We start from the raw sequence: 288,358 nt of genomic DNA on the forward strand, positions 1-288,358 counted from the left end.
GAGACTGGATTCCTTGCTCAATAAAACACCAATAATTACATCATTCAAAGGTGGGGGGGGTTCTATGTTGAGTCTGTTTACAAATACGTGTAGCTGGAGAAAACAGTTGTTCCAAAGTTTAGAAAAACTATGTTTTCTGACAAAGTCTTTCAGCCTTTGCTTGTTGTGTCTGCTGTTTCTGCCTTTCTACATCTAATGGCTTCTATTTTCATGTAGGCAGTACCACAACAGGAGTGACTCTGAATATATTGGTGAAATGTATTACTACCGTGGCCATCATCCTATGTCTTCAGTCTTGTGTCTTTTGTAAAATCACCTCTTTGCCTTTGTCCCAAGCGTTTATCCCTGTGCTTCCCCGTGTGACAATTTCCACGCGAGCCTTTGGGGCTCATCTACCACCCTGCCGCTTGCACGCGTGGGTGCTTGCAGCTGCCCAGAAGAAAGCCACTTGTTTGTGCTTGCTCTATGGAGTTTATTTAAACCAAAACCACATGAAATTATGTTAATTTAGGTGATTGCCTAAGTGAAGAATGCATTCCATTCACAAAGGCACAAATATTTATTTTCATTTTATTTTAAAAAAAGACATTTTTTTTACTTAAAAGCATTATTTTCACATGGACAAGCCAATTATCCCCACCCTAAATTTCTTCTTTTAATTGACTGTGACACCAAAATTATCTCAACATGTATTAGCTCAGCTAAAATAATGTGGAAAAAACCTACGAATGTAACCGTAAGATATTGATTATGAGGCATAGATACTGAAGTGAAGACTACAATACATGTATTCATGTTTGAGGAGAACCTATTAGCATCTTGGAAATTTTAAGAGGTACTCAGAACTGCAGCCGAAAACTGAGTGAAACTGTTGATATAAAGGACACCAATTTTTACAGGAGAATTTTTGACAAATAGAGCATCTTCTAAGGCTTTTTATAAAGTCCTTTATCTTCAAAGAGCCCTCTTCCTCCTTTGTACTTTTGAAGGGAAAGTGATATAAAGCTCAGACAGTGATAGCATCCATTTCCCATAAAATTCTCACTGCATTTACTGTCAGCTGAGGTGTTTCATTACCTCTGAACTAAATCATCTTCAGCTGATGCCACAGTCACTTTTCGAGACCAGATGATAAATACTTGAATTTCTGTAGGTCACTGGTAGCCTCTTCTGATGCAGCTCAGGGGGGTGCAGATGCATTCATGTGCGTGTAAGAACATTTGGAGAGTGAAGCCCCTGTGGTCTTCCCCTCCTCTTCATCACCAACCTCTCCCCGTATTGCAGGGGGCTTTTGCTTAGCACAGCAGGTGAAAGTGGCTAGAAAACCCATGCGGAAACGCTTGTTCATAAAGCAGTATATGATAGGGTTCACGCAGGCAGAAGTGTAGGACAACAAGTGGATAAAAGAGATAGGAGCTCCTGAGAGACGCTGGTCTGCCGAAGTGGTGTCAAACGCGCGCCAGGCGTTGACACTGAAGATGGGAGTCCAGCAAAGGAAAAACAAAATCACTATCACCATCAACATGCGGATGACGAGTTTCTTGGCCATTAAGTTGGCAGAAGAGCTGCTGCTTCTCACCCTGTCTATTTTGCTATGGCTAGTAGCAGAGAGCTGTTGCAATGGCATTTTCTTTTTTCTTTTGGTTTTGTTGAGGTAGCATCCATCTCCATCCTCATATTTGGCACTGCAGGTACTTATTTTTCTTTCTGTACATATAAAATAGTACTTAAATAGTTGGCAAAATATCTCTGCACAGTGATTCAAAATACAAAATGAAGAATGGAGTCTAAGTCTAAATAAATAACATAATTCATGGCTGAACAACTGCTGTAAAGAAAGCACTGGCCTACTTCTGAGTCAGTTGTATATCAGCTGCTTTGCGTCCGCTATCTCCCAATATTCTCATGTCTTAACTCTATACAAATTGATGCAAAAGATGTAAGAACACTGTTTGCTCAAGTACTCACTGTAGATAGTTTTCAAAATTATATGCTTCTATCTTAATTTGACAATTTTTATTGTGGTGTTTATTGACAGAAATGGTCCTCATCCATGGCCAGGAAAAAAATCTTGGTATTTCTATAATAAACAAATTAGAAATTTAATGTATCCTGCCCAGAGTCTTTGCAAACAAGCCATACATGAGGAATTATTTGCTAGTGAATAATGGAATAACTTCAATCACCAAATGCATCTGGAAAGTTCATGACCATAAGTGACCATAATGATTATTTTTGCAAATAGAAAATTTTGCTTTTAGTATCCTCAAGATGACTGCTCATATCTTCAAGTCTAACTTAAAAAAAAAACCCAAACCTAAATGTATTGTTACCTCGTGAAGATTTTCTCTGGCTGGCATCAAATTTTATTCCTCTGTAGAGTTCCAAAGAAATTAGGCCATACGCAACCATCATGATAATCCCAGGTATAAGAAAGAGTATGAGTAGCAGGAAAGTGTACCTAAAGAATCAAAAGACAAACTGTGACCAGGGAACAGCACAAACCCAGAAAAACTCCTTTTTCTCCAGATGAGAATTTGGGGGGTGGGGGGAGGATTTCAACATTTTGCTGAAATTTTTGTCATGCTAATATGAAGAATCATTTTGACAGCTCTGGAAATTAGAAACTTCCCACATCTTCTCTTCCTTCTTCCCCCAGAAAAGTACAGCAGGAACAAGGCTAATGTGGCTGCAAAACTTCCGTCACCCAACCTCCACAGGCCCAGAGATGATGGGCACTCCCGTAGTGGTTAGAGGGGGTCAGAAGGTCTCTGCCCATGAAGTGGGGTTCTCGGCTGTAACTAGATGAGCATCGGATGCCCTGTAGCTGTGAATGATGTAAAAATTGCCTTGCAGAAGCCAAATGAGCAGCTGCGGATTCTCAAAGGGGCCCCTGGTACTGGCAGTCACTACTTCAGTGAGATCCTACTCGCCAAGGGTCGTGGCACACGTGGGCAGGGATGGAGCATCCACGACCTGGGCTTTCATCCCTGGGGCCATGCAGAGCCCCCGGGGAGGGAACCCAGGGCCAGCAACCCCTTTGCTAAAGGAAGCAGCTTTTATTTGGTTGCACATCTGTTACTCTCCTAGGCAGCTTCTCTAATGTGATTAAAAGTTGGGAACATCATTCTGTTTAAATACATTCATGGGCCTACGTCTCTTCTGCTCCCTGGGACTTTGGTGCAAACTCACTAACGCACCTGGGACTCTGCAATGACATCACGGAGAAGAGAATTTTGCCTGCAACCTCCCTCCTCATCTGTGCTCACGCTGGCAAATACCTGAGACTACCGAAAGCATTAATACAAATGTACTATGTTTGCAGATACACCATACTGAAGTGGTGCATACTTTAATCTTGTTCCCAGTTCTGATTGACCTTCAGTAGCCAAAAAAGTCTTACATCTTCTCAGTGCCCGTTAAAGTGTTTAGTCATCGTGCAAGGACACAATGTCTAAGTAATACTGCTGCTTGATAGTGCTACTATTTACCTACTTCTCCTGGACATGTAGGACTTGGAGCACTGTCTCTCCCCTCATCTCTCTGCCTCTGTTCTCTATAAGTGACCAAAAGGGTTCAGTTCTCAAGAAGGGCATTTGCAACATCTCTAAGTTCTTATATTCTACTTCTCTGCTTCAGAGGACCTTCAGACAAACAAATTAACAGGCCAGGCAGCACAAAGAGGGGTGCTTGTATGTGTCTGCGTTTCTCAAAGATTAATCAAGGATTTCTCTGAAAATATTTACGTTTATGTATAAATTAGTGAAAGCAGTATTCCTACTTGAAGACTGACAGATGCTTTCTTTACAGTGACAGTAGGGGCTTAGCAGACCATAGTGTGAGACTCATTGCCATGTTGGGTATCATTCCTATGACAAGGGAAAAGCCATACAAGTGTCAAAATGTAAGCAGCTTAAAAATATGAATTTTTCTTTTTTTTTACTTCTTAAATAAGCATGATAGAAGTGTAAATGTTTGCTGAAGGTTAATACTTGATTTTCAATAGGGTTAATGCTACCATGAAATCCTGTTTTCCACCAGATAATTATGCATTTGCTAACAGTCAGTTATGTCTTACCAAGACTGCTGAATGACATCACTTGGCCAAAGGAGCCGACACATATTTGCTGTGGTGTTGTTATACTTGGTAAAAGGTACCAGTTTGCTGTAAATTGGGTATGGTGACATGATAGTAAAGGAAACACACCAGGTAGCAGCAATCACTTTCAAGGCATGAGATTTTGTCCGCCAGACCCTGGACTGCAGAGGTTTGCAAATGGCACTGTATCTCTCCAAAGATATGGCAACCAGGTTGAAGGTAGATACACTTACAGAGACACCTATATATATAAAATAAAGAAAAAGGTTATTCTCTTGTTTTAAAGGTTTGTGCTATTTTCAAATAGTTATGCTAACTTTCTGTATGCATATAGAAAATAAAAAATATAGCAAACTATTTATAAGCTAAAATGTTCATAAATATCATACTGATTAAGTCAGAGTGTGTGGGCAATGGGTCTGAGTCTCCAGACTGATGTTCCTGCTCTGCGCTTCTCTGACTCTGGAACTCCAAGAGAAAAGATTCATTCTGTCAAACCATGAAATTCTGATAACAGGGAAAGAAGACAAATTTTCTTCCTGTTCTTCTCTTTGCTGCTGTGGTTTACACACTTGAGTAATTGCACTGAAATTCAAAAAAGCATTTGAAATCAGTGGGATTATGCTGTTAATTACTTTTTTAACACAGAATTTCATAGTCCCTCTTCTATTGTTTTAATTTTTGTAAGTGTCCTGCTTTACTGGTGATCTGATTTTCTCATTCCAGATAATTAAATGTGTTACCACTTTTTTAGTTAGATGCTAATGGAGTTACAAAGCAGTAGAAATGAAGTCATGAAGTAGAATCTTTGTCCTTCAAGTGCCCTTAATTTCTCCTGTTCATATATTATAAAATATAACACAGTGGTTTGTACTTCTGTCAGTGAGGTGCCCCAGTTTATCACTGCAAGATTATAAATATTTCTTCTTAACTTTATCACAAATTTTCTTTCATTTAATGAGCTTTCATTAAGTGATCTTTGTGAATGTTCTAACGTGGGTCAAAATATAAAATGCCAATATCTTTACAGTTTGCTTTACACAAATTACCTGTAATTTAAAATGAGGCTTCCTACATTTTAAGATGAAAGATTAAAAGCATAGGTGACACAATGGATGTCAGGGTCTGTTTGTCAATTGAAGTCTCTGTTAACCTGAACTGCTAATGGGAAATATCCACATTCTGACTCTTAAAATAAAATACCTTCATATGAAAAACTTCATGTTCGAAAATATTTCACTGGATTTTTTATAAAGTAATTTACAGTGTGAAATAAGAGAAAGATGACAACACTTCAGTAATTTTTTATGGTATTTATGGCAGCAATTCATTATAATTGTTTAAACATGGCCTTTAGTTTTATTGGTTTTATCTACAAAAAGATGTTGATTTCCCATTCGCACACTTTAGGTGTGTACTTTCACATTACATCAAAGTTCTCAAGGGCACAGGTTGAAAGGGGACCTAAGCTTTCTGTAGTTAACTGAGGGTCTCCCAAGGTAGCCAAAACTTTACATAATGTTCTCCTTTCTTTTTTTTAAAAAAACAAGCGAACGCACAAGAAGTATTGGAAGTGAGACAAAATCGCTTACACAGACATACATAATCCAGGCATTTTGAAACTCCTGGCTCCAGGCCACACAACCAAAGAGGGTATGGCACGGCATAGAAAAGTGGTGCTTCTTAAAGTCAGCCTGTAAAACCTGTACCTGTGTTTTGTGGTCTCCTGGTGAGCTCTGATCACACCTGGTCTGTTCTCAAAAAGTGTTTGCTCTAACTTCCAGCTCCACAGATGACACCTACTTTGGCCTATTTTTTTTTAATGTATCATCACTGCTACCAAAAATGTGGGGGCAAAATCTGCCCTTCGTGAGGCTTGTACAGCCCTGTAATTTCTAATGGGGGATCTGAACACTGCCGATAACTCTGTCAGCGATGTGTAAGCAAGCACATATGCCAGGTTCCTCATTAAAGCTTGATCATGCAACATACTTCTCACTTAACCGGATCCAGGGAAACACTTCTGTGTGTAGTTAACAATAAATGGTGCCTCTGTGTTTTGCTGGATCATACTGAGGAAACTAGAACCGCAAAGATTTGCACTACAAAGTTGATTCTTTGTGATTTTGGTAACTGTTTGATGGCAGATGGAAACCATCAGCTTTTTACTGGTCTTTAATGACCTTCTCACCTATCTCATTAGTCAATCTTCAAAATTAGTATAAACTTCCAAGACTTACCCATGAAATAAGTGGCAGTTTTGCAAACAGCACTACCAAAAATAAAATCTTTCAGCAGGTTGGGAATGAGGGTGAATGGCATGCAGAAAAGGCAGAGCATCAGGTCGCTGACTGCTAGTGACAGCAGAAATGTATTGGTGACTGTTCTCATCCGCTTGTTTCTTATCAGCACTGTAATTACCAGAATGTTCCCCAAAACACTGAGCAGAAATATCAAACAATACAGCAGAATCCGAATTATCTGATGCAAGTCTGAAAATTGTCACAAGGAAAAATCAGTTAAGCAATATACAGATCATAGACCAGTATGTTTCATCCTTTAATCAAAAGGTAAAGCCTTTCAAAAACCTTTCTGTATTCAGTTGTCCTAAGGTTTATGTCTTTACATCAATATAAAATCAGTGGAAGTTCTGAAATTCTGAAACTTATTCTGATCTACCTGAACTGCGTAACATTAAAATACAATACATGCAGTACAATGTCCATTTGGAGAGCCAAATATGACTTCTTAAAAGCACGTTCTGCTCACACTACTTAGTGTGCACCACTTACTCACCATGGGAGTTCCTCCTTCATGCAGAAGTAAGAAATGACACAGCAATCAAAAATATTTTAATACATGGATGATTTGTTTCAGCCTCAGAGTGCTATAATTTCATATTTAATCACTTTCATACACGGTATCAGACCAGATAACTCCATTGTTATTGAATTGCTCAAAGAGTAAAAATTATGTTTCTCCAAGTCCTTAGCAGAGCTGTTTACATTTTGTGCCAATAGTGCTACTGTTTTAGTTTTCCATCATATCCAAATTTTGTTCTACTTGAAATTTTAACTTGGAAAACCAGCACATACTAAATTCTTCCCTGCCTGTTTCTCATCCTAACTTATCAGCAAGCAGTTGATTTTGCACTCCCTCAGAGTAAAAGCCTTGTGTAGCTGTTTCTTTCCATAGTATCTCTACTTCCAGCTAGAACTAAAACTGCCTGAAAAAAATCTATTTTTCTATACATACCTTTAGAAGGATAGGGTGGGTCATCCACACAGAAAAAAGTGTCATTTTCCAAGATGATATCGCACAGGAAAGCAGTAATATTGGTACCGTTCCCGAGGAAACTGACATCAACTATTTCCATTCTTCAGTACCCACAGGTTAGCTTTGATGAAGAAGAGGGTGGGTTTGTAACTATCTGCCCATTCCTTCAGTAAACAAATACATTTCTGAATGAAATCTTCAGGAGAAATACAAGAGAGGCAGTTGTGCAAGGAAGCTCTTCTAACTCTCTGTCAGGAACAGCCGGCACACAGGGTCCTGGTCAGGCTGAACAAGATTTATTCCAGTGGCACACAAGGCAGTTCAGAAAAGCAAAGCATGCGTGCACATACACACTCACACGTATGCACACACATCCACACACACACACATCCCCTCCAGTACTTTTTTAGATCCACCCTCTTCTGTTACCGGCCTACTGTTGGGATAATAAACAGGCTAGAAAAAGATTACAGCATTAACCCCTTGCAAGATTGCTTCTGCTCACATCTCTGCAATATTTCTCAGAGGGAGTCTGTATTGCCATGGCCAATAACTCACAACCAGTGAGTGATGAGAGTGATAAATCCGTCTCTCAACCAACAACACATGAAATGGTAAGAGTAGCTGAATAAAAGCGCAGAGAAGAGAAAAACATAGTGAAGATTTTGCATGCCTTACATGAAAATGATTCTTATCTCCACATTTTTCGGAGCAGACTGAAGACTGGGTGTGCTCAGAAAAACAAGAGCTGTTACATTTATCTCATTTGGTGAAGGGCTAACTTCATAGGAGAGCGCTGTACGTGCCTGATCCAACTTGTATATGACTTGTGTATGACTTGAATACAAACTTGATGAACTGATAAACTGCAGCACATTAGTTACGCATTAGTGTAAAACACAGCAATCCTATTGTTTAAAAGAAACTCTTTCTTCTGAGTTCTGGTTTTTGAATACATAAACATCGTCCTCTCTGGTGTTTTTGCAAAGTCATGGGCTTTTAACTTCCAGTATACAGCTTGGTTATGGCCAAAAATGTAAATTAATATTATAAATGAATCCCTGCTATAGCTCAATGGAAAACAAATTTCGTATTTAAAATCTCTTCTAGTTAAATAGGCAGAGCAATAACAGGTTCCTAATAGCAGGTTTGGACCACTTAAAGTTCATATACACAGACTGGAAGGCCTGGATTTCTTTTCCAGTCTCACCAGCCTTGCTCTATAGTGCCATTAACTGGACTGGGTATATAGGAGAGTAGATTGGAAAGTTACATCTAAAGTTCTAATTTACAAATTATCTTTTCTTTAGCAGACTAATGACATTTTTTCCTTTTCTTTTACAGATTTTTGCAGTTTTTAAAAATCTGATATAAAACGACTCAAGCTGGCAATCAGTGTATACAATGTGTAACTGTCTCAGCTGAAAAAAGCATTCAGTCCAGCAGGACTCAATTCCAGTTTCAAAGGTATAACATACTGGTAGGAAATTAATCCAGAATGACACATTCTGGTTTATTTTTCCACTTGTGAATCTCAAAATGGGAGAAAATCCTGTTGAAGAAATAAAACTTAAAATATGTTTCCATTTTTTCACTGATTAAGCATTAAGTTTGAACATTAGGTACCAATGTCTCTGAAACCCCGATTTTCTCTTAACTGCCTAATTCACCTTTATTTTTTTATATGTTTTCTATTGTTAAATTGATGGGTGTTACTAATCAACCCCTCTATTAAATGACAAATGTTGCCCATTTAATTAAACATAGAAAATTTGGTTTGTTTTAGTTTGAACTTATTTTTAATTATCCCAGTATTTCCAGAACATTTTTTCTGACAATTTCAAAGTATTATAATATCCCAAACAGCTGAAAGGGCATCCAAGATAGGTGCTGATTTAGTAGTGGTAATGCACAAGAAAAGTAATGGATGCTTTTTAGAAAGGACTGCTGAACTTAGGTTGCTTTTTTGCTCTTCTTCATAGACAACAAAAAGATGCAGACTAGTCTAAGCTGCCAAAACTTCTGGTTAACAACTTCTCTTTTCCTTGAAAATTACTTTCTACAGAAGAAAAATCAGCAACAAACCAACTCAGACCAAATTTTGTAGCCTACATCTGCCTTTTTAAGGTGTCCTTTACACTTGAGATACTGATCCTGCTTTCTGTATCTGTATGTGATTCACTTCAATGAAGTCTTTAAATTTTAGAACATTTTCTTCTGTCATAAAGTAGCATTCAATCTGAACGATTTTGAGCTTTAAGAGACCTTTCTGTATCAAAAGAAGCTATTATAATTATTTATAATTATTATAATGGTCTGACCTGCTGCAAAACACAGGCTGGGTAATCGTGTTTAGCAATTCCTTTACTAAATTAAATAGTCTGTAATGGAGTTTGAGTCTTTCTGTAAGCAAGATGTCAAATTGTTGTTCTGGGCTTATTCTTAATGTGGAAGAGATCTTTCTGGATTCCTGGCACCTTCTATTAGATCTGCACTAGAGAAATCGTTTTCAGTTGTGTTGAATGGCTCATATTAGCAGTACTTCCTCTATTCCTTTTTACCATAGATGCGTTGCTATTTGGGGTTGGATTCATTTTCCATCTACAGTTTTTATACTCTTTATACCACTATACTTTTGGGGTGAGAAGTTAATTGCTGGTGTTCTGATGAGTTACAGCTTGGTTATTCCTGTACCATGAAGAAGCAACTATACTACAGTACATTTATACTAAACTATATACGTAGTTTATGTATAGATATGTATATATATAACTATACTTTAGTTATACTGAAGGGAGAGATTAATTTTTATTTATGTTGTCAGATACAGACTGAGACTGTGCACTTGTCATCATCCGCTGGGCTTCCAGACCGGCTAAACTGGATTGCATAGAGTCTTCCATAAGTCTCCAGGACCTGGTTAAAAAGAAGAGAGGAAAGAGAGTGAATGGAAGTCTGGGGGAGACGCAGTTAGTGATCAGGAGGGAAGACAAGATTAGGGTGATCATTGCGATCAAAGAGATTGCACTGAGGCTATTGTGCTGTATCCTGTACCGAGACAGAGAGTGAGTTATCATTCTGATGTCAACTTCTCTGTACCTGCCATGATTTTGTCATACCCGAAGAACATCAGGTTGATTATTCATTCCTTGTAAACAAGTGGTTTCACACCTTCCATGAGCATCGTGGCCCAGGTCTAAAATCTTTTCTAGTTATTCTACAGTCTTTCACAGATGCTAACACATAAAGATGAATCAAGCATTTAAATAATGGCATATGGAGGTTTTGTGTTGGTTTTTTTCTCTGTTCCTTTCCTAATAATTCCTGTAATCCTATTTGCCTTTTTTATGACTACTGAGAATTGAACGGATGTTTTCATGGACGAACCTACCGTAAGTTCAGCAGTCTGTTTCCTGCATAGTAATATCTAGTTTAGAGCCCTACACTGTTCATGAAAAATTATAATTGTTTTCTACTTTGCAGTGATTTTTATTCTCCCATTTTAACAGAAAGAGCTTTCTGCATTTCTTCAAAGTCAGTTTTTGCTTCTCCTCTCCTTGAATGACTTAGCATCAGCAGAAAACTCTTTTACCTCACCCTTCTTCCCATTTTCTGAAGCATTTATGAAAGTGATGAACAGCTGTAGCAAAGCTGCCTGTGGGGCTCCATTCATAATTGCCTTTCAGTCCTACTCTTCTTTCCTATTTTTTATTTCCAATCTTTTAACCACTGTTCCCTGTTTCACTCCAGACCAATGGTCTCCTACTTGTCCATGATGTTAAATTGCTCCTGAACTCCTGCTTCCAGGATTCTCCTAGTTCTTTCTGGCATGCAGATCCATGCCAGCTTCACTCCCCGAGCCCAGGTAAGTCTTCCAGAACTGTTTGTGAACATTGATTGCCGTGTGTCAAATCATCCCAGGCCTTGGGAAGCTCCTCCTAGAGAAGCAATGAAGAGACAAACCAAGAAGTGACGCAGTAGCTCAATGATGTAGGTTGTGCCCACAGCATGAGTGAATAATGTTTTAAGTTAAAGAAACAAAACATGAAGCCTGAATGATGCATGCAAGTCACTGAAAAACTCAACATGTATTCTACTGAGTTATTAAGATCTTTAGCAGCATGGCCACCACTGAATCATCAGCTACTCATGGCTCACTGGCTCTGTGTCTGCATGATGCTCATGGGTGCCAGAAACTTGGCTTCCAAGTAATTGCCCCTGATTGCCAGCCTAAGGAAAAAGTGCCTTTTTGACTTTTTTTTTTTTTCTGGGGCGAGCAGGACATCAGACCTTTCCATTCTACTTTCACAAAGGTAGCCCAGCGCCATGTTTGCATTGCAGCTCACTTTTTCTGGATCTGCAAATTCAGATGACATTTGTCAGGCTTATTGTCCTGAATTACACGTGAGCAGATTCATCCCTTGCCATTCATGTCTTCCCAATGCAAGCCCACTGGTGGTGGCAGTGGCAGAGCCAGGCTGTGCATAAAAAAGCCTGCCATGACCATGCCACGCGGAAAAGGTGGAACTGTCAGACAGCAGTGGGCTCTCGTAGGGGACTTGGCATAATGTTCTTCACCTCTGGAAGTCCTGGATGCAGCTGGTCATCAGTGGTACATACTGCTGCATGGTCCCACTAACCCCCTTGCTCTCAAGGGGGTGAGAGGCTGGCCAGGGCGGCAGGTCAGTACACAAACACTATAAAGCCAGTGCATGCCTCTCACATCATTCTCAACTGTATGCGGGAAGGTGTGAAGGACCAGCTTCCCCAGGAAGGTAGGAGCCCAAGGGATGGGCCTGCTACAGTCTCAAGGCATGCTTCCTAAGCACATGCTAGAGGGCTGAAGCCAATGAGGCCAGCAGCCATGGCCGGAGGCTTCATGTAGTCAGCAGAAATGCAAAACGGACCAAACTGCCTTGGATGCAGCCCGCTTTGTGGAGCCTCTCAGCTTAGTCACGTACTGTGCAGACAGCAAATGAGTAGAGAGCACAGTGGAGGGAGGCAGAGGGTAGGGCATAGGCACGAAGGGCTGAGGGCTAAGTACTGAGCCATGATTCACTCCAGAGGGTACTAATTTCAGCCAAAAGCAGAATGAGTGAGGGAATGCTATCTCATGCAAATCCCAACAACTGTGTAGTCACAGTTTAAAACGAAGTGGATCATCTTGTTCACAAGCTCAGATCTCTAAATCTGCAAGGTGTGGCTTTCCTCTACAAAATTTGTGCAGACCATGTGTCCAGAGATTTTTATCTGTTATTACCATAGCCACCAGTTTTCCTTCTGTGGGTGCCAGGCTTACAGACTGGCTTGTAATTCCAAGGGTTTAGTTCCCCTGGAGGCCTTTTTAAACATTGGCATCACATATGTGCCATTTTTTTCCTCTGACAACAACGTAGTTCTAAGCAAGAGATTACCCATCGTGTTTAATAATTTTACTATTCCCTTTAGAAGTTCTGGATGAATACCATCTGGTCCTGGGCTGAGCTGCTGGTGTCTGCTGGTTAAATTGCCAGACTAAATGAGTAAGAATTTGCTATGAACTCTTGACTCCCCTTTTGGAGTGGATTTCTGCATGAAACATATTAAGATCAAAGAGTTTTGTTTTTCTAGGCCTTTTTTTGCATAGATTTACTCAAAGGTACAGCCAATAATCTTAATGTTTGGACAGTTCTGAGCTGCCTTTTTAACATAATTTCTGTCTTCACTACATTTAGCCAATTGCATGACAGATCACTCTCTCATGCAGATCAGTATCATCTCATTGTCTCCCTGCAAGCTTTACGAGAGAGCAAAAAAGGAAGCTGTTTTAATGAAATGCTTGCTCATCACAGATGTAATTTTATTATTTAGGAGAAGCAAAAACCTGAATGTCTGTCACACTTGAACTTAATCCCATTTTTGGGGATGTTGGAAGTTTTAGGCAAGAACTTCCTTTGAGTTGGCTGTTTTATTAGCAACACTAATTTATTAATAAAATTGGCTTTGTTAATTAAGAAATAATTTAGGTACCATAGTGTACCTGTGTAGGTAGTTTAGAGAATAGTATACAAAAATATTTTTTCCCTGTATTTGAAGAAGAGAAGGCCTGCTAATCTGTGATAACAAAAGAATCTGACATTTTAAATTCTTTTTTTTAATTTTAGTCTTAATCCTTTTTTTCCCCTGTAATGTCAAATACTGAACACACTGGCTTTGCAGCCAGAACAGTTGCTGTGCTCTGTCATTTCATGCTATGTGTATAACGCTTTTCTCGTCCAAAACCAAATCACATCAATTTACAGTTGCCTCATTCTTTTTCCTGAAGAATAAGCATCTGTTCTGTTTTTTCATTAATTTGACAAAGACCTTTACTTAAATGTAAATAGAAACTCTACTTGTAAAATGATTAATTTGGAAAAGCATATCTTTATCTTGTGTCAAACCTACAAATAATTTTGGGTTTGTTGCCAGGTCTTTTTTGTCCTGGCAAATGAAGTAAAATAAATGAATTACAAGAAATATATATGGAAAGTCATGGTCTACTTCTGCTCTCATTTGCGAGGGTTATGCTGGCATTGGGCCACTGATTCAGTGCAGTGACTCACACAGATACAGACTACAGGGAGATCTGAATTAGGCCACACTTTCAGAGAACACACAAAATTCTCAGGAACACATTTATTTTAAGCTTTTTCAAGGTGATCTGAGATTGAGTCCTCTCAGTATCTCACAGTAACTGCAATTAAGACCAGTTTATATCATACTCATCTGAACTCAAGAACATAAGGATGAAATTCACTTCAGAGCACCTTGTTGTACCGTCAATGATTTCTGAAATAGCATTTGCCAACTGCAGAGGGGATCAAAGGCAAACAAGGTGCTCTTGCTGCCCCTGCAGTGCATCTCCAGCGGTGATGTATGACAGTGCTGTGGCAAATAGCTTAATAAATGCCTGGGAGACTCCACAGGTCTTGGTAGATGATACTCCATCTGGACACATCTCAAGGTATCTTTTAAATGATTTGGGGGGTGACCACTTTTCTTTCTTTTGACGTGCCAATTCATAGTATTTGAATTTCTTGGATGTTTGCAGTATCATCCACATGACCTACCCACTGGACACATTACAGCTGGCCTTGATGCCTTCATGGGCATCCAGTCAGCCTGTCATACCATCTTCCTCAGAAGAGAGGAAAGGAGGCCTCCCAGGTGATGGCTGTAACTTTCGTACAATGTTCAAGGCTCACTGATGAACAGGACAAATAAAGCACATTGTCTCTGTAAATCTTCAGGTCCAATTTCATAATCATGTTAAAGTTTCTGTGGGTTTTCTGGGTGAAAGAACCCCCAGAAATTCAGTTTTGCTCCAGAGATTGCTATGCAAGAGTTGTATAAAGTTTAGGGAAAACTTCTTCAAAGAAGTATGTGTAAATGATCTGTCCAGAGTAACATAAGATCGCATAAAAATCCTACACCCTGTGAGAGCCAATAAGATACCATTAGTGAGGTCTGGGACAAATCATTATCCACTCCTTCCTCCCACACAGTTTATTGTGCATGTTGTGACTCATGTTGGCACTTCTCAGCCAATGTTGGCCTATCACTAGGGTCAGCTGCATCTCCTCCCTCCATAGACCTAGCCCTCTAACTAATTGTTAAAATTGAGGGCAGAAGTTATAATAATGCTTGCTGGACAACTGAAGCCGACCCTTTTCCTTTTTGTGGCTTATCATAACTGATGCATAAGTGCTTATGAGAAATGAATAGAAACCCATGAAAGAAGAACATCATAGACACTTTTAAAAGGTGCTTGTTTCTTTTGTAGGCTATGCACTGGGTTGTACAGTCCTATTTTTTTCTTCACCCTGTGAATATATTAGTTTGCCAGAAAAAACAGTTCAGGATTCAAGCTAGAGATGCAAGGAAACAGCCCTGCACACCCTTATGTTGTGGGTGCTAGAAACCACAGGCCAACTTACCAGCATGAACACACGGCCCAAGATGTCACTTTTTTTTTTATTATCTTAACACCATCAGGTATTGGTACCATTAATGGGCTCCTTTGAGCTTATTTTTGCATAGTAGACCAGCATGAGTCAAAGTCAAAATCCATCACATCTTCTAAGGTACCTGGCACCTGAGACTGTTTTCTGAGGTTACGGTCATGACACGGTTTGTAACAAACAGATAAAAGATATGGGGCTGCCACCAGAAACAGCCCCCATAGGTTATAATGTCAGCAACAAAATGGTATAACTGTTCTTGACACTACTCAACTGCTTAATAAAGCTCAAAACTGGAACAGACTGCTAAATAAACCCCTACCTGTAACAGTCGAGAACTGCAGCCTCTTCTTTTTAAGATTCCAGTTAAGCACATAACAAAGAGTCCCTACTATTTTACCGCTAGAGATTTTCATTAGTAGATCTCACAGAACTATATGAAAGGAGCTAGTTATGTTAACTGCAGCCGCTATGAGTTTCAATTTAAAGACAAAAAAAATGAACCACAGGAAAGTGAAATATTTGGCACAGGCCACTCAATGAGCTGGTGGAAGAGTCAGGAAAAGGAGGGCAGTCTCTTTGGAGCTGGTCCAGTGCTATATTTGTCAGACAGCTCTGCTCTCAAAAGAACCCATGCTATACTCATGACCTTAAGATCAAATATATTTCCACATTTCTGCAGAATTAGATAAAGAGATGTTAGTTTCACAACACCAACCAAGTCATTAAGGGACTGGCTGTGCAGTTAGTAGGGAGGAAATAGAGAAAATCAGCTGATGTATTATTGAGTGAATTGGTACCAGCATGTCTGAAGCCAGGGCTTTAATGTAAGATTCCAAAGTTTATGTGTCTTACTATGTATGGAGAGAAGTTACTTTGTGTTTCATAACATCTGATCTGACATCTACATTTTTGGAGGCGTATCAGTTTCTGTAACAGATGATAAATACCTTTAAGGTAATACTATTGAAATTTGTTCATTGACATCTGAGTTCCCAAGAATCACATAATCCTTGGCTTAAAGGAACCTAAGCTATGGGTAGCAAGATAAGTATTGTCTCTATTAGAAAAATACTGAAAATTACACTTACATAAGAAGAATTAATTTAATCAACAACAGTAGTTCTTGAAAGCTTCAGTTTTTATAGGAATCATAAACTTTCTATGAACAGCAGTCCTCTGATTTGACATAAATTTGCACAAGTGTGCACAAGAAATTGAACATACAATTTGCTTGTATTTTGATGAATTCTCTATTGCTCAGTAGCTAAAGAGGGGCACATAGCTTCACTTTTTTCAAAGTAACTAACTGGCTAGAAGTCTCTTATCAACAACAGAATTTTGAGTATGAATTTTAGTTATTTGAGACAATTCAGACCCTGAAGTGAGGGTAAAGAATAAGAAAAAAAGTAGAACAGAAAATAAAGTATTTTTAGTAGGGTATCTGATTATGAAACAGCTAGCCAGAGAATTCAGAAGAATCTAAAAATGTTAGGAGATATTGCAAAACTTCTCTCCTTTAGAAGCCCTTTCTTCCATTACTACTGTTTACAACATAGACAGCTACTATCGTCTATAAACCCCTACCAGAAATCCCCACATAGAAACTTTCTCTCCTTGAAAGTAATTCACCCAAGTAGGACTTTGATCTAATAAAAAGAAAAGCAAAAGATTACTTGACGTCTAAAATTTTGCTGTTTTTCCATCGTCACGATTTTGCGTGGAAGGGTACTCAGATAGTGAGATGATAGGTTGTCCCCTTCAAGTTCTGGGGCTCCTAGAATGAAAGTAAGATTTTAAGTTAGGCATGGCTATGCTTTTCATTGTACACAATTAAGTATTTTATTGTTTGACTCTTGTTCTTTTACTGTGACAATCTCCAGGCCAGGTTTTTTTTGGTTAACTGGAACTCTGCTGGCTGACAGCTTGAACTAATTATTGAACCAAGTAAGATGAGGTACAGGGAGACCTTCAGGAGCGAAGACAATTTACCCCAGCTGAAGTTCTGTTCTAGGTCTTCATTTCTGGAATGTTTATCTTTATTTGTAAATTAGCCAAATGATCCTTGCATTTTGGACTTCTTTGACAGGTATAATGCTGTCCAATAACTGGAATTAGAAAACTGTCAGTTATAAGTTTTTGAGAAACTGAGAGAGGCACATCAAGCCCACGGTGATAACAAATACTCTGATTTATTGTGCTAAGCTGTCCTGGGAGTATTTGATAGTATTTCCACACAGAGTAATTTCAAAATATTATTCAAACACTGAAACACTGAAAATAATAATTATTTCCAGAGTTTCACCACAGATGGGCTGTTAAAAGATAGTATTATTGGCCTTACTTGCCATGCTTTTGTCTATATAATTCTTAAGAAAACACACTCTGAGGAGCAATTGCTGTAGTTAGTTTGGACTAGTTGCCCATGTTTATACAATATTACATTGTGCAGGGAGTTAATGTGACTGAAAGCATGTAAGTTTTAAATTCATTTTCATTGTTTAGTCTTTGCTTACATTACAAAACTGTTTTAAAGCTGCCAAGGAGAAGACTCAACTCTCAAAAGAAAGGAGAAACAAAAGTCCAAGGACAAATTCTACTCTGAATTCTCTACTCTAACTTTTTGATAGAGCCAGACTCAGGATGCTGTGGTATCCTCAAATATCCAGACAAACATACCAGAAGTTGGATCTTTGGGATGTAATCCTTGTAGACAGAAAAGTTATATGATGCACCATCAATTTTGCTTTAACAAACATTTGAAAATTTGCAACTAATGTGCATGATTTCTTTTAATAATTTTCTGTGTGTCTGAAGTCATTATCTTACATTTGCAATTTCATGCATACTGGTTTGGCCCTTTCTGTAATCAACTGCACTGGTGTTAAGTGTGCTTTGTACAGACAAAGCAGTGCAAAACAGTCACAGATCATACAAATTGTGGCTACTCTGTCACTTCTCGGATACCTTATTTCTTCCCAGTGTTCTCCTTTTATTCTAATGCATTTATTTTGCAATCCTGCAATGTGGGGAAAATGAACAAATTGAAGCAGGAAAGGTATTTCCGATGAGACCATGATAAAAGATCAGTGACAATTAGTATTTTAGTTTTACAAGTTTTGCTTATTTAAGTTGCTGGAGCAAGTAAAGGGTTTTTAAATATTTTAAGTGATATGCTAGTGAAATGATCCTAGATTCTACTCTCACTCACTCTGGTTTTAAACCCAGCATTACCAGAAGTATAATCTTGCTCAAACCATAATCTTACAGTCATCTTCTCTCTTTAAATTTCATTTACATTTCAGTTAGAAAGCCAGAAATGTCAGCTGCAATTTTATGCTTCGTAAAGACAGACCTCCATAAAGTCTTCACTTAATTCTTAATGATTGCTCATAAAAGTTGTTATTAGAAGTCAAATGGGAATGCTCTGGCAAAATGAAAAGTAAAGCACTATTTATTTCATTAGCTGTTAAACTGAGTCATTTCATACTGGAATATCTTGTTCACAAGACCTTCTATAGAGAAGGCTGGAAATTTAAAATTTGGTTCTGTGGGAAATATTCAAATAAATTCTAAAAAATCAGATCATGATATAAATTGCTAAATAAATTTTGATCTTCTGTTTTAAGGAGTAGGTGGTAGGTCATATACAATATTATCCAACCTAAAATGATAGAAAACTTGTGTTCTTCTGGTCTGACATGTTACTAAATACCCAATGTCTTCCAGATTTAATGCTGTTTGAGAAGAAACTGGCAGTACAAATTGGTATTTCTTTGATGAAATCTACCTTACTTATCAAGAAAGCAGTAAATTTCATTTGCCTGAATAGTACAGGGGAATAAGAAACAAAACAGGAGTTTTCCTCGCTTACACTTTTCCCGTCATCCTGTTCATTCCACGGTGGCTTGTTTAGTTAGTGAAATGATAACAACTTCTTTTCCTCTGTTCCTTCTTCAGTGCATCCTCATGAGCACTTCTTTAGCTATTGCCCTTCCTATCTGTGTGCATTTTCTCCTCTTTTAAGCCAACTTAACCAAACCTGTGAATTTGCAAATAGCACCTTAAGTGTCCAGTGTTCATCCCTTAGGCCACACAACTGAGCTGTATTCAGTACCTTCAACAGGGGTATTATTTCCAGTTCTAAGGAGTAAATAAATGGTTAGGTCTCCAAGACTTGTGCATCGGATAAAGTTATGAAAGCTAGTAGTACCTTACTGCATAAGGATATTTTTTAAAAAATATTTTAAATTTTAAAAAAGCATATTAACTCATGTCACAGTTAAAGCTCACTTAAAGGTAAAACTATTGCATGGCTATGGATATTTGAGGGTTTTGGTGTCCTAAACCACTGCATAATCATTCCAAAGCAAAGCGTTTTTCTAAGTGAATATTTGCTTATAAAATCAATATGCATACATACATTTTCTTCTCCAAATCCCTTACCAAACCTGCACTATAGGCTAATTTAAGTCTTTGCCCCATTCATATTCTTGTTGCAAACCTTCACAGTTACATTTAGGGAAAAAAATTAACTACTTTTTGAAAGCAGCTTCCCTCAAAGAATCAGTGTCATTTCCTGCTACTATTTCCCTGTATGTCAGTACATATGTGGGGGGACAGGCTTATGTGTCACCTCTTTGATCTAAATCTTTATTATGCTGCTTTTATATTAATCTAATTTTACCCAAATGAAAAGCCTCATAAGTGAGAGTGGGTCCTTCCCGCTGTTGAACAACTCCAATGAGGTATTTTAGTGCTGTATTTTAGGTTGATGCTATACACTCTATCCAGCAGAAATTTACCTTGCTCTACTCTCTCTGAGTGCAAGCCTGAATGCAGTCCCAGACCACGACCAGGAAATCTTTATCCACACTGGCTACTAGTGTGTATCCACATATTTATTTAAGCTGGGAGCACCTTTTATCCCATCTGCTCCAGCAAATATGCCCTTTTAGTAAACAGTGGGTAGGAATGTTGGCCGCAGGGGTCCTTCCTATGAAGATCAAAAGTGACCAATGACAAAAGCCACTAGGGAGGGGAAGGAGGCATCCCACTGAGGAGGATGGACTATGGCAAGCTATTGATGATCTTCAGCTCAGGCACGTGGACTTCTGGAGCTCGATCAGGGAAAATCTGGCTTTAAAATACTCCACACCTTAGCCGTCTAATGTACCACAGCTATTCTTCTGACACCACATATTCCTCCAATTACATTGCTATATGATTGCTTACTCACATTAATGACTGCTCACCTCAGCTAGGGCAAATCTCTACAGTTCTGCTAAATGGTTTTACCAGCTTCATATCTTGTCTCTTCACTTTCTTTTTTGCAATGAATACAAATAATTACAAATTTTCTTCAGCCCTTTAGCACTATGACCTTTGTGAATGTTTTCTAATTTTGCTTCCTGGTATTTCTGGGAATGTGTTGCAATATAGATTATAAGATTTAGTCCTGTATCCTGTTAATTAATAAAATAATACATTTTTTTTTACATAGTACCTCTGTCCCTTTTTTGATTTAGCAAATTTGTTGTGCATTGGAAAGATTTCTTTACTGAGCTCTAAACAGCGATGCAAAACACAAAACCTCACTGCATTTGTATATTTAAATTTTTTTGCTTAAACTGCGCAGAGCTTCATCTGAAACCAAGTCATCTGGGTTTGTTTGTGTTCCCTAAAGCTGGGTACAAGATTTCAGTGTCATTTTTCCTTTAAGGAGGTTTATATACAAATTTGTATTTGGGGGGTTAATTAGAGCAGGGTAGCCTGCTATTCAACAGCTCTGTATGCAGCCTTCAGAACTGGATATGCTTTTACATATGCTTGCTCTTCCACCTCATTGTTTTACTCTTTTCAGGTGGTTACTTTGAATTCTTGTGCAAATTCTTATTATACGTTTGTTTCCACAGTAAAAACTGTTCATTTAGTTGCATTTCATATATGCACAATTCTTGTAACAGGCAGCATTAGTACTCAATCTTTTCAGATCATTTGCTGCAATAATCTATTCCTGTATATAAACAGAGAAACTGTGTTTAGAAATTAGGGCTCAGTTTTACATTCTGACCTAATCTCTTTTGAACTACTACAGGATGATTGCAAGTATTTCAGTATAGAATTCTTTAGACCCCTGCTACTGCCTGAGATCTATCAGAGGAGACTGTTCCATAGCTGGTGAAGATATTTATTCAGTGCCTGGTGCTCCCTTTCGATGGTATAAAGAATTTGTCCGTACAAGGAAAGAAAAGCACCATCAGTGGAGACAAAACTATGAGAAACTTATGAAGGTTCTGCTTGCTATGCTCAGTTCATTCAGCAGTTCCATTTTGTAGTTTATCTTACTAGCACTTCTAGCTGTCTTTTTATCAGAGCAGACATCAAGTTAAGGAAGCAGAAGTCAAGGTAAAGGATATCTGAGAAATCCTAATAATGGAAGTGAGGATCCCTGCAACCCAAACTAGAGTGCTCCTTTTAACAGTTAGGTTATCTGGTTATCTTCCACCTACATAACCGCCCGGAAAGAATTACAAAAACCCTACAAGAGTTTCTCGATCCTCTTGGTTTATTCTTCACTTTTGAATCTTCTATTTGAAAATGTAACAAACAAGGAAACCAATCAGCCTACTAATCCTTCATAATTAAAAAAAAAATTAGAAAAAGGATAAATCCACTTTGTCATCAAATCTTCATCTGAGGAATAAAAAGTGCCTAGAATTGATACCCAGGGAGAGATCCTTGTTCTGCACTGAAGTTTATAGTTCTACCTCTTAATTATTAAGAAGAGGAAGGCTATGATTTAGACACTGAGTAATGTATTCAAGGTGATCTACTGGTTGTTGAAGACTTGCAACACACACTGACATGACTCTGTAATAAGTTGTATATATTCCAGGCAGCGAACAAAAGTATAACAGACTACCTAAAACATTTATTACATTTTCCACAGAAGACAAATTCCCCTACTGCAATAAGTAGGGACATGGTTTAGTGGTGGACTTGGCAGTGTTAGGTTTATGGTTGGACTCGATGATCTTAAAGGTCTTTTCCAACCTACATGATTCCATGATCCTATTCTAAGTAGGATATGGTACCAAGAAGCTATTTCAGTGGAGTAATACTCAATACTGTATAATAAATAAATAGAAAATCAGAGTTTTAGATATTTTTAATAGTAGGTATAGAAATCCACCACACACATTTTTTAGATATTCTTAAAAAGGGAATACCTCCTGTCACAGACAAAATCCAAGTTCTGCTTGTATTTACATCACATAGCCTCACTGAAATCAATAGGTTTGAAAAGACAACACAGAATCTCACATCTCACCCTAGCATACCTATATACTAATAAACTCTGACCTGGAGATGTTAACTAAAAGAGAGGTCTTTTTAGTGCATTTCTTGCTTAGAGACCAATTGGTTAAAATTTATAGGAACCTTAAAAGAAGTGGCTAAAGTAAGCTGTTACATGTGTACTGGAAAATGTTTGCTCGTGAATGTTGAATTATGTCTTTTAAAAGGTTTGGATACGTATGATAGTTGTGTAAGTTTCTCAACAGGCTTGCTGACAGGTAAATATACAATTTAAAATTAAGATATAAAATATATGTCATGGGTGAAGTGCACATACTACTCAGTATATAAACTGTATTTGTGATTCAGCATGTGTTTTTCTTCAAAATGGATCTAGATCAATAGACTCCATTTCTGTTTTAAGACCAAGAAATCCTACATTTGCGTAATTATATCTTAATAATGGTAAATGTACACATGGGATTTTACGAACCAGAAGATACAGAATGTTGCTGCTAAAGCCCCTGTCACTTGATTAATAATAAAACACATGGACAATGGACTAAAACTAATAATACTAGAAAAATTAGGGACTTTGTGCATGTCATTTGTTTTACATGCCTGATAACTCACAGTTGCTGCTATGACTCAGCAATGCTATTAAAAAGTACCAGTAATAGATATTATGACCTGAGATACATGATCCTCTCGAGGGAGGCTTATAGCTATCTAAAGCCAAGGTCTGGTAGGAAATTACCTAAACTCAAGAACTGAAACAATGTGAAACTCCTAAAACTAGACTGATAATCCTTGACGTCACTGGTAGTCAAGTCTAGCTCTCAAGTTCAGCCACATATTAGATAAAATATATTACTTCTCATGAACAATAGTCCACAATAAGAGATGTTTTCTGCCCTGATAAGTGAAGATACATCATCTAAGCTTCCTACATTCTTCAGATTGCATCAGTGGTATTTGAGCAAAAAATCTCGTTACTCCATGGGAGCTGATTATTTTAAATAAAGTATTGAAACTTGTCAAAACATACACTGTCACTTTTGGGGCAGTAATTTCAATAATGCTTAAAATTTATGCGGGTGAGTCACTGAATATATTGTGGTTCTGATTACACAAGGAAACCAGTGGATGTTATAAAGGTAAGCTTGCAGGATTGGCCCATAACTGAGATTAAATTTTAATATACATTAATCTAATACAAAGAGTCAGTACACTGAGCAAAGGACTGAATATGTTCTTCTCTGAAAGAACCTGCTTGGATTGGAGATCCAGACAGTAGCTGTTTGAACCTGACGTTTTAGTTTACAGGTCAAGTTCTGCTAACGGCTTGAGATGGAGGATCTGAGTTATGGATTTGAAACCCTCATAACTTAAACTGGTTCTGAGTGGAGAAAGAGGAAATTAAGGTCTGGACAAGAGTAGCTTTTTAGATGAAAAAATAACCCCCCCAAAAAAATCCAGTTTACCTGAGAGGAGGTAAAAATGCATGCTTTCCTGTCTGAAGGAAGGCAAATTTGGAGGGTTTGTGGGGGGATAAGGGTATGTGCAGTTTTGGGGTTTTTTTTTTGTTTTTTTTTCCTTTAATTTCTTATCCTTTTTTTTGGCAGAAAAAAAAAATTGTTACTTTTCTTTTTTTTTTTTTTTTTTTAAACCTGGGTTTCTGTGGCACTTGTTGGCTGGGACACAGCCATCCTTACACATGACGCAGTCTGCCATTAGGGATTGCACACACTGTCATTCTCTTGGCAGTGTCTCATGTAGCACAAAAAAAAAGGAACCTGGAGATATACACAACATTTGTGATACATTATCAGGGTGAATGCAATGCGTATCTCTCCCCCGGACAGCATTGACCCCCTATTACTCAGGGTGTCAAGGAAAGATAAGTCGCTTATCGACAGTAATAAGTGACAATGATTGCACGCTTAGTCATATTCTGCACCATAACAACTCGTTTGTTCCCTTACCCTGCCAGCACTGACTGCATGAAGGCACCCACCCCCAGCACAGGTGAAGGCACAGTGTCCCCCCTCCAGTCCCTCCCCATCCCTGTTCTCGCAGCAGAGAAAGCAGCCCTAAGAGGAAACTTCAAGACTTGGCATTTCTAGCAGCAAGAGAATGAAAGATGAAGGCGGGATCAGGGCAGCACAAGTGTTGTGAATTGCTTTAGAGGAAGAGTGTCTTGGGAACAGTTTGAAAGTGCTGGGATTTTGTTGATTGGGATTTTGGGATTGCGACTGCTGGGATTTTGTTGACGCTGCTGGGGTTTTGTTGACCTCCCTCACCCATCACTCTGTTATACAAGGCAACTGCGTCCTTTGGTGATACCTGCAGGCAGTCCTGGTTATTAGGTCAACTAATATAGTTGTGAGGAAAAAAGACAAGCTTCCAGGCACTCAATGCTTCCTTTGAATGGTTTTCCTTTTTACTGACTGCTTTTACACCCCAGGAAATAAACTGGTCTTCACAATCATTTGGAAGCATTAAAATGTATTTTGTCTCATGTGGCCTTAAAAATGACAGTATGGTGTATCTGTTTCTTCACATCCTCTCCTCTTCTCCATCTAAAACCCACCAAGGGAAAGAGGGAGAGAATATGGGTGAAATATTTCAGATATTGGCTATGTAATTTTTACTTTCCCTTGCCAAATTCTCAATGCTTTCCGGACCTGCAGTGGCAGACAAATATAAGTGGCAGACACTTGGGATACCAGTATCAGGTATAGCTAACTGCAGTAACTTGACACAAAAAACAGTAAAGAAAGGTATAACATTGTAGAGTACTGCAGCTGTAAAAGGAGGTGTGACACAATGGGGAAGAGAGCTGGTGTTCAGGGGTGTAGGACAAAGATGAAGAGAGGAAAAGACCACCAGAAAAAACCCCAACAGAAAAACAATGTCACCTACACCAGATCTTCTGATAAAACCAGCAAGCTACCTTTGGTATGTGGTACTGGACATCATAAAACCACTCTACACTGACTGTACTGCAGTTGCTTACTTGCAATTTAAAAGTAAATCACGATGGAAAAGCAGTAATTGTCAAACACTTATCACATGAACCAAGTTAAACCGGTCATGTGATAGCAGGGGGACAGGCTAAAGAGTTGGTTGGGATTTTTGCCAGTGCCTGTTATTTAAGTGATATTTTTTAACAATGACCCTGTATTTCTCAAGCTGCTGTGCAGTAAGCTCCTTGTAAGGAAACAAAAATGAAGCACGCACTTAAGCATGAGATTTCTTAACTGGATATGGTAAGGATACACAAGAAGCAGTTAACAGCACTCGGTCAGATGCTGTAAAGATTATCTCTTTATATCACCTTGCTTTTTAGCTTTGATTGGCATTTACAAGAAGTAAGTTTTCCTGCCCATATTGGAGACATAACTGACAGGAGAGAAACCCAGTGCATAGGAGGAAGGAAACCAGACTCGAAATAGCCTGGAAAAACAGGGCATGAAGAGTGACAGATGTGTATGTGTAACAAACAAAGGCAGATTTGGAGCGGAGGTAGTCAACTGCAGGAAATTACTCATCTGCAGCTGACATGAGCTTTTTCTCCTGTTTGGTTGACCCACAGAAGGTAAGGATGGCTTTTGCAGACCTGCAAAGTCTTATGCATTGTAAATGAAACTCATCTGATGTATTGTTTCCCCACATTCCCCAAGAATAGGAGAACTCACACTTCTAACAAGCAAGGTGTCGTGGCTTCTGTCCCTCTCCACGACCTGCCATCTGGCTGAACGTGGTGCCTGCAGATCACAGCATGGCAAACAGCCAGACACCATGCTGCGCTGCCAGTAGGAACATAACCAACCTCTGAGTCCCCACATATCAAGCAGTCCTGATAAGTGACACGCTCACCAAACGCAATGTAAGATTGCCATCCCGGTGGCAGTCCACAGGTTCTCCCAAAAACTGGAAAAGAAAATGCTGGTGAGGACTGTGCCAGGCAAGGGGGTAGGGCTTCCTCTCACACTTGCAGCTGCGATGTAAAACCCAGGACTTACAGACATCGGCCTGCGGCACTCAGTAGCATGCCCTGGTTTTCTGCATGTGCTTGTCTTAGCAGGTAACGTTCCTACACAAACAAATGATCTTCCTCATAAAAAAAATCCAAAACAACAGGAGATGTACTGCCTCCACGTGAATTCTTTGTAGAATTTTATTATGAACTAGGACACAAAGCTGTTACACTTTGTATGCTTGTTCAGTTGGGAATGTAGGCAAATATTTCATTAACTCCCAATACACAGAGAAAAAAATTGTGCTCACTGTTGCCCCTAACCTCATATATGCATGTACGTGCAGAACTGACAGAAAACTTAATGTAAATCAGAATAGATATTCAAGGCATTGGTAGACAATTGGTCATTTGATTTCCCTGTGCTCTCCATGAATTGAGAAGCGAGCTCTCCTCAGTGTTTTGATTTAGCATAAGCCACTTTTTCAGGTTTCTCTACAGTTGGTTAAAGAACTTTTATCTCTGATCCTCTATCACTATTCTTCTTTAAACTTCATTTTATCCAGAAATGCTCACAGGTAAGTCAAAAGAGGTTGCAGAGAAATGACTTCAGGTGCATTTTTATACCTATTATATGTAGTTGCTTTTTCTAGCAAGGTAACTGATGACATCTGTCTTCATTTCCTCACATCTGCGTCACTCACCTGCAGAACTTACAGCAGTGAAAAAGTTACAACCTGATGTTTCAGAATCTTGAAACATTCTTTGTTTTACAGAGGTATGACCATCCTCAGAGCTGAAAATGGGTATTAATGCTCGGCTTCGCAGGTCAGTGATCAGCTCTCCATGTTACCTCCTTGAACTCTCTTACCTTATTTATTAATTATTCTGGGATTTTCAAAATTAGTATTTCGGCTTAGTAAATTAGTTTATTATGTGACAATTTGATTACATGGTCCTGTTACTGATGCACATAGGAATAGATTTTCCCGGAACGACTAAGTGGATTAAAGCTCCTTGCATTCACATCACCCCATGAGATGTACATAGTGCCACACAGCTACTCTGCTTAAATGAGGGCTCTGTCGGCTCCTGGTGCTGAGCCTGAATTAGTGCCTCACCATGCTGAGCAGGCGGGGTGTGCTGGTTTTGGCTGGGGCAGAGTTAATTTTCTTCCTAGTAGCTAGTAGGGGGCTATGCTTTGGATTTGTGCTGGAAACAGTGTTGACAACACACTGATGTTTGAGTTGCTGCTGAGCAGTGCTTACGCAGAGTCAAGGCCTTTTCTGCTTCTCACCCCACCCCACCAGCGAGGAGGCTGGGGCTGCACAAGAAGCTGGGAGGGGACACGGCTGGGACAGCTGACCCCAGCTGACCAAAGGGCTATTCCATACCCTATGATGTCATGCTCAGCATATAAAGCTGGGGGCAGAAGAAGGAAGGGGGGGATGTTTGGAGTGATGGCATTTGTCTTCCCAAGTAACCGTTACGTGTGATGGAGCCCTGCTTTCCTGGAGATGGCTGAACACCTGCCTGCCCACGGGAAGGACTGAATGAATTCCTTGTTTTGCTTTGCTTGCGTGCGTGGCTGTTGCTTTCCCTATTAAACTGTCTTTATGTCAGCCCACGAGTTTTCTCACTTTTACTCTTCCAATTCTCTCCCCCATCCCACCGCGGAGGAGCGAGCAAGCAGCTGTGTGGGACTTAGTTGCTGGCTGAGGTTAAACCACAACACAGGGGTAAAATATTCAAGAGCACAATAAAACTTTACCTGAGTACAGGTCAACTAGTATTCCTCAGGAAGCAGACAGGAAGGAGCCTTGGGGCTGAATTTTCTGTTCACGTCATCTGAATGTGATATCTCAGGCCCTAAAAAGCAGCTTTTTAAACTGTCTCTGAAGTTTTAATGATCTGAATCCTGCTACATTATACCAGTGCAAAGCCACTTAAACCACACCTAAAGATGTTTTTGAGCTAATCTTTCTGACTGCACTGAAATGGGTTTGTAGCCCTATCACTGTCAGCTCTAGCGGAGAAGCAATTCAAGAAGATGCTGCCTTGTAGCTACTGATTGCAGCAGCTCAGCTGAGGTGCAACAGCTGACTTGTAAGAGAAAGCTTCGTCCTTTCCAAGGCAAAGCCAGACAGGTTAATTAAGCTGTAAGTAATGATGATATAAGATATTATTTAACTCGTTATTGAGGCGGACCTGGAATGCTCATAGCCGGTTACAGTCCACCTGGCCTGGCAGGTGGCAACTAGCCAGCCACAGCAGCTACGAACGCCTTCGTCGGCTGCTGTCACGAACCCACCCCGGCTAGGCGAGCGGCTGGACACGCACGCAGGGCTGAAGCAGTCACCAGGCTGCGGGGACGAGGACACTTGTCTCGGCAAGCTCCGCGGAAGCGAAGGGCAGAGCGGGCAGGCCGGGCACACTCGGATGGCTCCAACAGCAGCGTGGCCAGGTGCCGGCACCCAGGCTGCGCGGCCAAAGCCCAAGACCTTCGCGTAGGCTTTCCTTGCACTTATTTCCGAGCTCCTTTCTCGCAATGATACGTTATGAACGTTTATTTAGGAAACAGAAGCAGCGCGTGAGATTTTCACCAGAGCTTTTGGCAACCGTTATCCAGCCTAAGGTGCGCGTGGCCCGCGGGCTGGAGGAAGCCTGCCAGGTGCCCGGGGAGAGGTGGCAGCTGACGGCACCACCGGGGCGGTCTCCCCGGCTCTGGGGACAGCGTGGGGCCTCCTGGGCTGAGCGCCGAGGGGGCCGCGGGGGCCTCCGCCACACCGGGCAGCGGAGGGCACGCTGTCCCGCTCAAGTCACGATCGGCCGTGAGGAACTTTTCTGTGAGGCGTCGCTTTTTCCACCCGGACGCCGCCGCGGAAGAGCACTGCCGCTCCCGCAGTTGCCTGGTAACTCCGGTTAACGAGGCGTGGTGCCGCGGCGAAAGCGGTCCGGTGCAGCAGCCCCCCCGCGGCCAGGGGCGCCGCGCCGCGATGCTGGACCCGGACAGCGGGCTCTCCCTCACCATAGCGCGGATTGTGCAGCGGCTGAAGGGCTCTAGCCTCCACTCCCAGCTGGAGCGACAGGCCCGGGTGAGCCCCGACCTGGCGCTGTGCCCACAGGCCCGCCTCCCTTTCCCGCTTCCCCTCCCCGGCGCTTTGTTCCCGGCCGTCGCCCCCGCCCCGGCCCGGCCCGGCCCAGCCCAGGCCGTGCGGCCTCCGCCGGGGCAGGGGGCCCGGGGCCGGCCTGCCTGCCTGCCTGCCTGCCCGCCTTCCCTCCCTCCCTCCCTTCTCGACGGGGCCGGAGAGCCGGCTGGTTGGTTTCTAGAGCAGTATTTATAGTTTCACCCCCTGGGACGGAAGGATTTCGCAGTGAATATGAAGACTATCCTCTTGAAATCTCACTGCTTCAAAGAGTTCCTAAAATGAATCGCTTTGTCTTTTAATCTCTAATTTGGAAAGCTTTAAATACCACCCCCTCCCTCCCCACCCGCGCCCTTCTCCAGAGTGCCCTGAGAAAAGGAGGATTTGGTGAATGGAAGTGAAAATACATGAAAACCGCACATGAAAGTTCGTTTTTGTAGCTGGGAAAACAGTTGATTTTTTATATTTAGTAATTTATCTGCAGTCGAAACCAGATTTTAATATTTCAGCTGAACTTCATTTAGGATGTTTCAGATTAAAACAGTGTCAATGTTCATGACCATAATAACATGATAGTGGTGCTATGACGATTATTGTGTGTTACTTAAATATTTTGGGTTGGGTTTTATAAAATCTTGGGGGTTTTGTGTTTTGGTTTTTTTTTTTTGCAAACAGTGCTTCAAATTGTACAGATTTTGTACAATTGTACAGATGTCCATTTTCTGCCTTAGTTTTGTTAGGTTTTTTAATGAAACGTTATTTTCTTCTCTGAATATCTCTGAAGCTTTCCATAGCAATTGACATCCCTGTGTGCCTTTTCTGTTGTTTTGTTTTTAAATTTGTGGATTTGGTCTCCAAATGCTTTTTTAAATGTATGTCTGCTTTACTCCTGTTGACTGTCTGCTCTCTAAATATGTGAGTAAGCAAGTGTGCATGACCTGAAGGGGGCTGGAATTATAAAAGAGTATAGGCGTTGGGTTCTGCTAAGTGTTGGGGAATTCAGCCTCCCAAATAGCCTGACATGAGGTGTGGAGAGTCAAATTCAAGACCTTGTCCTCAGTAAAGGCAGTGATGGGATTTCAGAACAGGACTTTCTTTTAACAGCTCCGTTACTGATTGTAATAAAACCTGTATGTATGCACCTCTGCATTCATTCTTTTGTCTCTGTCTCCTGTGAGGCCTGATTGCACAGTCATTTGATACTTTGCGTGTTTGTTTTGGAACACGAGGAAGCTTGGTGTCCTCAGGACTTGGCGGGGTGTTTAAATGCTGCTGGTGGATGGCTATTTTGTACAGCCATTTTGTACAGGTGGACACTCTGAGGACCTTAGCAGTGCCCTTCCATGGTGGTGTTTGATGTCTGAAAGGGCAGTTAAATGCCTAAATCCCTCCCTGACTCTGTAGCATATCAATTTACTCAATACAAGCAGAAACTCTGCATAATTAAAGCATAAAGGTAACCTATAAAATAAATAAAACACAGTGTAATGACCACAGCCAAATCTGTCATGATAGCTTTGCAGAACACTGTTTTACAAATTTCTTGGAGAAGAAAAAAAAAGGTGTATATATAGGTCAGAAGATTATTCTAGACATATGAAGTGCTAAGGGAAAAGAAAATAAAAAGGGCAACATTCAGGTTGATTCTTAGAGCAGGTGTTTGAAGAGTTTGTAATAGATGATTAATTGAGAGCTATAGTTTAGTGATCTGAAAGACTGGAAAGGTTTTAGACACATCAGCTAGAGGATTTCTCAATGTAAAGAAGTCATCTTTTGGAGCTTGTAGTTTAAATTTATAGGGCCAGATATACACCCTGTTTGTCAGGGATCTGTATGTTCTCCTTGATCTTGAATTGTTTTAATTGACCTTGCATGCATTTATGTTCTTTCAAGTACAGTATAGACTTGTTTTATTTATAATGCTTGTATGGTCACATTATTGCTGTACTATGCAGTTGCAAAAGCCCTATCAGTGAGTTCCTTATCTTTGCTCCATCCCTTAGCAGCTGTACAGAATTCTGAAGGTTTCTGAATTTTGCTACTCTCTGTATTAAGTTAATGCTTGACTTCCCTCCCATTACATGGGATATTTCTGTAGTTGCATTATAAAATTGAAACCTTTGCTATTGCTATGCATCACACCTCAACTCCAGTTTATTGATAGGACGTGGTGGGTTTTTTGTCTGCTGGTTAACAGTCAGTTTCTGAACAATGCTTATTGTGCGTTGGTTGCAATATTGATCTATAGGTGGTCCCTTTTTATACGATTTTTAAGCTATTTTTTGGGAAGCATTTTTTGGGAGGCAATGCATCAGAATAAAACTTACTTATTGTTTTTGGATATTTATACTACAGTTATATTTTACCTTTACAAAGATTGCTGTTTATCTGTAAGTGTAGAAACTGACATTGCTGCTTCCTCAAAAATATTTACCGTCTCTGAAAACATGAGAGTTAGAATGGATCAAGGCCCCTTATAATATTGCCTGAAATTTTTGAGAGGTCATGTGGTCTCACAAACAGTATTTCAGCTATTAACAAAAACTCTGTTTTGTAAATTCATCTCTTCTCTTAATGTCTAGGAAGGAGAGCTCAAAATGAACAGTTTCTTTCACGAGTTAATAGAATTTTGGGGAAAACACAATATCCTGACATTATTTGTGGGAGTTGGCAGAGTAGCCCTGTGGTTATGAACTGATCACACCAGTGCTATGTTTGGCTGTCACTGAGAGCCTGAGCTAGTGTCAAGGACTGTGATACACAATCTCTTTGAAATAAGTTTGGCATGGGCACCAAGTGATTTGCTGTCACAGCTTTAGCTCTGTGGATACCAAGATAATAACATTTTTGTCCCGAGGACTGAAGTGGAAGTAGGGTCATATGCTTGTTAGTAACGATTTGGAACCTAAATGTTACGTTGATTTTGTAGGTTGAGTTTTGGTATATTGATAATGTGCCTGCAGTTAATACAAAGAGGTTAATGCAGGAAAGAGTGTAAATGTGCCTGTCACTTGCTTTGGAATTTCTTCTGACCATATTTTGTAGTGTGTTTGAAAGGAAAGAGTAACAGTTACAAAGAGCCAAAATATTAGACAGTAGCTTTTCAACAGGTAGAATTGCTGCTGGGGTTACTGGGATATCGGGGGAGAAATCTGATCTCAGTTTCTCAGGCAGAACTTTCACTGTGTGAGTTTGTAACCAGATTTGATTGCTTTTGTCTTAATTTTTGTCTTCCCTTTCTGAAATGTAAATGTTTTTAAGGTAAAAATTAGAAGTAGTTAGAAAAACTGAGACACGGACATCTTCAATCACAAAATGCCGTTTGAAAACAATCTTTTTTGTGAAATCTTGCTCAAGTTTTGTTTTAGGGAAAATCTTTGTCCGTGAACTGATAATAAAAATGGAACAGTTCAGAAACATGAAAAACGTGCTACCTTTTTAACACATTTTCATTTGCAGATAATTCAGAAACTTTGTTTTTCATCATGTTTGAGGGAAACCAGGCTTTATTAATTAAGATTAATCGATCTTAATGTTTGTCCTCTGCAAACCTCTAATAGAAATCAGTCTGACTCTGAGTTGCCTGGAACCTCTAGTGGCCAGGGGTAAATAACAAGTAAAGTTTAAAACAAAAACAAAACAAAAAAAACAAACAAAAGCTTCAGTAGTTTATTACTAAAGAACTTTTCTGAAACAGGAGGTGAAAATAAAATGAAAGATAAAGGTTCTACGTTATTTTTTAAATTGACCAAGAAAGACTCACAATACAAGGAATCTCTCTGGGCGTTTTCTGTGTAGATGCTCTCAGATTTGTTTCTTGTAGGTATGTCTGTAGTGGGACAACTTGAAGGAGAACTTGTAGAAAAACAGGATAATGGCTGTCAAAGTAGGCTAAAAGTGGTAACCTGAGTGTAAGAATCAATGCTGACACCCCACCCCACTCTGACAATTGAGTATGAAGTTTGTGAGTGAGGAAAGATTTTTAGGAGGTACCTGAAGGTATGAACAAGGTGTGGAGAGGAGATACGCTAGGATATGTCATGATCAGAATGATTGTCTAGAGGAGAGGACTCTGCCATCACTCTTTGAACAGACCTGTGACTAGTACCAGCAGGGTTTAAAGAAAATAGTAATAAAAGTGAGAGGTAAAGGTCTTCACAAGACTTCAAATAGGGCAAAGAAGGAGAGGAGCTTGCTTTGGGAGCACTAGGAATGCTGCAGCTGGGATATTGCCCGACTGTGGTGTTCTAAAGGGAGTACGGATAAACAGCTTGGAATAACTTATGTGGAGGGAATGGTCTGCAAGAAATCTGAGAATATTTTCATTACATTTTTCTCCAACAGTTAAAAAAAGAAATTGATACTGATCTCTACTTAAGTAAAAAATCAAATTAAGGAGGAGAATGTTTCTGTGAAATGTAGCATTTATTTAATAAAAGTTAGCAAATAAATGTAGGCTCATGAGTCATCACAGATAATTAATGATTCCTTTTTGTGCATTGTATTTAACAAAGGTCTTACCATCCCCTCCTGACAGATTTTTGTACTTTGGTTTAAATGGTTCAGTAGTCACATTTGCAGTGCAGTGAATTTTAAATTGAATGCAGTTGTGAATATGTTGAACAGAGTATGGAGTTCAGAAGCAATGCGAGCTTGATTCGCAGATTTTTATTTTTTTTTTTAGTAACGTAGATTATATGTTTTACCTTGTGTGTGTGTGTTTTATTTGCAGCACTAATTTTATATTCAAGTAAAACCTAGAAAATCTATCAAAACATCAAAATTATATTATTAAAAATGTATCCTGCATATCTTGTGGGAGAACGTAACATTTGAAGCTGTTTATTCCTGTATAAGGCTAATTGAAGCTCTCTGTTTCAACTGCTAGGTTATTTTTACTTGTATAAGAAAGTTCACAATACTTTTTCCCTTAGTGTAATTACTGTAGAAATGTACAAGGGTTGGAGAATTGTCAATGTAATCAGGGTTTTATACTTACCAAATTTGTTTAGTTATGCTCAGAATGATTCCTCTTTCTGTTACACAAATGTATAAACCAAAATCACTCCCTTAAATTTGTAGGATTTTAAGTGTTTAGAGAGTGTTTATGTTGAAATTGTTGTGGTCATACTTGAAGTGGTTTTTAACAAGTTGGCTGGATCCTTATAAAATCTAGTTATGGCAGAACGGAGTATATGAGAAAAGGTGAATATTTATTAGCTTTCATTGAATTTACTTCTGCTAAAGTTGGGCTACATTTGGGGTAGTGTGCTGTATTGTAATTTGGGAAATAACAGCAATAAAAGCTGAAAACATTGTGCAAAATCATAATGAACAGTAATAAGTGCTCTAAGAGTGTACATACTTGTCTAAAACAAAAAGGCTTTGAAGAGAAATTATGGTGGATAGCCTGTAAAAATATTTAGATTGTGTAAAGTTATTTGCAGAACTGTTTGCAGCAGGATAAAAACATGTGTTCACCTGATGCAGTTCTACATTTCAGTATAGCTGGATCACTTCCGTGCAATGTTTATTCTTGTTGAGAAAAGAAATAGTTTGACACTAGACTTATGCTGGAACACTTTGTTCTGTCAAGCCTCCTCTTTGTAGTATGTTGCTGGTCCTCTAGGTATTTTCCTATACTTCGAGTGCTGTGCCTTGACGGCTGATCTGTCATCTTGCATGATCAGTGCCACTCCAGTCATGATGAGGGAATGCCATTTCCAAATTTAGATGCTAATTTGCAAGTAGATTTGTCTCTTTGTGTTCACTTGCTCTATGAATCAATTTACTACACTCACCAACTTTTTCCAACTAGCTCTGTGCTATCCTTTTGCTTGCTTTCAGCCAGATCAATGTTGAGTGTCTGGATTTTCTTCCATCTTGGCATCCAAGCACAGAAAGCGTAACCCATTTAGAGTATCACTTATGATGATGACTGCCCAGATCTCAGCAGAATACCTTACCAAAACCAAAGGCGAAGAAGATGTGCACAGAACATAAATACAAAGGATTGCTAAGGTACCTTAGCTGCCTTCCAGAAGGTTTGGAAAAATTTTGAAAGTCCCAAAACTATCCCTTCTCTTCTGTACAGCTGAAGGATAAGAGGATGTCAACAAATGCTGTAATGATAGCTTGTTTTATGAAGGAATGTCTAACAGCCAGTTACTTCTTGATTTGCAAGAAGCTGACCAAGACTGTAAATAAATGTGGGCACCCAATGCCTGAACCCCTGTGCCCTATCCATAAGCATATGCACGATGCCAGTTATACTGGAAGATAAACTGGTCAGCATTAACTTTTATTAAAAATCATTTGTTATTGCTTGCTGAATTACACTGCATTCATCCCTGTCTCCTTTAAGGACTGTGTCTTGGCCTGACTGAGCCTCTGAATATCGTGATTTCTTCCCTGGTCTGGCTGTCACTCTGCCTTCATGGGTTGTTCCCTTATATTGCTCACTCTCCTTTACCCTGCTTGTGATATCCTCCTGATAGTACCAGATTTTTTTTAAAAAAAGGAAGATACCTGTTCATCAAGATGTGTGTATTGCAATTGGAGAGTCTGTAGTTCTTCCTGGGTATATGCTGCATTTTGATTATGCAGGAAATTAATTCAGTTCATCAGTACAAATTTCATCAAGGTGTTTTCTTCCCAGTAAACGTTAGCCAGGCATTTTTATCAGCATAAATCATAGTAGTGCTTTTTATATAAATAAAATTTTGTCAACATGTTTTTCATTCTACCAAAAAACCATAGTGGATGAAAAGGCAAATAATACTTAGGCAGTACTTTGTATCAAGCGGTTTACAACAAACAAACCCTACCAAAATACGTAAATGTTTTTTTCAACATAGTGCAACACAGAAATAAGTTAGACCAGTTAGTCCAAAGGGAAAATAAAAGTATGTGGGAGACCCGGTCTAGTAATTTTGGAACGTCAGCTCTGCTAAGTCTCCTTGACTCCTTAATTCAGTGCCCACAAAAACCCCTGTAGATTCCAAAGAGGTATCATGCTGTTAAGCTACAACAAAGCAATTCTGAAGGGATTTCCTTTCACCTACCGAAATAAGTGTTTTCTTCTTTGGTTATATTACACAGAGCTAGGGTATGTTGTTCTGTGTTAGAACTGTCTGCAGGCACTACCTGGACCGTCTGCCAGATTCTCACCTTTCAGTTATCTAATTTCTGATTTGAAAACTGATGGGCAATCCAGTATGCAGTGAGTCCATAACAGTAACAGTTTCTCTGGCTCTGTAGCTCTGCGTAGCACTGTTGGAATCTATCGATCATAATTCAGAAGTGAACAAAAGGAGAAGTGGAAATGGGGGCAGCCTTTGGTAATTGCATCCTGAAATTACAAGAGTGGGGATAGAAGTGCCCCCATAATTTGGGAGAGAATTTTCATGTTTCTTATATGAAAATTTGTCTCAGTAAGGCATTTTGCAGTCAAGAGAAGGAAAAGGACACAGGAAGCAGGCTAAAAATAAAAGTTTTGATAAATTAAAGATTAGCATAGGAATATTTGTTACAGCTGCAGCAGGGCTAGGAATAGTGCAATAGAACTTGACTGAGTAAATGGGCGTGAAGAGGTGAAGGTAACTGGTGGAGGTGAAGCACTAATGCAATCCTTGGAGAAAGTTTTTCCCAGAGTGCTGTCCTGCTTGCTTTTGGACTGCCACCCTGCTGCATACAAAAGAGTCACTGTTTTTTTTGTTCTGCAGCTGGGGAACAGGTTCTATTGGGGACAGCAGTTTACAAGAAAGTCTTCTGTTGTATCTTTTGGGCTGACAGGGAAAATGGGAAGTCGTCTGTCTGAACTGAACTCCTTTATCCCCTCTAAAGCAATATGCTGTATCAATTTCCAGAATTGCCAGGAAACCACAAAAAAAAAAGGATCGTCAGTGTGAATGTCAGACCTTCCTTAATGAGCCAAAAGCTCACCAATTTTACATATGTATGAACAGCAGAGAACTAAAATACTATTCTCCTCGTTGCACTTTTGTCACTTCTTACACTGTTTACATTGTCAAGACAATTAACCCACTTTTTAGTAGATTGTAAAGCTTTTATTTTTGTTGTGATTCATCATCTGTCAAGGAATTGTATTTGTGAGGGGTTTTTGCATATCTAAAAAGGATTTTGAAGCATATGTACCAGGCCCCACAGGTAAATACCCCACGGACCTTGGGATTAAAATTGGCTGTATTTAACCCAGAAGACAAAGTTGAACATTTACAAAAGTGTGCACGACAACTTCAGAGGAACAGTAAGGCACAATCTGCCCAGTTTGATGCACGTTACTTTATTTAAAATTCATACAGGAGAGGTACAAAACCACTGCCTTGCAGCAGAAAAAAATTAAACTCAGCCTGACATGTGTCAGTCCAAAACGGACATAGGACTTTCCATCAAAGTAGTTTCAGAAAGAATCCTTCATAAGGTATTCCTTGAGGCTGTTGCTTAAAAGGGTATTTTGTGAGCTGCACAAGAACTCCCATGAAAATCTTTGTTTCCCTGCCTTTAGTGATGATCCTTTGCCTGCCTTTACCATTGTGCTGGAAGGAATATGCGTTTGTTGTTTGACATGAGAGTTATGCAACTCGCCACACCTGATGGTTTGTGCTTATGATCACCTTTCTTTCTCAGAAAGCATGCTTACAGTCTGTTTGCTATTGCAGTCGATAAACCAAATATAAAAGCCTTCCTTACCTGTAACGGCAAGGTGACTTAAAATAAGAGCAGAAATGCTGATGCTATTAGTCTCTGCATTATTAGCCATTCCGCCTTTCAACGAGGGAAAATGGAAAGATTTCCTTAAAATTCTGCTTGTGAATTCATGTAGACCAACTTTTCCAGCAAGCTGTGCAGCACAGCAAATATCCTTTTCTGTATATAAACTGTAAGGCAAATGATAGGATTGTGGAGTTTGTTAGTTGTGTGTGATGGACCTAAAGCATGCCATGCTGTCAACAGTGCTGTTAGGGCTGGCAAACTGCACAAGCTGGTGCAAATTTATTTTTAATAGCAGCATAACTTACTGCAATAGAATCAGCAGCTGATACGCCTACAGCATATTGCTGAGTAGCTTTTGGTAAGAGAGGTCTCACATTTCTAGGTGGATGATGTGGCCATATGCTTCTAACATACGCCTTGAGCTGTCATGGCAGTGGAGTAAGTTGCACACAGGTCTCCCAGTGTTATTTTCGAGCCAGCAGCCAGGGTTGCTCTTCTTTTCTAAACCTCTAGCTTTATCCTCTGGTGTTAATCAGCTATTGCCACACTCCATGTTTAGGAAAATATGTATGAGAAGTCACTTCACAGAAACTCCTGAGTTTCTGATTGTTGTCCTTTTGGACCTTTGTGGTCTATTTGTTTTCTCCTCTTGGTCTAGCTATAGAAGAAGAAGGAGATGCTATAGCAGCTGCTCCTGCTGTTGCTGAAAAATCTGCAGCAACATCTGCATGGTAGCGTCATGGTAGGGTTGTAAAACTGGTTGGTGCCTAATTGTCTGTGTGGAGTGCATTTCATTACAAGAGGCTGTATAACCTGGTAGTCACAGCTGCAGTGAGGAATGTTTGGTCCATAGTTTTTATCTGAAGTTTGAATGTGGCATTTCTTACCTGAAAGAGCTGAACTCTGGGGAGGGTAAGTGAGAAGTTACGGAACATTTTCAGTTTGATTCTTTCATGTAGAATACGGTGAGTGGCTTCTAGTTATTCACTTGTCTAGCTTATGACCAATCCTTTAATGCGTAGAGTCTAGCATTTGTGCTAAGTATGTGGGGTACTCAGAATATTAAGCATATATGTCACTAGATACTCCCTCTCCCTTCTCTCTCCTTCCCCACATACAGCTTCTAGCACTCATGTAAAAGCAAAGACATCGAGTGAGGAAAAAGTTGGCTGGTTTTTTTTGGCTGCACTTACCATTATCAAGTTAGTAGGAAGCAGTTTGCTTTGTGTGTAGCCTTAAGCATGTATGTTTCTTGTTTCATAACTTAAAATACACAACTTACTTTCTATTTTGGAAAATAAAGTGCTTGATGCTTATTTATTCATTCATTTATTTTTCATATTAGGTGAGCCTACACAAACCAGAAATTAAACTGGAATCACTAAAAGAAGATATTAAGGATTTTCTGAAGACATCCGGTTTGTAATACTTCATTGATACATTTGTGAATAGTATAAATCTGTGTAAGAATATATGTGATATACATGATGAAAATAGTAGTTTGTGCAGCTTGGTATCTTGTCGCTGACAATAGCCAGAAGCAGACATTCAGTGATTTCTGATTATTCAACAAGATAGAGAAAATTAAAAGGGGAAAAGTTCTTGGATTCCAGCAGCATTTTGAAAAACATGCTATGCAAAGAAGTGATTTTATCATTTTATAAGATACTGGTAATTTTTTTGAAAGTTCTGAATCGTACAAGAGTTCAGTCACTTCTGAAAATGGAAATTAGCCTTCATGGAGGTACTTCTGAAAATTTTACCCGTAGTTAAATTTCCGATTTCCATTGGAAGTTGTAGGCTATGTAACTATAATGTGAAGATTTTATGATAAGGGATATAAGATTTATAATAATCAGGAATGCTGTGTCTATTAATATTTATAGTTGTTTGAATAATATGATGGCTTCGAAAAAATAGCATATAATTATTTAAACAAAACTGTGCTGTAATTATTTGAGCAGTAGATGGGAAATAAGGGATATTCAAACTTTATACAGGTCTCAACTTGCAGTTTTTCCTACCTCAATTAGCTTAAGGTTTCTTCATCTCTTCCTGTCGGTCTGGTAGGTAGACATGAATTGAGACAGGACAGAAAACTAGTGACTGTAAAGCAACCTCTGATTCATATTCCATTAGTATTATTTCCTAAAGTTGTCTTCTGGATATTTTTTTATTTTAACAGGTTGGGAAAAGAAGCTTCAGAATGCTGTTTATAGCGAACTCAATGTGTGAGTTTATTTAGTATTTTTATTTAATAAGTTCTACTCACATGATTTACTTTTGATTCATTTGTCTATATAGGTGTAGGATGTGTTACTATTATTTGCAAGATCTGTCATACCAAGGGTGCCTGCTTCATTTCTGTTTTTAAAGTGCTGTTATTTCTTTTTCATCCTAGTGAAAATATTGGACTTGAGTACATTTTAAAGAATGAGTGAAACAAATATCACTATGGTTTTTAGTTACTTTAGTAATTTCTTTGTTGTTTTACTTCCAAAGGTACCAACAGTCATAATATAATTCTTGTGTAGCTGAGGTAGTTGCTGCAAATGAATTTTAATTATTTTCAGATGTTTATGACAGCATTGCACATATTTTTTGTATTCATTATTAAAAAAAACCCTTTAAGATATTGGATCTCTAGACTTACTAGATCAGTGGTCATCATGCTTGGAATATGGTTATAAACACACTGAAATTTGTGAAATTCCCTTTTTATTATTGTTCAGCAAACTTTGGATTAGGCTTCTGGGAAGCAAAAGTTGCCTTTACATTCTGGCAAGGTGGAAAGGTGAATTTCGTAACAGGTATAGCCGTAAATGCGACTGTATAATAAGAAATGTGTATGCAAAGCTATTTGTGCTAATTTAAATAAGCTTGTTAGAGTTACCAGTTTTGAACAATGTGTCTTAATAGTACAAAGGACTCGATTCAGCAAAATACTTGTCTCTTAGTAAGGATCCATCTTCATCATATCTTTCAAGGGAATAATATTTACCTGTCTTTTGGACTATTGCTTATGCTTTCTTTGAGTTCACAGCAATAAGCTGCAAACAATAATGAAATTAGCTCTGGAAAATTGAAATTAGCTAAGAATACCATGATTTCATGAGCATTGTGGAAAAGACGAGAAACAGCCTTGCTAAAATCTGTTAGTATTTATTCCATTTTACGCATAGGCACAGAGTTGTCCAGAACAAATTAGTGGCAACTACAAGAATGACCTTACCAGTCAAAAATGGGAAGACATTTGAGGAGGGTTTCCCAAAATCATATGATAGGAACTGTCTGAATACATATAAGCAAATGAAAATTCAGGCTAACTGTAAGAGAAGCCTTGTGTAAGTTTTGTTTCCTGAAAGACATTTGAGACAGTTCAAATTAAGCTGGATGAAATGTTTGGCAATAACTCATTGGAAATAATCTGCACTACTGGAAGACAAATTATTGTTTTGGTTTAGTTTTTTTAGTTTTGTTCCAGCTTTTATATTTTGGCATAATGCAGTTTATGAATGGATATTCAACTTTGCTTAGGTCAGCACCACAAAGTTCTAAGTGCTTTGGACATGTACATGTTCACTATTTATTTTTAAAAGGAAATCCTCCAAAAATATATTGTCTCTTGAAAAAATATAATATCCTGGATAGTAAGAGTTCCAGGGGTCATAAAGATGACGTGATGTGAAGAGGATACACTTCTAAAATACCTGATTTGTTCATAGAATTATTTGATTTTATTTTACAAATATGTGAAATTATAAGGAAGTATTCTTTTTAGTGTAAGAACAACTCATATCAAAATGTTATGAATACTTACATACCTTTATATTGTTTGTGTCCATAGGAAAGGATAAGGAAGAAATACTTCTGAAAATAATGCTCATTTTTAGTTCTTGATCAACATACAGAGTGGTTTTACTAGTGCTGTCATGAAAGAAATTATGTTTAGGTTTACAAAGATAGGATTAATTAAGCAAAATAAAAATCTGAACATTTAAAATATACTATACTTTCTTTAAGGTTTCCTTCGCCTTGTCATCCTGCAGCACCACCTGAGCATATGAAAGAACCGTTAGCTTATATGAGGAAAGCACAGGTTGGTTGTTATCAGTTTTACTGTTCATATCAGATCTTTGATTAGGCTATTTGAGATTTACTCCCTATAATGTTATTATACAATTTCTAGGTTTTATACCTTAGGAAAAACACAACTTTGTAATTGCATCAAAGTTAATAATAATGTTGTATGTGTGACATTTTACATACATACAAAAAATACTCAAGTAATTCTCCAACCATGAAAGAAGTAGGATATAGTGGCAGGTAGGTGAATATTGTAGAATAGAGACGATGTGAAATATGTCAAGGGGGGGGATTTGATTTTGTTGGGAAGAAGAAAAAGTGTAGCTATAGGTCATTTTACTTAGGGTTACAAAAATATTGTTACGGAGAGACACTGGCAGGCAATTTGGCAATGAAAGACAACAGGCTGCAGTGGTAGCGAGATCTTCAGGAAGAAGAGTTATATTTAGTACTTAGAAATATGAAAGGAAGATGAAAAGTACAGAGCTAAGGAGCTTAAGGCATATTGAAGGAGAATAAGAGAAACTGGACTATAAAAGATTAAATGAGGATTTTTGGTGTCAGGAGAAAAAATATTTTTTCTTTGTTGGTTTTATTTTTTCACGAATATATGCCATTTGAAGTAATAATTAAAAAAATCCACATAAAAATGTTAAAAAACATGCTTCCAGAACATGATCTAACCAAAATATCTGAGGTAAGGATAAAATTATATTTAACTCAGCTGTGCCTAGAAATATAGTGCAGTATTCTTTTACAAGGTATTCAACAAATTGTGTTACTTTTTCAATCATATTGTTGCATATTCCAGTAAGTCTTATCTTGCTGTCCTGGGTTTCAGTCTTTAGCACTTGGGGACAAAGATTGTATTAAACAATTTTTCTTCTGTGATGTGAAATGCAATGCCACAATTTACTGCCTGAAAATAATCACTCTTATCAGTTTACTAATGCAGAAACCACAGAGCTGTATCTATGTGTATGTTTGACTAAACCAGTTTCATTGGTTATTATTTTATAAAAGTGTATACAATACTTATGGTAACCAATATTTTTAGCTCTATGTGGAAAGGACTGTTTTTCTAATAGTTTAGGAATTAGTTGGAGAAATCCTATCTTTACTCATTTCAAAATTTCATAGCCCTATTTCACAGAGGGCTATGCATCCATATCCTCTGGGGTGGATTAACCCTGGTAGGCAGCTCAGCCGCTTGCTCACTTCCCCCTGGTGGGATGGAGGAGAGAATCGGAAGGGTAAAAGTGAGAAAACTCATGGGTTGAGATAAAGACAGTTTAATAGGGAAAGCAAAAGCCATGCACGCAAGCAAAGCAAAACAAGGAATTCATTCAGTCCTTCCCATGGGCAGGCAGGTGTTCAGCCATCTCCAGGAAAGCAGGGCTCCGTCATGCGTAATGGTTACTTGGGAAGACAAACGCCATCACTCCAAACATCCCCCCCTTCCTTCTTCTTCCCCCAGCTTTATATGCTGAGCATGACATCATAGGGTATGGAATAGCCCTTTGGTCAGCTGGGGTCAGCTGTCCCAGCCGTGTCCCCTCCCAGCTTCTTGTGCACCCCCAGCCTCCTCGCTGGTGGGGTGGGGTGAGAAGCAGAAAAGGCCTTGGCTCTGCGTAAGCACTGCTCAGCAGTAACAAAAACATCTCTGTATTATCAACACTGTTTTCAGCACAAATCCAAAGCATAGCCCCCTACTAGCTACTAGGAAGAAAATTAATTCTACCCCAGCCAAAACCAGCACACCCTGCCTGCTCAGCATGGTGAGGTACTAATTCAGGCTCAGCACCAGGAGCCGACAGAGCCCTCATTTAAGCAGAGTAGCTGTGTGGCACTATGTACATCTCATGGGGTGATGTGAATGCAAGGAGCTTTAATCCACTTAGTCCTTCCGGGAAAATCTAGAATGGGGAGAGAGAATTGTAATGGGGAGAGAATTGGAAGGGCAAAAGTGAGAAAACTTGTGATAAAGACAAGTAAAGACAGTTCAACAGATAAAGCAAAAGCCGTGCACGCAACCAAAGCAAAACAAGGAATTCATTCACTACTTCCCATGGGCAGGCAGGTGTTCAGCCATCTTCAGGAAAGCAGGGCTCCATCACGCGTAATGGTTACTTGGGAAGACAAACACTGTAACTCCAAGTGCCCCCCCTTCCTCTTCCTTCTCCCAGCTTTTTTATTCAGAGCATGACATCATATGGTATGGAATATCCCTTTGGTCAGTTGGGGTCAGCTGTCCCAGCTCTTTCCCCTCCCAACTTCTTGTGCACCCCCAGCCTACTCACTGCTGGGGCAGCATGAGAAACAGAAAAGGCCTTGACGCTGTGTATGCACTGTTCAGCAATAGCTAAAACATCGGTGTGTTATCAACACCATTTTGGTCACAAATCCAAAACACAGCACCATACCAGCTACTATTAAGAAAATTAACTCTATCCCAGTCAAAACCAGTAGATCCTCTTTCACATCCTTTCTTGAAATATAGCTCTTCAATAAGGACATATGAATCCTTTTTGTAGAGAAATATTGCTAATTGGTGATAGTTGTGAAATAGTAATAAATACACAGTTAGGGATTTAACGTTATATTTTCTAAAACCACTGAGGTATGTGTGAGCATTTGGTTTTCAAGATGCACGCGCATTTATCACTGTAGGTAATAGGTCCGTAAGAAAACAATCTTGATCAGATCAGTTGAATCACAACTAGGTTTTATTTTGTTACTCTTTTTGATTAAAGAGCAATATACAATGTAAAAAGCTTACAAAGTTAGTGTTTCCATGATTTTGTTTGTTTAAAATATTTGGAAAAATATAAAATATATTGTTTAAAATATTTTGATTATGCACAGCCACCATTTAAGATGCTGTTTCCATTGTTATGAACTCGTTGACATTTTCTTTATCCTTTTCTATCTAAATTAATTTTGCTCTACTTCAGAATCCTGGAAAGAAGGGTAATACTCTCTGAAAACCATCTTCTTTGATATCAGTTATTGGAATGACTTTGAATCAGTAATTAAAACTATATTAGTATTTTTCTAGAGTAGATATTAAAATGTTCATAATGAACCCTTTTTCTCCTCAAATTGTTTCTGTTTTCTCATTCTTAGGTGGCAGACTGAAGTTTTTATACTGTATTCTCTTCACTACCTCAAAAGAAAAACAGCTTTCTAGGAAAGGATAGTGTATTAATAGCAATAAATAGTAATGCTGTAAATCATTCATTCATGTAGTTGTGGTATTGTCCAGTGTAGAAAAAGTGCTGCCATTAATATTTACATATCTTTGAATATTAATGTAACATAATGTGTATTTTCTAATCATGTGCTGGAGAGCTGGACCTGTGTTTGGGTCAAGATAGACCACTGGGTACAGCTGCTTTAGTCTGTCATTGTTTAGGTCTTTCCTAGACAGATAAATACTAGGTCTTTTGTTGTTGTTGTTTCCTGAAGAATATCAGCTATAATATTTAGGACCTTTCCGTAAAACATCAGATTATTTCACATCTCTGGTGTTTTCTGAGCTATTTGGTCTGGTTACAATTTTGGGGAGATATCTTACCTCTTCCCACCTTGTTACATAGCAGAATTATTGCTTAAAACTTATGCATCTTACTGCAGACAAAGTCTTAGCACTAGATTCTAGGATTAAAAATTTGAACTTTGCTAATTTGCTTTACCTGCCCAGTAGAGACTGATGTGAGTTGAAACATTCCTGAATCTGTCGAACATCTGTATTGGCTATTGTAATTTCTACATTTTGATGAGGTAAAATGATTGCAGACCTCTTCAACTGCTTGTTTTGCTCCCAGAGTTCACTGGGAAAGCCTTTGCTAGATTTAGGACAAGTCTGCTGCAAACAGCAATGAAGAAATGAAATGTACAACATAAAAATAAGAAAAAAAGAGCTAAAGAGAAGCATTAAGAAGCTGAGTCCAAAGAAATGTTAGGAAATGTTTCCACAGTCTGATACCTCCTGTGAAACTGTCTTTTAATTGTGTTGTATGTAGATTTCACAAAGTTCACAACAAACCAAATGCTGTAAATCTCAACAGGAACTCTTATCATGACAGTCCCATAATATATAATTCATAAATTTGCACTGCTATGTTTTAATCCATACAGGTCCATTTTCCTGGTTTTAGATGTAAGCTAGGAGCTTGTTTCAGGGTTTTGAGAGAAATGTTAAACAACTAAACTTAAGAAGGAGATAGGTGGATAAGAAATGATGCCCCATCATCCAGTTACAAAGCGTAAGGAGTAAGAAAACGGGAAGGCAGCAGCCAGTTCTGTGTTGGAGTAGGTCTGCTTGGCTCCAGCAGCTGCTTACCACAATAGGAGTGGGAAAGGTGGTGTTTTCCAGAGGGAGGCAACATTAAGTTAACTACCTATCTTCAGAGGAAGCTGAGATACTCTACAGACTCTGGAGAGCTCGCGTTGTTTGAGTTAATAATACTTGTTTTTTGCTTGATCTTCTTTAAAGTTTTGTTCCATTATTTCTAAATTTGTCTCCAGTGAAAGAAGTTATAGATTTATCTGGAATTTGTGCAGTCAGAAACATAACTCTGGGTGATCTTTTGTGATACAGTATACCTTCCTGAAGGTAGGGCAGTTCTTAAAACTAGGGTACTGGAGTGCATTCGCAAAAATGAGAATTCTAATGTACTACTTCAGGAAATCTTAAGGGTAATTCAGTGTGTTCTACTTGAGTAGCATCAGGTGGTTATCTAAAAATACAGGGACCTGAAAAGATAAATTGTTCTCTGGTGGGCTGCACTTCAGAATTCCGGGAAGATAGAATACCATAATTGTGTTTTAACCTGTTTGTCCCTTGCTTCATTAGATTCTTTACCTCCATGCTTCTAGCCAAATCTGTGAAGATCTTACTGAAGTGGAGCTTTGCTAAAGCAAATCCTTTCCTCCCAGTACTTGAGTTTTCCTATGTTCCTCTGTTCATTTTCAGATCTTGCATTTTGAAGAAAGTCCATACATAAACTTGATTAGTCCATAAATAGGCTTGAATAGAAAACTACCTTGAAGTACATTGCTGTATTTGCTATTGATATTCTGGTAGATTTTTTGCCCAGCTAAGACCAGATTCCCCATGTTGTACATGCTATACAGACACACAATCAGAAAAGCATTCTGACCTGTAGGTTTATAGTTACGAGCTAGAGCACTCCCCAGTCCTATTTGAAATAAGAGTAACATTACAGTTGATTTCAGTAGGAGCATGGGTACTAGGAACTTTCTAAAGTATAATAGAGATGTTCCTATCTGTATCTGAATTTCTCCCAGAAGAGTTAAATAATCCCTAAAGGACAAAAACCAACTAAATTATTAATTTTCTTTCTTGAAACAGACTGGTGGACTCTGTAAAAATTAAAATGACAATACTACATATTCTAATGCTGTGACTGCTGAAGATCTGCTTAAAACATCTTCCTTCAATAGTCAATTCACCTTTCCTAGTTTCTAAATCTCTTTGAGCAAATAGACTTGAGTGCTTGAACAGTTGATAAAGAAAAATGGTGTTTTCTTTGAAAACTATTAAAGTCAAAAGAAATTTGATAACATTTTTGTTATTCCTAAAACAATTTCTGGTTTTTGTTACAGAAGTTGGAGTAGAGGATATTCAGATCTCTTTTAGATCATATACTGATTTGGTTTCTTGTGTCCTAAATTAAGTTACGCCTCTTATCAGAGGCCAAAAGGAAAGTTCATGACCATCAGAATGACAGCAGTACCAACATAGTTTCTGTATTTCTCTTCTTTTTGAAATTTGCAGGTTTTGATTAGAGAAAATGTACCAAATGAAATCTGTGTCCAGACACCTTGAATTCTACCCGCAGAGTAGGTCTGACTAGGGACACTCTAAAAGAATCACATTTCTGTCTAGTCTTCTAGAAGAAAGAATTTTAGGATTCATTATTGTGGAAAAAACTGTAACTAATCCTGGATAGTTTATGCAGTTGTGACATATTTCTTTGTTTAGTTTATTTGTTGTCCACCCAGTTTCATTTAACTGCAGTGAAAGTTTATCAATGACTTTGCTACAGGATTAGATAAATCTGATTTGTAATAGACATGTTTGAAATTGTTACCAAATTGCAGTACTGTCTTCCTCAAGTTTCAACTATTTTACTGAAGGTTATCATTGTAACCATAGCAATCCCAGCAACGTGTTTTCTTGGTGTTAAATTTCTTCATAAAATTAGAGGAATCAACTTGGAAAATGTATTGTTCCCATCAATGAAATGACTTTATGAACTCTGCCTCTGGCTTTTATTTCAGTCAAGGATACTGAGTTCTGTTTCTGCTGACTGCAGGTAACTGCTGTCTTGAGGAGAGGGAAGGGCGTCTTGCTTAGAGAGGCTGTGTAACCCTCACTTTTGTTTTGACTTGGTAGCTTTTATTTGAACATCTTTTACTGGGCAGAGTCTTGAAGGTTGAATTATGGCACAGTTTATGAGTATCCAGAAGTGATTTATTACTAACATGTTGCATCCCCAACGCAATAAGCGGGTTAATGTCTGGTCTGGCAGTTGTCAGTCACACCGAGAGTATTGACCTCCATCACTCCTTGGAACAAGCTGGTTCTCGATCTTGCAAAGCTGCCATCTGCCTCCTCTGTGCTTCTTTTGTAGCTTTTATATCTTGGAGCATATCAGTGCTTCCCCCCCCCTTTAATCTTGATTTCACTTTCTTTTTCAGACTGCTACTAACACCTCTGTATTCTCTCTCTGCTTCCACTTTCTTATCTTACATGGCTTAGTAGTCTTTGTGCTCCCTCACTTCTCATTTTTTCCAGCAACAAAGCCCCACTTCTCAGCAAAATAGGGTATTGTAAATGCTCTACGCCAGCCCTCCATGAGAGAATAACCAGTTTGTGACATGGTGTTGTGTAACTGCAGCATTTGGAAGGCATTTGAATATGATAATACAGTTAAATAAAAATATTATACAGAATATTATAAAAAATATTGCAATTTGGAAAACATTCCTTACAGTTAATACTCAGATCTCTTTTGTTTATGCAAGAGAAGGTGAAGAGATGGCTTGATTGTGAGAAGAAATTTCTGGTGAAAGATAGATATTTTGTTTGATGGAAAAAGTCATGAGAGGATCTTGTAAATGGAAGCTCAAATGAAACAAATCTAGAAAAGATATAATTTTTATTTTTTAACAGAACATTTGAACATCTGCCCTTCCCTTCATTTGCTTCCTGTCTAATAAACTGCAGCCTTTTTTGGACAGAACTTTAAGTTTGAGGAACATGTGGTTAGACAGTAGCTAACTGTTGTAGAATTTGTCTCTAGAGCAAATTACAAATAATAAATAGAGCTAAATGACATTAAGAGGAGTCTTTGCATTCATTTGATCGGGGCCTGACTCATCATCCACAGAAAACTAAATTAAATATAAAACCCACCAGTGCTGCTGTAATCACGGAAGCAAAATCCTAAGTTAGTTGACTAGGAAGTCAATACTAGTTGGCATTAACTTCAGGGGCATTATGCATGGATTTGGCACCATATGGTAAGTTTGAAGTCTAATGCAATAGTCAGAAGAATCTGATTGCTCTTTAAGCTGTCCACTTGCTACTGAGGTATTGTCTAGTTCTGGTTTTCTCTTTGATTAGAGAACTATTTCCTGAGCGTTATTTTAGAAGAACTATTTTTTTGAGCATTACAGAATACCAGTTTTCTAACTTTTTTAACTTCTGAGAACATCTAAGATACCTTTTGTGGGGAAAGACTTGCACTTTCTTCAGGTCACAAAGTAGAGAAGGCATTCCCCATACGTAGTTGATTGCCCTGCTTATAATCACTTGAAAAATTTGTTAAATGTTGATATATAAGGAAGCTTGATCATTAGGCATATGCCAAAAATCAGTAATTGTGAAATACATGCTTTTTGGAGATTTGAAATGTGAACAACTGATTTTTCTGATTCTTTATTCTGATGTAAATGATGAAATCTGTTTGCTCTATTGTTTCCATTTAAACACGCATGTAAATATTCCCTTAATATTTTTGCAGATGTCAGTCAGTCACTCCTGCTATCCTTTCTTACATATGACTTTAAAAAGCTGCCTGTTATTACATGATAAATGCAATTGGAGGAAAAAGAAATTCCATGTAATTTTTTGGTGTGTTTTAGGGAAGCTGGGAGAAGCGAATTCTAAAAAGTCTAAACAGCATGTGCACAGAACTCAGTATCCCACTAGCACAGAAGGTAATGTATTATTAACTTTCTGTTGCCAAGCTGATATTGTTTGGAAATTTAGCCTCGTCTTACACACTTGTAATGTAGTGTTCATTTTACACATGGTTATCAAGAGCTGCAAGGCCAGTATCCAAATAATTTTAATACAGAATAATTTTCAGGGATAGTGGCCGTGTATGCACCATCTGAACTTGGGAGAAGATGAATTCTATAGGTAGATCTTCCTCTTTGCTGTTGCAGTACTTAGCCTCTTGAGGGAGCAGCATGTTGGAAAGCTAATTGCTACGTTCATTGCTCTTAATAGAGCGTTTTTGTGTGCAGATTCAGCTGTATAACTTCTAGCTGCATAGTCTGTACACAGTATAGATATATTTTGTATGCTGGAGAAAGGTACAGTTGAACTGGTACTTTAGGAGAGAGAGATACTGGTACCTTGCTAATTTTGTTTGTCATTCTGCTCTGGTTTGTTTGTTCTGGTTTTTATTAATTTAGAGGCTTTAATTTGAAAGATCATGGAATTGGGGAATGACGTTAGAATGTTTTGTTCTTTATTTTTCTCTTGTTGCATATCTATGATAGGTAGCAAAACCTCTATGGTTCATCATATGAGATAAAGGGTGCAGCTGTGTTTGCTTTTCATGACTGCCAGGGACAGGAAGTTGATGACAAAGTCCAACAGCTCTATGGAATGAGCAGTAAATCTTCAGTAATATGAAACTGACTACTAAATAGCCTAAAATTCATTAGTAAACACATGAAACTATTTAATGGGCTCCTTGTTTCCTTGAACTGGAACCTGGACTTTCTACAGTAGAATATACCTTCAGGCTAGGGATGAGTTGTAAGCAAGATAAGTTGGTATTGCTAGTGCAATCTATTTTTTAAAGTGTTTAATTTATGTATTTGAAATAGGCATGTTTTTACTCATTCTGTTAAAAAAAAGAAGAGTTATTTTCTTGTGCCTTTCAGAGGCCTGTAAATGAACAGAAAGAACTGCTTAATAAATGGAATGAAATGGGAACTGATGAGCCAGGTAAGGTCAACTAAATTTATGTGCATTAATTTTTTGTACATAGAAAAATGGCATATACATCTTATTTGTCAGTCAAAGATTAATGTAATCACTTCAAGATAAACTGATTTAAATCTTTTTTTCTCACTGGTGATGTGTCATTATGCATAAATAAATATTAATTTCATTGTTATTTTGTTTCAAATTATTGTACTAACTTTGAGTCATCACTGAGAGGTTCTGGTATAATACTCGTTACAGTGCTTTAGAGATTTATACTGCTAGGGCACAGCTCCTCTTAGTGTAAGCGCAGGCTAATAGAAAGAAAATGTTCAGAACTATGGATAATTAAGCTCAGACATTTTATTAACAAAAGATAAAAATAACACTTGCACAGAATAGTCAGTCATATTATCCTTTGGGAGAGCAAGGCTAACTGCCTTAGTTCATATCCAAGTTCCTTAAAAGAAACAATTTTGCAAAGGTACTAGTTTGTATTGCAGTACCGCCTCTGCGACGGCAAATACTTTTCATGGATTGTTTATGACTAGTCCCTATTTTTTATCTGACAGTAGTATGTTTAATTCGACAATCTATGCTGTTAAAAAACCCAAACCCTCTTTTGAATATCGTATCTCTCCCATGTCTAAGAATGGTTCAATCTAAAGACTCGTGGAATAAGTAAAAAGCTTCCTGTGACTACTGTGCCCTTACCTGGGGTTTACAAAACTAAGGCACTAACAATAGCATAATCTTGGAGAGTATGTGGTGGTTGTAGCCATGATATCTGTGATAACAGTATTTTAATCTTTACTCTAATATGTTATTGAAATTGCTAGATTGTGTTACAGGTATGGGAAAATTGCATGGTTTTTTCATCTCTTGGTTTTAACATAGCATCATTGAAATCTTGTTTCAGATCTAAGTCTCTTCCGGCCTGTTTATGCACCTAAAGATTTTCTTGAGGTAAGCATTTATGAAACAATGACTAAGCCATTGAATTGCATCTGTTACAGTCTTTTATGTGAAATGGGAAAAATAATTGTTACATGTATTTCAGACAATTTGTCCTTTATAGCAAGTGAAATTTGGCATGTTTTTTATGACTCCATGTTTTGTTTGCAAAACAAAATGCTATTGTCTCTTTTTTCTAACTGCATTTTTAAATTGCACTTGTGGTAAACTTCTCTTTCTCTTTCAAACAATCAGTTTGGAGCTAACTTTGTTCCTCTGAGAGCACTTCTCCAACTGATTTCATAAATCATTTTACATTTTAAACTGCAATACGTTAAGCTGATAAATAGCAATATGTGAAGCTGATAGACTGGTTGGTCGTAGATGATAGACCTGTATGCAGTTGAAATTGTAGGTCATCTATGAAGATTGTGAAAAATCAAATGTGAAACAGAACTGTGTGGAATTTGGAGGCTTTTGTCTGTAATCAAACCAAACCATTAAAAAAATGGTGACTGCTGAATCTTTGAAGTCAGAAATGACAGTATTACTCATCATTTTGTATGGTTCAAGCACAGAACATCTTAGTAGAACAGAAGTTGCTTTACCAGCTATGCCTAGATTAGGCATGGATGATGGACAGTAAACATTGTTGATGACAATAAACTTAATGGTGACACAGTAGGAGATTTTGGATTAAAATGGGATTGAAAATAAAACTTGAAAAATCAGTATCTGTATATCCTGAGAGTTATACAGGAAACAAGTTGTCTAGAGCATGACGACAGTGTAGAATTATAGGGTTAAGATGGCCTCCTAATTTACAGACTAAAACTTAGAAGTCTAATACTGAATTATCAGTCAGAGTTAATGTATTAATATTTCAGTGTGATTAAGTGCAAGTTTAGTGAAATGTTGTTTGTAGTGGTAGAGGAGATTTATGGTATTTCTGACTTAAGTGTAAATTGTTTCATGGTTATGAATTGTGAATGCATTTCTGAATCCACAAATAAACTTTCTATCCATTTTATTACATTTCTAAAGAGCTTCTCTTGTTCAGTTAGTGATAATAATACTGGAAATTTTTAATTTATTCTGTTTTCCATCACTGTACTAACAGCCAAGTTATATTTAATCTTGAATCTGAACAAATCCAGCTTCATTTTAGCCTTATCCAGTGACCCTCAAGGTCACTCTTTTATACTGTTTTCTTTCTAGAGTTTGCAGTTTCTTACATTAATCTTCTAATTTACAAGTCTGACAGTGAGTTTATATAGTATTAGAATACTTACAAGACTGAGAATTGTAGAGGTAGGATGTTGTGGAAGAATTTCATAAGAGCTGGAAACTCATCTTAGAAAGAATTCTTGTCAGCTCAACGTTATAATATAAAAATCTATACCCATGGAATAACAGTATGTAAGAGACTGTAAATTCCTTTATAGATCAAAGTTACTTATCTTGACATTATGATTCCTTGTCTCTTAAATTTTATCCTTACTTTAGATTTTCAATTCTGTAATTTATTTTTTAATCTTAAACGAAAGAAGATATTTTGGTGTATCGTTATTTATTAAGAAATTATTTTAGTAGCAAATTATGTAGCACTTTGATTGAAAGCTGTATAGGATTGCCAGTGTAAGAATATGGATAAAAATTCTTTCAGAAAAAAGTAATACTGAAGAATATCCTGGATATTGTAGCCATCAGAAATATATTCTTGGCTATCGAATGGCTTTGATGAGGAAGTGAATTTTAGTCAAGACGTTACTATGTAGCCAGCACTTAATCCCATATGTAAAAAATTATTTTTGCTTTTTTATTTCATAATTTGAGCTTACTTTTCAAAGTAGAATATGTTTGCTTCCTTAAAAATTTGGCTCCTTTTTGATTTTGAAAATGTTGAGATATAATTTGATAATTTCGGCTTATATATACGATAGTTGCAGGAAATGGTTTTATGCTGAATGTACTGTTTGTAATACTGATGATGTTACGAAGAGTTCTGAATGTAAATTTCTGAATATATGCAAGGAATGACACAGCTACCGTTTTTAAGGTACTGATGAATCTTCGAAACCCGAATTATGAAAATGGAGAACAGCCGAGTTTCAGAAGTCATCTGGGGCTAATTCAGGTTCCTCTAAAAGTTAAAGATATTCCAGAATTGGTAAGTATATTTTTTCTTACAAGAGGTTTCTGTAAGAATTATTTTTCCTTGCTAATGAATAAGATTCTAAACAATAAGGAAGAATATTAATATAATGATAAGTTTCTCCTTTTGAAAGTGAAAATCAGTCTAAAGACGTACTTAAAAAACAGAGCATAAAAAAGTTTTATGAAAATACATTTTTAATGAAAAGTAAAACATAAACAGTAAATTATCTGCCAGTAGGGAATTTTTCATTTTATGCCTCACAGCTTTGATTTGTACCAAAAATATACTTCTGTACATGTTATTCACTTATTTTTTTCTGTACAAGAAAACTTTAAATATGTAGTTTATCTTAATTCTACAGTTTTATTTCACGCTGTACAAGATTCCTAACCTGACAATTAGTTAGCTTCAAATTTTCTTCTCAAAGTAATTTTAAATCCCTTTATTGTCAGACTGTAAATGAAAGGTAATGCTTGGGTACTAGTATTATAATTGGAAAATAGGAGAGCTGCTCTTAATGCTTCACTGATAAGTCTCTTGAGGATTTTATGCTAGTAGAAAAATTTGCATCTGAGTTGGGGAAGAGCTGGGAATTAGATATCCTTAACCTAATCTTTCATTCACCACTTTATTACATCCAGGTGTAGCTCATAGTTGACATGAAAACTGGGGCCTATAACTAAAACTAGAGTAAGAATTGATGTGAGATTCTTCTCTTTAAAAACCTGAGCTTGTATTTCATATATATACGTTTAAAAGAACTATGTTTGGTTTAGAACATATCCGCATTAAGCCTTTCAGAAGAAATCTCTAGTGATTTAGAGAATTAAACATTGTTAATTACTATTTTATGGTTTTGTTTCTTTTCAGAAAGAAGACTTCAGTGAACTAGGCTTAAATATAGGACAGCTGGGTATTGATGATTCAGCACAAGTGCCTCCTGGTTAGCTAATGCTCTTCTTCAGTCATTTAAATAGAACACTAATGAGTAGAATACTTTGCAATTATCAAGTAATTTCTGTATTTTTTCCATAATAAACCATAAATATTTGTTCTGTAACTATGATTGTAGTGATTTACTTAGTAAAATATAGCTAATAATAGAAAACATTGCAAATATGAAGGGTCAGATTTGGAGAAGGTTTTAAATCATCACCTTAAGTTGAAAATATGTTAATTTCAGTGTGTTTGAACACTTCAGGACCTAGAGAACAAAATTGCCTGTCTCCAAAAATACAGAAAATATCAATAAATGTTAATCCAACTAACAGATAGGCATATATACGAACATCTCTTAAATAACTATCTTTAAGAAAATATTACAGAAAATATCCATATGTTAATATTCAGTAGCTTAAATAGTGCATAATTTCTGTTGGTTTTCCATGTATGCATTTATTCCTGTAGAAACAAGTTGTAAAATGGTCTTTCCATATAAAAATGGAAAACATTATAGTATCAAGTGATTTTTCTTTTTAAATGGAAACTTACCTAATTGAAAGTCTAGGTTCATACAGTATAGTGCTACTTTGGTATTTGTGTCCTTCAGAACAGAAATTCTGTAGTATTATTTTTTCTTAGTTTTTGAAAAAGAACATTGATGCTCATGCAGGTTAATTTTTAGTGACATTAGCAGTAAAAATTAGCTGAATGTAGTGGTGTGTAGTAAAAATATAAAATACATTACTAGCTGGATTATCTTTATTTAATTTTTGTCATTCTTTTCTATTTATTTTCTAGAGTTCTTTGAAAATGAACATGTACGTGTTGGACAGAAAGGTATGGATCTGTTTTCATCTGTAATAAACTGTGAGTAGTTAGGAATATGGTTAGTAAATTTCTAGCTCAATTACATATACCTTTTAGAATTTTAACAATTTAGACAGACTAACACAAAGCATAGTCAGTAATACCATTGTAATTTAGAGAGAGACAGTCAGTAATACCATTGTAATTTAGACAGAGACAGAAAAGCAAGCATTTGCAGTCTACCAGTGGCTACCAGATAAATAGCTCCACAGATATTTCATTAAAAATTAAATAGGAAGCAGAGAGACATAACTTTTTGGTGATAACTTAACTTATGCCACTACTGAATTTCATTTTAAAATCAAAAAACTCTGCACTTCCTTCTCTGCACACACAGTTCTCATTAGTGTAATGGGGTTTACGCCTGTGTGTCAGAACAGAGTATTTTTAATTGTTATTTGCAATTGCAGAAGTTGCTAAATATTGCAATACTTAGCCACCATGGAAAATTCACTCATTTGTCCCTGTATACTGCTTTTTCTGAAGAAGTTCCAGGTTTTTCTGTAGGTTAAGAAATAACCTACAAAAAAAAGGGAAAGATAAAAGAAATAATCATTTATTAGCTCAAGTTTGCTTATAGAAGAAACATACAAGGAATGTTTGAAATCCATCAATATCTTCTTACTGTCTCTTGTGATTCCTGCTAAACATTATCACCATCAAAGAAAAAAATAGAGTGGATGCCATCCCAAAAGTCCTTCATCCCTTTTTTTTTGTTGCAGTAACAAAACAGTGACCTTTCTTACCTCCCCTTTTGCAGTCCTCCTCCTATCCCTCATCATCTGTTTTCTGATCCAAGAGCAACTCATTAGGGTACTGTCTATTTCTCTGTTCTTTTCCTGTTCTTCCAAATAAATTCCCCATACAGACTTCCCGAGCCAGTCATTCAACTCCACAGTGTAATTCTTACTTCTTGTCTCTTGTCTGTGTAGAGCAGCCTCTATTACAGAGATTGTCTTAGCTTTTCCTATATGCAAAGGCACAAAATTTTGTAAAAATGGAAATTAAGAGTCTTGACCATAAACTGGAATCACACTTCATTCAGTGGGAATCTCACTGCATGCTCTGTTCGGTGTTGGTTATGACTTTCGTTGCCACTGATGTATTGATTTTGCTTTTATGTTAGATGTATTGCCAAGTCTGACGAATCTTCTTTATTGTATTTAGTAAAACCTATCTTGTATATAGCAAAACTACTTTTTAATATTTTGTGTCTCAGTAACAAACAATAAGGTAAACACTCATGGACACTGAGATAAATCACAGTCTTTTCTAAAGTTTTGTGGGGAATGTAGGAATGTTTTTTCTTTTTGCTCTCTTCATTTAGGAAGAAAAAGATCACACACCGCCTGTGTTAGAGCTCTGCAGGTTAAACAGAAAATTGGCAGACTGGTCTATTCAGTATTTAAGAAGAAAGGGAAGGAGAGACAAACCAGTTAGATTTATAATTTCAAACTTCATCATTCTAAGTCATGTCAGGGCAGATATTGCAAATATCGAATTTAGTGGAATCTAGAAAAGCAAGTTGTTTCTGAGAGACTTCAGAAAAATCAGAGGATATGGATTTGGAAACTTCTGAGTACCATCACAACACCAATCTAATGTCTAGATAATCTCACAGAAATATTCTCCCAACTACTCTCTCTGTTGTGAAAGACATTTCAAGTATGAAGGTACAGTTAATCACATAACCTCAATGGGAAACAACACTTCTACCAGATTAGGATATCTAAAGATGCGAGTTTATAGATTTAAGTAAGGAATGAGATAATCTGCTCTAAGGTATGTACAGTACTGTATTCAGGATGAGGCCCTTGTGACAGAATAGTCTAAAGCTTCACAACAATGACCCATCTAAGCAAACCTGTCAACAGTAGAGTATTTGTTTTACATCAATCTGAAGGAAAACAAAAATCTTTTGAGAAAGTCTTTATCCTCCAGAGTACGTAAACCGATAACAAGAGAACACGACAGTACATTCTGAAATGGAAAATTCTCGCCCCAGAGTTACCTGTGAAGATATTCGTATAGTTAACATAAAAATAGGAGAGACACAAAAAACCAGAATAAACGGCAATCTCCGATTTGAAGTGAGATACTGCTCATAGTTAAACAGGAGTATTTTGTGGCTATATACAGCTGCTTGTTCTGCTTGATGCCAGCCTACCAGCTGCAACTGGCCTTTATATAGTCATAGATACATACTAAGAGGATACATACTAAGTGCTAGTTTATGACAGAAGGTAGTACAGCTTTGCTTATTAATATCAATTGTCCTGTTTCCCAGGGAACTGCTTCAAAATTGCATTGTGGAAACGAGACATTTTAGATGTTTTCCCATTAGCTAATGCTTAGAGCATGGTAAACCAGTTTGTAAAGTTAAAAATTAAAGTATTTGATAATGTGATAAACTTTGGAAGTCTTAAACTACATCAATTCATTACCTGCTTTTTTTCTTACAGTTTTAGCAGAGCAAGATAGTGCTGCAGCTCAACAATATGTTCGTCAGGGATGTCCAACAGCACTCCGAGCTGATCTGTGGGCCCTCATTCTCAATATTTCTAATCAGCCAGAGGTAAGGAGCAAAGTGAGAGTAAAACATGAAGACTAGGTGAAAACACAAAAGTGCAAGCATGTATATTCTAGTGATCTTTTTCCCAAATAGAAATGCTCTACTGAGTTGTCACAGAAACTGATAAACATTTTATAAGAAATATACACATGCCTGTAAAAAAACTCCATGCTGTGGTGAAGTTTTTTAGGCTCTTCCCTAATCTTTTAACAGATATATGAGCAAAATACTGTAGAACAAACTATTTAATCGATCTGGCCAGCTCCTGAGGTTTTCCTATGTGGTGCTGACTTCTTCAGAAGGGGACAAGAAAAAAGTCCTGGAAAGAAGACTGAACCTCTCTTATCTTTGCTGAGTTTTATAAAAAGATGATGTGCTATACCTTTTTGCCCGCTATTTGAACCTGTCATCACATGCATGTACATGTCTTGTAAATTGCTTTTTATATTGTTGCATATACTCTACATATGTACGATCAAAAAGACATAAAGAGGAACTAGTAAGATGTGGATTGTTTTCATACTCCCTTGTACAGCAGCAGTTTTTCATAGTACATTATATTTGACTCAAGTGCTCAACAATGAAATCTTTTGCAGTATCCGAAGCCATGCTATAGTCGATATATCCAACGTACCATAGAAAGTTAAATCCCTATTTAAATCTTTGCAGAATTGTGAATGCTTTTGATGCAAGGCTTTTATTGCAATAAGAAATAACATGCATATATGTAAATTTGCTCATAAATGTGAGAATTTCACAGCATCTCATGTCCTTTGAGGATGTAGCCATTTTCTTCTAATACTGAGGCACTTATTGCTAACTACCTAGTACGATGATAAGATCTTGCCCTTGAAAACAAATTTAAATGTTGTTCATTGACAGCTTACCTACGGAGGTGAAGTTATTTGGTCTAGTATTAGAATTACTTAGTTTATTCCTTTTTGAAAAAATAAAATAGGCTTTTGTTTCTAGTAAATAGAAGATTGAATTTTCTGTAGAAGAAAGAGCTGTTGAAATAATAATGAAGTGTTACACATCTTTCTTAAGATGCTCAGCACTAGTTTTATGTTATTTTAAATTATCGGGACACCTTGAATTTTAGAAGTCTCTCTTTATAAGACTGAGAATATTAGAGGTGTGAAATTAATGTTGTTGGTTACATTGCATCTGTTTATATTCTGTTAAATGCTGGATGCTTTAAGAGCATTTTTATCTTAATGTGGAAAATGACATAATTGAATAAAAAAGCCAGGTATTCTGTTTTGATGACTGACAGTCAAGATAATAATCAGAAAAATGATAAAATATTTCATTTTATGTTCGTGTAAAGCATGAGTTGTTATGGAAATAGATTTATTAAAGTCCCTTTCCTGAAGTTCACATGGACAACTTTCAACAGTTACCTTTTTTAAAGAGGAAGAAGCTATGTCTGTCTATTAATATATTTGTCAGCCACACTGTTAGGTCCTTTAAAACTTAACTCTAGTTTATAGTTGTTTTTAATATGTGTTTATACGATGCATTAAGTGTGAATATTTTAGATGTTCTCAAAAGGTTAGTCTCTGCTGTTGAGGGTATTGGCTCAATTTACTGTTAGGTAAGCTAGAGGACAGTACACTAGCTGTTTGATCACAATGCTCATGTATGTGCCTTTACTGTGTAATAAATGGTAATTCAGCTCCAACTTATCGCAAGGATGCATGTGGACCCTTATGTCAGGGCAGCTAATATGTTCTCATTGACATAATATTTTACCTTGAGATGACTTTCTATACACTTAGCAAATGATGCTTGTCAACTATAGATGAAGAAGAAAAATAAACTATATATGCATACAGTATTCTGAGATTCAGTGCAGTAGACAGTCTCCTTTAGGAGACATTCTACATGGTCCAGAGCCTTGAGACTGAACTGAGTAGACTGTGTCCAAGGAATTATTGGTGAGACAATATTTTATGATGATGCTGAAAGAAGTTGAGAAAGATGATGATAAGTGGTTGGAAAATGGTAACGATAACATCAAGAAAAAGTGATAAGTAAGGATGGATGCAGACTGCAAATTTGTCACTACTTTGAGATTGTTGAAATAAAGGATTGTAAAACAGCAAAATACGAAATCCACCCTCCCTCCCCACAAAGAACAGAAATTATTACGTCTGTGGACACGATATACTAAGTTGGAGAAAATCATCTAAGCTGGTGAACTAAGTGCGTATGAATGTTTTTCTATCATGCTAAACTGAAATGTATTTTCTAAAGAAGCCCATTGGAGCCTTTTATCTTATTTTCCAAGATCATTTTTGCATAGCATAGTACAGTATTCGTTATCCTGGGCTCTAAGTTACGGTTGTTTTATGGACTTTGAGTACTAAAAATGTAAATGCACTAAAGGGATAGGCTTTCTGACTGAGACCTAGCAGACTGCCCATAGATCAGGTAGGATAGCACATCGGTTACTATAGCTATAAGCTGAATGTACATAGTTTATTTTAAGCATTGCATTTACTAGCGTTTCACAGAAGTAAGGCTGTAACTACTGCCAGAATGCTAACACCCTGAGATGTTCTTCTTGCATATACTGAATATACTGCTTTATTTTTTGTAAAGTATAGCAAAGCAGTTTTCAGATACATGTAGCTATTTTATGATCTGCTGTATTTCATATAGACTTTATTGGTTTATCTAACAGTTCTTTTCTCTACCTCCTGTGTACTGTTTCTCTGCTGAAGTTGAATTGTGTGGTTGCAGAGATTTCTTGCTGTAATATTTCTGGTTTGCAGTTTAGACTCTATTACATTTGTAGCTGTATGAATCTATAACTCCTAAGCACTGTGAATTTCCTTTCTTTAATGTAAAACATTATGAGAGTTTAGTATGGGCAGCACTCTGTGTGTTAGCATCCAATATTGTTGTTTGGAAAATTTTATTCAGTAAACTTCAGCCTCTGCATAAAGCTAATATACAGCCAAGCAAGGGATGATACTAGCAATCTAGCATCGTAATCGTAAAAATGATAAACTCTAAGCTCTATATGCAGGATTATTTAGAAATGCGTAAACGCATTTCCTGGCAATGAATTGTTTATTAGTTGTCATTTGTAATGCTACATTTTAGAGAAACTGTGTTAAAAGAGCATTTTTAAGGTTGCAAAGTCAAACATTTAAAAGCTGAACAGTGTCACAGTTAATATTGTCTGTGCAAACAGTCCAATTTGCTGTGTATATATATATTTTATCGTATGCTCTTGAATCACAAAAGCACAGTTTTTCCTGTGGGATGTCCGCCTCATTGATTGCACAAAATGGATGGCACACATTTACTGAGAATGTTTAACTTTTTTTTTTTTTCCTTCTATTCGGTGTGTTACCCTATTGTTTATTCACTGCATGCTATTCAAGCAGTGCTTAGAAAACAGAATTGTTCATTATCTTACAGGCTTTTTTCCTCTAATTTTTTTTTAAGTTGAAAATCAATCTTAATTCTGAAAATTCTGGCATGCAGAAATTAGTAATGCTTTGCGTTACTACAGCTTTTACTGAATGTAATTTCCTAGGTTTAAAAACTTAATAAATAGGTGAGGTGGTAAGTTCATAATGGAGCATGATGTAACTCTGTGCCTTATCGGTAGGGTTATTTAGATTAGAATCAGTGGCCGAAGGTACCCACTGCACCATTCAAACAGCTGAGAAGCCAGTTAGCAGTAATGGACTGTCATCATCTTTGACTGGAGAAGGGTGTACTTTACAAGTAGATTTCACAGATGTCTGGTAAAAGGAGAATAAGCTTTGGGTCCTCTTCCAGGATTTGCCAGGAGGGACTTTCTTTAGCTCTTTTGTCCATTATCTCTTTATTGAATCTGTTTAGTTTTTTGTTTTGTACTTGTTTCTGGTACTTCTGTTCCAAAATCTACATCTCACCTAATTAATGCTGGTTACCATTTTTTAGGTTTCATCCAATTCCCACAAATCTTAGTGTCTCCTTTCTAGACTCCCCAATGTCAGTCTTTCTTCATATTCCTAGTTTGATGCTTCACCCACCCATTTCTTGTACTAGATTTGAGAGGCAAGTATAGATAGTGCAATCAAATGATGAGGTAACCTAAAAATGAATCATGAGCTGCCTACAGTTCAGCAATGAGAGTACAGCTCCTGTGCCAGGAATTTCATGACAGGCCACAGGTGGACTGTGCCTGCACAGAGGCTGCTGAGTAATCCAAACCTTAATTTCAAAGAAGGTGAATCACCAGATTCTGCTTAAACTAGCTTTGCTGGGTACTGCTGAAAGATACTGTTTGCTCCTGCCTGTGAACTACTTTCAGAGCTCCTTTTTCCTTATGCTCTCGGGTGGATTCAGTATGAGGTTTTTTGGGTAGAAGTTTTGGTATGTGGCTTTGTAAGGTCAAGAGGGCTGGGCACTGCAATCCTGAAATGTACTTTGTTTCGACTTGGAAAGATGAGTGTGTTTGAAGGTGCAGTACAAAAAAATACATATTATTTTGAGAAAAGCTATGGTCTATATAAAAATGCAACACATTTTTAAAAAGTAAAAAGTTTACAAATCAAGGTTACATTAAGATTTGGCAGACAGAGAAGAAAGGTTGAATCAGATGAAAATGGTAAGATTTTGGTTTTGTAAATGAAAACATTTTAGGCCAAGAAACCTGCCACATTTTTGGACATTCCTGAAACTTGGTAGTAGTCAGTTGTCTCATCTAGAGGAAGAAATGCAACCAATAAAATAGTAAAACAAGACTTGAATCTTTTTTGAAGCCTGAGTGAGGTTCTTAAAAACATTTCTCACTGTGTGAGAAAAACTGATCACTGAGCAAAAGGGTCATGTGGCTTGAAAGCAAATCTGTGACCAGTCTTGTTTGACTCAGACATAAGGAATAAATTTATTAATACAGCATGAATCACAAGCCTCTTGTCTTACTAAGAGGCATCGGCAAGATCTACTTGTGGTCAAGTTGTGTCTAAAAAACCAGTGTGATTTCCAAGCCCTGTTTTGATTTTGCATCACAACAATCACAGTTTAACAGAAAATGAATGACAAGTGATGAATTAAAACCATTATTCCTGGAATGGTTAGGAATGTTTTTGCATTACAAGTACCTTTTTAATAATTTCTGATTTGTTTCCCAAACTTTTTCTCATGAATTCTAGTTCAGATGGACAGCTTGGCCTTCTGGTCTTTTTACTAAATTATTTAACTGTTAAAATATTTAAGTACTGTTTTACTCTGCTAATATTTGCAATGTAAATTTGCTATTCATTTTTTCAGGGTAGAGTTTTGAGTTGTGTTTGAAATTTTACTCCATGCTGAAATTATAACAGTGACAGCAAATGGTGTTTTATTTTCTGAGAAATGACCAAGTCGGCCTACTGGGTTTTTGTAAGAGCAAAGGAAGAACTATTATTTATGAAAAAAGAAAAGGTGATAAACTCTTTACCCTTTTTATTTAAAATCATACTGAAGAAAGTCTTCAACTGAATTATAAAGAACTTCCATTCAGTTTCTGCGAGTTGCTGCAGAATCTGAGCTCAGTTGCTCTCTAAGACAGTGCCCTAAACATCAGATTGCTTATTCTTACCACTTTAACTGCTTGAATTATTTACACCAATTAAAACAAATTAAGGAGGAAAATTGGGAAGGAAATATGTTTCAGAAACTGTACATCCTCTTGGTTAAGGCTAAGTGATTCAAATCTCTGTTCTCACTCAGGCAATATTTGCCTTATATTCTAAGTAGTAGATTTTTTTTTTTTTTTAATGGGTACACAAGTCTGAAGGGTGAGAAATGGAAAGTTTCTACACTTCAGCTTTATTGATTCCTTTGCTAAAACAAAAAGAAATTTTACAAAATCTTTTAAATACATGTGTCATTCTGGATTAACAAATACCATATACTCTGTTCTGATTAAAACTATTTCATTTAAATTTATTTCAGCGGTTTTCTGGTTTTCTTCTGTGGAAGATACTGTTCACTGGCTATATTAAACTGTAATTTATACATAGCTGCAATTAACATGATTCTTTACACTTCAATTAATAGTGCAGTTGAATTAAGGCATAGGAAGCTAGTAAATATTTTAGAGATTAATAACGTAACAATCATAGTTCAGTATGATACCATAAACAAAACTGCACTGAAACTAGCACTCTAAACTCATGATGTCAGTACAGTAGAGCATCATTTATGAATTTTTTTCTTGTACAGAAATCTGTTCTTCATACATACAGTGAAGTCATTCTTTGCATGCCAAATCAGTAAGTCTATTCTAAGTGTGAATAAAACAGCAGCAATTCAACTTAATACCAAGTTATTCTGACTGTTAAGATTAATGGACCATGTACTTAAGTGATTACTTTTTAGTTGTGGTTTTAGAATAATTTTAATAATAACAGGAAAATGGACTCTTGTAAGCAAATGTAAAACATAACTGAATGGCTTCCTAATTCAGGAAGGAAAAGGGTAGTACAAAATACTGGACTAGTGATAATGTTAACTTGTGGCTTGGAGCCACCGTGTGACCTCAGGTGAAAGTATTTTAAGAAGAAAACTTGTTTCTGCATATAAATTTAAAGTGTGCTCTATATGTGTGTAGCAAAAGGTTACTCTCTTCCTTCATACCACTTTCTCCTCCCACTTCCAAACAGCCTTTAGCAATTGTTCAAGGCAGTTCTAGAGAATTAAAAACTATGAAATGATAACAGGAAACGATGAAGTTATTAGAATCTCTTTCCCAAGTTACGATAAATTAGTAGTTGCATTATCTAGTACCCTTGTAGTCATGAGTTTCATTGTACCTTTCTTATACAGGAGTACTTCCATATACAACAGAAACAGTTAATCATGCAATCTACTTAGCATGAAAAAGAAGAGGGTTTTTTTTTTGTTAGCTCCTTCTGTTCTAATACATACAGTCATTTGATATGGCAAAAAAACCTTTAGACATTATTCATTTGGCAGTGTTACAGTTAATTATACTACAGTATTGATACTTTAAAATTGTGACTTGAATATTAGAGTAGTTCTCTGTAGCTCTTAAGAACAGTGATACATTCATGCTGCAATCACTTTACATTTAGTAAATATTTGTGTCTGATCCTTCGTAAAGAAAGAGTGTACTATTTATACCTCCCCTTTTTATTTCTCAGAAAGAAAAATGTAAATATTTTCCCTGTGGTAGTTATCAGTACTTAATAAATACAGCTTTTGTCCTAATTTCAACTTAACAGTCTCATAATGTATTAATTCTAATAATTTCTAAGTGTATAATATTCACCACTTCTCAGTTTTGGATTAATGCAAAGAACAGTTACAATGTTCCCTAGCCTTCTCTTCACTTTTTTCCCGTTCTCTCCTTCTCAAAATTTGATCTTACTTCCCATTTGTTCTTTAAATCCTTACTCCAGACTTACCTTTTTTTGCAAAGAAATTGGCAATAAATATTATGTAAAACTTGGCATCACACAAATGCTTGTATATTCCTGTAGAGACATATTGAATTCAAAATAGTTCTGTGAAGTGCGAAGGAGCTTTGGGACTGCTGATTTAGTTTATAAATTTATTCCAAATCCATTTGAAACTGAGGTATTCAATTGTAGGCATAATGACAGAGAGGTATTTAGGGATTTAGAAGTTACATGATGATAGCGCAATATTTAATTTTTTGTTTCCTTTGCAAGCTCTTTCTAAGAAGAAAGGGATAGAATAAGCAAAAGCAGAGAAGTGTTTGTTCTGATAGTTCCCTATCATTTCACCCTTGTGTATGTTCTGTAGACATTGAGGAAATAATTGGAGTTTTAAAAAAGGTCCAACTTCTTTGTATTCTTCACAAGATTTTTTATATATTTATCATTTCATCTTTTCACAAATTTATACTATTTAGAAATTTATATTAGATTACTATCAAATATTTGCCGCAACTCCCTAATGCTGGAAGATATGACAGAACCTATTAATGGAGAGGTGCATGAAGATAGAGGGTAACAAAGAAAAAAAACGTGATGATTTTGAGCATTGAAAATGTTTTAGCTGTAGAGACCCGAAGGTTGGAAGATACGGATCTCTGATTTGAATTAGTTCCTTCATTCTTGTTTTATTAATTATCTAAAGGGGAGGTAATTTTATAAAGTCTCAAATATCTGCCTTATTTCTTAGGGCTTAAGCTAGAATAAATAGTGGTAGAACACTTCATAAATTATGCAGTAGGTTTTTCAGCTGAATACATGCTTATGATTTTTCTTGCTTTTTTTTTTAAATTGTTAAAAATTGGCTTCATTAGTTTAAAAATAAATTAAAGTTGTGTCTCAGACTGATGATAATATTTTAATTTTAGGATATCTTGTATTATGAACAGCTTAAGTCGAATGTGATTCAGCACGACCTTTTAGTGGACAGCCTGATTTACAAAGTAAGTGATTCACTAAACAGTGATTAAGTGATTTATGTACTCATCACACCAGTATCTTTGGTTTTTAACAAAGAAAATGTTAGATGGCTTGGTTTTAAGGAGTGTAAGAATAATTAGTGTGAATTTATTATTGTAAACTCTCTCCTTGTGCCTGTGTTGGCTCTTGTGTAAGACATTTGTTTGAGCTGAGCTGTTAAGTCATAAAGAAATGGTAACTTTATTTGAAGGAATAACTGGTTTTGTGAGGAAGAAAGCACTGGGGTCCGAGCCCTTCCATTTCAAGTTTCAATTCTGAATATTTTAATAATCAAGTTAATATAGCATTTTTTTAATTTTAAAAGGTGGAGTATATGCTTAACTACAGCTCTTTCACGATTCAATGGTGAAACAGTGTCTTCTACCACTGTTAAGTTTAGCTTCTATGGGAGTCTGAAAAGATGTCTTTTGGCTTCAAACTGCTGTATTTTTTGATTACAGGATGTAAAGCTGACAGCAAGCAACGATGACTACTATTTTGTATTTGAGGATTATTTATATCAGGTATGTAACTATTTTTTTCTTAGAAAAACTAGGAAGTATACTCCTGTGGGATTATATCATCTTTGGAGTAAGGACTGCCTTTGTGTTTCATGTGTAGGCAGAGTACAGTGGGACCCTAGACAGCATCTGTTTGTTGCATTACATATACTTTCCCCTCTGAATAACAATACTATAAGTTAATCTTGTACACTTAAACAGATTAAGCAGGACAGGCTTCTAAAACTCCTACTCTGAAGGACGCTACACAATGTCTTTCCAGTGCAGTAAGCCAGAAGATACGCAGTCAGCCATATTCTTCCCCTTTCCAGCTTTGCAATAATAAAATGATTAACAGCTGTGGCATACAGAGAAATTAAGATTTGAGAAGTATATTCAGGGTTCCAGTTTAAAAAAAAAAAAAAAAAAAATTGCTTTACAGTGACCTACTGCAATAAGCATAAAAGATACTGTGTTGACATATTTTTGAATTTAAGACATTGATTCTGAATAAGGTAGTGATACATATGGTTACTTTTAGGATTGCTCCCATTCCAAAGCTGCTTCTAGCAATGGGGAACCCAGCTAATTTATAAAGAATTATCTTCGTTGCTGCCTGCCAAATGCCCTTAAATAGAAGGACATTACATTTATGAATTTCCTAATGTGTAGTTGATTGCAGTGTCAACATAAATGTCATGCAGCAAACTTACCATTTCCACAGTGCTTTCAATTTCATTAGTCACATCTGTTGGGTTAGACTTGCTTAATTTTTTATTTTAGAGCTATATGAAACTAAATGGTTTCTTCTTTGATGGTAATATGTAAAACTGCTAGTAATTTAACTAACCAAGAAACTGTCCGTAATGCTGCTTAGTCCATATAGCTATAAAAATATGCGTAACTATTTAAGCATACTATTCAATCATGCCTACATATAATATTTTAGCATAATAAGCATTTAAACATTAATACTTAAAATTATAACCTCATGAAATTATAGCCTTTTTTACTTAAAATAGTTCAAATATTAAGATCTGTATCTGAATTTGTTTCTGAATTAAAATTTGAAAAATGACTACATAATGACAACTCAAACATTGATATTTATTCACTAAAATATTTACATGTAGAAGTTTTTCTTTATTTAAGGGTCAAAGATGATCTTCATTACTGTAACATTATCTCTTCATCATGGGATGTGAAAATCTCATTCTTATTTCTGCTTCATTCATTATATAGACTACTGAGGCATATTTAGTCATTAACTGACAGTTCCAGTGGACACAGGATTACAGTCTATGAAGGAGTATGAACTAGTATACAGTATAATCTTACGTTTTAAGACAATCAGAAATTGATTTTGTTCATCATTCTCACTATATAGCACAGTTGAATATTTTGATTTTTTATATAACTCTATTAACTAAAAGAACAATCACAGAATTAAAATCATAAAAAGGACTAAACTATCCTTAGTAATTTGAAGGAGAGTCGCCAAAAATCTTTGAAAAGTGAAGTTCCTAGTTTTACTGCAAGGCTTTGAGGCAAAGAGTATCTCAAGCTTCTAATTATTAGTTGCTCTGGTTTTGTTTGATACTTTGTGGTATTCTTCAGACTTTTTCTAGAAGAAAGTTATCCATTTTCCTTGATAATTTTCTCTTCCAACCTAATTTGCAAATGCATTGCTGCCAAACGATTTTGTTCTGTGGCCCCTGGAAAAATTTTGTGGTATGAGTCACTCTGGTATGGAATATTATTTATTGATTTCATATGATAACTGGAATTAAATATTGGATAAATAAAATAGGCAATGAAAATGTTAGTTTAAACCAGATAAATTATTTCTGTTTGTAGTGGGTTTGTGTTTTTTTTCATGACTAGTTACTGCCTCTAAGTCTTCCAAGTCATTGATCAGAGTGTGGCATTTGTCTGTGTATTACTTAACAGATAAAGCATCCATCAAAACCAGAAAATTTGGGCCTAAAATAACAATGAGGATGTTTGGTTGGATTATTGGTACCTCTTTAATAGTATGCAATCCTTTTCAGGAAGAACACTATGAAGTTATGTAATTTATTTCCTTTAATATCTTTGCTTTCTTCATCCCAAAGTTTACATTTTTTTATTACTTCTTTATAACTATTGAAATAGAATACAGTTACTTTTAATATAGTAATTTCTTTTTGATAAAAGCTTTGGCTTTGTTTTTTTTTTCTCAGTCCTTTGAATTCAGTAGTTTTCTTTTCAGTTTTGATTATAAATATCCAATAGTTTGCCAAACTTTTCTGTACTTAAAAAGGGGTTTGTGCCATTGTTTTCTTTAGCATTATCATTTTGTGAATGAGAAAAATAAAACATATATTTGTAAATTTGTAAATTCATTATTTCAGGCCAGAGGTTCAATTCTAATACTTTAGTCTTACAACCTGCATAATGAATATATGCAAAGAACCTCACCCAGCAGTTTTAAGGTATAGTCATAACTTATGTTTGAGCTAAAGTCTATCTCTTATAAAGATGCATAGTCTTAAAGACTTCCAGATACTGGTACTGGATGCTGTATTCCTAAAAAAGGGGGCCTCAAATTAAGGTTACATTCTTTCCCCTGTGAGAGAACATAATTTATGTCCTTTTTAGATTAGTTTCTTTTTCTTTCACCTCAGTTAACATATACAGAGAATTACATTTGCCTGTGTATTGTTATTGTCAGCTATATTTTGGCAGCTATGAAAATTATTGTGTATTGTGCAAAAATAATATTTAGCTTAAACTGTTTGAGATAAAGGAACTATTTATTTTTTAAAAGGTTTGTATCTGAGAAATAGTTTTGAGGTTCAAAAGAGCAAAAAGTCTCAAAATACGACCTGCTTTCCATAGAAAATTAAAAAAAGCAATTATGTTCAGATGCCAGAGTGTTTCGGTTTTGCATGTTTTCCTTTGACAAATGCTGGTATCTGGAAAATGTTTGCGATAATTAGTTGAAGGAAAAATCCATTCATCTCTATTCACAATAAATTATATAGTGAAATACCATCTAAAACGTTTCCACCTTTTACACCTTGGCTACAGTTAAAACAAACAAACAAATTCTTAAAACCTACAAGAACAGAGAGGGTTTAATGTATGCAAAAAAAGTCAGCAGCAAGTTGAAGTCTGTCTTACTTCTGCCCTCTTGTGTACGTTCTTGATAGTGCAGTCTTTCATTGCATGAAAACAAAAATTTTCAAGTACAATACTAATTATTACATTTTTTTACAACTTCATATAGGATGAGATTCTTTATTGTTAATTTTTTTCTAGGAATGCTTTTAGTATTTAATTTTATACTCAATTGCTGTGAATACTAGATATTTTATTTATGTAAACAGTAAAAAATACAAATATATTTTACAAAATACAAGGTGCATTTCAGAACTTATGGATACGAGGTGAACATTATAATCTGTGCTTTTTGAAAGAACTGAATGTCATGCAAGCATTCTGTAAAGCTCCTGGGAACGAAAGTGAATGTAAAGATCAGTCTTCTGGAACTGCACACGAGTGAAAATGCAAATGTTTCATTTGCTTATTCACTTACTAGGACTTCCCCAGGTCATAGCAACTGAATAGAAAAATAACCTAATAGGTATCAAAGCAGCCAGTTGCATGTACAGTCACTAATGATGTGACAGAAGGGGATAAACCCATGCTGAGAGGCAAAGAGGAGGGTTGGAGAACGGGGTTATTTTACTGACAAGAAATGAATGTGAAGGTAAAATCATAGCAAGTTCAAAGCGAGCCTGGAAATTTGAACAGGAAAGTAAATTAAGTTGGTCAAGAGCTGTCAACCATATTAGCTCTCTTCAATAGCATCTAATAGGTGCTAATTAAGGCAGGTCCTTAAATCTGTTTGACATTGCTTTGTTGATCCAGTAAGCCAGCTGATTTTTATATGCTACCTTTTCTGCAGGTATTACTCTGTTTTTCCCGAGATACATCTGTATTGGAGCACTTTACTTACAGTAGTGCCACCCCACCCAAATCATATATACGAGGTAAAAGGAATTGTTTTATAAAAGATTGCATAGCTTTTTGTTGACTGCTGCAGTAATACAGTATGTGAATTTCCTTTATGTTCATTATGCCTAGTAGGCTACATTTAAAAGAACGTTAATAAAAACTTCATGTATCCAGTTGACAGCTGCACAGATTCTATTATGACAGTTTAGAAGCTGATCACATGAAGGGCAGATTGCAGTGGTGTTCTTTTACTGTAGTTTTCTGTGCATAATTCTCCAGTGTTTTACCAAAATAAATTAAACACACAACTATGACAATATGATAAAATCTTGACAACATCTGTCTTCATCAGAGCTAGGAATTGAAATACACAACGTTGTCCTCTGCAATTTCAATAAATTTAGCAACTGGAACTGGCGGTAGAATGTTATCTTCCCAAAGCAGTGAGTTTTGCAGGTATTTGTAGACAGGAGCAGAACATGTTGCTGAAGAACTGTGGGCTCTGTTCGAAGGTCTGGGAGAGTAGAGCTCTACCAAGGAGATTTGCATGGACTTTTTTCAAAGCATGGCATCTTCCAGAGTGTCAGCTTACTTTTGGATGTTCTTTGACTTAAGTTCTCATGTGAGTCTTATTTTTCTTAACAAATTTATTGGTTCAGTCTACTTGCCTTCTCTGCCAACTTCTAATGTCATACCTCTGGGCTCTGTTTCCTTGCTTCTTAGATCCTCACCTGTCTTGGCTTTACCCAGAGGTTCCTAATTTTGTCTTCCTTCTTGAATCGTTCAGCCATCCAATAAATTTTTTTCCATGTACCTTTACCTTCTGCATTCCCATTTTCTTCCTTGGCCCCTTGTGCCAGTGTATTTAGCCAAATGTGATCCCTGTACCAAGTACTTTTTTTGAACAGGACCTCTGCTAACAGTTTTTTCCACTTGCTGCTTCTTATGTCACTAGAGGCAATGTTTGTTTTCTAATTTTTTTTTCCTCCTTTATTGCTTTGTAGGTCTTTTCTCTCTCTCTAACTGAATTAGGAAGTTTTCTTTACCTGCTTCTTGAAACAAGCAAAGAGCTCACATTTGAGAGCAGAACAGCAGTGGGATCCCAGGTCTCACTTCAGGCACAGAGCCATGGCAGCCCAGAAATACAGCTATGGGGAACATCCTACTTATTCCTAGACAAATCTGGGCAATGAAGTTGCTGGAATCTAAATCTCTGCTGAACCTGTGCAGTGTTAAATCCGAAAGGCTTGTAGGTCCTATTTTTGGCTAATTTTCCAAGAGACGTGCTTTATGCTAAAAATACTCTCCTTCCAGATTACAACTCCCTGCTGCACAGCAAGCAAACTATTGAAAGGAAAAGTAAAAAGTATTTTTTTGTTTAATGAAACAACTGATTTCTGTAATTGGAAAATGCTGGATTTTATTTTCATGGGGTAGTAGGCAAGAGCTTTGCAGGTTAATTTTTAATTTAATTCAGTGAATTTGTGCCACAGGAAAATATCTAAGTCCAGATTCCATTGAACCTGACAAAAGTTCCCTGTGCTAAATTCTTCTGTGTAGAGTGAACAAAATACACAGAGATCTAAAAGATCTCTGAATATTCTATAAATTTTCATATAAGTAGTTACATTTCTAGTTGAATTTTCTCATTTTAAAACTAAAATAATTATAGCTTTTAATTAGTTGTAATTATGCTTAAAAACACTTTTATGTTTCTAAATTATTAATTTTTTAATAGTGGATTTTAAATTATTAGGTTCTATAGTTAAAATATGGTTAACTAATATAACATGTTCATTTTGCAAGGAAGAGAAAAAGTTATATGGTCAGTCTATACTATCAGTGATTGCCTTGACTTAATTAATCTTTTGTATCCAACAGATTACTTGAATAGTTTTTTGTTATATCAAAACTATACCATCCATTTTCCTTTCTGTTGCAGGCTGAATGAAGCCTTGAGTGTTTTTTATCTGTTCTTATATCTTTTTAAATGCTTTTCCTGTCCCTAGGTCAGTCTGCCACAGCATGGCAGACATCCCCTTAACCTTATCCCCTCATAGAGCATCACTGTCTTCAAGGTCTGCAGCAAACACCTTTACAGCTTCTAATACTCACCCAAATAAAATCTCCATGGGATAGCATTGCTGAAATCTTCCTCCTCTTTTTTGCTGTTTGTCATCCTCCCTTATTGGTGCTGTATTTTATTTTTATATCTGACACCGTACCTGTCCTATTGCATTTCTTGCTTGTTTTAGACAATATCTAATGGTCAATAACGTAATTAGTTATGATTTTTATAATTGTAACTTAGGATCAACCTTTTTAATTTACATCTTTACACATTTTAACAGTTTAATCACATTTTAATTGTGGTTTGGTGATTCACAGGAAAACTCGGTATGGAAGAGTATGCTGTTTTCTATCCTCCAAATGGTAAGAATTATACTATTGCCTCCTCTAGTGGCAGATTGGAAAGATACAGGATTTTTTTCTCAAATAGATGATAACTTCTTTTTCTATTACAAATTATGTTTCTCTGTTATTCTGTGAAATTAATTAATTTAAAGGAGTAAGCTGGATTAAGCTACTCCAAAACCACATTCAGCCTGCTGTTAGTAGTCACATACGGTGTTTGTCTATATGTGTGGGAAGGAGAAGGAAAACAACTTCTGGTGCAGCAGCTTGTATTCCAGTCTTGTATCACCACTTAGAGGATCTGAATAATACATGCTGAAACTGTCTGACCCCCAGCTTTTCAGTACTCAACAAACCACACCTTAAAGTGTTTTCCTTTCAAAATTTGTGTTCATTTTAAAAATTCAGATATAACTAATCTATATAATTTTAAGTTAATATCATTGCTGCTGTTGTTACTTCAGTTATTAAAATTCTTTTTTCAGCTCTTATTTTGACCATTTCAATCCCTGTCTATTGAATCCTTTCCCCGTTTTTGCGCTGCATTTGTGTTTTAAGTTCAAGCTCTTTGCTCTTGCTTCCAAGGCCCTACATCACCAGTCTTAAATCTGTGTCTCTGGCCTTGTCTTTATGTCTTCTGTGTTCCAGTGGTGTCAGCTGTAGCACCTACTTTTGTTTCCCCTTCTTCCATTTTTGCCTCTGCAATTCTTCACAGCTTTGTAGCTGTGAAGCATTGTCCTTATGAACTTATGCCGAAGCAGCTCCCTCTTACCAGTCCTATATGAAAATTAATGAATGGGAGCTAAGATCAGCTGGAAAGGAGGAGAGAACTGTCATGATACAACTGCCAAGTCTTCTAAATGTTTTATCTGAGTACTACATGAAGAGGTCTTGGCCTCCTTTTTTCCTGCTCCCTCCTTGTCAGGGCATGACATTTACGGGTTGTCATTTATCTGAAATTAGGTTCTGATTTCAGCAAAGCTTATACATGATAACTTCATGGAAATGGATCTTTACTTGGCTTTCTAGGAACTATAGCATGTGTTTAACCACATAGTTGGTTGTACTGAAGTGAGTGATACAATTCCTGTACTTAAATATTTACAAGATTGAGATCTAAGACTGCAGGTGCCATAACAAGGAAATATTTTATTCCTATGGTAGGCAGAATACAATTTAGAAACTTGGGGGAAAAAATAATTTTTTTTACATGAATAAAAAGAAATAAAAAGAACAAAAAAATAAATATTTTTGTTTTGTAGGTGTAATTCCTTTTCATGGCTTTTCTATGTATGGTAAGTGTGACTCTCAAACTCTTAAAACCTCAGGATTGCGTTTTATCATATTGCAATTTAAAGCTCTGTGTACTTTTCTGCAACTTTTAAACGTGTGTATTCTGTTTCTTTGTCTATGAAGACTGTTGCATGTGATTTTAAAAATTTCAGGCTGTTTCTATTTACTTATATTACAGCTCGCTACTGTGTGGGAGTTCTTTCTTTAAGAGCTAATAGCTGAGCTATACATCTTGATGTATATGAATAGAGGGGTAAAGTTTGTTGACAGAGTGCTCTTTTCTGGTGTTTCACTTGTGGGTAGACCAAGTTACCTGTGAAAAGAGTTCTTAAAAACATGAATTATGTGAAAGGCCTGTTGCTGTATCCATTTGCCTAGGAGAGGTGTTAAAGGAGCATTAAATGTTAGAATGGTTGCTACTTTACTGCACAGAGGAAAGCTCAAATATCAACAAGATTTCTAGGAAAAGAGCAGAAAAATCTCTTCAGGTCTCAGACGTAACAAGGCAGCTAGTACAGAGAGACTCCAACAATATGAGACTGTTACAGCTTTCCAGTTTTTTCCTTTGATTTATCAAAGGTGTTTGTAGCATCACAGGGCAAGCAGATTTTAAGATTATACTTAAAATGCTATGTTTTGCTAATAAGAAAGTTTAATGATCACAAGATCATTAAAATCAGGCAATTTAAATATGAAATGCAAATTTGAACCTGAGCAGGGAATCTAAGTCTTTGAAGTAACGAACAGCTTGGTTACAAACTCTTCCTTAAGTACTCACTAGGAGGCTTCCACTTTTTCTGTGTGAAACTGCTTTTCAAAATGTTTGTATTTGACTCTGCCCTTGAGAACAGCGTCTCTCAAACTGGGTGTGAGCTTCTTCCCTCCCTCCTGTCCTCTCTCTTTGCAAGGGCTCAGAATATGCTGGTTGTGAGAAGGAGGGAGGCTGAAAAGCAAGGCAGCAGAAACACTAGTGTAACTCCAGGCCATGGGTAAGGTAGCTGGGACCAAGCAGAGCATCCTGTGTATTCCATGCTGTGCTGCTCTCGTGCTCTCAGAGGAAGTATCTGGGTCCTTATGTAAATCCTATACACTTTTGCATGTTCGCATGCATACACTGATATGGTGCCAACTGTCAGGCACTGTTCTGTTATCCTCTTGGCCTTTATATGCACGCTGCCAACTCTTCCACCTCCGTCTTCAATCCTTAAAAACATACACACTAGTAACACCCTCTGCTTTTCTTACCCCTATATAAATACACATTTCTGTGAACATCTCACCCTGCCTTAGCACCCCACCTGTCATACACATACGCCATTATTTTCTATTAAGCCACCTTCTCTGATATATATATATGAAAATCACACATGCATACACCCATATAATATATATAAATGTACATACATCTATGTGCATATGTATACATATGTATGCAGACAAACGTATCCATATCCCTGTCTTTGTGTAAATAAAACTGGAAGGGAAGCTGAACGTAGAGACAGAGACTATGAGTGCGTTAAAATGTAAGCTGTCATCCAGAATGAATGCACCTGTAAAATGAAGCAGTAAACGTGGTGAGTGAGTGGACAGATTAAAAGGCTGTTTACAGGAATGTGTATAGAACAACTGTCTGTGAAACGTGCATTGAATGAATGGAGTAGAAATTGGGGGGAACTGATTATGTTTGTACAGCATATACATACAATAGATTTATCTTTATGCTAGACTTTTACAAAAAGAAAAGGGACTGATTGAAAAAAGTTTGCAAACCACTGCTTTACAAATGTAGCCAACTGTTATTTTGAATCAGGTGTATTAAAAGACTTCTAAACAGTAAAGTACTAAATGTCTGTGTTTTTCAGATCTTACAAGAAATGAACAGGTCTTTATCAATCAGCCATACTTCTGTGATGTTATTGTGGCAACCAAAAGCTATTTTTTTAATATTTTCATTTTCACAACACCCATCTTCAAGCAGTAAACTTATTCCAGTCTTACAAATGGGGAACCAATTAGGAGATGGTCACTAGCCCAAGAGCACATTGGAAGTTATAGACGGTTGGATCAAAAACTTGCACTGTTCAACATGTCGTTGCCCTACACCCCAGAGAAGCTTTCCTTAAAGCGTATTTTTTATGCTTAGGAAGCCAGCACTATAGTAAGCAGGTTATAATTAGTTTAGATTCTTGAAATATGTAGAACTATTACCTAGAACGTATTTTACTCCCTTCCTTAACTTTTTATGTCAAATGATAGACTCTATTATAAAATATCTCTTTCTAAATAATTGGTTTAGTATTGTTTTTGTAAATTGTACTACTATAAATTACTTGGTTTTTCCTCATACTTCATGCACTTAATCATTGAACTCTTTTAACAGTTTACAGTGTTGAGTCAATTATAATTCTTTTATCCTTTCAGTTGCTCCACTTTGTTTTCTGTACCATGAACCTCCCAAATTGTATCAGATATTCCGTGAGATGTATGTGCGTTTTTTCTTCAGACTCCATTCCATCTCTTCTCATCCCTCTGTAAGTTCATTAGGAATTAAAACCCACTCCCTTGATACTCTGTTTGCTGTGGAACAATAATATACAGTGGCATGATTTTCTATGTGATTTAAATATGTATGTACTTCAGGCAAGCTTGGAAAGAATATTAGGTAACTCCAGTTTGGATATTTTTGTTTTCTGTGTCAATGTTAGTCTTTGCTATAGAATATCATGTACTTTAAAATAGTACAGTTCTCATTTTATGAGGGCTTGGGGGTTTTTTTGAGTGAAGTCTTTTGTGTAATAGGTTTCTCAGTTCAAGAAGTCACATAAATGTGTACTTGCTTTCATTTCAATCAATAACATGTAAGTGCACAGACTTTAGTGTTTTCTGGGGTAGAGGAACTAAAATATAGTCATATATACAGATATTGTTTCAGTGATATCAAGTTAATGTCTGTTTCTTTAACTCAAGTACCTTTGTGTGACAGCACATGCTTTTTGTCACTACTAGATGAATTTTAAATAATTTGGTTATGTTTATGACCAGGACCAGCTGTCTTGAATGTTAAGACAATTGTAGAAATTTGCTTATCTTCTATTTTTGAGGAATAAAACATAGTAATTTTTTTTATCCTTCACAAAGTGCTGAATAGTTACATAACTTTTTGAAAATATTTCCTGATTAAAAGAAAATCCTTTCCTTGATATACCATTTCAAGGCTGTGCATTGTGCTTTCTGTCATTAATAGCAGGGAAACCGGTCAGACAGGAATCTTTTAATTTCATGGTAATTTTTAAAAGGAATTTTAAAATGTGTTTACATTTTACTTTTTGTGATTATCCCCATTGCTGTTTGTTTCTAGTTATCAGAGATATATTATTTCTCACATCCTCTGTTTTTTTAGTGTATACATAGTGTAACTGAGTTCTATTTCATCAAACTGGAAATATTTCAAGTAGGTCACATTATAATAACCCACTAAGTACTTAGACCCTGACATACAAATACCATAAGTAACTTACAGCCGAAAGGGACTATCGAAATAGATTATGTTGCTAATACATACATAGAATTGTAGGAGCAAGGCTTTAGTGACTGAAGGCATCAGAGTTACTTGTGTCCTGCTTCTGTGAGCTATATATTATATCATTACTAGTGTTTTATTGCTTGAATTAAAAATTCGTGCATACATACATGCTGCTACTGTTTTCTCAGATTTGACAGGGTGAATGTTAGTATTCAGGATATGATCTTGTTTCATTAGGGCATTGTGTCGTTGTGTTTGCTGTTTGAGACTCTTCTACAAACCCATCTGCCACAGCTCTTTTATCACCTTCGAGAAATTGGGGCTCAGCCGTAAGTACTTCTTTCTGACTTGCTACAGATGTTGCAGATTCATTGTTATGAAAATGCTGTTCTGTAGTATTTTAATTTAAAAGCTATGGGAAATTACTCAGAAGTGCAAACATCAGTGTGTCATTTTTCCTTGAGAGCCAGTTGGGGTCCTTGTCTAACCTGCGTATATGTGCTTTGTGCATTTCTTCTCTGTGTTCTATGAAGAAGAGAGGAGAATTACTCTACGAGAAATGCTGCGTTATTCAGCTAAGTTTCAGTTATTCATGTCAGATCTGATGGAACTAAGTGATTTATTTCCTAGGGGACAGAAGACACAAAAATATGTTAGTTACACCAGAAGCTACTGGAAGGGGAGAGAGAGCAAGAGGATGTCATTCTATAGTGTACACATGGCACCAAGTGCAATAGAACCTGAAAATCTTACTGTTATAATTGGTATCCATCATAATAGCATAATAGCAGAAAGGATGAAACATTGGAGGTGATAATAGCTCAGGATCCCTCTAATGTGATTGTTTGGTCAGAATATTTTAATGATATTAGTACTTTGTCAAATGAGATGCTAAATAGTTTTCTGATGGCTGTTGCAAAGGAAAATATTGGTTATTAATGCAGCAAGAGAAAACGGCTTTTCTTCCTGGAAGAGAAATGCAGAAGAATAATAAAATATTTTCAATTTATAGAGGATCTGTCTGATCATTATGGGAGACAGAAGTATAATAACTATTGTTTATCACTTGTTTGCAGGCTACGAATATCATTTAAATGGATGGTACGGGCATTTTCTGGTTATTTAGCTACAGATCAGCTCTTGCTTCTGTGGGACAGAATCCTGGGATACAACTCTCTAGAAATTCTTGCTGGTAATAGAATTATTTTTACAAAATGTGTTAAGTCCAGGTGGATGTGAGGCAAATACACATTAGCTTCAATGTGTTTTGTGACAAGAAGAAAATAGTTGCTCTTTAAATGCTGAAAGCAGGTTATATACATGTCAAAGAGTACAACTTTTAGAAAACTAGAATTGCATAAATACTGCATCTCTAACAAAAATATGCAAGGTAATTTTTTTTATGACAGCACTCCAAAAATGCTAAGCGTTCTGTGAACAGAACATAGGATGTTCTCTCAGCTTCCGTGGTAGCAATAAATGAGTTTAACATGAATTTTGTGAAAGGTGATACTCATTTATGGCGAGTACTTCTTCAGTACTACAGCAGCTGAGAATTCCCCAGATTTTGCTGGATTTCATCTTTCGAAGCCCCATCTTTTAAGAGACTTTGAAAGTTTTGTACTTATTTTTTATAAAGGAAATTCTGTCCTAAGTTTTATGCAAGGTTTTAGATGGGGGTTCTAAGGAAGACATATCTTCAGTTGGGTCAGATTTTAAATACCAAGTAGGTGAATAGAAGAGAAGAGAAAAGGTTTTGGTTCTATTCCTACATGTAAGACAGCTATGTGGAGAGATACAATTATACAAGATAGTACAAAATAAATGAACTTTTTTTAAAATGTTATATAATATTCACAACTGAAATATTGCTATTTAAATACATTAAAATTACTGGCTTAGAAATGAACTAATTGTAAATCACCTTGTCCCTTTTAATTAAAAGCAAGTCGTCTTAAACTCAAGCACTTTCACTCAGACTTTTCTGAAAGAATGTTGTGTTTTTCCTATCCATTTTAAAGAATGGCCAAAGAATCTCAAACACAGTCATCCATTGTATATTATTCTTCAGAATCAAAATAATTACGCTAAGGGAGTGAGAGTTGGTACTTTACATCATGATTAATTCTAACCACTAATTAACAGGTCAGCAACTTAAATATTGGGCATTTTCTTTCAGTCCTAGCAGCTGCTGTGTTTGCTTTCCGAGCAGTCAACCTGATGGAGGTGACATCACTGGCTGCAGCTGAAGTAAGGATAAGTTTCACTTAGAGGAGGTTGAAATAGTTTCTGATGCTTTGCCAATAAGAGTAACTTAAGCTTCACATGGCACATGGTACATAGTGCAAATCTTCCTGCCTAAATTCTTACCTTAGATAAAATCTAAGGAAATTGTGAACATGCAGTACATAATACTGCTTTTCTGGAGTAAAAAGAAATAAAAGAGTATATTTGCTACAAAAATGCAGTGTTATCAAATTATTTTGTACAATCACTTTTTTTTTCTATTTTAATATGTAATTGTGTTTATGGGATATATTGTTTTTGAAATGTTGTGGAGGTTTGTACCTTTTTTTCTCAGCACATTTTAATGTAGTTGCTTCTGTACTTTTTGATATTACAAAAATTTACAAGATTATTTTTGTCAATATTGAATCTGAAATTTCACTGTGAGTACTGTCATTTTACAGATGGGAAATGAAGACAATTAAGTCATTAAGTTAAAGATTATTATGGTTTATCTCTAGTAATTTGTTAAAATATATTTTTTCCCAAAAATCTGGTGATGTATTTTTTTCAAACTTTGAGAGCTTGTGATGACTTTTTTTTTTTAACATACTTTGATGAGAAGACATTGACTATTTGAGTCATTACATTGGACTTACTTCACAAGTACTAGCCAAGCCACAGGATAAGGATTCTTAATTCCCAATTATTTTTAGAAGCAAGTTGAAATGTTAGACCCCTTATTCACCCATGATGCCATGTATATTTGAAGTAAGGCTAACGGCTAAAATAAAGTTACTTGGTTCATATACGTAAACATACGCTTTTTCTTTGAAATGTTAGAATGAAAAATAATACAATAAGGCATTAACATAAAACAGCGTAATTTGTTTCTAGCCAGGTCTGAATCTAATTATTGTTAGTATTGTAGTATTTGAATATTTTTCTGACTTCTTGACTTGCTTTAAAGAAATTTGATTCAAATGTCAAGTTTAACAAGCCTTTTTGGTTTTTATCCTAGGCTGTACTTGCTGACCTTTCAACCCTGAAAGTTATGCCTCTTCTTCAAATCTTCTTGTTTGCTACTGTCACTTGATCTGCTTCAACAATACTGGTACCACAATTCCAGTCTTTCTTGAGAAGCTAATCATCAACTATGCAATGTCTGCATAAAACCAAAATTAAGTTGTAGGTATAATATTACTTTAGAAATCATGACCTTAAAATTTTCTAACTGAAAACAATAACTTTGCACACGAGTGTGTGCAGTGCATGCTACTGAATTTCACCATAACAGCGACGGTTATTCCTTGTACATTAAGAATTATTACTTGTGCAAATAAACAATATGAATCAGTGTCTAAAATGCATGTAATAGTAAATTAAATAAAGTAAATGTAATTTGTGATCTGAGTGTTGTGATGTTAATGTTGGAGTTGTAAAAGCTCTCTTTTAATATGAAATTACTTTTTCAAGCTCACAGCTTGGAGGGTATCAGCTCAAATACCCTCAATTGAGAAAATAAAGATACTTTAACTTGCAAGAATTTTTTCCTATTTTCTAAGAAAAAGATAGGATCATACACTGGTTCTGCCATCTCTTCTTTACTGTCTTCACAGAAATTTTCTCCATGTTCTTTCTCACGTTCACTACTTCCGTTCATTCTTTCCATACACAGAGAGGTAGTCCCCATTCATCTTCAGTTAGGTATACAGCTATCTCAGGCGTCTTCTAAACTCCTACCCAGAGTCCCATCAAAGGCCCCGTGTCGTAAAATATGTTCCCCTGCAGAGAAGGCCTGAGCATAGCTTCCTTCAGAACTTGTTGGAGCCAGTCCTTACACAAGCCAAACTATTCCCCTGAGAACGATGCCAAGAGTCCTTTCGCCGTGCCCCACACCCTCTTTGGGAGAGCAGTGCTGTGCCTTTGCCAGTTTTCCAGCCTCTGATTCAACAGCTCAGGCTTCAGTTCAGAATCCAAACTCGTATCGATGTGTGACAGATTGTCACTACGCTGTCAGGCTGGCTCATCGTCTGTTAGGGATCATACCTTTTTGTGAGGTCTTCCAGCTTTTTCACTGATTTGTTTAATACCAAAGTTGGAATCGATAATCTGAAAATACCTGAAAAAGGATCAAAGTCAAAAGAACGTAACGGGTAATAAAGCCCTTGCGTTTGCCGTAGGACTTTTATCTTCGCCTAATTTACGTACATGTAGTTGTCATCATTTGTCATACATACTGAATGTATGACAGCAAAACATGAATCCTTCACAGTTTGCTCAAAAGTTGTCTGAAAAGGGATCTAAGCTGTAGTCTCAGATAGGGTTATGAGCTTTATGTCTGATTTTTGTGGTCTCTGTCAGGATAATGTAGTAAGAAACTTACTGAACTTTTTTATAGAATGCCAGTAAATTTATAAGGCTAATTTTTAAAAACGTAAAGTTGTGGACTCAGTATGATCACTTCTTACATAAAGAACCAAACTGCTTAACAGATACGACATATTGAATGAGAGTACTTGGGGAAATTTTGTTCTGGATAACAAAGAAAATTGATCTTTTCCTTAATATTTGCAAGACATGGTTTTAACTGTTTGACTAGAGGCTTTTCTATGACATTTAGTTTTTAAAAAGAGGACACGTGACAGCTTTTATCTTTACAGCAAGTATTACCCTGTTTTATATATGGGGAACGGAGGCATAGAAAGATAAAGAGATTTGCTAAAGATTACAGAGTAAATTCCTAAAAGATGTGAGCAGTCTCTCCTCTCCTGAATTCCTGTTTATACTTCAGGATGCTCAGTTTGTGTATTAACCACGAGACCTTATTTCATCTTCAGAACAACACATAATGCACATCTACCTCTAAAAATGCAGCACGTTGCAGGTTTTAAAATCCGTGAGACTGGGGAGCAATTTAGAAATTACAATGTTACAAAGCAATCACAAGAATTGTAGCTCAGTAAGGTCATTACAAGGTTACCATGGCTTTTTAGGGAATTAAAAGTATTTACTAAATAGCAAGGGAGATTCCCTAGAGACCTGCTGACCCTCTAATTCCCATTGCTCTGTGCAAGTTCCTTGTGCAGAATCTGAACAGTATCCTAACACATTCCATATGGGGATTTGGGGGGATTTTTAAGCCATATTTTTCTCCTTTTTTCATTTTCAGTAGTTTCGAAAATGTTATAAGTAGGCAGAGCTAGAGACTGTTGGGTTCTTGTTTGAACAAGCAGTTCTGTGACTAACAGAATACGGTCTGTTTTCCTCTGACTTGGCATTTCGTTACTCATCCTAACAACCTCGCATCTCCTTGTGTGCCCCCCACCTTCCCCACGGGATTACTTTAACTCCTCTCCCTGACTCCACCCGTGCGTCTCCTGACGGCTGGACAGGGGACCTCACGCTCTGCAGCCAGTGTGGGCCAACGCGCGTCTCGGCCAGACCGCCCGCGCTGACTGCCCAGGCTGGCTGCTCCGCGAGCCTGCGGCGACTCTGCCTCGCTTCAGGGCTGGCGAAGGCTGCGCAGACCGCGCGGTTCTTGAGCCAGGTATCGTATGGACCAGCTGTAGCAGCGAGTCTCCTGAAGACCTCTGCTGCCTTTTGTCAGGTGTTTAAGTTGACTTTTTTGAGACACGGAACGATGCACACACACACACACACAGAGACATGTATACAGGAATAATGAGTTGTAATTGCTTTAAAAATTAGATTAAGATGAGATTAAAAATAAACCAGATCCTCTCCTTAGACTTCAACTATACTGTTAGATTTTTATATCTTTTTTTAAAGATCTATTTTTAAAAACTGCTTTTACTGAAGATGTATTATTCTCATGTTCCCCTCAGTTTCTCATTGTAGTTCCAAAAAAATACTGCGTTTCAGATTCTGGCTGATACTTGTATTTCTAATCTCCCTTGCTTGAATAACACGTTCATTTCAAATATTTTTTTCAAATATTAAAATGACTGGTTTCTATCTTACAGCTAGATACTTCTCTTGTATACAGAGGTAGTAGCAATTATTTAAGTTTTAAATCTTTAACTTTAGAGACCAGTTCAAACCTATTGCTGTCTGCAGTCTATCATTTGACTTCCCAGTTCCTAAGACTCCTTTTTCATTTTTGCTGTTTTAAGTAATGGACAGATTTTGATAGTAGAATCATACCTAAATTGATAATTACATGGATTTAAACAGGCTTAGCTGAACCTTCAATGACTCAGTTTAGCCAAATTGTTTTTCTTGGTCTGTTCCTCCCTATCTGAAATCAATATAAACAGACATTTCAGTATAAGAACCAATTGTCTCCATGTTTATAGATAAAGATCAATTTTTTGCTGCTTACTTTAGGATTCTGGCTATGGTCTGTCAAAGGTTTCTTGTAATGTCAAATAGACTTTAAAAAACACAAAAGTAAATAGGCTCGTCTAAAAATGAACCCGAGTTATCTTCGTTCAGTGCTTCCAAAAATATATGGAAACTTAAATCTTGATGGCTGGGTAACGGAACAATTGAATAACTAGAACAGTTTCTACTTTTTAGTGGAAATTTTTTGTCATAGTAACAAATTTTATTATGAGAAATGGAGAGAGTATGGAGACTGTAAAACAGTTAGCTCTCCCAGGAAAGGGAAAAGGCTGGAAGGAGACACCAGTTTAAGACACATTTCTACTTGTTACCAGAAACCAGCAAAAAAAAAATGCCCAATATGCCTCTTTTACTGTCACCTAATGAATTTTATAAAATTCTTCCAACAAGACCAGAGGGATTTCATTAAACAGAATTGCTGTATAAAGATCAGTTAGGGAAAAGCAGTTTACTGAGCTGCCTATTAAGGCTAAATAAGAGATTATTTAAAAGATACTGAAATATACTGCAAAACTGTAGGGCTGTGTCTTCAGGAATCCCCTTTAGGAGGAAGGGGAAGAGCCTTTCTACATATTGTAACGAATTGGTATGATATATGCTGTCCAGTATGTTATGTGAGGAAACGGGGGAGGGAGGGAGGATGCAGGAGGGGTGGCAGGAGCTGCTGGGCTCTTCCTTTTCCCTCCTTTCCTGAAGGCTGTTCCTGTCCATGCCTGGCTGCTGGCAGATGCTGCTGCACCGGCTGCTTTCATCCCCACAGCCCACGCAGGAAAGGCAATTAGCTGAAGCACGTATTTGAGATCAACAGCGCTTTGTGTTTTGTACGGCCAGCTACAGCTGCCTTCCTCCAGCCCCCAGAAACCCGCCTCATGTGCAGCTGCTGGGCAGGGGAAGGCAGCAGGGCCAGGGCCAGGACAAGGGCCAGGGCCAGGACCAGGACCAGGACTAGGACCAGGGCCAGGACCAGGGCCAGGACCAGGACTAGGACCAGGGCCAAGGCAGGGCCAGGACCAGGGCCAGGACCAGGACTAGGACCAGGGCCAAGGCAGGGCCAGGACCAGGACCAGGACTAGGACCCGGGCCAGGACTAGGACCAGGGCCAGGACCAGGACCAGGACTAGGACCCGGGCCAGGACAAGGGCCAGGACTAGGACCAGGGCCAAGGCGAGGTCCTCCGGGGAACGGCCGGCAGAGGGGGCATTAGCCAGCCTTCCTGTCCTCCTGGGCAGCACCAGCAGGAGAACATCCCTGGGAATAATTCCCCCTCCAGACAGCCATATGGATGATACTGGGTGTCAGAAAAAGTGCTGAATTACAATTGTGGTGGGGTTGGTTGGGTTTGGGTTTTTTTGCAGCTTTAGGACCCAGTATGAGATGGGGGCAAAAAAACCCTTCTGGAGGCTTCAGGCTTGTAGCACAAGGCCGCACTTGTTATGAGGGACTACATGTCTGTGACCAGTTCTGCAAGAACCATTTATTGTAGTAAATAATGACAGAATAATCTGAAATCTCTAGAATCCAGAATAAGCCGTGCTGCTAATTGAAATCACTGAAATAATTTTTTTTCCTGCACACTTCATGCTCAGCTTTTTCAAAACCTTAACAAAATTGTTAATGCAGGGAAGATCATTTTGATTCAGCAGTGGAACAGTCGTGCTCTGCTTTAAAACAGTGTTAAAATGTCTCATCTTAGTGTTTTTTAAATTAGGCAATTAATGGTCTACCTACCAAATGATGGCCGTACAGACCAATTACGCTTTTGAGAAGCATCTCAGGGTACTTGCGGCTCTGCGGATGACAAACAGTGCAGGTGTTAATGGGGACTGAACGAATATACAGTTGGTACAGGACGTTCGTCTTGCGTACAGCAGGATCTGTAAGACCGCAACACCTAAACGATTGTAACGCAGCCTAACTGTGCTAAATACTGACTGGGGATCAGCCTTAAAGTAATTACGGAGTGGTAACACTGCTTTTTGGCAAACCATGTTTTTTGAGTCTGCATTTAAGCCCCAGCAGGTTCACCTGGTTCTGTGTATTGTCGGACATCGCTGGTCGCCAAAGGCGAACTTCAGGGCCTGTGATGGGGGGTGGCCTGCGTTTGCCCATATTTCAAAATCACTGTTGTTCTAGATGTTGGACTACTGATATGTGCAAACAATTATCTCTAGAGAATTGGCTTTATGGAGGACCATGGTGCTTTGCTAAATGACATTGTGTTTGGCTGAACAGTTTGAACAAATTGTTTCTTTTGGGATTATGACCAAAATAAATGGAATATTTAACAAAGGAGTTAAAGCTCACAATTTGCGCAAGGCAAAGCATGCGACCAATTTCTGTGCTTTGTTTTAAACAAAAAAAATCTGTATCATGTTGCTAAGAGACAAATTGGAATCTGATAGTCAAAGACAAAATATTATGTTATAGCCACATCATATGTTTTAGTAGGTATCTGATAGCTCGTTTTATTCAACAGTTGTGTGTTCCATGAATGGTACATTCTGTGATTTTTTTTTTTAAAAGCTCTATTTAGGATAGTTATGCTCTTAATGAGACCAATTATAAATAGTAAATCAGCACAAATATATGTTGTAAAAAGCAATAATACTTAATTTTCTATCTGTTCAGAATTATTTATTATCTAAATTTCTTTGATAATATGTCTAGTGTCACAACATTTTCCCTTTTCTTCCTTTTTTTTTAAGTGCTTCTGGGTTACAAAAACATAAGCATTGCTTTGAAGCCCAGTCTTGGTTCGTTGATGTTACCATCAAGTTCTGACTGTGGAAAACTGGCGTTGTTACAGCTTGTGAAGGAAGTTCGGGTTGCTTTCAGCATTCACGTTAGCGGTGAAGAAGGTCGCTCCATAGTTTCCGACATAAAGACATAGATATTTAATTTTGGTTTGTGATACGTTTGAGATATCCTAACCGTAACCAGTTTCTGAAGACACTACAGTTAACCGATAGACATGGGAAGGCAGTGCTATCAGTACTAATACCCCTCCCCATTAACATACAGGCAAGGAGAGCCTGTCTCCCACCTCCACCTCACCCTCACAAAACTCACTTCCACTATGTGGAAAGTGATTCTTGAAAGAAAGAGCTTGGGGGAAAAAGTGCTCAAATGCTGGGTACTATGATCTCTGCAACACAGAAAGGGATTATTTGCTGTTTGTATATTTAACAAAGTACACTTTCTGCTACTGACTTTATTGCGTCTTCAGCAATTAAAACATGTATGTCAATTAAAAGGTGAAAAGGTAAAAGCTTGAGTAAGTTTTCTTAATCATATGAAAGAGAAAATGTCTTTCTGATATGTTTGTATAAATTTTGAAATTCAAATTTTTACAACTAGATGTTTCTGTTCCAGAGCTTTATCTTCTCCTCTCTTCTCTTTTTGCAATATTCATCATCCTTACATAGTTTTGTGTAAGCCAGTTTTCCTGTCTTTGTGAATTACAGTTTACAGCTTAAAGAAAATATAAACCTTGCTGATTAGGACTCCTATCTTTCCCTAAGAAAGATATCGTTTCTAATCTATTATGAAGAAATCCTGGAAAAACTTTAAAGATTCGATAACAGTCCATTCCTGCATTAGGTGGTGATATGGATAAAGGGTAAGTATTATAGTAGAGAGTAGGTTTACAGCATGTGTTATTTTTTTAGGCAAATAAACAATATTCAGACATGAAAACACACAAATAAAAGATGGAATTAGTAGATGTTTGGGCTTTGCAACAATCTAGGTTAATAAAGACCTAAAGAGAGGTTTGAAATCTTAGAAAGTCAAATCCATCACAGACCTTCCTGTCAGTGCAGTCCTCCCGAAACAGCTGGGACTGATGCCCAGGATGTTTTCTTGAACACCCTGTGTCACAGTTCTGAATGCAAACACTGGAGAAACCGTGTGGAGACAGGGTGCACTGCATACCTATCAGGTTTTCAGTTAGAACAAGAGAATGAGAGAGAAGCAGTGAAGTTACAGACACCATAATGAGTGCAAAGTTCCTTGGGCTGGATGGTAGCCTATGTGTTCACTGGAAGTTGGAAAAAAACCTGTCTGAGACCATATTGAGTGCCTTGGCTTTGAAAGAAGTCACACACATCTGTATATGTACTAACTGTCAAGCAGGTAATGAAATATATTCCCATTATTCCATGCCACTCATAAAACTCATCCCTACTACTAGGCTTTGGTTGAGGGAGGGGTCAAGATGGTCGTTTGTACAAATAAACTTCTTTGTTTTGCGTACACTAGATCTTCATGCAGTGTTCTAGAACACAAGGAGAGAACAAAATAAAAGTATCATTTCCAGAGAATGATGAAATTGGGACAAAAAATAAAAAAAATATCATGTTACATGGTATGTACAATATGTCCAATAGAAATTTGCAATGTTAGAGGCTTTACACTTTTTTCTAGGTTATCAGATCTTTCCTGGTCTCTGCAAAATGGTAAAATTTTCTCCAACAGGTTGATCAAAATCTTGATGTTTTTTAAGTAAACTGTGTTTTTTGTTTTTGTTTTGTTTGGTTGGTTTTTTATAAGGAGTAAGGCACTCTCTGACATGTAAGGTCTATCTTTGCCTATTCAGATGTGATTTTTTTTCCCACTGAATAAAGGAATTTATATAAATATATACTTGTATTTTCCTAGTTCAGAAGCAGGAACTGTAATTCTTACAGTTATTCTAGCTGTGTTTTCAACTCAAGGCTAGTATTCTTATAGCTGAGCAATTCCGAACATTTTTATAAAAACTCAGTTCAGTCTGTTGTACTTTTATAAAGGAAAAGATCACCTTTTTTTTCACCAGCACAAAGACATATGCAATGTAAAATGTTATAGAAGAACTAGCCCTCCATAGATACATGTTTTTTGTTTGCAAGTTCCAAACAGCTTAATGAAGAACATTTGCAGTTGAACTGGCCTTTTTTGTTCTGTTTTTGTATAACTTACTGTAGATCTGTCAGAAAACTTGACACAACCCAACTGAAATGAGTATGCTCTCAGTGCAAATGTAAGGCAGCTTTTCGGTTTTCTCTAGACTGAAATTTTGCCCCTTTTTTGAAAACACCATGGTGAGATTATTAAATGGCAAGTGCAGGATAAACTTCTCTTTCCTGAATTCAGTCCAGACATTTAAACAGAGAGATGGTTACTGATACTGCTCAGGAAACTGTTCCAATGCAAACAGGTCAACGCTGTATGCTCTGCTTTTGGTGGGACCGGGCCATTCAAAGGCAGGGTTATTATGGGACAGAGACATTCTTTCAAGGCTCAATGCTGTATTAAGATTTTAGTGAGGATTAATGCTAGGCATTTTAGCTTTTTATTTCCTTCATAATATTTATTTTAAATTTTCACTAGCCCCCTCATTTCAGTGTGAGCTTACAGGCCATCTGTTAGAACTAAAAGGAGGAGTTGTTAGAATTTAAGAAGTACACCATGTATTGTGCTCTTCTTTCCATCTTAAAACTCCCAGGACAAGGCAACCGCCCTGCTTTAAGGAACACCACCCACTGCCATAGTTCATGGTTTGCTGCAATCTCTCTCCAGTAACTCTGGACAGGTGCCACATCTACCTCAATCCTTTATAATTCAGGAGACGTTAGCAACCTAATTTTTTGGTCTTGTAGCTAACTGCTTCTTGAGCTTGTCTTTCTTTTTTCAGATTACAAAAATATCAAGACTGTGTAGAAGGTACCAGTCCTGGATTGATATTGAAACTTTCAGTTTTGAAGGATCACAAATCCTGGTTCCAGGTGAAGGGGAACACCGCTGGTGTTAGCACAGCTGTTCCCACTGGGAACGCATCTTTGGAGCCAAATGTTTCTCTGAGTCTCTCCTTAGTCCTTCAAGATTGGTTCTGACAATACTCTCTGAACTAACTTAAGTGTAAATATGACGGCAAATAGCAAATCATTAGGAAAGATTTACCCATTGCTACTGAATGTGTGTTTCAACTCCTTCATGCTGTAAGTATTTACCTTTATGGTTGTTTTCTAAGTGTATCATTTCAGTAAGGCCTAAAAGTTATTCGGATTCCTGTGTCCCAAGGACGTGAAATAAGGCTTATGGAAAAGCATCAGGACCACTTTCTGCAGCTCATTCCTTAGTGGATGGGAGACAAATGACCATTCAGTTTCTTTTTTCTGGAAGTTGATTTGCCTCTCCTCTCCCTCCTCCTCCCTCCCTCCTCTTCCCTCCCTTCTCCTCTTTCTGTCCTCTCCTCTCCCTCCTCTCCCTCCCCTCCTCCCTCTCCTCCTCTCCTCTCCCTCCTCTCCCTCCTTCCCTCCTCTCCCCCCTCCCTCCTCTCCTCTCCTCTCTGCATTCCACTCCACTCTACTCTACTCTACTCTACTCTACTCCCTTCTCAACTCTTTTTTTCAATGACAAGACATGTAGACCAGGATCTAGTTCAACTTATTTTAGAAATCTAGCAGTTAAATGGCTACAATAGTTTTGCAAGGCTCCCCTTATTATCACTGGAGAGAAAAAAGTGTTTAAAAGGAAAAGTTGTCTGATCTTAGATGCTTATTTTAGTATGAAATGAACAACCTTCTGTTGTTCCATTACTCTTTATTGATTCTAAAGGGATCAGGAGTTGACTGTCTCTGATTTAGATATCTAACTTTTACTTGAGCCCTTCCCTGTGTTTCCTATTAACTACCACAAACAGTTTAAAACGAACTGCTAAAACTCATTAAATAGATAAGCAAGTCCTAAATAGGTCATATCAGAGAAAGGTAACAATCTTCACTGGATGCAAAACTTTTTTGTCCCTCCCCTAACCAAAACTCTCCCAATTTCATCATGAAGGCAGATAAAGGAATACAAAGAGTCCAATTCCAAGGAAGATCATGAAGCTCATTCAACTCCAGTGCTCAGAGAAGTTTAGCGCATTCCACACAACCCTCCAAGTATTGCAACCAGCAAAGCAAGCAGCAAAAATGAACTGTACGTTACTGTTTCTGAAGATGTAAGCAACAGATGAAATTTCGCTCTCACTTTTTTTTTTTCCTGAGAAATACAGTTGTTTGTAGTGAGTCACAATGTCAAATGCCCAAGGTTGTGTTTGAAAGTAGGAAGACGGTCTGTTTCCAATGACCTTGTAACTGAGGATATGGTCTCCGATGCTTTTTTCCCTATTACCCAAACCAAAACATAAAAAAGTTGAGACAAAGACAAAATACCTGCTATTTGATTTTCTCAGCAGTAGTTTCCATATCTCCTTCAACTTTCTGGGTGATTTGAGACCAGCTGTCTCTGCCTCTTTAGAATGATCTTATTTATTAGGTGCCACGTTGCTCACGATACCTGGCAGTACGTGCCATAGAGTTGTGGCGGATCTAGAGAGCTCCTGTTCACAGGATGTGCAACTTGCCTGCAGAAATTCCAGGAAACAGTCTGCTTGCTGTGACCTCAGAGCAGCCATTTCAATCTGCCACAAACCATCTGACAATAGAATTGTATTTACACGATACACGTGTTCACTAGGCTTTTTATTACTACCTGCTAGTCACAGATCATGAGAATTACTTACTTATATTCCTACTTACTCAAGCTCTGGCCTCTGATTGAGTGATTTTTTGTTCCACCTTTCAATCAACAGCTGCTAAAACTACCAGAACCACACTTGAAGTAAAAGCTCTGGTCACTTCCTTCTTGCTTCTTCATAAGGTCATAAATATTCTTTGTTCTTATCCCAAATATTTACTTAAAGGAGCAAATGATTTCCATTATAAATAATCCGACAGCATTTTTCTGGCCATGCTGATTCAGGTAAAGGGCAGCTCTATACATTAGGAGCTTAACAGGGCTTTAGCTCCTTATTTAGGCAGGAAAAAAAAATACTGTGAAAGTCACTAGTTACATTATTTTTAAAGCAACAGTTACTTTCCAGCCACTGAAGAGATTACAGCTGATCCCCCAGCACAGCTCTACCAGCCTGAATAGGCAGACTCCATCCTGAACAGTTCCTGTTGCGAGTGAGTGGGAACTTTTTTCTCCCAGTGAAAGCATACCTAAACATGCCCCAGGAGGCAGTCTTCAATACTTGCTACGATCACGAGTATGTGCTAAATTATTATGTCCAAATGATATTTTTTTAAATTGTGACTTCTATTCTCTTTTTTTTTCCACACAGTTGGTCAGCATGCCTGTTATAAGATAAAGCTAGTCACATGCAGCAGTGACTCTCATCACCTCCGGATGGTAATTTTTTTCCTTGTTTGCTGTCTAGCAGGAAGGGAGGGAGAAAGCAGTCACAAAGCACTGACTGTCTCTACTCTAGGTGAGGGTGGATTTAGAGATTTACTGAGAATTCAGAGAAGGTGAAAGAAAGATTATGTAGATACTGGGATTTTTTTTTCATATGCAATGAAATCATCTGTACTCCCTTCCCTCTGAGGTAGCCTTTTTCAGTGAGTCATCTCTATAGCTATCACTTCTGTGTTGAAATGGGTTGAATTTTACATTGCTTGAAATCTGAAAAAGAAAGATGGCAAGCAAATTATTTTTAGTATATGGATTGGTTGTGTAATACTGCTGCTCATTAAACATCAAGAATGGTTACATTGATCATTTAAAGACAGTTTGAGCTACAAATGAACTGATTATGACTTTACTGGGGATGCAAAATTGCCACAGTCAAAGCCTTCTTAGAATTTAATAAGATGTCTGGACTTCTACAGTCTGGCAATCAATTTTGGCAAAAAAAAGTTAGTGAGGTATGCTCTAAGTAGATCAGATGAAGACAGAGACTCAACCACATCATGATCTCCAAGACTGTCCCTTGGCAGTTTTTAACATACTTCTGATCACCTTAATCTGTAATGTATTAATTTCCACAAGTGCTTTTGTGTTACTCCCGAATGTCCTTTAGCTGTCAAAACATATAACAACCCATCACTTTGTTGTAATCTAACTGACATGCCAAATAATATTCAGTCAGATAGCAAGATTCCTGCTCCTCCATCACCAGTAAGATTGTGTCCTGGCAAGCTGTTTGGCTCCTACTACAGATTACAGAAATCAAAGTGCTGCCTGAAATATTTTATTCACTCATTCTGCCATTGCTTTCCTTCAGATTTGGAATCTCCGGATGTACCTCCAGATCTTGTGTAAACAGACCGAGTCTTTGTTTATTCTTGAAATAAACGAAATCCAACCACGGTCTGCCTAGCCAACATCATCTAGCTGGAATGGCATCTTTGTTCCCATAAAGAACTCAACAAATTGAAAAAAGCATAAGCAAAGCTTCCATGCAAATAGCAGATTCAGCTGCAATGAACATTTGCTGAACATTAGAAAAAAAATCTGCCATACTAGTTACAATACTGATTGAAAAAATATCCAAAATTAGGAGGCATAATCAAAAAGTTCTTTGGAGACCTACAGCTCTAGTTTGCAGTTAATGACTGCTCCTTCTCGCTGATTGAAAGAGATTTTGTCATTTTAGCAGCATTTTAGCCTGTTACCAGGCAATTTGCTCATTTGAGAGATACCTAGACTCTCGGTCATCAATAAGAAGATCATAAGGGCTAATACTCTCATCAGATAAGGAAAATGTTTAATTCACTTCCATTCTCTCAGTTCCAATTTCATCATTGGACTGAGATAACATCTATGGCCCATAGTTTCTTAGTCCATTAAGGGCTGGAATACAGGACCACTTAAAATACTTAGTATAGTTTCCTCTTGAGCTAACAACTTTCCCTCCTCAAAACATAAACTTCAGTAACTCCAAAACAACTGAGAAGGGCTTCCTAAACTGATCCTCTCATCCTGGCAAGTATAAAGCTTATACAATTCCACCTTAATATGAGTTTTTATCAGCACGTGAAATCAGAGAACTAGAAGGTTCCAATTAGTACATTTTTTCATAATTTGGGTGCAGATATGGGGAACTTACCTAATCAAGAGAAGACATTTGAATTTTACTCTCACACCTGTTCAAAACGATTGCTTCTTTTCACAGCATTTGTAGACTCAAATGCTTTTTGGACAATTTACCGATAATCTGGTGGTCATTGCCTATTTGAATTTACATTAACTTACTGTCAGTTTGTATTTGCATTGTGTTTTAATAAATAAATCTGATTGTATTAATTTCTACCTGAGCTTTTGCTTATTATTTCTAAGTCTTCTTTTCTGTAATGTGACCTCCCAGCATTTTTTTCAGCTTGTGCTTTGTTTCTGTTTTGCCCACCAGGTTTCTTTCTCACCTGTTATTGTCAGCCTGTTTCTTTACCTGGTTAATATTTTTCCTCTTGAGTCCTCACATCTACCCAGAGCATTCCCAGCTTGTAGTTTGGAGAGACTGTAAATAGCACCAAATAACAGTAAAAATATTTATTGTTTTTCCTTTATTCTACTGTTCAAACCTGCTTCCAGGGGTTTTCCGGACCGGAGGAATGCATGTATTGGAAAGAACTGTGGGCATTAAACAACTCTGAAGATTATTTCCTCTCCCTTTTTCTGCTTAGATAGCTCAATATGCACAACAAGGCTAGGTGGATGATAAAACTGCTGACAGAAATGGCAACTCAAAGCAGTAAAATATACACTATAAAAATAATAAGCTTTCTGCTCTGAAGGATGGAGGACAGGACTCAAAAAAGCATCTCAGGTTATCCATACAGCAAAGTATACTCAGACAATTTGGCTGAGACTGTATGAATCCGTTAATACTGAGCAGGACTCATGACTGAAAGTAACATAAATGGCTTGAGTCTAGGCCTTGAGACTGGTTTGCCGTCCGCAAAAAGATAAACATATGCACTTGTGGAAAATACTGTTGCAACACTCCAGCAATATTAGTACGCACCAGTGTCAGACCTTCTGAGGGAAAGGTGGTTTTATTGAAAACAGCAATTGAAATGAAACACCTTTAACTCTCGCTCACACCCTCAGGGTGTCAGGCTCAGGAGCACCGGGATATATGTGTCCAGCAAGTCTGTACAGCCATGGGGCACCAAGGCAGTGGTGGTCAAGCTGCTCATCCAGCACTGCAGCGCCTGTGTCCAGATGTCAGACCAAGGTCTAGCATCCATTGCAATTACATGGAGGACAAGTGATGCAAGCTGTGAAGTCCTCCTCATGTCTCCTGGGTTCTTAGGCTGGTGACCACATGCAGATTTTGGAGATGCCTCTTTGTAGCTTTTAAGAGCTGATAGTGATCAGTGTCTCCATCCTGTCCCACCTCTGTGAGTCATCCGGATTCCTCCATTGCTCTTTTTCTCCAGATCTGGGTGTCTTGTGAAATCGCACACAGATGTGTTGGGGTCTTGATGACCTGCTAATTTGGGTGCCATTAGCACAGACCCTTTTGCTGCTGTGCGCTCCATCTGGTGCCCCCATGCCCAGACATTACCATTCATTTTCCATTCACACCAATTCCATTCACACCATTCACACAGCTGTCTACACCCAGAGGCAGAGAAAACAATCTAAATAATTTTCATTACAAGCATTACTACTAACCCTAAGAACCACAGGCTCTGCTGCTGAATGGCGTAGCTGACCTAGTGATGAAGGACCGGGGGGGGGGGGGGGGGGGGAGGGGGGGGGGGGGGGGCGGGGGTGGGGGGGTTAGGCTGAGATACTCAAAGCCCTCTTTCCCTTGTTCTTTACTAGCAAGGTCAGCCCCCAGGCCTCACAGATGTCTATGCCTAGTGGCAAAGTTTGGAGGAGGAGACTACTACTAACTGTAGAGGAAGGTTGAATTAGGGCCACCTGAGCAAATTTGATGTTTACAAGCCCTTAGGGCTGGACAGGAGGTGCTTGTGAAGGTGCTGAGGAAGCTGGCTAATGTCATTGTGCTGATTCCTATCACCTTTGAAAGGCTGTGGCAATCAGATGGGATTTCCAGCTACTGGAAAAAAGCAAATGCCACATCTATCATCAAAGCAAGGTGCAGGAAACTACAGGACGGTCATCCTTACCCAGCCTCTCTCTCATAGAAGATCATGAAGCAAATCTTTCTGTAAGCCATTTCCAGGATGATGAAGGACAAGAAGTTGATTCAGAAAAACCAGCACAGTTCTACCAACCTGATTGCCTTCTATGATGAGATGATAGGCTCTATGGATGAGGTGGTAAGAGCAGCACACATTGATTTTAGCAAGGCTTTTGCCATGCTATCCATAGCATCTCTGTAATCCAGTAGGGGAGGTGTGGACTGGGTAAGTGGATAAGGTGGGTGGAAAGAGTCTGAACCACTCAAAAAATAGCGGTCAACAGTCCAAAATGAAACTTGCATATGGTTGTGAGTGGTGTTCTTCAGGGCTGAGCAGGGGGCTTAGACTAGATGACCTCTAGAGGTCAGAAATTATTTTATGATTCTGTGATCAAGCCTTGCAGGGCGCTCAGCAGTATTTGCACCCTCATATTGAAAGCACAAGTCATTTAGGTTTCTGTGGATTAACGGGTTAGGCTGCAGCCCAGCGTAGGTACCTTCCTTGATTCTGAGTTTATGCAGCTGACTCTGCATGATATGAAGTAGCAGTGCATCAAGAAGTGTTTCCATTTAATACGCTTCTGATCATGAGATCTTCTGCTAAGGTGCCCTGACCAGCAGTGACCTCCCCCAACTCCAGAACATAAGCATTGCTTGAAAACAATCCATTCCATGCTTCCTGATTTGGGGACTTGTAGTTGAAAGCAAGAGGTGAAAATGAACAGACTTTGCAGGAGGATTTTTAACAGGGATCATCTTCTACTTCAGGCCCAGAGCATTTTCATTGAAGTGCTCTCTGTTAGTGTCCCCATCTCACAGCTATTCTGACGTACGGCATTTCTCTACAGGACTCATGCAGTCCACATCTTTTGACTCCAGTGGCTCTTGGTCAAAACAGTCCACACTCGTCCAGGAAACTTGCTTCTTTCATGTACCCTTTATGAAAACCTCTCTTTTTGTATTTTAAAATTAACTAATTAATTAAATTAACAGCTGGTTTCTTTGTTTCCATCTGGGGAATTTATTCTGCTCCAGCTCCCCTCCCTAAAGTTAAACAACACTGAACAAGCTTTCGTAAGATGCAGGCATTTCATTGTTCTCTTTGTGGTCAGATACTGTTGGTCTTTAAAGGCTGTTGTATTCAGCCAACAGAAATGATAAGGCTACACACAGATTTCACAATTCAAACAGAATCATTAAGTTTAGACACATTTTATTCTAGACACAATCTTCATATGCTATATGACTACTTTGAAGTTTTTTTGGGGGGGTTTGCATAAAAATAAGTTTCAGCTGGGATGGAGTACGCATGTTAACTACGTCACTAGAGAAATTATTTCCTGCTGCATTTAATAGTGCTGTAATAATTTCACAGTTAGCTTTCTGGAGTCTGCTGACTTGTGAAAGCAGCTTGTACCACTTCATTTTATGCTCCTACCTCCTGTAGGCTTTACAAAGCAGGCAAAGGCTTTCCTCGAGACCCTTTCAAAACACTTCTGTTATGTCTTAGGTGACTGCAATAGTTAATAACGATGGTAATGTTTGTATAGCTTTTACTATCCATGATGCATTCTCTTGTATTGTGTATCTGAGATATTAGATTGGATTTGGTCTTTCAAGCTGTGTTATTCTTGGTTAAATGACTCAAAACAGACTGGTTGCAAATCCCACAGATTTGGACAAGACAAAGCACGATACAGATTTTATTCCCGTTCAGTAGCTTGATGGAAACACCTTCAGTAAAAGTTTTTTGGTTTTTTGGATTGTTTTGCCAAGGTCCTAAACACAATTAAATCAGGATTCAGTCTTTGTGAGGGCTTAGTTTTCCTGATTTCAGTTGCACGGGATCAGATTTAAAAGAGCATTCTTTTTTGTTTTGAAAGGGCTGTACGTGCCGAACTGAAACTTCCTTCATACATTCTTTCCCTTTAGAAAGCTCTCCTCAGGTGACTGCAATTGTTGCAGTGTTGGTGGGATAAGGACAAATCTAACGAACTCCAAGGTCTCATGTTTTCCCCTGTAGCTGAAACGTCTCGTTTTAAGAGGGTTTGCCTTTCCTGAATCCGGCTAAGCAACCGCTCTTGATGGGAGGGCGTTCAGCCACCCGAGTCAGGGCCCCGCCGCCCCTCAGGCGCTGGCACACCGCCGCTGCCCGCCCGCAGCTGCCAAGGGGGAACCGAACCTCCGCACGCCTCCTGGGCAGGGCTGGCAGGGAGCCGCCGGGAGGAGGCACCGCCGCGGGACCGCTCCATCGCCCCGAGCGGCCTGCAAGTCTTCCGCCATCCGACGGAGACAACCCGTTTCTTTCCGCGCTCCTCCCGCGGCTCGGCGCAACCCACCGCGCTGCGCGGTGACGGCCCGGCCGCTCCGCAGCCTGCGGGCTGGCCCCACCGCGGCCGCTGCCCCCGCGCACCACCGCCCCCGGCCCGCCTCCCGCCCCCTCCGCGGTGACGTCACCGCGCGGTGACGTGTCGCCCGGGCGGCTCGGCGGCGGTGGCCGCCGGAAGCGGCGGGAGGCAGCGTGGGGCCGGCGCTGAGGCGGGTTCGTGCCGGCGGAGCGGGCAGCGTCGCAGCGGCGGAGCTCCAGCCCCTTCTTGCCCGCCTTCCCTCCTTCCCTCGCTTCGCTTCGCTGCAGCACCGATGAGCGGGCTCCGAGCGCCCGGCGGGCGGGCGGCGGCGACCCCGGTGCCGACCTGCCTGCTGCTGCCGCTGCTCCTGGCTGCTGCCGCCGCCGCCGCTGGCGGCGGGGGATGCGAGCTGGAGGCTGCGGACGTCGGCGGTGGCCGGCGGGGAGGACGGGGAGGCGCCGCCGCCGCCTCCGCGGCGGAGACGGCGGCGGTTGTGACAGGTAACGGCTCCCGCGCGCGCCGCCGGCGGGGTGGGGGGAGCATCCCGCCGCCGGCGGGGGGGCGGGGGACGGGCGCCTTCCTGCCGGGGCCCTGCCCCGCCCGGCAGGGTCCGCCGTGCTCCTGGGCGCCTCTGAGCCGCCCCCTCCGCCGCGGGGCCAGCCGCGACGCGGCTCTGCAGAGGGCGCCGGGCTGGTCGGCAGGGGGTCTGGCTGCGGCGGCGGCACTGCGGTACTGCCCCGGCGGGGACTGGCCGGCCGCCGGCCCCGCCGCCCCTCCCGGGAAGGAGCCCGCCGCAGGATGTTCGCAGGGTCCTGCTCAATAGCGATATTGTTGAGATCCGGAGCCGCCGCTTCCGCGTCGGCTGCCGCGGTGCCGCCCGTGCGCGCGGGTGGGTGTCTCGGGCGCCGCCTGCCGCGGCCCGGCCCGGCCCGGCCCGTCAGCCGCCCTGCGCGCCCGCCGCGGCTCCCACACCGCAGGGCGCCTTCCAGGCGAGATGCTGGCCGCCCTCCCGGCGGGGGAGGCGGCCAGGTGACCCGCCGCGGCGAACCCGCGCGTCCTGCTGGATCGCAGCGCCGCTGGCTGCAACGCCGCCCCGCAGCCCGATGCTGTAAGGACAAAGATGTCCATCCCGTGCCCTCAGAGGGGCTTTAGTTCTCCAGAAAAGTGCGGGAAGCTTTTTCGCCTTCACTTAATTCTTTTAAAAAAGGTGAATGTATTCCTACTACCGCACTTAGGGCAAATACTAATGCCTGCAGTTAAAAACAGCAGTGGCACTGAAACATTTTAAATAATCTAATTTCAGCAGGCTTTGACGGCTCTGACTTGCTTATACGCATCCTGAATCTATCTTGTAATGAATGGTAGGAAGCTTTACGGTCTTTAGACAGTTCACTTAGGAAAATGGGATTTGTATGTTAGGACATGCTCAAAAACATTTAGAAGTTTGTCATGTGTCATAACGTGCTTTTCAAAAAGCTCTCTAATTGGAGAGAGAGTGCGGAAGGTGGAAGAGAGAAGAAAAAAACATACCCCTTCTGAATCAAAGTAGTGTGCATTTCTTATCAGAGAAAAACTTCTGATGTTGTTTGAAATAGTATTGACATCCTGAGCTAAAATTACTGAACTTCAGTGGATGAAACACACATGGCTTTCTTCTCAACCTAACACTTTAAAAACATGAATTTTAATTATAATGAATGAAACCTCAACGGTATTCCTGAAATAACTCTGAGATGGAGATACAAGGCTACGTGATCTAGCAATCTTGTTTGAGGACACGGCATTTCTGAAATCTAAGTTGTCTAGTCCGTTGGCTTGCCATATAAACTGAGGAAGTTGGAACATCCGCAGTCTGTGAAGCAGCAGTCATACCTCCCAAGGGTGTTGTGAAAATGCTGTATTGGAACAGCTTTTTTTTTTTTTTTAAGACCGTAATTAATCTGGTTGTAGGTGGTATTAGACGGTTCTTGCTAAGTATAGTGCTGATGCTGTCTGCATTTCATGCTTAATCAATTTTGATGTGTCAGTCTGTATGAAAAAAATTTTTTTTTTTTGTATTTTATGGAATGTAAAAGTACTGACATGCTTGTCAGCTGTCGTGGTGCCCCCTCCCCCCACCAGCAGTGAATCTGGTGAAGAAATATATTTATTTGAGAAATCTACCATGTTATAAGTGGATTTGCTGTGTTACATGACAGTTTGGTCTGGAAAATACGTATGGTTAAGAGCCATCTTAGAATCGGTTTTAATCTTTAGGAGGTTTTGAACATAGTTCCATGTTCATCTGCTTGATAAATACGGTGTTTCAGTTGATCACATAAGTTGTTTGCCTGTCCCGTAACTAACCCCCAAATAGTTTTAAGTTACTCTTTGCAAAGCTGGAAGAGCTCTTGAAGGTTGGGAGGAAACCAGATGACGTGTTCAGGGGGTGATTTTAGTTATATTATCTATCACTCTTTCCTTAAAAGATAAAACTTGCAGATGTGCCATTGAGTTAGGAGGATTGCCAACACTCATCTGGAGAATAGAATAAGCTTTTAATTCAGTCATTTTGATAGGTTTGAGAAGTACAATCCAGAAGATAAAAAGCTGCTAAGTATAAAATGCTGCACTAGGAAGGGGCCATTGGATGCTCAAATGTAGGTGTATGGGCAGCACAGCTATAGGAAATAATCCAGGAGTTCTAGTCACAAATTGATCTGAATAAGCAACGTTATGCAGCTGGCAAAAGTGGGTGCTATCCTTGGATATGTTGATCCAGTTTAAATTACAGAAGGCTTTTATTTTTTTCATTTTGATTGCACTTTTGTGTCTAGTCTTGTGTATTAATCCAAAAAGTACAGAGGAAGGTAGCAATGTGGATTGAGAGGCTCAGAACCTATGACGGATGCAAAAAAAATATTTAAGTATTGCGTTATTTTGGGGAGTAGGAGGGGTATGTATATAAGAAATAGTTCACAGAAGCATATTAATTTTTTTTTTAAACTTTTTCCATTTTCTTTGTGGTTAAGATGTAGGTTAAGAGGAAGTAAATTAATGGTGGGTGAGATTGGTGGGTTAAATATAGGTGGGTGAGATTTAGGTTAAATATAGGCTGGAAAATTTTTTACCTATAACAGTCAAATTATGTAGATCGTTAAACAAATTCCCATTATTGGAGGTTTTTATTGGCTTAGAGAAGAAGCTGGCAAAGATAATCTAGACACTTGATGGAAAAGGGATGTATGACAAATTTTAGGAATAGGAAAGAGCCTGAGATTCTACTCCTGCCATATTTCATCAGATATTCAGGGATTTACTTAATTGTTTATATAGGTTATCATTACTGTTGTCTACCTGTGTATATGTGCCTTTTTAACAGTAATTTATAAATGACAGCTCTCTATGTAACATCTGACACTGTGCTGAAGGTATTTAGTCACAGTTATGAAAATCAGATCAACAAAACTGTGTTTCCACTGGATGGAACACCACGAGGCTATTTTCTATTCATTCTGGCTCTGCTCATTCACTACTTAATTTGGTAGAAAGTTTTGAGGAACCTTCTGTTCTGAGCCTGAAGATAACGCTGGGTTTTCACATTCAGTTTATTCATTAACCTTTAATTATGTTGCTTAGTAATTCTGGATAATTGTGGATTCTTTTCTTGTTTAAAAGTCTAAATTTAATCCATGATCATGGACTAATTTGACTGCCTTTTAGGTGAGACAGAGAACCTGGACCTGTATTTGGCTAATAAATTTCTCTCAAATAATGGCTTATAATATTGAGCTAGACCATTTTTAACTACAGCACTATATTGTATTTAGTGATGAAACAATGGACAACATAATGTAACCTTTTCCTGAAAGTCATTCAAAGATTTTTTTGTTTTCCTTTTAATTGAGTTTCCATTCTGGAACTTATCCATCATCTTAACACTCCGAGCTCTTCACATTAATCTGACTTCGGTAGTTGAGAAGCGAGGGTTTCTAGAAAACACGCATTTTTATCTGCAACTTCACAATTGGTTTAAGCCATTCTAGCGTGGGTGGCTGTTGAAGGGTGGCTTTCTTCTTTGGAGTTGACCCCAGCTGGCCATGCAAGTAATGTTGTTAGCACAAGAGAGCTAGTAGGAGTAGGCACACTCATCCCAGTACTCGCAAGCCACAAGGAGGGAGGGAGTTCCTACTCCCTTTCTACTTTGTACCCTCTTTGCCCCCAGTGTTGTGATGGTCACTGTCTGTTGCTTTAGCTTGTGGGAATGTGAAAAGAAATGCAGGCAATGGAAAAAACGATGGATTTCTTATCAGACTCTTTTCTGACATGCTTTAAGCACTAGCACCAATGCAAAGAAGAGAGAGGATAGGACCGTGCAGGTGGGATCAGCAGTGCAGAAGAAGGGTGGCCTGCCTCCTGTGATGGCACGAGCCTAGCTGTCCATAGAATTGCATCACTAAGGTGACTGAAACTGTGGTAGTGACCTTTTTGGTCTTGAATAATGCATTTGGAAGTTGGTGATTGTGTGTGAGACTTCATGTATGGTGGAGTAATACAAAGAGTGCAGTGATTTTGGTCACATAGCAAAATGATCTTTGCATGATTATTTTGGCATGCACTGATCTTAAAAGGTTGTGAGCTATAAGACTTCTGTCACTTCCCTAGCAAACTGCTTTTTAAGGCTGTTAGATTTCTCTAGTGATGAAAACTGGGTATTTCAGCCTTTTTTAAATTCCACTACTTCAATTTTTTTGTCTCTAGTTAAGCTCTTCATGATCTGGTCTTACTGTTTCTGTTGGGAGGACAGAAATTGAGTCCTTTCTCCACTAAAGGATGTCAACTTCAAGCTGTAATTTACTTTCTGTCAGCATCTCAGTGCAGTCATCTGTCCCTGAAATCTAATTAGTTTCTGCTCTGTTCTCAGTTTTGTTAGGTTTTTAATTTCTTAGCGTATTTTTTATTTTTAGTGATAATGAGTAGGAGAAACCCAGCAATAGGAGAAAGCAAAGAAACCTTGTGCAACAAGGTTTCCAGGTTTTGATAGCTCAGTCAGCAGTTGGTGACTTGTCATAACTACAAAATATAGCTAAAACAGCTGTAGCTGGCTGGATTTGTAGAGGTTTCTGAAAGAAAGATTAAAAACCAGTCAACCAGGAAAAATGTTCGCCTTTATGTAGCCGAGTGGCATTGGAATCCCACTCAGAGATAAGATCTCAAGTACTTGCGTAACTTCCTTTGCCCACAGTTGAGTATTTTTGCCTTACAGCCTTCCAGTGTTTTCATTGTAACTCTTCAGTGCTTCTGCTAGTGCATTCTGCACCTTCTGGTGTCCCGTGAGCTCTTTTTTCTTGACCATTAGCTTCACCTCTTCTGAAGATTTCCCTGGTCTTACTGTTGGGAATTAGCCAGGTTATTTAGCTGGTGTTATTCTTTTCTTAGCAGAATACTGCTACAGTATACTGTAGCAGACCTTTTCTTAAAACACCTCAGTGACCATCCCTGAAATTCTTTGACTCAATATCAACCCTCTATCTATCAGCAGGTTTTTGTGTTGCCCTTTCAGCTATAAGCTTTCTGAAGACAGCTCTGTTTTTCTGGGGACCTCCTACCAGATTCTGGCTAGCTGCTCCTACACAACTTCGGCATGACTCATTTTATTCTAACTAACCTCAGTGATACTGATCTATCGTAACTAGGTTGAGCTGCCATGTATTTGTCAAAGGAAGACTGGACCAAATGACAGAGGCAGTTGATCTTGATAAGATTTCCCATGATGATATGTCACTATGAAAAATACCTAAAAATGTAGTTTCATTTTTTTGAAGTTTGTATGACGTAAGCAATTTGATATTTTAATTGATTTTTAGCTTGTGTGCTGTAACTTTTGTCCTTTTTGTATTTCATATCTGTTCTCAATCAGCATCTGGGGAGAGGAACATACTGCAAAGAGCTGTGATGTTGTGGGAAAGCTGGGAAAATTACTACAGTTTTCTTTTTTTGGGGTAATTTTTAATGCATTGTCAAAAACTCGTCAGAAGTCAAAAGTGTGTTATTTTACATAAGAGTTGACTCTAATTTACTGCAGAAATCCTGATGTATGAGAAGACTTCGTCGGGATTAGTCTGTTACATCCTATCTGTGAAACTGGCTTTTTAAAATACAGGAACTTGAGATGTTTATCTTGACCACATATGGTATGTGTTAAGAGTAAATAACCACTATGTATGTTGTCCTAAAATAAGCACATTAACATTTTACAAACCAAGGTGAGTTTCAAGTTATTACATAAGTTGGTGTTATTCTGCCTTTGGATACTACTAAGTCTCTCCTGTTACTATGGAAACTATCTTTGCATATCTGAAAGGGGGAGGGGGTGAATAAAATGATAATGTGTTGTTAAAATTTAGAATCAGCATAAACAGAATGTGATGATTGTCTGGATACTATAAAATTTGCATTTGTTTACTTGATTTCTGTGAGCACTTCAGACTTAAGAGAGTTTATTACTATATCTCTTTTTTTTTTTTTTGTCTTTTTTTCCTTCTTCTAGACCTTGCTCCTTTTCCTTCCAATCCCAAAAGCATGGCATTTTTCAGAGATCTGTTAGGGGAATCCTTAAATATGTATAAAGAAAAGTACTACAGAGTTTTAACTAAAATGTGTCTTGGAAATTGAAGATAATGTGCTTGTCAGAACCGTTAAAAATTTGAGTTAACAGCACTCATTTTAACAGAACTGTTGACTCATTTAAGTCAACAGAATTGGAATTAACAGGTAAGAACCACTGACCTTTTCTTTTAAATCTCATCTTGTGATCTCTAGCAAAGATTTTTACGTATATCAGGAGAAAATTTCCTCTGTATGCAGATAGTGTTAACTACTGCAGGTGAATCTTGCTTCTCTGGTGGTTCCTGGGTGCAGAGGTGGGAGGGAGACCTGTCACTGACTATTGCAGCTTGTATTGCAAACCACTAGCAGCACCACAGAAACTTGTGTAAATTGGAATGGTTGTTGAGGCTCCTTGGATTGTGTGAAGCTTTAGCTTTTGCAGTAGCTCAGAATTTATAGGAATGCAAAGATAGCTTTGATCCTTTTCCTCCAGGCAATGCTTTCTGTTTCCTACCTTTTCTTCTGCATCATGAGGCATTTAAAACTGTCAGCAGCCCAGCCCTCTGGTACTGTCTCCAGTTAAAATTTTAAAATACCCGATTTTTTTTTTGTGTACTTTTTTTCTGTGGTTATTGTTCATTTGTAGGAAGTTGTCATGTGCTCAGCTTCTAAAACTGAGCTGAGCAAGAAACAGTAGTTTATCTGAACCTATTTAAAGCTTGTGGTAGAGTATTAATTTAAACAAGTTTTTGTTGAATAAAAATTTGGTGAAGACATTTTGGATTTCTAAGGTCTGTGTAGTTTCTCCTTAAAATGGGAAACCTTCGATACATGAAGGTCTGCTATGAATGCTCTTTCTTGCTTTGTGGCTCAGAATAAAGGAAGGGGTTAGTTGTATTTAGTTATTAAGTGCCGGTAGTAATGTTACACAGATAAAGGAACAGTTTTTCTCAGTTCCATCAGGTGACTGTGTGAACCTGAAAAAAAATTGAGTTGTCTGCAAGTTAGATATGTTATTTAGAAGGGAAATTTTCACACAAACTTTATTTTATTCTTAATAGTAAATAACTCCTCTAGGCTCCCATTGAGATTGGTCATCAGTAACTCCTGAACATTTCTTGGGTTTTGTTTTTTTTTTTTCTGTATGTGTAGCATTTGATGAATGAGTGAATGGTTCAATTAGTGATTTTTTTTTTTTTTTTAGATTTACACTACAGTCTCTGTTTACATGTTGAAATATGTTCAGTGAGCTTTGCTAGGAAATCATCAACATAACCTTTGTCAATCTGCTGATTTTTTTTTTTGTCCTAACGACAGGATTTTACTTGCGATGCATTCCTCCCTCCTACCCTCACTATATGCAGTAAGCAGGTGAATTTTCTGTTTGTATGCCTAGATCTAAAGCAAATAAAAAGAATAAATCTTATGTTGTTTCTCTCTAGTTATAGTCTGAAAATGACAAGCTTGATTAACCTTCCTCAATTTGAAATGCTACCCAGTATTTTTATTTGAAGAACAACAAGCAAGAAGTATACTGTTAACAAATAAACAAAACCACTCAAACTATGTGGTCTGTGATGATTTTGAAACAAATATGAAAGTTAATTATTCTGAGTAGGAGACTTCCTTCTCCTGTAGTTTTAATCCTAGATTGCTATATATAGAAGGTTGTAGGATAACTTCTTGCTGTAACATTGTATGCCTATATGAAAAATACTGTTGGCTTAAGTTATTTTCATTGCCTAAAGACTTAAAAATGATTTTGAAGTGAAAATGAAATTACTTTTTTAGTGCCAAGTATTGTTTACTGTTTTGCTAAATATGAAAATTAGACTATATAAGTATTGGAGCTACATGATATTATATCATGATGTGGCAGGAAGGAAAAATATATTTTTATCCTTTCCTACTTGTGATTTTTAGTTGCAAATGAAATGCATCAAGACAGCTCTGTCTTCCCCAGAGTATATTTTTAATTTTTCTTTGAAAGACTTCACTTTGCCAGTACTTTTTTGGAACATGGCTGCCTCAATCTCTTCTCTCCTACCTGGTTCATATTCCCTGAATATATCTACTGAAACACTGCTGTCAGAGCCATAGAGGTTATTGTAGTTACTTTGGAAACAGCACAGTAATATGTCAGTCTAAAGTACAGATAAGAGACAATGAAATTGGTTCCATTGACTTCAATGTAAGAACCTGTATTACGTATTCTCTGGGATTTCTTTCTAAGGCTGCATTTTAAGTAAATTAATATTTTGGTTTTAGTCTTATGAAACTGCACTCCTGATAATCGTCTTATTTTGGTTGTGTTGCAGGCAGTGATACGAGACCTGTGGCTCTGCAGTCTTTGAAGGATGTTGCTTTGTTATTCATTTAAACTGACCTTGGTGTAGGCTGTTGCTGCAGAAAGGGGTGCTCTTCCTTTGTACTTGTTGTTTTTTCTCCCTCCCTGCCTGTTTTGTATGTTCCAGCTGCTCCCTTAACATTATCATGGTTGGAGGTTGAGCCAGTCTGGGGGAACTGATTGAGCTGGAAGTTGGTATTATTTATTTTGGTTTTTTTCAGCAGGATCAGGTCCTTCCTTCAGGTCAGTGCACAGCTGCACAAGGGTATCTCTGAGAAGATAACAACTTTGGAGGACAGTAGTATTAACCATTTTAGTAGAAGCCCACACATGTCAAGTAAATAGTAAGTGATTGAGAGAGGTGGGTAAGGGAGACTTAGCTACTCACAAAAAGGAACGTTTTACACAAATGTCACCGACTGAGAAGCTGAAAAATGACATTTGAAATTGATAAGGAAATACTTCAGCAATCCATAAAATTTGTAGAGGGAGACTTTTAGATTAGCAGTAGAGCCATGATTTTAGTAGGGCTTCTTAAAAGAGATTAGTTATTGTAGATGATAGCAACTTAGCTTATAGAAAAATCCACATTTTGGAATGAAACGTTTGTTTTGGGAGTTAATTTGGTTTTTACCAGTTGATTTATTGTAAGAAAGAGTTCATGTCTCAAAACTAAAATCACTTGCCCAGCTTAACTATTGACTTCTATAAAGCAAAACTGATGAAATGTGATTTTATTAATACAGGATAATGAAGACGCGTCCTGTTCTAATTCAGCTGTACGTGTTTGAAAGAAAAAACAAAAAAGCACACCTATCTGAGCTCTAAATACGTCCAATTGACTACTTTTAAACTTTGTTATAAAGGAATCCAAGTAAAACTGGTTTGTTTCCTTTATTAAGTAAACATCCTTCCTAAGAAACTATGCATCTGTGATGTGTTTCTTTTTTGTCACAGAAGCACTCAGACAATTGTTTTATGTTGCCTCATGTCTGTTTTTAGTATCCTGTGAACAGTAGTCAAGGCTCTTATTTCTCTTGATGTTGATGAGTGGTAAGACTTCCTTATTTCAACAAAATGGAAGCTCTGTACACAACCTTCACTGTGATCAGGTCCACAGAAATTCCTATTTCCTTACAAAAGAGTGATAAACAATCACAGGTAAAATGTTGTCTTAATGGGAAGAAGGAGGATGCATCTTCACTGTACTAGATGGTTACAAATGGAGCATTATACTATTTAGCTTAGAAGTGAGTGGAAGTTTGACGTGTAGCAGGATGATGAAGGGGGACTCAATGTAAACTGCTGTTGCCTGCAGAGATCTCTGATGGTATTTCATGATGTTGTGTGACAGGGTGATGAGATGGTAGTGTCGAAGTGCAAAAAAGTGGAGCAGGGAGAGAAAGGAGGAAGGAGCTTATTTTATTCAGTACTTTCATACTGCGAAGTGTATACTTGAACTGGATTTGACTGAACAATTGAAGCTCTGATTAGCTGTTATACTTGAGATTTTTGGGAGTAATAGTAGATTGTTCTTTGGAAAGAGCCTGCTTGTTGGTCAGGAAGGAATACTACCAATTATAAAGAAAGGGAAATAGTATACTAATTGTTATCGCTTGAAAGGATATGTAAAACTAGAAAAGGTTTGAATAAAGCTTGCCAATGCTTTTGTATATATGTTTTTGTGTATGAAGAGAAACTAGGACTTCTTGTTTTTAAAATACCTGCCCTGTGGCTGTAGTTTTTAGGAAGCCAAAGCCAATATATGTTGGCAGCTGTGGCTTAGGCCTTCAGCCTGTCCTCTTCCTCATGCTGAGCTATTTCAGTTTAGTTGTTGGATTAATTTTCTGCTGGAATAATTTGCTGAAATTGGCTAAGCAAAGGTTGAATGGACCCTGGGCTGGAAGCAAGGAAGGCCAAGGAGGTGGAGGGGAGGGAGGAAGGAATGGAAGAGCACTGTGGCAGCCAGACGGGTTTCAGGTCTTAGAAGGTGATAGTGAGGATGTGGTAGACCTCTTTGAAATAATGAGTATTATAAAGGAGGCAACTGTAGGAAGACTGGTAGTTATTTTCATGCTATGAGACCTGGGGGCATTCAATGAATATCAGAAGAAGGTTTAAAAATAGATATATCCCCCCGCTTCCTCTTTTCCTGGGGGAAAGGGAGAGCACACCTGCATGAACAGGTAGAATTAAACTAGGAAACTCATTGCAGTGGACTGTTTTGCAAACCAAAAATGTGTTGTTTTAGGGAAAAATTGTTCTTGCCATCGCCCTTTGTACTGCACTATTTGCTGCTAACTGGTGCTGTGTAAGGTTGAACTAGATGGGCACCTTTGAGTCAGTGCAGCCAATTCATGTGTTTTTGCTAGTCTTCTGTCAAACTGCAAGGTAGGGTTGTGTTGTTTGAGACAAGATAGTTTGACAAACACTTGGTGTTTTCATTTAGCATTTCAGTTTTGGTTCTGTGCAAATGTTTGAAGTGACTGCTGACATAGAAAGAATAAGGGTAAAATGGTTAAAGGAGAATGTTACAATGTTGTAGTAAACTGTATCATAGTTTATATAAGTTTTTGAGAGGTGTTACTAAGTGGGGGTTTTCAGCTTGAGGACAGGCAAAATTTTTGCTGGCACTGACTGACTTTGTAAATTGATTTTATTGAACTGTGTTTCTTGATTTGTATTAGTTTGCAGTCTCCTAAATGGTATCCTAAGGCTGAAATTTCTTTCCTGCCAGAAGTTTGCAAAATTACAATGACTTTTTTGTTTTTGATTTTTTTTACCACTTTTAGTTTTCTATGCCCAAAATGCTGTCAGCAGCAGATTAACATTCTTACGGAAGCCAAAGAACAAGACAGCCATTGTCTTGTTACCCAAATTATTGCATTTATTCTTTAAATATGAAAGTAGTAGTTGATTATTCATTTGAATAGAATTTTTTTAAGTTTTAGCACAAATGTTTTAATAAGTGCTTCTTTAATTCTGGTCATTTATTGTTCTGATACTGTATTTTTTGGGTCTATGAAGTGTTTGAGAACACTTTAGGCAGAGGACTAAGCATACCAACTGAAGATACAGAGTTTTCAGAATACTATAGTATTGTTAACCTGCTTAAAGTCTAGATGTAGTGCCTTGCTACATCTGTGATGAAAGAACCAGTCTCTACTCTTTTACCTTCAGATCTGACTGTGGATGAAGGGAGATTTTAGGCAGCTGTAGTGGTTTAGGTAGTAGTGTGACAAATTTTGAAGATCAATCAACCTGTTGCTGAAGATCAGTCAACCCAATTTGCTTTGGAAAATGGGCTTTAACTCTGTAGCTCCTACCAGGCCACTCTTATTTGCAGGACGTTGAGGGAAAATAACTTTAAATAACTTTTCAGACTTTGTGGCCTCTTGTCTCTCTTTTTTTTTTCTTTTTCTTTTCTCCAAAAGGTTTCTAAGGCTTATTGGAATGAAAATGGTTGTTTCACTGCTTCTCATATGGTTGTGAGTACTTTAAGTGAAACTATCTGGTCTCGCCATGGGTTCTGCTCTGAAAACTGACTGCAGAAATGTTTCATGAATGTGTCTAGTTCAGTTTGCCTTTTTCAAACTATTTTTTGGTGTACACAATAAAAATGAAAGTGGAAGTGAAACACTCTGCTAGTAGCAAGGACATTTTGCACATGAAAATTAAGAGAAGTATGGTGTTTGAAATAGTGAAAATTCAGCTTGCTTTTCCAGGTCCGTGCTATGTTTTCAGTGATCATAAAGGACAAGCTTAATTCTGGTCTATTTATTGGGAGTGTAGTAAAAGACTTGTTAAAAGCAGGAAGGAACATGTATTTCACTATCAAGACAAAGCTATAATTATGTTTTCCTTGGCAAGTTTTGCATTCAGAATTTTGGAGAAGACAGACTTAAATATGAAGTTCTCTGGCACTTTCTGTACACAGATAGGAATTGGAAACATCAACTGTAAACTGCTGTGGAAAACAACAGCATGTGTCCTGGGATCACCACGGAGGCTGCCATTTGTACAACTGATTGGATATATCAAAGAGCTCCGTTTGTTTGGCTAGGTAGTGAATTTAAGATCAGAACTTGAATATAGAACATTCTGTCTTCTGTGGAACTAAAGCATATAAGGCATTTCTCTTAAGTGCTTTACTTGACCCCATGGTTGTTGGATACCTAGTGGAGAGCATAATTCCTGGATATTTTCTTAATGTTAGTATGTGATGTTAGTATGTAGTATGTGATGTTAGTATGTAGTATGTGATGTTAGTATGTAGTATGTGATGTTAGTATGTAGTATGTGATGTTAGTATGTGATGTGTAAGTTGGAGACATGATAGAGGGTGAACTATGATGTTCCTACTGGTGGCAATTACAGGTGCCCACACTAATAATTAAGTTCTCAAATTATTGCAGTTGTAAGTGCTAGGGCGAGGTAAATACTGTACTTTTCCTGTGCATCTTGTCCAAGAGTTGTAAGTAGTCTGTTATACTTGCATGAATAATGAGCCTTTGGCTCTGACACGTTCACTTGTTGTATGAAATAGCCTCACCTGATGGTCTTGGATTTCTCACTTAGAAATATTTTTAAAGTTGCTTCCCCTTTGGCGTATCTCAAACTTCTGTTAAACACAGATTACTTCAAAGTGCAAGTTCTAGTTAGTTGGTTTGTTAAACAAGCAAAACCCCTTGATTTTACTGATTGCATATTAGTCATTTTCTGTTTACTAATTGAAATGGATATGAAGTTTAGTTGTAATGAAAGCAACATCAGTTAGTTCTTTCCTAACATAAAAGATCTTAAAGATAATTTGGTATACCTAGATATCTGAATATGGGTTAAATACTTCTACTATCAGAAATTATATTTTATTTTTGTTAAGGTGTCATCATCCAAAGGATGACTTTGAGGCATTCTCCAGCTCTTGTCTGGTTGTCATTTCTTTCAGAGGAAATAGGGAAATAACGATTTGCATTTGGCAGGGCAGGCAGAAAGCTTTGCTGTTGGCCTCAATGCTGCTTCCAGAAGGGGCTGAAGCATTTGGGATGGTTACTGGTGGCGTACAGGGCCCAGAGCAGAGGGAAGCAGCCACCCCCAACAGCAGCTATTGGTGTCCACACTGGGTATTTCCAGCAGTGAGCCCATTTCCTTCTTGGCTTTTCTGCCAGGCTGTTGCTCATGCCAAGGCTATTGTTGTTTTACTGGACTTTGAGAATGCAGCATCATTTGGGAGGTGGTGTTTCAGACCATGCAAACTTCAAGATGTGGTGGGAAAAGCATACTTGGGTAGCAATTACTATGCACAATTTCCTGCTTCACCTATTCATTATTTTCATTTGTTGTTTAACACTGAGTTTCTAGGGCCCAGAGGTGTTAAAGTGCTTACCCATGGTGTTACTTGATCAGAAGCTTTAAGGATGGGATTCGTTTCACATCTCTTGAGGTGTCGGCATCTGAGCTAGGAATCTGGGCTCCTTCTATAACAGAGTAAACTTGTTTTGCCATGAGGTAGAAAGCCCTGTTCAGACACGTGGATCACACCACGAACTCTACTCGCTGTGTCAGTTATATTTCTGTTGAGTGTGAAGAGGACACTTACTTCAGATATGGGGGGAAAAATGTTGCTCTCCTGGCTTTATATGAGAACTGTTCTAGGAGCAGTGCCTCATCCCATTTAAGGAGCTTCTAACCTGTTTAAGTTTATATCTAAACTTAAACACTTTTTGTGTCAGGTATTTTTTCCATATTTCTTTAATGTGTTTAAGTTTTTTTGAATGCTACAGAATGAGTAATTACTGCTCAGGTCGGATATTAATTTGGTATTTGTTTTCACAGTGCTTCTTAAGTGCACTTAAGTTTTGTTTTCTATGTCATTTAGCTTTAAAATGTTGCAGGATTAGGTTTCAGCCAATCAGTAATACTGCCTAGGAAGCTATAATTAATATGTTACTCAGGGGAAGGGAGGTGGTGTTAACTCCTTCTCCCCATCTTTGATAGTCTTGTTAGCCGTAATTTATTACTTTCAGAACGTTTGAGACTTCTTGGTAGATACTTATTTACTAGAGAAGATGATCTATGCTTGAATTCAATTCAGCTTTTGAACTGTTTTACAGACTTAATCTGAATGGTTGGGTTGCAGTGTAAGGAAATTATTTTTTTTAGGATGTAATGTTTCAGAATGTATTTTGTAAGATTCTTTTACCTGTCTTGTCTGTTGAGTCATGTTGTTGCATTTGTCTTGCCTTGCCTCCTCCACCCCAACAAACCTTGTGCATGTTTGGTATGTTCTGATTGTGTACCCCAACCTCCTTAACAGGCCTTCTCACCTCATTTGATTCACCATTATTTTTTGCTTCAGTTGAAGAATGGGAAAGCAATACTGAAAAGCTAACTACTTCCATTCTCTATTGCCAAGCTTTTGATGCAGGAATTGTGTGGGTCTTGTAAAATGCTGGGTACAACAGCACATAACTGAAAATGCCGTGTAGGTTCCAGAATGAATTTCCATGCTTTGTTAGATTTTTTTGTTTGTGGGTATAAGGTACTTGGCTGGTTTTAGACCTGTCTGCCTATGTTCATAAGGAGTACCAGAAGTGAAGAGTAGACTGTCATCAATTAATGTGGTTCTGAAACTCTTAACAGAAATATTTTAGATCTGTAGATAAGGCTGAAGCACAGCTACGGAAAAAGGAAAGAACAATTCCACCTCTGCATTAATTGCATCTGGGAACTTCAAGTAACACTTTGTACTTCATAGCAGAATGTTGTGCTAAATTAGAAATTGTGATATTCTCGCCCACAATTGTTCAGTATCATGCGACTGTGATTGGTTTAGTCACAAGCAGAATACTCGTCTGCCTACTCTGTCTTTGCAAGCATTGGAGTTGCTCTTAGTGGTTCATTACTATTCATAGGTGTTTTGCAGTAGGAAGGATGAGAGTTGTGGGCAATGTTTTTTTTCTGATGGCATAGACTAGTCTTTGAAAGATACCAGAGAGACAGAGAAAACACAAAATCTTCAAGAATGTTTAGTGACATATAATCTGCAGCTTATTAGGAGGCTACAGTTGTCCTGTATTTGAAGATCTTTCACTAGTCATTCAGAATATCTGATAGGATTCTCCTGAGTTTCTGTTCCCTTTTTGGGCTGACACTGGATTCTGCAGAGAACTCTTACCTGTTATATCTGACTAATGCAAGTTGCAATAAATCAGTGTTTATGCTTAAATTCTGTACTGCACAGCTGAATGTGTTTCATGTAATTAAGGCTTCTAGAAATATGCAGGGTAACTCTTTATATGCAAATCTTTTAATAACTAAATATATTTAGAAGTAATGATTTGCCTAGTATAGAATGACTTATTCTGTCATGTAATTTTTTTTAATTATTGCCCTTTTTTTTTCTTTCCTTGGGCAAAACTCTGGCTTTGGATGCCTGTCCAACATTACCTTTGCTTTTGGTCACACCTGTTATTTACGTCCTCAGTTGAATGTCCGATGGAACTTGCTAAGCAATGTGTTCAAAAGAAAAAAAATCCAGAAATAGATTTCTGTGCAGCTTTTGCTTTTATGTTGTTTATAAGCTGGTTCTGTTCAGATAGGGGGTGAATGATATGAGGGTGAGTACTTGAGAAATCTGGAGTTTGTTCTTAATAAATATGATGCAAAGCCATTTAGATTAGTTAAGGCATTATTATGGTCGGAATTTATTTTGAATTTTTGTGTTTTCTGCCCAGTTAATGAATGCCTGTATCACTGCATTCAGAGTTGACGGTTAACCCAACACTTCATGTTGGGAATTATTTTTGTGTTCAGTCTAACACAATATATGCAGAAGGACTTTATATGTGGTATTATAGCGTTAATATCTCCTCTGAACTGGGACCTTACTTGTGTATAGTGATGCTAGTAAATAACTGAATATTCCATGAATATGAAATGTTCCATTATTAAAAGTAGCATGGTCAGCTTTCAGCAAAAGGTGTGTCAAAATTAACTACTCTTTTCTCTCCCGGCACCTGCTTGGTGTAATGTTTAATGTGCCAACCAGATTGTGGAAAGAAGAGAAGAAATAGGAAAATCAGAGGCAAATAAGAGTAACTAATGAGAGGTTGCCCGTATGGCCTTATGAATGTTCAACAGAAGATGGATGCTGGCTGAACACTGGTAGAGAAACTAAACAAAAGTTTCTACTGAAATGAGGGATGGTCCAGAGGAAAGCTCTGTCAAGGGAGAGTAGCGAAGATTGTGCGCTGCACAATGCATTGTAAAAATGCTGCATCTGTCTAGAAAAAAAATACCTTGGCGTTAATAGCATTTAGACATACAAGTCATTAGGATAGCAGTGGTGACAGACTGGTTTTGTGTAGCATTTAAAGGGTTGCATATGCAGTTCTCAGCAGTAAACAAGTTGGGGAAGCTGGGAAATGCTACTTTGGATTATTCTTGTCTCTCATTCTTTTGGTGTGTTTGCTCATGTAAGTAAACAATATTTTGTCATAGCTGTTTAAGAAGCAAGTACAAAGCAAAACAGAAATGCTAAATTAAGGCACATCTTTAATTATGTCATTTATTTTTATATGAGAAATGTGGTGATTCTGAAATTTTCCACTCTCAGTGTGCCTGGCAGGTTACAGTGTTTCTTTTTTATTCCACTCATGGTATGCTCTCTTGCATACCTTTGTTATGTGGCTGGAAGTTGTTATCTAATTCACTGGTAAAACACCTTTTTGTTTTTAGGGTACGGTTTAGTAATTGGTTTCCTTTTTTAAAAAACTCGGTTTAGCATAATGTGTTAGTGTATGCATGAGAACTGATTGTCCAAAGATTGTCCAAAACCTACTGAAATTATGCTGCAAGAAACCCTAAAGGCTTTTTTCATTTTTCTGTAAGTAATTTAGCCTTACTTAAGAGTACCTGGTTACTTCCAAAGACTTGGATAACAGACAAGGAGGATTGTATGCATGTATCGTATTCTTCTGTTGTCTAATTTTTAAAAAGAATTAATAGAATCAAATTTTGGATGTGACTGTAGATCTTTACAGACCACTGAAGTATTGTATTTGGAACAAAGTGATCCTGGGCAATATTTTTACTGTTTTTATAAGAGCAAACTTACTTGCATTTCTACAGAGCATCTACCACTGTCGTCTGTTATTCAGAACTATTTTGCTAAAATTTCATGTCCTGTTAGGGGAGAGGATTCAATTCCTGTGGCATCAACTTTTACTAAAACACTGGTGTCTGCTTCTTTAAGAGAAAAGCCATGTATATTATCCATGGTGTTGTAATGTGGAAATCCATGGAGGCTCTTTGGGAATATTGGAATTGTAGTTTTTTCCAGAGATGGCTCTTTCAGACAACATTTGACGCTATTACTCACAAATACTATTTTAGGCATATTGTTGTGTGCTTCTTCCCCCTCATTGGTCCAGAAGTGACTGGTTAAAACCTTGTTTAAGAACATAATTGTTTTACAAAATTGGAGAAGTAGCTTATCTAATATCTTGAAATAACCCTCTAACTGGTGCTTGAGAAAAGGATATTGCAAGAAGTCTAGCACATAGTTGCAGCACAGTGATTTTAGTATAACTCTTCCTAACAAGAAACGTTTACCAGTTGCCTTATGTCCTGAAGTGTGAAGACTTGTTCCAGACTGCTTGGTTTTTATCTCACCTAATATAAACATGGCTTTATGTTTATATGTTCCATCTATGTTCCATCACGTAGATCTCACTTTGAAAAAAGTTTGGTGTCTTGGACATGATGATCAGTAGAACACATTGTCATAACTGTATAGACCACCATGTAAAGGCAGGGTTTTTGTTTTTGTGTGTGTGTGTTTTGGTGTTGTGGTTTTTTTTTTTAAGCTAGTAGCTCTTCAGAATACGATCAATTGGAAAAAAAAATCACTATCTGGTTTATTTTTCTCTACTTTGTTTTCTGTCGTATGCCTTTTGCATATGAAGATCTCCGCTTTCTTCCATTGGAATTATGCTCATTCTGTTTGGAGATGAGCAGAACAGCACACAGGACTCAAGCAAGGAAGGTGTAATTACCTCTGCATTTCTCTGTTTAGTAACTTTTGATAGCTGCTTATTAAGCAAATAGCTTAATGGAGTTAATACCAATTAGCAATCTTTCTGGTAAGAAATTCTCTGGTAAAACATTCCGATGTGTATAATTACCTCAGGTGACTTACTGCACAGATCAGCAATGGTCAGTTTTTCTGCACCTTCGTCTCCACATGTCCCTCTCCACAGCTTGGGCTTGGATTTCTCTTCAAATTGTCAGAGAATACATTTACTGTTAACACGCTTCACTTTGTCAACAGTAAAATCCAGTAGGAAGGAAGAAGCTTGTTATGCTTGGTACCATTTCTGCAACTGAACTTGTAACTGTTCAGCTTTGAAGGGAAGTCTCAGTTTTTGTTTTGGGTATAAACTGAGAAAGCCTCTGAGTATAAAAGATTTGCTCCATACATTGTGTTCAATGTTTCTCTGCTGCATTTGTATCCTATCTCTGAAAAGTTGTCTTTTGGTTTTACATGTTGTACCACCTCTTCTATTGAGTACAATAGCTTATGAAGAGGATTCTGTACAACTTATTGGCTGTTGAATTTGACTTTAGGTAAAATACTAGATTACCTTCAAGAAACAAAGTCAATGTTTTCCAGGCAGAACTAAATGTAGCTTTTTTTCTCCTGGAACACATTTATGCAAGGGAAGAGAAAACTCAAGGCACTCTGGTAGGCTGAGTAAAAGGAAGACATTAAGGGGAAGTGTAGCTTTTCCTTATTTGGTAAACTTTTTATATTAAACAGCAAACAAAGGGAGGACATTCTGTCAGGAGGAACCTATTGTCTCTGTGTGACGAAGCATTCCTGTGGATCCAAACTGAAATGAACAAAGCAAAATTTTCTTGATTTCTGCTAATAAAATGTTTTACCTACCAGACGATGAATGCTACCACCTTTTTTGGAGTAAGTCCTATTAAAAGCAAAATTTTTTTATGTATTGTGTAGATTTACATATTGTGCATGTTTATACACAAATCTTCTTTGATAATGTTGCTTAGATTCTAGTGAGTTACAGTAGCTCCAATTCAATATGTAATTATGGGAATATTATTTCCTTTAGTTTCATCGCATTTCTTGTCTCTCTTCTGTTCCCTAACAGAAGGGAAAGTATCATTTAAAAAAAAAAACCAAAACAAAACAAAAAACCCAAACAACCAAAAAAACCCCATCACAAACCAAAACCAACCACATATAAACACATTTTCATATTTTCATAATGCAAAAATGAAATTCTGTTGTTGCTTTTTGGGAAAACAAGAACAAATAGGGAAAGCAAAATGCTTACAGGTGTTTTTGTTGTTTGTTTTGGTTTGGTTTTGTCTTGCTTTGATTTTTTTTTTTATACTGTGATCTGGTTTAATGGAGGAAAGTTCTAGGTGGGACAAAAAAGTGGCAAGACTTTGATGTACTTGCTTGTCTTTTTAAAAAGAATGCCCCTAGCATCTTTCACCAGAAATTTTAATTTGGAGTGAAAGAAGACAACCACTGTTTTGGAGTGAAAAATAAGTGTATGATGGACCAAGTTTTACGGTTTGAGGGAATACTTTGCTGAGATCTCTGAGCTAGTGTGAACTTTATCTAGGAATCTGCGTAGTACCAGGCAGTCCTAACTGCCCACAGTCTGAGCTTGAAAGGCAGGGCTTTTTAGTTCATGTACAACACTTAAACAGATGAACTACCATAGCAAGACAGCTTTAAGTATCACTTGGGCATTTCTGTCCTTGTGTTCATCGGTGTCTCTGGCATAAGGATGTTCCTGTATCAACAGTGTTGGCATCCTTATACCGATCTAAGGTGATCTTCCTTTACAATGGGTGGCAATCATCTTTGTACATCTAGAAACTTGTCTCTGTCCCTGTGATGAAATTTCCTTCATTGTCCTCTCAGCAATGTCCTATTTGAATAAATAGTTGTCAGAAATTAAAAAAACAAAACAAAAAATTGATTCTTAACATTGTTTGGAGCAGTGTGTATGCGTGCAAAAATTACTTCGGCTGGTTCAGTGGAAAAAAACCCTAACTGATCAACAATGTCTAGTTATGCATATCTGCCATTCTATTGCTGATAAAATGAGAAACTAAATAGAATGAACCACTGTAACATTGCTGGGGGTGGGAAAGGTAAAGAGAAATAAATTGTTGACATTGCTTTTATGAAAAAAAAAAAGTAGTTTTAGAAAGTGAAGAACCGAATTTTTAGAAGGAAGAGGGAAGTGGCGGTCTTTGTAATCAAGTAAGAGAACTGGTAGGTCGCTACATGACAAAAATTATATTCATGGTTTAAAAAAGGTTAGGAAGATGCAGTAAGAAGATGGATTTGATATTGGAATGTCAAAACTATCTGACAATAGTTTGATAACACCCCTTTCACAGATAAGGAGATTGATGAGAAACTGGAGTGAAAACCTTGTGACTGGAAATAAAACATGGAAGACATTGAGAGAAAACCTGGAAATGGAAGAACAACAATACGACCAAAGTAGGGAAATAGCTATGTGCGTGTGATGAGGTGGAGGGAGAAGTGACACAAATGGGAAAAGCAGCAACTAATTTATTGTAGGAATCGATAGCACTGAAAGCAGAAAGTAACAATTTATAGTCTATTTTCTACTAATTTTTAAATATTAAACCTGTGTATGGCCTCTGTAATAAGCATTGTGTGCTTTTCCCGTCACCTTGATTTACATTATAATACTTGGCGGTTGCCGTAGCTATCTGGCAGTGTATGTAGCATCTTGTAAACTTGTTTGTGTGCTAGATAACAAGTTGAGTGGAGTACTAAATATTTCTGTAGCTTGTTCAAATCATGCTGTTTTCCTGGCTGTGAATTGAGCATGCAAAACCACAGGCTGGTGGTTCTAGCCATAGACTGCTCAGTGTTGTGCTAAAAGTGATTATGTTCGCTTTGCAAGTCCTGCCTGAGGCGTGTGCAAGCTGCGTTAAATGTTTGCACCCATACAGAAAATCTCAAGACTGGCTTACGAAATCAGCTTTCTATTGTCTTCCTGAGTAGTTAATGACATACCACAGAGGCTGCAGCTTCAGCTTGTGCTGCAGTTTGTTCTTCTGTCTCATGCTCGTGCACAGGACCTTGGGGTGGCCTGGCAGCGGAGCTTTAATCAGAGAAGGGAAGATGCTAATGAGATAGGTTTTTGAGTCAGTTGGCAATCTCGGAGGTGACAGGAACACACGATGCAACAGACGTGGCTGAATGTTTGGCCTGATTTCCTTGTTTCAGTTTGAAATGTCTCTGAGGTGTGGCTTCTATCAAGCCACATCTTCATGTAGGTGGATAATTGACTAGACTACAGAAATGGATTAATCAAACTAGTGTACAGTGTGCGGGCAGAGCTGGAGTGGCACTGTAAGGTTTGGATCAAGGTGCTAGGGGTGACCGAACAAATTCTGGACTCTGGCATTTTTTTGAAGGAAAATGTAATGTAAAACTGTTGCCCAGGTTTGTTGTTTTTAAATTGCCATTCGGCTTAATTTGGACAAGGTTGAAAACCCTTCTCAGATTCTTCCTCCCTTGTGGGTTTGGCTGGGCTACTGCAGGTGTTTTTCTTAAGTAGGTCAATAGGCCTGTGCTCAGTTATTGGTATATGAACTTGGCATATATTAATGTAGTTTATTATGTAGCAATACCTATGGGATTAAAAATAAAAGTATTGCGAGAAAAGGTAAGTCTTCAGAGGCCATTTGTATCAAGATGTCCCTGTGAAAAACTTCAGCTAAAATCCCACTTGTCTTAATTTTATCTAGTTGCTTGCTTTTTGTTACTTTGGATAGCTTTTATTTAGCAATTATGTACATGCTTATTTGCCCTTATGAGTGTACTGTTTTTTGTGCATACATAGAAGTATACAGTTCTGACAAACGCTGATCTCATTTGAAAAGTGCAAGTGGGTGTTTAAGCATGTAAAAGATTATCTCCTTTTATGACAGCCCTCACCCTCTTGCTGGCTCCTTTTTGGGGTCGTTTCAAATTGGCCTGCAGGTAGAAAGCCCTTTCAGGTAAGAAAAGGGTGTGCTTGTGTTCATTTAAGGAGTTTTAAAAAAGTGTATATATGATGTTGCATACTATAGAGAGTGGGCAGGAATTACTTGTTACTTGATTTTAGAATAAACGGAATACTTGCTTTTAGAGTAAAAGTATGTGAAAATGCATGTTCTGGAGCTGGGTATTTCATTTGTCACCTCACTGGTCTGCATTTGTGGAATTTCTGTTCGTTTGAACTCTCATGGAAAGGCACACTTAAATGATGGTGAAAGGAATGATTATTTTCAAGGTAGTGCTTTGGTAGCAACATAGGATTGTGTTTTTAATAATGTAGATTTTTGGTTTTTTATTGTCTGTGTAGGTATTTGCAGAATTCTGTCATCACTTGAAAGATTGTACTTGGCTCTCAACTTTCCTGTTATCAAAGTTGGGTTTTTTTTGTTTGACAATTTCTGTAAGTTTTTGGCATTCTGTACTTGGAATAGTAGATACTTAATTTTTGCCTCAGTCTAGTAGTCTTGCAATCTTGTCTATGGCTTTAAAAAGTGGTGTAATATTTATTTTAATTGCCAAGCTAAAAGAATTCTATTAATCAAGTTTTACTACAACAGATAATCCGTTGTAAGGGATCAATAAATCAATAGCTGTGTGATCTCGTATGAAACAAGGGAATTTAAAGAACTCCAGTGTTTAAGATTGTTTATTAAAACTTGGGTTGAAATAACTACACTTAAAAAAAAAAACAAAACAAACCCCAAAAAACCCCCACAAAGAATCTTTTATACAGTGCAGAGATTAAATTTTACTGCCAGTAATGTACATTACCTACTGACTTCTATATTCTTAAAACTCGTAGGTTAAAAAAAAAAAGCCCAATGAAACTTGCAGTTGTTTACGGCAATACATTTATTAAACTTAAGTAATATTTGATATGTTGATTTTTACATGTCAGTTTGCTGCTTGAGGCTGATTAAGTACTGTTACTTAAAAATGTTAATAGCTTTACTCTGCTTACTAGGTAAGCTATTCCTGGCAAGTGTTAGAGAAAAGGTTTTAGTTAATTGTGTTAAAGCCCACCTTTCAATAAATAATGCTCAAGTTCAGTGTGCAGTTACATGGAACAGCTAATGCTGTTCAGAAAAGGTTGGAATGAATTCTTGTTGGAGTGTTCTGTTTAAGCCCTGAATTTGCTTCAGGGTTTGCACCTTCTGTAGGGTGCTGCCGCGAGTAGTTACACACAAACGAGCTCTGAGCTCAGTATTTTTCCTGTTGAGGTAGAATGTCTTTCAGTTTAAGAACTAAACTCTACTGGAATAGATTTGGGTACCTTTTCAGGGTGTTGGTTGCATTAATTCTGCATATCTCCTTAATTTCACTTTAATTTATCTGATTTTGGTTGCTTCTCTGTATTAGTGCATTTTATATATGCAGTAATTTCTACAGCTTTCCAATAAAAATATGGGTAAAATCTAAGATTACAAATAATTATTTTTTGTGAATATATTGAATGTTTTTGTAAGGTGCTTTTGTTACACTGCTCTAAGTAGATCAATAAAACTGATGGTTTACTATCTTATCTCCTCTTCTGCGATTTCCACACCCTTCTCTTTCCCTTCCCCCTGCTGTTGACTACAACTTAGCTAACAGCATCTTGAATCTTATTTTTGATCAAGATTGCAGTTGTAGTGCAGTAACTTATGTAACACTTTTTCATAAATTACTTCTTCTGCTTATAAAAACAGTGAAAGAATTTTGAAACAACCCTGTCTTTTCTCTTCTTCCCTTCTCCTTCTGCATATGAAAATTGTTAACTCTTCTCAAAATCTTTAGCTTTAAACTTGTGTAAATGTCAATAAAGCCATTAAACATTTTCTTTTTTTTTTTAGGTATTTATTCCCTAGAGAATCTCAAATGTCTCAATTTTTAAATTGCTGAGAGGAAAGGTGAGGCTTCTTACCAAAACAACACTGAATCTTTTTGGAGCTTTAGAAAACTAACAGTATCAGAAAATTTCTTTGCTTTAGCCGTGGCACAAAGGTGTAGACTTTTGCAACAGATATCTCACTTAAAAGTATGGGTTGTCATTTACTTGAGGCTAGACATGGCCACATAAAGTAGAATTTTAGCTTTTTTGCCTTCATAAGATTGTGCGTACAAAATGTCTCCTAATATAAAAAGTATTTCTTATAGAAGTACAAGATGCAAAGCAATGTTATACAACATAGTGTAGCTTTAAAAAAACCCTCATTCTTGAACGAACATGCCTATTCTAGTTGTGATTAATTCTTTCTTCTGAATTGTTATCACCCTGTTTTCGAGCTCTGGGCTTCTACAGGCATACCAATTCTTGACACCCTGTTCTCTCTATTGCCTTTTAGCATGCCTTAAGTTCTGCTGAAACTCCTCTCTCTTCATTATATGCAGTGTATTGGTTTGAACTGATGTGATGGTAAAAGCATACAGATTTTGCAAAGGTGTTCCTAAGAAGTTCATTTGTATCATGAATACAAACACTCTTTACTATTGACATGAGGAATACATGTGGACATTGAAAGGCAGTAAAACCTGTGCACAGATGTCAATGCTGTAAGATCCCATTTGGGATTTGATCAGGATTTTCCAAGAGTTTCTTTAGGCTTGCCCTGTTCTTTCTTCTGTTTGTTATCATTAGATATTTACTTAATACTTTGGGATGTAAATGTAGTGGGTCAGCAACTTCTTCACAACAGCATGCTTCCTAGGAGCATCCTAGGAACTTATGGTGAGGATACAACTAACGTTTCATAAATATGACTACTGATATTACATTTTTATTTGTATTTGTGAATTGGAGCCCTCAGTATTGGGGGCAGTTGCTATTCTAGAATCTGCCTTTCAAAAGAGATAATGGAGACTGATTGAAAGGGATAACTTGATGTCAAATTGTGCTTTGAGCCAGAAAGTTGCTATGACAAGAACAGGTCATCTGGCCAGCTCCTGAAAGCCTCTAAGGGCAAAGACTCCACATCCTTTGAGTAGCCTGTCATAGTGCTGCAATGCCCTTCTGGCAAAAAAGGGTTTCCTGATGTCCAACTGGACCCTCCCAGTGCATAATTTGACTGTTGCCCCATGTTATATGGCCTGCCCCTACTGAGGAGGATTTGCCATCTGCTGTCAAGTAGTTAGTTGTGGGCTACTATTACATCACCTTAGCCTCCTCTTCACGAGACTAAACAAGCCCAGCTTTCTGAAAATCAGTGATCTTCTTGAAATTATGTAGGATTGAAACTTTGTTTTCTTTTAATCCTAATAAAATTGAACAAGTTCATTGAGCACAAGATTTGGAAGGCAAAAGTTGTAGAACATGTAGTATTAATGGATTCAAAATGAGCCTCCAAAACAGGAAAAAAGAGGTTGCATGCTGCAAGTAATGTGTGTGTGTTCATGTGTATACATATGGTCAAACAGTGCAACATTTTACTAAAAAAAAAAAAAAAGTGTTACTTGAATATCGTAGATTGTCAGTTGGCTTATTGCAAAACTATAATCTGTTTCTGTATAGAAGATTTTTAATGTTAATTGTTTAATGCTTCAGTCTAAGTACTTCAAAATGTGTATTTTTGAAAGAATTTTTCTGCCTGGAGGTTATCCATGTGTTAGACTGTCACATATGAATAATAACCAGTAGGCTTTGGAGAGAAACCAGGTGAAATCACATGTAGAAAGGTTCTTTCATTCAACTGAGTTTAAGAAGGCATGTGAGCAGAAAATAGAATAATTTCTTACTACTCCAGTGAGAAAAAGATGGAGAGTTTATAACTCAAAACTTTTAACAGCTTCAGACTGTTTCTTGAGAGTATTATCTCGCATGAGATAGGGAATTAGTAGCTCACAGAGAAGTAAATTTGTAGACTTGTTTAAAATAAAGTTTTCAAATTGAATTTCTGATATGCCTAGATGGAAGACTTTTTTTCTTTAAAAAGGTAAAGGAAGTGAGAAAATAATTGTGCAAGATAGCTGTCTGTTTAGAATATGGTGAGTGTACTAAGCTTTCAATTTGTGATGCTACCACTTTGAAGTAACGTATTAAAACCATGGTTTTCGAAGTTGGGTTCAGTTCTCTTCTTGTAATAGCCACATCTTTGTTACATATACAAATATTGCTGTTCTTTGATCCGTCTCAAGCATGTGTCTAAGACTTTTGGTTCATGTTGTTTCTAGAGAATTTCTGAATAGGAGTGGAATTTTTCTGAGTATATCCTCCTAGTTTGAAAATGTTTGATTAATTTTTTGGTAATGTTAACTGAATAAGTTTAAAAATACTTGTTTGTTTTACAATTCTAGAGGCAATGTCACTTGGCTTTGGTTTGGCATTGGTAGTAAAACTTCACTTGGCTTGAAGAGAGCTTCAGCAAACATTTTAAATGTCAGAAGAGTGTTTTTAGGTTTATCTGTTTTCATGTTAACTGGAAACTTCCACGTGTTAACTTATACGTGTTTGAAACTTAATGAAAGGAAGAAACTGTTTCCTTTGTGTTTTAATAGAGTAGAGAATGTAGCTCTGTGTTATGGTGAGTAAGGCATAACGGTGTTACTCATTTTCTGATATCAACTGTATGTTGATTGTGCTCAGTATTCCTCAGAAATGCAGAATAGAAAAACATTGTCCCCCTACCCCCAGCAGATGACTTGGTATAAAAATTGCTTTAAAATGGTTACAGACAAAACCAGATTTAAAGTGAAGATTTATAACCTACAAATCATTGTGTTAATATAGAAAAGATTAAAACATTTATACTGGTTAATAGGTGTGACTGACATGGAATAGTTGGTTTTTGAGTGTCAGCTTTGTCAGGTATTGCATTTAGGGCATGAGAATAGTCCTTGGAGATAAAGCCCGTAGAATGTATGTTCCCTATATTTGATTAAACCAAAGCGAAGTTACAAAGTAGAATAGTATTAGAAAACATGCTTCACTTTGAGATGTGAATGAAGAACTTCAGATGTGTGTTATTGTCTATGGAGGCCATAAACCAGCAGCAGGACACCTAACAAAACAAGACAGAAACCCCAATGTATTTGAAAACAATCCAAATTTAGTAAACGTGTTTTTTCTATATGCTCCATTTGTAACACTTCTGCTTCTGTGGGAAACAGAAGGTCTTGTGAAATTAACTTCCTGGGGTTTTTGAAAATGGGATCTAATTGAATGTATTGAAGTAGAATTAATCTTTCATGGTTCTGGTTTACTTTTGCTTATGCTTAATGACAGGCAGGTGGCTTTTTTAACTTTTGGAAGTTACGTCCTTTTTGATATTGAAAATGATGGACTGCCTGTACATGTTGATATTTGATATATTAAAAAAAGGTAATGTAGCGGAAACACTTATGTCTGCAGTTTGGCTCTGTGCCTGTTTTCCTACTTCTGTCTGTTGTGGGGAGCAAATAGCAGCAGAAGCATTGGTAATTCTGTGCATTAGATACCCAGTTCCGTTTGCCGTATGTGTCCAGCAGAGTTTAAAAAAAATCTAGGATATTATTTTATATGCTTTAGCCTTTCAAATCTGATAGATACAAATCTGATAGATACAAAGCTTTAGTGTTTAAAGTCTTACATAAGACTCTTAAAATATACACTGAAATTTTATGTTTAAATAAACTATATGTATCTATGTTATAAAGTACCTGTAATGACTTTTGTAAGTAAAAGTAGTCATCGTCTGGGAAAAGCTTACAGCCCTTCATTTCATCTTGATTTTTCCCAGTGTATGTCAGGAACGTACATTGGGACTTAAGTGAGGACTTAAGAGTAGGCGATATATCTCTTAATGTCATTGGTTACCTTTAAAGATATCTTATACCAATATTCTTTTGCAGTTGGTTGTAACCTCAATTGTCACAGTGTTAAATTTTAAAAGATCTTTATACTTTCTTGTTCTTTCCTTTGAGCTTTCTATAAGTATCTTCCTGGCTCTTTCTTCTTTTCAGAAAATTGTCTTGTTGTGCTGCCAATAATAAAAATTTTAAAAAGCTCCTAAACAAAACAAAACAAAAAAACCCAAACCCAAACTCACTTGGCTTTTATGTAGCAAGGTGTCATAGTTTGTCAGCTTTGGGACAGGTCTATTATGTTGCTTTTTTTATAGCCCTGTGTGTTGAATTCTTACTGCATGTTCTGGCTCCTAGGTTTTGGAAACTGGTCAAAAAATTGGAGCTTGAATGAAGGGACTACATAAATTATAGCAGTATTTGGGACAGACATGTGCTTAGTGGACACCTTGAGCTTGCTGGTGTAAGTTTGTAGAGATGAGGTGTCTCTGAAGACCTATCATTTATGATGTGGACTGACTGCAGCCAACGTAGGCTACATCTGGAGCTTGTGGCTTCTGTAGGCTCGTGGGGAGAGCCTTGGGGAAAGGACAAATTCTGAGCTTGCTGGCAGTGGTGTTAGAAACTGTTTTGTCAAATCTTGTGGAGTGTTTTATTTGTGTTTGCTATTATTCAAACTCTTGCTATAGTATTACAAAAGTCTGTTTTAGGTTTTATAGGCCACAAAATCTACTTGAAGCAATCTGTGTCTTTTCAAGTAGAGAGTTCAATGTTGTATTTGAAGTCCAGCCATGATGTCAACTTGTTGCAGGTAAATATGTATGTAATTTTTCCACTTGATAGTTGTTAATTGCAACAAGTAGTCTAGGACATGGTCTTGTCCTGTGCCTCCTAGTAGAGAAAACAAGGATATAAAAAAATGGAGTGGGAGTTTTCCGCTCAAGTAGTGTAGATGATGTTCCACTGCATTAATTCCATTTTTCAGTTTATTGCTCACTTAGTGTGTTGCTGGCTAGATTCAGTTGTAACATAGGGCATGTCAGGACCAGGGTTTAGCAGCGGCACTGCCTGTAAAGTGCGGTTCTGCCTGCTTCTGCATGGGTTTCCTCCTCCTCCCCCCGTGCTTTTGCTGTCGCAAGTGTTTGTGCAGGTGTATAGAGGACCAATTCAGGCAGAATCAGTTTCCTGATCCCTCCTGCAGCACGATTGCACAAATGTGCTTATGTTGGTACAACAAGGGGGATAGTACAGGGACAAGAACAAGTGGCTGGGGCGTGAACAGTTAGGAATCCTTTTAGCATTAGTCTTTGGCTTATTCTGCTTTAGAGCATGCATGAAATTATTACCTTGGCTCTTCCTTGCATCCTGAATATGCTGATGATGTTGGGGAGCAACTGATGGTGTTTGAAGCTCTACAAGTAGTATTTGGCAATGTGCGTTGTTCAGGCAAATGTAGAATATTCAGGAACCTTACAGTTTTCTTTTGCATGTGGCTTCCGAGATTTGCCTAGACGTGGAAGACTTTTACCTTAAAGTTGTATGCAAATTGTATCTAACTCTTTGATGGGAAGAGCCATGTGTTTGTAGAATGAATTCCTTTTTTTTTTTTTTTTTTTTTTAAAAACAGAATCAGTTTGAACTAATCCTCTCTAACATTATATGACTTATTCTAAGCTTTGGGGTTGTTTAACTGAACCAAGTTTCCTCTTCTGTTGCTCTGTGTGATTCCAGTGCATGACTCTATGCACAGAGTCTGAGTGTTCAGTGCGTGCTCCCTGTGTAAGAACAGTCTTCTATTTTAATGACCATTTAAACAACTATGGAATACGTACTGGAAAACTACTCCACTTGCTACTATTTTTATGGGCCCAAAAATACATTTATCACAATGAAATCAACCAAGATATATCTAAGATATGTGCAACTACGGTTTATTCTAACATTCTGATAATTGTAAATATCAATATCTGTGTTAAGTTTGAGCAATAGCATAATGATGATAAGTTATTTCCAAAGATGTGTGACTATCTAATTTTTTTTACATTCTGAAAACTTTTTTTTTTTTTTAAAAAAAAGGGTTCTTTAGATCTTATTTGCATCAAATAAGCGAAGGTGAACTGGGACACCATCATTAGATTTGTCAGCCTGGTTTATCACTTGTTGAAATTCATCATGAGAAAAATATTTAGCAGCATATTAGTAGGAGCAAAACTGCCAGTTGTTCAGTCTGGAGTTGGATGTGAGTGCTAACTGCAGAGCAGTTCATGTAAGCTTCTGGAAGTAGGATAGTCCTTAACTAGCCAGCAATCTGCACTACTAAATCTTCACATAAGCTAATAGGACTATTTAAAGAAACCAGTGTTTGTGTATCCTTAAAATTACTGATATGTTGAATGGTGCTAAAAGGAAGTGTTTCATTATGGTGTTATTGATTAAATAAAATGAATCTATGCACTCAGTGCCTTTGTATTTGTGAAAGTATAAACATTGCATAGGCTGACAAATTTAATACTCAAATGCTAGAATCTTAACAGATTGTGTATTAAAAAGGAATGCCATGATGCTAAGCTGCCTTTATTGTAAGTACAATGTTACATATTTTTAATTTAGATGTCAGTTGTATAATTCTGATATGCTGTCTTAAAGTATAAATACATCCTGACAACATGTTGTTACAGGAACTCTGAGGGAACTGACGATGCTACAGATGGTGCTTACAGAGGATTAAATTTGATTCCTTGGTTAGAACAGTTAATAATATACATACTAGATCAGATGGTGTAGAAGACTGAAGTAATTCAGTAATGTCAGCAATGTCATGCTTACATGCCTGATTCATGGATATAAGATATGATTATGAATCACAGGTGAAAACAAATATATCAGAGGAAAAAATGGTGTGATTAAAAGTGTAAGTTTGAAGTTGTATATAATTTTATATGAAAATAATTAATATTACTTTAATACACTCTAATTTATAATTTTAGCATGTTTCAGTTTATTTGTCTAAGTGTAAGGATTTAGGCCTTAAAAGATGCTTTTTAAAATCTTAAAACAACATCTGTAAAACTTCTTATGCTTTTTACTAAACTTTTAAAAATTTATGTAAGGTGGTAAAATCCTTTTCAAGTGCTCCCCCCCCCCCCCATCCCCCCCGTCCCCTTTTTCATTCTAAGAAGTAGTGAACTACCTTTTTAGCATGAAAAAAAGTCTGTAAGTTTTGAAATTATCAGCCATACTATCATGGTGGTTGTATTCTGCAGAACAGTGTCTTCCAGAAAGGAATTTAGTGGCTCATGCTCTGCTCTTGAGCCATATCTGAATAGTAATTGGTACACTGAATATTGACTATACACTTTCACCAGGCGGCTAAAGATCAGGCTTCCAGATTAATGCACAGCAGAGGCGTTAACAAGGATGGAATTCTAAGAAAGAAGATGAGGTTTTATCTAGAAAACAGTTACTAAGAAGTTTGCTTCAGAAATCACATGGACATATTGTCAGGCATTTGAAGGTCACCTGTAAATTGCTTTTCTGATTTCCTGACCAAATTAAGAAAGTAGCTTAAAGGCTGTGCTACTGTTCTTCCTTAAGAGCTGACAAATTCTTGGGCAGATTAAAGTATATGATCAGGGATATACTGCGTCTTTTCCAGCTTCCTGCTGTTAGAAAAGGGAGAAAGTTGTTAGAACAGCAGAAAGAACTAGTCAGACCTAAAATATATAAAAGGCTTAGGTGTGTGTTGTTATATGTGCTTAGATGTGTGTTATGCATTAATTGTCACTGAATATATATGAATACACATCTGTAGTTTTTTATCAGCTTAATTAATGTTCTGTTGAGAAATGAACTCAAATAGTAAAGTCACAGTCCTGTTTCTTTGATGGCTGTAACTTCTAAACACGTAGGGGATATAAGGCAAAAATACTGACTGTCTTGTTAATTTTGTATGAGTTAAGGGTATGTTTTTATTCCAGGTGAAGTTATGAATTTAGGTCATCTTTGAACCTAGGTAAACTTGTTTTTTTTTTCTTGGAGCTAAGTTTAGATGTTAATTACTATAACATGCAAAGAGTACATCATACATTTTTAAAGGTGCATTAGTCTTCCATACCAAATCAAGATACATGGATGAAAACTTAGATTTAAACTGCATTAAATATTTCCCTTCTTGGTCTTGTTGTACTAATAAATATAAGTAAAGTGAGACAGACTTTCCTATTGCTGAGAGCAGGTATCAGACATCTAGCATTTTTTTTTTTAACTGAACATTCATATGTGTTTGTAGGTTTGTATAGTAAGTGTCATTAAAGTACAAGTAAGGTTGGAAGGAGGAAAAAATGGAGAATTTTCGATGGCTTGTGTGAGATGCATCTCCCAGTTTCCTCTCATCCTGCTTTGTTAGGGCTGGCAGGAGTTCCTCTTCTAAATCAGTCTACTTTGACCATTGTATACAATAATTGTCCAGCTTCCTCTTCCCTTCAAAATGTGTCACTGCTTAGGGAGGGTGTAGGAAGGAGATGGAAAAGCCATGAATCCATCTTCTTGATTTTTGTTTAGTCAGACAGAGCAGTGTTGTAATCTAATAATTAATTTCTTAACAGTCTAAATGGGGTGTTTATACTGATATTTTGTCTTGTCAGAATAATCATTGACATGATTAACATTCAAACCCCTTTTTGTAACTTCCTTTTTAAACAAGCATTGCTGATTTGGGGTAGTTGCTTTTAATGCTGTTAAATTAGAGCAAAATTAGGTTTGACATCAAATTTAATTCTCTATAGAATTCTTTTCGTATCTTTTGAGTAAACATTTTTATTGCTATGAATTTCTTAAATAGTTTTCTGAGATAGTGTATGATGTTTTAAATGTCTTAACAGATGATCAGAAAGTTAAGTGTCTGCTGTTCTGCAGTTTGTTTTGAAACTTTTTATCTAGGAAAGATTAGAAAAGCTTTAATTGAAACCTGTATTAACACTTGATTTTGCTAATGGCACTATTTGTCTGAATTTCTGCTTTAAATAATGAACTGTGATTTCACTGATATTTTTTTTTCCTTCTGTGTATAAAAAATGAAATTTAAGTTCAGAATTAGACAGCTTTTTTGTGGGTGTGGAGAGAGCAGAGATGAGCTAATGGTGATTTAAGGAAAAATCAAAGCCTTTCTTGCCTCATCAAGTTTCAAGGTTCCATGTGGGGGAAAAAATATAATTGATTTGCATATATTAAAGGATACTGAAATAGCAGAATAAATGGACACTTCTCAATAGTGACAAAACCAGGTTTGGATCTCTCATCCGAAGATCACTTGTATACATATTGAAGTGGTAATGATTTATTTTAAGGCTGTTTTGAAATGTAACCTTTTTTTACTGAAGGATGTTTAGTGGATTTTAAAAGAATTATGGCAGCTTTCACAGAGCTGAACTGCAAATAGTTGTATGTGTGTGGTTTTGGTGTGTTTTTGTTGTTGTTGGTTTTGTTACTGAAGTGTTGCCAGTCACTAAGCATTACACATGTATTCAGAAACAAGTGCTTCAGATACCAGATTTTGCCATCCGGAGTTTCATCTGTGAGTCTCATCTGCTGTTATTGCACGACTTATAAACACAATTTCAGAAACTACCTGAATTTCTAATACGGAGTAGTGCAAAAGCCTAATGTGAAACTTTACTTTTTAAAATTGTTTGGAGACAACAGTGTCCTGAATCTCCTTTCCCCTTCCACCCCTTCCCCTTTCCCTGCTGTCATTAGTATTATTGCATTTTCCTCTTCAGGAAGCTCATTTAAGTAACATCAGTGTTGTGATGAGAAGATAAATGTATTCTGCCCTTTTTGTCAAAATTTTGTCTGTCGTTTTTCTTTTTTAAAAAATGTTTTTAGTGGAAAGTTGTGCTGCAATGATGAACTTTATTTTTCACTCTAATCATTTAAATAAATGTCACAAATGACATTGTCAAGTTAACTGTTATATCCTGCTCAGCCTACTTGCCATATGGAGGAGTTTAATTATTAAGAGTAGGAGTGATTTGCTTTGGGAGCTTTTAATTGAAAGATTAAACGAAGCTCGCTCCGAGGCTGTCTCTTCAAGCATTTGAAGATTTTAATGACACCTTATGTAAGGATTTAAGATAAAAGCAACATGTTTGTTGCCTTTACTGTGAATAGCTGTTTTGAACATCTGGTGAAGTTCTTGAAAACACTTGCTTTTCAGTAATTTCAAAAATCCCTACTGTACCTGACACTCAGATTTGTACTCAGGTCTTTAAAAATCATTGTTCTCTTACAGGTTTTTTTGCCTTGAAAAGAATCATATTGAATTGATGAAGAAACTGTGATGTATGAAAGTACAGTGTAAAACTAAAGTATAAAAGAAACGAAATAGAAATCCTAGTTAGATGAAAATGCATTTGGCAGGGGGTTGGGGATATTGTGGCCATCTACTTTGGCTCTGGAAAATGCAAAGAAATCCTACTTCTGTCATCATGGCTTGCTGAAACGTAGTTATTTTAAGCTGAGAATATGTACTTAGGAAGCTGACACTTGTGTGTAGTGCTTGCCTTTTCTGTGAGGCTTCTTTTTATCCCAGATGGCTTCTTAGGAATGAGGAATCATAAAACTAGCAGAACATGGTACACTCCTGAATTCATCAGAAAAAGGCAGTCACGGAAACACTGCGGGATTCCATAGGACTGCCATATGTTAGTGTGAAAAAGTGCTCTTCCTTCTCTGTGAACGCTGAACATCCTCACAGAACGAAAATGATGTGTAGTAGCCAGTCTCTCCAAATAACTCCCAGCTGCTAAGTTGCTCTGAGTGAACCGATGGGGAAATTTAAAGGCATTTAAATTTTAAATTTGGAGGTGTGTATCTGGTTTCAGGTACCTCTGAAAATTATAAAGGTTTTGTTTGTCCCTGTATTCTTAAAAAGGCTCTTTGAGGTGTCGAAAAGATGTAAGGCCTCCGGTGCTTTGGAGGCCAGATTGGAACTGCAAACACCTGGCTAGGGTGCCTCTCTCACAGGCTTTGGCACATTCATAGCTTTTATGCTCCAGTGTCCATATGCAAAAGGGTGTGTGTGTGTGTGAGATAACTGCAGGATTACTAGCTATTTGTTGGTCTGTCAGTTCTTTTCATTCTGAAGTCTGTTATGCTCACAACAGTTTAGGGAAAGGTAAACGCAGGATAGATGAAAGACTGCGAGGTGGATATACACGCTTTTGCTTTGGAACCATTTCTAATGGTGTATTCCTGAAATAAATTTCAAGGACTTTGGTGACATGAACGCTTGAAGATATGGGTGTAATTAATTTTTCTTACTAGCTTGTGTTGACGGTGTCACTTTGTAAGTTTAAATCCTGTTGCCTTCAGGAAGTGGGATGAAAAAGCTGTGATCCTAAAGTTTAGGAGAATTTTGAACTGAAGTTTTTCTCGTAGTCTCACCTTATTTTTAGACTCATTGAAAAAGAGAGAAGAGGGGGAAAAAAAAGAAAAAGAAAAAGTGCTAACTGTTACTTTCCCCTTATCTGTAAATAGAAAGTTTCCTGTATACCGGGTTGGATAACTCCGTACTTGGTTCATTGTCAAACTGTCTCCTATATGACTGGTCTGTACCCATGGCTTTGCGCAGCTCCCTGGGCTGGTGAAGGCTGCTTTCTCCTCTCGCCTCAGAGCTAGGAGGCAATTATTGAGCTACTCAAGGCAGGAGGAAGGTTTGGTTCAAAAGCCTCTGACAAGTTTGTTGAGCCATAAATTTGACATTTAATTTTTCAGTAACAAATTCCCTCCTTATCATGACCAGAAGGTCTGCAGCTTCCTCACTTCTGAGCAACATTAAAAACTGGGCTGTAAAATAACTCCTGCCTAGAGTGACATATGGTGTGCTTGTATGCCTCTTGTCCACCTCATCTAAAGTGTATCTCTTTAGTTTGCTTTGCTAATTCTTCTGTGCTATTTGTTAAAGGAAGGGTCAAATTCTAAGCTATCAGGTTCACTCCCCAAGTGAACTTCTTGGTATCATCTCTGTGCTCTTTCCTGTGATGATGATTTTGAACTAAGCGTACTTATGACAACACAACCAGACTAGGACAGAGAAATTGGTCCAGATGTGAAATTAAGTTTGTCCTTAAAGTACAATAGAAGGTTCGGAATTCCAGAACACTTTCAATAGGGTAGATTCAAAGTGAAAAATAGATTATCAACTAGTCTTATAATTAATTTGTTGTGGGGCCTCAGGCCTATATTTATGGTGCTTGCTGTATCTTGAGACTTTTCCTCTTCGCTTTTATCTTAATTAACTGGATGTTTGAGAGTTTTTTAACCATACTTCATCTAGTATTAATTTGAATTGTTTCTGCCATGCAAGTGAGGCAAAATACTGCATTTTAGAATCTTCTGCAGAGCTGCAGATGATTAAATTTCGATCAACTGTTTTTTGGATTTGGTAGGGCTTCGTAGGTACGCTTGTGAAATGCTTTTCACTTATTGTTCAGGTTGTGGCTTTGTAATTTGTTTTTGTCTTGAGATTGTTTTCTGAGGAGGGTTATGACAAGTGCTGTCAGTCTGGGAATGTTTAATTTTACCGTATGTAAATAAGCTTGAAGATAAATCTGGATTCTGTTTAGAGTGGGTTAATTTTTATTACAGTCAATGTAGTCCTACTCCATGTTTCTCAGTCCCAAAAGGAGCAATTGGAACTCTATCGTCTCTTAAGAGAGAGATCAAGTGTTCCTGGAGCCAGCTCGTGGGACATTTGAAGCACAAGCAGCCTGTTTATTTCTTTCAAGAAGAGCGATAGCTCTTTAAAGTGCCTTCATGCTTAAATAACCAAAAAAAGGCATATTTAAGATAAATAAGCATCCATAATTTTTTATTATTTTTAAATTTGTAATCAAGGCAGAAAAGCCAGAACCATGCCAACTCAATTGGTATAGAAATACACAATAAATTTATTTTTCTGTGCAAACTCTTGATCCTGTCTGTTTCTATATGTGCTTTCTTTTTGTTACTTATATAAATGAGTCTTTAATAAATTCTGTAGTAACATGAAAGCTTAGTCCTTTGATAGACTAGAAGAAACAAAAAATTACTCATATGCTGCCTCAATTTGTATTTGTACTGATATGATTAGAGTGGAGTGTACCAGTTCATGGGACTAGTCAGCGCATTTTTATAATGGCTATTACGGTGGGAATTCACTGTCTTATTGAAGCTGAACTTTCAAAAAATAATTTCTGTATCCTTCTCCACCTTCTGTTCTTTGATGGTATTCAGTACTTCAGCATTAATTAAATAGCTAGCTATTAGTTAATGCCAAGGTCTGTGAAAGACCAGTCTTTAATGATGGTTGATCATCATGCATTATAGAATTTTGGAGCACTTGGCATGTACCTTGTGGAAGGGAAGGAACAGAGATATAACAATCTGACATGGTGGAAGCATAGCCATCAGATGCACACAGATCATGAGCCTTCAATAATGAATGCAAATGAAAATGTACTATTTTTGACCTGGAATCCTGCCCCACGGTGACTGCTGGTTTTGATCAGAGCATACAGGACTGAGATATCATGTATTGTTATCAGTTGAATTTTTCTTGTGGTGTGCTTTCTTCTCTTGCAGTCCTCCTTGAATATTTTGCATGCAGTAGTACTATGTACTGCAATGTGGTTACCATCCCTTTGTTATCTGTTTATGAAGCTATAATTACAGGACATGACAATTCTTTTTCTTTTCCTCCACTGCTCTCTGTTTAGCCCAGGCTTTCAGAAAGGAGGTTGGAAAACACAGTGACTTTATTTGCTATTGCAGTGATATATTACTAAGGGTGGATGATAGATAGAAGAAGAGGTGGAGATAGCAGTTACAGGGGTGGAAAAAAATGCAAGAGTCAAACTATTCCAGCCTATTCTTTGGGCTTCCTTCCTGGATAAAAAAAGATTGATTGGTTGATTCCGCGCCCCCCCCCCCCCCCCCGCCCCCCCCTTACTTTTTTGGTAAGAATTATTATTTTACAGATAAATTTGACATCTATGACTCGGTGGCTATGTGGAGTGAAGTACATGAACACATATAGAAACTTAAGCCCTTTCTCTTGCTTGGGAGCTTCATATTCTAGAATGAAAGTAGCTAATATTTCTGGTTTGTGTTTGTTTTTTCGTTCTCCCACTTTAGATCCCTGCAGTTCACTCAGCCCACCATGCTTTACTGAGGAGGACCGATTCAGCCTAGAAGCTCTCCGCATGATCCATAAGCAAATGGATGATGACAAAGATGGTGGTATTGAAGTAGACGAAAGTGATGAGGTAGGAGTAAAAAGTCTTCACGCATGAGGTCTTTCTTTTTTTCCCCATTTTATATAGCTGTTCTTTGTGTTCCAGCACTTGAGTAGTCATTGCTGTTTTTCTTAATTCAGCCCTTCCCACAGCCAAATGTGGAAGGAAAGTCTAATTTCTAGAATTATCTGAAATGGAATATTACTGTCCATTGTTCTAGCCTAAAGGAAAGTTTTATACAACTATGTATAAAAGCTGTTATTTTTGTGATTAGTGCAAGAGGTAGGCAAATGGTGTTGGTTTAGCTTGTGATGAGGTAACTAAGAGTTCATGTGATCTGCCACCTGGTATTTTAGTTTCTTTGCTCTAAAGTTTTCTTGCTTAAGGCATTGCTGGGCTTTCCTGTTTACCTTAGATCTGTTCCAGGCACTTCATGGTGCAAAACAGTACCTGTTACAGACAGCAGTCTATAAAGCTTTCATATGTGTTTTTGCTTACCTTTTACAGGCAAGTAGTAAGCACCTCCTGCTGTAGGTTAATGGTAGATTAAGTCCTATGAACTAAGGAAGGTTATTCAGACCTGCCTGAAGTTTTTTGTGATTGTGCTTGAACGAGTTTGGTAGGCAGGCTCCTGGTGGTCCTGACAAAGGACTTGCCCTTGCACTTACTCAACTTTACCATCAGGATTCTCAAAATTACTGGGTAAGAATGGAAATATCCATGTAGTTTCATTGTCTTGCTTCTGCTTTCTGGCAGTTGTCAGGTACAGGCTTGAGAAAGGAAGGGGAGTGAAGATGTCCCCTCAGCTCCTGTCCCCTAAAAATGAGGGTATTGCCATGTGGTTCTGAAGCCCATTCTCACTGGAGGTGAGTGGGAGAAGAATCTAGCCCTGATTTCTCTTCCCTTTTTTGTAACATCTTGGGGAAGATTGTTCTCCCTGAATGAGTTAAGTTGTGAATTATCGTTGTCAAGTTTAATGGGATGCTACTTACTTTTCTGTGTGACTACATACAAACAGCATCAACAGTGATTGATGCTTGGTTGAGATGAGTTTTCTGAAGGAGTACAGTACAATGGAGAGAGTGATCCAGAATAAAATAATGTACTTTTTAACTTCGAAGGAAAAAAAATCTGCTCTATACCTTAGGGAGTGTCATGATGAAGGAGTTCAGGCACTTGAAATAGTCTAGCTCTGTTATCGCAGAATGTTTGGTTATTGTCATTAATGTTTGGGACAGGCACAATCCAGTCTGCAAACTGAAACATTAGTGATGGAGCGTGAGCTTTCTGAGGAACTCTAGCATAGTGTGATTCTCTTGACTTGTGCTGCATTTGTTATAGATGAAAGTTAAGAAAGTTAAAAGAAAATATTGAAATATTTATACATTGGAAACTTTTTTATTAGTATTTAAAAGATCTGTCCTAGTTTCCAGTGGACCATCTTTATATCTGACCTTATGTTTCTTCCTGTTCCAGAGGAATGTCGAGATAAATCCAAGTGACAGAAGCTACTCTTAAAACCTGTTAAAATGACTGAAATTAGAACAGTTCATAAGGGGTACTGTTATAGCTGGGGTAATGAGAGATGAGTGAAACTATACACTTAAAATACTCACTGTGCATAAAATAAGATGACTGAAATCTAGCCCTTTTTTCTGCTAGCTTATTTTTAATTATTGAAGAAATATTTAATTAAAAAAGCCCTAAATGAGCTTTTTTAGTTTCCATGCAAATGAGTGGTGAATATGTATTTGCATAGAGTGCTTTCTTTTAAGACATTAAAAGCAAACCTGAAATTAGTGAGAGATGCAGTTTAATTGCAAGTTCAACTAGTAATCTATATGTTCTTGTTGTAGCACTCTTACTGGATCTTTACCATAATATTAAAAGATCTGATATTTTAACAACATAGTTATGTAGTTACCTCATTACAGTAGGTCTGAATACGTATTAAATATGTCCTAATATACACTATTTCAACACCAGATTTATTTTTTTTCCTGTCACAGTGGGTAGTGCTGCTTGCTTTGATTAAGAATGAGGACTGATAATTAAAAAACAAACACACAACTTTATTAGACGTAAAGCTTCCATGAAATACAGGGAATTTACTTAACAGCAGGGTAGTGGATTTCCTGTTTAATGCTGCATGGTTTTTGCTTGCAAGACTCCTGGAAGAGCTATATATTGAGTATGCTTATTAGATATTCATTGGCTTTTTATTTAGCAGGGAAAATGTGACAATGTACAGGAACTTTCTCCTGTTTTACCAGCACTAAAACAGTGTTACAAATTACAAGTGTATATTTGCACCAAGGAAGGAAGTTCTTGTAGATAAGTTATTTTGAGAGGGGAAGGTAACAAGAGCTAAAGATGTTGAACTATTTATTTTAACTATTTTAATTTGCTAATCCAGTTGAGAACTCCCAACAGTGATTCCAGACACTTCATCTGCACACTGTTATTTTTCCTAATGTTCCTCATGCCCTGATTTATGCTGTAGTTTTGTTTTTCCTCTATAAAATGAAGTCTCACGTAAAATCATTCTGTAGAGGATATAAGAAAATTTAAACTTTTATAAGAAACTTTTTATTTCCTCAAAAATTGTCTGATACTGGAAGCCTTTTGGATCAACCTTGTGTGGACTGGAAAGAAGCTTATATTTGACCTTGATGAAACTGATGTGGGGAAACTTGATCTAAATTTTTCACATGGGATTTATTAGTCATTGAAACACGAGGCATTTGTTGAAGTCTTCCAAGAAAGATAGAGGGGCTCTAGTTTGAGCATGAACTGGTTAGATTTTTTTTTTTCCCCCCTTATTCTTTAGTCTGTTACCTAGGTTAGAGTAGATGATATAACTTAAGATATTTATAAAGATGAAAAAACTTGAACTTTTAAATTCACTAGAATATACTTTTCTAATTCTAGTTATTACAAAATACTTGGAAAAAAGAGCTTTTGTGATAGCTACTCATATGTTTGAATTTTTTTTGTGTGTGTTCAGGATTCACATAACTTTCTAATACTCGCCCTGAATTTTCAGTGTAGAATTATGTACTTCAAAACAAGAAGCATAACTTAAAGAAAAAAAAATGGTTTGGATAATAAATTTGTGTCATCCTTTACAGTAGAGTATGCTTTACTGTGCAGTTACTAATTTCTGTAAAGTAGGCTATCACAGTGTGAAAACCAGAGAGTATGGTACAGCAGAGAAGAGAAAAAAGGAAGGGTGTGGAAAAAGCCTATACTTACTGTTAGGGCAGGCTAATATGAATTTCTCTGTCAAATCAAGCTCCTGCTATTATCACTTTTATTATTAACATACAAAAGATTGCAATTGTTTAAACTGGTTTAAAGAGGTAGGCTGTAAAAGGGTAAGTGAAAGGGAGAGCATGTTACTAACTGAGGTTTTAGTCATGTGTTGTGGGAGGCTATCTGCCTCAGGAAGCATCTGTTGCACTACGTGTACATGATTTGTTTTAATGATGAAGAGGCACAAGCAGTAAGACAGACTTATCATATGTTCACTATTTACATAGGTTTTTCCTGTTTCCAAAGAACCTCTATATGTAGATCCTACATCAAGTAATTTCCTCAAGGAATCTCTCTGTAGAAATAGAATAAGTTGATGTTTTTGAAATATTAATATCTTACTGTGCATCTAATGTCACACAAAGCTAATGGTGTGAATTTACAGCTTTGCATGGGATCTTTGGATAGATCACTTAATATCTTCATACTTTTGTTTGAGTTTTTTTGTAAGTGCACTTGCATAATTACTTAACAACAAAACTCAACCCAAAAAACCCCGCACAAAACCACAAAAAAAAAAAGACAAAAACCCCTGTGCAGAGAGACTGCAGTGTTGAAAGCATGAAACAATCAGAGAGTGGCTTTTAACACTATGGTCAAAGAAGTTGGAACCTCAGGGGTGATATGCAGAAGGGCCTGACTTAAAATGTTGTCTGGAGGCAAGAATCAAAAAGAATCTATCATCAGTGGCCTAAAACAGGGAGGATGATTGCCTACTATACAGTGATTAAAGCAGAAAAAGTAGCTAGTATGCTCTGATCAGGAATAGCAATGGTGATAGAGCACGTTGGCTTTAGTAAGTTTGATTGGGGCAGAATATTTGACAGCTCAAGATCTTCCTTCAAAGTGACCATTTCTGAATGGATGGGCTCTGTGAAGCTATTGTTTGAGGCCTTGAGATCATATTTGCATTCAAAATGCAAATAATCAAGAGAGTTGGAACAAGCATAATGTCTTGAGACAGTATGCTGTATTTCTTGAGAGAAGATGAAGAGGTGGACTCTAAAAAAGGAAAAAAAAGTCAAAGGAATAATCCAGAAGGAAATAAAGATGGCGAAGATATAGAGGTCAGGTGTAAACAACTCAGTTAAAAATAATTTATAGAACTGGGGTGAGTTCAGAAACATATGCTTCAGTATACCCTCCCTTTAATGCTAATTTGTGATTAAAGGATTTATAATAAAGGAGAAATAGTTCATGCTCTTATTACTTATTTTATTATGCAATTAATTTGCTAGTCATATTCTTGGTTGTTTATGCTTCCTTTCTTTTAGCAATTCAAATCGTACATGCATCTATACATCACAATTTATTTTACAAGCTTGCTAAATTAAAATATTATGCATTAGTATTACTATTTTAGGAGAATCTGGAGAAATAAAATTTAACATGTAACTTTTCACCATTAAATTATTTTCTGAATTACTGCTGAGATAGAGCTGACTATTCAATTTGTGTAAAGATGAGTTGGTGAAAGAAGTTTGTGGATATCTTTGCTCTTAATTCCTTAAGAGATATTAAAAAATTAATGAAACATGATTTACTGGTTTGGACCAGAGACCTATTCATTTCAATAATCTGTTCTGGACAGTAGTGAGTACTAAATACTTCAGGCAAAATTACAAGAAATTCCATGACAGGAAATCCTGAAGAACTACATGCCAAGATAGTGTGGTGCTCCCATTTTCAGTATGTATAATTTGGATATTGGCAGCATAAAGTGTGAGGTGAAAAAACACTTTCAGAATTTAACATTAAACTCAAGATGACTCTTAAGTGAATAGCCCTTCTGTATTGTTGAACAAAAGCAAATTTATGAGCTGAATTTCTCTTCCTTTTGATAATTACATCTTGGAGGGAGTAAAGATTTAGCAGAAGATTTGGGGGGAAGTACAGCTATGCATGGAACAGATGTTAAAAAATAATGGATGACATTGTTCAAAAGCTTGATCTCCCTTTGTTTAGTGCATCTTGGCACCTCGTTAAACTTTAGGAGCCCACCCCCGGTGTTATAATTTCAGTTGGGAGAAGTTCTGCTATAGACTGAGCTCTTGCTTCATTTTGTTGTCTGCAAATACACGCTCAGCAAGATGTTAAATGTCCTTTAAAGTTCCCTTAGTACTCTGGTTTCGTCCTTATCGTTTATATAATAAAGGTCCTTAAACTGGTGCTCATATTTGTGTAAACTAGTTTATACTCCACTGTCAGCTGGTTAGGCAGAAGTCTGTGTGGTAGAGAAATACCTGCTGCAGTGGTTCAGAAACTGAAAACACTGTAACTGTTTTGCATGATACTGGGATGCCTCCTGAGTGCGTTTTACATCTCGCTGTGCAAGAACATTCTGTTATGAACATTGATCTTTCAAATGCGTATTTTGAGCTTCCTAACCAGCATAGCAAACCTTTCCCCCCAAAGCTATTGGGTTACTGTGATTCCCTTAGTTTGTCGTCGATCTGTTAATAGAGGTCTTTTTTTGCATTGAATTTTATCATTCAGCTGCTCATGTATTTGTCCCCAGGCAGGGTGTCTTTTAGCGTCCTGAAGTTTTGTAAACTACTCTGAGCGTGTCTACACCGTCTGTTTTTTTCAGAGCAGGATAGGTAGGAGCCAGGTCTTGTCTGAAAACATTATGACCGCGTTAGTCTACGGCTGTGCCTGTGCAGTGAAGTCCTGGAGAGAGGCGGCATGTGTTATCATGGGCACGGTTGCATAGAAACCCGTTCCGACGTGATTTGGATCAGACCTACCTCATGCCTCGCCTCCTTGGAGGTACTTAAGCTACTATGTAGCTGTCTGCACCTGTTTATGTAGCACTACAGGCATTTAGTCCTGCTACAGTGAAATGCCCCCTTGGAAATTCTAACTTAGTTTTGAAGAGGTGGCAAAGTTTAATTTGCAGTAGAATAGCTACAGTTTTGTTTTGACCTGCAGTAATCTTTTTTCAATGGAATTTGTAGATTACTTAAGATATACTTGGTAACACATGCATGGCTATGTCCGAGGTTTTTCTAGTAATGTTTCTGTTATGCCTAAATACATTTTCTTATTTCACTGTGTAACATCTTTAGAAGCCATTTCTATAGGGTAGGCAGTTGTGAACACTGTCATACCTGAATCGGAGTATGTTGCCTTTTAAAAGCATGCTTGCCATCATAACTTATTGACTAAGTGTGACTTTTTAATAGCTGCAATGAGCCTGGTAGAAGCGGGTGGGAGGGAATGTACTAAAAGGCTGTCTAAAAGTGACCAGCTGTATCTGAAGGTAGGATTATAGGAAAACTGAAGTTGTAACTTTTACAGGAATAAAACTGGAGGAAATAACACTGTTTAAGGAATAGATGTTCAAGGAAGACAGTAATACTTAGCCAGGAGATGTTACTAATTGCTCTTAAAGTTAACTTGTCAGTTAGAGGGTCTATTTTAAGTTGGTGAAACTGAAAATCATAAACTTGAGCCTTCACCCAGAACAAAATATAAACATAGCATATGAGTACTTCCTTCTGCAGTTAGTGAGTGTGGTTAATTTTACTTTTCCACTGGCGTTTGCAAAAGTATGCAGTTGTTCATTTGCTCTTCAAGGAGCAAGCATCTCTTGCAACCTCCATATTTTAACTTTTTGTATTGTTGCATAGGGCTTTAGTTTGTAAGTGCGCTCTCCATGTCAAACCGGTATTGGATTTTGATGTGTGTCTCTTTCTCTTTTGGAAGGGTCAGAATTTTTTTTTTGGTAGTTCTTGCTTCAGGTTAGTTTTTGGTTATGAGCTGGCTGGATTTTAGCAAATGTTGTGATACTAAAGGCTTTCTGAAGAGGAAGGAAGGTTGTGGTGTACCTGACCTTGTAACTCTTTTCCAGGGCTCCACAAGTCCTGTCCCCTCCAGGGAGAAGAAAGTTTCCTCTCCAGCTATTACACTACTGAACCTTGGGCTTTGGGATGTGAATCTTTATAGAAGCACAGTTGTTATGGTACTTTTGGGATCAAAACTCCAGTTTTGAGTCTAGGTGCGGTGTTTTTTTACTCTCTACTTGCTTTTGAAGTAACTACTTTGACAAATGATTTTTTAGTTTCACACAGAGTTTTTAGGTAACTTATCTGCTGCTTTCTTGGTTTCAACTTTGTAGTCTTAAAAGGCCTTCTCCTTCTTGAGTAATTATGTTGGCTAAGATAATCCTTAGAAGTTTTTTGTTGGAGCTTATTCTTTTAACCTCCCTATTTAGAGTTATTTTTCTGACCTTTTCTTTGTATACTTAATGAGCAGGGCAACAGAAGAGAGATTAGCTGCCATGACAAGGAACAGAAAAATCCTCTCTTTTTACCACAGTTGTTCTGGTTTTATGGCTTTCTTCAGTTTAGGACACAGTTCCTTTTCTTAAAGGAGAACTTCCATATTAGGCCAGTTTTGAAACAAAGCTTTTTTAAACAAAAGAAAGATATTTGATGATGACATATATCTCTTCATTAGTAAATGCATTCATTCTCTGAAATGTGACAGCCTCTTTCTGGCTATGAACACAGTAACTTTACCATTGTGACCATCTGGTGTTAGAGAACCTCGGGCCTCTCTTCTTTTCTTGAAGAAGTTCTCATAAATGCATAATCTCTCCCTCTAAGGAGTAACTGCGTACTGATTAGTAAATGCAAACTGCTTACAAGTTTGTGTGTTGACAGTCCCTTTTAAAAAAAGGGACTTAGCTAAATACTCTAAACAGTATCTCAGTATAAACCAGATCTTTTCCACTGTTGTCCTCTTCTCCCAGGAAACCTTGTGCTTCGAACTTGGATTTGTTTTCTGTATTTGTGATGAAATTAGGAATCAGGCTTTTAATTTTCCCCCCTGAACTTGTTAGCATAGCTGGTTGTGTTCCAGCACTGTGTTGAGAATTCATATGTTAACTCTTGCTCCCTCTGCGGGCTCCGTAGCAGAACGACATGAAGTGCCGCAAGTTTGCCATAAACTGTTTGCATTGCTTATCTGGGTGCCAAGGTTACCTATGTCCATCCCATTTTTAAAATCAGAATGCTTTCTTATAGTACTTTATAGTGCTTTGGGGTGAGGTGTAACACCTTGAAGCTTTTCTGTTTATCAGTTGGCATCTTCCTTCTCTTCTTCATTCCTAACCCTGTATGTGGTATTGTTAACAGCAATTCAGATTTTCCTTGACAGCACCTGTAACTGTTCAAATGTTCTTGTCCTAAAGTATTTTACCTTTGCTGACAACTAGCAGTAAAGATAGAAGCCATTTTATTTCTTACAGACAAAACTGATCTGAGGTATGAGTTTTAGCTGAGGAGATGCAAAATGTGCTGAAACCTTTACATACAGCATGTATTCCATTTTGTTCCTCTTCAGAAGCTTGATCGTCCTATGACGTTTGTTTTTAAAATGTCCATGCCTGACATTTGGAATCTCCAAGGGCAGTGCATCACCAGTCAGTATGAAGCTGAAGAGTGAGTGTTAACATGTACCTTAACCTCCATATGAAGGGAGATAGTCTTTGCAGGGAGGGACCTATAATATATTTTTCTCTGTCTTTTTAGTACATTTTTCACAAGTTCCCAAAAGACATTTTGGGGATGGTAGTTGATAGCAGGTACTTGCATTCTGAAGGGAAAAGGTGAGGTGGACAAACATCAGTTCTTTCCTGCTGCTCCAAGTGTGAGACTACTTTAATCTGGAAAGGTTTAGGGACATTAGTGGATAAGAAGATTTTTTTGTTTTCTTATTGTTTGGTTCCTTTTCTTTAGTTTACCCTTTAATAAACATGCAGTGGGAACGAATTAGATAATCCACCTTTGATTGCACGTTGCAGCTGTGGAAATTGCCAGTTTCATGGTAGTTGTGCCAATTTGGGAAGTACTCAGAGTTCACACTTGGACTATGGAATATGTAACAGAGGTTATGCAGCAGATATTTTTACATCTGCATATAGTTACAGCAATTGGTCCTTTTCTGTGGTTACTGTACCTTTTTACAGTTCCTGGTCCATGGTGTTTCAGAAGTTCTGTAATTGCCTCTTCCCCAACAGGCTGCTATTTTCAATTGTTCTCATATATTTCATAAATTTCTCCTATATTTCTCATGTATATACATGTGTATATATGTCTGTATTTATGCCTTTCCTCATACACATAGGGAAGAGTAGTTAAAAATACTCGTGCAATTTGTATGGGCTAAATGGAACTATTTTAGGAATCAAAAGACTTTAGAAAGCTAATGTCTGACAATCAAAAAAGTTTTGAAGTGGTAGATGAATGAGAGAGGGTTTGCATCTAGTCTGTATTTGGAACCAAAAGACATGTATGGGTTTATGATTGGATTAGGGAAGACAACTAGTACTTTATCCCAAGTCTAGCAGTTAGAGGAGAAACTTGAATCCCTTCCCATATTTTTAGACTCCCTTACGTCTTGGTAAGAATGTAGTTTTTAATAAGGGGAAATTGGTAAATGTTAGCTTTTTCTTCCATATTTCTGCTATCATACACTGTCTCTTTTTATTAAGAGTTAATATGGTTTCACATTGACCACTTTTCAGTCTCTCCTGCAGTTTCTTGAATGACATAATCTCTAGATTTGTTAGAAATGGGGTCTATGCAGGAAGCTCTGCAGATAAATTATTACCAGGACTAAATTTTAAGAAGCGGGTCTTCTGCAGTGCATTGCTATCTTGACCTTCTTCCTCACCTCTGCTTGAAGTGGTGATGACATATGACCAGCCACATTAAAAGCTGGTTTTTGAGTTAGCTGTCATGACTATCTACAGCTGTTTTTGTTTGAGCAGCCTGTCCTTCAGGAACTGAAGAAGGCAAACAACCTACTGTGGAAGATTACTTAGCTCTCGTGTTAGTTTTCTGGTACTAATACTAAGGTCTCCACCCACAGAGACTGCTCATGCTGTGCTTTTAGGGACTGATATGTATCTGTGAAAGGTTTCCAGTATTGATGGGAGGTGGTTTGCTAACCAGTATTCCAACTTTTCTAGGCCTGTGTGAAATAAAAATAAAATGGGTTTTACAGTTCTATGCTTTTTTTTTCTTGTATGTATTTGGAGAACCCATTTGTAGTGACTTGTGAAACACTGATACAACACTGCAATATATGATGTGATTGCAGGATCTTCCTTTTTTTCATGTTTAGTAAAAGGAAAAGCATGGTATTTTGACATAGGCTTCCTATTAATTACTGTGAATGAAACAGCTTTGTGTAATGCTTCTGTGCTTGGTGTGTAACCACTGAGGAATGATTAGCAAGAAGGAAGTTGGCCCTAAGGTGACTTCTGTTTTTAATTTAATGAAATAGAAGTCAAATTTTTGTTGTCTAATCAAAAGACTTTAGTAATACTTAGTCAACACCTTTCTCTCATCCCTCAAGCAGTTGCATTTAACTGGTATAGCAGGATTCAGGTATTATTAATCCATAAAGGACTTGCACATTTTCAAATCTTACATGGTCTTATCTTCAAGTAGGTGAAGCTGGTTAAATGTGTTCAGAATAGAGAAGTACGCAGTATGACTTGTGTGGTGCATTCTTGTAATCACTGTAAATCTAAGGCATACTAATAATGTTGTTAAACCTACTATACCACCAACTACACCTTCGGTTTTTCTAGGATTTAATCATTGTGAAAATCAAGTCCTGTAAGAGTGTTTAACTTGCTTTCTGAGTGTTTGATGTAGTCAGCTTACATGAATTGTGTGCTGCTTGCATGGGGAAGAGATAGTAAAGATTCTCTTCTGCCTGATTTCCTTGTAGTTTCTGTTTAGAAATTGCTATTTTGTCATTTAAGATGATGTTTTCCCTTTTCTTCAGTTTCTAAGGGAAGATATGCAATACAAGGATGCCTCTAATAAACATAGTCACCTGCACAGAGAAGACAAACATATCACCATTGAGGATCTGTGGAAACGCTGGAAAACGTCTGAAGGTAGGCAAAGAAGAGTAGCTAAAAATGATAGTGGTTATTGAAATAGACATAATTCAACAATTTTTCCACCAATTATTTTAGAGTAATAAATGGATGACCTCTTTTAAAGCATCTTCATTAATCTGTTTTGGTACTGTTATTTACAGGTGTACATAAACTTGACTAAAAACTCATTCAGTCCAGCTAGTGTTAATTTCCTCTTGATGTGCTGGGTGTATTGTAAGTAAACTAGGCTAGCTTACACACTGATCAGTATGAGGTGGTAGTTTATGAAGGTGACTATTGCAAGTGCTGAATTCCAGATAAGCATTTCTCGATTTAGTAAGCCCTAAGGGCTGCTGTCAAGCTGTTTTTAAACATTTATTATACATTGTATTAAGTGGAAAGTCCAATGTGCCTTCCCCTTTGATGTAAACTTTCTTTGGGCTACGAAGAGCTAGGATTCTTAGTCCAAAGCATTTTGGAAAACCCTTTTAAACTTGGGATACAGGAAAATGGACTGACAAGCCAACACCACCATCCGTCAACTACTTGGATTTGAATGAAATAAGTGAGTTGAGCCAAATACTCCAAATATCAAAAGACAGTACTTAATGAGCAGTACAGTGTTCATTGCCAAATATGTTCCAGGATGTAGTGATTAAAAAAGAAATTTCCAGAAGTCTGGAATGTTACAGTTGTTAGGAGAAAAATGCTTAACCTTTTTTCCCCTACAATTCAGAAGGTGTTGTGCTAATATATGTGAACATATAGAGATCTAAAAGTTGGTATTAGTCAAACAACTAAAAGTAGGAACAAGAGAGGAATGAAACTAGGAACACACCATTGGGTCATTCTGCTCATGTAGGAAGTCATTTAAGTGCAACCTGAGGTAATACATTGATTAAGTGTTTGCTGTCCTGTAGTAAATATCTACGTTTTAACCAGTGATTTTTAGCCTCATCTCTGCAAATATTCTGTAAATGCTTATTCAGTAAAGATCTTGTTCAATGAAAATACTGCAACTAAATTATCAGAGAAAATGATCTCCATACAATCGTTCGTCTAACTTACGAGTAACTCCTCAAATTTAGTCTATAGTAATATCAGAATTACCTAATTTGTCTATTGTCTATATATTTGTTCCAGGTTTCTTGAATGTAGTGATCATTGTAAATAAGACTCAAAAGATTTTGAGAAGAATGTCTGGTCTTACTGTGTCTGCTTATAAGGGCTTTACTGTGCATCCTGTTGAGGAAACTGAAGTTGCACCACAGGGACGCCCTTAGAATGAGACTCCCAAGCAGTGTTAACAGTGGTCTGGTGACTGTTAAAAAGCATGAAGCCTCTCAAATAATAAACTACTTTCATTTAATGTTAGGAAACATGGAAAATACTGCTTTTCCTTTCTAGATGTTTTAGGAATTTTGATTTATTTGTTTCTTAGGTGCTGATAGTTTATAGTGCCAGTTTAATGCAATTTGACAGCATTAAACAAGAGGGTGGAAGGTAGTGTAAATGATGGTATCAGTAATTTGAAACTTTAAGTAGTCTGTTGAGGTATCTGTGTGAGAATTACAAGCTCTAAATAGTGCCCTTGACAGTGCCCATTACTGCTTATGCAGAAACATCTTCTGGATCTATTGCTGCTTAGTTTATGCTGAGTAGAATTGCCCATTCCTTCCTATAAAGCTTGCTTTATGTGGATGTTTGTCTTAAAGTGTTTGTCAAATAGCTTAAAGTTGCTTTCTGTTTAAGGTATTGGAGATGTGAGACAGATAAGATTTGAGGGAAGAAAGTGAAAACACTGTTTATGATATAGTAAGTGTGTAACAGTAACATTGCTGTTTGGTGTATTCTTTTAGGATTAAGAAAAACAAAAGTTATTTTTAAGTAATTGCTTGAGAAGGATCTTATACTGTGAATGGAACCCTGAGGATTGGCTCCTTTCAAAGCTTTAAAAATTGCCTAATAAAATAATAAAAAAAAAAAAGCTTCAGAATATTGCTTTTTAATATTCTGGCACTGGGCAGGCTTTTGGTATCCCCACCTGATGCAGAATCCTTAAGGCATGGTCTGTACTGATGCAAACTAAAGGAATTTCAAGGCTGCTATAGGTTTTACCTGCATGGAGGGAATTACTTAAATCAGCATCTAGCCTATTGTTGCTGTGTTGCCACACAGTTTCAGTGTGTCCTTTAGTACAAAACAAGACTGTCACTTAATTTAGTTGATATTACTTATGCTTTTTGTGATCATTTATATTTTTTAAATCTCATAATCTAATTCTTTAGAGAGAACTCTGTTTAGAGGAATGGCTAGGAAGTAGCATAGCTGTTTAAAGCATAGAAAACACGGCTTTCTGAAAGTCCTCTGATTTCTATTACTCTGTGTGTCTGTTCTTTAAATGTAAATGCCGGTATATGCTTGTTGTATGGTATTTGCTTTGACTATCTCCTTTTCTTTCTAACTAAGCAGTATTTATACATATACAGAGTCTTTCAGCTATTCTAAAGTATCAAGTTTAGTAGTTATTGTTGGGTTAAAATCAAAGGTGCATCTTCAGTACTTTTTCTACAAGGGCCTTGAAGAGGTGGTAGCTATGAGTGCAGCAAAGGTGACAGATGAACATTTGTCTGAATACCAGTCTTTGTACAATTATCTTCGAGAGTTCTGTGTCTCAAGGGTGCCTGCCTTCTCTTTTTTTGCCCCTCTGATGGGCTAAGATCATGTGAATTTGCTGTCTGAAGAGAGATGTGTAGGTATTTAGTCTCAATAGTAAGGGAGTCTGTAAAATCAGCGCAGGGGCCTTCAGCTGGGTAGTTCTCTGACCTGTCTTGGTGAATAGGTAGGGTGCTGCATTCTTGGTGATGTAGCCTTCTCCCCTGGGACTTGGTTTTGTAGCAAAGTAAAACTGTAGTGGTCAAACCTGGAGTTCATGAATGGTTTACTATTGTCAGACTAATCCGAGTCCTACCAAAACCTAGTTTTTACAAACTGCCTTAAAAAAAGTAGTTTTTCTTTACCATTATGGCATATTTGACCTTTAATGTATAGTATGTCCTATAGACTGCCTTATAATAAAAAAAAGCTCTCCCCTGCCTTGTGTGTGTAAATTTTTTTTTTCTTTAACTGTTTTTCCTTCTCTGTGGAAAGTAGAAGGTGACCTAAAGTCTGGTACCTTATTTATTAGGGGAAAAAGATAAAAAATGGCTTTATGCTTGTATGTGTGATCACCTGTTGTATTCTGAGGCAATGTTGCACAAGTGTTCTTGCAGCAGCTGGGACTAAACTGCATACCACAAAGATGTTATGGTTGCCTTGCACTTTCATAATTGTTTGCTATCTCAGGTTTTAAATATCCGGAGACTGGAAATGCATGCAAGTGGGGCTTGGCTAAGGATGAGTTACATAATGCTTCATGCTGTTCCAACATGATACTGTACCAGTACAGTACTGCAGGCTGGCCTTTCTGTGTGAGAGGAAACAAAAGTTGTGGTGTTAAACTGTTGAAAAGGTAGTCAGGATCATTCCTCTCTTATGCTTTTTCATGCTATTTAAAAACCTACTGGTGGCAGCGTATTTCATGCTGATGTTGCTGCTGAAGGTCCTGCTAAAACAAAACTAACTTTTGAATCCTTGTGTGTGCTTGATACAGAACAATCTTGTTTTTTTCTATATTTGCCTGGTCAGCCTGTTCTCAACTTTAAGCCTAATATATGGCTGTCATTCACTCCTTGCCATGAAATACTCTTATCGAATGTAATTTGATTTCTGAAAGGAGTAGGAGGCCCATAGGAGTACTGGGGCTGACACTGTAATGTTGTTTTACTTCACGCCTCGCTGCCCTGAAGCACTGTGGTACATGATAAATTTCACATGAAAAAGTGATATATAGCTTGATCTTCTAATCAGCCATTAATGTGGGAGCAACTTTCATACAGGGACAGTTTGAAGCTACTTTTACTATCTTCACCTTCAGGCATGTTATAGCAGTTTTTTTTTTTTTTTAAAAAGGGGGGCAAAAAAGGGGGGCAAAAAACCCAAACTTGTGATCTGAAATAGAGCAGCTGATGCAAGTCTAGAGACTGAGTGCTGCACTGGGGTGTAAACACTATGACTTCTACACCTGCCTGCCCAAGGCATGTTGCTGACATCCTTTCTCTCAAGATATCTATTTGTGAAAATAGGTATGAGAAGGAAGGATGATATGATTACTCTTTAATGCTATATGTATTTAACTTAAAGTAATTGTCAGTTGCTACTCCACTGTCTGAAGCACTATATTCTTTTTGGGTGTTTAAAATAAGGAAAAGTTACAACCTCAGCTAATTAGTAGGAGCTGTCACATTTTAATTGGCAATACTGATTGAGATAAATTTCAGTTGGCCTGCTTGACTTTCAGTACACCTGGTGTATATCACTTGTCTTGTGTCATGTTTCAGTAGGCTATAACTGCTTCTGCTGAAGAAAGGCCAGTTTGCTTCTCGGTACTGTATGCTGTTGTGGAATAAACATATATGTTGGTCATGAGGTCTTACTGGAGAACAGTCAAGCAATACTTCCAATATATAGCAGATAGAAGATACCAACAAAAAGAAACAGTCTGAACGTTTTCAGTGATATAAATCAATCTCCCAGGCCTCCACTGTGGTGCTCTAGGAAAGGGAGGACAGGGTAGTTTAGCATCTGGTTCCACCTGGAAAAGTTGGGGATTTGCGGGCACTGACACTGGAATTAGTTTACATAATAATTGTGAAATATGTGCATGGGCAGAGATTCAGACCGTGAAATCCCAGAATAGAGTTGACTGTATTGATTATGCTTAGCTTAAATGGTGACTGGTCACTTAAAAGGACACAACATAAATCATAGAATCATTTAGGTTGGAAAAGACCTTTAAGATCAAGTCAGCTGTAAACCTAACACTGCAAGTCCACCACTAAACCATGTCCCGAAGTGCTGCATCTACATGTTTCTTAAATACCTCCAGCCTGTTGCAATGCTTGACCACCCTTTCAGTAAAGAAATTTTTCTTAATATCCAATCTAAACCTCCCCTGGTGCAACTTGAGGCTGTTTCCTCATCCTGTCACTTGTTACCTGGGGAAGAGATCAATGCCCACCTCACTGCAACCTCCTTCAGGTAGAGAGCGATAGTTGTAGAGAGCGATAAGGTCTCCCCTGAGCCTCCTTTTCTCCAGGCTAAACAACTCGGTTCCCTCAGCCGCTCTTCATAAGACTTGTGCTGTAGACCCTTCATCAGCTTCGTTGCCCTTCTTTGGACATGCTCCAGCACCTCAATGTCTCTCTTGTAGTGAGGGGCCCAAAACTGAACACAGTATTTGAGGTGCGGCCTCACCAGTGCTGAGTACAGGGGCATGATCACTTCCCTAGTCCTGCTGGCCACACTATTTCTGATACAAGCCAGGATGCTGTTGGCCTTCTTGGCCACCTGGGCACACTGCTGGCTCATATTCAGCTGGCTATTGACCATCACTCCCAGCTCCTTTTCCACTGGGCAGCTTTCCAGCCACTCTTCCCCAAGCCTGTAGCCTTGCGTGGGATGGTTGTGACCCAAGTGCAGTATCCAGCGCTTGGCCTTGTTGAATCCCATACAGTTGGCCTCAGCCCATCAATCCAGCCTGTCCAGGTCCCTCTGCAGAGCCTTCCTACCCTCAAGCAAATCGACACTCCTGCCCAACTTGGGGTCATCTGCAAACTTACTGAGGGTGCACTTGATCCCCTCATCCAGATCATTGATAAAGATATTAAAGAGAACTGGCCCCAATACTTAGCCCTGTATACCAAATATATAGATACATATAAATATATATATAATAGCATATACAAATATACATGTACCAAAAAGTAGTTGATATTAACTTTTATGTAAACAGGTAACAGTGTAAGAAGAATACAGAAAGTACAAGTTTTGATTCTAGTTTGGGATAGACTTCGGTTGCTTCTTTTTGCAGCTTCTGTACTAATGGAGGTATCTGATACAGTGATAAATAATGAATAGTGAAGTGTTTTTTCCTAAACATAACTGGTTTGTTTGGGGAAATTTCCTTGATATTTTATGAAGGAAACATCAGACTAGTCTAAGCAGTGGAGCAGATGTGATTGACTCTACTGTAAACAACTTCAGTATGTACCTAATTTCTTACATGATAATGTGTTTAAAATTACTACTGAATTATAAAAAAATACAGATTTACATAAATTTTTGACAGAGAGACTACAAAATACTTTCAGGAGTAGAAGTGAAACTTCTTGATATTTTCTTTTTTTTTTTTTTTTTGTTCTCCCCCTCAATTTATAAACTCAGTGAGTTGTGTGGCTTCTGAAATGGCATGTTCTGTACTGTCAGTGCTAAAGTGACAGTACTGAACTGTAGTTAGATCTGTACTACTGTAGTTAGTTCTGAACTGTAGTTAGTTCTAGAACTGTGGTAGTGTGTAGTAGCTATTTTAGGTGATTTTTTCCTATGTCACATCAAAACAATGCTTTTGCTTTGGATCAGTTTATAAACATATTTCTTGAATGCAGTTAAGGTGATTATTTTTCTGGATGATCTTACCACCCTTTTGAGATGCTTAGAATGACTTGTAAATATGATCACTTATTATTCACAAAACAGTTAAGAATCTTTGCAATGTGAAAATGATCTGTTTACAAGTAGAGCCCAGACATTTTGCATAAAGGCTTAGTGTGATATGACAAACTGAGTCTGTTGCAAGATTAATACCTGGAAAATGGTTTGTGGCTCAAAAGCAGAGGAAGAAATGGGACAGCATGCTGGGAAGGAGGTGTAGCCATTCATACAGATAAAACACAAGTGGTTTGTATTGCGAGTGAAATGTGAAATGTGTTCTGTCTCCAGAATGATGAAATGATTCTGGATTCCATTCTCATATGGAATGATGAAAATCTCAAATGTTTAAGCTTATTTTTCAGCTATGCTGAGTGTAGGCAAGAGACGTAGAAGTCCTTATTTCAGTTTCAGTGCGAACTGAAATATGAATTTGAACTAAAAAATTTCTGTTGCCTGGGGCTTACCTGTCAAGCTTTCAGCAGCTCTTTCTAAAGGATCATTGTCAAAATTCAGCACTGAGGATATGTCCTTGTGATAAGGTTTCTAAAGAAATCTCTGCCCAGCATTGTCACATGCAAGTAGTTCTAGAGAAAGCAACGTTTAAAGAAAAAGATATTTGTTCATGCAAAGATATGTCTATCCAGAAGGAGGCTGCTGTTTTATTTCTTTCATGTGCAGACAAACTTTTGCAGACTTCAGAAATGGAGAGAAAATTTCCCTTCAACTTTGTCAGTTGTAAGCTGTAGCAGCTGGTGTGTAAGGGCCAGAAATGTGATGTGTGTGGTTTTTTTTTTTTTTGTAAAATCTGTGGGTAGTATTTCCTTCTTAGAGCATCTATATTTGTGAAAGGTTATGTAGACTGTTGCTGTTATACAGGAAAATTGTTGATTGTTCTCTACATATTTAAATAATTTTTCTTAGTGGGAATATTATTTCATGTAATATAGCTGTTTTGGGCATACTTGAGAGAGATTTAATTGTTTTCCTGTTAAATTTCTGCTGTCTTTCAGTATTTTTCTTTCTCTTCTCTTCTCTGCTCCCATTTTGTGGTTAGTAGGCATGAGCCTCTATGAAGATTCTTGTGAAAACAAGTTCTTAAGCCATCATCCTGGGAAAGATCTTGGTACATTGCCTTAAATGGCTACAGCACCTGCTGACTTGTGTTTAGTTCTGCAAGGGTAGCAAGGACAAGAGGATTGAGGCTGAGATCAGTTTAAGTAGATAAAGTCATAAGATGCTGTCCTGATTTAAACTAAAGCAAAACACTAAATTATTCTGTGGAATTTTTAATAAAGAAATGTTTCTATTGATTCCATGCTTGTTTGTTTATAGTTTGCCTAAGCTTCCTCTGAGAAGCATATAATGAAAAAGGCAAAATGCCAGAAACACCTTGGTGAATGTTAATGCTAATTTTTCTGCAATTATATTTGGCTAAACCCTCTTGCTCAGTGTAACCTGCTTTTCTACTGCTTGTCTCCTATGTCTTGCTATTGATTTTTACAAAAATTAAAGGTAATTAAACTGATTTTTTTTTTCTTCCAGTTCATAACTGGACTCAAGAGGACACTCTTCAGTGGCTGTCAGAGTTTGTTGAACTGCCTCAATATGAAAAGAATTTTAGAGACAGCAATGTCAATGGAACAACACTTCCCAGGTAAATGTTTCTTCTGGATTCGTTTTAAATGATTCCCTGTAGGTTGCTACTTCAGTCTGTTAGACCCAAAGTCTAACAAGATATGGTCAAATGCAAGAAAAGAGAAGCATCCTTGCAGTTTTGAAGAGCTGACTGCATTTTTTTCCCTGCCAAAATATTTCAAAATATAAATGCTTCTTGCCACTCTTAATCTTAGTTTTGTTTCTTGCTGTTGAAGCTTTTATCGATTATCACATAATTCTGCATGGTAGCGAACTTTCTTTTGAACAACTTCCAATCTATTGTATGGGCATACATCAAAAACTATCTGCAGAACCCCTTTTCTTGAGCATAACTACTAAATTTGGGTATTGCATGTACTTCAGACAGTTGGTGTCACAAGTCTGCAAATATACTATTACCTTTAACTATGCTAAATGGATTTATTTCATTATTATTCCAGAAAGAAAAGAATAGGGAAATGATTTGATGTTCTTCCTATGCCACATGCTGCTATGCTTTTTTAATAGCACTACTGTCATTGTATTATATCTCTCACTCTAATTGTATAACTGTAATCTATATACCTGTGGGAAATGCTATTGATGTATTTCTTTCCATAGACTGGTTTTGAATATAGCTTGTGCAATAGGTAACGTTTTGTCTTATCATTAACAGGATAGCAGTAAATGAACATGCTTTCATGATCTCTCACTTGAAAATAATTGACCGGAGCCATAGACAGAAGCTTCAGCTTAAAGCTTTGGATGTTGTTTTATTTGGACCTCTCACACGTTAGTAACTTTTTGGAGTTTTTTCTTATCTCTTATTTGTAAGAATTCAACAGAGAATGCTTTCAGTGACACTTGATACTGTAGGTAGGACAGCTTATCTATTTTGTGGATGTACTGATGGATTGCTTGGCATGACTTGTGGAACTGGGCAATGAATTAAAAAAGGTTATCAGGATGCTGGCATCAGGACAAAGGTTCACTTCTCTGTGTAAGATTATGTAGAAATTTTGGTATAACCCCACTTGACAGATGTATGTTGGCTTTTGTGTCACAAGAAGTGTCCACTAAATGTTTTTGACTGTTTAAATTACACTTATAGTAATGTTACACTCAGTTCCCAGTTAGCTTGGACAGTGTAAGCCGGGATGCTGAAATGAGAGGGGATGACCTTCCCCCAAGGAAGAAAAAAGGAGATGGTGGTGCAAATCCAATACCAGTGTATTTTGTGCAGACTCGAGTTTAAGTGCAGTTAAATTTAATGCAGGAGTTCCACATATGACCCATTTTAGCACATGCAGACATTTCCTTACCACATCACCAGTGGTCTGCATGCTTGCTTGTACACAGTTACAGGTCTGTTGTGGCACTGTGCATGTCGGGTGTTCCTGAACTAGGAGACCTTTCCAGAGCTCGGTGGTCAATTTGGAGACTAGTGAATGACTTGGCAAAAGCCAGGCCAGATCTGAGCTGGCCTGACTGATACAAGTTAGCCTGACAGATCTGAGCTGGAGATTTTTAGGGAAAAAAAGCACTTTGTGTTTGCATTATACCTTTAATGCTAGCAGAAACTGTCTTTTAAAATTTTGTTTTACAAAGGTGCAAGTGACTATAAAAGTTGCGCTAACAAAGAAGTGTATGTGAATCTTGGATATAATATGTTGGCAATCCAGGTTTTGCTTTTAAAAAGTACTGCTGTTAGCTACTTACCCCTTTAAAATCTACTTTATTTTGTACAAGTGCATTTTTAACTTAGCATGGGGTATTCCAGAGGGCACAGACTGGGGAGAATTTACTGAAATGTAACTGAAGTTCCTGCTGGCCTGATAAAGTGTAATTGGGGAAACTCTCTCTTAACTCATTTAAATGAAGATATAGACTATGTATTGTGAAAGTTTAGTAAGCTTTCCTCAATCTAATATATGTTTTAGTATAGAATAAGTAGATTGTATTAGAGCAGAGTTGCTTATATTGTATGGAAAATGCTCTGGGATCCATGTGAAAGGTTGAAAGGTAGCTGTTGGAGATGGTTGAGATAGATGAGCTGGAATTCTGTTTAGCATCAGGTTCTGTCACCTTTTAGACTGTAAGGAAAAAAAAGGTCCATAGTCTGTTGTCAGTATCAATCAACTAGTTAATGATCATGTTATTCTCTGCACAGGTCCCCCTCACAACTGGATGAAGGATTTTATATTAACAGTTTCTATAGTTATTGGTTTTGGAGGCTGCTGGTTTGCCTATACACAGAACAGAACCTCAAGAGAACATATCACAAAAATGATGAAGGACTTAGAAAGTCTCCAAACAGCAGAGCAAAGTCTCCTTGACTTGCAGGAAAGGTATAAAAACTAAAAAAGTTAATGTTTAGTTGTCCTTTTGTTTTGAGGTTAAATACAAATACAGATCCTTTATAGTCATAAATTATTTGCATTAAGCTGCCTTTGGATTTTGTTCATCTTCATTTTGCGTGGAAATTGTGATTTCGGTGATGATGGGTTTTTGGGTAGAAATTGCTTCTGGGCATTTTAGCAGGCAATATGAACTTGTGGATGAAGGTAGAATAGAGGTTCTATCTTTTTTACCTACAGATTTAGAAGTATGTTATTTTCATATAATTACAGTTTACTTTGCAATACTTACATACATGGAAATGAGAACATTTCTTCTGTTTTTAAGCTCTTAAGACTGAAAAGACCTGGACTGATTACTTTCTATTGCTTATTTAGCAATGTGAGAGTTGATAGTCTGTTCTGGTGCACCAGTAACTCAATTGTCTATGAAGATTGGTATTTTGATCTTATTACACCTTTAATGAAGGTTCACCTAAAAGTTTCCATATTTTGTCTGACGTGCACATCACATTGTGTGATGTAATTGCTGCTGGTTCATGAAGCTTGCACCATTTTTATTATCACAGAATGGTTGAGGTTGGAAGGGACTTCTGGAGGTCATCTTGTTCAGCCCCACCTGCTCAAACAGGATCATCTAGAACAGGTTGCCCAGGACCATGTCCAGGCAGCTTCTGAATATGTCCAAGGATGGAGACTCTACCACCTCCCTGGGTAACCTGTGCCAGTGCTCAGTCACCCTCATGGTGAAAAAGTGTTTCCTGATGTTCAGACGGAACTTCTTGTGTTTTGGTTTGTGCCCGTTAATGTTGCTGGAAACATTTTCTTCTCCTGAGGACTGCAACTTTTAACAAATATGCTGTGTGTTTTCTCATATTTTTTTGTTCAATTGTGAAGGCTTGAGAAGGCACAAGAAGAGAACAGAAATGTTGCTGTGGAAAAGCAAAATCTGGAGCGCAAAATGATGGATGAGATCAATGATGCAAAACGGGAAGCTCATCGCTTAAGGGAGTTGAGGGAAGGAGCTGAATGTGAGCTCAGCAGGCTCAAATATGCAGAGGAAGAGCTCGTACAGGTATCTGCAAACCGTTTATAATTTTACTGTTTACTTTAAAATGGTCCTGGTTTTATTAGATCTTTAGGAGTGTTTAAAGCAGCATTTCTCTAATGCTAGATTTGAATGGAAAAATTCTAAGAGCATTTAATGATTGTCTGTCAATCATGCCATTATCTAGTAAAATAATCCTGAAACTATAAAAAGACATACACTTGGTATATTAGCTTATCATAATGTTGTTGGATTCATGGAACAAAATATATACAAAAGCTTTTTTCCTGTCTTATCAGATGAGAGATAGTAGTTTTGTCTCACTCTTCTGAGTAGCAGTAGATTGGATTTTTTGTACTAAATAAATGCTGTCTTACAAAAATATTTAAGCTTCAAGTTAGGGACTATATATCATAGGAAAAAAAGTCTGAGTATAATATAGCATATGAATTTCCATATACTATATTTCAGAAATGCCTGATCTGCCTTCATGATGGCAATTAGCACACACCAAAGCTCTGTAAAGCCTTAGTATGTTGCTGTGGGGTATAAGTTGTTTATATTTCACTTTCTTCTGCTGTCAGTTCTAATGATACTCTTGGTGACACTTTTATTTCTTTTTGATGCTAGGTTCGCATGGCTTTAAAAAAGGCTGAGAAGGAGTTTGAGCTGCGAAGTAATTGGTCTGTTCCTGAAGCTTTGCAGAAGTGGCTTCAGTTAACACATGAAGTTGAAGTACAATATTACAATATCAAAAGACAGCATGCAGAAATGCAATTAGCAGTTGCCAAAGATGAGGTACTAACTCTTATTCTTCAGCTACTTAAAGACTTTTCTGATCTGTTGCTAGATATATGAAATAGTAAATACAAATTATTCAGATAAGTGTTTGGGTATTTTTTTTTCTCCTCTGAGTTGTTGTTTGCTACCTGTCAATATTGCTGAAGTTTTGTTATATGTGTTAAGTATATAACTTCTAGTTTTATGGCTTTCATTTTATCTTGCTTTTTAGGCAGAAAAGATAAAAAAGAAGAGAAGCACTGTATTTGGAACATTACATGTTGCACACAGCTCCTCCCTGGATGAAGTGGACCATAAAATCCTTGAAGCAAAGTAAGAGTATTACCAGGATGTATATTCTTTTGTGATTTATTATTCCTGGAACAATGGATTTTTTTTGAAAGTTATGGAATTTAGTGTCTTAGTGTTTTTGCACTTTTAAGTAAAACAGTTTAAAAGTTATTAAAGTGCGAATATTTGGACAGTCCTAATGGATCTTCTGGTATGCTAGAATGACTGCACTTGTGTTGCTTTGCTTTATCATTAAGAACAGTATAGGTAATTTTATTGTGTGCTTTTCTTCAGGAAAGCACTCTCTGAGTTGACGACATGTTTGCGAGAGCGTCTTTATCGATGGCAACAGATTGAGAAGATTTGTGGTTTTCAAATAGCACACAATTCTGGGCTACCAAGCTTGACCTCCTCTCTCTACTCTGATCACAGCTGGGTAGTTATGCCTCGAGTTTCCATTCCTCCTTACCCAATTGCAGGGGGAGTTGATGACTTAGATGAAGATACTCCTCCAATAGTTTCACAGTTTCATGGTAAGTGGTTAGCTCAGTAAAAAGAAAAGGGAAAAGTTGTGGAGGCATGGGATTTTAAAGTCAGGTGGGAGAAGAGTGCTGAAATCAAACAGGATTGGATCAAAGTCAAAAGACCAAAATTCTATCTAGCATTTCAGATGCATCTTTTGGGACTTGCGTAAACTGAAAACTGGGTTTTGCAATAAAGATAACATGAAGAAAAAGCCTTTATTCCCTTTCAGTGGGGGAGTGGGGGACAAATCCAGCTAATCTTTTGAAAGTCTGCTTGTCGCGCTTGGATTGCCACTTAGACAAAAATTTATAATGAGTAATGCTGAATTTCTGTTAGCACGTTTATTCTTTCAGATGGAAGGGATGGAGTTAGTCTAGGGTCCCTTGAGCTACTAGGAGGATCACACCCTTTGAGAGGCTGCATGCTACATAGCTTTTCAAACATTCTTTAGTGCCTGGAACAAAATCCTGTTGTTGTCCAAGGGAAGCTTTCAGGCAGAACGTTTGTGTTTGGATACAGCGGGTTTTTTGAGTGTAAGGCAGAGGCGCCAAGTGCTGGAGGGAGGGAAATCCAGCTTTGGTTAAACTATGATCAAAAGATATACACTGGGGATTCAGACCACCCTCATATCTTGAGTCATTACGTCAATACAAGAGCTTGCTTCATGGAAGTTGTGATTAACTGGACTCTAGAGGCAAATCAAAAAGATGAGCTCCCATGTAGCTATTCAAACAAGCAATAGCAAGCTGAGGAATGAGTAGGAAACAAAACTTTGTCATATGTGTACATTTTTCTTCCAGGGCTGGGATTCTCAGAAGAAATTAGAACTGTATTTGAAATATTTGATGTATAAGAAAAACACGTTTTTCTTCTGAGTGTACCAACCTTTTTTCTGCAGGCCACATTGACAAGTTCATTAATCCCCTTGCAACACTACTTACTGCAAGTTCTGATCACATTTAAAGAATACTGTCTCTCTAGTTGCCTTCACCTTGAAGGCTTTGATTTAAACCTTAGCAACAAATTTCTTGGATGGCCCAGTAAAATATGGATGCCTAGAGTTAAACTTTCAAGTCTATATGGAGAAACCTGTGGTCTGATTTCAAAATGAAGAGCTCCATTTATTACCACAACTTTCCAGATGGTCTAAAATGACAACACACTTAGATATGTAATATAAGACTTCAGACTTGTGACTTTTTTAGTCACTCTTCTCATTCAGGTCTTGCATAGAAGTGAAGCCAGTGAGCAAAGTGCAGCCGGTTCAGAGGAACTACGATTAGAGAAGGACTGTACAGTTTGTAAGAGCGTACTTAGTTGAAACTTTACTGTATGCTTTTGCAGTTATGGTTTAATTTTTTTGTTAAAGTTCAGTTCATTTGGAAGTATTTAGCTAATGGATGTTGTCTCAGTCAGTGATGAAAGTTATCTGAACCTTTTGTAACATTACAAAAACTTTAAATGTGTTTTTCTGAATTTTGGTAAGGCATGAGAGACTGATTTTGTTAAAGTAATCACATGAGGGAAGTAGCTTCTTAATTACTAGCTTTTAAAATTTCTACTCAGTAAAAAAAAAAACCTGGAAACATTTGGGAGTGGGGAAAGAGAGGGAAAACATGCTAAATGATCTGTGTCTGAAACTAGTTCAGGAGTCAAATTATGGTAGGTTAGTTTGGTAACTGCTAGATTATTCCCATCCTTTAGACAAAAATGACAAATGCACATGAGGTAGGACAGAAGCAAAATGGCTTGTCTCACTCGTGAGGCTTCAGTTAAAATGCGGTGTGCAGACAGGTCCGTTACGAGCAAGACTGTTTCAGTTTCTGGACCTAAACTGAACTGTCTAGGCTGTTACCTTGCGCCAGTATCCTTTGATCTCTTAAGATTAACAAAATTTGAAGTCTGCCAGACAGGATTCTTTGTGCTGCGGCAAGTGGGATGATAGGCTAAAATGATGTGAAGTAATAGATCTGTTTAATCAATCCGGAGCTGATGAACAAAAGGGGATAAAGAAATAGATGTATGAGACTGGAACAAAGTCATTACAGGAAGGTGATAGTGAAACTTCTATTTTTCCATTGACTGACTAGGATTCAGCTGATTCCTTGATTTAGTGAGTTTCATTTGTACTAGAAAATTCTAAATGTTAAATTGTCATAGCTGAGTCCTTCATAATCCCATGTTTGTACACCCACAAGGAACCAAAATGCTTGTAACTTCTGTCAAAATTCACTGATGGTGCAGTCTTGTTCTTTTTTACACCAGTGAGTAGGATGGCATCTGATTTACTTGGACACATAGTACAAATTTCCTAAAGGTATTCTTATTCTCTTATCTCGGTTCACGTTTGCTTTTTAGGAAAATTTTTGTAATGACACAAGCTTATTTTTGAGCTGCCAACACCTGCTTTTCAGGTCAGTAGGGAGTTCATCAAAAGTAAAATGAAAAGTTTGAGTTACATGACGACTGTCATGTTGGGACTTGTAAACCTTTCTTTTTTGCTCAGCCCAGCAGGAAACAAAGTTTAAGTGTTGGCGAAGGTGCAGCTACTTGCTATTTTGTGAAAGTTGTGATTTCCTGCACTAAAAGCAGAAAGACAACTCAACCTTTACTGAGATTCCAGGAAGGGAAATTATAGTTTACCTGATGTTAAACTGGCATCTCAAAAAATTAAAATGCATTTTGTCAGGCTAGACATCCTTGTCTACAAAAATAATTGAATTTTTTTAAGTGTGTTGTGTTTGGTAAACATTTTGAACATCAATAAGGGTATGGTCTGTCTTACCTAAGCAGTGATGCATTCTGTGGCACAGTTTGAGGAGAGGTATGAGAAGTCCTGAGGCTCATAACAGCTGGCCTGAAAACAGGTCTGTAGATTTATTTTCATAGAAATATTGCTGCCTAATCATCTTTTGAAGGAGGAATTGGGTTAGGAACATTTTAATTTGTCACTTCCTGTTAGATACTTTACTGGTCAAGTCTTGTGTTGCTGTCTCTACCCGTTCTTAGTATTTTTGTTTCCGGAAATTCATAGGTAGCCTGGCAAAAGAATGTGTTATCAAATAGGAAATTCTTGAGCTTAAAATGAGGTTGAATTATATATTTTCTATCATATTATATAAATGAAATTGGTCTTCCATGTCTAACGTAACTTTAAATTAATACAGCATATTTCACTTGGCTGTTTGGTTAGGTATACCTACATTGCAAAACTTTTACATATTCTTTCAAGCTCCAAATTGCCACACAAGTAAAATACAGGATATTGTGTAATATACCAATTTCAAGACTGTTATTTTTAGTTTATAAAGGGTTGGGAGTTTCAGTAGAATCTTTCTTTTTGTTCTCAAGAGAGCATAGTGAGCCAGAGCTTTGGTGCATGAGGTCAGAGTAATATTTGGCAGGCACAAAACTGCTGCAGTCGCATCTTGGTTAGCTGCTTCATCTAACTGTAGAATGTATAAGGTGATGCCAGTCTTTCTTCCCTCTAAACAGTTGAGCAATGTCAAAGTTGTTTAAGAATCACTGTGGCTGAAGCAGATACCTGCTATTTAGTCTTCAGAGTGGATATTGTTAACATCGATGTCACTTGGAGGGTTTTGGTTTGCTTTCTCTTTGCCTCAGGGTCCATTGTAAAACCTCCCAGCACACTGGCAAGAAGCAGTAGCTTGTGTCGATCAAGACGCAATGTTGTGCCATCATCTCCACAGTCTCAGCATGCTTTGCACTCCCCTGACCCTGACATCCTTTCTGTGTCAAGCTGTCCAGCTCTTTATCGAACTGAAGAGGAGGAGGAAGCCATTTACTTCTCTGCTGATAAACAATGGTACGGAGATTATCAAACAGTGCTTGGAACTCTGATAGGATTATTTGAGACTAACAGTTTAGAATTAGAGGTTGAAACAAGCCAAAAGTTAAAGTAATCTGTAGGATAATATAAATTAATATAGTCCATATGGAAGAGAGAGAGTTCTTGTCTGGTATGTGTATGTAAATAGCTAGCATGTCATATACAGTTAAGTAATGTTACAATCCAGGGTGCACTGAACTAACCCTGATTCTCCATTACAATATGTTACTGGCTTTTACATCTGAAACTAGGATCAAAAGCAATGTCAGCTACTGGGCGAAGAGAAGATGGATGGTAACACAATTCTTACAGCATGTTGAGCGTGTACCTACTCTTGTTACATGGCCTCATAGGAAAAGGTTAAATTCCTTTTGGAAGGAGCAAATGAGCTTGTTGAAAGGTAGGGACACTTGTCCTGAAGAAACTTTTTGTATATGATAGGCTTAAATCTCCTTCTTTCATTCAATAACTTTTCTGACTTCACGTGCCAGAAAGATAGTTTTTGTTCTTTGAAGTAAGATACAAATGACTGATTCTGGGCAGGTGCTGCTGCCCACAAAAACAAGATTGCACAAATTAATTAAGTTTAGATAATAAAATGATGTAATGCAAGTTGTAAGTTAAATTGTTTAACTTCATGTTTTTTGTTAATTAACGACTAAGGAAAGTGTGGGTGGTGCTTTTAGACTAATGTTATTGATTCTAAATTAATTTCCTTTTTAACTGCATGAAGGAGATAATAGTTTCATTATGTTTTCTCCTCTCTTTGCTCTGATTCAGGGAAGTACAGGAAACAGGTTCGGAATGTGACTCCTTAAATTCATCCACTGGAAGGAAGCAGTCTCCTCCAGCAAGTCTTGAGATGTACCAGACACTTTCTCCTCAGAAAGTATCCCCAGAAGAATTCTCACTGGAGGAATCATCTACGGGAGACTCCTCTTCTCTAACTGCAGATATTTCTAGGGGCTCTCCTGACTGTGTAGGCATGGCAGAAACTAAGAGCATGATCTTTAGTCCTGCAAGCAAAGTTTATAATGGAATCCTGGAGAAGTCCTGCAGCATGAACCAGCTTTCAACTGGGATCCCAGTCCCAAAGCCTCGGCACACCTCGTGTTCTTCAGCCAGCAGTGATAGTAAACCCAGCCATGAAGCTGCTTCTGTCCCTAGGATAAGTAGCATCCCACAGGACCTGTACCAAAATGGTGAAAAAACCAAAAAGCCATCAAAAATAAAAAGCCTCTTTAAGAAGAAGTGTAAGTGAGGTGGGCAGAAGAAACCTATAGTAATGTTATAAGAACTCTATTTTTTAAATCTTTAGGAATGTAATTCCATTTGAGCATTCCAGACTGAATGCCCTAATGGAATGCTCTGTAGGTCAACTATATTTAACTGACTGTACTGTCAAAGGTCGTGCCAGCTGTCAATGAGAAATCATTAAAAAGTTCAGACAGTTTACATTCATTTCTGCCTATTTATTTCTTTTTTTTAGTTTGTCTTTTTTAGTGGTTTTTTATTGTTTTGTTGGCTTTTTTTTTTTTAGTTTATTCATAAACCATTTTTAAGCCACTTTTGGACTTCTAAGCTTTAATGGACTAGTAAGCCTTCCTGGGCTTGCTAAAGTTTCTTGTTTACCAGAGCATCTTCCTATCTTTCCGTAGAGCTAGGACATTTATCTACTGGACTTTAAGAAAAATAAAAGAAGTAGAACTAATTGAATTGCACTACTGTTTTACAGACTGGAAAAGCCTCTCTGCAAGTGAAACTGAAAGACTTGTATTTGACTGAGAAGATGAATCTTTTCACTTTTAGATCTTTTGGGGTTTTTAAGTAGAACTTAGGATTTCTAATTGACTTGATTTCTGGAAATGGAAATGCCATGCTTTTATTATGGGAAGCTTTGTTAGATGCATTTATTATTAGAATGGTTCAAGTCCTGCTGTAAAGATCATGTTTTTCCCAGGACTTTCACTGTGATTTTACTTCACTGCAGGCTGTAGGGGGGGCAGGGGGAAAGTAATTTAACAAGAGAAGAGGCTCTTGATTCCTTATGCAAGTGATGGATATGAAACTTGACTGAGGACTGAAAATATTCACCCTCTTAAAATGAGGAGGGGGGATAGTAGCTTTTGTTTACAGACTGACAGACAATGGACATTTGGTTTGTGAAAGTTTGTACTGTGGTAAAGATAATAAATTGGAAACATTATTGTGCTTGGGAATGTTCCAATTTTAGCTGATGCTTGTTTCAGACATGTTTCAGAGGTCCTGTTAATTGAAAGCTGTTGTAGGCTACATTGCTTATGCTTACTGCTGTGTATAAGTTATTATATTTTTTGGATTAGCTATTAATGTCTTAATGTCCTCCTTTTGTAAGATTTCATACACTTTATTTTTGTATAGTTTGAAGATTTAGCTGTTCAGACATGTCTGAAGTAAATGGTATAATTTTATAATGCATACTGTTATACTAACTCATAATTTTAGGTATAAAGATAGATATAAAAGTGAGACTCGACATGCTTCAGATAAAAGCAATTTTTATGTTAAGCTTTTATAGGGAGAGATGAAATTACAACGAGGTAACAAGGAAGCCTTCTTAGGGCAACAGTAGCTAGTTGTTCAAAAACATATTTTTATTTTTTTTTAAACAGTTGGAGACAACAAATGTACTGCTGGAGCAACAGTGCCTTTCATTCAGTTTGTCTGAAAATATTAATACTGAGCAGGAATTTCTTTGGAGGTACATTCCAAAGAAATACTTCTTGCTCTAGTGAACACAAGCAATTTACCCAGTGATGACTAAACAGTTTCAGCTCTTCCATAGGGGTATTCTAGTTGCCTCAGTAACAGGTGCCACTGCCAAGGACCTTTGATTAGGGGCTCACATGCCAATATGTACATGCTGTACTGTATGAAAGAATTAATTCACTGACTGCCTAAATTTTTTTCTAGTAAGGAGCCTTCAAAACCTGTAGCTAATTGAAATCAAGTGATACATGTCTTTTTTATCACTTTCTATTTAGGTTCCACTGTACATAACTGATGTGTTAGTTCTGTCCTCAAGAAGTGGTGGTGATGTTAACAGAAGCATCTACTGTGGCTAGTGAAATGGTTAGAAGAGGAAGGTTAGAAAATGGGATGGAGACCTTACATGTGCAAGTACCTCAAAAGTCCTGGTACATTGATTAATTCCTTAAGAGAACAGAAGAAATCCAGAGTTTTACTGTCTAACAAAGAATGATTGTATGTCATCTATACAGAAAAGCATAGGAGGAATCAACTGTTTGGTAAAGTTGGAGAAGAGAAAAATTGGTGGAATAGAAAATAATGAGAACATGCTATTGTTCCATTATTCTCTGAATCATGAGATTGAACAGCTATAGCTGCAAAAAAAGTAATCACAAGGTAACAAGGGTCTCTTTGAACAAAGTTTGTACACTCTGTACATGATAGACAGAAAAAGCAGCGATACAGAAAGACTTGTGCCAGAGAATCACCTCAATGCTGAGCCTTCAGAGTTGTAGTTAAAAGCCTGATGAAGTACTTGAACATGTACAAAGGGAAAAAATACATAAAAGTAGGGAACTTATTTTGCCTCCCAAACAGCATGAAGACGACTACTACCAGAAAAATGTTCAGTTTTGATGTCTGCATTTGAGAAGGCTGTAGCAATAATTGAGTTTAAAGTAAGATCTGGGGCTGGACAGTAGATCTTGCAGTGTGAGGTCTGAGGAACTCTGTCTCTATCATTACCAAAGAAGATGAAGGGGCATTTTGGTACTGGAGAGTAAATATTTACACACAGAAAAAAATATCCGGTGCTGAGGAGTGGGAGGACAGCACTTCTTAATCCTGATATCAAAGTCAGGCAGCCTCAAATGCTGAGAAGCCAAAACAGACAAATTCAGTGTTCTGTAGTAAATATAACTAAAAATTGAAATAGAGGAGGTGTTGGACTCTTGGCTGTGAGTTTAAGTGTTAAGTATCTTTTGAAAATACACAATTTAACTGTCTTGTGGAAGAAAATACGTTATGGCATTGTACAAACGAATCAGATGATATTATCATAGTGATAGATTTTGGCTTCAAAATGGCAAACCTTTGGAGCACAGACTGCTCTCAACACTCAGTTTATCACCAGCTGTCCTGTAACTTTATAGCTGCTACTTAATAAATATTATAGAACTAAAAGCTTAAGTTAATATGATCAGAAGTGGTGAGTGTTGAATGTTGGAGCACAAACTGTAATTTTAAGTTCATAGAGCTGGGTTTTTTAAAAGATTATTTTAATAGACAACTTGCGCATCTTGCCACCTAAATTTGTCCACAAACCAAGTGGCTTGCATTGCTCCTACTATGGCTACTGTAGAAACACTCGTCCTCAAACTGTTAGCATCCTTTTGCTAAGGTATGTTGAGGGCACTGACTCTTAAGGTAGATGCTCACTGGCAAACATCAAACCCAGTCTTAATGTTGAAGTACCTGGCATATGTCAACATCTCAGAAGTGAGACAATGTGCTTTACAAGGTCCTCTTTTTCCTCCGTTTGCTTGACGGTGTAACTTGAACTGGCTGGCAGTCAGTGAGTCCAGCCAGCATTCCAGCCACTGGGATTTCTGTAAGACATGTCAGTCATTCGAGACAATCATCTAGTGTCATATCCTTAAATGGCTGAGGACTTCCTAAGCTCTAAACACAGAATGGTTGTGATCAGACGTTTTGTGGGGTTTTTTTGTGGTGGTTTTTTGTTGTGTGTGGGGTTTTTTTTGTGGTGTGGTTTTTTTTGTTTTGTTTTGTTTTTTAGCTTTTATAGCTAAAATCCATGTTCTAGTTTAAATTCTCTGGTATTTTTCAGAATACGAGGATCTTGCTTTCTTAAATATTTTGTTAGAGTCCTTTTTCAGAACAGCAGCCCCTTTGTGGAACTGCCTAAAAGGCTTCTCTCTGAAGAGTTTACCATTTAAGTTTTTCACCTGTAAAAGGAAGAAGTGTCAAGTGTGTGGTTCTATATAAAGAAGAAGAAAAAAACACCAATTCTTCCAAAACTGAACAAACCCACACCTTTCCACAATTCTTACTAAAGCTATGTGATGCTTCTTTCCTAATAGTGTAAAAATTTTAGGAAAGGCATTTCTGGTTGCCGTGGGGAATGCTTTTGACTAGCTTACAGTGGACTTTGAGATTAAAACAGTGGATTCTTTTTCCCTGCTCAGTGATGGAATTTAGAATTGCTCATTGGCAGTTCCAGGCATATGTCAACTTTTCTTTCCCCACTTCGCTGGTACCTATGTAGCAGATTACCCTCCACTTTCTGATGGGCAGTTTGCTGAAAGAGGGAAGATTCTCCATCATAGTCAAGGTAATAATGTTATTGTAAGAATACAGTTCCTCATTTGGAAGCCTTGAAGATGGTGAAGCCAAGGATACCTGACTTCGGTTTTATGATATTTATGGATGCCCGCTTGAGTTAGGTATTAACTTATGACTGATTGAAAGCCTAAAAAGATAAAATTAATTAGAAATTGAAGCTTTCAAGATTTTGCCCTTTTGCTTCCCAATGTATGGGAAAACAGCATGCACAGGAGAGAGATGAGCTCTAATTAGCATTTCTCATACCACCAGTGTTTAAAGCTTCAGGATAGTTTCATTCCATTTCCAAGATACATTGCTGGAGAGTGATTACTACCTTAATTTTATAATGTATGCAAAGAACCATTTATTTTTCATTTACTTACAAGCAGGGGAGAAGAATGTAAATAAACTGAAAGCTTAACTAAAAAAAAATTTTTTTTTGAAGGAATTACTGGTTCTTGAACCTCTTTACTATTTGCTTATTTCCTTGTACAATATGTTAAGTAGGGTGAACATGGTTTTCTAATCTGTTCCAGTTGCACTAACTAAAGCGATGCATTACTGTCTGATGTTTGAAACACTGCTTGCTCTGAATTGCTGTAGGCATTTTAATCCTGGATGTTGCATCTTCACTGAATAATGGTTAAGTCTATTAAGGCTGTTTGATGCTAAGTGCTGGTAAACTTTTCTACTAGTGACTTAAACACAGATGTTGGTATAACCAATAACCAAAAAGGCTTTTGCCAGTAGAGTTTGATTGCCTGACAGCATGTAAATGTTTAGGTAACCATTCTTTGAGGCTTCAGTAGCAGTTCAACAGTGTCATACACATTTCCAACAGATAGCTTTCCCTTCCAGACCTGTAGAGATGGTGCTGATCTGAAACTCCACTTAGTCCTCTCTTGCATAAACAGAATGCACCAATTCATATAAATTGTAACAATATTAATCTTTAAACTGTTATCCCAGTTTCTCTTGCATCTGACATTACTTAAGCAAGATGGCAGTACTTATCAGTCCACTTCAGTCTTTCAGAAATAAAATGGATTTGTGTTACCTTTTTTTCTCTACAACTTTGAGTTTACCAAATTGTGTGTGTGTTCTGTGTATTTAATGCTTCACTGAAATGAAAGTGGGAAGGTTGGTCTCTGCTTAGATGTTTTAAGGAAAGCACATTTGAGCAGGGTAAAAAGGAAATTCCACTTGCTCATTGCAGAGGATGAAAAAGAGTTCAGAGGTATTTCATCTAAGTCAGAAGACTAAGGAATGCTCAGGACTTACATTGCTGGAGATGAGAGGTACATTCAGTCTCAAAGCTTCCAGATCAGTAACTTTATCCAAGAAAAAAACCCCTTTCTTTAGACATACTCTGCAGGGCATTACCTTCATATTTCTATTCCATTTTTGACCCAGCATTAAATTTGGTAGTTACAGCACTAACTTAGGTGATTGCCAGACCTCAGAGCAGTTTCAGATAATGATTTCATTAGCGTGTCTTAAAGTCAATTTTGGTTGAATATATGCTAAAGACATCTGAATTAAGACTTTCTCCTTTACATTCCTTTTACTTTAATTCAACTCAGTTCTTTGTAATCCCTCTACTGTTAAAAAAATAAACAGGTACTGCTGGTTGATTCATGTTCATGTTTAGAATACGGTATTTTTTTTCAGCTAAGAATTACTAATAGATAAGTGGTAGATAGTTGCTTTTTAAAGACTAGATCATGGTTGGATATTGTTGTAAAAACTGCTGTACTTCAGTTGAACTAGGTACAGCATTGACTGATGTAATTTGTGTATGAGCGGTAAAGTTAGCCTTCTTAAACTCACCTTTGTTTTTTTATTTGTATCTTAACTTGATGCTGCACAATTATTTTCAGACTTGAATTCATTTAAAATTAAGGTCAGTATGTCCAGCCCTACAAAAGTCAGTCTTCAATTGTCAGCCATCAGTCCCTTCTTACTGAAATGAATTAAAATCTTGAGTATTTGTACTAGCTTATTAGCTTGTTAGGTGTTAGACTAGGTTCCTGGAAGTCTTCAGGTGGAAGGCAGAGAAGAAGTGAACCAGGTAACCTGTGTTCTTTATCAGCTTTCAGATCCATCTCCCAGTACGACCGAGTCTCCCCAGGGGAATGTAGATGTACTTACTGCTTGGAATTTTGTAGTTAATTATATTTGGCTATCTAATTCTAATAACTTGCATGTGTGCTATGCTTGCTTGCTTTTTAATAGCTGACAAAAGCTATAGGAGATCTTGGGGGTTTGTTTAAAAAAATTGCTATTTAAAAAAAAAAAAGACTGGCAAGAGAAATCTGTCAGGCTGTGAACTGACTAGAGCCAACAAAGATCCCAGCTTTTTGTCTAAAAGAATTGTTTAAATAGTTCTTAATTAAATGAATTGGGTAGCATGTGTATTTTCACATTGCTGTCCTCCAAGCAACAAAAATAATTAAAATACCTACATTTCAGCAAGGCTATTTGGGAGATGTCTTGCCCTGTTTTTATTTTTAAGTAACATTGAGTTGTAGGGAGTGTTCAGCATATTAATGTCTGACTTAAAAGATTAGCAGAATTTGAATGGCTTGCGTTGTTTTGTTTAATTGCAGCTTTATAAAAATGTAGATATTTGCATAAAGCCCGTCATTGGATCTAGGTATGTTGCAATGACATAGCAAGAAGAGGACCAAGGCAAGTAAATATGTGCACAGTTTAAATCTCACTTAAGATGCTTTACTGTTCTGGGAATAGATGTTCTCCATGCAGATTCTGCTCTTCCTGTATTTGCTCTTAGCTTCTGTTTGTTTTCATTAGTTGAACTAAAATAAGAAACAAAGCCCTCAGACTGACTAGTTTCTGTCTCTCTAATATATACACACTGTACTTGCTTTTAACCTCATCTACTGCATGTTGTTAATGCTGTACACAAATGCAGTTGGAGTATTTATTTTGGTGTTGTACAGCATGATGCATTTCATTCCCCTTTCTAGTTTACCTCCCATTAGCTATAAATTGCTTTACAACTGGAAAAAACTGAGTTTTTGGGAATTGAGTCTGTTTGCATATAAAAATATTTTTATTTTTTTTTCTGTGAGTCTTATGAGAAATGTCCTGCTTGGAGAGTCTCAGACAGTATTTTCCTGTGTTTATTCATGTTGCTTTGCTTTATTTTATAAGTGGATATTGATTTCTAATGTGTTGTTACACTTAATGTTGAATAAATCTGACTTCCATTTTGAAAAGTGAAACTGTGTTAGTGAAAATGTTATATAATGTTAATTAATCTTAGACTGTTCTCAGAGTATATAAACTTTGATTTATTTATTTTATTTATTTATTTTAAACTTGAGACAAATTTTATTTGTTCTGCTTAGGATTCTGGCCGATATTTCCTTGCTTCATGCTATTATTAAGGCTTGACCACAATATTACTGGGAAGGGAAAGGTAGAGACAGTTTTGTTTGGCAGCTAGGGTGCTACAGTTAGGCTTGGAAATCCTGAGTCTTACTGCTTTTGCTTGAAAGAGCCTTTCTGAGTTCAAGTTACTTCATATTTTGAAGATTTGGGATTTTGCGTTTTTTCTTCCGAACAAGGTAAAAAGCCTTTCCAGATGACTGTTGGAATAATGCATAGCCTTGTGATTTTGAGCATGAGGATTAGTTTGAGAACCTGTGGCTCTCTACCAAAAAAAAAAAAAAATTTCCTTGCTGTTGTTTAATATTCCTTTTAACTTGTAGCAACTCTGAGAAGGAAGAAGCACTAGCTATACATCAAGAATAGCTTTTTAAAAATGGCTTCTCTTGTAACCAAAAGTCCCACCTACACGGAGGCGACAAGCTTGCAGTGAGATGAATGAGTGAGTGACAATACAGGTCTGCACTGTGGGATCAATGTGAATCATGTTTAGAAAACTTATAGTGCAAAATAAATTAGTTACTTTTTCCTCGATAAAAATAGGATATTGGTAATTGAATCTGTATATAAATTATTTTTCAGTTGTAGTTATCTAATATGGCCCTCTTCAGAAGCAATAACTTGGTGTGTGTGAGTTGGTCACTGGTTTCACTTCAGTTTGTCCTTAGTGTTCTTGAGTAAACAGTGTTGACTCTTCTATCAATGGAAAAAGCATATAGGCTGGCAAAGCCTAAATCAGCTCTGCATCTTCAGAGAGCTAAATACCTTTCTGTTGGGAACCTACTATTAATTTCTCCTGCAAATTTTGATTGAGCTATTATAGCATAGCTTGTAAGAAATGTCTTATTTTACTGCAAGATTTGGCACCCAAGCAAGCGGAACACAGAGCATTCTAATCCCATGGGATATTACTGAGCTTTGGTTAACTAACAACTTCAGCAAGCTGGTATTCAGTCACTCAAGTCAGATTCCGCTGTGCCGCCGCCCCCCCCCCGAACTGCTTTTGATTACTATTGAATTAAAGTCCATTTCCTTACCCTGCCAAATTTAGGCTTTTAAACTGACAGCTTTAGCAATTCCACTGCATGATGGCATTGCTTGTGAAATTCTATAGCATCCTGCTTGCCCTTGGTGAGATGGAGAATGTGGAATAGGCTTGAAGTGGGAGAGGTAATCTCTTGTAAGGTCCTTCGGGTGTTGAGCCGTTCCTAGGGATAAGGTGCTCCTCATTAAGCCGGTTCTGGGTCAGTTTCATAAAGGTCTCCCATACTCCCTGTTCTGTTTGAATGCGTTGTAAGGATATGCTAAGTATTCGCTAATGTAGCTATACAGTGGAAAATATTTCTTTATTCAAGGAATTTATCTGTATCCAAAGTAGAGGTTAGCTGAGTTTCCAATCAGCTTAATGCAGTAGTACTTGTCTGCTTCAATCCTGTTTCTCTCCTACTTCTGTACTTAAAATTATCACTTTTTCCCCAGTGTTTCCAAGAGGAAGTTAAACGGCGAACCCATGAATCTAAAATATAAATACAGTTAAGTTCTGAAGGCCAGGGTTTGTCTGTATTCTAAGAGGTCTTATCTTTCAGCTAGTAGCTGATAATATTCTGGAAGTAATTTCTGAACCTCGTGCTGAATTTCCATTTGTTCTGTATACTACTTACATCTTATAAAGCTACTAATTCTCCAGTTTTTCTCATTGGTTTTATACAGAGGAGGCTTAGCAATAAGAAAATATTCCAGAAATTGTAAGTCACAATTACAGCATGTGGGTGAAGGCATGTGAATACATGTGTGGGTGAAGAAAGAGGCTGGGGACAGGGGCACAGGAGAAAGAGTATGCAGTTGTTTGTGCTCTGAAATGCAGGAGTTTGGAAGAATGATTGGAAAGATGAGGTGTGTATATGAGGGAAGTTCAAACACAGACTACATAATTTCTGAAGTGCTTGGGGTGGGTGTCGTGTCGTCCCGTCCTGTGTGTCCCGTCCTGTCGTCCCCGTCGTCCCGTTCCCCCCCCCCCCCCCCCCCGAAATATACCCAGTTTTTAAGGTGTAGAGAAAATCCTAAAGAGGATTGTGAATGAAAATACTGCTTTGTGGAAAAAAAAATCCATTCTGCTTTCTGTTCAATCTGTAGAATGTGTTAGTCTTTTTGTAGCAATTTTAGATAAAATAGTTTGAGATAGATAAATAAAATATCAGAAATAGCATTCTATCTCCAATGGTATATCCGATGTTATCTGCCAGGAATGCTCCAAGATAGATGACTACCCTAAATCTCTACAAGAAAAAAGCCACCAAACTCTGTGGTGTTTAAAGTGTTTTCTTTTTTTAGTATGCTGTTGCCTAGTTAGAGCATATAACAGCCTGGATAACTGTAGTTTACACTGCCAGAGATTTTGATTAATTTCTGTCTAGAGTGGAAGAAGCAGCAGAGATATAAGAAAGAAACACTGAGTTTTGATGAAAGTTGATAAAGTTAGTGTATCACCAGTACCTAACGAGCAAAGGGCTTCTGAATGTGGACTTCTGATGAGGTTCGTGACACTTTAAAAAGTCCTTGCATATGGCTAGGCATTGCTGAATTGTTCAGCCAAAGGTGTGCTTTAACTGTGTAGTTTCTTCTTTGATGTATGTCTTCAGATTTGTAAACAGCAAAACCTCCAAATTTAATATGTAGAAGTAAAAAAAAACAAAAAACAAAACCAAAACACAAGCTCAAAAACTTCAGTTGAGAAACGTCAAATAGGAAAGAATACATCCTTTTAAGACAAATTTTCTAGTGTAAAATAGCTAAATATAACAATTAGTTGTGTATCAGTGATCTTGATTTCTTTTGATAAGCTGCTCAACCCATCACTCGCAGTGTCTACCTCAACACAAAGTTATGTTTTGTAGTAAATCTGAGCTCTCTTTGTCTTGTGTAATGCAAAGAAAAGTTTCTGCAGTGCAATTTATGCCCTTAAGTGTACCTCTGCAACCTCCATTGTCTAAATCAGCCCTGGGATGACAACAGCAAAGCAGCAGAGGTAAGGTATCTACTCATGTTACAGGCAAACCTAAGTTTTTTGGCAAGTTCAAAGTTTTTTGTTGGAATTTTGTTTTGTCAAGCCTGGAATCCTTCATTCCTGGCAGGTCCAGCCAGAGCTACTGGGCATTGCTAGGGATCATGTGTCTGAGCCAACTGCTGTAGCTACTCAGTGCCATTGCTAATATTACCCATAGACAAGTATACTAGTTGAGGCTCTGCAGGGAGTGCAGAAAATTCTCATTCGCCAAAATATTGAGGCTTTTTCTATCTAAATCATGCCATTATAAGTTAAGAAAAAACTTTGAAGGAGCTCCAGTTACTGCAGTCTCGAATCAGTTTTTTTTCTTGAAAAGAAAAAATTAGTATGACTTTGTCCTTCAACATCCCAAAGTAGTATGAATAAAGGAAAACAGTGGTTCCTCTTGCAAAGGGCTACAAAAGAAAGCGTTCATGACACAGCAGCCAAGAGTTAAGAAACTAAAAGGAGTAATATGTTTTCACAGCTGATGGGAACAGTGGGGGCACCTCTAGGCTCCATGTTAGATTTATCAATGTTTAACTTCAGTGAAGATGGGAAAGACTGAATGTGCTTAAAAAAGTGTAGAGGAGTGATTAGATGATCAGTTTTGATAAATGTATGTTAGAAAAGTCAACTACTTTATCCCTAGAATGCTCTAGATGTAACTTAGAACTCAGGAAAGAGACTTGGCAGTCCAATGTAGAATTTGGTGTTGAGCTGCTAATCAACTTGAACATGTCAGGATTGGAATTGGGTGTGTAGAAAATACAGTGATAAAGACATTTAAAGTATGGCCAGTTGTGCAAGGTAATCATTAGCTGCTGTGATGCTAATTTCTCTTATAAGAGCTAACTTTGCTCTTTTTGAATCAATCGTATTGAGAGATGTAGCATACTCTTCAGCATTAGAGCAAGCTAAAGAGAAAACCAATCTGGGCTCTTCCACATGTTTGAAAGAGACTCCTGCTGTTCAGAGCCCTCGTTAATAACACTGAATGGTAGTAATTTGAGGATTATCTGGAGATCCTGTAATTTAAAAATAAAGGTCCTGCAGGAGTACTGTGAAGGGTTGCTGCACAAAATCAGAACCCCTGCTGGCATTTTCTCTAAACACAGGTAAAGACCATATACTTTCCCATGCCTTGCTCCTGAGTCTATAGCAGAGAATACAGTTCTGCTGCTTATGCTCCCCCTGCTTTATCTAGAGCTATTGAAATTAAGTGTAAGATCCCCAATAACACAAACTCATTCATTCCTTTCTCTAGATTCTCTTAGATATACCCTTTGCCAAACTCGGGCAGAATATTTGCCCCATGCTGCTCACCTGGCATATACATCTGTAGGTAAAAGGTGATGAATTTTGGTTCAGATGATCATCTTGTCTTTTGGGCTTCTGCCAGATCTTTCAGTATTCCTGTGGAGCCAAACTGTTCTGAGATTTGTATGGAAATAATTCACCCTTCCTTGGCACTAATTTGCTGCAACTGCAAAGGCTATTTTGGATTTGTATCTACTGTAGTTAAGAATTCTCAAGTGTCCTATTTTTCCAGGGGAGCTCAGGCAAACCTATTATCAAAGAGCTGTGATTGATTTTGTTGCATTACAACCAAACATTAATTTTCTTCTTATGTTCCGGAGGGAGAAGGGGGCGTATGTTTTCCATCCCTTTAAAGATGCTCTTCATCTCCAAGCACTGTGTAAGTTGGCATATGTTAAATTCTGAACATCAATGGAGAAAGCAGCACTGTAATTCACACATTTTGATTTGACAGCTAGGTCGCAAATATGCTAACGTTCAACTTGTTGGTTATTATTGCTGCTCCTTTTCACAAGGGAAAATTAGTATGCATATTAGAGGATGACTTCTCTACAGAGAATTATATAAACTAGGCAGGCGTCTCAATTCCTTATCTGTTTGTGAAAAAGCCTTTTATTTCTTACTGTATTCCCTGTCTGGGAGAAGTCAAACATTCATTTGAGCAGAAAGACTTGGAAATTAAACAAATAGTTCCCTCACGTTAAATGCAGCCTAAACTCTGCTGAAACACTAGCTGTTTCCTCTTTTTTTTTTTTCTTGAGGGTCTTGCACTGGTGAATCATTGTTTTAGTGCTCTGTTCATGACATATCACATTCATAATTTGCCTACCAAAGACTTTAGGGGAAATCTGAGTGTCCTACCAGTGGATGCTTTTCCATGCAAGAAAAGAGGGGATTGTAGCAGCAAAAGACACCTGCTTTGATCAATACTCTACTGTAGGGTGTAGTTAGAGCAATGAAGAATTTGGGGGAGAGAGAATAATAGAAAAGGCAGGAATTCAAAGATTGCATTGGTATTACTTTTCAGGAAAATATTGTTGGATTTTGAATCTATAGTCGGAAGCCTCCTTGAATTTTTATAGCTTACTGGTATGGACACTGGAAAGATTTACCAACACCTGTGGTTTTTAAGTTGATTTAAAATAGTATCCTATAAATCTGAAACACTTATAGTGCTCCCTCAACTTGCCAACTTGAAATTATAGCTCATGCAAGTTACCTTGGCTGTTTCTTCCAAATTAAGTGTCTTCCAATAAGATTATTACTAAAGTTTCTATTACACTTCTGTGCCCATCTCTAGTAGTATGATACGGTCAGCTGAAACTAGAAAATTCTTGTGAAGTCGTCCTGGAAGTGCAACCAAAACCTTAATTACTGAATTTTTATTTACACTTTCTCTCCACAGCACTGTAGAATTGGATTGTAGAAATACATAGAAAATGGCTGTTGTGTATGAGACTGCACTTTGTGTCTTTATTGCGTAAGAATATAACTTACTATTACATATACTCTGCACTATTGCAAATCATTTACCTGTCCTTAGTGAAAATGAGGTAGTGTGCTGTTCTTTTAGTTTTTCAGTGGTAAAATATAGCAATAATGGCTTGCTCACAACTGTCAAGACGTTTGTTTCATGAACCTTTCTTTACACAGCTCTCCATCTTATGTGGTGATGGCTGCTCTGGAAATTCTCTACAAAACTACAGGTCTTTCAAAGCTGCTTTTAATGAACCAGTAGGACTTTGTTCTTTTCCGTTTCAGCAGCCAGATAAAACAGCCCCAGCTGAGCTTTCCCAGTGCACTGCAAGTTGGTATTTGATCGGTCTGCCTAGACTGCTACTGATTGTGTTTTGTACGTTTGCGGGGCCTTACCTGATAGGACCTAACCCAGAGCAGCTCAGCCAGGTTCAGTCTAAATGAAATAGCTACTACCTAGCACAGCAATCTTCATAGTAATAAGACAGGAAAAAAAATAAAACAACTTCCTTAAAAGAACATTGACGTTGTCTGCTTCAAACTCAACTTCAGCTAACTGTGTGTGTGTTTTATATATACATACATATGTATAAAATATATAGCTAAGGATCCATATACATTCCCACGAACACCTTAGAGCAATTAATCTTTCAAGTGAAAAATTCTATTGCTTTGTCTATTGTCACTTCGAAGTGAAAGATTTCTGTTGTTTTCTGGCCCTTCAAAGGTGAGTATTGACAAAGGTAGTACCTTTGGATCTTTGCTCTAATGCATACAAATAGATAACATAATACATTTAGTTAAGCTTCAGACAGGAAGTTGAAATCTAGTTCTTATTGTCACTTATTTGCTTTGTGACTTTTAATTAGACAGTTCAATTGTTCTGTAAAATAAAGGCAATAGTGACTGGCTTCCTGCAAGGGGTTGAATGAATGTTGAGCTTCTGTTAATTGAAAGTACTGTTCTGGGTTCTAGATATTATTAGTAATTCACCAGATTAAGGGATAAAACTCTTCTGAGAGCTAAGCATTTTGTCTTGCAAAGAGAAGTCTTGATTTTCAAAGCTGCATGAAACTCTGCTGTGTCTTTCAGGATACTCTAACCTATTCATTTTCGGGGGGGAGTGCGGGGGGTGGGTGGAAAGTGAGTGGCAGATCAAATGAAAAGCCAGGAAAGAGTATAATATAAAAAGCAGGTTTGACCTTCCTTCATCTTAAACAGGGGGGTTCATAAAGTGATGGGGGCGGGGAAGGAAAAGACACAAATGTGCTGAGAACGTAAAGCGTAAGTGGTACAGAACCATCACAGACTTTCAACAGTGCTCTATATGTATTTCACATCTGTGTTGCTAGTTATTCTAAAAACCTCTATAAATTAATGGAGTACACACAAATAGGAGAGAGGAATGTTCAAGCTTATCCTGTCATTGCTGCTCATTAGCTGAAGATATTAACATATGTACTCTGCTAAAGCATAGTCCCTGTTTCTGGAGTTTGTGTTTCCTTTCCTGGAAAAGTCTTGCAGCTTGACTTCAGTGGAACTCAACATGGTCAGTAGCGTTTCAAAAGTATTCTGAGATCTTATTCTGGGTGAGATGACTGATGGCTTAACCTGCTGGTGGATTGCAGTTAGTGTATGTTTCCTGACAACGTCTAACAGTCTCTGATCTCTTTCCATATGTTGATTTTGAAACATACTGGGGAACAGTCACTTTCCTTTTTTTTTTTTTTTAATTTTTTATTTTCACCTTATTCGGTCACCAGAACATGCATCACAGAATCATGGAACTTTTAGGATCAGAAGGAACCTCTGGAAACTGTCTAATCCAACACCCCTGAAGGCAGGGTCACCTACAGCAGGTTGCTCACGACTGTGTTCAGTTTGGTTTTGAACATCTCCACCAATAGAGACTCCACAATGTCTCTCTGGGCAACCTGTACCAGTGTGTGCTCAGCCTCAGTGTAAGAACAGTATTTGAGTGGAAATTCCTATTTGAATTTATGGTCATTACCTTGTGTCCTTTTACTGTGTACCACTGTGAAGAGTCTGGCTTAGTCTTGCTCTCATCAGGTATTGATACACATTGATAAGGTCCCCTTGAGCCTTCACTTCTCCAACGTAAACAATCTCATCTCTCTGAGCCACTCTTCAGATGTTCCTGTCCTGCAATCATCTTCATGGCCCTGTGCTGGAACTGCTCCTGTATGTCCATCTCTCTTGTACTGGGGAGCGCAGGACTGGTCACAGCACTTATGGTGTGTATTAACAGTGGAAGTATCATCTCCCTCACCCTGCTGGCAAGGCTCTTCCTAGTGCATCCTGGAAGACTGTTGGTCTTTGTTTCAAGGGTATATTGCTGACTCATGTTCAATTTCTTGGGCCAGAGGATCCTGGTGGACTTCTCTGCAGAGCTGCTTTCCTTCCAGTTGCCCCCCAGCCTATGCTGGTGCATGGGGTTATTTCTCCCCAAACAGAGGACTTAAAATTTTCCTTTCCTGAACTTTGTGAGGTTCCTGTTGGCTCATTTCTCTAGGCTGTTGAGGTCCTTTGGAATGGCAGTGCACCCATCTGGTGTATCAGCCACTCCTCCCCATTAATCTATCATCTGCAAACTTGCTGTTGGTGTGCTCTGTCCCATCTTCCAGTTCATTAATGAAACGGTTAAACAGTACTGGCCCCAGTATCAACCTCAGGGATACAACATTAGTTATTGGCCTCCAGCTGGGCTTTGTGCTGCTGATCACAAGAACCAGTTTGAGCCTGGCAGTTCAGCCAGTTTTCAATCTATTTTGCTTATCTAATTTGTATTTTGTCAGTATGTCTATAAAAAAAGTTATGGGAGACTGTCAAAAGCCTTGCCAAAGTAAAGATAAACCATATCCACTGCACTCTTCTCACCTGTGGAGCTCATCACTTTATTGTGGAAGGCTATTAGGCTGTTCAGGCATCATTCCTGCTTTGTAAGTTCATGCTGACTCATCACCTCCCTGTCCTTCATGTTCTTGGAAATGGCTTCCAGGATTATTTGCTCCATCACTGTGCCAGGGTTTGAGGTGAGGTCAGTTGGCCTGTAGTTCCTCAGATCTTCCTCCTTGCCTTTCTGGAAGATGTGAGACTTGCTATCTTCCAGTCTTCAGGAACCTTCCTCAATCACCATGACCTTTCAAAGATAATTGATAGTGGTCTCACAGTGACCTTGGCCAGCTCCCTCAGCACTTCAGGTGCATCCCTTCTCTACTGACAGTAAGTTTTCCTTGCTCCAGGCTTTTCCACTGATTTCAGGGACGTGAGATTCCTGAAAGGCAGATCTTGTCAGTAAGGACCGAAGCATAGAAGGTGTTGAGTACCTCAGCCTTATCCATGCCAGCTGTCACCATATGCTGTGCATCCCATTCAGCAGGCCCACAGTGCCCCTAGTTTTCCTGAAGTTGCTGGTATGCCTGTAGAAGCCTTTCTTATTGCCTGTCATGTACCTCACTGGATTCAGCTTCAGGTGGGCTTTGGTGTACCTAACCCCATCACTGAACACTTGGACAGTATCTCTGTAGTCCTCCTGGGTCCCCTGTCCCTGCTACCATCTCTTGTTATGTTTCCTTTGGATAGCTGAGTTTTGTCAGGAGCTCCCTGTTCATCTGTGCAGGTGTCCTGCCAACTTTGCTTGACTTTCTGCACGTTGGGATGGACAATTCTTGAGTTTGGAGGAGGTGATCCTTGAAAAAAATCTGTCAGCTGTCCTGAACACCTCTTTTCTCCAGGACCATGCTCCATGTGACTCCTCCAAGCAGGTCCCTGAACAGGCCAAAGTCAGCTTTCCTGGGGTTCAGGATCCTGCTATTTACCTTGTTCCCTCCTGTCTGGATCCTGAACTCCACACTTCATGGTTGCTGCAGCCAAGGCTACCCCCAGCCTTCACACCCCCTGTCCTGGATCTGGCTGGGATGGAGTTAATTTTATTTATAGCAGCCTGTACAGTGCTGTGTTTTGGATTTGTGACCAAAGTGATGCTGATAACACACCAATGTTTTTGCTGTTGCTCCACAGTGCTAACACAGTGTTAAGGCCTTCTCTGTTTCTCACTGCCCCCCACAGTGAGGAGGCTGGGGGTGCACAAGAGGCTGGGAGAGGACACAGCTGGGACAGCTGACCCCAGCTGACCAAAGGGATATTCCATACCATACAACATTGTTCTCAGCAATAAAACTGGGGAGGAGTTTTCCAGGGGTTTCTATTGCTTGGGGACTAGCTGGGCATCAGTTGGCTTGTGGTAAGCAATTGCTTTTGTGTATTTTTTCTTTGTTTTGTTGGGGATTTTTTCCCCCCTCTTTTTCCACCCCTTATTAAGCTGTCTTTATCTCAACCTACAAGTTTTCTCACTTTTGACCTTCCAATTCTCTCCCTCATCCCTCTGTGAGGGTAGTGAGTGAGAGGCTGTGTGGGCCTGAGCTGCCTATGGGGGTTAAATTGCAACACCCCTGATCAGCTCTTCCTTGTTTGCAAGTATAAAGTCCAGCAGAGCATCTCCCCTTGTTGGCTGCTTGATCACTGGTGTCAGGAAGTCATCCTCAATGCACACCCGAAGCATCCTCGATTGCTTGTGCCCTGCTGTATTGTCCCTCCAGCAGATATTGGGGTCGTCAAAGTCTCCATGAGGATCAGGGCCTGTGCCTGTAAGGCTTCTTCAGTTGTCTGAAGAAAGCCACAAAAATCCAATACTTCCTCCTGGTCAGGTGGTTGGTAGCAGACACTCACTACAGCATTACCAATTTTGATCTGCCCAATGTTTCTGACCCATAAGCTGTCAACCAGCTCATCACCCATCCCCAGGCAGAGCTCCATGCATCCCTGCAGTGCTCTCACTTAAGGGCAACTCCACCTCCTTGCCATCGTGCCCTGTATCCACCCACTGCAGCAGCTGAGTTGTGTGAGCTATGCTACCAAGTTTCCATGGTCCCAATGAGATCGTAGCCCTGCAACTGCATGCAGGCCTCTAAGTCTTAATGTCTCTTCTGCATGCCGTGACTGTTAGTGTGCGGGCACTTCAGAGAGGTGCTCAGGCATGCTAGCTTCCTGTTGATACCATGACTGATACTATAAAGACCTATCACAACACAAAACGAACCAGTTATTGAAACTGAGGGCTTGTCCTTCAGTGTGTTTCTGCTTTAATGGAGATGAGAAGAAAGGAAGTCGTGGAGGACAATGAATGCTGGTTGCTGCTCTCTGTTCCCAAGATCCACTATGCCTATTTACTCCCTGTTCCTAGCAGTAGAAAGTGGTTTGTTCCCCAGGGAGTCAGAAATGATTACTGCAGTATTGAGAAATGTGGTAAAGGTTGAGAGAGGAAAATGTTCTCTGACTTCTGGGGGGGGATATCAAATGAAAAAATGTGAGGGATAGGGTGTTTGGAGGAAATGCAATACTCAAAGGACAAATGATGGGAAGTAGGTCAAGACTAGCAGATTGGAAAAGAAAGGTGAATGTACTCAGGGTTAGGAAGAGAAGAGATCAGAATAAACAGAAATAATAATAGGACTGGGAAATGTTAATAATATATAATCACACAAGTGACAAGAAAAGAAAGAATGGCCAGAAGAAACCGGTACTTTTAAAAAAGTATCTATACTTCATAAATCATATAAAAATGAAATGCTCTGTTCTGAGTAATCCTTGACTTTACTTTCTTTGTTCTGGGATGTATTGTAGGTTGATGTGATCTGAAATGGAACCAGAGTCATTGTGCTTTCAAGGGCTTGCTTCCCTGTACTTTGCTTCAATACCTTTCTTTCCTGCATCCCTTGGGTGCGATAATGGCATTCTGTGAATCATAACAGCAGTGCAGAGCTTAATTAATGTTTGCAAAACACTTGGATCCTCAGATGAAGTGTGCTATATGCATCCGGTGCAACATATTATTGCCAATAAGCACAGGCTATTTTTAATTCCAGCAACAACTCATTCTTGGTGCTTTTCCTATCACAAAAACAACCACATGAGGATGGCCATGATGGGTCGTGCCAAGGTCCAGCTATCTCACTATCTAGTCTCAGGAATAGCAGGTGTTTAAGGAAGAGAACTGCAAAAAAGACAGATGCTTTATCTGGCAAACTCTCCTGGCTTCTAGCAACAAATATTTCAAAGACTTTGTGATCCGCAGGTCACATCCAAAACCTGCCTCTGAAGGGAATTTTTGCCCATACCTTTTCAACCAGCGCTTGGTGAGCCGGGGGATTAAACTTGCATACCCTCCATAGGGTGCTCTCCTCTGTCTGAGAGAGAGAACCTAGAGGAAGAAAATAATATTTTTGTCCCTCTAGTTAGAAGCAAATCTCCATCTACCACGATGACAAATGTATTTCAGGCGCTAGAGGAAAAATTATGTGCTATTTGGTACTTTGACATAACTGCTCATGGAAGAGCTCAGCATATGTCCTTTCAGCCCTCAGAATAGGATGATTTATTGCTTTAAATTTATCTGAATCTTTAAAACCACAGATTCCTATCCAAGGAGACATCAGTTCTTCACCCTTGTGAGCTGGAGAACTGGAGTTAGATGCATTAATTCATATTAATAAGATGCTAAAATCCTAGCTTTTATATAAATTAAACTAAAGATCATCAGCTCTCTGTAAGGAATCGCTTTGCCTTGCTATTACCTCACTTCTTCCCTCCCAGCTAATGGACAGTGTTTTACATATCAACTGGCAGCAGTTTTTGGCCTCAGAAATAGAAATATTTGGAAATGTGTGATACAGATATATATATATATATAGGAACTGGAACCATTTTTCTGTTAAATTGGGTTACGATTTCCTAATTTGCACAAATAGACCAATTCCTAATTTAAAACCTTGTCAAGGGAATTCTATCCCATTTATATGGGGAAACGGATAACTACTTTGTGAAGTTTGGAAAATATTTGGAGATGTGTGTAATGAAAGGGCCAATAAAAATGTAAATGATCTCAACTGTATTTATCATATATTTCACCTAGTTCTCTGGCTATGCTGCTGATTTTGATAGCAAGCAGCCTACTAAATATTTTGTAGCACGATTTAAAAACATGAATAAACCCATAATATTTGCATTTAATTATCTGCCACGGAAGGTCTCTCTTCCATTTCAAATTAGTCAAGCAGATAGTGCATGTTCACCAAATCTTTTTATCTCGGTCCTGGATTTTACTGTAGGTGGCAGAATTGTTCTATCTACGGCACATGAAGAACAGATTAAGAAACAAAAAATGGTTAATGATGTATACCTCCCCAGTGTGAATAATTCTTGTTTCCTAAATCAGCTGCCTTATTTTTCCAATAGTGTCAAATTTATCAGTAAGCAGGTAGAATTCATAAGCTGTGGGTTTTTTTAAGAGAAGGGGAAAAAAAAAAAGTCTTCATCTAAACTGCCTGACTCAATTAGAAGCTGCAGAATATTTTGTGAAGTATAATTGCTATGAAACACTGATACTTGGAGCAACTTTTTGGGGATGTGTGTGAACTGCCACGTATGTATAGGTTCCTAGGAGGGGTTGAGGTTGGCAGAAGAGTTAATCTTTCCACCAGTGTTATGTCAAATTCTTTGCATATGGAGGAATTAAATTCTAACACAAAATGCATGTTAAACAGGGAGCTGGGGCACTTTAGACACGTTTGTAAGGGAACAACTCTTTTAGGCTAAAATGTGTATGCTGAGCAAGGGTGAGTTCTGTCTGTCAGGTGCATTGTAAGAGCCTGGAAGGACTGAGCTGGTCTGATGGTTAGATGGTTACCGCTTTGACAAAAGCTCTACCCTAGATCCTCTAATTCAAATAATTTTGTTTTGGAACATGGGATATAATTTCTTTGTTACCCAATGTAATAAATTTTAAGCATGATCTCTTGTGTCCTCATGATAGTGTTTCTGAACTTTAGATTACATGAAAAAAAGCAATAAATGCTTTCAGGTGGAGGGAGAATTCAATTAGACTCTCTAGGAGATCAGACATTTGAGGTCTAGAAACTCTTTCTGAAGCTGTGGAAGGAAGTAGAGAATTCCAAAGACATCTTTTTTTTTTCCTGTTTCTCCACCTTTAATGATGCCAGTTCTTCTGTTTAGCATTTAATTGCCCATATTGTTACACTCCCTGGCCATCCTCGGTCAGTATGTTATTGCTACTCCTAAATGAAAACTATTTAGGAAAAATCCTCTCACTGTGCTTACCATTTGGTCTAAATTTTGTAGCAGGCTTGCTGTTGTGGAAGTTTTAAGCACTATTGCTTAGTGCTACTCTGGAGACTGATGTTGCCCTTCTTTGCAAGGTGGGAAGAGTTAGCTGGGCACATAGCTATAACTATTGGAGCATGAGGGAAAGAAACAATAAGCTTTCTTTCAAGATTATGCTACATTTGACCAAAAACTTTCTACATTTTTAGTAGTTTAGAAAGAGAGTGAAGCAGCTATAGCATTGGCTTGCAAACCTCTCCAAGTTGGAAAAAGTTTAATGTTATTTTTTTTTTCTCCTTTTTACAGAAAGTAGAATTGTTGACTAAATGCTTGCCTTTGGTTTGTGGACTCTCTAGACTTTTTTTTTCTCTAAGATTGGCTTATTGCAGTATTTTGAGTTGAAAGCACCCTTTACTCACAGTGAGTATAACTTTCCTCCCTGAAGGATTCTTTGAAATAAAATGGAGCCACTCTGTAAATACTGGGAGTATAAATTCTCTACACGAGTATGAATACAGTCCTTGGCTGAGCACACCAGAAGCAAGAATAGAAGGTGGAAGACTCCCATGGCAATTTATCCATGCATACTTTTGAAGTGCATTTTTACTTGATTTCACTTAACTTCAATCAGAAGTTTGTAAGGGTATGTGGGAGTACGTAGGGGTATGTCACGCTACTGATAAAGGGTGTGGGGAACATGGGAATGTTTGTTTCTGTAAGATTGTCTGGTCAAGGACCTTGTAAATGTGAAGAAAAAAGAGAAGGGGGAAGCAATAACCAAAATATAGAGACACAGACCTGACAGACAAACATAAGACAAGAAACAAACAAAAATTGGTGGGCTATCAGGAAACTGCAGGCAAACTGGGACTTTGCAACTGATAAGGTTGCAAACCTGAGGGTCCAGGATGCTGCAGAGGATCGGTGATGCTGCAGAGGGTCGGTGGTACTGCACAAACTGATGGGAGAATGTGCAGGGGAAGGGGAGTGAGGAGGACTAAAGTGGGCAAAGACAAAAAGGGGTATAAAAGGGGTGGCTCACTTGTAAAACCGGGCTGGTCAACGTGCTTGTCTGCACCTGATCACCACAGTCTGTTTAAATCCTTTCTTAATGACCTCTCTGTGTACTCTCACTCTGCGTCCCGTGTGTGAGGGCTGCAAGGACTAGGTGCCAGTTGCTGGGGTGCTGGTGTGAATGGATTTGGGGCAGCTGGAGTCAGAGCGGGGGTGTGGGCAGCCCTGGCCTGTGGCATCAGCTACTGGAGCCAGGGGGGCATCTGTGCTGCCCACCGGAGTGAGTGGGGGTCTCGGCCCCCGCCCCTGGGGCGGGAACGGTGTGAGCGAGGCGAGCGAGGGGCTCGGCGCCAGCGGCGGTAGTGGGACTGTGGGTCACAGCCTGTGTGCCTGGTGCCAGCTGCTGTGGGGGTGAGCGTATCTCCCCCAGATCAGGTGTGTGTGTGTCTTCACTAGCAAACCTCATGCAGGACCAGCCGGCGAGTAGGGGACCTGTGGGGCAGGGAAGAGGGCCTAGGATCTGGGCAGGGGTGTTGGAGGGACAGAGGAGCTGCGCCGGGACTTGGGGGATCCGCAAACATGCATGTGCTTGTGAGCCTAGAGAGGGTTTTGTGTGTGTGTGAGTGCCTTCGCCAGTGCCCTCCTGTCTCCACCAGCTGAAGAGGAGGAGGGGACTTGGCTGTCTGGGCTTGTGTTTTATGCCAGTCTTGTATGTAGGTGGTGTTGAAGACGGCGCCTTGTCTGCGGCGGCCTGTGTGACTGGACCCGTCTGTCTGCGGCGGCCTGTGTGACTGGACCCGTCTGTCTGCGGCGGCCTGTGTGACTGGACCTGGCTGCGGCCTCTGTGTGCCTGTGTCCGGGCACGTGTCTCTGGGAGGCGTGCGCAGCTTGGCGACGGGTTGAATGTGCAAAGGGAGAGCAGCAGCCGCGTCCCTTGGCCTGGGCAGAGGCCCTGGGCACCGGCCTGGGCTCCGGCGGCCGGGCAGGAGGGTCCTGGGTGGGAGCTGCCGGAGGTGGCTGCTGCTCCCTTTTAACTATGAAAAGCAAAAGAAAGTTTGAATAACTACAATTTTTAATGTAAAAGTGCCAGGAAAATATGAATATTTGAATTTATGAAAAAACTGCCAGTCAGCTTGGCTTAAAGACTCTTAAATATTTTTAAACAAGAATGAAAGAATACTTTCCCTGTTTTTGAGCTTCAGCTTTATTTATGTGTAAATCCTCAAAGCCTACAAGTTTAGCATTTGTATAGACTGTAAAAGCAGCTTTTTATTGACTAAAACTGGTATGAATTTGTACTCTTACTGCTTCTAAAAAAAATAAATCAACCCGATTACTGAATAAAATTGAAGACTGCCTTCAATTGCTCAATTTGTTTGTAAGAAATCTGTTGTGTTTACTTTACAAAACTGTAATTGGTGATATATATTTGTGGGAATATCTTGACTCTCGAGAGATTTTGGCACTCTGCATGCTAACTAGTGCTACCGCAACGTAACCATTTATTATTAAGGAGTCTTGAAGGTCTACAGCATTAATGTTGCTGTGCGCTGCTTGATATGACAAGACTGGTGTTTCTACAGATTACTCATACCCTGTTGTCAATGGGAAAGGTCATACAAAACTGAATTCTGCTTAATGCAATCATATTTCTTAATTTGTATTTTCTTAATTTTAAACAAAATACTTTCTCCTTGCTATAGGACAATTGAACTAATTCTCTTTCGCTCGTAACAGCAATTCTTGTGCTGTTCTATTTTGGGAGAATAGGTTTATATTATCACTTCTCTATAAAACTATTCAGAGGTCACCTTTTGCGACATCATTTTTCTTCTAGCTTGTTTTAGTCACCATGAGGAGATTTTGTTCTCTGTGAAGTGGGAAGCTCTATGCTAATATTGTTTAATGTGTTTTCCACAGGGGGTTTGCTATCAAGTAACATAAAGTGATGTTCAGGAGGTGAGGGTTACTACCTTTGCAGCTGCTCTCTGTACTAGAAGAACGTCATACTTCTACATCTTTTTAACGTTAATGAAGCTATCTTACAAAAGGTTTTTGACTTTCTGTTTTATGAAGCTATCTTACAAATGCTTTTTGAATTTGCATTTTATCCCGGAGAAAGCATAAGCAAAACCTTTACACCCACCACTTGACCAAGTATTGTACACAATTTTATTTATATGAGCTGCAAGCAGTATTGGTATCTATTCCACCCTTATTAACATAGCATTAAGAAAAATTGTCCTTGCTTCTCTCTGAGATGTCAGTTTGTGTGCTTTGACCTTCCTCTGTATCAATGTTCCCCTCATTTTCCTTTAGCAATATCATTTCAGTGTTTTACTACTCAAACACAGTGATTGAAACGATTTGCCTTGCCTCTTGAAAGCAACGTGCTGTGCTTACCTCTGCCTGCCTCGGTGAGCCGCCTTGCTGCTGCAGAGCCTGTTGGGGGAAAGCCTGGTGAGGGCTGTTTCCAGAAGCTAAAGACGGCTGCCTGGTGGGGCTGCTGTAGTTTCACTGAGAAAACCTGGAGACGACTTTGTAAAAAATTTTTGCTCAAATATTTTGCCTTTTAATCAAGCAGTCAGTTTTCAGAGGTGGATTTTTTTTTTTTTTTTTACTCTCAATTTGAGGCTTTTCTCTATGGAAAACATATTTTGACAGAGGCACAGGCCATTTTAGGGGATGGTTGTAACATTATATGTGGTATGACCTGCAGAGGAAACAGAGGTGTGAGAAATCTGTGATTGCATAAGAATACTTTAGGACATGAAATATAACGATTTGTAGGTCTGATGACTTTAGACCTACAAAGAGCCTTTGAAGGAAGTTTCTGCCAGCTGACAGGCAGAAAAAATAATTTAAAGTTGAGTAGTTATCAAAATATTATCTGAGGAAAGATAGATATATAGTCCATGTTGTGTTTCAAATCCAGTTATTAAAAGGGAAGATTACAATACAGTAAATGCTGAAGATGAAATAAATGCTGAATCCGCATGCACTAATGGGGGTGACTCAGAATAAAGATAAATGTTTTGGAATTAAAAGATGTTTAAATGGAGTCTGATGCATGCTGGAATATTGCTTAGTTACTAATCATAACATTTCATAATTGTTGGATTACCTAAAATGTATTCCTAGCTAAAGTTACCTTATAGCTTTGCCCTTAAGATGTGCTGTTTATGATACATTAATTCTCCTTATGTTTCGAAGGAGGAGAGGGTCTGGTCTTCCTCCTGTAGCCACCGGCAATCTGACACATCTTTTCTTCATTTAAGGCACTCCTGAGAATCAGACAGTTCTGCTAGTGTTGCCTGTCCTTCTCCCATAAAATGGAGATATTGCCTAGATCCTAAATGTCTGCTTTGCCTGTGTATTTTTGGCCTGAAGTGTTTTTCTCTATCTGGGAGAAAAGGGAGCAGGTGGCTGTGTCTCTGCATTTTAAGGGACAGTTCTGCTTTAAAGGGAAGTGAGAATAGGATTTGTTTCATATTACAGGGACACAGTTTATCAATTTACAACTCTTTTAAGGAAGGTAAGCTGAGAAAACCAGCTTCCAGGGGTAAATAATGAACAGAGTCTTAGGGTATAGCTGGTATATTCTTATCCTCATAAGGAGGAGAGGAGTCAAGGGATTTGCTTTGAAAGTGCTAACTGCAATTCCTTGACTGATGTGAGAGATCATTTAACTTCAGCCTAGACCCAGTAAGGTATCAGTTTTTTGGGAGAGGAGGATCACCTCGCAGCTAATAAAGATTCAACCTTCTACTTCAAAATCCATGTAGATGCATCATTCATCTATTTTTTAATGATTAATACTAGAACATTATTAATGATTGAAAACGGCAAAGTCGAGATTGGGTAGGTGGCACACATTGGAAACTGAAGGATCGTAAAGAAGGAGGATTATTGTGTCAACAGGGGATTGGAGATCCTTGAACAGACTGGATCCATTTACAGACTGGATTTTCAGGAGTTATGGAATTTTGATTTTTTTTTTAAAAAGGCAATTCCAGTGAAGATGCCACCTGAAAACTAAACAGTTTTAAAATTTTACTTCTCACAACAGATTTTTCTTGACTGAGAGAGGCATTTGTGCTTGCAGTCTTACTTAACAGAATTGTAATGATGAGTGTTTAAAATCCAATTCAAGGGAAAACTACTTCTCTTGATTTGCTTAAAAATGAACTTCTGGGGTGGAGGGAGAGTGGGGAGAAACAGCAAATTATGTGGAAAAAAGACTATTCCATCTTAAGTCATGCTTAGCCACATAAAACTCTTATCAGAGCAGACTCTCTGGCTGCAGGGAGTAATTTGTGGTTTTCTTCTGCAAACAGCACAAGATTTTTAAAGGTTTTTCAATATGCTAAAACTCTCTCCATTACAAGTTGAAATAGGTTTTTAAGCTCTCTTGATGTAGCTCAATACCAATTTGCCTGTATTTCGGTAGTTTTTTAGCATTTCTAATGTCTGCTGAGTAATACACGTGAATACCTGATGTTTTACATGAAGAAGCCTATGTTAGTTCTTGAATCAACATGGAAAAAACCCCCAAACATTTCAATATCTGATTACAAAAATAATTTCCATGCCCTTCATCTGAGCAGATTCTTAAAATAAAATATTCGTTTGTAGTAATTGGAGTGGAAGGATTTTAGACAGCAAAGCAGCCTATCTTTCCTAATATTTAGGATGGCTGAACTTGTCTCAGGCTCCTCCATTTCTGGCAGTGAGGCTCTGCCTGCTCTTCTGCAGACCTAGATTTGCTATTTTGTTAATTTTTTCTTTTGTAGGCTTCATGGTTTTTCTGCTTTTACATTCTTCCCCCTTTATAATGGTTACTGGAATGGGAAAGGTAGAAGCAGGGGAGACTGAAAGCAGCTTGATAAAAGCCCCCAGAGCAGCCTACCTGGCACAGTTAACTCTGGTTTCTATGGGTCTGTGTGTCTCAAATGAAACTCCTGAAGCAGCACACGCGGTCGGTTGCACAGCGCAGGGGTGTATGTACAGCATGGGGGACAACTTACGCCCACAGGGAGGTGAGTGTCTTTGGAGAGACTATACAGGTTATATATACAGAAAAGAGAATATACCAGTTACCTAGTGCAGCTACCATGTTTGTAGCTTGGTAATGTATTTTCAATGTCACACATACTTTTTCAGAATTTTTTTCTTCCTTTTTAAGGGTCAGATCCTGTTACTTCTGAAAGTCAGGTGGTGTTTTAGGCATCACCTTCATTCTCTTGTGTGCAGATGTCTGTATATGAGAATATACTTATATTCTCATGATATCGAGGTACTATATTTGAAAATTTTTGGGACTACAAGTCTGTATTCATTGCCTTAATCCCCATATTTGCAATGTTACTTCTATAACTGGGAATGCTGTTTAACCTGCAGTTCTTTGTTTTTATCAGTTATGATAACCAGAAAATCAGCACTAGGGAGAACTGAAAATGTGGGTGGGAAAAGGGTCTCACATGTTCTTTAACCTCCTACGAAGGTCAAGCAATCATCTGTAAAGACTCCCTTCTGCTGTAGACCAATAGTTTGGACACCAACACTTGTGGTGAGGTTGTACCCTAGTCATACCTCATCAGTACTGAAATATATTTTCAAGTAATTATATCCTACTTACCGTTTTAAGGTACTGCTCTGTCGCACTGTGCCAAGAGTGTAAATACTCTGGTGGGAAGAGGGAGGGAACAAGGAAAACTATTTCCTGCTTTACACACTGAAACCTTCCTCAAATTTGTTGTTGTTGTGGTTTTTTTTCCTTTTGCTTAGTATTGGACACATGATTTTTATTCAATTAAACCTTATTGTCTAAATTAGAAATCCTTTTTTTAATTATCTATGAGAAAGAAGGGAATCTAGCTTGTCTACAAAGAGAACTCCAGTGCTGTACCCAGCCAGACTTCCATGTACTCTGTTCACCCATGGGATACCTCAAAATTAGCTTGTTTAAAAGCAGAGAGAATCAATAACTTTTGGTTTTTATTTAATCAAACTGGTATTTAGTCATGTGACTCTGAATGGGGAACAAATTTGCCTGAAGATCTTCAGTAGCTCCCTTCTGAGGAGTACATCAGCCTGTGGACAGAGCAGAATGCTGTAGCCAATGTCATTTTCAATGACACCCGAGTTACCTTTTTTCACTGTGTTATAAAAGCTCAGAGGCTGTCACTGCAACTATTCCTCATTATTTGGAAAGACTCTTTGGAGTTCTGGAGACTGTGCTCCATTATTGTTAATTAAAAAAAAAAAAATCTCCTCACTTAATACAGCCTATTAAAAAAAAAAAAAAAAGAGGCTTATGCTAAGCATATTAAAGAAGGCATTAAACACTGCCTGTGGCATTGTTCCCCAACATTGCTGGCCTGGGGGTAGTGATACTGAATGAGTCATGTGCTGCAGGCATATTGTACTTTGTTCTCCTTTTCAGCTTGAATTCAACTTTTTAATTTCCTCTGCCTGTGAGCGGCGTTGGAGGGTGTCACGGGCAAAGACTGCTCATGAGAGGGCTGGCCTACAGTGCATCTCCCTTTGCTGCCTCTTGTCTGTCACATTTGTGCTACTCATTATGGAATTATTCCCAGAGTTAACTAATTTCTATGAAAAGTTTAATAAACTGAAAACTAAGCTGGCAGAAAAGCACGTAGTTTGTTTGAGACCTGTTGTATGATGATGTTACCAGTGCACACAAGGGGCCATACTTATGCTTTCCCATACAATCTTAATGTCTTAATCTATAACATCTCAGGAAATTAAGCAAACATTCTCCTATTCTCTGAAAATACTGGGGTGTTTAGTACAATAATATACGAAGAGGTTCGAATTCTGAGTTGGCATTTCTAAGATATTAAACTATTGTTTAAACCCCATCTCTCTAAACAATTGCTACAAAAAATAGATTTGGGATCTTCAAAATATATCAATAGAGCCTATCTCATGTAGGTATTGCACATTAACACTCGCACACTAACTGTGAGTTACGTGATCAGTTCTGAATTGTTGGTTTTCATCCACATTAAACAATTACAGCTGATTTTGATAGCCCAGCTTTCCTTCCTCATGAGCTGTTGAGGAAGGTTAATTTAATAATCTGTATCACCTTAACTGTCTCCTCATCATTTTGTGTAGTTTTATATTTACATAGATCAAAATATCCACTTTTTCTCAGGTTCTTTGCTTTAGAAAACCCAAAACTAAGCCAGCATAACTCTTCATAGTCTGATGGAGAGCACAACAAATAATTAGTTGTGATGCTACTAGAAATGAATTTGAAACACTGATGCATGAACGCTGAAATGTTTCTATCATGAACTCTTTGGAAAGCTTGTGTCCCGTTAATGTATGCCATCATCTATATGAAGTATTGGGTGAAACTAGAGCTACTAACATTTTTACTTATTTTCCATGCAAAAATCTGCTCTACTAGAAAAGTATTAGGGACTTGATCGTGTTTGTGATACTTGAGGCCAGATCAGATGTAGTTTCTAGTTTAGACTCAATGATGCCTACATCTTGCAAATGTTAAGCTAATTCAACCCCAAATAGTGGAAAATAAATAATAAAAATTGCATGGAATTTCATCTTCAACCAAAAATTCAAGGATGGCTACTTCATGAGCTTCATTTAATTGATTTCTGCCTTCACTAGAGAGTTGGTTCAGATAGGAACAGACTTAGGCATGAAAATTTGATCCTAGGTCCTGACGTTGTTAGACAGGGACTTCAATATATATATATATATTATTCTTTTGTTAATTCCTATTTTTCTCAATGCTATATCTTGTTTTCCAAATAACAGCAAAGTAAAGTGAGATTTTACATGCACTGAAGAAAAGTAGTTGTGCCTGAATTGTCTCTGTGGCAATTTATACAAGTATGCAATTATTATCTTAAATGCTCGTAAGTAGGGCTCAATCATGCCGGAGTGCAAACACAAAGCAATAATTAGTCCTCATCTCAGAAATGCTATAAGTCAAATGGACCTGATGGGGATACAAGAAGAGTAAGCAACGTAGTGGTCACCAGTGTTCATGTTAATGTCATGATTATTTAAATGATAGGATTTAGTTTAAGTTTTGCTGAATCGAAAGTCAAGAGAAGGCAGCAGGTGTGTGGGGGGTCCTGTTGTCCTGCAGTCATCAACGAGAATTCTGATATGTTATGGTCATGAAGATGAACCCTTCGCTAAAACACCAAAGTGTGGAAATGTGGTGATGGAGGGGTGAGAGTGTCCCCTTGTGCTGGGCTGACTCGCTTTCCAGCAGTTACATGTTTGTACAAGAGCGTACTGTTGTTTGAGAGCTGCTTCCCCTCCTAAAGAGACAGGGCTGAACATGTTTTGGGAGTCTGAGCCTACCAGAGGGTGGCCAGAAGACTTGCACTGTAAAACCAATGGGACCACTGAAACCAGTAGGAAAGATCGTGTAAGCTAGGGCCTACATATGCTGTTGAAACAGTATCTTATAACTCTTTGTACTTTCTGGAGGCTGCCCTGAACATGTCTTGGGACACCTAGACCCTGGCCAGCTGTGTAGCTTCACCTAGTAAACATCATCTTACTGAAGGCCAGCAGTAACCATTTCCCCTACCCTTGGCGTTTCACTGCTTTACTTGGGAAAATAGGTTTGCATTTCACTGGAAAATGAACTGGAATACCTTTCTGTGAACCTGCTATAGAAAGGACTATTTCTGTCTGTATTTGGAAATAGCAATGCACAGTAGAAAGTTTTGTTGCCCTAGAAAGGTCAAGACTTTGGTTTAAAAGCAAAATACTTTTGCCAATGTAGCTGGTGTAAAACAAGCTTGGATTCAAAGATATTTGAGAACTTAGGGCCTGCCGGCTCCCAAATGCTTTGCTGATACAGTGTTGTAGTGTTGACTTAGCATAAAAGTGCTTATACACGCTTTGGCACAGGCATAAGCTTTTACTGTATATGAGGTCTAACTGGAAACCATTATCATTGCAGGAGAAAATTATTTATATTACGTATTACTTTATAAGTAAATTAATGTTATGCAAGATATAAACATTTTATGCATATAACTAATTTTCAATATATACACACCTGCATACACTTGTCAGTGCAATGATATTAATTATAGGCCAGCTGTGCCTGTCTGATCTTACAACCTTACAGTATTCTCTGGTGTAACACTTCATGTATTCTGATGATGTGAATTTCAGCAATAATGTCTGTATTTCTTTCGAGAATGCCTCTGCAGAGCTCTGTAAGAAAGTCTATAGATACTGAATAGCCTACTGAAAAAGGTCACCATTAATTTTTAGGGAATAATTGAAATAAATTTCACAAAAATCTAGACATGCCTATGCTATTATGACTGTACAGCAGCAAAAAAACACCCTATAAAATCAACAGGTATCATTTTGAACAGTAGATAGACATTTCTAATTCCTTTGAAAGCAGTGAGTTTTGAATATAAGCTGCAGCACAATGGAGTTAGCAGCCTAATTTTCAGGACTGTTGAAGCTAAAGATTCTTTTCTGTTGTTGAGCAAGTAACTTTTATATCACAAAGATACTTGCAGTTTCATGGCGAGAATCTTTGTGAGGGGAAAATGGTTAACCGATTTCCATCTGTGATCAATATGAAGCTGACACAAAGTCTTTGCTTTAGCAGTTCCAATGAAGGTGATAAGCTGCTAGATGAAGGGTTTATACTGGTGTTATTTTTGCTCCTTCACTTGTGTATTATGTGTATGTGATGTAAAAGGGACTTGAATGTTTTCTTTGTTTCTTCCTCTCTGCCTAGAGGAGCTTGCAAGATTAATTTTTGGTGTGTGACAGAGTGTCTCTGGCTCTGAAGACTATTCACAGAGAATCCAAGCGATATCTCCCAAAGACTGCATGTAGGTTGATGTTGTTGCCTGAACAACACCAGCTGAAGATTTTTTTGTTCATGAAATGAATGCCTATACTTTTTGCCTATACTTTTTGTTGAATCTGAGATTATCTCTGAAATGATCTTTATGTAACACGATTGAATAACCACATTCACAGCTTCGGAAGAATGCAGAGGCAAATTCTCGTTAGCCATAATAAACAGTAGTCAGATAAAGAAAAAAGCCCTACCCAGATGGGCTGTGATTTCTAACACTACAGTCAAACACAACGAACATGCAGATAAAATGTAAGTAGGGGTTGTAGCTGTTCATGGAAATACAGCTAGGAAGAAGTTGTGAGGAGCTAGGTTTAGAGATAACAATGTGTAGGAATCTCTAACTTACAGTTGAGGGGACAAAACTACCTTGGGGACAACAGATATTTCTCGCTTCCAAAAGGGCTTTTCTTTTCTTCTAGTCAAATGTTTTATGAGAAAAATACCTCACCTTGGAACAGTAGTATGTTGCGATATGCCTTAGTGCAAAGAAAATTTAGGAAGGATTAAGGCAACTTCTTCAGATGGAGTTGAGGGAAGCTGTTGTGTCTGATCAAGAAATGATCAAAGGGAAATAATTTCTAGAGATGTAAGCTTTCCTTTTCTCTGCTACTAAGCCAAAGAATGCCTACATTGTCTGGTTTCTGAGGAATATAAGTCTGGATGCATTGTTAAAACTGATTTTGCTAGTGTTCACTGATCTTATTGATCTTTTTAGATAGCCTCACATGCTGTACAGAGTAATGCTAGAAACAACCTTCAGCAAAAGCTAGAAGAGACCATCTGAAATGATGGAAGGAGTTTTACCTGGTGATTCTGCACTTAATGGAAAAACTTTCCTTTTACTGAAGTCCTGCCCTGTCTACATGATTGCTGGCTGTAATAACTGAGTGTCTTAGTATTTAATCAGCTTTCCTCATAGAATCTGTGAAGTACAGAATGATGTTTATCCATTTATAGGTTTTGAGAGGGTGGGTAGGGGAAAAAAGTTGCTTAATATTTTTGAGCATCTCACTTTTAGGTCCTTGCTCAGGACGATAGCAATTTGATTCTCTAGTGAGGCAGAGGTCTCTCAGGTTTCATTAAATTCTCGACATACATGAATGGAAGTGTTGGAATTAATATCTTTTTAGGTCTCAACCAGAACAGCTTTCATAAAGCCAACAACACTGGAGTGCCTTGTGTGCATGGCTTTCTGTGAATGTAAAAATGGCAGTCTTCAGAAGTTTTCAAACTGGCTGATGCTGATATTGTAGTGGGTCTGGCAAACGTTTAGGAAATACTTCCTTTAACGGTAAGACTGTCTCCAGCTATGAGCTAGGACTTGGGAAATTAGCTCCACAGCTTTGTCCTTGAATTGTAATCTTATCTTGCTATCTAATTTACTCTATTTGTTACTCTATGTTTCTACCTTTAAAGTGGCTTTAGTATCTCTCCTACTGGATGTTCTGAAGATTGGCACATGTATACTGCCTTGAGGCTTTCAGATGAACAGCGAAATGGAATTGCAAAGGTTACTAGTTTTATTATTTGCTGGCAATCTAGAAAGTGCTTGTATTCGTAAGGTTTAATACAAAAATAAATTTCGCTTAGCACAGTTGTCAGCCAATTTAAGGTGAAGATTTCAGAGATTAGTTCTGACAATCCTGTGGAACACACCATATGTCATCTTTTGAAAACTGAAGACAGTATTCCTTCTGGTCTTTGTTATGAACTTAATGAGGTTAGAGAAATGTCCTCTGTCTTTTACAAGACACAAGGGTAGAAGGCCTTGATTTGAAAAATACTGATCAACAATGTATCTTTAGCGAGAAAACAAATTGAATTATGCTGCTGGTTTTGTTCCTATGGTGCCTCTCAATAAAAATTTCATCACAAAATAATTTAATTGAAATTGCTTATAAAAACCACAATTTGTTACAAGACAGAGTGGAATCCAGTAGGAATGACTGACTGCTCGTTTTGAGTTTGCTTACTACATTTTAGGGTATCTTAAGCCTGACGGGATAAACTAATAGCTATAACAAAGATGTAGGAGCTCTTGGCTGCAGAGCTGTTTCTGGGTGGGGATCACTGGAGGAATGAGCCACAATCTTCCTCTGACTGAAAGAATTGACATGCCCTAATACCAGCATCCCCCAGGCCAATTACAGTGTGATGATGTTTTCATTGTTTCACTGCTCCAGATATAATGAATGTTGCTGCTATGACAGAGAAATAGTCTTTAATATGAGAAAAGAGACTGGAAATAAATTGTGCATCCAGCTGCCTTGCTGGCTGTATTTTTTGCTATCTGAGCCTCTTAAATAACAACTTGAAGGCTACCTAGTTGCTGCGCTATCTGCTCTGATCATTTTGGGTATATATATCTCTTTCATCTATCAAATAGTTAGCCCAAAATGCTTCTAAGTAAAGTTTTCAATATTAGAAGATCCTGAAAACTGAATCTTTGGGTTTTGACTATTGTTCTTATGTAGTTATTATTCTGTACACCAAATTGGAGTCAAATGTTTGTATTTTATATCTATCCATCTTTAGCAAGTTACGGTTGAGAAATACTTGTAGAGATTTTCCTTCTGCTTTTAATAAAAATTGCCTCATTTTAAACAAAAACCTTCCAAACTTTCTGCTGTCCATTTGCTCTTCCCTTTTTAAATCAAACCTAAATTTTGAAATATAGGATTTAGGGATCATGCTAGGTTCTTCTTTTTAATTTAAAACTAAAGCAGGACAATAAAGGAGAGCTCATCACGTATTTTTTCTTTCACTGTTGAAAGCATTTCAAGCAACTGAAATGAGAAATATGTCATAAATGAAACCAAGTTGATGTTAGAAATAAAGTGCTTTTTTTGAGACTGTCTAGGATTTAGATCAAGAGATTGGAAGTTTTTCTGACTTTGCTAGTGATTTGCTAGGTGATGGTGTTTAATTTCTCTGTATGTTTCTGCAGTCGCTCTTATCTTGTAAGATTTTCTTACACTTTGCATCCATATTTTTTTATGAACTGATATGTGGAGGGAGGGGAAAAGTAAATAAGGTGCAAAGGGAGACACTGACTCCTTACTTATCCAAATACTATCAAACTATAAAAAATCTTACTTTCTGGGAAGAGTAATAACCTGCAGAATACAACACTGATAATTCTAAATGGATTGAAGTCTGCGTATATTTAAGATGAATGATCAAAACAGCCAAGTGGCACAAAGCACAAATGGGATATGAGAAACAACAGTAATAATGAAGGCAATTAGTTTACTTTCTCTGAGAGAACAAGATGCTTGCTGCCAACTGAATATCAAATTGCTTGGCAGCTGGGGACGGTGCATGAGGGGGCAGGAGCAGAGTGGTGAATTGGCAGCGGTTATCCTTTTCTCTGTTTCCCAAAGAGGTTCTGGGGCTGGAGCAGATGGGAGAAGGACATCCCTTCCTGGGCAAGCAGGACTGACCTGCCTTCCAGGACAGAGGGGACTGTGCTGGTGAGCTGAAACTTGCTGCAGGTAGCTCCTCTCAGGAGGTTCTCCTGAAAGTGCCTCCAGCCCAGCCCCCCGGAATGAATTGGTACTTTCCTAAAAGCCAGAATATCAGGATGCCTTTAAGTCTGATGAGATTAGTTTTTGACAAGGTGAATGAGGTGTGGAGGGTTTGGTGAGTACAGATGGACGTCTTCCAGAACATGAGATTCGGATGTCTGATTTCTGCATTGAAAATGTAGCTCAGGGTGATGGCTAAGTCTGCCTGTGATGGGAAACAAAAAGTAAGAAAACAGTGATGTACCTGCTGAACTGAGGAAAGAGAGGAGGCTAGAAATGGTGCCTTGTGGCTGTTGGCCTGTAGGAATGGATTACTAATAGTTGAATATATCAATGGAATTTAAATTCTGTGAATAAACTGTCCTTGGACAGCTTTGTAGAAAATACATTTGGGTCTTAAAAGGCAACTAAGCTAAGTCATCCTCTGTCGTGGTTTAACCCCAGCCAGCAACTAAGTCCCGCACAGCCGCTCGCTCACTCCCCCCGGTGGGATGGGGGAGAGAATCGGAAGGGTAAAAGAGAAAACTCGTGGGTTGAGGTAAAGACAGTTTAATAGGGAAAGCAAAAGCCACACGCAAGCAAAGCAAAAGAAGGAATTCATTCACTCCTTCCCATGGGCAGGCAGGTGTTCAGCCATCTCCAGGAACGCAGGGCTCCGTCATGCATAACAGTTACTTGGGAAGACAAATGCCATCACTCTGAACGTCCCCACCTTCCTTCTTCTTCCCCAGCTTTATATACTGAGCATGATGTCATATGGTGTGGAATAGCCTTTTGGGCAGTTTGGATGAACTATCCTGGCTGTGCCCCCTTCCTAGTTTCTTGTGCACCTGGCAGAGCATGGGAAGCTGAAAAGTCCTTGGCTAGTGCAAACATTACTTAGCAACAACTCAAACATCAGTGTGTTATCAACACTGTTTTCAGAATAAATCCAAAACATAGCCCCATACTAGCTACTATAAAGAAGATTAACTCTATCCCAGCCAAAACCAGCACATCCTCTTATACTCCGGAAGCTAGCCTGTGATGGAGACTCTTCTCATTGAGGAACACTACTATGAACAGCTTTGTTTTTTGCTGGTAATGCTGCTGATAGTAAAGTATGAGTGCAAGGCTTTTTTTTTTTTTTTTTTTTAAGTATTTACTATATCTTTATGGTGAAATCACTCATAAATTACAAAGTTCAGAGATTTCCTAGCCTAGTTTTAGGAGTTTCAAGTAAATGAAATACATATGACCTATGCCTGCTTAACAGAAAGCTTTTCTTATGTGGAATTATTATCCAAATTAAAAGTACTTCTTTGTACATTTTGTACAGAAAAAGCAGTAACAGAGAGATGAGCCTTTGCTTTCACAGCATGCGTATGATTTATCAGGCATTGCATTCTTTCCCTGGGGGAAGGTAGGTCAGCTGAAGCATGCAGTGGGGGATGTAAGGTTGTCTTTTTTTTTTTTTTTTTATTGCCTCCTTTCTGTTACCTGCAAGAGATGTTTTGTACACATGTGTCAAGATAGCTTTCGTTAAGACTGCTTTAGAATTAGCACTATTAGAAGCAAACTATGGGATTTAAAATGTGTATGTTGCTAGGATGAGTTCTCTGTTGTGGTAAAAAATTATAAATTATTTTCACAGAAAAGACAAATGCATGAAAATACTTGTTACTGTGAGAGACGACAGTTCTATGGTATTATATTTCAAAAAGCTGCCAAAAAAATACTGTATGAGTAACTAGCAGTGCTCTGAAATGTCTAGTGCTGTGCCTGCAAATTGCTCCTTGGCATGAAATGTGTTTTGCAGCTGTTATAAAGGTACATCAAAGCCTGGGCTGGGGGAAAATTCAAACTGGCGGACAAAGAAAAAAGTCCTGGGTGCAAATAGTTGATCTGCCCAGAGTGAGATGAAGCCAAATGTTGTTTGCTCTGCATTGTCTGACAGAAGCATTGAGCAAAAAGTACATGCAGGCCAAATTCGCTGCTTGCATAAACAAGCTGAATGTCACTGAAGTCAGCTGTTCGCACCAACAGTGAATTTGCCTTCCAGGTTTTAAATGATTCTTACATCCTTTAATGTCAGAACATAAAACAATGTTCATTACAGAGTCTGAATTAACTAATTATACAAGTTTCCTGTTTCTCGCTGTAGAAGTGGGGGGAAAGCTCCTTGTCCTACTGAGGAGCCTCCTGCCCTGGTTTGCATCACTTGGATCTGGCACAGGGAAGTTCTCTGTGGAGCCGCTCAGGGGGAGATGGATACAGAGGGTAGGGGTCCTTGCCCAAACGTAAGGAGATGCCACTGGCAAGGCCCTCAGGGGATCAAACTGGAGAACACAAACAAGCTGTGAGGCTGCAGCAAGTGAGGTGAGGAAGCATTTTGGTTCCCTCTCTTGACTGGGTCAGACTTGAGGCCCTTGAGTGCTGCTTCTCACCACTTGTGTGCGTGTTATAGCCCTTAGCTCTGCACTGTCTGTTCAGATCCGTCCTAGAGATATTTTGAATTGACTGCTGTAAGGCCTGCACTAATTTTGCTTGTCTTTTAGCCCTGTTGCGTGGGTGGGTGGGTGGTATTGGGGGATTACATGGGGGCTCAGTTTGGGGCCCGTCAGAAGCAGCGCTGCTGCCACCCACGCCAGCTTCCCCTCCCTCCCCTGCTCCTGTCCTGCTGTCCTGCAAGTAGTGGAGGTAGATGAACAGGGAAGTCACTCGTAAGTAGCTAATATGCTGCAGGATGCATCCTGATACAAGGGACTTCATCCTCACCAGGTATAGAAACGTGCTGGTAATTGAAATCTGTTTTATTATTCAAATCCCTAAGTATTGATACTAACACATTAACTTATTTACAAGCAAAGAGAATAGTTTTGCCTGAAAACAATGGCGTAATATACTATCCACATCTGTTAGAAGCTCCCAGAGGACCTTACTCTCTATTTAACTCGCTCTGAAATAATCTTGCTTTCACTGTTGTTGGCTTTTATTTGATTACCCATCTTCCAACAAGGGTAGAAATTATTTTTTTCTTTTATTGGTTCTAAGTGACTTGATGTTCTTGAAGGGCTGATTGTTTAAAATAAAATAATATTAAAAAACCCTCTCTCCCCAAAACAATGAAACTATTTAGGATGGACAAATTGCATTTAAAAGCTTGTTGGTTTATTTTCCATCTGGCCAACTGCAGAAGAAAAATGTGATTCTTGTTACTTTTTGAACATGGTAAATTTTCTACAGAAACTTTTTAATTTATACAATTCTGTATTTTACACACACAAAATGAAACATTTTGCTTCAGAAAAATAATTCATATTTGAAATGTTTTGGGACGATTCCAGTTAATCTTGTTCTCAGCTGCCTCATGGGAACTAGAGGTAACTCATGAGCTGGATTGCCTTGCTTTGCTCTGCCCTCCATGTTGCCATGTCCTCCAGGAAGGAAAACCGATAACAAAAAATATTGGAAATACCTATAATGCTGGGAAAACCTCTTTCTGATTAGCTTGACTCTGTTTCTTAGCCTTTTATTACTACTTTTACTGATTATTGATGTACTCTGTACTTTACAAAACATATGACAAAGACCGTGCTGTGTGGCTCTTAAAATATCTCACTGAAAAAGCGGAATGAATGAAGCTTAGTAAAAGTTCACAGGCTTAGTCCCCCACAATAACACGTCTAAGCAAGCTGAGTTTTTAGGAAAGATTTGAACGAGAAAGAATAGCTTGATAGCTGTGGAGTGCTAATGAAGGGAACAGCAGTTTTTGATTTGCCTGACAACAAAAATTTAAGCTCCTGAGTGAAAACTTGGCATCAGGGCAGAAGTCGTAATTTATTTGAAACTGATTCTGTAGATAGTTAATGTGTGTTCTAACGATTTAGCTTCAGTAAAAGGCACAAATTATCTGGCAGATGAGGAGCTTTTGCAACATTAAATAGCGAAGGTTACTGTCGATACGCTGCTTTCCTCCAACCTGTTAGCAGAGCAGCTATGGGTGCTCTGGTTAATGTGCCAAAGCAGATTCCCATGTCAGTGCTGCCCTAGAAACAACAAAAGCTGCTTGTGGAACCTGGAACAGGACTTTGAGGAACAGGCAATTATCCTCTGATTTGGGATGAATGCCTAGCCAGAGCCACTGCGGAACACGCTGGTGCCACTGGTCTGAACTCCTGATGCTTCCTTGAAGGAACCTGTAGCTTTTTAACTAGCAATGGTACAGAGACAAATATCACAGCAGTGCCTGAGTAAGCAAGAGACTTAAGAGGCGGGGATGAAAAAGTTGGTTATATGAACTTTGTGTTTTGGCTTAGTAAATTCCTTTACTGTTGCAGAATTTCTGTTTATGAGCATATTTAAATGCCTCAAACTTTTGTTTATAAATGAAGATAAAATTAATTCCATACCTCACACGCAGGTACTGTGAGGAAAACTACTTGAAAGACTGAAGCGATCCATTTAACAGTAAGTGTTGTGTGTTAGAAATGACTCATGGTGAACACAGCCATTAGACAAAAACTAAACAACCCCCCCATTTACTAGTCTGTTTCTGGGGGATTTTTTGCTTTTGCAGATAAATCATGGAGGCAGTCCTACTACTGGTTTCTAAATGGCACTTTTCATCCCATGTATATAGACTTCCATGCTTAGGTGTCTGATCCAAAGCTTACTAAGAACAATGGAAAGACTGCTGTTGAGTTTGAAATGGTTTGGATCAGGCCCCTAATGTGATCTGCTCTAATGAAAGAAGATACTAAACTATGTGGAACAATGAGATTTTGAAAACCCTGTTGTCTGTCAGTAGGTCACTTCTTGAGCTATCTAGTAGGTCACTTCAGACCCCTGCAGTCAATGTGTTTATTTTTCTACAGGCTACCATTAAAACAGCTATATTTTTCAACTGTTCTTTACTACAAAGTGATATAAGAGAGCTTTAATTTTTTGTTATTGGAGAATGAGGCAGGACTGCTGGGAAAAGGGCAGGGAAACAACCATCAGAATTTCACATAGAAAATATGAAATTAATTTGATAAATAACAGAGAACTCTGAGACTTTGATAACTATATTTTCTGAATGGAATCTCTCTGGAGCACATTCATTTTACTTGGCTTTATTTTAAAAGTAATACTGTAAATTTTGGGAGAAACTGGAGGTATAACTTCCCGATTAACGGTATTTTGTAAGGAACTTGCATTCTATTTAATATGTGTAGTTGGATTTTTCTAAACCAATTCAATCTAAATATCTTGTAGATCTAGGTCCTAAATTTTCATTTCCATCTGCATTGATTGCTTTAGTAGGTCTTTGGATAAATGTCTAAAGAACTTGGAAGGCAGAATAAGTATTTGATCCACCGAAATCTTCAGCTTTCTCCCAGAGAAAGATCAAGTTATGAGCAAATACTATTTTTACTGCTGCTTTCACATGTATGAATATTACTGAAAAGACATCTATAATAATGTTCAAGGAGAATGGGTGTTGCATCTATTATGCAAGTATTATAATGTTTCTAAACCAGATAAAAATATGTACTCAATAGACACTACAAAATTAACTCAAATCTAATTGCTCTCAACACTATGTTATATTGCTGCCATTTGCACCTTGCTAATGATTTCAAATGTTCAAACAAGCCATTTTTAAACTGATCAAAGTCTATTGCAGTTCTAACACTGATTCATTTCACCATCTAATCAGGTCTCTGACAAAATCCTAAGTACTTGTTTCCTTGGAAGTAATTTGCAAGTGGTGCTACTCGGGGTATTATGAATTGGTGCAACATCCAGCTGCTTGTTAAGAGATACAGCATGAAGCCTGCATTTAGAAGAGCATAAAGGATAAGCTCGCTTGGTCAAACACGTTTTTCATGTTGTGACAATAGAACAGACTTTGCACATGTCCTTGAATGTGGGTTTGCACCTGGTTCTTCATGTCTTTTGTAGATGTATAGCTGTTATAGCATCTCAGGATATGAATGCCTTTAGCATTCTTGCTCTTTGAAATGATTGACCACACTGAGGCGTGTTCAGAGGAGGGTTGAGATGAGACAAGCATTTCTCTGGCACTGTCCATTCATATGTATTACAGATGTATGAAGAAGATGTATAAAAGTCTAGCTTTACTAGACAGGAAGCAGTTTCTGTGTTTGCATATTTCCAAACCTTCTAAGACTACCGCTAACTAAAATTCTCTTGGGCTTCCACCATTCCTTGTGTGAGAACCTCACAGCTCCCATTTATTTTTCCAAATACTGCACTTGCAATAAAGTCTCAAGGAGTTCCTTCTCACTCTGCCTGCAAGTGGTGCTTGGGCTGTCTCTTACAAAGCAGTGTCTTGGACAACAGCTTTGTTTTTTGCAACGTGTTCCTAAAGGAGTGTTTGTTTGTTCCCTTGTCTAAATGGACTGTCTAGTGGCTAGTGATTGCCATGGATCACACATCTGTCTTTTAATAGAAACAGGGCATTAGTTTGTATACAGTAAAAACCTATTAACTTGACCACGGAGGTAACTAGAATTGTAAGGCTCTGGTAACGTTCAGTTTGTACTGATGTTATTTCACCACCTCTTCTTTGTCTTTTACATTGCATTTCCCTCCACAGAAGGCTGTTTAGTTATGCATGTCGGGGAATTTGCAATATTAAGCTGGACTATGTTGTACAGATTAATGAATTTCCAAGAATTTGATATTGCTGTTTTTCCAAGGAAGCTTCAAGTACACTTGTATTTTAGTTTACATTTCTTCATTGTAATATTTAAAGTTGGAAATAATTGCTTTTCATATCCATTCTGCTGGCTTTATTTGACAATGCAATCTTCAGCATTTTAATGGGTCCGAAATAAAAATCTGCTCATTGTACTTACCCATCCTTTATAAGTTTGCAGTGGGACTTTACTGATGTCAGAGCTGAGCTGACATCAGCAAAGTAGTGTTTGCTAGCCTGCCACTTCTGCTCAGGAAATGCTAATCAATTAGACTAAAACCACTTAGGATGCCTACATGCAAAAATTCTTGCTGCTCTTCATCACTTATTAATTTAAGAGACAAAATTCTATCCGTAGGTAAGGATAGATACTGTGTTAGCTAATGACTTGTATGCGTTGACTGTAACTGCAGATTTTTTGCCTTAGTGATCTTTTTAAAATACTTAAAATTGAGAGGAGACTGCTAACTAGGTAATAATGGTCTTTACACATCAAATTAAGTCCAAATATGTCACGTTGTTTACTTTGATTTAGGAATGCTTTAAACATCAAGCTTCATAAAATAACATACCTCAGATCTGAAGACCTCAAAGAACTTTGCAGATACAAATGATTTAGAAATAAACTTCAGTGGGGGATTAGGAAATGCCTTTAAAAAGGAAACAAAGAAATTACAAAAAACCTGCAAATGGACTCTAATTTTGTTGTATCAGTTGACAAGGTGGTTAAATGTCTCACAAAGAGTACAGAAAATTGCACGGAAAACCAGTGGAACTGTGGGGATTTTGCATCTCTAAGTCAAGACCACTGCCCACCTTCATCCTGGTTTCCACATGCACACGCACTTTGGTGAGTGTTTGAGAGTTCCCTTGCGTGGGGAAGTAGGCACCATCCAGGACAGAGACTTTCACACAGATCTTGTGATATTTATCCTGTAGAACTAGAGAGGGCACTACTCCTTTGCTACTTTGAGATGCTATTGGGTCTTGGATCTAATGGTCAGATGCCTGTTATCGATAAGGGTTCGTTAGTCTTGCTGCACCAAAACCAGATGCAGGATTGGAGCGTAGCCTGCCTTAAGAGGCTGAGCCAGAGGAAGAAAATTTTGTTGGGAATGTGGATGGACCTTGACCATCAGCTCTAGGTGCAAAGTTATTAATTCCTGCTCATGACCTGCTTAAAAGGAGATTTTAAGACTTTCTACAGACTGAAAAATTTGGAGCTGTCTGCATTTAGATTTGTCCTGTGGAGAAAAGGGTTTATTCTCTCCTTCAGGAGAGAAAATTCTGAAGCTTTTAGTTTAATCTTTTATCTTCCCCACCAGTAGAAAGTGTCTAGAAGACCTGGAACATTTGAGAGTTGCACTCGGCCAGCACTTTGCTCCAACGTGCTCTGCTGGAAACACCAAATAGCAGACTACGTTGGATGTACACATTTTCCCTTGCACTGAGGCACTGTGAATAATTATCTTGAAAAGACAGCATAATTTCATTAAGGAATTATTAGAGCTCAAAACGTCTAAAAGATACTTTGAGGATCCTCCTTTCAAACCTAGTACTCTGACATCAAGCTCCATCTTAGCTGTTGTACAAACACTTCCTACCAAAATTAGGCTGAGGGAAACTGAAATGTAATAATAAATTACATGAAAGAATGACTGTATTGTGAAATGGAGCTCAAAAAAATACTTGAGCCTCAAATTGAGCACCAGGTTTCCAACTTTACCCACAGGATTTTGGCAGATTTCACAATCATTCTCCATAGCTGCAGTACTTTCTCAAAGAATAGGAATAAAATACCTGAGAAAGAGTTGTTATATAGTGCAGGCTTAAATAACATCTCATTTTAAAATATAGAAATGAAAGAACTACAGATTTGGTGTAAATGAACTGGTGAGATGACTGAAAATACAACTACAAATTCACATATGTATCTAAAATACTGTCTATTTCCTGTTTATAAGCACAGGGAAATACTGAAGCATTCGATGACCACCAGTAGGGTAAAGGCTGATTTTTTTTTTTTTTTTTTAATTGATGAATCCAGTCCCGCATCGAGTGATAAGTGATGTGATTACTAACATTTCCTGTAGTCTGACTTTTCTAGACATGAAATCTCAAAATATTGTGAATTATATTTACACTTAAAATTAAATAGATTTGACTCTTGGCAACAGAGAGGCTGCATGGATGTGAAATAGTATACTAACAGTAGCTCCAGCCACAAAATGGTTTTGTGGACAAGCTACCCTAAGCCTATTATGAGAAGAGCTACAGCAAGTTGTTATGGTAACTGGAGCTGTACAGTAACAAGGTAGGATTAAATACTTGATTTTTTTTTTTTTCCCCTGTGTGGACTTTCTTGAAGCATTGTTTTCCACATACAGAGAAGAAAAACATTTCAGAAGAAAATTAATGAGGAAATAGCCCAGTCGAATGTTTGTGTAAATTGGCTGTTGTACTTTCATGAAAGGCCTTGCCCCTCATAAATGCTAGGTCTTGCCTCCTTTCAGGAGGAGATGAATACATTTACTCCACTGAAAGTCAACATTTGTTTTGGTTGGATGTTTTTAATACATTGTTGCTTTTTGCTATTCCAGTCTTATTATTTCTGGTATGGTGATTCTTTTATTGTTTCCATAGTTTTGCTTAGAGGCTGTTTGCATCATGGAATTTTGTGTGTCTGGGAAATGGTGCTTATGTTGCAATAGCGCTGCAACATGCAGCCTCAAAGTTGGAAGGACTCAGAAAAGTGGTGGGCATGACTGACGGGACAGTGGCTACTACCTCTGTCCTTCTTCCAGAGCCTGTGGCAACTGTGTGGCACTCTAGTTATTCTGAATTCTCTTTGATAATAATATCTTTCTTTCATAGCTGAAAACTTGCTTCAACCACGTTTAACAGTGACATAAACGTATTTTTCTATGATCATTTTCAGTACAAGTCATATGTTTGACTCCTGCTTTTGTGTGCAAGTGTGTAGGACTGCTTGTTATCACTATCGTTGTGCCTATTGCATCTCTTGCATATGTATTTATGCATTATTTTTGAGGGAGGCATAATTTTTTTCAGCAGTATATCACAACGTTTGATGAGCTCCTAGTATGTCCTTTGTCTTGTGAGAATTTTGGTTGCTTTTGTTTCATGAAGCATCTTATTTTTTAAATTTATTTTGCAGAATAAACATGCTGACAAACTGTACAACACTTATCAGAGATCTGACCCTGACTATCTGAGGCTCTTTTGCATTTAAAATGCTTACTAATATGTTGCTACAAATGCTGAAGTCTTTAGAGTTTACATAGCTAAACAGGCTCCACAAATTGCCTTAAACCCAGTGGTTACCAACTCAGTTGGATTAGAACTGGTCAATTTTATCATGGGTATTTTTTTCTAAAGCACTTTACTCTTCACATTTGCAGTCCACTTGAATTATAGCACTGCTCAGAAATAAGAGTTAAACTTTACTGGCCATCAAAGCAATCCTCTGGTACCCTAGTAGACTCTCCTCTTTGCAGTTAAAAGCTGTAGCCGTATAAAACACTACAAATCAAAGGTTGAGTCAACATCTTGCAAAAATAAAAGGGGTCTGCATTATGTTGGTATTTCTTATATTTATTTCTTGTGATGAATTCCCCTCTTCAGATGCATAAATTTAAGCATGTGCCACTTAAAAATGTAGGCTTGCTGATTAGGGAACAGACAGTGTGTATACAATATGCCAAGAAATAAGAAAAGAATAACAATGTAGATCACAAGATATCATCCCAATAGAGAATGATAAAATATGCATGGTTCCGATGACAATAACACAAATAAAATGCAACATTTTACAGAAGTGAACCACAGCTCCTGACATAGCTCTGGCACTAGCATGCGAGTGGTGATTATTCAAATGTCTCCATGATTAATTCAGTTTGTATTGATGCAAATAATCCTAGAGGAGGCCTGTGAGAGCTAATGCATTTTGGTTCTGTGGCTTTCCATTGATAGCACAAAACAGCAAAGAGGAAAGTCATTTTCATGATATTAATAATGGGATTATAGAATCAGGTCATTTAAAAGAATGGTGCTGACTCAGCTGTAGTAGTGCAGGATTGAACATAGAGATTAATTCTTGAGCATGCTACATAAAAATCTGCTGCTGGATATCTCATTGCACTAAAGCATATTTCCTCCTTTGTAGGAAATACTTAAAATGACAGCAGTTGATTTGATGCCTTCTTCCCTGCTGTTAGGAATTCTTTTATAACATCAGAGCTCTTTCTGTTGAAGTATTTACCTTTACCCTGTGAGAGGGGCCTTACCTTTCTCCCTCCCCCTTTCCAGGAACTGAGATCGGTTCCTTCTTTTATAATTCCCTGAAGGTCAGTGAAAGTCTGAGGGGATCATAACTGCTCTGCATGAATAGCTGTCTCACCCAATGAATCTTACTAAAATCAGTGATGAGAGGGAGCAAACATTTCCTTTTTGTGAAAGGACATCTTCATAGATGTCACTGGAGGCAGGCTTCTGGCTGGCTCTTGCTACCTTAGGTAGTTCTAGTGTTAGACATCTGTGCTTTTATTTTGCCCCTTTTTTTTTTTTACAACCAGGCCAATAAGCTTAGCAGATATGCTGAAAGGTGATTCTTGCGCAAGTTCCTTTGTGAGAGAGAAAAGTAAAAACATGTTGCCATTGTTGATTTTTTTTTTTTGTTTTAAGGTGCAAATTACAAATGCACTACATAACAAATTTGTTCCCTATGTTTAAAAATACAGCAAGGAAAAAAGATGTTTAAGTCAAAATGCTTAAAAGGATCCTCTTTTTTTTTTTTTTTTCATGTGGAGTTCTTGGGGACAGGCTTAGAGAAATAGGGAAATAATTTTTGTACCTTTGCAATGTACTGTTTCTGCATTAGTCATATTTTTGCTTGCTTTGATGGAGAGAGCAGGAAAAGCCTATTTTTCTTTTGAGGAATTACAAAATTAAAACTGTGTTGAAAGTTAAACACACATTTGTCCCTTTATTATTTCTTTCTAACATTGCATTTTTCTGATCCAACCAATTTATGTTTAAGTAATATATTACTTATTTCCAAAGTAAATAAGAAAATAATGTAACACAATCTAGACAAAAACATTGCTGTATTAAATGGGGTCAGTTCATGAGATTTGTAGTTTGAGCTTGCTGATGACCAGGAAAAAAAATGAGAGAGGAGAGCGTTAGTGAAGGATATTAGGAACATCATCTAGTAATTAGAGACATGAATATTTCTGAGATTCTGTAACAATGCTGGAAGCTGAGAGACTTATTTTCCTCCTTAGCATCTTGGGTGGTAAATAATTGGGCTACTTTGGCCTGCCTGCACTTGAAAGTAAAGCTCATATTTTGTTGCTGAGAGTTGTTTCTACACTTTGTGCTTTAAAATAGGTCAGATGCGTGCCATCCCCTTTGGCTCTGTATTAAGTCATATCACATAGCTGCAAACTCACCGTCTTCTCTGAGAAAGTTGCAGTTTGCTGTCTGGGAATACAGGCTTTGGCTGGGAGGATTAATTCTTACTGAGAATGCAGCGTGATAGTCTTGCTCCCACAAGGACTCGTTCCACAAGTATCATGTTAAGTTTCCTTCCCAAATGCTGAGATACTTTTTGGGTAGGGTTTGGATGGGGGGTTTGTGATAAAGACTTTGATGTTGATTCAAATCATCTGCCTCTTCCGTTACTCTTGCCAGGTTGGATTTGTACCTTGGTGCATTGCCAAGCATGGCCCCTGCTGTCCTGCTGATGCCCAGCCCATAACAACCCCAAATACTCCCTGTTCAACTTCACTGCCCTCACTTGCCCCTTGGCGTTCCTCCTCTGGGTGCAGGTCTCCCCTGCTCCTCTAGCTGTCCTGGCAGGGGTTAACGCCGACATCTGCCTTGCTGACTAGCTCCTGCAGTCAAAAAAGAGTGAAATGCAAGCACTTCTGAAAGGCTTCTACTCTCTATCGCTAACGTCCAGATCATAACCATGGTCCTGCTGCCCCGAGGGCTGTCACAGTCCATGTGCAGCCAAGGGGGAAGGGAAAGCAAGAGCCTTGAGAATCTGTACTCCCCTGTCTTGGTCAGGTTTTTGAAATGAGAGTCACTCATGAATTAATCATAATTTTATGAAAAACATAGTTGAATGTCAAAATACTACTGTGTCAGCCTGCACTAGGCTTCTGCTGAACTAAATGGGGGTTGTGTGCTATTGAATGCTGAGATATGTGAGATTTGGCTGCATCTGGGACAGTTATCTTATTTGTCTGCGTGGAAGCACTGGAAATTGGTATGTTGCCTCAAAGTTTGCACAGGTGGGAGAATGACGTGGAAGAATGAGTCATATCAATTTGAAATGGGAAAGGGGGTTAAAAAGCATTGTTTTAATGTTTGTTTTTCCTGTTGGTGTGACTCCATTTTTAACCACTTTATTATTCTCTGTAGTTATTTTTTGCAAAGATATTTGCCAAGGATTAGTTTTTATTTGGTTGCAAATATTGTATGGCAGCTGGAAGCTTTTTAATGCGGCTTTCAGAAGCTGAGAAACTGGTTGTCAACGTGTGAAAAGTTCTTTGCTAGTACTGTAAACTGCCTTTCATTAGGATGCTGTATATTTAATGATTGCTAGCCCAGTGGGGCATGTAGAATTTCCTGCTGTGGTCTTCTGTACAAATTTATTGGAGAAAGACATTGGAAAATGTTGCTGGTGTGCAACAATGCATGGAAAACATTCACATTTGTGTAAAAGTGATGGAAATCCTCAGGAACAGTTGCTAGATTAAAACAAAGCCAAAACCTTTGTGATTCTAGATGAGTTATCTGCACACAAATATTGGCAAGTAGGGTAGATGTTAAGGTTTATCACTGCCTCTGGGCAGCCAGAAAACTTTCAAATCCAGGATTAAACTGTTTTTCTTTTGGAAGAGAAAAGTAAAATATTTTCTCCTTTGTTTGCATGCGTGTGCAAAATTACAGAACAGCAACTATAAATTGGACCATACAACTTACAAATAGAAGTCCATCTTTCAACTCTTACATGAAATTTGGAGATGTGCTGTCTGTCATAAATCTTGTCCCAGCTTCTCTCTGTTTTGAGAAGTTTGTTACTTATCAGAGTCTGTGAGGTTTTGTTTGTTTGTTTGTTGCCATTTTGGAAAGGCATGGCTCTCTCAGTGCAGATGTCAAAACAACCAGTGAACTGGATGCATTGGATCAAATAGGTCTGACTGAGGGAAAATATGATATAGCTCAGGCTAGAGGGGAGCTGACACAGTTCTAAACTAAAGCTACTTGAGTAGTTTTCTAAAGTCAAAATGTCCAGGGATAAAAAGGCAATTTTTAGACCAGTGACTGGAAAGGAAGTGACTGACACAAGAGTTGCAAGAAGGAGATCCTATGTTGGCCTTAGCTTTAGGTGGTATTTGAGGGCCACTTTGCAGGCCAGACACTGCTGCTCTTACTTTGAGCTGGAGTATAAACAGTAGAACATATATTAGAAATACATTCCACGTTTTAATTTCTAGCATTTCAGTTTGATAATGAAATTGTGTCTGTGGTTATTCTGTTGGTGTGTCCACTTCAGGTTTTAGTTCTAAATTCAGAACTTGTATATACTTGCTCCAGGACAAACATTAGTATCAAAAGCACTATGCTCCTGCTAACTGATCTCTCACGTGGTTTAATCCTCTCAAGAGGGTCAATCCTCTTCCAGACCTACTTAAAGTTTACATGGAGGTATTACGAAGATCCATTAGGATGGCATAGTTGACTGCAACATTATGCAACCTGACAGTATCTAGAAAGAGCTGAGCTAAGACACGAGCAATTTAATACATGACATAGTGCATTGTTCAGTCATGTAAGGTGATATGACTCCCGTCAAAATGATCCAGAGGTAGGTGCTGAAAGCACAGCTATACGGAATGTAAACAAGACACATGCAAGGGTTTTAGTGTAGACCTAAACTGTGCTTTGAGGTATTTTCAGCCACAGTACAGTATTCTCTGTAGGAAGGATAAATTCTCTGTGTGAGTTCTTGCATAATAGCATCTGAAAGACCCTCTACCATTTCCTGTACTGTTCTGTCCTGCAGATGATGTCTCGGCTGCAGCTTTGGAGTCTACAGCAATACAGCATATTTAAATGTGAAACCCAGTCTCTTAAGAAGTTTTAACTGGGAACATAGCCATGTTTAAATTAAGTAAATGCATAATGTACTTATTGAGAGGGTCTGTCAGTGGGCCACCAAGATGGAGTACAGGGCACATGCGCTTTGAGGGAGCTGGGCTTGCTTACAGTCATGTAGAGGCTAAGGAGTGATCTAGTAGATGTCTACAACTACTTTAAGAGGGGGAGTTATGAAAATGAGAGTACCAAACTTTCCTCAGAAGGTGCAGATGATATAACAAGGGGCAATGGCCACAGTTTCTGCACAGGGAGGGTCAGGTTAGTCATCCTTTCTTCCCAGGAGTGCAGTGCAACACCCAGGCAGGTGACCATCTTTGGGGGTTTTCTATGGATGACCTGATTCAGTTCTGATGATCCTGCTCGGAGTGCAAGACTGGACTGGGGAGCTTCAGAGGTCTCTTACAAACAACATTTCAGTGATTCTTTTCCCAGTCTACTTGACCCAATTTGAACCCCCCAAGACCTTGAAGGTGCTTAAAAGCTTCATTCAGAAGAAAGTCTTCAGACATAGACACTTTGGCTATCCAGGTAAGTGTTGCTCTTCAGTATGAAAGTAAGGTCTGTTTCAGCAGAGGTTTTTTAATAATCTATAGGAACCACAGTGGGAGTTGCTGCTTCAAATGGAAAGTATACTTTTTTGACCTTGACTTCTCTAATATAAACACACAGCAGCATGTATATATTTATGCAGGGAAAAACAATCCTACCAGATCCTACTTTGCATATGTAATTTGGTTACAGGGAAGAGAATGAGAGAACAAGCTGCTTGTGGCAAATGTAAATAAATTAATTCATTACTGCATAGCACTTCTTGCTGTGGCATGATAGGGTGTTTTCAAATCTCATAGCACAAAGTCTTATTGTCTCCGTTTGACCAGATGGACTAATGATCTTTTGGGTCCCATATCTATGATCTGATGACATTTTAAAATATTTGGAATCTGCACTAGACAAATTTTTAATACACCACTAAAAGATACATATAAGAATGCTGTTGGTTATCTTCTCTGCATTTTTTTTGTGATTAGTACTGTATGAATGTAAAAAAGTGATTCCTGGTGTCTGTGAAGGCGGTACTGATGTAGAGACTCAAGCAGAGATACAAAGCCACTTGCCATGGACCACACAGCAAGTCAGATGCTTCTTTCTCTTCATTAATTCTGATGATAAAATGGATGTGACATTGATTCTTACACTGATCTGGAACAGCTGTTGAAGATCTTAACAGAACCCAAGTAGGAATAATGTCAAGCCAAAATAGTTCTCTAAGTAACTAGACGCAAATTAATAAAACCCCCAAAAGTAGGGTCATAGTATACACTCTGATTTAATCCCAAAGAGAAGAGAAATCCGAGAGGAATTAAAAAATTCTTGATGTGTATGTGCAGTGTTTTCTGTTTAGGAATTTATGTTCTTCTCTTCAGTGTAAATGCCAAATATCTAAACAGGCAAGATTGAAGTGATTTCTGTGTGGGAAGGAAGGGGAAAGCAGTTACAAACCATGCCACAGATGATGCTGCCCTAATTACAAGGACATTTTGTCACCGAGATTTGCCAGCTGGATACATTTATTGATCCTCAATTGTTTTTGGGTTTATATGTGATACCGATGACTGAAGGACTCTTAATTTTTTTTTTTGTGTGTGTGTGCAGCTGAAAATGTTGTAACAGTTTATTTACATTTGACTTCCATTCTGCAGTACAATTTCTTTCCAGAAAAGCTCTGCAGAAGAAATTAGCTTATCACAACATATCACAAAAGACAGGTAGATCCCTGTACATCAGGAGTAATATTCAAGCATCTGAGAAACAAGCTCTTTCGTACAACTGCAGTGTTAAGATTCTCAGGAGTGAAAAGCAGAGCTCATTTTGAACGTACCCTATTTTGGAAGGGAGGGAGAAGTCTGTGGTTCAGGCAAAAGTCAGGTAACCAAAAGCTCAGGTAATTTCAGATTTGTCATGTAATTCTTGACGGGCTTGTGGGTAAGTCATATCTCTTTATTTTTGTGATTAAAAAGGGGATAATCCCTCTCTTCTCTTCCTTTCACTGTGTCACAGAGCACTGGTGATTTGTTCATCCCTGAGGAAAACATCAACTGTTTCAATGATGTAAAATGCTATGTCTGCATGTGGTTAAATAATTGGAGTTTTCAGCAGTATCTATTGCTGTAGCTGCTGACTTCGATGCAGCCAGCTGTAACCCTATGGACGGATATCAGGCCCTGACACTCTCTTCCAAAGCCTCGAAAGAGGTAAATCTGTTCCTTAAGTTTTCTTTTCCGAAATCTAAACAGTCATAGGGTCTCATCCTTTCTTGCTGAGTAGAGGAAAGGAGGTCTGGAGTCCAGATGTCCTCTGCGGGGCTGATGACGGCCCCCGGGCAGGGTCCGTGCCCTGTGTCAGGCTGCTGGCACTGCAAGTGCCCTGGCAGGAGGGAGCCGGTGCTGGGAGCTGATACCGGGGTGCTCCCGCCTCTGTAACGAGCACGCCTCTGGCACAGCTGTGTAGGATAAAAGGCTAGAAAGGACGAGCACTACTTCTTACTTTACATCAATCGAGGACCTTACTGGGTTCACTCTTACTAATTCACATTCCCAGAGGGGCAGAATCCACTTCAGCCACTAAAATTTGATGAAATCGACTGGAGGGAGATAATGAAATGTTTTCGCATGAAGTAAAATCTGCCAGAATCTTCTCTGTGCTCAGCCCTGGCACGGCTTTGTGAGGCTGGGCTATTTCCTGAAGCGTGCACTAGGGGGCACTTTAAGACTGATTAAGGGGAGCAGAAAACCTTGCAACACTAATTCCACATCATCATGAGCAGAGTAAACAGTCTGGTGCAAAACAAAATATAAAAAAACTATAAGCAATTAAATATGTATTTAGCAGCAAGTGTGATTCGATTCCTGTTTTTCCCCCAGCAACTGCACTTGCTGAAAGTGGACATGCAACTGAAAATTACATTCTTGTTCTAAACAGATTGTATCATTGTCGTCTTGTTCTTCTAAATAAATGGACTTTGCTTTTCAGCATCTAGCCAAACACAGGATCAGATGCTATATTTTTTCTCTAATCAGCCTCTGTCTCTACAGCTATCTGTGGTGGTAGGTTTGCAATTTTTTCATTTCTTCATAGGAACTGTTGAAATTTCTGTTCTCCAACATTCTTGTTTATATTATTTCTTTCAACTGGTTTTATCTGTCTTAAGCCCATCCAGAACTAAAGTTCTGTTCCAGGACAGCCCTCTAGAGTGTCTCCTGAGCATGAGAAACTGCTTTTGCTGCCATGTTAACGTCCATTCCCCTGCCAGGAATATATGTTTGCCAAAGTGTTTGAATTCTGTAATGATTTGTCTTGTTAAGCACATTAGAATGACATAATAATCATAACTCCTAATTCTAACAGAGTTTTTCCTTCCAAATAGTTTAGGAAAGCTTAGAAGTAATCAGATTAATCTGATAGATGGAGATAAACTAATAGAAGCATAGCTTTGTTATACATTCCTTTCCACAAAATGACAGACCATCCTTTTGCTAAAAAATTGACTTTTGTAGTATCAATAAGCTATATAAAGTGTGAAAAGGCAGATAAGAATGACCCATTCAGTTCTCTGCAACAGGAAAGTTTATGTACATAGCTGAGATGACTTGATGTCTTGCAACAACAATAGATTTACACTGGTTAGCATATAAAATAGCCAGACAATAAATGCAAACCTTTTTTTGAATTTCATTTGTGGGCTACATTGTCACTCTTTGCCTTTTTTTCCTGTCTCTACTATGCATATGACTGCAGTTCACTGTTACCGATACCGATGGTTTTGCTTATGTTAAGAAGCTGGCAGAACTGTTCAGCATTACTGGGTACACTATATTTTGTCAGGAAATGCTATTTTCTTGAAGCTGAAACATTTTGTGGAAACAATGATTTTAATAAAACTTTGTCAGGAAGGTGTCTCAGCATCAGGAATACTGAGATAGTGCTAAAAATATGTTCACCCCAGAACAGCTAACAGCCAGTCACTGAGGATGAGCGTTGCTTTTAGTTTGGTACTTATGCTGTACAGAGGCCTCTATACAGCCCCTATATAAAGGAGTATGTAGCTATACCTACCTCAAGTGCCATCCCAACCTGTTATGTAAAATTATTCTAAGAAAAGTCTGAAAAAGTTAGAAAACTGTTGTGGACAGAGAGCTCTGCAGAGCTGTACCTACCTCAAGTGCCATCCCAACCTGTTACGTAAAATTATTCTAAGAAAAGTCTGAAAAAGTTAGAAAACTAATGTGAGCAGAGAGCTCTTCAGGCATGACCCAAGGGCTGCTTTTGACTGTAGTATCTGCATAGTCGGATGCTGGCTCTGAGCCAACTTCAGCCTGAAGCTTTCAGACCTGTTAGTGTGCGGCTGTTCCTGCAATAAAATGTCCTGCTCCTCGGGTGGACATCTAGGCACGGGCAGAGCTGGGTGCTAGTGGGGCTGCCGGGTGCTGAGCTGGAGCAGGCTTGCAGCCGGCTGCCTTGCGGCACAAGTGGGGCCCACATGTGGCTGCTTTCTCTGAGCAGAGAGGAGGCATATCTTTACCGTAAACAAGAAGAGTGTGTGACTGGAAATCAATAGGGTGAACTTAGCGGATGAGAAATGAGGTCTAATTGGTGATTAAACAACACAGGTGGTTGAAACAATTAGATGTTGGTCCATTTACCTCTCTCCTTTCTGGAGGAAGGCTAGATTGAAGAGCTTGAATTTCATAGCTCCTGCCACATCCTGGGACACCTCAAGATACTTCTGGGCTTTGGTTAACCTTGGCTTGGGAGAGAAACAGAGACTGATCAGACAGTTGGAGTAAGAAGGGATCCTAGGGGACGTTTTGGTTAACAGGCCTCAGTTGTCCGAAATGAATGTCTTGCTCCTATAGGCTCCCTGACCCCCGCTGTGACTGCTTCTTAGCCAGGTAGGACTGTGTCTTTTGAAACTTTGTGATGTGAACCTTTGAACAAAGATGTAGATAGACGTTTCTTAGGTGATGGTAAAAGTGGTATAAGTTTACAAGGTCACTGCCTCTTTGGCAGCTCTATAGTCTGCTCCTTTTCTTTGTCTGTCCATGAATGATTTATGTGTTAGAGAATATCTTTCCAGTGGTATTGAATTATGCCTTGTGCCAATGTATGAGGTTAGTTTTAAACTTTCTATTTCAAATATAGTTATTAGTATTGTTGTGGAAGCGTAGATCTTGGTAGGGGTTACCAAAGGGTCTTGAGTAAGCTTGTCAAGTAGGTCTTCCAGTCTGCACTGAACTGCTATGATTACGCCGACAGCAGCAACTATCTAGTTAGTTTAAAGCTAGCTTTGGTGCGTCTATGCAAACAGCAGTGATATCGCTTGTTGCTGTCCATGTGTGCGGGTATGTGTGTATATACATCATATAACTGCAACATGTGGTGGTATAAGTTTCACAGATAGGTGTTGTATGTTCTAACTTTTTGATTTTGTAGGTGCTTCTTATTTTGTCTTGTTCTTTTTTGTTCTTAAAATTAACCTAATTCATGCCACAGAATGCCTTGCTCTCCTAAAAAGGACTTCTGTTAACATTGTAATCATCCTTTACTTGGTGGTAGAAAAGATTCCCTCATAAAACAAACAACCCCCCATCTAGAAATACCTCCCTTTTAGATTTCAACTTATTTTTTGCTTATTTTTCTGTTTTCCATAGAAAGTTAAAAAATTGTAATGGTTATCGTCTGCTAAGAAGCTGAAGTGTGCAAACCTTAGAACTCTGATTTATTTTAGTGCTTGGTATTGTAAAGGGGTAGTAAAGTCATATTAGCCCCATAGACTTTTTTTGCTTAACATATTCCACTGAATTAGCCCATAAGGCATTGACTAGGATTCTGGAGACCAAACTTCAAGTCCCTGCTTTGTTCAATTCAGAGCAGGAGAGTGAACCTCTTTGGGGGCTTTTTTTTTTTAATGATTTCTGCTTAAAACCAGTGCAAAATAAAAAAATCTGAAAACTAGAAGTATTTCGCAAACTAGACAGCCATTTTTGTTGATCCCTGGTTCTACTGAATATGTTTTCAATATTCCTTATTCTTTTGTTAGCAAGTACAGTCTTGTATGTAATCAGAGTGGAGAAAGGATGCAAAAATATTGCAAAAATATTCCAACACAGAAAACCTTCTTGGGGAGTTTCCTCATCTCTGCTGTTATATTATGAACTCATTAGATTTTTTTTTTTGGTGAAGTTTGAAACCCTCAGTGGCAAATTACTGTAAATTGGAGTAATTCTTCCTGTGCGTTCTGCTACCAGCAAATATAGCTTTGAATCCATAGATAATTATAACGTCTCTGTTATCGCTTAGGCTTTTTAACGAAAAGAATCTACTCCATCAGTGGTTCCCAATGTTTCTGGCGCAGTGCAGCATACATGTGTTCCTACAGTACTCCAGGGCTTATAGGTCATGATCCTCTTCTGTTATGGATGTGAATGCACTTTTGTAATATAGCTAAAACAGATGAGCGTTCCCATCGAGTTACTGCAAGTGTACACATGATGCAATGAAAGGTTCCTGCACTTTGGTCACATGTTTGAAAAGCAACCAAACTGATCACAGAACCACAGACTCAATGAGGTGGGAGGGGACATGTGGAGATTGTCCAGTCCAGTCCCCCTGCTCCAAGCAGGGTCAGTTAGAGCAGGTTACTCAGGGCTGTGTCAAATCTGATTTTGAATATCTCCAAGGACCAAGACTCCACAACCTCTCTGGGCAACCTGTTCCAATGTTTAATCTCCCTCACAGTAAAAATGTGGGTTTATTTTTTTTTCTTTCTTTCTTCTGATGGTTAAATGGTATTTCATATATTTGAACTTGTGGCTGGTACCACTGAGAAGAGTCTGTCTCCACCTTCTTTACTCATACCATCACATTTCTCCAGGTTGAAGAGTCCCAGCTCTCTCAGCCTTTCCTCACAGGAGAGATGCTCCAGTCCCTTAATTTTCTTCATGGCCCTTAAATGGACTTGCTCCGGCATGTCCATATCTCTCTGGTACTGGGGATTCCAGGACTGGACCCAGCACTCAGTGGCTTTGCCAGTGCTGAGTGAAGGAGAATGTCCTGATTTCGGCTGGGATAGAGTTAATCTTTTTCCTAGTAGCTGGTATAGTGCTGTGTTTTGGATTTCAGTATGAGAATAATATTGATAACACACTGATGTTTTAGTTGTTGCTAAGTAGTGCTTACACTGGTCAAGGACTTTTCAGCTTCCCATGTTCTGCCAGGTGCACAAGAAACTGGGAAGGGGGCACAGCCAAGATAGTTGATCCAAACTGGCCAAAGGGCTATTCCATACCATATGACATCATGCCCAGTATATAAACTGGGGGGAGTTGGCCGGGGGGCAGCGGTCGCTGCTCAGAGACTGGCTGGGCGTTGGTCGGCGGGTGGTGAGGGGTTTTATCACTTGTTTTTTCCTGGGTTTTGTTCCTCTCTCACTCTCTTGTTGTTTTCCCTCTCATAACAATTTTTTTTTTTTTTTGGTGTGTTCCAATTATTACACTGTTCTTATCTCCCCCCATGAGTTTTCTTACTTTTGCTCTTCCGATTCTCTCCCCCATCCCACCGTGGGGGCAGGGTGAGCGAGCGGCTGTGTGGTGCTTAATTGCTGACTGGGGCTAAACCACAACAGTCCTTTTAGGCGCCCAACGGGGGGCTCGAGATAATAACAGATTAACCAGAGCGTATTAAGGAATTTAGATCTGTTAGTAGTTGCAGGCCACGATATTGATTCATCTGTTCTCGATATTGGTTTACCTGATCTGCACCATGCTCATTTTTTTGCTGTACATGTTAAAGACTGGTGTTGGTTTTTGCAGCTTGCTGTGCTCTGCTGTGATTAGTGATGTTTTGCCTGGGAAATTTCTTATTAAAACAGTGACCTTGAGTTTACTTTGGTATCTAAGTTTCGTACTGAAGCCATTACTGTACGTCGGGTACCACCTCGTGGAGACAATCAGGAATTATACTTCTTCCTCCGGGAGGTTTTTTGTGGAGGAAATACAAAATAGCACCTTCGCTACTTTCTTCTACAATGTTTCCTCCTTCGTTACAATAACTTTTCAGTATCTTGAACATCCTTGGGTCGTTAAGTTACTTTTATTGGTATTGCTTGGGAATATTGTTTCAGTTTTGTCTAAGGTTAGTAAGCAATTTAAGAATATAATCCAGAGATCTGCCCCAAGGTCGGATAGTTATGAGTGGCAGGGTGTGTGGGATAGCATGGGTGAACGCCTAGGACGGTGGGCACCTCCAGTGTTTTGGAACTTCACCCCTGAACAAGTGCAGAATCCTGAAAAATTAGTAGAATATTTGGAAAAAGCATGTTGTCACCCTGACAATTCTAGGGAGACACAAATCACTGCAATGTGCTGGGGCCTGGCCCATGCCTACTGAGCCCTGTTCAACACTATTCAGAACCCTCAAGGGTCTGGTGACAAAACGACAGACACCACGGCTACTCCAGCCCCCCCACGACAGGCATTGCGGTTTAGCCCCAGTCAGCAGAGAATCACCTCTCTCAGCCTGCTGGCAGCACTCTTCCTGACACAAACCAGGAGATGGCTGGCTGCCTTTGCCACAAGGACACATTGCTGGCTCATGGTCAACTTGTCCACTCCCTCCTTTGCAGAGTCCATCTCTGCAGAGCTGCTTTCAAGCCAGTTGGCCCTCAGCCTGTACTGGTGCATGGGGTTATTCCTTCCCAGATGCCGGACTTCTGCCCTTCCCTCTTCATGACCTTCCTGTTGGCTTATTTCTCCAGGTTGTTGAGGTCCCTCTGAATGGCAGCACAACCATCTAGTGTACCAGCCACTCTTCCCCATTCATGTGCACTCAGGCCCATGTTCTAGGTCATTAATGAACATGTTAACCAACACTGGACCCAGTATCAACCCCAGGGGTACACCATTAGTGATTGGTCTCAGCTGGACCTTGTGCTGCTGATCACAACTCTTTGAGCCTGGCAGTTCAGCCAGTTTTCAATCCACCTTACTGTCCACTAATGTAGTCAGTATTTCATCAATATGTCTATGAGAAAGTTATGGGATAAAATGTCAAAAGCCTTGCTAAAGTCAAGATAAAAATATCCACTGTGCTCCCCTCATCCACTGAGCTACTGATTTCATCATAAAAGGCTATTAGGTTGGTCAGACCTGATTTCTGCTTCATAAATGCACGCTGACTACTCCCTCCTTGTCTTTCATATTTTTGGAAATAGCTTCCAAGGATTTTTGCTCCCTTGCCTTCCCAGGGATCGAGGTGATCCCTGCCGGATTCGGCTCCAGATGGGTTTTGGTGTACCTAACCCCATCACTGCACACTTGGACAGTGTCTCTGTATTCCTCCTGGGTCACCTGTCCCTGCTGCCACCTCTTATTCTTTTTGATAGTTGAGTCTTTCAAAGGTGGCTCCCTGCCACCTTTGCTTGACTTTCTGCACATTGGGATGGACCATTCTTGAGTTTGGAGGAAGTGATCCTTGAAAATTCAAGCAGCTCTCCTGGACACTTCTTTCCAGTGTCATAGTCCATGTGGTTGTTCCAGGCAGGTCCCTGAACAAGCCATAGTCTAATCTCCTGAATTCCAGGGCTGTGATCCTGCTATTTGCCTTGCTCCCTTCTCCATAGATCCTGAAGTCCAAATCTCATGGTCGCTGCAGCCAAGGCTGCCCCCAACCTTCACAACCCTGATCAGCTCTTCCTTGTTTGCAAGTATAAAGTCCAGCAGAGCATCTCCCCTTGTTGGCTGCTTGATCACTGGTGTCAGGAAGTCATCTTCAATGCACACCCGAAGCATCCTTGATTGCTTGTGCCCTGCTGTATTGTCCCTCCAGCAGATATTGGGGTGGTCAAAGTCTGCATGAGGATCAGGGCCTGTGCATGTGAGGCTTATTCTGGCTGTCTGAAGAAAGCCACAAAATCCAATATTTCCTCTTGATGAGGTGGTTGGTAGCAGACACTCACCTCAACTTTACTGATTTTGGTCTGCCCAATGATTCTGACCCATAAGCTGTCAGCTGGCTCATCACCCATCTGCTGCTCTCACATCAAGGGCAACTGCCCCTCCTCACTATTCTGGCCTTCCTAATGGTGGATCCATCTGGATCCACTGTCATCTTCCTAATAAGCCTGTATCCATCCGTTGCAGCACTCGAGTGGAGTGAGCTACCCCACCATGTCTCCATGATCCAAATAAGGTTGTAGTCCTGTAACAGCACACAGATGTCTAATTACTCCTGCCTGTTCCCCATGCTGCAAAGATTGGTGTACAGACACTTCAGAGAGGCACCAGTTTACTGATTTCGGAGAAAACATGTGCAATTCTTTTGGCACTGCATTTGTGCGCCTAGACTTGGGGTGGCCCTTTCAGCCCAGTTCCATTGATTGAGGTGTATCCTGTCCACATCACGCCGCACACTTTACTTGTCAATCCTGTCCATCACTTCCTTGCTGTATTGAGTGTTGCCATCTCTCCTGGCCCCCTTGTTCCTAGTTTAAAGCTCTCATCACCAAGCTGGCCAGCCTGCTGGCAAAGATGCTTTTGCTCCACTTGGTTGGGTGGATCCTGTCTCTTCCAAGCAGTCCTCAGTCATCAAAAAGAGGATGCCAGGGCTAGTTGCTCCAGTTGCTGGTGGGGATCGTGCCCTATGTCATGTCACTGCTGCTGCATAGGCACATATAAAGACTTTTTTGGCCTCCTTCTACACAAACTGCTGCACTCTAGGCCTCTCTCTAGTACCTGCTGAAAGGGTGCTTGACCCTTCCTAATCTCCTGATTAGGGCTAGAACACCCTTTGATCAAGAACAGTTGCCAGATCTTGTTAGAAGTTGCTAGAGCTTGCTAGAAGCTGCAGCCTCCTGTAGCTACCCTTTCCTGGCAGCAGCAGGAACCTTGATGCTCCTCAGAGTTCCCAGGAGTCCTCCAGCATTCCCAGGAGTCCTCCAGCAGTCCAGGAGTTCAGGAAGATCTAGAAGCGGAGCCCAGAAACTGCTGTGCAAACTGCTGTGTCTGAATTTAACACTGAGGAGGTCAGCTAGAAGCAGGTTGTAATTGCCTGTTTGAAGTATTCATTTCCCCTCCTGCCTGTGCCTAAGGCGCCCCTGACTGAAAAACAGCAAGTGAAGACGTAGATGAATTGTACTTGTGCACTACCTCTGAACCAAGGCTGTAGGTTCGCTGCCTCTTTTATATTTATTATACACAAAAGGATAGGACATGGAATGAAAGACTTCCTTTGAATTTTGTCCTCAGTTGACCAGGTTTTTTAAATCTTTTCTGCATGTTTCAAGTTGCTCAGAAACAGCCTACTCTGGATTTAAGAAAACCAGCAATATACCTAATATTGTAGATGGCAGCAGACTCTGCCTACTGCTGACACTTCGTACTGTTTTGTCATTACAAGTACAATGGAAGAGCACTCTTGTTGTTAAAACTTTTCTTTCCATCTGCTTGTTCTGACTTTAAGCATAAGCCTGCTTAACAGAAAGGGAAGGCATCCTATCTAGCAAGGAGAGGTTCAGGAGGGTTCACTGTAAACAAACTGATGAGATGAATGTAAACAGGAGCAGTGTGTTCTACTACAGATGGCTACCCCTCCCTCTTGCCTTATAATTCCCATGTTCATAATGAAATATTTTCATTCCTTAGAATCCTATAATGAAATGTGAGTTAGCAAGAAATTGATTTTTTGAAAATAAAGTTGAATTCTTCATATGCTGCCAGTGATAATGGATGACTGAAGAATTAAAACCCTGACTTCATAGCTGACCTTGCTTTGGGAAGGAGGTTCGTTTATATTATCTCCTTCCAACCTGAATTTTCCTGTGATTTTATGAATTCTCTCCAATATGAGATGCTATAGCAATATTTTTCCATATGGCGGTTTGGTATTTGACTGCACCAGTATAGATCTGAGCACTGCTATCAAAAAGTGTATCTTAACTCATTTCTAACCCTTCCATTGTATTTCTTCCATAAATTGTTACTGGATGAATGAAGGAACTTGTGATGTACTCTATTTCTATCTAGAAGCTAATGTTCAACTACTTTAAAGATGGTGAGGGGGCTGAAGCACTTGACCTGTAAGGAGAGTCTGAGGGCACTGGGCTTGTTCAACCTGGAGAAGAGACGGCTTTGGGGACACCTAACAGCAGCTCCCAGTACCTATTAGGAGGCCATCAAGAAGATGGAGCGAGGCTCCAGGAGTCTGACCTCAGAGCTGACCCTGCTTTGAGCAGGAGGTTGAACTAGAGACATCCTGAGGTCCCTTCCAAGCTGTATTATCCTGTGACCCTCACATAACAGGCTCTACATGTGTTCAGAAGATCATAATTCCTGTTACGCAATCTCCAAGCTTAGCACCCCCCTTGGTAAGGATATATGTAAGGCTCAGGACTCAGGATTCTTTTTTTTTTTTTTTTAAACCTGGCAGTAATACGAATTTAATTAGGTTTGAATCCTTGGGTATCATGTTTCTTGCCCTTTTGGTTGTGAGAGGAGACTTGACCATTGTAATCTATGCAGTGATGTCATCTGAAGTTTGTGGAGAGAATCCAATGGAAGGAAGACTTGCAGTTGATAAATTCAAGGGAGATGGTGATCATTACCACTTTTGCCCCAAGGAGACTAGACCTCTCATTTTTGATGGTGTAGTCTCTCAGTTTAGTTCCTAACTGGGTATTCTGGTCCCTCCCTCTGTCCTTCCCTTCTTTTATTTCATAAAGAGGGAGGGGTGTGGTGAGGGGAGGAGGGCAATAACTCTCACCCTCAAATTGATGTGTTGCTCATGCAAGGAGTGATTAGTAGCATAGCTTTTCATTTCTGACCTTCCTTCATCTCTGGATTTCTTGCTTGCTTTTTGAACATGATTCAAGCTTAAAGGATTTTTCTGTAGCTGTGATAGCTAGAGCTGCGCTTCTGCCGCCCTCCCCCCCCCGATGAAATTCCGTAGAATTAGAAGAAAGCTGCAAAAATGTGCAGGATCCATGTATGATATGCATGATCAAGGATTATGCATAATTTGAACTCTCTCCCTCTGCTTTACTTAACCCCACTACTCAACACCTATTGCCCTTGTTATATCAGCAAAACACTGAAGTTTCACACTGCTGTTGCTGATGTTGACTTGCAGATAGGCACACTCAATAGTCTGCTGAAAAGCTGGTGGAATCACTTTGAATTGATATCATTGAGCAGCTGATCTTCAGCTTACCTTCTTGATTTTCGATCTATTTCTAGGCTAAGTGGTTCAGAGAAACCCGAGCTGCTGCTTCTCAGAGGATTAGCATAGTGGTACCAGTTCCACTTCCTGTCCTCTGCTATGATCCATACATTTATTTTGTTTAAATGGTACCTAATATCTGTCACTGTGCAGGGTTTGGGAGAAGCTGTTGGTTTTGTGGCTAGGGGAGATAGCTTGTGCTCCAGACTGTATTTCCTTGCTCCGTCCAAGCCCAGATGGTGAGATAACTGGCAGAGCTGCAGTCCTGTCTGTTCATATCACTGAAATGTAATCTCTGCCTTGCTGCTTTCATTTCTGGGTGAAGCCTGGGCTATTGGTTTTGCAGTGTTGGAATTGCCCGCATATATTTGGAGACACAACTGGGGCTTTATTATTATTGTGGTGCCTTCTCATCTTTGTTAATGATCCCTGCAGTGATGAAGAGAAAAGGAATAAAGTTTGCTGTCTTCTGACAGTCTTAAAAGATGGGACATCAGACTAGATATTAGCAACTATACCTCCTTTTGATTTAAAGGAATATTTATAGGATTGCAATGAGCAGGTTTTGCAAACTACAAGCAGAGAGAAAAGCATTTTTACCTGCAGAAATGCATATTGGAGCGCACAGCGTTCCTTCCAGATGAGTTCTAGGACATCTGTATGTTGTGTCTTTGAGAGGAGCCTCTTAGTTGCCCTGAATTTCTCAAAGCCAAGCTAGTTACATTGTTCTTTCAGTCTTCAGTGGCTTTGACTTCCAGTTATTAAAAACTGATAAACAATAAAGGAATATTCCAAATCACATTTATTCTTAAATCTAAAGTGAAGTGTTGCAAGCTAAAGATTTGTATTTATTCTTTCACATTTATAATTAAAGAGGCCTCTTTCTAGCTCTAGGAACTTATAAAAATTAAAACATGCTTGATAAAAGGAAGAAAGGTTTTAAATGGGTGAAATGCCTCAACATATCAACATTCTCTCTCTGTCATTCCAAAAAGTTGTTGCCTAGTGTACTCTGAAAAGCTTTGCAGATATTTTCTATAACTTTTTTATTTAAGCCTGGGTTCATTTTGAAATGGTGCCAAGAAGTTGACTGAATGGAGGCAAAACAAGGATTTAATTAATAGCCTATTGCAGTTGATGGCAGAAACTTTCTGCCATCTTACTTCCTTTTGCCCCTCAAATGTGTGTGTAAATATATGTATACCTCACCCCCCTTTCCACTGGCTTGTCCAAAAATCCTTGCATTCCAACCTCTTCATCTTGGATTGCAACAATTAATGTTTCTTTCCTCTCTCCCACATACTCAGGAACTTTTCAACATAGGCTCTGATAGAACCAGCTCTCTCCCTTGTCCTTGATTCCTATTGCTTCAAAATAACAGTAAACTTTTTATGTGAAGGAGAAAATTTCAGGAGGAAGAGAGGTGAATAAGGCAGAGAGGGATAGGAGAGAAGATACAAAGGTTGAATGACATTTTCCTGGGAAGTTTCCCAGCATAATCAGCGTGAGAGCTACTCCCTAAAGGTCTAACTACAAAGTAAAATGTAGGTGTGATTGTAGTATACTAAGAATAAAATGAATATACTTATATCTCTCTAGCTACATATGCAACAACACAGGGGCTAATAACTAAAAATCAAACTCTCTGGGGGTTGAAAATATGCAGTTGCCAGTCTGTCACTGCATCTCCATTGCCGTATTAAGGTGCATATTGAAGCTGGCACAAAGATATCCATGTACATTTGATTCTCTGATGTAAATTATCCTACAAAACTGGAGGTCTTGGCTTAACTTCTCTTTGCTGCCAAATTAATGGTAAAGGACATGATATTCCAGTAGTTCAACTCTCCACCAATTCTGTCCTTTAAATGGGAATTTACCCTTACTGGGACTATAATCCTGGGGAATCTGATAGGAGGAATTCTTGGTCTGACTGACTTTACCATATTTTTTTGGAAATGCTCAACATCTACTTTGTCCCTGGCCCCACTATGCTGCACGCTTTTGAAAATCCCCCTCTAAGACCAATTTGCCTTACACACACAAGTGAATTCTGCATAATGAACAAAAGTGCATTCCTAATCACATGACATATATTTGGAAACCTTTTTATCTTACAAATTACAGTTCATTCATAAACAGTTTTGGAGATGTGGTGGTAGTATGCCCTGCTTCTCTTGTGTGCGAGCCTTTAACCAGAAGAGTTGATTGTAAGTCATTCTGGACTCCTCCTTTGATAGAAAAAGTTTGTGACCTTTTTGGAACCTCTCTTTAGTATTTGGAGAGTTTCTGAACATCATTTGAATTGGTTGTTCTGTCTTCAGGATATTTTTGAGCCTTTTTACATAGTGAAGACCTGTTGTTGGCATAATAACTCACGGAATTGCTGAGTGTCAATTAAAAGTAACATTACAATTAAAGCTAGTTAGGCAGAAACCAGCTAAAAGATCAAAAACAATACAGCTTACCAAATTAAACTATAGAATATTGTATCTGGGAAGATAAGTTAGATTGCTTTATTTTTGAACAAGATAGAGTTTCTACAAAATACTTCTCATATAGTTTACAATTCTTACTTTTAATCTTTCCCCAAGAGGCTGGATTGAAGTTTATTGTACTGTGTTTTCTAGTGCACTCATAATTTTAGATCTATTTAATTTCTTCCCCTTATCCTTTTTTGGTTTAGTATTTCCCACAAAGATTTATTCAGGTTGAAAAACTTATTTTATTTTGACTTTTTTTTTGGTACTGGTGCCTCAAATGGCTCTTCATATCCTTTTACTTCTTCATTAACTATATTTTATTTTCACCTGTTTAAAGCTATTTCCCCAAGAAGTTTGGAGGATTAAGCTTTTGTTCAATAACAAAGAATTCAAGTCTTAAGTTCAGATTGTAACTAGTCATGTGTGCGTATGTATAACACCCCTGCCCTTTTTTATCTTTCAAGGGCGAATAACTTGAGCTTGTGTTTCTACAAGGTGTCTGAATCCAACATGTTTATTGGGGATCACTTTTACTGCAAATATTAACACTTCTTTAAAATTCTGTGCAATTACTCAATTCAGTGCTTTAATTTTTACTGATATCTATATTCTTTACATATAAAAAACCCCTTTAAAATGTCTTTTTCTGCTGAAATTGAAATATCTTGTAAATGTAGTTTCCATTGGAAATTGATATTTCAATCTCATATTTCCAATGGAAATATTTTCCATTGCACTGGCAGATCGTGGTACTCCTACCTGGACACAAATGCAGGAACAGCAGCAATATCACTGAAATGACCCTGTGCAAAACCATCTGAATAAATGCTAGAGCAAATATATCCTGCTTGTGTTCTAAATTCATATTGTTTTTAAGTGGCACATATCTTAGTAATTCAGACATGGAAAAAAAATTCCAGATAAATTATTAGGCATTTTCTAAAGACGCCTAAGGAACTATGGGCTATGCTTTGCTCTCAATAACATGGATGTAAACTAGTTATGGTAGAGCACATCAGAGTCTTTCAAGGCGTATTTTTGTTTTATTATAATGGAAAGACATGCCATTTATAAAACATGATTAGCGTAATTTTTTTTAGGGTTTTTTTTTAGTTCCCTGTTGTGCAATTGGTTTCTGTAGGTCATAACTGAGTTTTTTTAGCAAGCTCCAACACCTACTGCTGATTTCCTAAGTGTGTTTAAGCCAATCAAATGATAAGTTAATATCTAATTTTAGAGCTAACCCAGAAATATTTTTGCATTCACTTTCCTGTTAGTAACTATAATATGGCTTTAATATACTCTGTACAGTTCTTCTGATCTATCAAACATGGATGATGCATTTCTGACAATCCTCTTTGGACCCATGCTGTGATTGTAAGTGCTAGTAGGTTGCAGGACACTTTTGTGGCTATACTCTGCAAAGCAGGACTGCTTTTTACAAATGCATTAAACATTAATACAGACAAATGTGAAGTTTTATAGTGCAGAAGCTTTATTTGCTTGGACATGTATTTATTTTTTATTAATAATTTTTACCATACCACACATTTCTCTTTAGAATTTGAACTCTGAAAATGATTCCTTGGACTTAGTAAATGTTGTTTCGTTTAAGGCCAAGGGAACAAATGAAAATCACTCAGATTTACATTTCAGAGAAATCTCATAAGTAATGCATGAACTGTGTTTCAGAACTGACTTGTACAGGGCCTTAGGTACCTTGTAACACTCATCACCTTCCATAAGGAAACTGCAGAAAAGAGACATTCTTCCCCCTTTCTTTTCCAAACCACAGAAAATCTGGAAGAATGGTGATGGAGGCAATCATTGGTCAAAAAATGTCCAAAATGCTTATTTTTAATTATCAGGGAATGTCCTGATTTAGTTAGTTGTTGCTAACTATGGCACATCACAGAAAAATACTTGTATTCTTGATGTACGATCTGCAAAAGTCACTGTGAGGACTTTTCAGAATTAGTTTAATATGAATGGATAGATCCACTACCAAGAAACCTGCTGATGGAAACAGCCACACCAGCTCAGACCCCTTACAAAAGCTTCTTTCTAAAGCTCCTCAGGTATTTTTCTTTGCTCTCTGAGGATTTGAGATTCTGACTCCAGTTTTAAAATGATTGTTTCATCTGATATGAAAATGGTTTTTCCCATAAGCCTACAATAATCCACTGTCACTGCCTATTGCTAGCTGAAACTTATTCCTAAAGCATGACCTGCTTTTATAATAAATAAAACCTTCCCATCATCTACTACTACACATACTTTTGCATGTTAACATAATAGTATGTATCACAGCTGACCTTTATTATGCTATATAATCCTGCTGAATAGGATCTTAAGTGACTTCAATACTTTTCATTCAAATATAACTCCTCTCTTGTATGACATGTACTAGGTTGCCAGTATAAGATCTCATGTGCATAAAACTACTGCAAGGTTATAAAAACGTAGAAGAAATGCCAAATCATAATCAATGAACAATGTGTGCACATAGATGCAGTATGAAGAGGAGAGAAATTAAAGATTTCAATGACAACTCCAAGCAGCTGCTGTTGACATTAGAAATTCAAGGACTAAAATGATATCTGCATTGAAATGTGAACAAGTATGATGATTTAGACAGTGTGCCCTGTTTCTAATTATTATGCATAGCTTGCATATAACATAAGTACTTGTAACCTTTGTGTGAAGAGCAAAGTCAGGAAATGTTAATCCATGGGGAAACCATCGCTTCTCTCCAACTTCCATACAGAAACTCTTGCTCAAATGATTGTTCTTGTTCTCCAATCCAGGGGAAAAAAAAAGTCTTCTTTGCAGTTAAATATCCCTTTTTATGCTGTGTGTGCATTAGTCAAATTGATTTCTATGAGAGTTCTCCAGGCTGAGTTGTATAACACTATCATTTGGTGCATCTGCGAAGGGAGCTGTAAGGGGAAAAATGAGAAATGTTAGAAAAAAGACCCTCTGAAAACCTGTAGCAACTTTATCAAAGCTGGCAAGACTTGAGACTGGAGAGCCAATATACAGGTTGTGTGCAAAGTAAGTGTCTGGTGGGAAGGCCAGATTTTGAATTTATGCTTCACTTGGAGCTCTGTTCACAGAATCGTATAGGTTGGAAAAGACCTTTCAGATCATTGAGTCCAACCGTAAACCTGACACTACCAAGACCACCACTACACCATGTCCCTAAGCACCTCATCCAAACATCTTTTAAATACCTCCAGGGGTGGCGACTCAACCACTTCCCTTGGCAGCCTGTTCCAATGCTTGATAACCCTTTCAGTGAAGTAAAATTTCCTAATATCCAGTCTAAACCTCCCCTGGCACAACTTGAGGCCATTTCTTCTTGTCCTATCACTTGTTACCTGGGAGAAGAGACCGACCCCCACCTCTCTACAACCTCCTTTCAGGGAGTTATAAAGAGTGATAAGCTCTCCCCTCAGCCTCCTTTTCTCCAGGCTAAACAACCCCAGTTCCCTCAGCTGCTCCTCATAAGACTTGTGCTCTAGACCCTTCACCAGCTTCGTTGCCCTTCTCTGGATACGCTCCAGCACCTCAATGTCTCTCTTGTAGTGAGGGGCCCAAAACTGAACACAGTATTCGAGGTGAGGCCTCACCAGTGCCGAGTACAGGGGCACGATCACTTCCCTAGTCCTGCTGGCCACACTATTTTTGATACAAGCCAGGATGCCGTTGGTTTTCTTGGCCACCTGGGCACACTGCTGGCTCATATTCAGCCCGCTTGTCAACCAACAAAGTGGCTGGCAGCTTTCCAGCCACTCTTCCCCAAGCCTGTAGCGTTGCATGGGGTTGCTGTGGCCCAAGTGCAGGACCTTGCACTTGGCCTTGTTAAACCTCATACAATTGACCTCGGCCCATCGATCCAGCCTGTCCAGGTCCCTCTGCAGAGCCTTCCTACCCTCAAGCAGATCAACACTCCCGCCCGACTTGGTGTCATCTGCAAACTTACTGAGGGTGCACTCAATCCCTTCATCCAGATCGATAAAGATATTAAACAGAACTGGCCCCAACACAGAGCCCTGGGGAACACCGCTTGTGACCGGCCGCCAACTGGAGTAAACTCCATTCACCACCACTCTTTGGGCCCGGCCATCCAGCCAGTTCTTTACCCAGTGAAGATTACACCCATCCAAGCCATGAGCAGCCAGTTTCTCCAGGAGAATGCTGTGGGAAACCGTGTCAAAGGCTTTACTGAAGTCTAGATAGACAACATCCACAGCCTTTCCCTCATCTACTAGGTGGGTCACCTTGTCGTAGAAGAGATCAGGTTGGTCAAGCAGGACCTGCCTTTCCTAAACCCATGATGGCTGGGCTTGATCCCTTGGTTATCCTCTACATGCCGTGTGATGGCACTCAGGATGATCTGCTCCATCAGCTTCCCCGGTACCGAGGTCAGGCTGACAGGCCTGTAGTTCCCCAGGTCCTCCTTCTGGTCCTTCTTGAAGATGGGCGTCACATATGCTAATCTCCAGTCAACTGGGACCTCCCCAGTTAGCCAGGACTGCTGGTAAATGATGGAAAGGGGCTTGATGAGCACTTCTGCCAGTTCCTTCAGTACTCTCAGGTGGATCTCATCTGGCCCCATAGACTTGTGAGTGTCTAAGTGGTGCAGCAGGTCACTAACCATTTCCCCCTGGATTATGGGGGCTCCATTCTGGTCCCTGTCCCTATCTTCTGACTCAGGGGCTGGGTACCCAGAGAACAATTGGCCCTGCTATTAAAGACTGAGGCAAAGAAGGCATTAAGTACCTCAGCCTTTTCCTCATCCTTGGTCACTGTGTTCCCTTCCCCGTCTACTAGGGGCTGGAGATTCTCCTTAGCTCTCCTTTTGCTGCTAATGTATTTGAAGAAGTATTTTTTGTTGTCTTTTACAGCAGCAGCCAGATTGAGCTCTAGCTCAGCTTTGGCCCTTCTAATTTTCTCCCTGCACAGCCTTGCTACACCTTTGTAGTCCTCTTGACTTGCCTGCCCCTTCTTCCAGAGGTTGTAGACTCTCCTCTTTTTCCTGAGTTCCAGCCAAAGCTCTCTTTCCAGCGAGGCCGGTCTTCTTCCCTGCCGGCTCATCTTTCGGCACCTGGGGACAGCCTGCTCTTGTGCCTTTAGGACTTCCTCCTTAAAGAATGTCCAGCCTTCCTGGACTCCTTTGCCCTTTAGGGCTGCTTCCCAGGGGACTCTGTTGACCAGTCTCCTAAACAGGCCGAAGTCTGCCCTCCAGAAGTCTAAGGTGGCAGTTCTGCTGACCCCCCCCATTGCTTCTCCAAGTATCAAAAAATCTATCATTTCATGATCACTCTGCCCAAGATGGCCTCCAACCACCACATGGCTCACAAGTCCTTCTCTGTTCGTGAACAAGAGGTCCAGCGGGGCACCTTCCCTAGTTGGCTCACTCACCAGCTGTGTCAGGAAGTTATCTGCCACACACTCCAGGAACCTCCTAGACTGTTTCCTCTCTGCTGTGTTGTATTTCCAGCAAACATCTGGCAGGTTGAAGTCCCCCACAAGAACAAGGGCTAGTGATTGTGAGGCTTCTCCCAGCTGCTTATAGAATAGTTCGTCAGTCTCCTCATCCTGGTTGAGTGGTCTGTAACAGGCTCCCACCACAATATCTGCCTTGGTGGCCTTCCCCTGATTCTTACCCATAGACACTCCACCCTATCGTCACCATCATTAAGCTCTAAACTATCCAGACACTCCCTGACGTACAGGGCTACCCCACCACCTCTCCTGCCTTGCCTATCACTCCTAAAGAGTTTATAGCCATCCATTGCCGCACTCCAGTTGTGCGAGTCATCCTGCCATGTTTCCGTGATGGCAACCATATCATAGTTTTCCTGGTGTACAATGGCTTCCAACTCCTCCTGCTTGTTGCCCATGCTGCTTGCATTGGTGTAGAGGCACTTCAGCTGGGCTGTCGTCCGTGTCTCCTTCACAGAAGAACACCCCTTGTGTGCTTTGAGGCATTTCACTGGCATTTCCCTCTTGGCTCCTATTGCCTCAGTATCCCCTAGCTCAATTCTGTTTGACTTTGGCTGTGCCCCAGCGTACCCCGCACATGTCAGAGACACAGGCTGAGTGCCCTCACTGGCACCCGCTCCCTCTAACTGTGGCACATCGTCCCTCAGCTTCCCTTGGGCAAGCCTGATATTATCCCCCTCCCACTTTGAGCCTAGTTTAAAGCTCTGTCAATGAACCCCGCAAGATCCTGAGCAAAGATTCTCTTTCCCCTTTGAGAAAGATGAATCCCATCAGACGCCAGCAAACCTGGTGCTGTGTAGGCCATCTCGTTATCAAAAAAACCAAATCCGTGGCGATGACACCAGCCACAGAGCCATGAGTTGATAGATTGGGTGCCTCTGTTCCATCTAGTGTCACTGCCCACAATGGGAAGGAGAGAGGAGAAAATAACCTGTGCTCCGGAGTCCCTTACTAGCCGTCCCAAGGCCCTGAAGTCTCTTTTGATTGCCCTAGGACTTCGTGTTGCAGCTTCGTCGCCCCCCACATGGAAGAGCAGTAGAGGGTAATAGTCCGAGGGCCGTACCAGGCTAGGGAGTATCCTCGTGACATCCTTCACCTGGGCCCCAGGGAGGCAGCAGACTTCCCTAAGAGGAGGGTCCGTCTGGCATATCGGACCCTCGGTTCCCCTCAGAAGGGAGTCACCCACAGCTATAACCTGTCTTTTCTTCCTTGTGGAGGTGGTGTTAATACGAGAGGTACGTTCTTCTGACCTGGGCGACACCTCTGGTGTAGATAGACTGTCGTCCCCATCCTCCATTGACTGGCCTTCCACCTCCAGGGCCTCGTACCTGTTGTACAGAGGCACCTGGGGAGGTGAGGTGGGCAGGGAGGGCCGTCGCCTGCCGCCACGAGTGAGGACTTGCCTCCATTCACTCTCCTCCCTTGAGCTGCTGCCTTCAGCCCGGTGGGGGGGATAGAGGATGCCCTTGATCGTGGGTTCTTACTGGTGGCTGCTGCTGCTCCTGTTCCTGTCTCAGGGGGGGCAGAGCATGGCACGACCAGTCGATCTCTTTCTCAGCCTCCCTGATGCTCCTTAACCTTCCTACCTCCTCCCATAGCTCTGCCACCATGCAGAGCAAATCATCCACGTGGTCGCACCTCACACAGCTGTCCGCATGGCTGCCATCCGTGAACAGCGAGAGGCCCAGGCACTCCCTGCAGCCTGAGACCTGGGTGGCCGCATGTTTTCGTGGGAGCTCTGTCTGCATAGCCACATCCACTTTGGCGAGCACAGAGGGCATTGCTTTGTGACGAGTGAAGACCATAGCTGAGTTTCTTCTGGAAGGATGGGGACTACTGAATGAACTCACTTTCCACAGTTCCTCTTGAGCTAGTAGGCTTCCTTCTCTCCTACAGAGTGGCTAGTCACCTGGCTGAGGCTAGGTTGGGCTCAGGGCCACTCGGTGGGCAGGAAAGGACTGCTGGAGAAAGGTATGGTATCTGCATCACTAAAGGTTTAAGACCACTTTTGGCAAAGATATGTCTATAATGCTTATGCACAAGTCCTGCCTTCTCAAGGTCTATTCTGGCTAACTTCAGTGACTCTATAGCAATCATTCCTTGACACTTCTGTAACATGAATTATACGTAGTGGTTTCATCTGAAGAAAAACAAATACTGTCATATTGTTGGAGTGCTAGGACTAGAAACTATTAAGGATAAAAATAGCATGTAACTGATCACAAAATGGAAGCAAATTCTTTCAGAGAGTAGACATCATTATTTGATAGTGTGATCATGATCCTGAAAGATATTGTGCTTTTCTTGTTCCCAGCTTCATGGTTACTTCACTAAGTGAATATCTGTTTTTATTTGAAAGGATTTAGTCAGCTTCAAGTAAGTGACTACTTCTTGACCTGATTTTCATATTTCTGCTCAAGAACTGTGATTTTTTTTTTTCCATGCACATCTATGCATACTGTTGCCATCACAAGTGTTTTGCAGTTGAAAGATTTCTTCTTCTCACTTGGATCCATGCTAGAGACTCCTGTTTTAAGTATTGCACTGCTTTGGCCTCCCAGTCATCCTTCTCCAACAAAACCAGAGAATGTTAAAGAATGAAATATTTACATTTGGAAATTTTTATGTTCTTTGATATTCTCTTGTGTTCTGTGTATCTCATGTATTTTACACATACACTCTTCAGTGCATGGTCTATCTGTAGTTGTACAATGCAGAGGTCTTGTCAATGATAAACAGCTAACAAACAGTATCCTCACACTTAAAGTCTGTAGTGTTCCCCAAACAACAAGGTTTTGATTACTGAGCCATTTCCAGTGTTTATCTTTCAAATTCTGCTCCAAATTCCATTGCACATCCGATTGTAATACAAATACTTTTAGCTGATGGGAAAATACTAAGATTCCTCTTAACTTTCTAGGCAAAAAATGAAGCTTCACAGAGGCAATCTGATCTTCTGAAAACAAAGTGTAAGGTAGTTCTGAAACCTTAGTTTCAAATTTGCGTGTGTTCACCCACCCCACCCCCAATTTCCTAGTTTTGGGCTGTGCTACAGAACTTCATAGTTATTCTTCTGAGGAAAAATATATATTGAGTTTGGGCTCAGATCATTCCCAGAGTCTTATAGAAGAAAGAATGGTTTACATTTCCTTAGAACAGCTCACAGCAATAACCTAGACCTTAGCAATAAACCTTATTTATATTCAAGAGGGTAAAATGTATACAGCAGTAATAACAAAGAAAAATCAATGGAAATAAAAGTGAGTATCAAAGCTTCACAATACAGGTGCAGACATAGAAAGAACTGTGTCTATCTTAGTCATACTAGGTATGATCTGAGCAAACAAAAGGCCTCTTGAGAACTAACCTCAAAAACTATAGGCACTAAAATAAGGAGGTGAAGGCTTTGATCCCTACACAGTTACTTGGGATTTGAGTTGGACATGACGGCTACCAGGGTGAGCTAAATCTGTAGTACGGAAATGCTGAGCTTTGGGGAGAAAGAAGCATGTTTGAGAAGAAACTCTTTCATGGCTCAGCTTACATTACAGTGTATCCTGTATTTTAAAAGTGTATCAATAACTCAGGGACTGAATCTGTAGCTGTACCAGCAAAATCAATGCTGTGCCCTGAAACAGAACAGGATGAAAATTAGGTCTTTACAAGGCAGAAAAATAAACACACATTAAAGAAATTCAGGATCTTGGCATTTTTCATCAGGTTTTATTCCTAGCTGTTACTTTGACTCTTCATAAACTGTTTTCTGAAATTATATTTTAATTGTTCATCGTATTTTTCCACCTGATGCTTTCAGATCAGACTGTGGTTATGGATTTTTTTTTGTAAACCATTTTATTAGCGTTTTTTTTTTCATTAAATTGGACACCAAAAAGTATGTTTAACATATTTATATATACATTCTCAATCTCAAAATGTGCAGATGGTTGTCTCCTTTTAAAAAAAAATTGCTCCTGGGGTGGACTTGATACATTATATTTCAGCTTGTAGTAAATTTTTACAGTTGACTTATAAACCTCTGGGAAATGGTGGGGTGGGTTATCACAGAAATGCTAATACAACCCTAACTCCAGCAGTGATGTTGTAATATAAACATCATTAAGTTTCCATTCTCATGGAACGCTTGGTGTACAGAATATTTACATTTATAGTACTATAGTGTATCTTACAGTATCCCTCCAGGTAACAGCGAAATGATAGTTTCATGAGGAAAATTATGTGACATTATTTTAATATACCCATGCTGATTTAAGCTCAGGGAAGCTCAGGAGCGGGATTATCATAATGCTTCCCTATATTAGCCTAGAAAGCGTTCAGCCCCTTTTAACTGTTAGTTTAGCAGTTGCTCAGAGAATGGCGAGAATTCAGAGGACTTTTTATCCCTCTGGCTTCTACAGTAATTATATTACACTGGATAGGGTTTTTTTGTTAAAATAAATCTAATATTCACACCTGCTTTATATGAGGTTCAAATATGAGATAGATAGGTTTTTTTCAATGTATTTTTGCTGCCTGTTTGTATATTTACTGATTTACCTATGTAGCTTTTATACTAGGTGTCATTTACCCTCAAATGCCAGTGGATAATTGCTTTGCATTCTAACCATAGGAGGAGAAATTTTAAAGGGGAAATCATTACACTGTTTGGAAGGAGATAGTTAGAGCTACACCCTTGTCTTGGTCTTATTTTAAGAATGGAAATGAACAGGAAAAAAAAAAAAGGAAAAACTTTTGAAAAAGAGATTGTAAAGTTTTGTCACTGAGGATGGACAGTAAAGAGGAAAGAGCCATTGATGAGGGTGAAGAAAGACTCAGACTTACCAAAGTCAGTAAGGGGCAATGAAAGTTTTTGTGAAGTCACTTGCAGCATTTGAGCCTCGTGAACTATTCTCTAGCACTTATGTTCACATGACCAGCATGGTTGTGTTATTTCTGTTTTGTTTTATTCCCTGAAGATGAAGACACACTTATGTTTTTGAAAATACAATGGGATTTGCCTGAACAGAGTAAGAAGCAAATTTTATATACGTTACTGAATGTCTTCCTGATATTTTTAATGTAGAGATTAATTTTGGGTCTGATTTTCAAGGGTTAGTGCCAGGACTGAACGTGCAAGACTGCACAAGAGGATGTGTGCGCATGTGTTGTTTACATGATGCAGGTTAACTAAATAGACAAACAAGAGTTATTCATAACAACTCCCCATGTTACTAAATAGATGTTATATAGCTGTACCTTAGGTATGAATGTTCTGAAATAAAGTATTTCCATCGAGGTGTAATGGTTCAAGTGGAGGTCCCATGTCGTGCCTTCATGTCTGAGCATCTTTTGTCCTCAGAATGCAAGTAGAAAGGCAACTACAGATTGCCTCTAATGGTGAAGAAAGGGCCATGGTGAATCTTTTGCTCTGAAAATGCATTTGGGCTAAGATTTTTTCCAGAATATATCTGAAAAGCTATTCTGTAGCATTCCACTGCAATAGTAATTTACTGGAGTTATGATTGTATCCCTGCAGACCTTTGTTTGATCCAAAACACACAGCAGCTACCAAGTACTCTTCTGTAGAGTGCATGCAGCTATAAGAGAATGACATTTGAGTTAATTAATCTGTGGAAATACTGTTATAGAGAAAGAGACTAATGTTGAGGACTTGACAGATTCTACCTGCTTTCTGAAAATACTTTCGTGACAATGGATTCCAGCAACAGGCGTTACTACCAGCAAACCACCTTGCTAATCTGTTCCATTGTGTTTCTCTGCATTCAAAGAGCAATCAGATATTTTCTGTTGGAATGACTCTCATTTTAAATTAAGGACAACAAAATAAGAACAAAAATAAAGCTCCATCAGAGAGAAAGAGTGCATTTGTTTTTTCTTCACAGGCTTCACTGAAATTAAATTAAAATGGCTGCTAGTCTCTGTAGGCTACTCCAGCTTTCTAGAAGCCTAGCTCATGGCAACAGCTGCAGCGTATATAGGTATCTAATTGCAGTTATGTTTACAGTTGTGTATAGAGGTTTTCCACTTTAATGAGATTTTCTGTAAGTATTGTCACCCCTGACTTCATCCTCTCAAGGTACTGAACCTTGAGATTGTTTCCTTAACTCTGCCCTATCCCAGTGAGGGCATTATCCTTCACAGAGAGGATGTAGGACTACCTCTGTGAGGAGCACAACCAGCATTTCACTTTAGAGGATGTAGGCTGTTACTGCTATAGGAGGTGGAGCTACTCCTGAGTGTATGGAAAGGGTGTTTGGTGGGGCTGGGTGGCTTTAGTCACTAAAATAATCTTAGAGCTCAGATCTTGCTCTTCGATGTGGAGATTGTCAGCCAGTTGTCAAAAATGACTGAATTAAGTATCAAAACAAAAATAGCTGACCTGAGAAATCAGTCTAATCTTATTGCTCAGTCACTTATTTTATTGTAATTAAGCTTTGTCATTTAGAAATACAGAATAAAATGGTACGTCTTTCCACCAATACACACGTTTAAGTTACATGATCCTCTGCAACTAGCAGCTTACACCATCAATTTCATACAGTCTGTAACTCAAACAGAAACACTATGCTGGTAAACAGTTGTCATTTTAACAATTTTTGGAAAAAGTTTGATTTCTGTAATCTCAAGGGCAGATAAGTATCAGATCCTTAATGGGGAGAAAAGTGTTAAAATTTAGATATATGTGGAACTTCAAGAATTATCTATGATAGAGGAACTTGCTGAACAAATTGAGAAAATGGGTGTGAGGGTACCTGTAAACATAGCCTTTGTCATGCATTTTAACCTATTTTTATGCTGCTGAATGTGTACACTTACAGTATATCCTGGGCATACACAGAGGCTGTCTTTTGATCTTATGTTGGACGAAAGGAAGAACTGGTCTTGGGCAGGGAAGAAGCAGCGTGGCACACTCCAGTAGCCTCCCCTGTTTGGTCAATGAGGATCCTTAGATGTGGATTTTTTGGAAGCACCTGCCCCTGACCCAGGATAAAATCAGTCATTAGAAAGAGCAAGCCAAAGGCCTCCAGAGCGAGAGCAGTCCATGTTCAGACAGTGTTAGGCATTAGATGGTTAAGAGGTAGTGAGAGAATGCAGATTCTGAGAGTTCACCTTACGATCTCCACAAATGGGACCTGTGAGAATGCTAGTTGTCATATTTTGGGAAGCAGGTTTGCCAGCAGTAAGGGGTAATTCTGAATGGTGGTATTATGTATTCAGGATCAATGAGCCTTGACTGGATCTTTTTCTCTCTCTCTGTGTAATTAGAGATTCTCCACTTATCACGTAGGTTGATTTTATACTCATCTTTGCACTTGCATAGAAGAGAGACAGTTTTCTGCAGTGGAATAAAAGGATGCACTGGATCTGTGATGAGCTGTCAGGTTGCTAGGGCATTGCAAGTGGAGGTGGTTAATTATTTTAAAAGTTGTAACTGGCCAGGAATGCATCCCTGGTGCTTTCTTGCAGTGATACTCAGAGTGCCCTTTTGTCTGGGTGCTCCTGAATTAACTGGGCCCTTTGGAAGTTGCTACCTTGCAAGTTGTGTCAGTTCACATCTAATAAGTTGTTTCTTTTTTTTCCTCATAACTGACAAAAAAACAATCAAAGAGAAACCTTGTACCTGAGACATAATTTCCTTCCTCTCCTCACTGCTTTCTAGGTACACACTGACTTTTCTGTCTCTTCAGGTAGTGCCCACAGCAATACAGTCCACATTTTTCCTTGCTTGTCTTACTATCCACCAGCCTTCACCAAATACAATTGTGAAATAAGAGGTTTTGAGAAAAGATTTTAGTTGCTAACATGGAATCCCTTTTCAGGCCTCTCTGTGTTCATTTCTCTTGCTAGAGAAATTTCTCAAAGGGGAGGAAGGGAAGGTAAGAATATTTCGTCTCAGTTTCCAGTGCCCAGCACATGAAAGAAGAGACAACTACTTTACTTAATTCTTCACATGAAGTCTATTAACGGCAGTGATCTTTTCAAAGTCATTAAGTTGTATTATGTTAAAGCCAATTAGCATTCCAATTTGTGGAAGCTGTTTTCTGGTTTGGGTTTTTGTTTTTGTTTTTTTTCTTTTTCCCTTTTCTTTTTTTTCCTAAGACATTATTGTTCCTTAGCTGTTGGGGTTTTGCCTGTTTGGGTTTTTGTTTTGTTTTGTTTTTGTTATAAAAGATGTAATAGGGAGTTTGGAATAATTAGCGAACAGAAATGCGTCTGAGCTGAAAAAACTATCTTGAACATTTCAGTGTCAGGATTTTCATTTCCCAATGGCACTTAAGCTCTGAAAGAACAAAGTAAATGTCTGGCTGTTGTGAACTCATACTCAAAAGCAATGAGTTGAAATCCATTTACTTACACTGTTGAATATCAGTGAAACTTTTTACTACACTGTACAGGTAAGAATTCATTGTCATGACTGTTTCTTAGCAACTTTCACAAGAAGTTTAACGTTTTGATGGGGTAGCCTCTTGCACTTTAGTATTCTAATGTTATCTTGGTGGATTTGGCAAACTGCTAATCCTAAAAAACAAAACAAATGTCCCCAACAGGAGGGGATAGGACTCCATAGGAAATGGATCCAATTTCATCTGCTGTGCTCTTTCTGTTTATACCTCACTTTGCCTTTCACAACAAAGGCAAAGTTGATACTTTTTACAACTTTGGGAAGGTATTTGCTATTCTGGAGACAATCTGAAATCTTTGGAATGACTTTTTAAGCAGCATAGTATTTGAGTATGAAAATTAAATGTGTACCTTACTTCTTAAACAAATTCTTCTAAACTACTTATTATGTCTCTGTCAACAAAATGCTTACATGTGAGCTCAGCTCTGGTTCAAAGCATAGCCAGTGTTATGTGGAGGCATACTAAATGGAAGAGAGAGAGAACAGAGGTGTAAGTTTTGTCAAAAATATTGTCAGGAAGTTATCTCGGGTTTGAAATGGAGAGTGAGTGGGGAGAAAGAGGCATTTGTCACAGAATAGCTATCAGCCTAGAGAAGAGGGCACTGACCTTTGGGACTGAGAATCCTGCTTCAAATTCTAGCCCTAGAACAGGCTTGCAAGCTACATTTTGAAACCGAGTCATCTTTTTATTTTTCTGTTATAGACTTTCTTGTGTTTCTTGAAATGTGATTGGAAAATTGTACAAGGACAAACTTCCAAATGTAGACTTCTCTTTGCATATCACCTCAACAAACTGCAAAAGTGCTGCAATGGGCGAAATGCTCCGCCCTCAAATGAAAGAGTATAGCAGCTGGTTTTGCACAATGTGCAGAAGCATTTTCTGTGTGTATGGCAGAGACGTCTGGGATCTTCCTGCCTATTATAACCGGAGCACTGTAGATACCATCTGGGTAGAATACCGTGGTTTTAGATCTTCCATTTTATCTGTGTGTCTGTGAGGCTCTTTTCCCCCCCGCCCCCAGAAGGTTTCATAAGCTCCTCAACACTACTATTGCTGTTCCTTCCACTTCCAACTGGCACTTCATCACAAATGGCATTCAATATAGTATGTTTTGAGCACTGTGAAGGCTAATATCAGAGAAGACCATGGATTTTATACCCAGCAGCAGTGTTCTTAGTTGTTATGATGGTAGAGGCATGTACAATACATTTCTAAGTACTTCAGAGACTAAAGCTGACCCTTTCTGGGATGACTTGCTGAAAGGTCTCTCTAGTGTCAGTTTGTCAGTGTAGTTTTCTTTCTGAAACCTGTAATTGAGGATGGGGGGGAAAAAGTGCATTTTGCAGGAACTCCTATAGAAATGCAAGTACTAAACTGAAGGTAGCAGTGAGCAAGGTTGCAATTGCTAGTGGAAGATGACTTGAGAATAAATTGATTTTAAAACCAGCAGTTTTATAGCTCCCTTCCTCAAGATAATAAAGACTTGGTGCAGGTTACAAAAATTCTATCATAGCAATAAAAGCTTTATAAAAATATTTGAAAACATCTTATTTTTATAGAAATATAGCTGTGTAAAATCTAGTGCCAAGTGAAGCACCTAATGCTAGTTTAAACATAACATCCAACTAACATTGCTGTCAGTGCAATGCACATACCCCAAACAGGTTCATATTTTGGATCTGTGCATAGTTTTAATTAGGTCTAACTCCAAATTTCATATCGAGGTGAGTAAATAGGTATTGCCTTGGACACTGCAGGCATTTTGGTATATTTTGGGGAAACAGAGTATTGTTATCTGCCATTAGTCCTGGATTAGAAATGAATTTCTCACTCGTTTTCTCTTTTGCCTTTGCTGATCAAATGTGTTCAACATGATTTTAATGCATAAAGCAATACAGTGCAGTGGAATCCCCTATTACTCATGCTTAGAGTTTAGTGGGGATGGAGGAAACTCAAATTCAAGTGCCTACTCTGGCTTTCCAGCAACAGCCTGAATCTCCATTTCCCACATCGTGGGAATGGTGGGCAATGACTCTAACCCTAAATCTCAGAATCACAGAATCATATAGGTTGAAAAAGACCTTTAAGATCATCGAGTCCAACCGTAAACCTAACACTACCAAGACCACCACTATACCATGTCCCTAAGCACTTCATCCAAATGTCTTTTAAATACCTCCAGGGATGGCGACTCAACCACTTCCCTGGGCAGCCTGTTCCAATGCTTGATAACCCTTTCAGTGAAGACATTTTTCCTAATATCCAGTCTAAACCTCCCCTGGCACAACTTGAGGCCATTTCCTCTCGTCCTATCACTTGTTACCTGGGAGAAGAGACCGACCCCCACCTCTCTACAACCTCCTTTCAGGCAGTTGTAGAGAGCGATAAGGTCTCCCCTCAGCTTCCGCTTCTCCAGGCTAAACAACCCCAGTTCCCTCAGCTGCTCCTCATAAGACTTGTGCTCTAGACACCTCCTGGTGTCTTTGGGATGGAAGAGTATTTGTGTCCTCATGGTTATGATCAGAAATGTTATTCCAGATATTAAAAATATTTCTTTTTTCTTGCTCATCTTTGGAGGGGCAATGGGGAAGAATGTTCTCTGTGAAAAAAAGAAAACTATTTTTAATCGAGGTTGGGTTCTGCTAAAATGCAGAAGTCAGTCAATATGCTAGTAATACTGAAATTCTTGTTTGTCCACTTGCTTGTTAAATTCAGCAATTACTTTGTGGTACCAAACCGTCAGCTGTGTTCTGCATATATCTTAACTCCCAAAAAACCTTAGCGAACTTCATCACTCTCTGTTACACAGTATATTTTTACAAGCATTTTACATCCTCCCTGCCCAGTGGAGGGAGAGTCTAAAATTAGACTCCTAAATTGCTAGGGAGGTTGGGATTTTCAGAACCTTCAAGTGGCTCATAATCAATTCTTATTAAATTAATTCAGACTTCTACATTTTTAATACAGGTGAGAACACTTTCAAACACTGGGCGATAAGCCAATAAATAACACCACTGCTTATGGACGCTTTTGTGGTAGAAGAAAGACTACTAAGAGCACAACACATTATTAACTTATGAAAAGTAGGAAAAATGTAGTAAGAGATAGATAAGGCAAAATGTCCCTTCCTACAGACCGTTATGTTCAGTGTCAATAGACTACATATCATATAAACAAATAAGCGTTGGATATTAAAATAAAATGGATTTTCATAAAAAAGTGAGTACCCCATTTTACCTTGCACCTTTGGAAAAAATCTCCAATACTGTTGTAAGATAGCACCTAAAACCTCTTCAGTGGAATAAACTGAAAATAAACTACATTAATTCAGTAGTCAGGCTTTGGACAGCCATAGATGAGGGAAATGTTTGTTGGTTTTTTTTTTTTTTTCTTTTAAATATTTTAAGACTAATGAAAGAGTTATGGAAATGTCACCTTTAATTCAGAAAATAGCATATGTTCCTCTGAATCCCACCATTTCATGCTGATGTTGGTTAGTTATAAGGCAGAAGCAGACTACTAAGCTGCTCTACTTTCGTGTTACTATTTTGGTTTTCTTTACTTAAGGTGTTTTTCATGTCTCTGATAATAAATGGACCTTTCCCATACTTTCTCAAGGGAGTGGATGCTTTCTGTGCTTTGCTGATATTGTGGAAATGTAGATGGGAGTTAGCCATTTAGTAGGATTTGCCCATCATAAGTTTGGCATCGTGTTAGGTGAAACAGCGAATCTCTAAGCATTAGGAGTTGTGTACTTTGAAATCACCCTTCTGTTTATTTTTTGTCTGAGTTTTTTTCAAAAAGTCATCTTTTGTACCTGATAGATGTTTTTACGTTAGAATAGGCACTTAAGCAGAAGGCTAGTGACTACTACATGAAAATTATTTAACTATAATTAATTCAATATTACAGAAACCCTCCAACTTAACTATAATTAATTCAATATTACAGAAACCCTCCAACTATGGTGGTGATGTGTTTTCTGTATTCTTCAACCCTTAAATTTTAGAAGAGATGAATTTGCACCTCCAATTTTGCTTAAGAGCTTAATATAGTATAACTGAAGCCATTCTCTGTACTTTCCATTGTATTTAGCTTATCTTTTCAGAATGCCATGATGGTCATGCTTACAGTTCAGTAGGCAGACGCTTTCTGGAGGTGACTGGGTATTTCTGAGCACAGATAATGAATGGAGGAAACTTTAATCCATGGGCTGTTGCTCAAATTCTGTATCAAGTAGATAGCTGCTGAAGCTGTGTCTTTCATGCACTGCGAACCACGTAGAAGGACCCTTTGAATAAGTTAACTTGTGTACAAGTGATTGCCTACAGTATAGCTACTTAGCAGAGGCCAAGACTTGCTTTCATGTGTAATTGTACTGAGAAATTGCAGGATTTCTTTCCAGTCAATTCCATCACTTCTAGAAAAACTTGTCCGTCTTTTAGGGGAAAATGGGGAAGATGGGGGAGATGCATATAAATACTAGGTTGATTTTGCCTTCATTGTGATGAAAAGTGGGCAGGTACTGCAGACGCTTGTCCTTAAAAACTGAACAAACCTGTATCAAAGCTTTTTGTATAAAAATAGTATAGGAGAAATAGCAGAAATATCAGGGACCAAGTTGACCTTGGAATGAAATTAGACTCTGAAAACTATCTGTTCTCAAATAACTGCTTGAATTCTGTCAACTGTTTTGCTCTTAGACCGTTTTCTATTTGATGGGCATCAGTAGCACAAAAGGCATTGCCAGAACTGATTGTAATTGCCCCTTGTTAACAGCCTCAATAAAAAGACAGACACTGAATGTGCCTTAGGACTAGGTATCTCTTCTCTCCGAAGGTGCCCATCTCAGTAGATGCTGAAGAGTAATAATTTGCTGATTATGTGCGCTATCTGATATGATGAACAGAGCGCCTCAGGCTGCAGCTCCGTAAAATGGTAAATCTGGCTTTTGAGTGGAGAGCTACAAACAAAAAATTGCTCACATGCAAAGCAAAGCGCAGAAACAGTATAAGCTCACTCTGCTGTCTCAGCAGTTCTTGTTCAGTCATTTAGCTTCTGTCCTCCCACAACAGGCATAGATTTGGCATAAGCATTGTATTGCTCACTGTGTGGGTGGCTGGAGAAATATGTAATTGTGTGCTTGCACTTGATCCAGATCACATTTGTTCTGCCAGCGGGTCAGACAATACATACATTAAGTATCGATAAATGTTGAACCATGGCTTCAAATGTCCAAGACTCTTTCTCCAAAGTACTCAATTTAAAGTTTAGTAGGTTTTATTTAATTTATATGAAACAGCAGGATTTATCTTGGACTCAGTAGCTGACTTCTCTTGCTATATATCTTTCCTGTAGAGAAGGCTGATATTCAATTAAAAATTGTAGAAGAAAAATAGAATTTTGATTGTTTAAATTTTTAGAATTTTCCAACATTTTTATTTTTCACACCTTTCTAATTTCAGAGGAAATTTACCTTTTTTTCCCCACAAAAAAAGTGTTTCTCACAGAGTTTTGAATTTTCCTTCTGTTGAAGTAAAAAATGAAGGAATCTCAGGAAAGGAATTAAGATGGAAAGACTCTTCTTTCCCTCTGCCTTGCACAAAATGTGGCAAAACATTAAGGAAAAACCCCTACTTAGCGTACTTTTGATCCAACACAATTTTCAGCAGAAATAAGTACCCTTTAAGAAAGTTTCTGTAAAACAATTTTATTTATAAGCTTTAATTCTTGTGTCTTCTGATATGTTTCAAACAGACATAATTCTTTTGGTAATGCATGTTTATTTAGGACCAGCAAGTCCTGAGATCAGATCCACTGTCCCCAGTATGGTCTATTATGGTCTCTCCACTGATGAAGGAGCAAAATGGAATACCACAGCACAGTTTAGGATGTAATCCAGCAGTACCAATTCAGACAGATATTGTGTGAAATCCTACCATAAGACTGCTCTGGCACTCTCAGACATTTTTGAGAAATCCAGGCCAATAGGCCTTATCTCAAGGAAACTGTTGTAGTGTATATAACTGCTGCTTGCATAAGGGCTGCTGCTTTGCTTACGTAGCCAATGAGCTATTAGTTCTTGATTCTTCAGTCTATAAACGCCTTTGGGATATGGCTACTTGTGCTGTGCTGTTCTCTTTAGTAGTTTCAAGATCAGCCTTTGTTCCTGGGGCATGATAAATGAAAAAAACCCAAAACAACAAATCAAACCCAACTGTATTTACATTACTGGATTTTGTTTTTAGCATTTCCTGGGATGGTAGAGGTTGAAACTTGCCACTGGTTCTGGAGTTTTCATTTTTTACTCTTGATCTCCTTTCTCCAAAGTAAGTGACTCAATGTCATCAAAAATATGGTTGCAAAATTTCTTGATATGGGGAGAGATGTGATTCATATATACTACAGCAAAAGGCTACTAGGATACTACTATGTATCCTAGCTTATTAAGTGTAATAATCACATGAAAAAGTTATTGCTCTCCCATTTGGATTTAAAAAGTAGAAAGTATCTGGTGATATTTAAGAAACATGGTAAAATGTAGCATACAATATGAAGAATAAAGTTATTCAGACTTTACAGGCAAAACCAGTCCTCTTCCAGACTGTGTTGATGTAACAGGCCAATTAATTTGAAAAAATGGTGCATCATTTGTAAGGTGAGATACTTAGGGTGAGGCAATTGTGCCAATGGAAAAATTGCAGTTTCAAGGAACCATGCACAAATGCTGTTTCAGCATATCACTAATTAGCATGCTACCCCAGGCTGTCCCAAATAAATCTCTTCCGCTGTGTGTACTGTATATAGCTAGTAATCATGATTGATTACTGAACAGAATTGTTGCAGAACCACTGAAAACATATTATAAACTTGCTGGAACGGAATGGAGAATTTTGCTGTACGCATTCTGTTAGCCATGTAATATTGAAAAGTGTGGTCTGGAGTTAGGGCAGACTTTAGTGACTAATGGAGCTTGATTAGAAGCTGTAGAATTTTCTTTAATTGTTTTGTTTCCTTTTTAATGTTAAGGTGTGACCTTTCAAAGTTACGAAAAAGCAGCGAGAACCACATGTGCACACACTGATAGGAATTGCTCAAAATGTTAGGGCATTCACTGCAAATGATGCTACATGAATTTGTCTCAATTCATTCTAATTACAGACTTGAACTTCAGTCATCTGAGTGCCTTTACTGCCATGCTCTGTTTCCAGGGATACATTTCCCTTGTTGGGGCTGTTCCATTTTGAATGACTAATCAAACTTCCATTGAACAAGTACTCTAACATCAATTTCTTGCATCTTAAAGTGCTCTAATCACTGTCATACAAACTCAGGCTGCTCCTTGATGTGGTTAAATGAATTTTTAATTTTATTGAGTAGAACAGATCCAAGAAGGAGTTTGAGAGATCTACCTCAAAGTAGCTAACGGCCTGTTCAGCAAAGGCACTAAGCTCATGTAGGAAACGCTGGCTGAAATCCTTGGTCTGAAGAGGATATATAGAAGACTAGCAGCCAGGCAAGAATGGCCAAGCCTTTTAGCCACTGATTATTTTAGAGCTGGCCTTTCCAAGAACTAGCTCATTCTGGGAAAGAAGCAGCATTACATGATTAAAAATTTTGTTCAGTGTTTTAGAACCCACCATGAAACCTAGTAACTCCAAACCATTTTTCCTTTGCTCTCCCACCCAAAACCAAATGAAAATATTTTCACAGGAAACTTCCTTTACAATCCTTATTAATAGTTCTGATTTTTTTTTTGCATAGCTCTCTACCAATTTTACAAAAATAATAATATCAATAAAAAAACCATGTACAACAAAAATGCAGCCATGATCTCATTTTATATATTAGTGTATATTAGTGACCATTCATTTCCTAAATTTTGTTGTGAGCTCTGAGATACTGAGCAAAAATGTGGCAAGGAGTATATGTATTGTACTTGCAACTCCTACTGTGTGCTCTCACAAAGGGCAAACAGAACTTGCCCCTAATTGCTTGCATATGTGTAATTGCAATAGATTTTAGCTACCCTTTTGTCCTTCTCTGCTGTACCTCTGTGGTAATAAGGCCCAGGAGAGATGCATAAATTAGCTTGTACAACATTATGGTATCCTAATGTATGAAACAGTTGAAACTTACCATTTTTAGCCTCTCTGTTACTCTGTGAAGTGGGAAACATCTAAATGTTCTCACATATGTCTGGGATGGTTCTACTGTGCTTTATTTATCAGTCAGGCTGGCTTCTTTAGTGCCTTGCTGAGGGGAGTGAATACACTGGGACATGCCAGAATAATGAGTAAGTCATGAGTTATGAGATTTGTTACACCTGTGTACTGATTCCAGTATCACCCACTCTCTTCCCTATGCCTTTGTAAGAGAGCATGCTTTCTTCTCTGGTGAAACAAAACCTGTTACTTTGGCTTGTCCATCTTGAAGAATAATTAGAAATGTACAGGAATATATTCAGTAATTAACCTCCAATGATAAAGTTTCAACTTCAGGTAGAAACTATTCATTATATATAGTATTTGGTGAGAGTGTAAAAATTACTGCGATCAATAGTAATGACTGATCAGCAAGGAAAGCCAAAGAAAAACCAAGAGCAAATTCAAGATACTGTTTGAATTGTTGTTTTTGTGGAGACTCCAGTACGAACAGGATACCAGATTTGCCTCTGGCTTCTGTTTTGGCCACAGAGCGTTGCTTCAGTGGAGGCTCTAAGGGACAGAATACTTACCATTTACCCATTGGCAACATGGACTATTCTTGTTCCTGCATTGTTTTCCCTCTCTCTTTGAAGATACTTGGAGAGCTTTAGCTGAAACAGTGCAAGAAAGAGACATCTAAGTGTGGACCCAGTTGAAATGGTGCGATGCAGATGGTAGGCCTACACCCCTTCTGTCATGAGATTAGGCAGTGCTGATGGGACATCAGTATGCTAGGAAAAAAGTTCTGCGGAGGCTTAGATGACCATGATATAGCCTTTAGATCGGAGTTGAAGAGCAGGAGTAAGTAGTAGGAAAGGACAGAAGAAAGGAGTGTGCAGGCTTAAGAAAAGCTCAAATAAATGTCAAGTAGTCATGGAGATTTGAAGGAAAGGCAAAAACTTGCACAGTACATTGTAAGCCAAGGAAAGCTTTCACAGCTTTCACAGGAAAGCTCCAATCTGTCTAGTGCTAAGAAAGCTAGGAGAAAATCCTTGTGCCAAACATGCTTAACTGCAATATGTAAGGCAATGCAGCATTGTGACGTGGGCTGTCATGAGAGAACTTGCCCACATATAGCAGAGTAGAAGGATGCTTAGCCAGCTGCATAAATTTTGTTTTCTTCATTATATAAGATGTCCTCTTTTTTTTTTTTTGTCCTCTTATTTTCATTTTTTAAGTTAATTCACTCCTCATTCACCACTTCTGCAACTGTTTCTTGCCTGAATATTGAGAAGTAATGTAGGAAACACATTATGCATGCAGAGGAATACAGCTGACGTTAAACTTTCAACAAGGAAAACTGTTCCACTTCAATACTCCACACCATATTATGTAGCAGACCAGTTACTTCAGCTCCACAGGAAAAAACTGTGTAGTAGTTACTCTTCCTAGACAACAGGCCTATCGTATGCCCATAATTAGATCTGGTCTTTTACATTTGTTATTTAATCAAAGATAGAAATATGTGGTAATTTTGCAATAAATTAAGAACACTCCACTTTGGAATGTGCAAACTAAGTTACCCTATTTTTTACAATAATGTTGCAAGCTTCTTAGGCTCTAAAAAGGTGGATATTTTTCTTGAAGACTAGATGACATTTTAAGCAGTTTCCATACTTTCAGGGAGAGGGATTAAGAGCTTTTATTTTCTAAGTGTAAAAATCACACAAAAGGAGGGGAAAACAAAGACCTCATAGAGCAACACATGATGATTGTCGATGAATATCTATGGACACTTGAGTTGAGAGGATGACGGATAGGGGAAGCCAAGGTCCTAGTTTGTGAATGACATGATGCCTTGAATGAGTAATATGCATACCAGCTAGCAGCCTCTGCTCTGAAGTTAGTTAGTAAGTAAATTGTGAAGAGGAGGTGGAATTAGGAAATGCATCAGGTGCTTGTAAAAAGTCTGGCAGTGCTCCAATGATTTGCTGACTTCTAAGGGAGATGCACATACGTCTTTTAAAATGTTGTCTGGTCCTGATGTACTTGCTTAATTAGAACAGATCTGGGAAAAGTTTTTACTTCAAAACAAAAACAAAAAACGCTCTCCACACCCCACCCTCCTTGTCCAAAAAACCTCATAGACTGTATGATAGTCTATAGAATGGATATGAGAAAGGTAGTTCAGACAAGGGGTTAGCCAAGGAAAAATCATAGCTCAACAATGTGATGAGCAAATAACACAATAATAGCCAGGGAAGTGTTTGGCAGAAGTAGAAAGCAATGTGGAGGTAGCTATAATTCTGATGGCTTTGCTACCTCTTGCTCATTTAAGAACATTCAGTGGCCATATAAGTAGTAGTATATATTGTAAACTATTTTAAAATAATTTTTGTATTTTTAAAGTCACTCAGGTTTATGGGAAATGCACATGCCCAATAATTAGGTATAGCAGATGTAAAATTAGTGCTTATTTTATCCAAAGTGAACAAAGCTGATATTTCGCTATCTGAGTATCTCTAGTTAACAGATAATGTCAATAGAATAGGATGTTATCACAAGATAATGGTCTCCTGCTGCTTGATAAGTGCTGAGTCGAAACCACAATGTTTATTTTCAAGGCAGGGGACACTGATCCTATGACAACTTTCTATTTCAATGACATTCTTGCTATTATGTTAGATTGATGCACTTATGACTGTTTTGTTTCATGGATATTGGTTTAGTAAAGCGACAGCTGCTTATTGTGTGCCTATTCAATACACTAGCTACAGTCTGATTGGCTTCAAGAAAAGAGCTTGTGTGATAAGCATAGAAGGTATAGATTTTTATTTTAAAAAGGGAAGTCTGCTCCTATGAATGAGGTGCTCAAATTTTTATTTTTATTTTCTTAATCTCTGTTACAAAAAAGATTGTTTACTTTGCAGGATTGCCTTTTGATGTAATTCTGAGCAACAAGAATTTCTTCTTGAAAAAAACAGATAAACTAAGAATGAACATTGCATTTGCAAAACCTGATCCACTGAATATTTGAGCCTTTCAGCTGGGAGCTTTTCCTGGGTGAAAACTGGTAATTTGTTCTTTGGAGAACAAACAAATAACGAAAATGCTTTCAGTACTGGAATTACTATTTTACTACTCTGGAGTAGACCATGTAACACATTAAAAACAGAGAGCAGAGTAATTCTCAAGAGTAAAACAACCTTTTACTGTAAAACACTTTCACTGCAAGCCATGGAGTAAAGTTCTAGCATGCACTCTCTCTCCTTTTTACATTTCTGAATATTTTAGTGTCATTTCCAAAGCTGAACTTTTAATTTTTCGTACTTTGTTTCACCTTGTAAGAGAAGACAAAAGGCGATTTTTTCACTACATTGAATTTTAGGCCTTGAAAGAGGTTTCATACAAACTAGGGTGTTTTGCATGGCTGAAAGATAAAGCCTAGTGAACAGACATCATTTAGCCTCCAGAAAAAAAAAAAAAAAAAAAAAATCTTATTTGAGTAGCAGTTAAGGAAAACCCTACTTAATTTTTCAAAATTGTCATTGCTTTCATGTGAGTAGCAGTGAAAACAAGAGAGGGAAGAAGAGAATAAAATAATCTGATCCATATTCTCACTGGGGAAAACTGCTTTTCTGCAAATGTAATATAGCTATGTCCAGCAGTAGTCCTATTGATTTTAATGGGTCAAAGTGTCTAATAATACTTTATTACAGTGGAAGTGGAGCATAGGAATGTGACCTGGATGATCTAGTGGTAAAGCAGAGGACTTAATTATTTCTATTTTCTTGTCAGTGCAGTAATTCTACACTGCACATTTATGAATACGTGGGAGGAAGAGTGCATGCAGTTGTACATGTGTGGGAGAAAATGAAAGAAAAGTAATTAGGTGGAACCACCCCACACACAGTCAGGAAGCACAACATCAAATTACATTTTATTAAATTACTTTCTTTAGAAAACCATTGTAAAAATTTTAAGATAGCTTACTTTGGAAGGGCACTGTAATAAGCAAATTTCAAACTACAGATGTAGTTTGGATATATGCCAACTACAATGTCTGATGGTAATCCAAAAACTTCTGATTCAAAACATGTAAGAATGTGCTCGGTGATCTTTCTTTCAATCCAGATCAGATACTGGAAAAAGACTCTCTCATTCCAACATTTCTGCTTACTTTTCTCCTTGAAATCTATAAAATGATATAGAAAACACTTTGAAATCTGCAGAAAGACTGAGTTTGGTGTAAGAGGGGGATGAAGGCTGGCTTAGGTAATGTTCATACATAAATCATAAGCCAAATTTTCTACTGATAAAAGTTATTTTTTATTTATAGCAACTGAGAATGTGTCTGTATAGTTTTTTCTCTTAGATGATCTCCTTTTTCAGGTGTCAATTATCTTACATAGCTGTAGAAAGCCCACCATTTCCTTTCAATGAGAAATCTTTTCAAGGACTGGACAATGATTATCAAGGGCTATTTTACAACACATTGGAGGGATTAAAATTCTGGTTGCATTTGGTTTGGTTTGAGCTGATGGAGATGATAATATGAGAACACTTTAATGTGAAAAACTAGCTTCAGAGAACAAAAGACTTTTGAAAATCTTAAAAAAGGAGATGGCCTGGATTCAAATACTTTTAGGCAGAGGATTATTTGAACTCTCTAGTATTGCCATTTATGCATTAAGAATCCTGTTAAAAACATCTCAGGTGACAGATGGGTGTATCAAGGCCTGATGAAACTGCAACTATGGGACAACAGCCCTGAAAACTGGATTTTTAACTGGTAAGAGATATTTTATGGTGAAATGAGAAATTATTCTTAGGCTGCTGACAATACCAATGTACAAGTACATCTATACATGAAAGTCCTATAGAAAGGATTAGGGATATAAAAAAAAAGTTGTGGTTTTGCTCATTAAATTACTTACATTTCTTCAGACTGTTAGATGTCATCAGTCTTCCTTTGTGCCATAGAGAAGGGAGACACATCTTGTCCAGATCACATTGTCCAAGTATACCTTCTCCTAGGAGGACTCAATGAGACAGAAGTGTTTCACCGCCTGGATCTGTTTTGAAGTTATAATGGGAGTTCTGGAGTGACCCAAAGAGACAGAAGGCCTTTTCCAGACTTTCTGTAGGAAATAATTTCTGCAATATTTCTTATGAAGGAAACAGGCCTTGTCTATGTTTTGTAGAATAAAGAAATCAAGTGGCAGTAAGAAAATCTCTAACTGCCCAGCATTGATTCCTGCTGTGATGATAGGTTGATGGTCATAAGGCCCTGAAACTATTTCAGCTGTGAAATGGGGAGCAAAGTTTACATACAGGCAAAAAACCAGTGTCACCTGATGGTGATGATTAGGAACTGGATCTGTTTTCATCCATTTCACATCCTTGGAATAAAAGTGTCAGTTGAAAGCAAAGCTAAGGCATTACTGCCTTGGCCCATCCTGATTCCAGCTGAGTTGCACTACTCTTGGAACAATTTGTGAAGGATGTTGCAATATGCAGAAGCTCTGAAGTGTGCAATAAGATCCACTACTTGTATGAAAATGCAAGGGAGAAACCAGAGCAAAATTATTTGGGCCTTACCCTCACCATGGAAAAAACAAAAAGAGTGGGGTAAGGCAGACTTTTAGCAATTGTAAGTATATGTGTGTGAGGTAGTTGATCCTGAGCAGAACTGTAAAGTCTTAGACAATGAAATACTGCATAAAGAACATCTGTCTAAGAAATAGTCTGCTTATCAGAAAGATGAATTCATTTAATACTGAATAAAAATGACATATCAATCCAACAAGATACCTGTCAAAACTATCTCTCTGTTCACTTCCTTATCTGGAATATGTGCCATAACTCTATACATAAAAAGAAAGACATAAGAGAACAGTTGGAAATTAGCCTGATTTGTACCCACATGCTTTCATTTGCGTCCGCTGCTATCAAGTGATTGACAGCATAACATAAATCAAGATTTTTTTTTTTACTTATTAATATAATATGAACTGCAAAAAGATTAAAGTCTCATTTACATAACCTGAGATGAAAGGAGGTGAAATATTATAATTATCTTTTCAAGCTAAATTTGCACTGCCATTTAAAATTAACCTATGCAAATGACAGGTTAAACCCCAGGAAAGCTCCAGCTCTGTTTGAAAAAAATACAATCAATTTCCAATCATGAGTGTGTTTTTATGCTAGCCATTCAGGTAATCACTTGGATCCATAAATATATACCAATATCATGATTTTTTTTTTTTTCCCCCCCTTGTTTAGTTCTGGCTTTTAGCCCCCAAAAGATACTCGGATTGTGAAGTCTGCATCCTTATTTGCATTGAGTAGCACTCTAAATATTACAAGGATTATCTATACAGTAATATGTGTTGCTTAGCCTGAGTGAGGATAGTTAAGCACAATTATGTTCACAAGTGAGCTGAGAATCTATATTTTTTACAGTTCATAGGTGTATGGGATGACTTTGGTAAGATTTGCATGAGAAAGAAGATGTTTTTTTAAAGGATCCTGCTCCTGTTGTGAATCAGAGAAGAAAGGAGGGATATATATATATATATTTTTTTTTTCAGCAGAACTGCAGATTCAATAACATATCAACTAAAGACCTTCATTACACCTTGGTTTATACATAGTCTGAAAGTATTTCCAAAAAAGAGAGCCTATATTCCGGCATAATTCCTCCCTGGCGTGGGAGGAATTTGAATACAGAGGCAGACACAGACAACTGCCCATAGTAAACTGGCATGTCTGATCAGGTGGATCCAAGAAAATTGAATACGTTACATGAGCTATGAACTTGGCCTTAGTCATGTGCCCGCAAGGCAGATATTTCACACTTGGCAGTTGGTGGCCTCCTTAATCACGGCCAGCCTCAATTTTTTATTAAGGGCAAATGAAGAGATGGAAATTTTAGTGAATGCAGGCCAATGCTTTAATCAGTGCAGTCGGGTTTCATGGGAAGGAGGACTGGACTGATCTGGAAGCTCATTTGTATGTATGAGGGAGCACTGTGCCTGAGACTTCTGGGACAGTGAATGATTTTCACTGCTTCTGCAGAGAAAATAACCCTTCAGGGGTTCTTGTCTGTCTTACTGGTAGTGTCTGCAGAAATTAAGCAGAGGCGGAGACATTATTGTGAAGTGAAAACCCCCAAATTTCCCAGTTGATAACTGTTCATTTTTCAAAATTTGAGATGGGTGGAATTTGAAAGTTGTGTAAACAGTCAATTTTGTTTTGGCAGCCAATCTAAAACAAATAGTTCTACAGGCAAAGGAGAAATGGAGGCCTGGTTTATGATGGGCTTATGTCTTATGTCTCCTCCTACACCCTCCCATCCCACTGCAAGAACCTCAAACTCAGCACTGAGATATTTCTAGATCTCTTCTGTGTTCCTGAGGACCATCCTCATATTGTTGTCAGTCCCCCTGCATCCCAATCTGCTTTCTGGTTTACTCACTGAGTGAGAGACAGTGTATGTGCTGTGGCTGGTCTAGAGTACAACATGTGCAAATTGACCAGATAGTAAATCTGTGCTGACCAGCCCAGCAGTGGCTGTCAAATACTAAGTTGTCTCTGCCTTTTCTTTAGTGGGAGTACTAATATGGTCTCTCCCATCTTGTGAGACACCAATTTTCACAAAACTCATGTAGTAGCTTTGAACTCTGACTGTCAAATTTGATAGAAGTTAGTCAACAAGAGAGAGGAATGTCTGACACCCTGTGCAGTCATGCCAGATGCTTCCTTGCCAAATCAGACTATAGAATTAAAGGGAGGGGAAGGGAAATAGAAAGGGAGAGAATTATTCAAATAGTAATGAATGGAATATTTCTTGCTGAAATGAAAGACTGAAACATTTCATTTAGTTTGACATAAAAGGTTCCATTCACTGTGAAATAAAATATTTTGTTCTGAGGTGCTTGTGAGAAAGTAAAGAAAATGAAAGACTAGAGTCAAAAGCTGACAGGAAAAACCTTACCCTTGCAAAACAAGTGCTAAGAGCTATCTCTACATAGCATTAGAGATCTGAATTGTACTACTCCTACACTTGGAAGAGGGATTAACTCCCATTTTTCACCTTGTTTTGGCACTGCTCAACTATTCACACCTTTAAAGTATCTGAAATTCCTCTTTTTTTCATTCCACTTCTATAAGATGCTTTCATGGTCACGATGGGTGCACATGGATATGTACATGTCAGAGAGAGAAAGAGAGATTTGTTTATAAACAAACTAAAACAGTGTCTGCAGATATGGAGAGGAAATGAGAATATTTCTACTCACCAGAAATATTGTGTTTGACACCCAGGCTCTCCAGGAATGAATATACATATAACGTAGGGAGAGAACTTTATTTGGCTCGGTGTGGAGGTTAAGGTATTGTTGGCCATCTGAGAATTCGTATCAGGTGGTGAGCATTTATGGACAGGCATTTATCATTTAGGACTACAAACAACTTAGTTCTTACTCTGATTATTTTTGACACTTGGTTATCAAAAGTTTCTTTGCACTTCTGATCTTAAAACTTAGAAACAACCACCTGAGGTGTTATAGTACTGAGGTGTCATACCGATTTGTTGGTACTTTTATATAAAGCATCTCAGGCCAGAGGTTACTGAGTTGCTGGTGGCTCGGTTTGAAGAGGTGGGAGGAATGCCTTTTGAATTTCTGCTTTAGCAGCCCTGGAATGCTGAAATGCTCCACCCTGACCCCAGGTCTTGGGAGGGTCAGGTGAAACTAGCTTTCCTTAAGAACCTAAAAGATAAAGATGAAAAGATTTAGTGGCTTGTATAGTTCATTTGCCCATGGGAGGGGGCAAAGAAAGGACAGCTGCAGGTGTCAGCCTGAAACTCCCTGCTGGCCACCATAGAGAATAAGGGAATAATTTGCTTCTCCATACCATTACACAGCAAGAAGGGAGGTCTCCTTAGAAGTTTTTACTAAAGAGAGTCTTTGGCACATCGCGTTAAAGAATATCCTGCTGAAAGTGGAGTTTGTGTGTAATGCTGTCAATAAGGGTTTTACTGTCATTTATTTAAGAACTTCTGTGATGTGCGGCCACTTTTACTGTTTTCCTCTAGAAGAAAAAATTAGTTCACCCCAAAAATGTGTATCTGAGTATTTCTTTTCCTAGCGTATGTTCTGTTCTGAACCCAATCTCTTTTTCTCTGGCTTTATAATAAGATGAATTAAGTCACTGCCTGAATATAAGTGAACTGTGAGGCTTTCAAAGTCTGAGTTCTGTATCTTCTTATCACTGATCTCTGATTGGTTTGATGAAATGATCTGATGATGCTTTTGTGTCATGTCTTTTATCTATTTTTTTCCTTGTTTAATGATTGTTATGTTGAAGAACTTTTGGTGATATCAGACTTTATAAGACGGCAAATCCAAAATTCATTCTACCCCAGATAACCTGGAACCCAAAAGTCTAGGTTTTGAATGGTTAACTCTCCCAGAATGCTACATTTTTCAGTCAGCAGTCTCACTCTGTGCACCCATGACCACAATACAGTGGCATGCAAGGTGCCCAAATGAACCTTGAATGTGTTATGTCATATACCCTAAGAATTACAGGTGAGATAACGTTGTGCTCTGATAAAGCCAATATCTTCTGCTGATAATTAAATCTGTGCTTGCCATTGATTTTTAGAAAGATTATGAAAGGGCAAGGTGCACCTTGCATATAAGAGGTATTTATGTTCTCTGAGTGTTTCACTAATATGTCTGTTGCTTCCAGATCACAAGTGTCTTGCATTTAGCCAGACTGGGTAGAGCAAGTGAAACAAATACGGACATACTCAAATTCCGTGTGCGTATAGCCATCAACCCGATTATATGGCATATTTCCCAGTTTTTGAAAATTGCACTGTTCTTCAGAAAATGATATCAATCAGGAATCAAGTCCTCTAGTACCTGTTAGAGGCATACCAAAATGAGGAGTTACTGAGCTGGATTGTACATTCATGCTGTGTCTTCATCTTTCTTTTTACATTTTTTTCTAATGAGTAAAATGATCTACTCTCCAACAACATGCACAGTGCAGCTGATGCCTAAGTGCTATTGTTGCAGACTCCCTGCAAGCTTTGAGGTACCTGCATCATTTGCATGAGTTTGAGCTTTGGGAAGGAAGCAAGTTTCCAGTTATACAGGAGTAGGCTTTTTTCTCCGAAGAAATCAGAAAGACTGGAGAAAACTGGAATAGTTAGTATCTATCCTCATTGTCTCTTACTAGCCCTTTGGGAAATGCTTTCCTTAGAGAGTAATGTCAACAGACTCCTTTAGTCCTTTACAGTGTGCTTCTAAAGGACTACACCTTATGCAAATAATCAGAGTAAGGAAAAATGATCCTTATCAGCAGATGCTGCAGTAAATGCAACAATAACAAGTGCAAAAAATTGCCCCAAAGTGGGAGACTTTGCTTGTCAGCATTCTGTGAGCTCTGGGTTGCCAAATTTCGTTTATGTTGAAATCAGTTGTAAAGGCTAATAGTGAAACCACTGAAGAACTGACCAACTGGCACGGTGGTTTAACCACAATTTTATTTTATAATAGGTTGAAACACAATTTTAAATTTTATTAAAAAAGATAGGAATATTCCTTATTAATACTTAAGCACCAAAATTGCTTACAAATAGTGTAGAATTTTCCTTTCCATAGTGACTTTTTTGTTTAGGGTTAATTTCTAAAGATCTGTATTTTATTCTGTCTGTAGTCTGAAAAATTTAAATTCTGAATGTATCTACAAGAATGATCACAGACCATCAACAGCGAAGGAGAAATACATTCTCTGGGTTATCACTTCAGCACTGTGTACACAATATGTCAGAGTTTGAAACTTTCAGATTAATTACTAGTCCTGGCGATGCTGTATGTGTTTTGTTGCCCTTCAAGCTTGCAATTAATATTCAGACAGTTGTGAAGGGAGGATAATTTGGTGATTTTCAGTTTATTCTTCCAGGGAATAAACAAGAGAAGAGAATACATATTTCTCTTTTGTTGCAGCTAAGAATCAGTTGATAAAGTTGTGTCTGCAACTGTACACAATCAATGTCAGTTAGAGTACAACTTTATTAAAGTTTTTTTGAATTTACATAACTTTCAGCACCATTACATGTATAATTTATCATGACGATGCAGTATCGTTGTAGGGTATTTATAAGCTTTGTGCAGTGGGGCAGAATTTCAAACTTGGTCCTTCATTAAATTTTAATTCAATAACTTAGCTAAACTGGGTGAGCACTGATAGCAAGAACACCAAGAGCTTTACCAGTCCTTTAAATGAAAATGCTCTCTGTCTTCAGTGCCTCTGCAACCCTGCGGGACAAAGTTTAATGTGCTCACGAAAATGTGTTTACCTTCAGCATGTTCACTAAGTTTTTCTTCCAAACATATTTACCAGCCTATGGTATGATGTTACAGACAAATGGGTGCAGGTTTGAAGTATTTCATTAAAAAATAATTTTAAAAAATCATGGGGATTTTGCTTGGAAAGGGAAGTGATGAGGAAAACCTGATTTTTCTGTGCATTTCCCATTTTTTCAGTTCATATCATTTTGCTAGCCATAGCTCAAATAAGATCTGATTAAAGAAAAAGAATTTGTACTGCTTCTAATCAAATAATGACAAATAAAATTAATCCAGGAGTTAAGCATGGCTGTGAAAATAACTTAAATTCCTGAGAAAAAAGCCTAGTAGTGTGGGGTAATACCTGAAAATCTGTCAGTGATTTTCCTGAGATGATAAAAATAAAAAAGGAAAAAAAAAGTTAAAATCCTGATCCTGCAGTAACATCCTTTGTGTAGGTTCCTGTACTGCTGTCAAACCCCAATAGTGACATTGAGGGATTTGTTTCAGGACTTGAGATGCCCATTTGATTTAATGAATTGACTATTGACTTGACTATTTTTTTTTTCTCCCATTGGTGATAGGGGTCTCCATCCCTGAGGGGGGATGTTCCACCTTAGTTGGTGGATCCCTGTCTGACAAAAAGCAGTTTGCATCTCTCACCTGTATTTTGTTGCACAGCTGCTGGCTGTCTCAATTAGCAGGCTCTGAGAGAGAAGCCATGAGCTATTGCAACACTTCCAACGAAAGTGCCAGGTTTTGAGTTTGATAGGCATCATTCCAGTGATGCTGGACACTCAGCTCTGCGAGTGATACCAAAAGAGGCCTTGGTGAGGCTGGGAATTCAGCCCTTACTTTCTTCAGCTGGACATCCAAAAACCATTGTTGTTTGAAAATTTGTGCCTAATTCCACATATGTTCTGAATCCTAAAACTATACTTTCTGTATTGTTTTACAACCAGGGATGCTTTAGGTGATTGTTTTTTGTTTTCTGTGTAGAAAAGATGATCTGTTTCCAATGGTGCCTCAATATCAATGAGGATAAAGGGTTCATTATTGACATACACATCATTGGAAACTGCTGAGCATAAGAGAGAAATAACTGATCCTACACCCATCGAAATAAAAAAAAGTCAATTTCTATTGATTTTGATGTGTCCTAGACAAAGCCTCAAATGAATGAAAGATCTATTCCATTCTGTTTCAGTCATACTTGGTATTGGTCACTGGAAGTACTCTTTCTGGATTCAGTAGACTTCTTAATCTCCCAGAAATGTGGATATTCTGTAGCCTATGACACTGTTCTACTTCACTAATATGCATAATTTCTCACATAAAATACTCCAAATTATGTAGAACATTGAATACAAGTAATGCTATTCTGAGGGGGGAAAAAAAAAAGCTTAAACCTCTCCCCTCTCCACCCCCAAACCTCCCTCTCCTATGCTAGAAATAGAAACTGTGATGAGAAGCGACATTGTGGCTTTCAGACTTTCTTTGGGCTGCAGAAAAAAAAGAACAAAGTTAACCTTGTTATATTTTTCCTTCCATAGCCTGAAGAAGGCCACATGGCTGAGATTTCACTTCCCATTTCTATTTCCAGGGTATATTTTCTCATCTTTTTCATAAAAGAATGGATTTTATAGCTACGTGTTGATCCAGCAGCTGGTTTGTTTTTTAAATGAAAACGTTATCTGTTTATTATTCAGATACAATTTTAAGCAGTTTTGCTCAGCATATCTGAATTCAAAATCCTATTAAGGATGCAATATTCCTCTGCTACTTTGTCCCCCACTGTGCTGACATTCACTTTCTCCATTTTAAATAGAAATATAATATTGTATATCTGTTCAGGGTGATGTAATTTCTAGCACTGAATTACCAGTCATTGGACAGGTTGTTCACCTTCCTATCATGGAAATTTTGTATTCATACACATTTCCCTCCACATTTACAAAATGCATTATTGGTCTGGCTATCTTGCAATTGCTTTACAGCAACACTTTCTTTTTAAATCTAGAAAACTTATTCCTTTGCCTCCTACCATCTGATGGAAGTCATGAGAATTGCTGAGTTAAGATAAACACCCTCATTTTGTGGTGAAGAGGGGAAGGGGATGAGAAGCAAAATGTTAATTTGTTTTAAAGTTAAAAGTACTGACCCATGCACTGAAGATAAGCATATCTAATTTTAAATCTTCCATATCTATTGTAATGTCTAATTGCATAGTTAAATGAGCTGTAAAAGCAGAAATGCCGCTGTAACCTCTAAACAATTTTACACAGTTCTAGAACATTTGAGATAACAGAAGAAAGTGTAAAGAAGCTTTTCTCCTACAGTAATACTAGTACTTCAGAGGACAGAGTTTATTGAACAAGAGAGGCTTTCTGCTTGGGCAGCACTTTCCCGCTACTCTGGACACACTTTAGATGTAAGGAGGCAATTGAATGCATCATGTGGGCTATGAACACTCTAAAAAGGTCCAAAAACATTAGTGTATGTGTCACTCAGTGCTCAGTTCTCATCTCGGATTGATGTAACGCTGGAATAACTTGATTGGCTTCAGTAACTTTATTCTAAATTAACATAATTGCTATCATAATTATTTAGCCTACAGAACCATCTGGAGCCCCTAACTAGGTCAGGGCACAATTTTGCTAGGCTCTTTGCATTACACGCGCACATACACAGATTAATGTGTCAGAGAACTTTATATATAGACTGTTTCTATCCGAATACTTTGCTTGGGGCAAAATAAAACAACAGAGAGGTGAATCCACTAGTCTGAGTGCTAGCCTCTGTCACTGACTTCATGGAAAGTCCCATAGACTTTCTGTGCCTCTGTTAGCTTTCTAGAAAATGCTGATGGTAGCGCTTCTCTTGTTTTATGAGAATAAGTGCATTTAAGATTGTGAAGTGCTCAGGCACCATGGTAATGGGGATGCCTAAGCGTCACGGATAGACAAGGTAATCTGCATCCAATTGTTCATGCTTTGTAGCCCTTAATGACAGATACTTCGGTGAAGTTGCTTGTATCCTGAAGATGAGCTGTACAAGAATATAAGATTTTTGACTACTGAGGGGTAAAAAGGAAAGTAACAAGTAGCTGTAAAATAATACCTTTTCTACAGACTGTAAAACAGTGCAAGTTTAATAGCTGCAATGGCCGTTTCTAAGGTTAAATGAAATCACAATACTGTCTTTACAAAGTGGAAATCGCATACCCATTGTTTAGCACATCTCGTGTTTCCTGTAAATATAAGGTGTGACTTTTTGTTTCTACTCAGAAGTCCGAGTCTAATGATGCTGTAGGCAATAAAATAATTCCTCTAAAAGCACATTATGTATTGTTCCTCAACTCTGCCCTATCTGAATTGTCATTAAAGTAGTTTGTTGTGCCTAGCAAACGGAAAGTACTAGGACAGGAGCTGAGTGGCTGTTGCATCAAATTAATCTGGGATTCTGGAGTATCTTAATGTTCTTAGGGTGACTGGCTTCAGTGGAGCTAGGATATAATTTCAAGACATTTGAAGGTGACCTGATTAAACCTTCTTTTTATTTCCCAAACTATCAAGAATGACAGACATTGTCAGAGAGAACTTCCCAGATTTTATGCTTTCAGGGCCTGACAATTTTTACTAGAAAGGAAAATGAGTTATATAGAGAGAAGAATTTATTTACCACTTTTTTTTTTCACCAAGATTAGAAGGGTTTCAACCAGCTCTTCTGATAACACATCTTAGTACTCTGCCAGCTAGTGACACTTATGTGACCATCACCAGAGTGACCAAATACATTGTGATCATTCTTGATGTCTGGGTGTAGTATGAAAGTCTTTTTATCTGCCTTTTAGTTATATGGAATCCAGACTTAGAACAAGTTCCTTAACAACTTTCTGTAGCAGTACTGGCCCACAAGGGATCTGGGCCCAAATGAATTTATTCCCCAAGCAGACAGAAACCTTTCGGTAAATGAGAGAACGGAATTTGTATCCTTCTGAATTTTCTACTAGTGCCTCTTCACTGAGTAGTTTTTTTGGCTGTAGACTCTTCAGACAGCTTAAGTTAAACTTGGGATGGCCCAGTGCTGTAATAGAAACGTTGGAATTACAGGAATATGCTCATGCAGCAAAAGGACTGACCAAAGTCTTCTATATCTAGATATCTGTGTCTAGATAAGGTTTTTAAGGAACAGCCTTAATCTCACTATGAACACGCACCTTTTTTTAATTTTCTGGCTTGCCCTGATTTCAATGGCAAAACCTGAGATTGTTTTGGTGAGGCCAGGATACCAAAGTCTTTTAGATGCTTGGTTTTGGCTTCCTTTTAACTTCTTATAAAAGACCTATCTTCCTTACATCTTTATCAGTGACTGATCAGTCTGCATTTAAAATGCTTCAATACTTTCTCAATGTCATCTTAGAAAGTGTAGTTTAATGGAGAGAGTTCTTGGGATTCTCCAGCCAGGACAGACTTGCATGGCTTGTGCATTCTTGCTGCAGTGGTGGTTGTTTTTTGCTTAAGTTTTCTATCACGGTCTAGATGTCTGCAACTGGAATTTTGTAGAAAAATATGTGACTAATACTGTGCCTCAGTATTATATAATCAAAAGTAATGCTGCCTTGAAATACTAGTGTCTTTGAGGATACTCCCTTCTGAGTAAACAAAATGCTTCAGCTGTGAATTTCCAAATATCATTACTTTCGTGGGAAAGACTGTGAGTAATCCATCTCTAGCAAGCCATATGGTAAAAGATTAACGGATTATTTGCTTTGAGAACAGTGGAAAGAAATATAGGACTCTGCTTTTAAATTTGTCAGAAACCTAACTATATAATTGAGTTCAAGTGTGAAAATGTCTTAACTGCAATTGTTCCTTGACAGTTGATTTCTCAAATGAGGGAGACTTATGCACTTGATCTACAGAAGACCAAAGCATTGGCTTACTGTGCCATATAAAGTGAGCATAAATGTTTTTGCATTGTGTCAAGATGTTTGTGTCACTGGTTTTACTTATGCCACTGTTAATAATGTACACTTGTTGTAGTTAGCCAGTGTTGGAAAGGATAAAATTAATGCTATTAATTCAGCTACAAGGTTTGTGGATCTGTAAGCAGTTGAGCAACATAACTAGGGGTCACTACCTGGATTAATGATGCTTCGTGTCTTGGACTGATCATATCTAAATGTTAATCAATTCCAACCAAATGCCTGATGCTGGTTCTTTCATTTTTTTAATTTGTTATTTGTCAGTAGTATGAAATCAAGCAAAGCTATTAAGGTCCCATGTCAATTAAACTGCTGTTGCTACCATAACTAGCAGCTGCTTCTTCTGATGACAAGTTTAATTAGAAATATCTATACTAGTTTTTACACAAATATGGCAATTTGTTCTTGATCAATTAAAGTAACTCTGCATTTCTCCTGTATTTTTACTAACAGATAGCATCCCAAGGCTTCAGTTATCATCTTATGTGACTGGCAAGGAAACTGGGATGAGTGACTTAAAGGACTGATTTACCCAGAAATAGAAGACTTTTGAGAATAAACCAGAGGATGGCAATGTCAACTAAAGGTCTGATCCAATGCCATTCAGGTCAATAGGAAGATAACCTTATATAAATTCCTACTGAAAATGCTTTCTCTGCGCTTATTAAAACAACTTATTTTCTGGTATTGAATGAGAACTGTTACAGACCAAGTACTCCTTTTGTGTGTGTGATGTTTATTGGACAAAGAAGATTGATTTGCCTTTCTCAACATCTTTATATTAAAATTAATTTTTTTTTTCTCTAATCTCTTTTCTGGCACAAAATTTTGTCTGGTCTTGGCCAAACCATTTAAGCCCTTGATGCCTTGATCATAGCTTTCCAATCATTCTTGGAGACAGAAGATTTGTATCTGAAATATGAGAGTTTACAGGGTAACCATATGTGTCATCATTGTAGTATGCACTATAGAAGTGACTTTCATACTCCTGCTGGTGTCAAAGACACACAGTGTGCCCATAAAAGTTATGTGTAAGGATAACACTAAAGGATGTAGTAACAGGGTTGAAACAAACATTTCCAGGAAAGCACTGCTTTCCCATTTTCTGTAAGTAACTGCAACAGCATCTCTTTCCATTCTCTCACTTTCACTGAATATCTGTTTATTCCTATACATAATGGTATGAGCAGGGATGAACAACACTGTAGGAAAGATTTTATATCTGAGTCATAGAATTCAGAGATGGAGAAGGCCTATTTCACACTGTAGTCCTTCTTCCTGTTCTGGATAATTTCTGTGCAAATATAATTTTCTCTCATTGTTTTCAGAGCATCTGCACCAAAACAGTGTATGAACGTATGAACTGGAGTATGATAAGGAGTTAATATTTTATCATAGAGAGCTCTGAGTGCCTATGACAGTAGTGTAGGAAGCTCATTAAAGAGACGTCTGTGAGTGTTTTACCAGTAGGATTGTACTGATGACACCTGCTTCTTGCATAAAGTAAGATTTTTCTTCTGGTTATTTGGATGAAACTGGTTGCTTTTATTACCTGTTTATTATTGAGATTCACCTCTCCTGAGAAGGACAGCATCTTTTGTATAAGAGAGACTGCTGAAAGCAAAGACAGTCTATCACTACATTACCTTTCTGCACTTTTCTTTAGTTTCTGTGGTTCTAATGAGCTACTAGAATGAAGTCTCAATTACAGTAGCCATACAGTATGTTGGTTTTACTTCCATTACGGAATCTCTGGTTCCCGTTACCCAACACTGCTAGTTGAAGGTAATGTGATTGTGATCAAAAATAGATTTTGTCAGTAGACTCAGTACCAAAAATTACAAGTTTGGCTTAGCAGTTATTAAAAAAACCCCAACTTCTTGTCCTCTAACTTCATTGTATGCTACTACAATTTCCACAAACCTAATTGCAAGAAAAAATAGTACAGAAATTGTACATAGATGGTCCTGAACAAGAAAGAACTGTATGAGCTGTGTTTCTGGAATGCACGGAGTTTAGTGAAATAGGCAGAAAGGACTTCTTTACAACTTTTTTTCGGGGGGTGGGGTGGGGGGTGTTGGGGGAGCCTGTTTTTGTGCTTCTTTTTTATTTTCATGGTTAGTTTAATCTCCACTGATTCTATCTTTTGACTTCAGCTTCTTCTGCATAAAGTAAAAGATTTTACCCTGCCATCTGAATACCACTCTAAGGTCTTCTTCCCCCTCAAAAAGCACTGTAAAAAGACTATCTCTGGATTTGGAGAAGTCATGCTATTTTTTTCCCCCACAATGTTTTTAGAAACTTTATTAAAATAATTTGCAAAAGTCAAATGATAGAATTCTTCTGACTCTAAGAATAATATTAATAGTGGATTTTGTGCTTAGTATTTTAGCATTTCAACTTCTAAGACTTACTTCTCATTGTCATACGAGGGCATATTACAGAGTTCAGTGACTAGAAGCACCAAGAAGAAATTAAAAAAGAAAATCTCAAATTATATCTAATTAAAAACTGTTTCAGGCAGAATGAATTAAACTTAGACTTAAAATTGCTTACAGCATCTATTGTCCTGATGTCAGAAGGAGCTGAGTTGCAAAGGTGAATAATGTAATGGTAAAAAGCCCTTGCAGTAGCTAACTTCAGAAATAGAGTAATCAACAATCAGCTGGAATTACAGAATAAACAGGAGAGGTGAATTACACCATCAAATCTCTTGGCTTGGCAAGAAACATTAAAAAAAAAAAAGTTTAATTGGCTACCAAATCCAGAGCCATAGATGTGTTTGTGGTGGACAATACAAGGTATTAAGAGGAGGGCTAATATACTGGGTTGCTTTTTGCAGGTCAGCATTTTTGCTGTAGCATTTGGAATTACCTGGTCTCTGTTCAGGAGAAAGGCAGGAAGAACAGCAAGCAGAGAATTATAATAATCAATCCATTACGCAATCAAGAGCGAAAACTGAGCTTTGTATGGACAGAGTCGATTCAGTTCAGCAGCATTTCTTGGCACTGTAATGAAGATGCTCAAGAGAGAATAAACTCCAAAGGCTGCTATTTTTAAGCCTGATTGATCAGTTTTTTTATGAAAAGAAGCTGAATAAAGTGATCTATAGACACTTTATGCCCAGAGACTAGATGTTGGAACTTATTCATACCTACCACAATTCTTCCATTTTCACATCAGTGAAAAAAATCAAGAACACAGCAGAGAGTACTACAGGTAGACAATAATTTTCCAGCAAAGCAGTGTATTAAAAAGTTGTATTTCTGGAATTGGAATGGTTCAGTGCTTCCATATCCTGTGTTCAGGCATTTTTACATCAGATCAGAACCATGGCTTTTACTGATCACTGGCTTGCTATTTTTGGTTCAAGACCTTTAAGCTTCTAGAGATACCAGTATTTCCACCACATGCACGAAATAGCTATGTGGTTAAAAATTCTGAATTTTCATACTGCTTGTCTGTCTCAGTGTCTTTCCCCCCAAAAATCAGACTGAGATCAGCTTGGGATGGAAAGAAGACTTTAACTGTCTAGAAAAAGGAACTGGGAGATATAGATAATCCAGTTCTGGACTCCGAAACCATCCTGATGTCTCACTGGCAACAGTGATTCTCTTCTCTGCAGTGCTAGTTTAGTCTGATAGTCTGATCAAGCCTTTTTGTCATATGACATCCTAAGATGTCTTCCAGTCTTTCTGCTTGAAAATCTATTTATCTCTCTTCCTTTCATCCCATCCCAGTACCCTATTCTTTCTCGCTGCTTCCTCACTCTTAATGGAACTCTCAAGCAATGTGTCTGTTAAATAATTACACATTATAAAAAGCTACCAATCCAAATTTTCATCCATTCCTGCAGCAACATCTTGAGTCTGTAATACTACTGAAAGGTATGATTGGAAATCCAGTTCAGTCACGAAGCTTAAATCTCCAAAGCAGAATTTAGTGACAATGACAAAAAGGAATCAAAGCTAGCTGATTTGGCCAAATTAATGCCCAGTTAATTGTTTAAAGAGGCAGTGGCTTTGTTGTCTGGAGTATTTGGTAAGTAGTACTTCATAATAATACTAGTGTTTATATTTGCATAAATGATGTACGTGCAAAGAAGAGTATCTGATATTTACTGTTTTCTTTTCTTCACAAAAGAATTCTTAATTATTTTAAAAAAATATCAGTAATTCACTATCCTGAGATGTACGGACAAATTACGCACTACAGTTACTGAACAGAGAACATAGTACAGCTCCCTTTCTAAACACCATTATTTTGATAGTTATTATATAAATACAATGAATAAAAAAAGATTAAACTCTGAATAGATAGAAAATAATTTTTAAAAATGTATATTTTATTCACTGAATGACTCACTACCAAGAAATTCTTGGTATGCTGCTATGTCCAAGAATGGCCATCCATGACTTCATATGCTGCAGAATACGAATTGTATTATCATTTTAAAATTTTACTTTTTATCATTCTTTAGCAAACACTTTTAGGATGCCGCTGTTTAATTAATTGCTGTAGCAAATGCCCTGCTACTTAAACACTATGGCCAAGAGCAGGATGCAGATTTCAGGAGCCTGGGGACAAAAAAAGAGCCTAGCAGCAAAGCCCACTGCACTGAAGACATATAAATTAAAAAGATTAAAACTGACTGCTTTGGGCAGTGTAGAGTAATGATTTTTAGGCCAACACAAGATTCCAGATGCTCCAGGAGAATCCCATGATGAGCAATGTCAACTGATGTCAAATGCTACTGAAAGATCTAAGATAATAAATGTAGCAATGCCAGTTGGTGTTGAAAGCAGGTGGTTAGCCATGTTCCACAGGGCAATCTCTATGCTGTGAAAAATCCTAAAATCAGTAGGAAATATGTTTTTAGGAAACCCAAAACCATCACCAAAATATTATTTTTCTTTCAGTGCCTCTGAAACGGCAAAAAATAATTTTTTCTAGTACTGAAGGAAAAAAAATGCCCTTGTAACAGAAATGTGTATATTAAACTTAGCACTGCATAAATATATATTAAATTATATAACAGCAATTTATATGTAGCAAGTTTCCATGCTATAAAAGATTGTCTCCCCAATATTAATCATTATATGCACTAGTGAGTGCATCAGGTTTGGTGATTTTTCAAAGGGCAAATTAGCACTGAGAAGGTGTTACGGAACATGTGACTAGGGAGAACTGGTTGTAAAATAGATGCAGAGAGAAGCAGTTAAGAAGACTGAAGTTTTAATGAGAATTTTAACTTACGTTGTATCCATTATATGAAGTGACAGAAACACGTCTGGAGGAACTTGCGTAGATCCAACACAGGTTTACTGTCTATTTTAATATGTGAATTAACAAAAAAAAGGAAATGGAGGCCAGATACCAGCCCTCATTAGTAACCATTGCATAGTGGAAACCATGCAGATAAAGAGGATTCCAAAAGATTGTGCTTATCACGTATCATCAAACTTCAAACAAAAAATAACCAAGTAATAATTAAGCAGAATGTAAACTGTGTAAAGTATACTGACCCAGTGCAATGGACAGGGGAAAAAAGGCAGAATCTAACAATTTTGCATTATGGCTAATGGGCTGATAGGGTTTGGTTTGCTCTTGAGGAGGATATATCAGGATCCCATTAAAGTCTGGTGGTTTTGGTTTGTTTTTTTTTTTTTTTTTTTTAAATTGGCAGGAGATTTGGTACTGTAGGTTTGAGGATATGTGTTATGGTATATCTATGCATCAAGGAGCAGAGAATAAGATTTTTTTCTTATTTATTTCAAGTGACTTGCTGGATATAGGACAGGTGAACTGTGGGCATGATGTGCAGGAATGACTGGTGCAGGCATAGTAAAACTGGCTGGTATCTGGCCAGATCTTGAAGACTTCTGGCGCAGCTAACCAGCTAGACTATTGCATTTTACCATTTTTCAGTGATCCAGGCATTTTATTCTTAACACATTGCTCAGTGGGAAACTAACTGATAATAAAAGCCTGTGGAAAAGTCTTATGACTCTTAGCCATTGGCCTTGGGTCATATATAATGAGCATGAAAAACAGTTTCTCTTATATCCTTCAATATCTTTCCTACATAATTTTTAAAATTCTTTTTGTATATAGAGGAACCAGCTGATCTGAATACAATTTTTTTTTTAACCAGAATATTTTCAGTGGACGCAAAAACCAAATCTTGTCTCAGTCAGAATCTGAATCAAGCTGGGAGTCAGTTTGCTTACCCTACCCAGGATCTGGCTCTTTAAAAAGGTCCTATAAACTAATCTGCTACATTTTTAGATTGGTCCTTTCTGTGTTATGTGTTGATTATCTCTCAAATACCACTTTATTAGGCAGTTTTGCCTAATTACTTTTCTGTAATCAGGAACTGCTGGCTAAGAAAAAAAAGAATTGTCATATCTTGAGATATGGTATCCAGGGAGGTCCATATCATTCTTATAGGATTATATTAAGAGTGGATTAATTGAATGAGTCTCTATTCTTATTACAATCTCTCCTTATTAGAATGGATTAATTTATCACATTTTCTTTCCTCTTCAGAGTCTTTGACATGAGAATGAATTATCACACTTTTTTATTGTGGGTTTTTTTTTTTTTAATGTTTTTCCAACTGGCTGATGGTTCCCTTGCTTTTCAGCCTGTTCAGAAAACAGAGGAACAATTAGTAAATTGTTGTAATGAACTTCTATGTGTCGGAAGATGGAGGGATATGGCGGCTTCTGTTTTACAAGGGAGAGCAGTGAGAACTCTGTGCTCCAGAAGATGCTGAGGACCTGGCAGGTTTTCTGTTAGGGGGATTCAAGGAAAGATGTAGAGATGCCAAACTCAGAGCATAATTGAATGCATCCTCCCTGTAGTTCCATTTTTATTGTGGTGGCCTTCTTTACAGTCATAATCTTAATTTTAGCTCAAGGGAAATAGCTGAGACAGGAGCACCTGACCGTTGGCTGCTGACTGTCTTCTTTCAATATCTTCATACCTACAGTACCATATTTCATAGGATCAGTCAGTTTTCATATCCATCCACACTATCGCAAATGTGCTATGCTGAGGTGGCTGCTCATACAGTTGTTTTTTTAATAGTAAACCCTAATTTTCCTGGCTGAAATGAAGATGCCATTGTGGAAAAGCACTTTGCACATAACATATATCTATGCTGTATTTTAAAGTGCAGATCAAGTACAACCTTGCTAGAGGTCTTCATACTCTGAAGTATGTTTAGGGAAAAAACTCTGAGCTTTGTGGTGCCTCAGTATAGTACCAATAGGCTTTGCTATACCTTCAGTGTGACTGGGAAAGGCAAAGGTACAGCTACATCTGTCTAGTTTCTTTAGTACAAATGCTGATATGCATTGTGATTGACACTGGACAATCAAGGCAAGCAGACTCCTTCCCAGAAGGGCTAAACGTTAGCACCTCCAAGTCTATAAATGGAGCTACAGAAGTCATTCTGTGACCCTATAGAAACACAGACTGTGGGTCACAGAGTAACACGTCTGCTTTTAGGCCTGCACTCTGGAAAACAGTATAGCTATAACCATTAAGGTAAAGTGCACAAGCTAGAAGCATGAAGAAAATGTTAACACCATCATGTTTTATGGTATTAATATGTAAATAGTATTTGATCTTATGTGGTTTTCTTCTCCAAGCAGACCTAATATGGAAATCATACTTTTCTTGAACGGCTCAATTATTACAACTCCAGCAAAATGAGTGCAGGCTGGGCACTGCCGAGGCACTAAAGACCCCTTAAGTTACAGAGCTGGATTCTGTATTCCAGTTTAGAAATGCAGGGATTTCTACTCCAAAATAGGTTGCATGGGTAATTTTCTCTGGTCTTTCCTCTTACAGTGGTCTGCATATTTTATGTGCTTCAGAGGTGGTAAGTCACATCTCATGCACAGCCATGCACAATCCTATATATTATTTTTAGTTTGTATACAAAGGGGTAGAGGAAGAATAATTTCCTTCTTATTTCAGCTAGTTATTAGTTTGTACTATAAACATGAGGTGTGGTGACCTTTGTAATTTATTTAGTCTTACCAAGCTATTTCTTCAGTAATATCTTATAGGGCTGAGGCAGTTATGGTAATTATATAGTGCATAAAATCTATTCTCCTTTATACATATAAAATTTACTTTCTTTTAATTTCATCCAGTGTCTCCCCATGCTTGTACTACAAAGCCATATGAATAGAAATGGTCTTCAGAATACAATTATAGGCATACTGTAGACATTGTCTAAGTCCAGTGCCTTCCACACAAACAAAAAAATAGTAATTGTTTTAATTCCTGTTAAGGAAACCCTCCAGACTTTTTTTTTCTTTTTTGGCCTTTGGAAATTATCTTCCTTTTGCTGTGTTTTCTAACTCAATTTTAACTCTGTTCTTTTCAATGAGATGACAATCAGCTTTGCATAATATCAGCCTCCTCACAACACACTCCTGGATGCTTGACTGAGGATCTCCCTAGTATCCTGATGTCTAGGAGCTTGCTAGGCCCTATAATGCTTAAATCTCTTTGATGATTTCTTCAACTCCTTTTTGTAATGTTTAGAGTGGGAGAGGAGAGCTTAGAAACCAGCCATTACACCAAAGTATATTGACTGCTTAATTATGTTCACACATTAAATGGCCGGTATGAATTATGGCTCTGGTGCCATAAAAACACTCATTATTTCCTGTTAAGGGCTTTCAAGTGGTATAATTTCCAGATCTTGGCCCAGAAGTTTGGAGCTGTAGATGCAACGGCTGTGCCTCCAATGACACTTCACTAATTGGTTTGGCATGTAACATTAATTACATTCTGTTCGGGAATTCTTTTCTCCTGAATTGAAGTACATTTTGTGTGTGCGGTGTGAGTATGTTGTTACATGCCCTGTCTGGCGGAACAATAGGGGTTCTTTACTGTATGCCCTTTTTAACTTGAATAGTTTCTCTGAGATGAAGGGAGGTATAGTTTTGTGTTAACTGAGGACCTGCAGAAGCATCCTGGGTTGTATTGTGTACTGTTTAATTCTTTTTTTAGGGGAGACTCTTGTGGCGCAGAGATACAATCAGGTGGAAACAAGAGTGGTTCATTTCCATTCTTTCCCTTTTTATGGGCATTTAGAACTAAAGATATTGAAGTTAGAGACTTTCTGAACCAACCCTTTTTGAACCAATGTGCTAGTTGTCTCAACTCCTCTGATCAAATCAGACAATCAGGCATAAAACCTGATTTTGTCCTTGTTATTGGTGTAAATTGTGGCATGCTCATTAAAGTCAATGGATAACTTTATATCAGAAGAAATCCTTAAGGCCTATATATTTTAATTTCTTTATTAAATCTTCAAGTTAATACTCAGAGAATTTATTTCCTACAGTTTGCTTTTTAGAGTCCATAAGAACATTTTTTTCCACAGGCATCTCCCACCAATTTTATTTACACACTTCGGAAGGAAATTTTTGGCTATAGAGATATTTTCATGGGAATCATTACTGGTATGAGGGACAAAAGTGAGAAAGTAACTTTTAAGTCCCTTGAAAAATACTTACTTGAAATACTGACTGATTCCAGAAAAAAATCCAATATTTGTTTCCCAGCACTAGAAATTGTTCCATTAGTTTTGACAATGTCACTTGGAATCCTATCTTTCAGCAAGATCCCAGGATCTGTCAATAGTATCTGTATATAAATGGCAAATCATTTCAGTTTGCCAGCTGTTCAGAAATTATCTGACCAAGCAGACAAAATTAATCCAACTCCTATACAGATTAATGTTTAGCTGAGGTTATGGACCCTTAGGAAGATGAAGAACCAGTCTCTCCTCTGATTTGACCTCTGTGCTTTTTATCATTATTCTATGGTTTTGATCTTCTTAGTTTCAACAAATAACACTGTGCAGTTTGGGTCTGTTCACCTTAATCTAGAAATCAAGCTACTATTAGCAGCTGTCTGCATGATGGTGTACCAATTAAAATTAGGAGAGTAAAGACTAATGTTCCAGTTTGCATACAAATAGCAATTTGCATAGCTCTTCAAAGAGAGAAATTCAGATATTTTGGGAACTCGGTGCCATTAATCCTTGAGGCAACTGGGAAAGGATCACAAAGGGTTGAAAGTCAATGGTAGCTTTAATATTATTTCTCTGTAGCAAATGTGGAGTGATGTGCAACTTTAGATAAATATCGGATACCTGTTATTTCTCTGAAGTTAGCCAACTTGTGACATGGTTATTTTGCTTTCAGCTACGGTGTTCAGAGAACAGAGATGTATGTGGTGATTACGGCAATTTGGAAGCAGATAAAGATGGGAAATAAAACAAATATTTGCAGTTATCGGATGAAAGGATGATTAAAATAGTAGTTTACTAAAGTGAAGAAAAACAACCAATAAATCCCTGTTAATATTGGCTCCAGCTCACAGAGAAGGCAAGGAAAACAAACGCTAGTGAAAATGTGAAGTCAAAAATTGGCCTAAAAGAATCTAGGATGGCAGGACCTTGTGCCATCAGGTTCTCATCTGGCAGAGCATTGAGGCCATTTGAAGAAAAGGCTCAGAAACCTTTTGGGCATTCTGGCAGCCAGTAGACCTATACGTGGTACTTTTTCTTACCACAGTTATTTACAAGTGTTCCTACACCTCCACCAGGATCTTTGAAAATTGTCATCAGCTCCCTGGGACTCTTGGAGTTCAGGTACGCTTCCTTCCCTGTGACTTTCCCAGAATATTTCTTCTTTTAACTTGCTGAGCTAATTTTCAGCCTTGCTCCTGTGACAGGAACAGCAGTACAAATACATGGGGGATGAGCTGTGGTCTACAGGGCAGGGACAAGCCACAAGGCTGCAGGGACTCCTGGGCTGGCTTTGTTGGCAAGGCGTGTACGCATTTCACTGTGCAATGTCTCTAACCATTGAACCAGGCTGTAAGAGAACCTTTAAGTGGTTCACATCTATTTTTTAGTTACCAATTCTCCATCTTTTTGAACTTCAAGCTTTTGGGCAATGCTATCTGTTAAAATGTATGGAGAGTCTGAATCAATGAACTCTGCCACAGAGCCATCTAGGCACTACTACAGTGTAGAGTCTATTCGTTGCTGGCTTTCGTGACTTTTCTTTCTTCATTCTTTTTCTCACATGTTGTTATATCAGGGTCCAATTTATTATGAGGATGAAATTCAATGCTTAATAGGGACTGTGCTTTTACCACTGAAAATTTCAAATAGTTCTCAAGTGTGTTACTTATCTGTGAATACCTAGTGCAATGGATATATTTTCCTTATAGTACGCTTGACTCTGTGATGACAAATATCTACAAATAATTTGGAGTCTACAGAAAAATAGTGTAGCTGTGATCTTATTTCAGGCCTGTGAGTCACGAACTTGGAATCTTTTTCTAGGGGAAGGAGACCCTGGAGCTATTTGTCTTTGTTTCTCTTTACCTCAATTCTCTCATCTGTGAAATAGTAATAATACTTGCTGTGTGATTGGAAGGTCTACCTCATTAGTGTCAATGATTGCCAAACATTACGCTGGAAAAAAAAGGTGTATGAATGTTGCAGTTTATTATATTAGAGATTACATGTAACTATCTAAACAGAATGACACAACTTCATATTCTGAAATCATTTTCTCTAAATAACCATAAGAACATAATTTTCAACAGGAGGTGCTTATGGTTTGGACAGTTAGAAATATTAGCATCTGGAACAAATGAAGGAATCATCTCAAGACAAGCTTTTTTATTAGTAGTAATGAATAAATGTATTTAAAAGACATTTCATGCATAATTGCTCCACAGACTCATTTCCTGGACTTCACTTTTAACACAGTACCTGGCAAGACACCAGTTCAACGTATTGCGCTTGAGCACAGTCAATATATTTGTTCCACACAACAAAAAATCTAAAAAATCAAAACCAAAAACAATAGCAAAGAAACAGATCTAATCTTGAAAGTGCAATATGTGTTGCCATATATCTTTAAATGCAGCCTTAAACCTCTACAATTCACTGTGAATAATGGGATTCTACAGACACTACAGGAAGTTACACAATCCAGTGTCACACTGGAAAGAACAGGAAGGTACAGGGACAGTTTTTGATACTGCATAACTTCTCCTTTTCACATCACCAGGCGGCATGTTAGACCTCTGAAGTGACTTCCAGAGAAGACTGACAGACTGCTTGTTTGTATGGCCTCCAGGATAGGAACTACTTTTTATCCATGTAAATCCTACCACAATGACCAGTGCTACTAGGAGGAAATACAACATAATTAGTTATTAATAGTAATACTTAGAGGCTAAAATTAGTTGATCAGAGCAGGAAAAACTTGTTTCACTGAATTTTGAATTCTTTTGAACATTCTGAATACCTATACACATATATATGCATACACATGCTAAGCCAAATACATTAAAAAAAAAATTTCTTTGGGATCTTAAAATTTCAGCTTAATTAGACGAAAACAGAAAACCAAATGCAAGTAAAATGACCCTGGCTGGATGCTGGAGACATCAGAAATGGGCAAAATCTGATGACAGCAAAACAGAAAGATATATCATATATGAAGTGAACAGAGAGAGACTTAGATTTTTTTTCTTGCGTATGGTACCATTGATGATGGAGGGGGGGAACTGAAGTAATATGGCATTGGGTAAAATAAAACCAGAATATAACGTTAATACTCAAGCTAACTTGCTCAAGTTTATATGCAATCCTATTAAATGCAGTGAGGCTGCATGGGTATTGCCAAACATAGTTGCTCTTTATACAGGGCAGCACTGAGTAAGAGGGTGGCGGAGGGATGGCAAGAGGGAAATAGGTCATTTTGACAATTTCACTTTTCAATAGCTTGTTTGTTCATTCTCCTCACCATTGTAATCACCATTCATCAGTGACTGTATGATGGCTCTTGTGTAACATTTTGGGCATTAGATATATGCTAATGTGTTTTTGTAGCTAGGTTAATCAGTTATATTTACTGGAATATAAAATTAAGACTTTGTACTTAGTAAAAAAACACCAAAAAACCAGCAGTGCTTGTAAAGTATTTTCTTTCAATTTGCTATAACCAGATTTAACATGTAATGCAAATGCTGTAGTTTTAAATTTAGCACATAATCTTAACTACAGTAAACATTTTGATGTATTCCATATTTTTCATCACCAGTTATTTCCTTCAACACATTTAGTGGGAATACTTTTATAAACAGTTTGACCTGGGTGTCTCTGGATGATCCAGGGAAAACAATGAAGCTGTTAAAAACGTTACTGAAATGTGCAACAATAATGAAGAGCAGGACACATTTAATTATAATTGCAAAATCAGACTGACTTTAATTTAGACATGATGGATGCTTTCACAAAAGTACAAATCATGCTTAGGTGTTCAATTTTGTTATTTTGACCTAGTAAAATCTTCTCTAGCTTGCTCAGAAAACCTGAGTATATGTAGAATAAGAAATTTTCAGTTATTTATGGCTTCAGCTATTTATTTCAGCTATTTATGGTTTCAATGCTCAGGGTTGGCTCTTTGTCTCTCTTCCTTCTTCACATAATTTTTGGCTGATTGTAATCAGAAAATGGTCTTTTTTTCTGGAATAACTTAGTCAAAGCCATTCTTTTCTTCTTTGCTTCCTCTGTATATTTCTATTTATTTTAGAGTTCAAGTTCAAATATTTCTCATTGCTTTGAAATGTAAAAGCATTCATAGGTTTGAGTTGTTTTAACATTCTGTGTTTACCTAAAAATTACTGTCACCTAAAGTAGTTAATATGGAAGGTGAAATTACCGGTGTAAAGTCCCTTACCTTTGTGATCAACCCTCCGAGGACATATGGAGGTGTGCAGTCAATGTCCTGGAGGTCAGCTGCTGACTCCATTCAATTTTTTGTCATTTTAAAGCTGTAGAAACTAAAATTTTGTTTGAGGTCTACAATTCTGAAAATAAGTTTTGTTGACGAGTCATCTAAGAATGGCTGAACCTCTTTGGAGGTTTCTCTCAGTGGAATGTCAGTAGTGACCATCTAAAGATAAATATTCTACTGGAGGTTGTTTTAATGTAGATAATTTATAATTTTTATTAAGGTATAATAAGTATTTTACATTTTATAATTGATTTATAGCAATTTTCTTGGGTCTAGGTAATAAATGGTTTCTCACTGTGAATTGAGTCTAAACCAAAATCTTTATATTTTATAACATCATTTTATTTGCTATGGAGAA

The 288,358-nt window shown here is 38.2% G+C and overlaps 3 protein-coding genes and 1 long non-coding RNA gene across 6 annotated transcripts; 2 read left to right on the forward strand and 2 right to left on the reverse strand.

The window, feature by feature from the left end:
* Window positions 1-1,180: 1,180 nt before the first annotated feature.
* CCKAR (cholecystokinin A receptor) lies at window positions 1,181-7,475 on the reverse strand. Its single transcript, XM_072862499.1, has 5 exons — window positions 7,355-7,475; window positions 6,340-6,591; window positions 4,079-4,340; window positions 2,334-2,461; window positions 1,181-1,707 (listed from the first exon to the last, which is right to left on the reverse strand). The coding sequence occupies exons 1-5, from the start codon at window positions 7,473-7,475 to the stop codon at window positions 1,181-1,183; spliced, it is 1,290 nt and encodes a 429-aa protein (XP_072718600.1).
* A 22,051-nt stretch (window positions 7,476-29,526) lies between these two features.
* On the forward strand, window positions 29,527-83,174 carry TBC1D19 (TBC1 domain family member 19). Of its 2 annotated transcripts, none has more exons than XM_072862854.1 (21): window positions 29,527-29,733; window positions 39,866-39,938; window positions 40,706-40,751; window positions 42,544-42,619; window positions 50,785-50,859; window positions 51,820-51,883; window positions 52,782-52,828; window positions 54,876-54,986; window positions 55,845-55,917; window positions 56,715-56,753; window positions 59,246-59,358; window positions 67,718-67,771; window positions 68,249-68,311; window positions 72,240-72,324; window positions 74,678-74,722; window positions 75,967-75,999; window positions 78,419-78,528; window positions 79,758-79,849; window positions 80,597-80,712; window positions 81,700-81,770; window positions 82,768-83,174. In XM_072862854.1, exons 1-21 carry the CDS (start codon window positions 29,635-29,637, stop codon window positions 82,840-82,842), a joined length of 1,560 nt encoding a protein of 519 aa, XP_072718955.1. In that variant the 5' UTR covers window positions 29,527-29,634; the 3' UTR covers window positions 82,843-83,174. The 2 variants fall into 2 exon arrangements, with proteins under 2 accessions (XP_072718955.1, XP_072718954.1); XM_072862853.1 differs by having other exon boundaries at window positions 29,529-29,733; window positions 67,697-67,771; window positions 82,768-83,172.
* An 8,974-nt stretch (window positions 83,175-92,148) lies between these two features.
* Window positions 92,149-93,458, reverse strand: LOC140651994 (uncharacterized). Its single transcript, XR_012042620.1, has 3 exons — window positions 93,435-93,458; window positions 93,126-93,262; window positions 92,149-92,228 (listed from the first exon to the last, which is right to left on the reverse strand). It is a non-coding gene; the product is annotated as an uncharacterized lncRNA (long non-coding RNA).
* A 7,083-nt stretch (window positions 93,459-100,541) lies between these two features.
* Window positions 100,542-176,360, forward strand: STIM2 (stromal interaction molecule 2). 2 transcript variants are annotated; one of them, XM_072861469.1, is made up of 13 exons: window positions 100,542-100,924; window positions 139,418-139,548; window positions 150,640-150,754; window positions 158,873-158,984; window positions 159,642-159,757; window positions 161,136-161,313; window positions 162,220-162,397; window positions 163,001-163,168; window positions 163,383-163,483; window positions 163,736-163,974; window positions 167,591-167,792; window positions 168,068-168,216; window positions 168,597-168,772. In XM_072861469.1, the coding sequence occupies exons 1-13, from the start codon at window positions 100,717-100,719 to the stop codon at window positions 168,632-168,634; spliced, it is 1,935 nt and encodes a 644-aa protein (XP_072717570.1). In that variant the 5' UTR covers window positions 100,542-100,716; the 3' UTR covers window positions 168,635-168,772. The 2 variants fall into 2 exon arrangements, with proteins under 2 accessions (XP_072717570.1, XP_072717569.1); XM_072861468.1 differs by lacking the exon at window positions 168,068-168,216 and having other exon boundaries at window positions 100,543-100,924; window positions 168,597-176,360.
* Window positions 176,361-288,358: the final 111,998 nt, after the last annotated feature.

Source organism: Ciconia boyciana, chromosome 5 (genome assembly GCF_034638445.1).
Source record: "Ciconia boyciana chromosome 5, ASM3463844v1, whole genome shotgun sequence".
In the NCBI taxonomy this organism is placed as follows: Eukaryota; Metazoa; Chordata; class Aves; order Ciconiiformes; family Ciconiidae; genus Ciconia; species Ciconia boyciana.

Coding starts and splice junctions, on each gene's coding strand:
- CCKAR (XM_072862499.1), bottom strand. CDS start 7,475: ATGGAAATAGTTGATGTCAGTTTCCTCGGGAACGGTACCAATATTACT. Junction 6,592..7,354: donor CCCACCCTATCCTTCTAAAG/GTATGTATAGAA, acceptor GACAATTTTCAG/ACTTGCATCAGATAATTCGG. Junction 2,462..4,078: donor GATGTCATTCAGCAGTCTTG/GTAAGACATAAC, acceptor TTGATTCTTTAG/GTACACTTTCCTGCTACTCA.
- TBC1D19 (XM_072862853.1), top strand. CDS start 29,635: ATGCTGGACCCGGACAGCGGGCTCTCCCTCACCATAGCGCGGATTGTG. Junction 50,860..51,819: donor GTATCCCACTAGCACAGAAG/GTAATGTATTAT, acceptor TGTGCCTTTCAG/AGGCCTGTAAATGAACAGAA. Junction 51,884..52,781: donor AATGGGAACTGATGAGCCAG/GTAAGGTCAACT, acceptor ATCTTGTTTCAG/ATCTAAGTCTCTTCCGGCCT.
- STIM2 (XM_072861468.1), top strand. CDS start 100,717: ATGAGCGGGCTCCGAGCGCCCGGCGGGCGGGCGGCGGCGACCCCGGTG. Junction 159,758..161,135: donor TTTATTTGGACCTCTCACAC/GTTAGTAACTTT, acceptor TTCTCTGCACAG/GTCCCCCTCACAACTGGATG. Junction 163,975..167,590: donor AATAGTTTCACAGTTTCATG/GTAAGTGGTTAG, acceptor TCTTTGCCTCAG/GGTCCATTGTAAAACCTCCC.